General features: G+C 39.4%; 2 protein-coding genes across 2 annotated transcripts in view; one reads left to right on the forward strand and one right to left on the reverse strand.

Moving 5' to 3' along the window:
* Positions 1–40,093: 40,093 nt before the first annotated feature.
* On the reverse strand, positions 40,094–197,608 carry sca (scabrous). The gene is made up of 4 exons (XM_065236011.1): positions 195,820–197,608; positions 146,846–147,173; positions 80,015–80,590; positions 40,094–42,992 (listed from the first exon to the last, which is right to left on the reverse strand). Exons 1-4 carry the CDS (start codon positions 196,203–196,205, stop codon positions 42,078–42,080), a joined length of 2,205 nt encoding a protein of 734 aa, XP_065092083.1. The 5' UTR covers positions 196,206–197,608; the 3' UTR covers positions 40,094–42,077.
* An 88,087-nt stretch (positions 197,609–285,695) lies between these two features.
* LOC135712913 (breast cancer type 2 susceptibility protein homolog) overlaps positions 285,696–288,358 on the forward strand; it is a 14,974-nt gene continuing 12,311 nt past the window's right edge. The window contains exons 1-3 of the mRNA XM_065236009.1: positions 285,696–286,517; positions 286,573–287,413; positions 287,476–288,358. The exon at positions 287,476–288,358 is cut by the window's right edge and continues 605 nt beyond it. Of these exons, the coding sequence (XP_065092081.1) occupies positions 285,785–286,517; positions 286,573–287,413; positions 287,476–288,358 (2,457 nt within the window). The 5' untranslated portion in view covers positions 285,696–285,784. The remainder of the gene's footprint in view (positions 286,518–286,572; positions 287,414–287,475) is intronic.

Consider the following 288,358-nt stretch of genomic DNA (forward strand, 5'->3'; position numbering starts at 1 on the left):
TATGCAGACGATCTTAACATCTACCTACGAATCCGCTCGATTGATGACTGTCACTTCCTTCAACGTCAGTTCGAAGCCTTTGCCAGCTGGTGTAATTTGAACCGAATGGTGGTTAACCCCACTAAGTGTTCAGTGATCACTTTTACTCGGAAGAAAGAACCAATCACATTTGAATACAAACTTATCGGCACTGTAATCGACCGTGTGAACCATGTGAAAGATCTGGTTGTTATACTGGATTCTCAACTTACGTACAAGCAGCACATCTCGTACGTTGTCGACAAGGCGTCTAAGACATTGGGATTTATCTTCAGGATAGCAAAGAATTTCTGGAGAGACCCATTTTATCTGCCCAGCTATGAAAGTCGTTGCCAGCTGATTGATCTGGAGCCTCTCCGAACTAGAAGAGACACCTTTAGGTCCCTGCTCATTGCGGACACCTTACCAGGTAGAATTGATTGCAGTGCAATCTTGGGGCAAGTCAACATTATCGTCCAACCCCGTGCGCTACGTAACAACGTTATGCTGAAATTGCCACTTCAGCGCACAAACTATGGCATGAACGGTGCAATAGGTGGGCTGCAACGAGTGTTCAATCGAGTCTCGGGCATCTTCGATTTCCATATGCCTCGACAGCTGCTACGAAGATACTTCTCATCGTTCTTTTCTGGCACAGTTAACCGTGAATGATTGTGAGTTTTATTTATGTATTTTATTTTTTGATTTACCTATATAAGTTACTTAAATCATCATTGGGGCTATACACAGCCTGTTGATGCAGACAAATAAATAAATCTCACAATGATACGCTATATAGCGCACTACTTCAAATGTTTTCTACGTGTTTTCTCTTAATATTTAAAAAGATGCGTAATAAAGTGTACTATTTTGTCTACCATAAGATGCCTCTCAAAGCGCTATTCACTATCTCTGTAACACCAACTTTCCTTTTCGTTTATTTATTTTTCCTCATTAATTTATTTGATAAGGCTCAATCGAATTAACTTTGCAGAGCCGAGGATTCTTGTTCACTATACAAAACATCTTAAAACTATAGTCAAAAGGTACAAGACAATAATCACTGTATCTTCCGCTATTTAATAAACTCCTCCACCTGATTGGATACGCTTCCAGTGGTTTCATTGTATGACAATAACGCCATTGCTTTCCAAAGTCGACGACGCATCGACCGAAAAAACTGCTGATGAAGAACAATGAGGAGGACCACACAATGGTTGCTGCCGAGTAAACAGACGATTGCGCGACACGCAGTGGCCTGCTTCTGTCGGCAACCGAGTGAAAACTGTTCTATTTCGTTTAGTTTTGTTGCAATTTTGTTCTAAACATATCTTTTTGGCAGTGTTCACTCGGCTGTCGACAGAAGCAGACCACTCTCAATGTGTGTCACGCGATCGTCTGTTTATTCGGCAGCAACCATTGTGTGGTCCTCCTCATTGTTCTTCATCAGCAGTTCTTTCAGTCGATGCGTTGTCGACTTTGCAAAGTAACCGTTTCGTGATCAATGTGTGAGTGCTGACCACATTTTGCGTCCATGTTAATAGAAGCGCTCTGACCCTCGTTGGCAAATCTTCCATACAAGTAAACCACTGGAAGAGCGGCTCCCATTCTGGTAGAGGAGGCTTATTGGATAGCGGAAGATAAAATGTTCATTGTGTTGTACCTTTTGACTTTAGTTTTAAGATGTATTGTATAGTGAACAAGAATACTCGGCTCTGTAAAGTTAATTCGGATGAGCCTTATCAAATAAATTAATAATAAAAAAATATATATCTTTTTGGGTCGTTAATTAACGGTTGAATGACGTCTGTGTGCAGCGCGCACGGCACACTTGATCACACGGTAACCGCAAAATACCCAATAATGATTACAAAGTAAGCATTTTCAAGGGAAACTGGGACTACCCATGAAATGAGTAAATTTTTACCCCTTTATTAGTAATAACAACTACAAAAATAAGTAGTTAGGATTCATTTGTGAGAAACAAATACTCATAAATGGGTTATTTTTTTTACTCATTTAATAGGTAGTCCAAGTCTCCCTCCAAAATGCTTACTTTGTAGACAATATCAAGTCTTTTATAGTCATTATTGGGTATTTTGCGGTTACCGTGTAGAGAAACGGTCTGATAAGTGTGACATGAACAACAATGCTGCTGACGGTTCATATTGAATACATGATGGAAAATTTAAACTATTGAGATTTTTCTCGATATCAATGTATGTATGTATGTATGAAATAATAAGAGATTTTCGAATGATTGGTTAAATTCAATAACTTATCTTTATTTCTTTCATAATTTTTTTTTTGAATAACTGCACACTTTGTCCTCCATTTACTTTCATAAATTTATTTCAATATTTGCTCAATATGTCCTAACGAAGTAATGAAATTGGGTTGTTAGCGGAATGCTTAAATAAAACAGCAAAAAAGGTTGTCTTCCATATAATTCCACTTAATTAATTTTGGTATCCATGACAGATACGTATTTCGACTACAATGTGCAGTCTTCATCAGTGTCATTCCCACTAAAGAACTATTCAAAATCTAACCCCCTTAAGTACGCATCCCCTAGGTATAAAAGTCAAGATCACAGGTATAAAAATGAAACTACAATGTGTTGAATCGGAACCTACCTTACTGATTAAAACCAAAGATTTAAGTTAACTAAAGGAGACAAATCTATTCAACTCTCTAATAAGGAAAATCCCAAAGGCTTGGTAACCATCATAATGAAGTAATGAAATTGGGTTGTTAGCGGAATGCTTAAATAAAACAGCAAAAAAAAGGAAGATAACCCTTTTTGCTGTTTTATTTAAGCATTCCGGTAACAACCCAATTTCATTACTTCATTATGATGGTTACCAAGCCTTTGGGATTTTCCTTATAAGAGAGTTGAATAGATTTATCTCCTTTAGTTTACTTAAATCTTTGAATGACACTGATGAAGACTGCACATTGTAGTCGAAATACGTATCTGTCATGGATACCAAAATTAATTAAGTGGAATTAAATGGAAGACAACCTTTTTTTGCAGTTTTATCAATATGTCCTCCATTTCATTGGAAGCAGTGGTCCTCCTTCCAGTCTCTTCCACAAGGTTAGTATTGTACAGTTTTTTTTTTTATTTTCCAAACAGCAAGAAAAATTCGGTCAACTAGTTGTTCGCGCATGTTAATTGCCACCGAATACACCTCTTCCTTCATGCAACCCCATAAAAAGGCCCATTTCGCCCGATCCACGGTTCCCGATAGTTGGCGTTTCTGTTGAAACACCAATCGCCGTCCTCAAGCAGAATTTGAATCTCGTTTTCCAGAAACTCCAGATGAGCTGCCGGTCATACCGGATCATACAATAATGGAAAACCGGTGCTGTGGTCGTGTTTCTTTGACCACTCTTGGGGTTTCGATTGCCCACGTGTGGTCATTGTAAGTATTAAAGTACCCTACACAGGTGAAGGTGCACTCGTCCGTCCAACGAATGTTTTTTTTTAGGAAATATTTTGGAAAATTTACAGAAGTCTAAATATTTTCAGGAAAGTTTCATTATTTTTAGGACAGTTCCATTTATTTAAGGGCAGTACCAAGAACTTACGAAGATTTGCGATAATTTTATAGCAGCTTCAAGACACCAGAGAATACCAGGGAGTTGAATTGACTTTACAGAAGTTCTGAGAAACTCAGGAAATTTCGGAAAACCTCAGAAATGTTTCGAGATCTTCAGGGAAGTCCAAAGAACTTCAAAGGAAATCTGGGATCTACAGGCAATTTCATTCAGTTCATTTTTGAGGGATGTTCTGAGTACTTCGAGGAAGGTCGAAGAACTTCAAAGCAGTTTCATTGCAGGAATTTCAGGAATTTTCCAAAAAATTCAGGAAAATTTACCAGGTCCTAAGCGGATGATTGTCTATATATGGTAATAGGCGATTGTACCGATAGATTTTTTGTGCATGCTGCAAGGTTGCAAAGACTCATTTCAGCTAAAATAATGTTTTTTGGAATAATAAAACCAAAAAATGGTATGATGGCATGTTTAACTTGTAACTTACAAGAAGAGGTTACAAAGTATGCGTTGGAAACATAAAACCTGTAAATTTTGTTTTCTATGAGTCACAATCAGCGATTTGCTGATCGCTGAGTGAGTGAGTGAGTGAGTGAGTGAGTGAGTTTGTGAAAAATCGCTGATTGTGACTCTCATGAAGTGAAATAAACAGGTTTAATATGTCAAACACATTCTTTGCAACCTCTTCTTGTATCCTACCAATTCAAAATTTGATCATGGCATCTAATTATTTTATTATTTAGAAAAACATTGTTTTAGCTGAAATGAGTCTTTGCAACCTTGGCATGCTGTTGGTGATGATCAAGCCCAGAAGTGGCTAAAAATCACTCAAATAAAGCTGAAATTGACAAGGGAGCAATGTTTACCGTTCCGAATAGCGAAGAGGATTTTTTTCATGACAAAAAACCAAGAGGATCTTGTCATGTTACTTGCCGTTACTGATCATGCGTTATTATTTGGCACGTTTATCGAATGTAATTTTAACATTTTGAGATATGTTTGATTCCCTGGTCGTACGACCTACAATGGATCTGATAGAATTCTCTTTTATTTTAATTCTAATCAATACCCACATCGCACTTCTCTCAAAAATTTCGCATGCTCTCGCTGGTCTTCTGCTCTCCAGTGCTGCAAAATCTCGATAGTACAAGGTGATATTGACAATTCTGCTTTGGTCACTCATTTTAGCTTACAGTCATAGTCAAGGCAAACCATGTCAATTGTCAATGACAATGGTGTCAGTGACGAACATGTGCAGATTTGTTTATTAGCTAAATTTGTAACAAAATTAAATGACTTGAGCAAAAAAAATTACATGGATCCATTTTAGTGAACAAGTATCTACGTCCTGAGCTACTTGGATAACAATAATGTGACACAGAATGTACTAAAATACAATTTTTGTTACCACACACAAAAAATAAAAATTGTTCCTTCAAAAATAATGCATTTTCAAATTAAAAGTCTCCCAACTTTGGTTGTTTCAACTACGACAATATTTAACATGAAAGCATTATTGTTATTTTAAAAGTTTGTCTTTCACTTTATACTTGTTATTTTAAAAAGGCATATTTTCAAAATGAAAATTGTTAAACTGTCAAAAATACCATTGACTAAATGTTGGGTTGTTTCGTTTTTTCGTGCACCACAGCCATCACCACAAGTAAAAAAAAAAACAAAAAAAAACCGGGGAAAAAATCTACCAGTTTGATTTACTTAAATGTAGTTTAAAATATTAAAATACATATGAATTCGCATGTTCAGTGGAGTGCAGTGCGAGCATATGGAAGTGCTGGAATCAGGTTTGGCCAAGAGTAGGAAGCTTATTTCGGAATGTGCAACTGGAGTTGAATAATAGGTAAGTTACGTTGGGGTTAGCTTTTAAAGGTGAAATATTTAAAGGTGGTCTTATCTTGTTGCAGATATTGACTCGTTTCTTGAAAGTACGAAGCACTTTGCACCATCTTCGGTGTTGACACCACAGAAGCCACTACGGATGCCATTGACGGTAGTTTCACCGGGAAAGCATTCCTCTAGCCGATCCGATGTATCCTCCGGAGCGAGAATTGCAAGAACTGACAAAGGAATGTTATTAGAAGTATCCGGCGCTCAGCTTGGAAAATATGAAACGGTACATCGAAGGAATATCGGAGTCTATTAAACCTGCGAAAAATATCGTAGTATATAAAACCTTCTCTTGGACCTGGAGTACTTCCCTAAAGATTACGAGTGACTGGGATATCAATAAATATATATTAATTAAATTATAATAAAAACATTATGAATTAAAAAAACTGATATTAATATTTTATAGAATTTAAAATGAAAATTATGTGTTATAATATTAAAATTGCATATTTTTAAACTGAATTTTTATTATTTCAAACGCAAAATTACCCCTCTTATTTCATTCATACCAAACTTTCAAGCCCAAAAGCATGATTGTAATTAAAAAAATCCACTTTTAATTTCAACCCAGTTGAGCTTTTCTTTTGACAGTAGAACAATTTATTTTGAAAGTTTCAACTTTTAAAAACAGTGACCAGGCAACTTTTGATTAGAAAGTTGTCTGACTTTTGTTTTGAATGCTAATGACTTTCTACCAAAAAGAACCAATGCAAACTTTTAATTCTACCAATGGTTTTTTTAATTTTATTAGCGATAATTTTTTGTGTGCAGGTGCATCTTTGTCATTGACGAAAAAATGAATGAGATTTTGACGATGGGTTTTTTGAGGATCAAGTCTGTCAGTGACTATGTGACGAACAATTTTGTCAATATCGCGCGAAAGTCTGTCAATGACAATGACAAATCTCAGCACTGCTGCTCTCAAACAAATCTACACGGTAAGAAAAAAGTACCCAACGGCCAGTTCACTTTTACCTACTTTTGACTAGTTTATCTCCTTTTTTCCTTCTAATGTTGTCAAAACGGAGGAGAAAAACCACCCAGCAGGGGTAGTAAAGTGTGGGAACCCAACGTTGAGTAAAATCATATTTACCTACTGTTGGGTACAACTAACTTACTTTTGGTTAAAAAGCCAGTGGAAAATTCCATACAAACTGCACACAGGTAAATAAAAACTACTTTGAACCGCTTTATCTACTTTTAGGTTCCTGCACTAAAGTGTCGAGATGAGTGAAAAGAACTTAATTTTGGGTACTTTTTTTCTAACCGTGTAGTGCAGGAGACAAATAGTGCTCAACACATTTTTTTTTCACTGTTAGGGTGGATTCCTGTTTACAGGCAGACATTTTTAGATCAAACCTAGATGAGCTAATTTTTGTTTTCTGAACATTAAATCAAAAATGTATTTTTCAAGTGATGTTATGCCTTTCGGTAACCTATATTTACGCGAAAACCAATCAAAATAGACCGTCCAGGCATGTTAACAGCATTCTACATTTGAAAACTCTCTTCCCTGAGAACATCAACAGCCAGCACGATAACCGATGGTTTCCTAACTATTTCCATTTGAATATGCTCAGCTCACAGAACGATTCGCTTTTCAATCAGAGGAAAACGATCTCTTCAATCACCACCCACTCTGCACTTTGGCTCTTTGAATATTGTATAGCCAACAATAGAACTATCTAGATCAGAGGGAAAATCGTAAATCCTGCTTTAAATATTCACGAGGACAATGTAACTGGCGAGAGGCAAGTTTTCCCCTATTCTGGCTTCCTGCTCAGGGCCTACCCGAAAAAGTGGCAACCAATCTCGGCAGGCGGCCAGCCAAAAGTGTAACACCTTTCAAATTTTACCGCTTTTCGTTTTCATTTCCTGCCGTTTTGTTGATAAGATTTCATGAATAATCAAACACAGATTCTATGCTTCATACCTCCTACGGCGCACAGAGGAGTAACTGGAACAAAAACCTGGCCAAAATTATATTCACTGGTTTTGAGCAATTTTCTGCTAATATTCATTAAAATATTTAATAATAATAGGTTTTTAGACTTCTGTTAACTTTAACTTTTAATATCCATCTACTTAGCAGTGCATATCTGGCCTTTCATCATCCATACGAATAAAAAAGTAATGGGGTTTGAAAGTAGGATTAGTTTATTTTTTATTAAAAAAAAGCAAAGAAATTATCCAAGAATCATTGTCCTGAAATAAAAAATAATAAAAAATAACAAAAGTTTTAATAACATAACTTGCGATTTCGTCCTCTGCAGTATTTTGTCCACCTACGATGGCATCCACTTTGAGCATTTGCTGGGTTTCAATGCTGAACGGCTTGCTTTTTCTGATAGGGTTCTTACGACTTGAACTCAAAAAGGGATCCGAACTTAGTAACAACCTATTCAGAATGTCTCGGTTGCATGCTGTTCTCGAGAACTTTCTTGAGAAGTGTTGTCGGTATACTCTAAAATGCTTATTACGAGCTTCAGCGGCTTCCTCAGACATTAAACCAATGGGTAAAAGTGCATGCTCCATAACACTCTTGCCGTGCACCAAAATTTTATGAACAGTATGGGATGGCATGGGATGCCAACTGTATAACAATACGTACATCCGGGCTGTGTCAATTGCATATACTGCAAATTTATCAGTATCCACGCTATGGCCACATGTTATTGTTTCAATGATCACCTTGAATCGATAAATCAACCCTTTATCAATCCCGGTTATTTTTAGTGGCTGAAATACGTCCTCAAAAAACCGCCTGGCCGTATTACCGTCGTTTGTGTTACCGCAACCTGCTTTTGGTACATCTACCAGAAGTCCTAACTTCGTCTTTATTTCAGCTTGAATCTGCTTTTTTCGATATGCAACGATCCTTTTATCTTCTTTCGAACGTGCTTGCCATTTAAGTAGAGGCAATTTATAGCTTAAATGAAGTATCAACTCAAAAAAATTAATTCGCGCATGCAAAGTCGACAAACCAAATTTGAAGGTATCTGGATCTTCTTCATTTAGTTTTTCTAAATCGTTGAAAGTTCTTGACGTTCCTCCACATATATAGCAACGCATGCTAGACGAGGTGTTGGTTGCCGCATTACATACTTTGGCGTCAACCATGGTGGGTTGAAGTGTATGCTTTATTAAAATAAGGCTTCCATTGGCAGAACGATATTCTGATCTTGACAGTTGATCAATTTGGTTCTCTACATGTGTGATTTCGTCATTAGTGCTTTCATAAGTTTCACGGAGAAATCGGCCACGAATAGGGCGACAATATCGTGGTGATGACGGAGAAGGATTCTGCCACAACAATTTATGATTGTTTTCGATATTGACAAACAGTCTCAGAGGTACAAAGGAGCTTAAAAAAATGTGATTGTCAGTGTTTTCGTAGTTTTCAAATTTTTGTTTGAACTTGTCCTGCTGAGAACCATCACAACCCCACTTTGAGTAAAGTTCCAAATTTTGTTGTTCGATAGGTGTTAAAGTGGTTAAGATTGCATCCATAACCTTGAAACAGTATGATTAAGTAAACCCTGGAGCTGAATTTCTACGGTAACCTCACATACAGAAATATATTTTTCTTCGGGATAGCATTGCGTCTTAGCTTTTTGTATTGTTGAATATGATGGATAAATGAACTTATTTGAAGCGTGAATTACTTCCCACTGGCTTCTGGTTAAATCTGCTTCAACAAAAATGGCCAGTGCTTCTGATGGTGATTTCTTAATTACTTTAGGAGATTCAAACTTCGATAATGCTTTTCGATAGGTGCTGGCTTGTGACGGAGTTTCGCTAATATCTTTAATGACCGAAGCAGCCGCCGCATTCCCAACAGCTCGCTGGCTCATCTGCGTTGCGTAAGTCAATTCCTCAATAGGAACATTTTCGTGGAGATCCTGTGTCTTACGTCGCTTGCTACGAGTACTCAACTCAACAAATTCTCTGCTGGGGCGTCCAGCACCTGAAGTTCTCGTTTTTTTACTCATGGGAAAGCTTAATAATCCCTTCAGCCATTTCGAATGCTTTCGAACAAAAGCCTCTTTATGATACTCGCAACGAGACCATTTTTGTTTAAATTCTGATCTGAATATTGTTAACTTTCTTTTAGCAATGTGCAACTTATCTTCCGGGCAGTTGAGTTCTTTTAAAAGTTCATTTTCCATGTAGGCCATTTTTTCATCCAATAAGCCATCCCTTCGTAGCATTAACTTATAAAGATAGTGTCTTGTCAAAATTTTGCAACCTTCTCCAAATCCTGTAAGTTCATGCACAAAGAACTTAAAATTACTAACAATTCTGATTGTAATATATACAAGAACATTACTTCAGATTCCCGACGAACTGATTAACTTACCTTTATCGCTGCTCATGGTTATAAATTATGTAATTTGAAATTTCATTAGCACTTGTCGAGGTCTTGCGTAAATTTGTAGCTGTTAAAACTATTCACTGATCAAACGTAAGCGCATCGGTCACTACAATGGAGCTTTATGACCAAAGACCAAAATTGAATGAAAAAGCTGAATCGGAATCACACGAGATTTACGCTCCGTCTTTGTATGTTTACATTCAAGAATGCGCTGAATAGGTATATAGCGGCATTCAGCTCCAACCTGGTCTATAAAAGGTGTGGAAATGAAGGGCAGTATGAAAATTGAATAGAAGTTGAAAATGAGCGAAGGGCCATTAATGCGACAGTTTTAAGATCGATGCACATTTTTGCCTAACCCGTACGATGTACGCGCGTACATCGTACGGGTTAGGCAAAAATGTGCATCGATCTTAAAACTGTCGCATTAATGGCCCTTCGCTCATTTTCAACTTCTATTCAATTTTCATACTGCCGTACTCTAACGGAACTATCCACCTACCCTCTTCTAAAGATCATTCTCTAGCTAATAAATCATCACACTAAAGCTGAAGTAGTAGTTTACTGAAGTGTAGTTTTAATCTAGTACCACAATTGATGTAATAGATTGAAGAAGGACAGAAGTAGTACTCGGTAAGTTTGTCATAGGTATCTGCAGAAAACCGTTGTGCTAGGGAAGTTTTCTGGTAGTATGACCTTATAAAGGGATAAAATAGTGCCACGAAATGATGCAAAACATACCATTTTCAAATGGCTCGCAATCGCCATTCCGGACGACTCCGGACGAGATTTTAATGCCAATGTGTTCATAATAACGTGAACTTTCATTCGTTCATAGATTATATGATCTGATCGCGCAAGACTCCACAACTTTTTCAAGTCTGAAACAGCACAAAAAAACATAAGAAATACATTTTTTTTTCATATTGTTGAAAAAATAAGACATTATATAAATTTAAAGGTTTTTATCTCATAACTTGTTAGAAAAGAGCCTAAAGTACCCATTTTATTATAACACTTGTCTCTTGATCAAATTGTTTGTATCTGGTAGGCATACTTATTACATGGTTACTTTTTGGAAAACAAGAAGCTTCGAATTTCTTCAGTTTTTGAACACGTCTCAAAATTTGTAAACAAAATGTAACGTTTTTATTCCGTCACCACTTTATGCTGCATATATTGAAATATTTAAAAAAAATATTGAAGAATGAAAAATCAAGAAAATCTTGTTTTCTTATTTTGGCCAGGTTTTTGTTCCAGTTACTCCTCTGTGCGGCGTTGCCGTGTCTGGTGTTGCCTACGAAACATAGAAATCGGGCTGGAATAGAATTTGGTCATTTTGGCTTGGGCTGATAAAAATGACTCTCGATTAAGGCCATTTATCTGCGCACTAGGCTATGCGATAAAAGGTTGAATGATTGGTTGATTAAAGGATAACGAATTGGGAATGAAAGCTCTCGATTCTGCTTGCGGAAATGTCATTGTCATTCAGATGGGTTTATTTCAGAAATGGAAATGCTATTCTATTCTCATGTGCGGCAGGCTTTGTTGTTTCTGGCGGTTTGTTGTCATGCATATTTACATCGGATACTGAGTTACAATGGCAGACTGCAAGTACAATATAGTAAAGCTCAAATTGAACACTACATCATATGCATAATTTATGTTGAGTATGCCGTCAGCAAACAAATGCCATGGCTGGGATTGAAGCAAATGTGATGTTACATTGTCAGAAGCTCTGTAGTCGCGGCGAGTAAACACATTTAGGTATGTGCTTTGCGTACCTTGTTATACTGATAAATTGTCTATAGGATGGCGCAAAATCGCATTGCTCTTATGCAAGTCATCAGTGCCGTATTAACGGTAGGGCAATGATGGGCTAAAGCCAAGGCCCCTAATTAGCAAGGGGTCTCCAGCTCATAGATATCTATTTTATCCATCTAAATAATATGTTCCAGAAATTAATCGTAACGTCGTATGTCTTGTTAACAGTGATAAATCCTCGGGTTGCTTGGATCTTGAAACGAGGAAAAAAATAGATACTTAGTCTTCATCTATGTGATTCCTAATCTTCTATTCGATGTTCCCTATTTTGCAGTGGTTAATACTAGGGTTCTGATGCATGATCATTATCGGTGTCATTCCTTAAGTTTGTTGCTAAGAAATCCTATTTTGACTCACAAAGGGGCGCACCTTTGGAGGGTGTTTCAACACTCCGATGGGTATAAATAGCGGACCTTTCAATTAGAGTTGGATCCTTGCGATAAATGCAAGAATGACAACTGTAAAAAAAAATGTTTAAGGATGGTGTACAAGACATCGGACTACGAAATTTTTGTTCGATTTTTAAGTTTGTTGTTTCGTGAATTTCAAAACTCAACTCTTTTGTAGAAATTTGTGGTGGTCCTGAAAAGGGCCAATGTTTGGGGTGGGTTTGTATAGTATAGTGTACAACAAAACGATCACCCCTGTTTATCACTCGGCAGTCAAACGATGTCTGCAGTCAAACTTGGCTTTAAATGATCTTTATTTCTTGTACTTGTGTGGTTAACATGTATTACTTATCAAGTGACACAGATGCGTCTTTTCAACTTTAGTTCCTTTGAAATTTCAATTATTATTAATTACAGTTCCTAGTCCTATCACGCCTGTGTTTTAAGAATGACCACCTTGGTGGGATTGGTTTGTTTTAAATTGAAAAAGAAAACTACTTATAACTACTATTTACAACTACAACTAACCTACAACTACTATATACTCCTAATCTACTATATACAAATTGCTTATAAAAGCATGTTCTGATATATTACATTTTTGTGCAAATTTAGTCTTAATTTCGTTAATTCTAAAATCTATTTTGGAAATGCCTGCCTCTTCGTGTAAATTTGTTATTCTAGTGTCCAAAGGACGATCAAGTACCATCCTCAGCACTCTATTCTGAACGACCTGGATTTGGTTCCTGTGAGTCTGTGCACATGATTCCCACACCGGAGCTGCATAGAGGATCGCAGGTGCTGTGATTTGTTTGTAGACAGCCAGTTTGTTCACCCTTGAGAGGCGGGATCTGCGGCAAATCAGCGGATACAGACACCTAACCAAGGTAAAAAACTTGACTACAGTTTTCTCTACATGCGAACGAAAGAGGAGCTTTTCATCGAAAAACATCGAACAGCAGACCACTCAACCTTTGTGCCATCCATGATTACAGTACAAGCCGGTTTCAGTTTGGGCGATTGCCGATGGAGGAACATGATCGCTTGGGTTTTGGAGGCATTGATTTTGATTTTCCATTTGGTGGCATAATCAGGAAAGGCGTTAAGGCATCGTTGAAGTTTGTTCGGCTATTGCGGTGTCATCTGCGAACAGGAAAAACAAGGAACCGTCTCCGAGGGGAGGAATGTCGGAAGTGTAAATGCTGTAAAGCAAGGGGCCCAGCAGACTGCCTTGCGGGACTCCTGCTGGGATGGAAAACGTGTCTGAAAGACAACCATGACTGTGGACTTGGATACAGCTTTGCTACTTCGGATGTTATTCATCACCCGTACTAGCTGATGATTGGTGGAGTATCCCTTTCTGAACCCGAACTGTTTCGGAAGGAGAATGTTGTTTTCCTCGACAAATTTGAGCAAACGATTGAGAATGAGTTTCTCGAACAATTTACTCAGCGCTGAAAGGAGGCTGATTGGTCTGCAGCTTACCGGGCTTGCGGATTGGTATGATTTTTGCTACTTTCCATATGCTTGGAAAGTAGTGCAGTCTCAAGCATCTGTTGTAGAAGAGACTGCACTTTCATGCTGAGGTTCTTCAAGATAGATCAAGTTGAATATACTGTCAAACCCGCAAATCAGTTGTACTGTAATCATATCCGCCGAAGGCACGACACAAGGGGTGGAGGCATCTAGGTTTTGATCGCATTGCGCAACCTGATCATCGAGCGGACTTTGGATAGTCGAGCCAAGCAAATGCGATGAAGCGACATGCTCGCCGATCGCATTTGCTTTCTCCTGTGGGGTGATTAAAAACCGATCGTCATCATTTTCGACTCTGAGAGGTGGAACGGGTTTGGGATGAGTTTTCAGGACCTTGGCTACCTTCCAGAATGGTCTGGATCGGTCGTTCAGATTCTGGATATCACGCCCGAAACTTTCATTTCGGAGTGAGTCCATTCTGGAAGCAATCTGCCTGTTCAGATCGACCATTTCACGTTTTTCCCCAGATGTCCCGTCCTCTGAAGCTGGCGTCTACGAACATTTCTCAACCGAATCAGTAATTGGGTGTGGGAATCAATAGCAACAAACTTACCCCTCACAGGAATTTGTCGAACGTATGCATCGTCAGCCATGGATATGGCCTGTTGGAGTCCTTTCAACGTCCGGTCGATGTCATCTACGGTGTCGAGCGGTGGATTTTCATTGATATTGCTGTCCACCATTCGTCCGTACAGTACATGGTGGTAGTCTTTACGCAGGCAGCTTCTAGCAGGAACCACGTTGACACCGACTTCAGTCACCACTGGTTGGTGGTCAGAGCTGAGATCGTTGTGCGCCTCCAGCTTGGATAGTCCGATGTTTGACAGGAAAAAGTCCAGGGTGGAGGGACTTCCCGCCGGAGAGATGAAAGTTGATTCGTCCGGAAATTGCACAGTGTACAGTCTATGTTGTGCGTGATCGAACAATAGACATCCGTTCCGGTTCCTCTGGTAGTTCCGCCAAGCTTCATGGCGGGCGTTCAGGTCGCCTCCAACGATGAATCGGGAGCTAGTACGGGTGATGGCGGTCAGGTCCTTCTTGAATTGGATTCCTAGTCCGTTGCTTGCGGTACACTGGCCTGGGCAGTGATTCCACCTCCACACTAATGGCCTCGATGATAGAAGTGCGGATGTGGGGCAGAGTGCAAAACTAGATTCCCTTTTTGACGATGACCACTACACCATGCCCCCTGGAGCTGGTGCGATCAAGCCGGATAATGTTGTGGTCAGGTAACCAGAAGCTGTCGCCGGACTTTAGGTGGGTCTCGGTTAGAAGACCCACGTCGATGCTATGCTTGCGGAGGAAGTCGGCAAGCTAAATCTGTTTAGCTCTTACAGAGCACGCGTTCCAGGTAGCGATGGTTAGCGGTTTAGACACCATACTGGATGATAAACTTACCGAGCACTTGGATTTGTTCGGGCTTATTGCGACACTTACGTAGAGCACCGGTCATGTTGATGAATATCTCCATCAATTCATCCGCTGTGAACAGATCGGGATTATTTGGTTGAGCTGTTGGTTGTCTCCAGAATCCAGGGGGGGATGGTGAGCTTTGTCCAGCAGAAGATCCAGACGTATCTTGAGGGGGGCGGATCGCACCCTTGAATTCGCTTGTTCATGAAGAGGCGGAAAGTCCTCCGCCCTGAAAGTCGGAGCCTTATCCTTCCTTCGTGCTGGTTGATTGTTGATGGACGCCTGTTTTCGGATGCGCTTGAAATCCTCGCGTTTAGGGCACTGCTTGTTTGATTCTTGGTGAGCAACACCACAGTTGGCGTATTTTAACGCCACGGCTCCATCCACAGGGCAGTCGAAAGTGGCGTGGTCTTGAGCGCAAACCGGATGCGCTTTCACATTTTCGTCCTTCCTTGTCATCCGATAGACGGCACTTGGGGTCAGCTTGTACCGGTCCCTGATTTCAGCCTCGATAAACTTCGGGGCGAAGTAGGCCCCTGATGACGACCTTGAATGGTTTCTCACTGGGAATGTCGTGGGTGAAGAATTCCACCTTGGAAGTCCTCAGGTGGGTGACGACCAAGTCATACTCCGCTTTGGTACGGAGCACTACCTTGGTACCGACTCTGCCCAACTTGTATTCGGCTTAAACGCCCAGCGTTGCTAGATCCGCGATGAGCTCATTAAGAAGAGCATTTTTCACTACCAATGGAGGTAGCTTCACTTTTGCCGCACTCGGGCCAGCAGAATTTTTGTTGTCGATGGCGTCACCGAAATCACCGATGTCGCTGGAGTTCGTTGCTGTGACGTCGTCACGTCCACTCACACCATCGGACTGGCCTTGGTTTTTCTTCCTCTTCTTGGATCGCTTCACCGTGGCGGAGGTGGTATGCCCAACATCTGTGGGAAGAGTAGCGTACCTATTTGAGATAGGTACACTCGTGCTACCCTCACCACGGTTCTTATCCGCTCTCTCACGGAGCCTGCTCCGGGAGCGCTGTCTTCCCATCACAGAATGCGACCGACACTACTGACGACGCGAATAAACGTTTGGAATAAACTATCGAACAACTCGACAAAGCGAGCAAAAACCGGACTGTACTGCTTGACGAACGAGCAGAGAATGAATTGATGGAAAGCTGCAGTCAAACTTTCTACGTTTCCCTTACCTAAGCATTTAGCTTAGCATTCTGTATTTTGCTGATGTAGGTGAATGATTCGAACAAAAAAGTAATCGGTCAAATCATTTTATTTTAGATTTAAGACATTTATAATGTATAACGAAAAGGATAGCTTGGCTCTGTATAGTTTATTCGATTGAGCCTGTACAAATAAAGTAATAAACAAAACCAAAAAGTGGGTGATTTTTTCGATTTACAAATGTTGCACATGGTCTTTTTTTGAAGGTAATAAACATTTTGTACATGGTTGGTTTTGGAAATTCAAGATGATCATTTTCATTGGCACCCTAACATACATGTACAGTGTATTACACACAGACATACATATTCCGGTCTCGTCGAGTTGAGGCGATTGGTATATGACGGTGGATTTAAAATGTGTTTTTCAGGTGATAGTATAGCCTTTCGGTACACCTAGGGGGTGTGCGGTTCCACTGGTTGGTGTTAGTTTGCGTGGGTAATCTATCAATTTCGATTGAATGCCGTTAGAAGCAATTATATCCAAATTGAATAATTTCTCGCGATTTTATTAGTTTTCACGCCAGACGCAAGGCTATCGCTAAATTTAATGTAATGTTTTTTTTTTATGGATTTGGGAAGTACATCCCTGTACCTAGATTTAAAGGTTACCTGTTTCCCATTAGATAAAAATTATGAAGAAATACGGCATACTCTTATCTAAAAACTTGCTCGCAACGTCCTATGTTTTGTGTCCCAAACAGCAGAAACAAATCTTCCCATCTGAACTGAAATCCCTTTTCCCCAAAAACAGTAACGAGGTTCATAATTACTGTACTTCGCGTAAGCTGGGAAAAATGAGCTACCCTTTTGTTTCCTTTGAATCAAGTTATAAAATTCTTGACTCCAAATCACGACTCTTTCTCTCGTCAAAAAGGATCTTCCAACATTACTTTGTTCTCCGAATAATGGATTCATTCCCTCGCAAAACAACCGTTCCTTCTCTGGAAATTCGTTTTAGATACCATTTTTATCATTCTTTTCATTCCTGTAATTAAGTTTTAAGCTCCCTCTCGAAGCGTAACAATCAACCCCGAACAAAAGTGCAACGCAGCATGGGCCGTTTCAAGTTATAGAAATGATTAAAGCTCCTCTCTTCAACCGAAAGCTTTCCGTACCGTCAGCGACACTCTTTCAGTGTAAATCTGCCTATATACGAATGAATGCTGAAACTTCTTGCAATAGCGTATACTGCTGAAAACAAAGTTCACTAATAACATGGCGCAAAATTCATGACAGAGGAAATTTTCTCGTTAGAGCAGTTTTTCGTAGGATTTTTTTTTTGCCTCTGGAAATCTGCTGCAGTCTGTTTGTCGTGGAAGAACTACTTTTTTGTTACGATTTTCGCCATGCCATTTTAGCTGGTATGTACTCGGAAGCACAGCAAAGCAGTCCAATGGTGGGAGAGCGATGACTTCGTCGGCCGTGTAATCCGAGCCGAGAGTCGAGTGGCAAATTGACTCCATTTGACATATGGTTCGTCCTCGTTAAAACTGTACCAAATTCTGCGAAAATTTATGTCCTGTCGAGGAAAAGTTTCTTCCGAATACTCTTTCTTGTTATCAGCCAATGTTGTCACTGTTTTGAACTGTTGAGGGTGAAAAAGAACGTACAACGGTGCGGATAAAGTTTACAAAGCTCCTTTGAGCCCTGCTCGCAAAAGAAAAGAACCTTAATTATTCGAAACGAAACCGAAAACTTTGTTCACCACACGAGGAACGAGGCAATCACTGCCTAGGAAAGTAAGGATTGTACATTATAATGATGAAAAACAAGTAACTTTCTATTTGACGGTTGGCCGTAAGCATTAGATGCTTTGGAGCCAGTACTTTCAGGATTGCATATAATTTGCTTTCCATTGTAAGTTCATTACCCTATCATGACCGCGCGGTACAGGGCTCAGAATCATGTTGTACATCAACACCTTCGTCGATTATGACAAGATTGATGACGAATGAACAACTGGATTAATGTGAGCTTTGCTGTCCAGTTAAGGTGAAAGTTGATGGATTCCACAAATGGCCACTATTATAATTATTTTGCAATGCGATATAGAATTTTTGATAGCACAAATCTCAGAAACTATAAAGGTTTCGTTCAAGAAATTGTAATCACATGTATGCTGTAATGGATGCGTATTCTTAGGTGATAGATTTACGCATAATTTTCATGAGCTATTTTGTTATTTGATCACTATGACACCTTATTATAGCAGATTTAGATCAATCAATAGATCAATAACCAGGTGTGGAAAATTTCGTCAGGTGTACTACGATTAAAATCAGCGGCGCAACTTGTATCCAAGCTGATATCGGAGAAATTAATAGCAAGTGAATCGTTAAACGCTGAAATATTGTCAAAACTACGAGTTGTGCAGCCATAGTATGTTCGGATGAAAGTTGTATTTAATTGTTACCCAGTGAGGGTGGTTTATTTGTAAAAAATAATAATGGTTGTAAGGCGGGAAACTTATATTTTTAAACTTTTTGGTGCATTCTATGCATCTATTTTTTATATCTTTATTAAGGAGACTTTCTGCCCTGGGCTGGTTCGTCTCCGGATCTATGCATCTATTTTTTGACTTAGGATTACGTAACCAAAATTGACCGTACTACGAAAAGTGGTCAGGATTTGACCACATATAACTCTGTCAATAGCGGATGGATTTTAATTCTAAACAAGGCAAGCAATTGACAAATTTTCTACTAGTCTTTAAACACTTTATTAATGTTCAATAGGTTATTATTGAAAATAACATAAACGTCCAACTGCTGCAATGGTGATCAAAATTATCAAAATTATCCGGTCTCACTGAACGGTGCTTATTCAATCACCGTGTGTGGTGGCGTCCGGTCGGTCGTCATCATCAGCAGCAGCAGCAGTGCTTTCGGAGCGTGGCGTTGAACATTGTTCTCCAGTACACAACGAAAGGCTGCCCGCAAGCAACGAGCTGCAGCCAATATGAGCGTCCATTCACCGAAGAAGGAGGAAGAAGCAGCACCGCTACTGATCGGAATCAGTAGCTCTTCGTGAGTTGCTGTAGGTCATATATTCCAAGCGCGTCACCCTCATTCCAAACAACATACAGCTCACCAGACTCATCTGTGTTGAACACCCTAATAGCTCAGCATTACTTAACCATCACGACAAAACGGTCCTTTTCAGGACCACCATACATTTGTTAAAGAGTATTTTCTGGACATTTGTCAAGGTCATCAGTCGGATATCAGTTCCCATATGTAAAAATCTAACATACCATGTATTTTTATGGCAACATATGGGGGGTGCAATTTCAAAAAGTAAAGTCGGTCGCGACATGAAAGTGGTCTGATTTAGATCCAGCGATGATGGATTTTAATTCTTAATACGCAAATCGATAAGAAATTTTTGTACGAATCTAGTAAAATTAAGGATTTAAATTTTTTGAAAATGTCACTATTGGAAATTGCACGAATGTGAAAGTGCTTTCTCTAACACAGATTTCAAAATAGAATTCCATCTGGTCTCCAGTACACAACGAACGGTTCCCCGCAAGTAGCTAGCTATTAAGGCTGCCCTCAACCGCTGATCTGAATCAGTTGCTCGCCGTGATGCCAAGTGCATAACCCTCGATCCAAACAACATGCAACTCACCAGCCTCATCCGTGTTGAACACTCTAATAGCTCAGCATTACTCAACCATTACGACAAAACGGTCCCATAACCATAAATTATTGTTGTGTAAGAGTCAATTTTCATTGAACGTTCCTCTCGCCTTGCTGCCAGCCACATCACCTCCAAAGCTTTTTAATAATGTATCCAACTACAAAACGTTTGTGGTCAAATATGTCAGGAATTGAAGTGGTAGGGGAAATGGATGTTATGTCGGCCTAAATGTCCCTAATTTGGGCCCATACATACATTCAGCAATCGACTAAATTTTCAATAGCGACTAAAAATATCCATTAGTACCGTCCTAATCGCGCGTTCATCTCGATAACATTGATAAATAGCAACAAACAAAAATAGCATTAGAGCCATTTCCCCTATTTAAAAATTCGTTGCATAATTTGTCATCAGAAAACGAGGCGATTCCGTGATGGAAAAAGTGGTTTCCCTAACACAGTCGCTGAATATTGATACCGAGCACTGAGCATGCCAGACGATACCTATCTTTAAGCCTTTTGATGCAAGTGTTAAGCCCCTACTATTTAGTGAATTATGCCAAAAAAAAAAAATCTTACCGAATTCTCTTAATAGAAGGTGCTTAAAATTTGCATTAAAAAGCATAAACGTAGGTCTGGTATGCTCAGATTCTGTGATTGATGTCTTTTCCCTAATACATATTTCATTTCAGCACCGCTATCATCTCCAAAAGCATCGAGGAAAAATTTCCACTTCATTGTTCTAAACTGGCTTCCAAGCTTCCAATCCATCTGTCCTTTTCAGGACCACAAATGACTGATAAAAGAGTTAATTGAAGAGTAAGAGCTTATATCCAAAACATTTCGTCCAGGATTAGTTTGTGCTACATGGACACCAACAGAGCACCTCAAAAACAGAACTCTCAAATTGCTTCCGAATTTTAACTAATCGAACTTTTTCACAAATACCAAGTTAAGAAATCAATTTAATATTTAATCTGCTTTTGCTGTGACATCAAAACTAACTTTCGTGATCCTACGTCAAATCTACGGTCGTGTCTAGGATACAACCTTTTACTTTTTCAGAGAAGTTATGATATAGACCTTACAGACTCAATGACAATGTTCGAGGTAATGCTTTGGGGCGGGTCCTGTACTGAGCAAATTAGCTTATTGTCTATGGGCATGGAGGTAACTCTAAGACCAGAAGGTCCCGAAGAAACGTGCTTAACTTTTTGGCTCAGCCTTGGTACTCTCTTCGGTCCCAAGCTAATCGATGGTACCCCTCGAAACATTGGAAAATCCACAAACCCCTCAAGTAGTGAACCAATTTAAATTCGTTAGTTTCCATTAGGGCATACTAAAGAGAAATGATCCAAAAGATTTTTTCCTTGATTTGTTATCCGTGCTGAGCATCAATGCTACCGAAGCCAGGGAGGCAGCTCCCACACCTGGCCCCTGCCTATCGACCCATCAACTCATGAACCGTGGACCAACGATGATCAGAGATGTTATGCCTCAGAACATCCCGGCGGCACCGACTGGGATTGCACCCAGGCCTGCTGGGGTGAGAGGCAATCACACTTACCACTTCATCACCGGCGGCGCTGATCCAAAAGATTGTTTTTTTTTTAAAGTTATTTTTGAAATTTTACCTCAGTGTTCACTCGGCTGTCGACAGAAGTAGGCCACTTTCGATGTGTGTTACGCGATCGTCTGTTTACTCGGCAGAAACCCGTGGTCCTCCTCATTGTTCTTCATCAGCAGTTCTTTCGGTCGATGCGTCGTCGACTTTGGAAAGCAACCGTTTGCTGACCACGTCTTGCGTCCTTTGATGCAATGGCAGCGCTCTGCCCTCTGTTAGCGATACTGCCATACAATGAAACCACTGGATGCAGCTCTCGTTGTGATGGAGGAGGCTTATTGGATAGTTGAAGATAAAGTGTTTATTGTGTTGTACCTTTTGATTATAGTTTTAAAATGTTTTGTATAGTGAACAAGAATCCTCGGCTCGGTAGAACTAATTCGGTTGTGCCTTATCAAATAACTTAATAAACAACAACTCTTATATCTTATAAGAAGGGTAAAGATCGATGTTTCGTTTCTTAGCACCTTTTCGCAGTCTTTCGTAGTTCTTACTTGTCATATTGAGGTCCAAAATCAAAGCAAGAGCTTCAAGTGCCGTGTAAGATTCAGTATTAACAGATGAACTCACTAATGAAAACTCATCTGACACTCGTGATAGGCTGCCATGCGTAACCTTCTGTACGATGACAGCAGCATTATTCTGACCTGTTTCCCGAAGTTTCAGCCACTGTATGCTTCGATCGCAAATCCGTCACGTCGTCGAAAGGTAATAATTTTCTACCTCGTTTAGGGGGAGGGGATACAGAGGGAATCATATTTATCACATGTGATGGCAACGTGAATGGACTGCTGAAATATGTTTGGTTGCACTCGTACACTCGTGATTCAGTTCCATTATATTTTTGATACTTTTTTTTTTTAAATATTTGCAAATATGTAAAACTTTTTCTTTCGCAAAGTGTTTTTTTATGTTACTTCATACGCGAAGTTAACGATTTTCAGAGTTGGTTGGAAATGCTAACATGAAGCTTTTAGTGTGATGATTTATTAGCTAGAGAATGATCTTTAGAAGAGGGTAGGAGGATAGTTCCGTTAGAGTACGGCAGTATGAAAATTGAATAGAAGTTGAAAATGAGCGAAGGGCCATTAATGCGTCAGTTTTTCAAGATAGACGCACATTTTTGTCTAACCCGTACGATGTACGCGGGGACTTGAAGTATGTCTCCAAGTCCACAGGCAAAAATGTGCGTCTATCTTGAAAAACTGACGCATTAATGGCCCTTCGCTCATTTTCAACTTCTATTCAATTTTCATACTGCCGTACTCTAACGGAACTATCCACCTACCCTCTTCTAAAGATCATTCTCTAGCTAATAAATCATCACACTAAAAGCTTCATGTTAGCATTTCCAACCAACTCTACAAGAGACAGCCTTATGGGGTTGTACGCAATGATGACGTAGGACTACGTGGTCTTATATAATAAATCTTATTTGTTAACTGCAGCAGGAGAGTTTTTGTGTTGTGTAGGAATAGGAATTTGAGCGGGGTTCTCTCTGTTTATACTCTTTAGTATGACGCGCTTCACATAAATGGCCCCCAGCGACTCACGACGAGCTAATGATTCCGATCAACAGCGGTGCGGCTTCTCCCTCCTTCTATAGATGCTCATGTGGGCTGCAGCTCACTGTTTGCAGGCAGCCTTTTGTTGTGTACTGGAGAAAACCACCACTCACCACGCGGTGATTGAATAAACACCAGTGAAAAACTGTGTTAGGAAAATTGCTTTTCGTAGGCAATCGGTGATAATTTTAATTATAATTATGTGTTCTAACAATCGGTGATAATTTTAATTATAATTATCAAATTCGTGCAATTTTCAATAGTGAAATTTTGAAAACTTATAAAGTCATAATTTTAACAGATTTGTAGCAAAAATTCCTAGCGATTGGCGTATCAAGAATTAAAATCCATCATCTCTGGATCAAAATCAGACCAATTTCATGCCGCGACCGACTTTGGATTTTTAAATTGCACCCCCAATGTTGTCTTAAAGTACACGGTATGTTAGATTTAAACATATCTAGATAGAGCTGGAATTAGGCGTAACAGCTTTTGTAATCAATGGCTTCCCTCGATGATTTTTAAGAATTCAAGGCACGGCCACGCAAACCAGCATTACCATCGATTAGGGGAAGTCTTACCCTACCTAATGGTGATGTTGATTTGCGTGGGCGAGCCTTGACCTTCAAAACAACATCGAAAGAAGTCATTTTTTACAAAAACTGCTACGGCCTTATTCCACCTCTATCTTGAAATGGGAACTGACATCCGATTGATGACCTTGACAAATGTCCAAAAAATACTCTTTTACTAATTTTTGGTGGTCCTGAAAAGGACTGTTGTCGTGATGGTTGAATAATGCTGAGCTATTAGGGTGTTGAACACAGATGATGCTGGTGAGCTGTATGTTGTTTGGAATGAGGGTGACGCATTTGGCATAGATGGCCCACAGCGACTCACGAAGAGCTACTGATTCCGATCAATAGCGGTGCGGCTTCTTTCTCCTTCAATGGATACTTATGTGGGCTGCAGCTCACTGATTGCAGGCAGCCTTTCGTTGTGTACTGGAGAACACCACCACTCACCACGCGGTGATTGAATAAACACCGTTTGGTGAGACCGGATGGGATTCAACGTTGAAATCTGTATTAGGGAAATCGCTTTTCGCAAGCAATCGGTGGTAATTTTAACTATTGTAGGCTCACAATGGCCTGATTTGGCAAGCTGCCGCTACATTTCTTCGAAAAATACATCAATCCACCCAACTGTTCTCAATTCCGCCCAATTGAGAAAAATTTAGCAATTGTCAAACAGAAATTGAAGAAGAGAGGAAAGGTGACTCGGGATGCGACAGTGATGATGGAACAAAACGGCCGCTCAGATAAACCAACAGAGTGTCCAAAATATGATGAATGGTAGGGTATAGCGCTTCTTCGTCGTAATCGCACATTTTCGTTCTATCGATCACTAAAGATCAATTATACCAATTATTTTACCGTGCACAAATCAATAATACACACTTAGAAAAGTTCATGTAAATTTAGGTGCTCTGAGACTGACATATACGAGCGTCAATTTTGACACAAAATTAAGTCATGATAGACGCGAAATTCAGCTCAATCAAACGTACGTTTCGTCGAATAACAAACTTTTTATTCTCGGAGCACTTAATTTTACATGACATGTTTGTTTACGTGTCATCTTTTATGTCAAAGATGGATTCCGTCACGTGTAAAATTAGGATTTTCGAAGTATGTAGGTTTGTTCCGATGCGTTAGTTCATTAAACAGCTAGAATTATTTTGTAATTTTACACGAATTTCCATGCACATATAAATAGCATGCATATTCATGTAAAATTAAATTTGTTTTTAAATTTACACGAATTGAAATTTACATGCATGTAAAATTAAACGTCACTTTTTTTTTATGAGGCCCGCCAACACACCCCCACACCAAAGAGCTCACACTGAGAACCCCCTGGTAGTGGGCTCCTCGATAGTATTTTTTTTTAACGTTACAAAAGAAAACATATAGACATATAAATATAACATTACTAATTTTAAAGGTGTGTGATGCAAAATAACAATCATTAACAAGGTTAGGATGTACCCAGTGGAAAAAAGGATCCTCAACTCTTAAACAATTCAATTAATTAATATATACAATTTAATATCTTAAGCTTAGCGTAAAGAGTGTAAATTTTTTAATTATAAATTGATAGTTGACACGAATTTATATCAAGAACTCGTTGATTTTGGATTTGTAGTATCGCTTTAAACTGGTTTTGAAAAATTGTCGGTTGTTTAAGTTTTTCAAACATTCCGGAAGTGCATTGTACAGAGATGGACCATAAAAAAAAATTCGTATTTGACCGAGGCATGTGAATGCTCTCGAGCGTATTAGGTTATTCGCATACCGAGTGTTATGATCATGATTTGTGATCGGTAAAATGAGGTTACGATGCATGTTGGGATTTTTTAGCGAATCATATATAAACAAACAAGTTTGTAACTTGCACAAACCGCGTAACGGGAGAATACTGTCCGAATTATTTGCGTAGAGTTGAAGAGTGGAAAACAATTGTGGAAGGTGATAGATGATTTTTATGCACCTATTTTTCAATACTTGCAAGTTTTTTAGTTTAGCCTTGCAAGCATGTCCCCAAACGATGATTAAGTACTGCAGATGAGAATGAATATAGCCATGATAAAAAGTTAGAAGTGCGTTCCTAGGCACAAATTTACTAACACGATACATTAGGCCACATAGAGATGATACTTTGCGTTGTACATGTTCTAAATGATCCCCCCAAGAGAGCGTAGGATCTAATACCAAGCCCAAATATTTAAAACTTGATACTTTCTCTATTACGTTAGACCCAATTGACGGACTGTTGTGTTGAGAAATTTTTTTCCTCGGTGAGTGGAACACCATATATTTAGTCTTTGATAAGTTTAAAGAAAGTAAGTTAGTATCAAAGTATCTCATGAGTACCTGTAAATCATCGTTTATGCAGGAAACGATAGATGCAGTATCCTGATTTGGGTAAAAAAGTGCTGTATCGTCAGCAAATAATTTAGCTATTCCCTTAAGAGGTAAATTTCCTATATCGTTTATATAGATAAGAAATAAGAGAGGCCCGATATTACTACCTTGTGGAACCCCTATATTTACTGATCGGAGAGAGCTCTGTGCTTCTTTATATACCACAAACTGTTTCCTATCACTCAAATAACTACGTATAATGTCATTAGCCAATCCACGTATCCCATAGCTTTCTAATTTTTTCAGTAAAATATTGTGATTCAGGGTATCAAATGCTTTTTTTAGGTCAATAAAGAGGCCTCCTACGATACATTTATTATCAATTGTATTCAGTAAAAAATCAACTAGCTCGACTATTGCTGTTGAAGTACTACATCCTTTCCGAAACCCGTATTGAAATTTATACAAAACATTAAATTTGTTCAAAAAATTGACAAGTCTATTTACTAGCAATTTTTCGAAAAGTTTATTTATTACAGACAGTGTGGAAATAGGACGATAATGACAAGGATCAGACACATCGCCGGCTTTAAAAATAGGCACCACTCTTGCTACTTTGAGACAATCTGGATACTTCCCTTGTCTCAGTATACAATTGAAAAGTCGAGTAAAAATTTTTGCAAACTCATTGAGGTTATGTTTGATGATACTTGCTGGAAGATTATCACGGCCACAGCTTTTTTTTAGTATTTAGATTATTAATCAAGGAAGAAACCTCAATTACATCAGTAGGTTTGAGAAAAATAGTGTGCTCTAGATGACTTACAGTACTCAAAGGATTTAAGTTATTTTTTCGAATACTACTAGCAAGATTAGCTCCAATGTTTGAGAAGAATTGGTTAAACATTTCACAAATTTCTGAACAACTTGATGTTTTATGTCCCTCATATTGAAGTTCAATATTTGGAGCATGTTTTTTCCTTCCCAATATTCTATTTAAGTTTTTCCAAACCTTGGCACTACTTGTGTCCTCAAATAATTTAATGAAATAATCATTTTTACATCTTTTTTTAGCAATATCAGTCTTTTTAGTTATATTTTTCAACATTTCGTTCAGATGATCATTATAAGGATTTTTCTTTACTTTTTTCAAATATTTGTTTTTAAGTTTTATCCATTGCCACGTATGATAGTTAAGCCAAGGACAATGTTTAGTTTTAACATTCACTCGTTCAGTTATCGACTTGGTGCATTGTGCTAATATATCATTATAAGCCGTTTTTATAGCGATAATGGATTCATTGACATTTTTGGAGCCGACGAAACCATTTAAAAAAAAACCAGTAAAGAGTTGATTAAGGTTGTAGTTATCTACATTTTTTTTTGTTAACACGACATGTTCTTTTGGATTGCTTATTCTGAAGGATGAAACAATTACTAAGTGATCACTGATATCCGAATAAATTGTATCATTTTTTGTACAAGCAATATCCTTTTTTCGTCCAATAACATGGTCTAAAATGTTATTACTAACTGGGCGAGTTGTATATGTATTCGAACAAATATAATCATATGATTCCAATAAACTTGTATAACGACAAACAATATTATTATTAATTAAATTTATTGGAATATTCATGTCACCGACAGTAAAAAGCGGACGTGAACCCTGAGTTGACAACAAACTCTCCAGCTCATTATGAAATTGATTGAAATCGAACGATGGAGGTCTGTAAACTCCTACAATATCGTAGATCAATCCATTTATATTAATTTCAATATGAATTAAGTGAATTCCATCAATAGAGATGTTTTTCTTTACATTAAAGCTCAACCCATTCTTGACATAGACTGCAAGACCACCAGAGCACGACAAGAAAATATTGAATTATAATTGGGTATACTGAACAAAGGACAATTATCAGCTTTCAGCCACGTTTCACCCACAACAAACACATCAATAGGTATTTTTATATTATCTAAGAACAAAAGAATGTTATCAAACTTAGACATGTTATTTATTCCTCTTACATTCCATTGTGCTATACGAAGAAAATGATCACTACTTTCAGGATAATTTAAATTAAACTCTTCAATACAATCATGGTAATAATTTATTCCATTAGCCATTTTATTTTATTAAGTTTACAAATTGACAAAGAAAATCATAAAACACATACATTTATAAAAGATTACTTATTGGAGTTATTATCGTTACGTTTCCTCTTGGGAGAAGGAGTTTCTTTTGACGGAGATTTTCCGCTATAACGGCTTACCAATTCAATTATATCATCCCTAGTTTTTATAATCTCAGGCTTAGAATTCTCATTTTTCTTTACTAATACATTTCCCCCTCTACTGCACCGAACATATTTTAGTTGCAACTTCTCCTGATACCCTCTCATTTCAGTTAAAATCTCCATGGATAGTGGGGTTAATTCATCGCGCATTGTGACGGTTGTTGGTTTAGCGTTGATCATATAACTTGGATCGATTGATGATGAGAGTAGCTTACCGATTCCCCTTTTTTTAAAGAAAACAATCTCCTTGATATTTTCGTTTTTAAAGACAACACGAATAGGTACCAGTGAATGTATTGGTTTATTTTTAGCATTTAACCTAGCGGCAGAAACTATCTCATCAAAATTTACAGTTACGCCAAAACAAGCAATAACTTTTTGAACAATTTCTTTAGTATTTTCACCAGGGATAAATGGGACACCGAGAATTGCCGCATTATTGCAATTTTTTTCACGGTTACTTTTATCTACTTGGTGTTCCAGCTTATGTACCGTTTTCGACAAAATTTGTTGAGTATCCTTCAATTTGTCGATATTTTGCTTTAAACATTCATTCTCTCTCTTCAACTCATGAAAATCGGTCACGATGCCATCAAATTTAGACGATAGAAAGTCTTGCGACTATTCTATTGCAGTCGTAATCTGTTTCACCTCACATCTAAAATTTTGAATTTCCTGGGACACAGCACTAGCCACTGTTCCCTTTAGCTCAACGGCAAGCGATTCAACGATTGATGATTTGTGGTTGTGCATCTCAATGATCCGTTGATAAATGCTCGAACAGTTGTGAGAGCAAAAGTACATCCTCTCTTTAATGCGTCGCACAGCATTCCCGGTAATATTGCGGCACTTATAATGTGCTTCAGAAAAACAATACATACAGGTTATTATTTTACTGGCATCCTTTTCAATTTTATTACATTCCACACAAATTGCACATTCGCTTTCCATGATGACCAGTTTAAAACAACAAACAAAAAACAAAATCAGTTAGAGCAAGCCAAAAATACATCCACACAAAAGATAAACAAGTACAAAAAACAAAAATTTCTACGCACACCTGTACAAAGTATTTATTGACAGATAACAAGCCAGCAAATCCCCAATATTGTACTAAAGTACTCGAAAAAACATTATTGACTGTATGTGGCAACACAACTTTATTTTAAAGTTACTTTTGCTTCCGTTGATAGATTACTATAGATAGATTGAATTTTAGATATTTTCCAAAAAGTTTAGTAGGTTTGAGTTTACCTGACGCTCGTTTGCTCTAATTTCGGCCAAATCTGCCTATCCAAACCAGGACTACTCAAACTTGCGTACAATGTTGCACGCAGTGAATTTCGCCCTTGCTAGAAATCGACAGAACCATGCAAAGTGTTACTACAGCAGGCTACTTCAGCACCAATACACCAAGCTCGAACCAACGGCTTGATTGTGTACGACGCCCGTTCACTCTGTTTGTTACCAAATCTATTTATTCTGTGGGAGCTTCAACAACATGCATTTCATTTATTTGTCGGTTCAACAGAGCCACAGCGTGAGCTACTAATCGAGCTACTTCAGCACCCATACACCAAGCTCGAACAAACTAGCTAGATTGTGTACGACGTTCACTAAATTTTCACCAAATCTGACGATCTAACCACCCTGTGTGCTACTAATAGAGCCACTTCAGCACCAATACACCAAAGCGCGAACCAACGGCTAGATTGTGTACGACGCCTGTTCACTAAATTTTCACTAAATCTGCCGATTCAACAATAAACTACCCAACATGAGTTTCATCCGCACTAAATAAAAAGAACCAAATAGTGTGCACTATTAGAACTAATTGAAACTCAATGCAAAAAAAAAAAACTCAAATATACTTTATTTTTTAAAACCAAACCATACAGCAACAACAACAGCAGCATTCAACGGTCAATTCAGCAACAACACAATGCACAGCTATTTCCCTGTTTATTTTGTAGTATACCACTCAATCTAATAATCTTTTTTCAGGCAACTTCGAACACAATATTGATATTACTGATTTAGTATTGAATTTTATGTGGCTGGTTTAAGATGGGCTAATCTTGTAATTTTACAGGATATTTAAAATTACACGCTTTTGGTGTATGACTACCTTATACTATAACATGAGATTAATTTCCCATGAAATCGGGATATTCCGCGCTGATGATAATTCTGCGAACATAACATTCGTTTTTATATTATTCATTCGAATTGATAAAACAAATGTGTGGGCACCAGCGAAGTTCCTAATGTGCAATCATATACGTCTACATATTCTTTCCTTTATTTAACGTCGGTCTCTGTTCCGCAATCTTGTGCCAATCACCGACGGACATCGATTGCCATCCATTGACGGCAATTGAATGTGCAGGAAGGCAGCTTCCACACCTGCGTAGGATATCGCACCAATTTAATTGAACACACATGGGCCGGGACCAACGGCTTTACTTCCCTTCCGAAGGAAGACTTGACAAGAGATTTTTATGCCTCAGAAAAATCCCACCAACCTCTGCTGGGAATGAACCCAGACCCACTGGGGTCAGAACCCGAGCAAAGTCTGAGATCAAATTGAAATCTAAATTTGATGTTGTGATTTCGCTGATAATGATTGCTCAGGTTGCTGTCGTTTTGGTCGTTTTAACGGTTAAAATATCAAAATTGAGAGCAAACATAGCTTCCTGTGACATCACATTGAAAACTATTTCTGCTATCAGTGAGAGCAAACTGAAAACCAAATTTGCTATCCATTTTTCCTGTTGATAACAAAACAAGTATTCAAGTTGCTGTTATGCTATGGCAATGAAAACAAACCCGTAACAACATATTTTTAAAGAGCAAATGTACAGCAAAATGAAAACAAAATTTGGTATCAAATTTGTCAATGTGTAAACTGAAATCAAATTATGATTTCAGTTTGATGTTGATATCAAAACTTGATTTCAATTTGCTGTCATTTTGATGCTGGACTTTGCTCGGGAAAGCAGTCACGCTTCCCGAGAAAAGTCCAGCATCAAAATGACAGCAAATTGAAATCAAGTATTGATATCAACATCAACCTGAAATCATAATTTGATTTCAGTTTAAGCAACTGACAAATTTGATACCTAATTTTGTTTTCATTTTGCTGGTAATTTGCTCTTCAAAAATATGTTGCGGGTTTGTTTTCATTGCCTTAGCATAACATCAAATTGAATACTTGTTTTGCTATCAACAGGAAAAATGGATATCAAATATAGTTTTCAGTTTGCTCTCACTGATAGCAGAAATAGTTTTCAATGTGATGTCACACGAAGATTTGTTTGCTCTCAATTTTGATATTTTAACCGTTAAAACGACCAAAACGACAGCAACCTGAGTAATCATTATCAGCGAAATCACAACATCACATTTAGATTTCAATTTAATCTCAGACTTTGTTCGGGTTACCACTACACCACCGGCGCCGGCTAACTTACGTCTACATATATGATTGTACATTAGGAACTTCACTGGTGTATTTTAGAACGAATTTGCAGAAAACCAAACTAATTATCAAGTACATGGAATTATCACGATCAGTCAGGAGAAAAAAGGAACCACGAGCGCTTTTTTTTAATGTTTTTTATTTTATTTTCATATCAAAATTTTTGATTTTCTGAACGAACTAAAACACGCATTCCATCGAATTTTTGTATTTGTGGACGCGCATATGAACAATAAATCGTTACACGTCACCAAAACTGAGCTCACAAAACATAAAATACACTTTTTTCCGACAATTTTCACTAAAGAAGTGATTCGAGCTATACACGGCGGTGAAAAAACTGCTCAAATAATCGGTCCGTCCGCCATATTAGCTCTCTCAATGGCTGTTGATTTAAATTTACACGCGCATGTGGTTTTATCGTTGAAAATTAGATGTTGTTCAATAAGTTTTTACATCGCCGGTGCCGGTGGTGTAGTGGTAAGCGTGACTGCTTTCCCCAATGGGTCTGGGTTCATTCCCAGCCGAGGTCGGTGGGATTTTTCTGAGGCATAAAAATCTCTGGTCACGTCTTCCTTCGGAAGGGAAGTAAAGCCGTTGGTCCCGGCCCATGTGTGTTGTGAATGGGTGCGATATCCTACGCAGGTGTGGAAGCTGCCTTCCTGCACATTCAATTGCCGTCAATGGATGGCAATCGATGTCCGTCGGTGATTGGCACTTGATTGCGGAACAGAGACCGACGTTAAAATAAAGGTAAATAAAGAAGAAGTTTTTACATCGCGTGGTGATATTACACTGCAAGAGAAAATTAATCGAATAAACGTGTAATTTTATTATCTTGTTCTTTTGATGTGCATGCTTTTTAATGTAAAATTAAATTAAAACATAGTTTAAAGCGATGTTATTTTAAAATGGTTTTTGTTTACACGTCATGTAATATTCATTATTTTTCTGCTGTGCTATGCTGCTGTGCTATCATACATAAATCCTATTAGACCGCATTGTATGAACATTTACGTTCATTGTTCTCAAAACAAAAGAAGCACTCCTAGCGAATCCCCCTTTTCTACGTTTATCCGTAGGACGAATAAAATCTAGGGGCGTTTCAATGCGTCTGGACGGAATTGAAACTCATAGGACGAATCAAGAATCATGAAGCAGTTTAGATTTTAAACAATATCTCAATAATTTGTGACTCTAGCAAATCCAACGGTACGTATGGAAAGGTGAATACATTTAGAAATCATCTTTGACAGAAATATTCCATTTTTTGATCAAACCCGTTCAAAAACGAGAGGTAAAACGTGGGTTGTGCTTAGTAGGATGGAAATTAGATCAAAACCCCTATTCGAACAAGAGCTCGAGATTTCACTTTGAATACTCAAAATTTTTATTTCATTAAGATGGTTCCGAGATAATTCCTCATGTTTGCCCCCAGATATTAAATGACTCAAGCTTTACAAGGAAATGGAATTGAAGATGGCACAGGAAAGAAAGGGACAATTCACTGTTTGGATAACAACATGAACAATCAATACACAACGTAAGAATCATTAAAGGAAAATGCACTCAACCCGAAAATTGCAAATTCAAACATAATGTATATTATGCCTTGTTATGGTATCCACTTCACTCTACGATACTGTTGAGAAACAAAGCATAACAGCCTCAACTTTCAAAGCATTTTTCCAAGTTTATTAATTATTGATTCTATATTGAATTCAGGTTAAGAAAATTGTGAAGGATATTCAAAGAGAAAAACGAAACATTCCAGCGCGCTAAAAGGGATAGACAGTATCCTGATGCAGCCATTCCATCGCTGCGCTAGAGATCCAGTGAATTCTTCTACCTATTTATCATTCTTTGTGCCTTCAATATTGAAATTCCTCGGAAGTTATCAGCTATTAAAAGTTTCAGGATGGCATTTCTCCACTCCTGTTTACTGCAGCAACCAATTGCATAATATACTATTCATTACAGCGGGTATCGGCTATTCCAATCATGCTTTCCCCGGTGCATGATTCATGGGCAAAATTGAATTCCTCTAGAAAATTTATCAATTTCCTCACAGAATGATTGCTTTTTATTGAATTACTGCGCAATTTGCGGAAAACCACTCCAAACAACGCGGGTGGAAAAACTACCTTCGCCAAAAATACTAAGAAAACAACAAGACAAGCTGCAGGCAGGGTTCGTGTGTTCTTCTATACGTTGTGGTGGGCACATCTGCTGGCGTGCACTAAACTAGGTTATGTGGAGAAATAAAACGAGTCAAAATGTAATAACAAACGCCAATTTATTTTGCCACAAAAATGCGTTACGGTATTCCGCTCGTACGAGGCAGTTTATATCTCGGAGCGACAGAGATGGAAGATGAATGCCGCCGGGTGGTGGTGGTGGTGGTGGTGTCACGGTTCTGACATCCTGAAATATCCCCTTGAGCGCAGTCCATTGCCACCACCGGCTGTTGTAAGTCTGTAAGTCGCCTTCTGGCAATGACGGTGATAAATCATCATCCTATAAACACATGTTGACGGGCCCTTAAACAGGGCGGTTTAATTCCTAAAGCCCGTTTAACTGCGATACGAAATTGACGAAGCTTATGGTGGAAAACATGATGCTTTTGCGGAAAAGTCGGGTCTGCAAGCAAGTCACCCACGTCAAAGGGTGGGTTTTCGGAAGTGGAGTATACCCAGATGATTGACGAGAGAAGGATAGAGCGCTTCCGCTTCTACAAAGGAGATGTGGGATCGTTCTTTTTAAATCACTATGAAACTTGTTTGTTTTTTTTTGTATAAAATTTATATATATAATTTATTGTTACAGCTTTACCATCCTTTCATAAAACTTATGTGAATTGATACACTTGGGTTGTCGTTAACCAATCTAAATCTCTTGTCATTATTTGCTTGGAATAAAATCTCGCTTATCGTTTACTGCATTGAATTGAAACTACCAACTACACACTCCCTCAGCTCTGACTTAAACCTTTGTTGGTTAAACCTTTAATCCTTAGCTTTTGAGAAATACTTAAATCTATTTACAAACTCATGACTTGAAGAATGAATCTTTTGGGCTTAGTTTCTATCTAACTTAGTTCAGTTTTGATGTAGGGTTCACTGTGTTTCCACTTGTAATGGTTTTCACACAGATGCGAATTATGGTAATTCTAAAAAAAATCATAATCTCTTCCATCGTTATGTAGTTTGTGAATTTTGTTTAAATATAACCTTAACATACAACCGAAATCTTCCGTTCTTAATTTATTATTAAACTAATAAATTCTCATCAATTTGATAAAATTAGTGATTTCATTATATTTGACTTTCAGTTGGTAGTATTTACAAGGGAAATGTTTGTTCTCTGATATGTGGTGAATACATATTGACCGTCTCGTGGACGAAAACTGCCCGGGCTTACTTATTGATACGATTCAGTCCATCGGTTTACTCATAAAAATGTGTGTGTGTGTGTATTATTCGTCTTTGTTATATTTTATGTCTGGATTGAAAACATGCAACATATATAATCCACTGATTCATTGTAAACCGAACGGTTCTGGACTTTTACTTCTCCTACTTTCCATGGTAGCAGAATGTCAGCAAATGGAGTTTTGCTGTTTTGCTAGTGACTCTGGATATGGTTTGCAAGATTTATTGTAAAGTCACCGTTGACAGTGTTCTTTGGTATTGTTGTGTTGTTTAGTGCAGTTTGCTTCTTCTTTTTTTTTCTTCTCTCGAATTTTCTTCATTTAATTTAGTTTTAACAAGCATTTCGAGCTGAGCTGGAAAATTCATCATTTCGCAACGAAGGCACAGGGGGTTGTCGGGAGTAGGCGTTATGAGGAGGGAAGAAATATAAATTATTAGAAAATTGAGTATGGTACACCGGGACAAGTTGAAATGAGTGGGAAAGTCAAAATGGAAGGCGGAAATGAATCAGCATTGTGTTTATCTTAAATCCAGTAGTTTGAGATAGCACGCAATGCACCTCAATGATAATCACACTTCCGCTTACAAATACGCTATCTGTTTCAACTTCCTTGCGCATTTCATCTTGTCTTAAGTGTACACCTACCAATAGTAACCATGAGATAAATCAAAGCACGTATCGTATTGTATAAGAACAAAAGTGATCACAATTGCTAATTATGGGATAATTAAATGTTGCGTTTGCGTCGGAGGGCATTTGATGCATGGTCTACCACCCATTGTAGCACCTAAACTAAGTCCGCTGGCAGAGGGCTCTCTTCTCTGTTTGCTTTGATCAAGCTTTATAACCTCTGATTGTCCTCAACATGTCGCTGTATGAAGGGCCGAAATCGGATTCGGTGGATCGATAGGCAAAGTCGCCTATACGCATCCACGGAACAGTAAAGAATCTCCGTCTAGCAACATGATTGCACAATTGGTCAAAAAGACGAGCCCCACACAGGAAGATACTTTATAGCTAATGTGGTTTTCGGTTTAAAGGTGTAGCTACACCGGTGCTACACCGACGAACACCGAAAAAAATCAGGGTGTAGCTATCGGTTGAACCTTTGTTTACGAATAAATTATGATGAGCTGTCAATGACTCACGCTTATTGCTGCTTACACTACACCGGTGTAGTGTCGCAAAAACGTAAACGACATCAATGTTGTGGTAAAGGAATGAGTTCAGAATAAGTCTAAAAGTTCATTAGCGAAATCGTATGTGAAGTAAGGAAAGAAGAGTGAGCATGGAGAGCAAACCAAATAGGCGCTGCAAATGGTGTCCCGGCACGGCAAGGAAAGGTGAACTTTATTCCTTCGGAATTGAAGGGTGATTTTATCGATGCGGTGTAGAATGAAGCGAGCAAACTCGGTTCCGTTTTTCCTGTGTTACACGAAGTGAAAACCCGGACAGTGTGATTCAGCGGGAAAACTAGGTGACGGTGTGAGCGCTCTGTCGAGCAAGTGATATAATCTCCCCTAGGAGTTCCCAAAACTGGTATGGCAGCCAAGCGGGCAAAGAACAGGATCTTGAGCCATAAGTACGTTCCAATTCAATTAGCGAATAACGGTGCACAGTAGATTACATTGTAGAAAAACCTGATCAAAATTATAATGAATTTTTTCTGAGTATAAAATTATATCAAAAGTTGTAAGACCAATTGTGGATGATATGCTAAAATTGTGAATGATAAATTTGATATACATTCATCAGAATGATCAAACTTCTTCACAGCATTTTCTTCTACCCATTAATATAACAAAAATCAATATGCCTCTGAATCAGCTGCTTTGGTCCCACGCTGACTGGCAGATATACCCACCGCATATCCTGGTTGCACAAACCGTGAAGCATCTTGTGCGAATGAAGAAGAAACACATTATTTATCTACGGTCTCAATGTATGTAATGTCGGCCTAAATTCCTCTAATTTGGGCCCATACATAAATTCAGCAATCGGTTAAATTCTCAATAGCAACCAAAAATATCCATTAGTAGGCGTTCATCTAGATAAAATTGATAAATAGCAGATTTTTAGCGATGGGCCCAATATTAGATCCATAGGCCAATATTAAAGCCATTTCCCCAACTTGTGAAAAACGAATATGAGTTAACCAGAAAACTCATACACGGCCAATGAGATCTACCCAAAATTGAGTTGAGTTTACTCATAAATCGCAAAAAGCGATGAGTTAATTGCCTGATGTTTTTTAGGGCCTGTTCATAAACTACGTAGACAGTTTTTTGGGATTCTTGACCCCCCCCCCTCCCCCTGCGTAGACAATTGCCCATACAAAAAAATTAAAATGTATATGGGCCGTGGATAATTGTCAACCCCCCCCCCCCTAAACTGTCTACGTAGTTTATGGACAGCCCCTTACAGGATAAAAAATCCCAAATAAGAGAAATGTAAGATGTTTGAATTGGATTCTCTCAGTATAGAGATAGCTGGCTTGATGGAGCCTCACTCGCGAGTTTGAAATGAGCCGAGCGTAGCATTTTTTTGAGGAGTAGAATGCCTACTTCCAAATCATTCCACTGAGCTTCAGAGCTTGTGAGCGAAGGGAAATAAAATGAGAGTGAGGTTTGTTGCCATTCATGTTCATGTTTTCTATCACACGCTCTTACTCCCAGGCGAGTAAGAGAGGTGCCACAGTCGGAAAAAGTGTTAGTTTGTTTACTTAAATGAACCATGCCCATTTTGTTATGGCAAGTTTGCTATAAGAAATGCTCCTCGTGTTTATTAGCGAAATTCACATCAAAGATTCATTAATTGCGTAGGAAATCAGTTTGGCACGGCATTTGTGACCAGCATACACCTTCCGGTCGTATGAAACAGGTCAAAAACTGTCCAAATCCGCAGATAAAAATTTTTGTTTTGAATTTCTGTATAGCAAAATAGTGAACTTTTCGTGAACATTATTGGCAAAGAACTCACCTACACTGGGAGACCGTGAGTTCCTGCCCACCTGTCATCTCCCATCTCGCTCTTACTCTCACTCTGGGTGAACTCTGAGCTTCTTGCGTCGAACAAAAAAGTCATCCGGAGTCTTGAAAAGCGCCCTTCACGTCAAATCACCCTCTCACTGAAGTTCACTCTCCCTCTCTCTCGAGGAGTTTTTGTTTACTTCTTCTATATTCCTGCCGCCACTCACTCAAGGTGAGTGCTGGCTAAACTCGCAGGACATGAGTGTTTTTTAAAACCTGCAGTGAGTTTGAGGAGTTTCAGCAAGCCTGCTCTATTGACGAGTGCACGGATGGATTTGAGTTCACTCACTCGACAAAAAGTGACACAACAGCGACAACAACAACAGCAACAACTCAAATCCATCCGTGCACTCGTCAATAGGCTTTTCAATACACCACAAATGTAGAGTGTGCCAGGCGAGTTCGAGAGGAAACGTCAACCAAAACGTTTGTTAACAGCAGAATAAGGGTTTTTCACAACGCAAATTGAAGCATTTTTCATTGATCATGTTGCCAATTTCCATCGGCAATTGTCTTATTTTACGATTTTCCACAGATCTGAACTGATTCGCACTTCAACTATGCACACACAAGAAATCCGGAAGATCATAACCACTAAGGAACTTTCCAAATTTAAATTTTTCTCAACAAAAATATTCCTAAACACCAGCAGTCTCCTTGCAAAAACCGAGGGGGACGACTCTATCTACGATGCAGGAAATATTGTGTTTTGCTGTGGCTAGCTGCGCGTACGCTGAGTAGACGGAAAGAAGATTTTTCACGATTTTGGAGATTTCCTGCAAAAAGATGATGCGCGATGCAAGTAGATGCGAGAAATGAAAGAAGATTTTTAGAAGGTTGATTCGCTAGTGTGAGATTTTTCGAGCATCTAGAATTGAGATTTAGATGTGTCGCCCCCCTGGGCAAAAACTATATAGAATTAAATGTAGAACAAGTTTTTGAGCATCTCAGATGAATCAATTTATCAGGCAACGTGAAAAAAAACTATTCAGCTTCCTATGTCTCATGGCAAAAATTTCTACTCACAACACTCTTTTTGAAGTTCTATAAGTCACCACCAGAGGTCGATCTCTTAGTTTCTATTAAGGCTCTGAGCCACTTGGCTAGTTTTTAGAGTTTTAGTTAAAATTTGACAGATGGAAAGTTATCGATTAACCTTGCTATTCGAGCATGCCCGAGTAGCACATTTCCGTCACAATAAGTTGCAGCAACTTGTTTATGGCTGATATAAGTTGTATAGAAGTTGCCACCAAGGTTGCAAATACTCATTTCAGCTAAAATAATGTTTTCCGGAATAATAAAACCAAACGATGTTATGATGGTTTGTTTTACTTGTAACTTACAAGAAGAGGTTACAAAGTATGCGTTAGAAACATAAAACCTGTCAATTTTGCTTTCTATGAGTCACAATCAGTGATTTTCAGATCGCTGAGTGAGTGAGTGAGTGAGTGAGTGAGTGTGTGAAAAATCGCTGATTGTGACTCTCATGCAGTGAAATAAACAGCACACTAAAAAAATCTGAATTTTACTGCTGATGTAAACATCCATGCATGCAAACATTCATGCATGTAAACTTCCTTTTCACGTAAACTAGCAGCTTGCAGAAATGTTGCAAACAAAGGTGGAAAGTTGCATACAATATATGGAATATTGCATGACATGTCTAATAAATTTACTTGATTTATAATGTAAATTTGTATGATTTATGACGCTCCATTTATGTGCATCATAGTAACGGAAATTTACACTACTTTTTTTTAGCTGTGAGGTTTAATATGTCAAACACATTCTTGGCAACCTCTTCTTGTATCGTACCAATTCAAAATATGATCATGGCATCTAATTATTTCATAATTTAAAAAAAAAAACATTGTTTTATCTGAAATGAGTATTTGCAACCTTGGTTGCCACAACCGATTTGTGACAAGCGTGCTACCAGGGTGGTTATTTCTGACAGACAAGAAGTTAAATTTTGACAACCGTGGCTCGAAAATCGGTCGATCGACAGCACGAGGATTTTTGAACATAAGAAATAACTTTCGAAATGTCAGTTTCAATCACGAGATAAATGTAACTCGGCAAATGGTTCATAACCTAAAAAGGCTTATTGGGCTTGGTACTACTCTTAGACTGAGTAGAAATTTCCACAGGAAAACATGAAGAAAATTTACTCATCGCTAAGTTCCTGTACTTTTTGCTATTTATAAGTAAACTGAACTCAATTTTGGGTTGATCTCATTGGCTGTGTAGAGGTAGACTGCTGAGAATGTCACGATTTCATGCCTACCGGGAAATTTGCTAGGTTAATTGATCGCTCATGTTTTCTCAATTGATGGGCAATTTAATGTATCTAATTCATGCAGATTCAGTAGAAATGCTCTACAGCCAAGTACTATTTGTATCATCTGTCTCATCTGTCCGCTGTTGTTATTACTTTGCTGGTTTGAATGATCGTTTGTGAGAAATCGGCAATGGAAGTTAAAAATGATAACAGATATACCTGTAATAAATAAAATAAACTCTACATGATCTTTGCAAACATGAAGTTATACCCGCTGCAATTATTATTGAATGCAGTAAACTTACCATATCTTCTGGACACTCCCGCCCTCCGACAAAGTTTACGTTACATCACACGCTGATGACACTCGTTATCATAAAATATTCAAACCAAGCCCATCAGTATTCTAATAATTCCGACATACATTATTCATCCGTTGGATCCAGAGGAAAAACAGCAAACTGCCACCATTAGGCACGAAAAGCTGTGGCGCAGTAAAAATAGATTTTAATTTCTGAACAAGAATAAAAATGCTAATCACCGCTAGTCGTCCTCGTTTGCCGGGTCTGACGCCGTCATCTGAGCCGGTAGAAACACGGCAATCGATAAACATATGCGCACACCATGCTATTGTTTCTCCGCATTAAGCCTACAAAATTACAACTTCATCAGCACACACCGGCGTCGTCCGGCTCAGCTCAGATACTCAGACTGATGATCCTAACCTTACCAGCAACAACAACCAACTGAGAGAGCTTACCGGTGGTGTAGCAGCCACAGTGCAGTGTAGTGTGCGCGCGACGCGTTCGTCAACTCAAAAAGCGTTCCGCCGCAAAATTTCAGAACAACAAGGATAAAAAGCCCATAAAAAGGTAATCAAGCAAAATAAATTCCAGTGCTTTGGCAGTCAGTCGGCAACGGTGGTGGTAGGACACTACCACGCCGATAGGCTAACGAGCTCACAAGCGAATGTAGATGGATAGATGGATGGATGGATGGGTGGATGGGTGGATCGGTGGTGGTTGGAAGGAAAAGATTACCTAACCTTTCTGATGGCAGTTTAAAATATTTACGCTCCTCTTCAGTTTCGCCGTTTCGCATCAACCGGAAATAACAAGCCTCCGGATGAGAGCATTGGACCTTGTGGTACGACTGCAGAGGTCTAAGGTTTCTGAATAGAGCACCGTACTTTTATCATCTAGAGAGGGGAAATTTATGTTTTGATTTTTACATGCGCTGAGGTTTCCGTGGGCGACAGAAGAGAACCGGAATCAATTAGGTTTGAGAACGGTAATTGTTGATCTGTGGTTTTTAAGCTAGCCTCAAACGGGTTGCCGCTACTACATCTCTACAACTGATATGATGCTATCCCTACTCTCCTGTACAAGCACAATCGCTCAAACACACACATTTTACAACGGAAAAACTCTCCCACCGTCCGCTCTTCTAGTAAGAAAATGTACAAACCGAAGAGAATCAGAGCACGTGCTACGGGGCTATTTTACATTATTGTGCCTTCCTCCTACAGTCTCCTAGACTCCCGAGCCGGCGGAGCCGGATGTTAATGTGGTCAACAGGGTAGTTTCATACTTGGATATCGTCGCCGTAGCAGCGGAGGAAAATGGTTCTGCCATAATCGGGCTCTCTCCACTGGACCCACCTCGACCGGTACCACTAGCACCACTAATACTACACTCCAGCCTTCGAGCGATCATCATATGGCTTGACTTGACCGCTATCCACTCGTTCCTGGATGCATCGAACCACGTCAGACCTAGATTGTAACGCCCATTAAGGTTAGCATGCTGACAGTGAGAGAACCACCAACCACCCTCGTAATTGCCTGCACAATGCGTGTTGGATATATCCCGATCGACGTCAATGGCTGAGAATTGCATGTGATTTTGATACTCGAAAGCATCCGAAGCATTTCCATTGTATCCGGTCAGTCCCAAACGGAAGCCATCCTCCCTTGAGCCAATACTGAATGCGTCGTAATCCGCAAACCAAGTATTATCGTAGATATCCTGCATCACGATCCGAAGCATCGAGCAGTTATCGTTCGTAAGATGGTGCAGCGCCTCGTTGCCGATCCAAAACTCTCCGGCCGGAGTGCCGAAACCATTAGCATAATCCTCCCAGGAACGATTGAAGTCGACCGACCCATCCTGGCGTCGCTGGATGGTTGTCCACTCGTTGAAGCATTGTGTCATCAGTGGGTGATGTTGACCGGCTGGGGCAATCAGATAAAGATTTCCCTCGCCACCCTGACCGGTTTCCCCCAGGGTTTTCATCTGCTGGATCTGGGTGCAGTCACGTGGCAGCTTGTTGATGATGGCTTCGTACTCGTTCTCGACGTTCTCCAACTGTTGCACCAATCGGGAGGTACGTTGCAGCTCGGTTAGCTTGGATGACGCGTTGAAATCGGTTCGAGATTCGGCTTCCAGCTGGAAAGAAGAGAATAAATTTAATTAACAGTCGATTAGGTGCATGCGCTACCGAGTACATGTACCAGGTTGATACGCTGGCGAGTACATTGTCAGGATATTAATTAATTCACGTGAAATCATGGAATTGATTTACTGTAGTTTTATCGGAGGCAGATAATTTACTGGCATTATTTGACGCGTTGTCAACTGAAATAGATCTCTCAGCCAGGGTTTGAGCTGGACGATTTATCTTTAAGGTAATTAAGTATACACACTTGGAAATTTTACCGAACTTTCAACAGCTGAACTTTCCGTAAAACGTTGACCCTGATTTCAACAGCTGTTTCACTTAATTTTAATTCCAAAACACTGCCAGCCTTAAATAATCGAGTCTCACCATTGCACAGTGGTCTAGAATGGCAATTTTTGCGAATAAATTAAGCACAGTACATAAAGCTGAATCTTAATCAAGTTGGTGTCTTGAGACATCTTTTTAGTTAGATTAAAACGCATCTGTTGAATGGGTTGTCCATAAATTAAACTCCATAGAATGCTACTTAAAAATTATAACTTTTTTGCATGATAATTTCGGAGAATTAAATATTCTTCAAAGTTGTAGAACTTATCAATTCCATAAACCTTGCTAAAGACATCAACTTGATAATTTGTCTTTTTCGTTGAGATATGAAGCATTTTTCATGGAAACCCCTTAAAAAAATTTTACTGTATCTTTTTTATTTGATTTCTTTATGGCACACTATGTTTTCGAGAGTTTTTTTTTATCAATTTCTAAAACCCACAACTTTCTAGAATACTGCAAGATGATATCTAGTAAGGTTCAACATATACAAACGTTTATTTCATAAAAACGTACAATTTCTACAGGTCTTATTTCAAATTGGGGCAAAAACATAGTGTGCCATAAAAAAATCAAATAAAAAAGATACAATAAAAACCGATTTTTAAGGGGTGTCATGAAAAATGCTTCATATCTCAATGAAAATGACAAATTATAAAGTTGTTGTCTTCATCAAGGTTTGTGGAATTGATAAGTTCTACAACTTTGAAGAATATTTAATCCTCTGAAATTATCATGCAAAAAAGTTATAATTTTTAAGTTACGTTATATGGAGTTTAATTTATGGACAACCCATTCACCAGATACCTTTTAATCTAACTAAAAAGTTGTCTCAATACACCAACTTGATTAAACCTCATTTTTATGTATTTTTTAAATTTATTCGAAAAAATTGCCCTTCTAGACCACTGTGCATTGCAGTGAAGTTTTCCTTGTTTTGAAGATTTGTATCATTGGATGCTGTGCGATGCAAAATGCCTGATTTGTACCGTTCGATAAAAATTCCCGAAGTCGGTAGTGATTTCTAAGTGTGTAATATCTTAACCAGATCAACAAAGATAAACAAACTTGCTACAGTTACAGTCAGTCTTGTAAGCGGTCACGGTAGTCGACACATTTTCTGTGATAATCGACTGCTTTTGTCTCCGACACTTGGAAAACAAGCTATCATAGTACAGTACCAAACTCAAATGTCATACGACAGGCTCTGTCATATGACACTGTCGCCGAAGACCGTCACGAATGTATGTATTTTAGTTTTTCTCATAATAAGAGCTGCTGATGTTGTGCTTGTGTGAGTTCTGAAAATAGCAAGCAATGATATCCTAGGAATAACATTTCTGATCAGAAATGGTTTAATTTACATTAAATTGAGGAATTAGAACGAAATTACTCATGTCATATGATAGTTATTTGATAATTTTCTTTTCCCCCGAATGTTATTCTACCGGTTGTGTTGTGTGAGAGAGACGACGGTAGAACATGAGTGTAGGAATAAAACCAGACTGTCGCGCACGACAACGAAGCGAGTGTAGTAAAAAACGTCAACTGTTTCAACCCCTGGTTACAGTTACATTTCCTTTACAGTTTACAGTTGCTCACAGCGATATAAATTTCAAAATCTATAATAATTCTTATTAAGGGAATTAAGTCGTGTTTTTCAACAACCACTTAACAGAATGAGGCAACAACCTTCAAATGAACGGTTTCACGGTTCCATAAAACGCTTTTAAATATTTATAGAATCGATCAACTGGGTCCGGAGATATGGACCGAACAACACCTTAAAAACATGGATTAAGGACAGAGTTGCGACCTATCACAATCACCATCAACAAACAGCTGATGGTAGTAACGCTTTGTACATTCCTATCAATGTGCTCGTCGAAGCTCTCTCCATGACCATCCATCAAGTTGACGAAAGAAGTAAAAAGCAACTGGTGAATGTCATCTTCTGTTGTGATCCATCACCGATCTGGTCATTCCCGACAATCATCAGTGCTCGTTTTGAAGCAGTTGCTGCTTTGCTTGCTTATGTGAGTGTGTTGGTGAGTGAGCCCAACAGCTTCCGTTTAATGTTGCCTGCTTTGTTTGTAACTCACACACTCGCGCCTGCCAAGACGAACTTGGAATGCGTAGGCATTGTTTTCATTTTCTTCTATCGTTTCGCTTTTTCTCATGATCGTACTGCAGAAGTCTTCACTGTTTTCGTTGTGCTTTTCATTATCAGCAGCGAGTGTAACGTTTCGCTTGTGAGCAGCGACCATTACTGGTGATTGTTGTTTGCCATGGCTCTAACTCTCACTGCGTGACAAAACGATCTGTCAGCGATAGTCGGTTGATGCGAAGACGAGTGTCACGTGAGTGTCATGATATTTTGCATCACTGATTAAGGAAACCTATTCGAGTATCTCGGCAAACAGAGAACCGAATTGGATGCAAGAATCTCCAAATGAAAGGTTTCGTGATTTCATTAAATGTTGTGACCGGTTTGTATGTTTGTATTCCATTTCATACCTCATATCTGATGGATTTTTTATTATTAAGATGGGACAGATTTCACCATAGGTGGATTCATTCAGATTTTTTTTTTCAAATATTTTAAATTAACTATATGGTCCTGTTCATATTTTTTCTGAAAAGATGCAATGTTATACCATAGAAATAACTCTAAAACAAGAAAGATCCCGAAGAAACGTGCTAAACTTTTTGGCTCAGCTTTGGTACTCTTTCCGGTCCCAAGCTAATCGATGCACCCCCCTCAAAACCTATGAAAATCCACGAACCCTTCATTTTATCTGTCAAACATTCATATCGAATTAAAACACACATAGTGTAGTGCTAGAATGTCAACTAGAATGGGATACGTTGATCGATGTACTTAGGACCGATAGGCTAGTCTAGTGTGAGCCAATTTGAAATCGTTAGTTTCCACCGGTTGGTAATATTCTCTCCCGGTGAGAAAGGTGGCATTCGTGGCATTATTATTTAAGCGTGTAATCAATTCATTAGTTTAGTAAACTAGACTCGGTACAGCTAGGGCACACTTATCGGCACATTCCCAGAACATCAGTAGCTATCCGATTATAATTTAAATCAGTGTTGGAAATATAGACAAAAGTTCAGTACCGCAAGCGAGATGTTTTCACTAGGGAAATTAACGATGGGAATTTCGCAAAGCGGTATTTTCCGAGCGAACATTCTTGTTTGAGATTGAGAGGAACTAATATCACTCCCACTTTGATTCACCTGCAAGAGTTTGTTAAAAGATATTTTTTGCTCTAGCTTCCTTGCACAACTTTTCGTTCACGATATATGATGAAATAGATCGTGAAGTATGACTCTTGGACTTTTTATTGGTAACTCTTGAGCAGCCATTGAAGTTTGAATTGCTGTATTGAGTAACGTAAAACAAGAGTTACAGAAAGTGAAAACCTTATAAATGTATACTTTCACTAATTAAACGCACGGGTAGCTCTTACATGTATGCATCATACATAAAGCATAACCCCTAATCTAGAAAATGAAGACATCAGCAGAGTCGTAGAAAGTAAGCGGGATAAAGAACCTCACCTAGCTCGTTTCTCGGTTTTTTATGTAATAGGTTGAGAGAGCGAAATCAAAATTCTCTTTAGGAATCGTTTGCTGAAGTGTTTCGCACATCTCGTTCGGGAACTTTTATTCTCATTTCGTTCGTGATTTTCGCATAGCTAGTTCTTCAGCGAAATGATTCTCTGAAAAATTACGAAAGAACTTTTTTTTGAAAATGAACTTTCCAACACTGATTTGAATATATTGGGAGCACTGCCTAGAGTACAACCACAAACGAAGTGACAGACGGAGCGGCTCGAAAACTTTGGTGACTAACCTGCTATTGCAATTTTTCAGTGTACCACATGGCAACACCACTACTACTGGTTTGTACCACATGGCAACACTACTACCATAGAGGTAACTCTAAGACTAGAAGGTCCCGAAATAACGTGTTCAACTTTTTGGCTCAGCTCTGGTACTCTCTTCGGTCCCAAGCTAATCGATTCACCTCTTGAAACATAGGAAAAAACAATAACCCCTCATTTTAGCTGTCAAACTTTCATGGCGAATCAAAACAAACATTGCGTAGTACTAGAATTTCGACTGGAATGGGATACGTTAATCGTTTGCTTGGGACCAATAGGCTAGTCAAGTAGTGAGCCAATTTTAAATCGTTAGTTTCGTATTGATTGTTGCTACTACTGGATTGAACTAGTATTTTCACCAAATGTACTAGAATGTTTTGGTTCTATCTCTTTCACTCTACTCAAAACAGAAATGCATAAAAAAAAGACAAAATGATACACTCTTTGCACACTGTCAAAGAATCATTGTACACAAAATCAACTTTGTGCAAAACCAAAACAAAAATACTACCCCATCTGGTGGATGATGGCTCAAGCTTCTAAGAAAATTCTATTACAGCGAACCACATTATTTTAATTGATTTCTTCGCCAGTTAGTCGTCTGTCACTTCGTTTGTGGTACAACTGTCATTTACGTTTACGTAAACAAACGTGCATCGAGATTTTTTAGTTATAATTTTTTTTCTGCAAGGTCCTGCGCATAGATACCTTGGAAAAACTTCGTCAGAACAAACTTCATCACTGGTAGGCTCGATCTCAAGGCCCAAATTCCGTCACAAGCTGTTGCAAGCCATAGCCACTAGTTATTCCACGTTCGGATATGCCGTCACAACTTGATCATCCGACAAATTGTCACCGTTCATCAATGCTATTGACAGGGCCAAATACTCATTCCCTCTATTATACTCAACGCAACCCTTGGCATGCTTTATTCTCTCCAACTCACTGTACGCAATGAAAAGTGCTTTAAATCGTGCGTTTCATTTATGATTTTATTTTCCTCCTCACCGCAATGGGTCTGGATTCGATCCCAGCCGAGGTCGGTGGGATTTTTCTGAGGCGTAAACAACCTCTGATCACGTCCTCCTTCGGAAGGGAAGAAAAGCCGTTAGTCCTGGGCCCATGTGTGTTGAATGGGTGCGAATGGCTTGCAGCACATTCGATTGCCATCAATGTTCAAATTCTTCTGATTGACATTGATTGCAATGTTCAAATTCTTCTGATATCGACGGATCACAGTTACTCCGATGAGCTGGATGTTCGACGGAATTTTAGATACGTGTTTGGAAAAGATACCCAAGTAACCAAAAGTTCCGCATTCAACGATTAAAATCACTTCCAAGTTCCATAAAGTTCAAATAAAGTTCCGACAGAACTTTCAAGCCACATGAAGCAATCCGCACAAGTCTTTATTAGTAACAAAATTTAATGTACGTAAATATAAAATGATCAGTGGCCCGAATAAATCATAATTCTTATATTTATGTAGTGCATCAACATTCTATCCAAACATAAAAAAAAATTAAAAAGTAATTTCCTGGATTCGAACCCGTGTTTTCGGCATGCGATCTACGAACGCTAACCACTGCACCACAAATTTGTTGGAATACCATGCGGGCAAACCCCAATTTAAAATTCATCAAGGTGTTGTGCTTCGTATTCAAGTCAGTCAGCTGGACTGAAAACTCCAACAGTAGGCGGGACAACAGCTCACTTTATTATATCTCAGATGACGCAGCGGTTCGTGCTGGAACTCTCACGCAGAAGGACTGGGTTTTAATTCTTCAAACAGCTCCAGTTCTCTACTACTAATGCTGATAAATTAATACACATTAATACCTGCCTTTAGAAATAACTTTCATAAAAGTGCGAACTATATATAAAATTGGTGTAGAAGACCAAAACCTTTTTTAATATTTTCTAAAAGTTCCGTTCAAGTTCCGCCAGAAGCTGCTTAGAATGCTCTTCAATTATGATACCGGAACTTTCAAGTTCTTATAAAGACTTAAAAATGAGGTTGCTTAGAATTCTATAGACCAACACCAACCAAGCTGCTTAAGCCACAAATAGCCTTTTATCAGAACTTTTGGTTACTTGGGTAACCCACGGACCATGGCGGTGGATCTCACGACGGTAAGTGCAGCTTTTCCATTTCCCTGGACCGATTTGCGTCTGCGTCTGGCAGTTTTTCATTGATGTGAGGTGTATGTATTGAGCTGATAGGAATGCTACGATGTCCACGCTGCAGCGAACAAGTCCGAGGTCGAACCGGCCAACGTGCAACGTTGAATGATTGTGTGGCTTCGGCTTGTGTCGTTAGGGATCAATTTCTGATGGCTGTGTTAGGGGTGAGCACTAGACTGATGCAAAATTTGAAATTTTAGCTCCACAGTGCTCAAACGGTTTCAAATCAGGTCCTGATTAGCCTCCCAAAATTTAATCTCATTTGGTAAGAAACTGACTTGGCTGACCCAATTTGGAACTGTTTATGCACTGTGGAGCGAAAATTTCAAATTTTGCGGTCGAAGAAAATGTATAGGAAATTTAAATATTTCCATATTTCTACATTGCTAGATTTTTAAATACTTAAAAAATAAAATGTTTGAAATACCACACAAATTTTATAACACTGGTGAATCGACCGACGTACAAATCATCAAAATCCATTGATTATTGGCCAAACTATTAACGTTTAAAGTCTGAACAATTTTCGTTGCATTTCCCTGAATTTGCACCCTTCCAGAAAGACGTAGTCCTACGTCAAAATGGAATGTTTCTACTTAAGACGACCTTTGAATTTAAAAACCTTTCCATTTGATAAAGAATCACAAATTGTAGCTACACTGATAAAAATTCTGAATTTTAATTGTGATGTAAACATTCATTCACGTAGACTTGTATTTCATTTCACGTGTAATCGTACATGATATGTGACGCTCCATTTATGTGCATCATATTGAATAGAAATTTACACTACTTTTTGGAACTGTGTAGAAATCTAACTGCGATTGATGCGTCATACGAGTTTAAATTCCGTCCAAACACATTGAAACGTCATTGGATTTACTTAAGCATACGGATGAAGGCAGGAAAAATGGGATTGCTACTTATACCTAGGAGCACGCAATAACCTTTAACTTCAACGCAGGCAACGGCTGTAATTAAATTAACTACTGCTTTAATAACATTAATTACACAGTGTAGAACATTAACTACTTTTTAACTCCATTAATTGTTGAAGTTTCGTAAATGAAGTACATCAATTACATTTTCAATACTTTTAATAACATTAATTACGGATAGATAATTTTAACTACCGTCAGTACTACTTCAAAACGCATTAATTACTTTAAGTACTTTTGATTGCATTTTAACTTCGACGCGCACCGGTTCTTTGTATTGCGTGCCCCTAGACTTATATTCAAAGTCTCCCGGATACTCGCGAGGCCTCGCTTGAAATAGTCCGAATCTGTTCTGGAAGCCCAATTTACCCGATTTTGAAATTCTCTCGATCTGTACTAAAGTTTTCCGAATCTAATAGAAATGCTCTTCATCCAGCTCAAAGTCTTCTGACTTGTGCCCACAATTCTTAAGATATTCGAATTCGTGTACACAGCAAACAAATCTTAATTTTAATTGTGAACTTGGATTTTATTTTACGCAAACGAGTACCTTGTAAGCAATGTTGTTAACAAAAAAAGGTTTTTTATACAATATTAGCTACACACAAACAACACCATTATAATAATAAAAAATAGCCTAAGTTCATTAAAAAGTCAAAAACATTATTTTTAGGTGGATATAGCCCATTATTGGCAATTATATTCTATGATTGCATGTTATTTAAAAAGTATCATCAACCGGTGGAAACTAACGATTTCAAATTGGCACACTACTTGACTAGCCTATTGGTCCCAAGTACATCTATAAGCGTACTCCATTCTAGTCGAAATTCTAGTACTACACAGTGTATGTTTGATTTGATTAGCTATGAATGTTTGACAGATAAAATGAGGGGTTTGTGGATTTTCCTATGTTTCGAGGGGTGCATCGATTAGCTAAGGACTGAAGATTGTACCAGAGCTGAGCCAAAAAGATGAGCACGTTTCTTCGGGACCTTCTGGTCTTAGAGTAACCTCTATGGTATTATACCGGTTGAAAGAAAAAAAAACGCAATAGCATAATTTTGGCAAGTTTTGGAATTGTAATATTCCTCTATGCATTGCATGAAATGTCTCAGAACATTACATGTAAACATTAATTCACGTAAACTTATATTGCATTTCACGCAAAGGAGCAACTTGTAAGCAATGTTGTTTACAAAGATGGGCTTTTGTATGCAATATTTGCATGTTTTCATGCAATTTTTCAGAACATTGTAAAGCTATATGATATGTGACGCTCCATTTATGTGCATCAAATTGAACAGAATTTAACACTACTTTTTTGAACTGTGCAGTCACTGATAGATTTGATCCTCAAAAAAATCTTTGTCAAAATCTCATTCATTTTTTCGTCAATGACAAAGATTCATCTGGTACCAAAAAGTGTAATTTCGTGCATTCTGAATAATATTATTGTTATCCAAGCAGTTTAGAACGTAGATGTTTGTTCACTTTTACGACTACACATGTTCGTCACTGACAGAATTGCCACTGATAATTGACATGGTTTGCCTTGACGATGACTGTTAGCTCAAATGAGTGACCAAAGCAGAATTTTGAATATCGCCTTGTATTGTCGAGATTTTCAGCACTGGTCACATATCATATAAGTAACATTATAAATCACAAAGAAAAAAATCTAATTTTCACTGGTGATGTAGACATCTATGCATGCAAACATTTATGCATGTAAATTTTCTTTTCACGTAAACCATAAATGTTGCTTACAAAGGTAGACGATTGCATACAATTTATGGAATATCTCATGACATGTCTCATAAATTTACGCGATCTATAATGTAAACTTATATGGGTCATTCCAGATCAAGTGGGTACAGTGTAGTGTAGTCGATGTCACCGATTTGAGCTAAACTTGGCCAAAACGCTTATTTTGGCATTCTGAACAAACGCCTTTTTTGATTTTGCTCTGAAGTGCCTAAATCCTTCTCGGCTACAGCCCTGGATTTTCGAGACTTTAAAAAAAAATTCAACTTTCAGAAGAGTTTACTCCACAACTAAATAAGCTACACAGCAAAAAAATAATTTTGATATCACGTCAAAGTGGATGCACTACAATCATGTCGAAAATATGGTGTAATATTACTTGCTAAAAAGCACAAAATTATCATTAATACAATGCATGAACTGACATTACGCTGCTTTTACTGCATTTGTTTATTTATGTGGTCATAAAAATTACATGAAATTTTCGACATGATTGTAGTGCATCCACTTTGATGTGATATCAAAATTATTTTTTTGCTGTGTATTTGTTATCTTAGAACGTCAATTTGAAGGTTTTTTATGTAGATTCTTATCGTTGTGCACACATTTTGTTTTTGTTTTAGTAACTACAGTAAACAGGCTGATTACCGGCAGGTATCCAAATTATCAAAATGGCTTATTTTCACCATGGGCGGTATTATTTATTTCTTAATATTATAGGCTCAAATTTTTGCTACACTTTGGAAAACTCTTCTACTTGAATACAAATAGTTTTTGAGATGTGACCAGATGAGTTAGTGGAAGTTTTGAGCTTTTCTGGTGGAAAATCAATGCTATTTAATTTTTTTTTCTTATACTTCCTTCACGCAGATGAAGCAATAATATTTTTATTTTATTTTTCACATGTTTTGGGCAAGATTCTAATTATATGAAATCATCACCTTTGTGAATCTACATTTAAAAAAACCTTTAAATTGACGTTCTAATATAACGAATAGCTTATTTGGTTTTGGAGTAATCTCTTCTGAATGTGGAAAAATTAAAAAAATCTCGAAAATCCAGGGTTGTAGCCAAGAAGGATTTAGGCACTTTAGAGTAAAATAAAAAAAAAGCAATTGTTCAGAATGCTAAAAAAAGCGTTTTTGCCAATTTTGGCTCAAATCTGTGACATTGACCACAACATTTTAAAATTCTGTACCTACAAGAGCTGGAATGACCCATATGATATGCACCATTTATATGCATTATAGTAACATAAATTAACTTTACTTTTTTGAATTGTGTAGAGTTAGATACTCGATAATACATTCAACTCTCCGCAACTCAATGGCCACTAACTGGATATCGAGTTAGAACCAAAGTAAAACTTAATTTCATGGCTACTGACATGATGATTTCCAATTAACTCGATTATTCTATAATTCGATGATCCCTTCAATATCGAGTTGTAGAGAGTTCACTGTATATATAAAGTTTCATACGAATGATCCCCTTGTAACATCTCCTTTTTAAAAGTGTGTGTCATTTAAAGGGGATCAAGTCTCCGCCTTTTTTAAAATAGAATTTTTGGCATCTCTCAGAGAAAAAAAAACGAACTTTTAAGAATGTATTCATTTATCATTTCTGGAGAACTTCGAGATTGGGCATAATTGCTTTTGTAAACAAACACGTCAATCACCGATTTCTCGATAATTAAAGCTCAATCTCGAAAACTAGCAACACAAACAGGTAGAGGAATCATTTGATATAGTTTGTTTGCGAGATTGAGCTTTTATTCGCGACCAATCAGCGATTGAAGTGTTTGTGTACAAAAGCAATTACGCCCAAATTTCAAAGTTCTCCGGATTGAAGGCTTTAGAGAAGCTACAAATCTACATAAAATATTTCCTTAAAATCAACGCTTAAATCACATCAAGATTTGATTTTTCCACTGAGATATATCTACAATAATATTTATTAGGAGATAAAGTGTTTCCACTCTCCTCCAGGTTATTGGAATAATAAATAGATTCAAAAATGAGAAAATTAGGGACACTGAAAAAAAAATCTGGTCTTGTAAAATTATCTGAATTCTGGAACTTGCAACTATTTTTTATTCAGTAATCTAAATACCCTACATTATACCTATCAACCACCAACCAGCTCCATACCCAATTTCTCAATCCAATCCGTTCTCGGATTGGTTATGTCGAATTTGTGGTGGAATTGTATACGCAGGCAATCAGCACATCCATGATGATCACCTCGAATGTGATTCATCGTGCAAGATATGAGACAAGAAACAGTAGGCTGCGCAAACGTAAATAATAGAAATGGAATATACATTCCTTTCTGCCAATTTCCATAGAAACAGCTCGATCCCTTCGATGGAATGTTTGTAATATGTGAAACCCACATCCCCACTCGGCACCATCACCCTTCCAGCTTGAATCTTTCTTTTTCATGTTCTCAACCCACAAAGCCGCAAAACCCATGCTGCCATGTTGCTCGGAGGCTATTTTTCCTTGTTTGGAAGGTACAGCTATCATCACAACCTCCAGCACCGCCATCACCATCACCACCAACCCCAATGACGTGTTGCTTACTCTGGCACGGTTCGCTGGGGAAGCATGATTTTCCTGCAGAATAAAATGTCTCCGTTAGCCGCAAAGTCATGATGTCAGCAAGCGAAACATTTTCACTGAATTTGCTGTTTCAGGGTCAACCGAAGTTCTGTACATACTCCGACTGTATCCGTCCCACCTTTGCCTGATGGGATGTCGAACACTGCTTCGCATGCGGGAAACCTTCGGGGTGGGTTTTTCAAACTCGAATTTCTATTCAATGGACGGGGAAAATTGTAGAGCGAGGTCGTGTTGTGGTGAGATGATTAAATTTAGAATCTCAAACTGAAAAGGGTGGTGCAAAACGCGCTCTGTGGTAAAATTGTACGACGCAGTTTTGAAGCTTCAAAATTTGTAAAACCTAGACAACCTACTTGAGAAAACTTAATGTTTTCCTCAAGAGGAAGCGTTTTTTGTATCCTACCGTATGCTTTTAGCATTATTCCAACTGAGGCATCTGAATGAATGAAACTTACTTGTGTAAACATGAAGGGATAAAGCAATAATTGAGAAGCTTGACATTTTGAAATATTCATAAGTTTACTCAGTCTCATCTATGTATCTAGTTGATATTCAGTTTCTTCTGCTGTACTGGAATGTAAAAAAAAAACTGGCAGATACAAGAGCCGTGTGCTAACTGAATTCCTCCCAACGGCGCAAAACAACAAAGAAGGATGTCTCCGATTCCAACTCAGGAGCTAGATAACTGTTTTATTGCGCATGGTGTGGTGTGGTGGATGACCGTGTATCAAAATTTTAGAACTGAGAAAGAGTGAGACAACTTTCACGGAGCGTTGCAACAGAAAATCTATTTTTGCTCAGATGGGTAAGCATCACAGCGGAGAAGGATCAACCATCATGAGATTACACTTTTTGGAGGGGTACATTTTTCACGATACACGTAAATTATCACTGACAGTCAAGTTATCCCGGGACCAAATGATCAGATATGCACAAGAAATATTATGGTGCAATGGTATAAAAGGAATAGGACCAGTCTACGATAGATAACAAATTGAAAACTTGATATTATTTCTAAGACAGAACAACCTGATCTAATTTGATATGTTTGTGGTTCCCTTAATAAAATTTAAAAAGATACTTAAAGTGTAGTCCAGGGAGAATCCGAAAGCACAGTTTATTTTATAGCAGTGTTGCGTTTATTTAATATCAGCATGGTCGGTTCTGGCATGTTCTGAAAGCATTTTTTTTTTAAAGTGAAAATTCTGGCTAGCTGCCGGGTCTGTTCATGTACATTTTTGATTTGATTTTATTTGGGCCACCTTATGCGCATCTGCGTTCTTGATGGTGAACAAATACTGCTTCGCCCACCGTGATAAAAAACACGTTCTGAAAAAAATCCTCTTACAAATGTAATCTCAGCGCTCATGAGATATTAAATTTGATGCCCCCATCAGATACAAACAGTTCCATTGCATTTGGACTGCATTATGACATGCTCCTGTGAAGTCATTCTCGGAATTAATTAGGGATTTTTTAGGATGCACATTTTCACTATGCGCTATCGAAGTGCAGAAATAGTACTCCACCCCTAGTTATAAAAACAAAAGCATGATCCAAAACTTTTAAAAAATTCAGAGAAATTCAAGGAAGCCCTGAAAAAATCAGATAAGTTCAAAGCTCTTTATAGCAATCCCTACAACACCAGGAAAGCTTCAAAGTAATCATTTTGGGTTTATGAGGGATTTGCAGACCACGGTTTGGACTAGTAGAATGCTTTAAAGCCTCAATGAAACATGCAATGTTACTTGGGCTTTGAAAACTTCAGGGATATTCGAAAAACTATAGGGAGCATCTGCAATATTCAGTGAACATTCAAAAATTTCAGAGAAGTTCCAACAAGGTGTCTCTGGCAGAAGTTTTGATGAAATACCCACACAACGCAACCTTAGGTGCTCTTCTTTTATTTGAGGCCAGCTTTAACATGTTTTATCGGGGTTCATTTGTTCAAACATGTTTTGGGCTTAATAAAAATGTTATACGTGATTAACACCAAAACGTATATAGTATTTAGTTCGAGATACTTTACTTCAATCAGGCTTAAATTGAACATTTTATACGATAGATGAGGCGATTAAAGAATAGAATATATAGTTCCGGTGATGAGGGGCAATCAATTGAACCGTTTCCACACATTGGAGGTACATGGGCGAATCGGTGATAATTCCATTTACCAGTGGTGGCGAGGATAAACACCTATCACTGCCCCTCATCAATGGATGAGTTTGGTAAAGGGAATGCTCGAGCCAATTCGTTCCTTTCGTCAAAATTGTACTTTGCTCGCTTCCTACATTCTATATACAATTTTCACACTGCTGTACTATAACGGAATTATCAACTTATACTTTCATCTCCTCATCTATCATATAAAATGTTCACTTTAAGCCTGTGTTTGTGCAACTGTCCACTAAGTGTGTACCTACCCTACCAGTCTAACCAGTTCCAGAGAATTCAAAATAAGATCCTCAGAATGATCCTGAACAGTTCACAGCGAACTCGTAATTCTGAGATTCACCACCTGGCCGGTCTTCAAACACTCGAGGAGCGAAAGACTTTCACGCTGGAATGGTTCAGAGTCGCCTGTCTGCTATCAAACCACCAGATCATTCGTGATTAGTTTAAGTAGTTAGGTAGGTTCCTGTGCTCAAGTCAGTGCTGTTAATTTTCATATCATTCGATTGAAGATGAACCAATACAACCATTCGATCAGTTCTGTGAAAACGAATTCTCACATGACCATAATTTGAAGAGTCCCTTTCTCATTCGAAGCTCATCGTTACTGTCAATTGAGTCACTCACTATCATTTGATATACGGCAGTGGAGTATGAAAGAAACCCAGCAAAATGGTCCCGAAAAGACAAGTTGACCCGATGTTGGATCAATGTCGACCAAATGTCGTGTTGTTGTCGGATCAATTTTGGGTTTATGTCGGGTTTATGTCGGGTCAATGTCGGGTCAATGTCGGGTCAATGTTGGGTCAATGTCGGGTCAATGTCAGGTCAATGTTGGGTCAATGTCGCGTCAACATCCGGTTGGAGTTTGGTTGAAGTCAGGTTAGTGTCGAATTGGCTAAGCTTTTTCGCCGGAATGTCGACCAGAGCTCCGTTTACGTGTAGGTTACACTCAATTGAATGATATCAAGCGTTACTGAAATGAGAATGATCTATGCCTTCGTCAAATGACTACACGGATAGAAATCTTATACATTCCTTGTCGAACGTTCGGCTGATCAAGTTCACTTTGTGCTACTCTCCATCGTCACAAGTTTTTTTTCTGCGCTCTGTATATTGGATTTTTTCCCCGAACGGGGTTTTTTTGATCCACTCCCCTGCTAGTGACTAAAGCAAAAAGTACCACTAGCGGACCAAGACGCTCTACTCTGGAAGCAGCGGCCTCGGCGAGACCGGAGGTTCGCCCGTCCAACTTTAACGCCATCAACCGAGTCATCCCATCATCCGATCGCACCATCACATTTGCATCGTTCAACAGCAAGGTCATCATCCGTACCACAACACAACAACAGATTCGGGCTATCGAAGCGGGCCCTTTGTTAGCCAGCACGTGTTTTTGCCTGCATCTATAGAATACTCACTGCTTCATCGCATAGTGGATTTCTTCTCCGTTGGGAAGACGCGTCATCCCGGTATAGAGAGATAAGTAATTTTTTTTTTTCATCAGAAGTTTTTTTTTTTTCTCTGTTTGGTTTGTTTTCCGATTTTTAAGATCTGATTAATTCCCCTACAGCGTTGCTTACCCTTTCTTGCTTATTATTTAATTTATATACATTAGGTTCCCTTGTTTTTATTTGTTTTTTTTTTTATTATTATTTTTTTGCTGAGCAATTTACCTAGAGTGCGGTAGATTCTATCCCATATACTTCTTTTTTTTTTCTTTTTTCATTTTTAATTATTGATTGATTTCAAATTTGTGGCAAGGAAAATATTTGAATTATTAACATCAAAGTTTTCTATACATTCCATTGCGGTGATACCTTAAGGCACCGCAATGGATGACAAAAATAAAGGCGGGGGATTGTCGCTTGACATCTCAGATGATGAGTCAATTAAGTCTCCTTCATTTGAAAAGCTCGATTCTTCTGAGGAAATGGATATCCTTGAAGAATCACTTGATTTGCTCACCAACAAAAACACTGGAGCCTACCCTAAAGGGAGTGTCAAACCACTGCCTCCTTCTCCTCCTACTCCCCCTTCTCCACCATCGCCACCTCGTTCCCCCTACTCCACCCGTTCCCCCAAAAACTTCTGCGACCCCCCGCCACAAGACATACCCTGATGACTCGAAAGGTCCGTGGGTTGTATTTTTCCGGCCCAAACAAAAACCTTTGAATATTACTCGGATTTCTAAAGATCTGACAACACATTTCTCGGCCGTTACCGACATTTTTAAGGTGACGCCAAACAAACTGCGAGTTACCGTTGACGACCGGAAGCAGGCCAACCAGATCGTTGCATGCGAGCGTTTTTCGATAGAATATCGAGTCTACGTCCCCAGTTGTGATGTAGAAATTGAAGGAGTGGTCACCGAAGCGAGTCTAGCTTGCGAAGATTTCTTGCACGCCGAATCCTTCGGCATCTTCAAAAATCGTTGCCTCCCAAGAGTCAAGATACTGGACTGCACTCAACTGCAGTCAGTGTCGCTCATAGGTACGAAAAAAAGGTATACCTTATCAGACTCGTTTCGTGTGACCTTTTCAGGATCGGCATTACCTGACTACGTCACAATTGGGAAGGTTCGACTACCTGTACGCTTGTTTGTACCGAGGGTAATGAATTGCTTAAAATGCAAGCAACTAGGTCACACTGCAGACTATTGCTCAAACAAACCGCGCTGCGATCAATGTGGGGAGGTGCATACGGAAGGTCCTTGTGGTGCTGCCCCAAAATGTGTTTACTGCAAGGATACTCCGCATGCTCTGAGTGATTGCCCGAAGTACAAACAGCAGGGAGAAAAACTTAAGCGGTCATTGGAAGCTCACTCTAAGCGTTCACTAGCAGAAATTTTGAAAATGACCGCTTCATCTTCCCAAACTACCCAAAAAAGCAACAACACATTCCACCTCCTGCCAGATGATGATCAGGGCTCTGATTCAGAGGTTGGTGAGGATCGTCCCTTTGTCTTTAACGGCAACCCGAGGAAGCGATGCAAAACAAATGTCATCCAAAAACCTCGTAAGGCCTCTCGTTTGGACTCTCAATCAACCTTGACAAATTTAAGAGGTAGCGGAAATGTACCAAAACCCCCACCACCGGGATTTAAACCTTGTAATTTTAACAAGGACTTTCCGCCACTTCCGGGATCATCTAAAACCCCAGATATCCCATTTTTTCAGCCAGAAGAACAGCTGAAAAATCAGCAAGAACATGCTCCCATGTTCACGTTTTCTGGAATTGTGGAGAGCATCTTCAATATATTCAATGTCTCTGACTCAACGAGGAACATTATTAATTTAGTGCTTCCAATTGTGAAAACTCTTTTGAAGCAACTAGCTTCCAAGTGGTCCTTCCTTGCATCGATCATATCCTTTGATGGATAATTCTCCAAATGAGGTCGGGGATATGATCTCAGTCCTGCAGTGGAACTGTAGAAGTCTTATACCAAAACTTGACGCATTCAAATTTTTAGTTCACTCCTCACTTTGTGATGCATTTGCTCTTTGTAAAACATGGCTCTCTTCAGACTCTCTTCCTTTCCACGATTTTAACATTATTCGCCTTGATCGAGCAGATTCGTATGGAGGGGTGCTTATCGGGATCAACAAACTCCATTCCTTTTATAGAATCGATCTGCCTTCCGTGACAGGCATTGAAGTAGTTGCATGTCAGGTAAATGTTCGAGGTAAAAGTCTCAGTATTGCCTCAGTATATCTTCCTCCGAGAACTGCGATTTCTCGCCAAGGTTTCTCAGATATCTGCTCAGCTTTATCTGAGCCTCGGTTGATATTAGGAGATTTTAACTCCCACGGTACAGGCTGGGGGGAACTGTACGATGACAACCGCTCAACGTTGATATACGACCTTTGCGATAGCTTCAATATGACAATTTTAAACACTGGGGAAGTAACACGAGTAGCCAAACCTCCAGCAAGAGAAAGTAGATTAGACCTCTCCCTCTGTTCGAGTTCACTATCGTTGGATTGCTCGTGGAAAGTAATTCAAGATCCCTACGGTAGTGACCACTTGCCAATCAAAATTTATATTACCAATGGTTCATCTTCTACTCGCTCGGTTGACATCGCGTACGATCTTACGAAAAACATTGACTGGCAAAAATTTGCGTCCGCGGTTATTGATGCCAGTCAATCGATTGAAACACTTCCTCCACTGGATGAGTACTCCTTTCTCGCGCGTCTAATCATCGATTGTGCGCTGCAAGCACAGACGAAACGTGTTCCGGGTGTTTCCGTTCGCAAACGACCTCCCACTCCGTGGTGGGATAAGGATTGCACCGACGCGAACAGCGAGAAGTCCGCCGCGTTTAAACGCTTCCGCAGACACGGTAAGGTCGGGGATTTCGAGCGGTACACCGACCTCGAGAAAACTTTTAAGGGCTTGATTAAAGCCAAAAAACGCGGTTACTGGCGTCGGTTCGTCGATGGGTTGTCGCGAGAGACTTCCATGAGAACACTCTGGAATGTCGGCAGGAGAATGCGAAACGCGTCATCACCGGTCAACGAAGACAAGGAGTACTCAGACAGTTGGATATTCAGCTTCGCACAGAAAGTTTGCCCGGATTCGGTGTCGGTTCAAACCAACGTTCGTGATCGTCCGTCGGGTAGTAACGAAATAGATTCCCCGTTTTCGATGGTGGAATTCTCACTTGCTCTCCTCTCATGTAACAACTCAGCTCCAGGAATGGATAGAATCAAGTTCAACTTGCTTAAAAATCTCCCAGACGTCGCGAAGAGACGCTTGTTGAACTTATTCAATCAATTTCTGGAGCACAACATTGTTCCGGATGATTGGAGGCAAGTAAGAGTTATCGCCATTCGTAAACCCGGTAAACCCGCGTCGGATTATAACTCGTACCGTCCCATCGCGATGCTGTCCTGTATACGGAAATTGTTGGAGAAAATGATTCTTTTTCGTCTAGACAAATGGTTTACTTTCAGATACGCAATTTGGATTTCGGAGAGGCAAAGGAACGAGCGACTGTCTTGCGTTGCTTTCAACTGAAATTCAACTGGCCTATGCGCAAAAACAGCAAATGGGTTCAGTCTTCTTGGACATTAAGGGGGCTTTTGATTCTGTTTGTATCGATGTCCTTTCGGATAAACTCCACGATAGTGGGCTTTCACCAATTATGAACAACTATTTGAGCAACTTGTTGTCTGAGAAATATATGAGCTTTTCTCATGGAAACTCGACAACTTCACGAATTAGTTACATGGGTCTCCCCCAGGGCTCATGTTTAAGCCCCCTTCTTTATAATTTTTATGTAAAAGACATTGATGGTTGTCTTGATGAAAATTGCTCGCTAAGGCAGCTTGCAGATGACGGCGTTGTGTCCGTTATAGGACCAAGTGCACCGGACCTGCAAGGACCATTGCAAGATACCTTAGACAATTTGTCTACTTGGGCTATGAAGCTGGGTATCGAATTCTCTCCGGAGAAAACTGAGTTGGTTGTTTTTTCTAGGAAGCATCATCCTGCACAGTTACAGCTTCAACTAAAGGGTAGAACAATCACTCAAAGTATATCTTTCAAGTATTTAGGTGTCTGGTTCGATTCCAAAAGCACGTGGGGAAAACATATTGCGTATGTGAAACAAAAATGCCAACAAAGAATCAATTTTCTTCGTACAATTACTGGAACTTGGTGGGGAGCACACCCGGAAGATCTGATCAGGTTGTATCGAACAACCATCTTGTCGGTCCTAGAGTACGGTAGCTTCTGCTTTCAATCCGCGGCAAAAACACACATCCTGAAGCTACAACGGGTTCAATACCGTTACCTCCGAATCGCGCTTGGCTGTATGCACTCGACGCATACGATGAGCCTCGAAGTACTCGCGGGTGTTCTCCCACTGACAGATCGTTTCGCAGAATTGTCCTTCCGGTTTCTTATCCGTTGTGAAGTAATGAACCCATTGATAATAGAAAACTTTGAGAAGCTGCTCGACCGAAATCCTCAAACAAGATTCATGAGTTTGTACTATGAGTACATGACGCTGGAGGTTGGCCCTTCTTCATTAATCTCCAATCGTGATTGCTTTCAAGCCTTCTATAGTTCCTCTGTCAATTTTGATCTGACCATGATGCTAGAAATCCATTGAATACCAGATCACCATCGGTCGATGGTTGTTCCCTCAATTTTTGCAATCAAGTACCACCATGTAAGTAACGATAAAAGATTTTTCACAGATGGGTCAACCATAAATGCTTCCACTGGATTTGGTGTATTTAATAAATTTCATAGCGCCTCTTATAAACTGCAGAAACCATGCTCAGTATACGTTGCGGAACTCGCAGCTATATTTTACGCAGTAGAGTGAATTGCCTCACTACCTTCTGACCATTATTTCATTTTTACGGATAGTCTTAGCTCATTGGAGGCTATTCGTTCAATGAGGCCGATGAAGCACTCCTCGTATTTCCTGCCTGAAATACGATCTAAACTGAGTGCTTTATCTAACTGCTCCTATACTATCACCTTAGCTTGGGTCCCATCTCATTGCTCAATTCCGGGTAATGAGAAAGCGGACTCGTTGGCTAAGGTGGGCGCTATGGAAGGCGATATTTTTGAGCGACAAATCGCCTTCAACGAATTTTTCTCCATTGCTCGTCAGCAAGTCCTCATCAGTTGGCAACACAAATGGAATGATGGTGAATTGGGAAGATGGTTACATTCTATTCTCCCACAGGTGTCGAACAAACCATGGTTCAAAGGGTTGGACATGAGCCGCGACTTTATACGAGTTATATCAAGGCTTATGTCCAATCACTGCTCGTTAGACTCGCACTTCTATCGAATTGGGCTCTCAGGCAGCAATTTATGTGCGTGTGGCAGTGGTTATCACGATATCGAGCATGTTGTTTCGTCATGTACTTTACACCGTGTTGCCAGATCTGAGTTATCCACATCCCTCAGGGCCCGAGGAAAACAACCCGCGATACCCGTTAGAGATGTCTTGGCGAGCCGAGATCTCGACTATTTGAATTTAATTTATGTGTTTTTAAAACGGATAGATCTGAGGATTTAGTAGTTAGTGTCATCTTGTGTTCTCTCAAGTTGTTAGCTGCCCATCGGTGTACCCCCATGTTTGTCTTTTTCATCAGAGTGTCGCTTAGTTCGAGATCAAGAGCACATTGCTCTCCAAACCTTGTGTTCACAATTCCTTCCCTGCCATCCATTTGTTACAATTTGTCACCCCTAACCTCGAGATAGCCGCGAGTAATCGGCCCCCGCTTTACTAACGTTAGTTTTAAGTAATTTTGTAATCTAATCTATTTTAAAATAGAAAAATAAATTTAAAAAAATCTTATACCTTTTGGCAAATTTCTATTGCTGATTATTCATAAAATGTAACACCTTGCAAAATGTTAATGAAGATCATGTGTCAAATGAAATGTATAAGCGGTCAAACATACCTTTTATGCATTCTTATAGGACCTATGCAGTGGTCTAGGAATGCAATCTAGTGGAACAAAGTTAATAACTCCAAATCGAGTCATTTTAATGAATTCGTGTCTGCCGAAATGTTTTTTTTTTTTAAATAAAAAGTGACACTTTTAGTAAAAACAAATAATTATGAAAATAATAGCAGTTTGATACACGTTTAGTACAAGTTAATACAAATATGTTATTTCTTTAAGATGGCGTTTGTTATTCTGAACAACATTGCCGACGATACAAGGACACTAAAATGACTTCGTTCCTGGACCACCGTTCATTGGTACGAAAGAGAATTTCGTTGTTAGGAAGGTCTTTTAGCGACAGACGTCCACCAATCCTTTTTTTTTCTTTTTTATAGAGATTTTTAGCCATATGGCTAGTTCATCTCTTCATCCACCAATCCGTGCTGATCGATTTTTAGACAATAAGAAGCAACGAGGAGTTGCTTTGTATCTGAACAGCAAAGTAAAGTACAAGTTCCTTGCTACGTAAGATACTGGTGATGAGGATGATTGCCTTTTTCGTAAGGTAGTTAATTCAAAGTTTGTTTTTGATATTGTCTATAGACCACCAGATGTCAGGGTTTCTAAACATAACATTTTTTTTTTTTTTGATAAAGTAATGAAATTGGGTTGTTAGCGGAACGCTTAAATAAAACAGCAAAAAAGCATAGTTGGAGCTGCTAATTTCTAATAACAGACTAAAGTGGTAATTTTTATACGATGAGGAGATGAAAGTATAGAATTGATAGTTTCGTTAGAGTACGGCAGTGTGAAAATTGCATATAGAGAGTAGTAAGAGAGCTAGGACAACTTTAGGAAGGTACAAATCGATTTTATCATCTATCTTTACCAAACTACCTCTGCCGAATGTTGTTCTACTGTTTGTGTTGTGTAAGAGAGATGACGGTAGAGCATGAGAGTACGAATACAAACAGACTGTCGCGCACGACAACGAAGCGAGTGCAGTAAAAATCGTCGACCGTTTCAAAGCCTGGTCTGCATGGGCTACCCAACTAACAATTTTAGCTGCAGATTAGCTTATACACTGGAGTCGCTTTTTACGCGGGTGATACGTCCCGCGTAAAAAAAAACCGCGTAAAAAAAAACCGCGTAAATTCCGGAATCCGCGTAAAAAAAACCGCGTAAATTCCGAAATCCGCGTAAAAAAAAACCGAGTAAAAAAAGACCGTGTAAGAAAAAACCGCGTAAAAAGCGATATATCGCGTAAATTCTGAAATCCGCGTAAAAAAAAACCAAAATCCGCGTAAAAAAAACCGCGTAAATTCCGAAATCCACGTAAAAAAAAACCGCGTAAAAAAAAAACCGTGTAAAAAAAAAACCGCGTAAAAAGCGACTCCAGTGTACAGCCAAAACTTGGCTTATACAGCTAATTTTTGCCTGTTCAAGCTAGTCTGCAGCTACAATTGTTTGTTGGGTAGTGCTGTTAAAAGAATGCTCTCCTAAAATATTCGTTGAAAAATTATCCCAAAGCCTCTTAGTCCGCTTTTTAAGTATGCTGATGTCCTATACAAATCTACTTCTAACAATAATACACGAAAATAACAACTTAAAGGTATACATACATGGAACCTCCGTTTACGAAGTCATTTTTTTTCTATGTGTGACGCCATTTTGAAATCAAATATGGTGGCTTCCGGTAACAAAAAACTGGGAAATACTGTCGAATAACCCACAACATGGGTATTTTTGGAATCAGGGTGAAGTCTAGGGACCGGAAATCCATGTCTGACGTAATTTTAAAATCCAATATGGCGGCTTCCGCTTACAGAAAAACTTGGAAATTCTGTCAAGTACCCCACAATATTGATATTTTTTTTAATATTAAATTACAATTTTTTTAATATTTAAAATTGTAATTTAAAGTTCTTTTGGTTTTGGATAACGCCTCCAGTCTTTTTTTCCCTGATCCCCAACCTCAAAAAGCCCGGTGGTGCCGACTGGGATTGAACCCAGGCCTCTTGGGGTGAGAGGCAATCACGCTTACCTCTACAACACCGGCGCCACAACGCCTCCAGTCACCTTAGAATGGAACACGCGAATTGACAGATTGTGTTTCTTCCACCGAACACGACATCGGTTATTCAGAAATAAATCCCAAATAACAAGGTTTGCACTAATTCGATTTACGAACATCTGATTTGGTTCGTAAATAGAGGTTCAAGTGTATAATATTCCTCGCACCTAGATGCACTTTTCATCAACGTGCTGTGAAATTATGGAATGAACTGCCTTTGAATTGCAAACTAGCTGTTACATGTGCAAACTTTACAAATCAGAATAAAATAACATTTTCAAAACAGAATTGATCATCTCTCAGTATAGTACGAGCTTTTCGAACATGTGTGGTTGTTTATGCTACGATTCATACATATATTAATACAAAACAGAAAAGAAAATCATAATCTAAATTGATGATTTTTCAGACATTTTTTTGGAAAATGTTTGTTTCCTGATGAAAAATTATAATATGTATGCTAACTTTGCAGTCATAAAGCTTGTGCACGAAAACATTTTGACACTCATAAATAACTGCGGATCATAGACAGAATCAAATCAGATCGATAACGGATATCAAAAGTTTTTTGTATAAAGGTGATATTGGGCCGGCTATGACGTACAAGTGTGAATAAGCCAATCCCAATTAAATTGCAACAATTTTGGTTTGCCCTGCGATGCCACATGTTAAGGTTTTGGCTCATCCGTACTTATATCAGTATATCAGTAGTATTTTCAAATATTAATGATGGAAAGAAAAACAATCGAACTATTTGATTTATTCGAATGTCAACCTAGCAAAATATTCAAAATTCAGAACTCGTTCATCCGATTAACGTAATTCAACAATTTTGCAGGTTTGAGAATGCCTTTCAAATGTGGAGCAAGCACCCGACCACATATCACTGTCGTTTTATCACTTTTGCGACCGTTTAATGAGTATGTCTAATTAGCATATTTGACATATCAATCTTTCTCGGCTGGTGGTGGGTAGGTGTGTAGATTTTGAAACGGTACGCGTTATATCTCGAAATCTCCACTCACACTTATTAGGCCTTGGTAAATCTACTCACGTGCATCCATTGTCACACTCTACTGGAGTGTCGGTAGGGTTAGCTGCCATTTCGTGTTTCCATAATTAAATCATCATCATAATAATACCGATGGAAAGAACGGTCGGAGGGAGACAGATCGAGATAAAACTGCTCGTTAGACATTGGCGAACGTCGGTATGGCGTTGGAACCGCACCGCAGAAGATATTGTCATCTCGTTGCTGGGACTTCCGGCTGTATGTGGATAGTGGGTGAATATGCATACATGCTATTCCGTTCGTCGGCTTGTTTAGCTAGGTCGGATGATTGCAGTGTTCTGAACCGCTTGATCTTCCATTAGGGTACGTTCGTCGAGTTTTGCTTGATTCTTTATTTGGTATGACCTAAACAATATCACGAATCCTGCTCTCATGTCACTACATATCCTGAATTCACCGCAACGGTTACCAACCCTATTCTCTACTCTATTCCGCTCATTTCTAGCTGGATATTTGCAATTCGCAGAGAAGAAAGAACATTTTTCCATTGCACCATTCCAACCATGTCGTTTTGTTCGTCGCACAGCATGAGTTCCACCGCAACAACTGAGAAATGTGCTCATTTGCTCCGGACATCAGGAGCACCAGACTATGATGTCGGTTCAACACTTTGACACAGCACGAGGCCACGGTCAGGTCACCAGTGATGGGTGTGCTCTTTCCACCGGTCGACATAATTTTCCATTGTTAAATTTGCTGTCACCTAACTGCTGAACTGCTCTCCATGCTCCATCGACGGTGCCATCAAGAACAACAGCGGCTCGGTGAAATGGAATGACCACAATATCGCGCAACCAAGTGTCCCATTTGTTGGAAACGACCGTATTAAATAATTTCTATGCACTCGACTTTACTCCAGTCGGATGGAATCAAACAGCATTTGGGGTTGGGCTGGGAGGAGATTGGCTTTTCGGGTCATCCTTGCGTAGCACAGTGGGATGGAAGCTGTTGTTGCTTCGAATTGATATGGGTCTGGGTTCAAAAGCTAGAATGAAAAATTATGTATTTCGGTCTATGGTTCTTGGCAGGGATCTTCTCAGGGGAGGTGGAGCATCCATTGTTTTGTTATGGAAGGTTTGGGAAGCGATAAAGTTTTACTTATATGAAACAGTCGAGCAGAACGATGTTTTAGTGAGCATTCATCAGTCACATTGGAATGCATTTCAGATAAGTTTCACCTATACCCCAGGGTAAAAAAAAACCTAAATTGCAAGTTGAAAGGAAGAGAATGTCGATAAATAGAATCGATACATTGGACTAAATTTAATCCTTTTGAATTATACAAGTTAAAATGATGGATTGAATTCTGTTCTTAGGGGTAATCACTCCCAAACATTATCTTCCTAATATATTCTCAACTATATTGTTTAACTATCAAAACGGTAAGTTTCCGCAAACAGAAAACATAAAGCGCTTATTCCACTCTGCGTATTCAATCAATCACAAATATGAATTTCAATAAACATCGAATTTGTGGCCAAATCTCTGCCATGCAGTTTGCCACCTTCCCCCACTGATCTTCTATGCAATCCCAATCCGGTTTCAATCATAATCGCTCGCTGCAAATCAGTGTCATAAATCAGTCGAGTGTCAGATGGAAACTACTAGCAACTATTCTCCGCTGGTCGATAGCGTATCCCGTGCCGTGTAGTTCGATGCATTTTACTATGACTGGATCAGGTTCCGAAGAGTGTTCGCAAACCTCCCACCAACCAACATCAGCATCAACAATTCACGCTGCGACTTTGAAATAATTTAAATTTCACGCTTGTTGAATTTCGCTGATTCAAACAACGTCCCCCAGCGCAACTTGTTCGTACTGGATCCCATGACAATATCGTTGCATTTGACACATGGACGCATGGGGCAATGGCACACCACTCCACTATTCATCACTCATCGATTTTTAACACCGCCGTTCGTTCGTGTGACGCAGAAAACGGGAAAAAAATCTAACTGTTGTTAGGTCCTGAAAGCCACGTCACTGACAGTAGCAAAATTCATTCCTATATATGACAAGGAATGTCTAAAAAAGCATGGCATGAAATACCGGGTTACCTTGAAAAGGGCCTATCGACATTTTTAAACAAAACTTGTAATGCCATTTTCGCACGAACAAAAGCTCGCCTATGCAAACCAACAATACTGACGGGAGAGGGGGAGAGTTTCCTCTACCCGATGGTGTTGTTGGTTTGCATAGACATGTTAAGAGTCGCGCTTTGTTTACAAAATCTGATAGGCCCTATCCAAATGCTACGCGAGAAATGTTGATATGATCAGTTCTGCCTTCTACTAGTGCTCGGTAAAGGAATAGAAAATCATCGAAGATGCGGTAGAGGGTGAATGTGCGGCGCTTTAACTGACCACTGGTGATGTTTTGGACAGCAGTTCACACTGTGAATGGTTAGATAACAGCATTCGATTTGAAAATGTGTACGGCTGGAAATTCTAGAACCGCCATACGAGAGTTACCTGTCTGGATGTATTTGATTTGTTGATGCGCAAGCTTTCATTGATTGATTAATGTGGCGGAATTCTATTAAGGTTCTTTTGATCTGACCTTCCACGTCCTTCTATGACCTTTCTTCTTTCGAGAAGGGTTCCCTGACTTTCTAAAATTATTCCTCCGCACGATCAGAGGTGGCAAATGAACATTTTTTGCAAAACTATCGTTCAGAGCGAAACAAAACAGCCAGCACACGGGTGGACGTCAATCTATCGTCAACTTAAAACTTAACGAATTCTCAAGTTGATACGTTTTTTCGAAGTGTACCAAAAGCGTACCATAGCGTACCTTTAAGGATTTTGAACGTACCTTAAAGCTTCCCGAAAAACCCGTGTCCCGCCGGATAGACATACGATCTCGGCAATGACCGCGTGAATCGACCAGATTTCCACAGAAATCTGATGCACCAAATGTGTATTTTACAAATATGTAATTTATTTTTAACGTACCTCTCATTTTCACTTAAATGCTTATATTAAACTTTTAAAACCAGTTTATATATGAATTCTGACCACGGAATTGGATTTCTCAAAAAAATAACAAACACCTACGAGCGAAAAAAAAAGTATACACACGGCAAACATCCAGTCAAGGAGGGAGAAAAATCTCATCATCATCTTCAGCCAGTCAAATTATTTCTGCTCAAAGCAATTCCCATGGTTATATTCTGTTTGATGATTGTTCTGCAGGTTATTACACTATTTAATATCCAAACAACCCAACATGCTTTTCTCCCTCAACTATTGATTTGGTCTTAACTGATTTTTGTGAACTTTGTAGCCAATTGGTTACACATGCTGACTTCGGTTCTGATCACCATCCAGTAACTTTTGTAACTCAGGAACTACCCAAATGCGAGGTTAAATTCAATTCAATTATAACAAGAATCATCAGTTCTTGATCCGTCTGAAAAATGTCCATAAAAGGAAATATTAAAGAGCACACGATTCTACAATGAATGTTATCTTGCGGGATTGACAAGAACAAATTAAAACGCAATTATCTGCCCTGAGGAACACAAATTTCGAAAATAATGTGATGAAGTTAGATCGGAGTTCCAAACCCTTTTGGAAGCGAACAGAAATTTTGAAAAATCCTCAAAAGCCTATTGTAGTGCTTAAGGGGAAGTTCACAGCTCAAAAAAAATTTCGTTTGGAAATCTAAAAAATGTTTTTTTTTTCTAATTATGTAAAAAAAAGTTCACGTGGAAAACTTTTTTTGGTAGTCATCATGGCATAAAGTTGGACTCAAAAAACCACAAAACATAGACCATTTGGTTTTGCTGAGGGTCAAATTTTTTTCATGATGAGCTTGAAAACATATTCTTCCATGTAAATTTTATCAACAATCTTGGATATTTGATATTTTTTCCCATTATTTTTCGAAAAATAAAAACATGCATGCAGGGTTGCTTCCACTCACTTGCTATAGAAATATGTTTTTCAGAAGTATGAAATCATTTGATGTTATAATGATACTTTGTACTTGTACGTTACAAGAAGAGGTTGAAAAGTATGCGTTTGACTCATAAAACCTGTCAATTTTGTTTTTAGAGCGCCACAATCAGCGATTTTATGATTCGTGAGCGTTCACTCAGAGTGAGCGCTCACGAGTCGTTCAATCGTTGATTGTGCCGCTATGAAAGCAATATTGATAGGTTGTACGTGTCAAACACATAATTTACAACCTCTTCTTGTAACTTACAAGTACTGATTATCATTGTATCATCTAATTATTTCATAATTCTGAAAAACACTGTTTTATATCAAGTGAGTGGAAGCAACCCTGCATGACCCGTACCTGGAGAGAAATGGATCCAGACTACATTATTAGAACCTGCCGTGCATTCCGAAGCGTCTGGAGGCCGTAATTGCAGCAAGTGGAAACTTGATCGATGATTAACATAGTTTAAGACTCTGAAAAACATCCCTTTTTTAAATAAATAAAAAAAAACTCGAAAACGAAATTTTTGAGATTTTTTTTTAAATTTTGACATTGCTCAATGGTGCAAACATTATCACGCATACGGTACACTGAGATTATTTTACCGAAATCTGTGAAATATTACCAAAATCTCAACAGCTGAACGTTTGGTGAACAGTTCTGTGATTTTTCACAGATATTCGTTGAAAAATTACAGGAAAACTGTTATCTGTTTAGTTGAAGATGCTAATTTCAAATAACAGACTGTAGTGGTAATTTTTATACGATACATGGAGTAGATGAAAGCATAGAGTTGATAGTTCCGTTAGAGTATGGCAGTGAGAAGATTGCATATAGATATTAGAATAGCGAGCTAGGGCAACTTTTAAGGAAGGTACAAACCGGTTTTTTCATCTCTCTTTACCAAACTCCCCCTTTGGAGAGGGATGGTGAGGGGTGCCGTACTCTAACGGAACTATCAACTCTATGCTTTCATCTACTCCATCTATCGTATAAAAATTACCACTACAGTCTGTTATTTGAAATTAGCATCTTCAACTATGTAAATCGTTGACTTCACGTAGAAGTAATACTAAAAACATATAGTCAAAGTGTTATCTGTTATCGCATTCGTTCAGGAGAAAGTAACAAAATAATGTAGTGCTTTCTAAAAAATCACGAAAAATAGAAAATGCTTCCCTTGGACAAGGGGTGCTCCGATCAGCAGAAATATTTAAAAATTTTAAAATCTGGAGCTAAATAAACGTCTCCTTAAAATTTCGTCCAAATCCCACATCTAATTGCTTCTAACTTTGTCTAGAATCTTGTTCAATTTAGCCAGAGTGTATAGCACATCTACATTATTTGAAGCGATGACGGTGGTCCCACCTCTTACCCCTACAAAGGTTCGAGCTGGACGATTTATCTCTAAGATAATTATATACTTTATACTATCAATAATATTTTCTTACATGCGTGTGTAACCTGCTGGCAAATTAGTTATGTTAAGTATAGATGCTTCGATACCCCAAAGTTTGCGGTAATAATTTATACAAAATTCATATGCATCGCAAAATATTCATAATTTGATGTTAAACCCACGGTATTAGGATCTGCGTGAAATTAGAACAGACCACGGAAAAAAAAGTAGAAGGGTCTGTGCCTAGGGGCACGAACGGAAGCTTGACGTAGGACCGCCACTGGACGGAACAAATGTGAACATTTAGTTCTTTTAATTGATCAATCATCAATTATCTTAACTCTTTCCGTTTTTAATTTGTAAGCGTATCAAATTTGTAGTATTTATTTCAAAGAGAAAGTTGATGAAGAGAATCCAAGGGACTGTCAACTTGAGTATTTTCGATTCATCTACCCGACTTTAAAAGGTGTATTTTGAAAGTTTTGTGCATTTCGGTATTAAAATGTATTCAATTCACCCCTCACAGGATTTCCTTCCGAATTATATGAATGGGGCGGGGCGGAAAGTATCGTTTGTGCAGAATATGTAAAAAAAAAGGAGGGACTTCGAGAGATTGAACTCGTGAGAGCTAATTTTCTCTCAAAGTTGATTTTATTGGCTTTCTGGGGACTGAATATACACCCAAAGCGAATTATTCCCACTTCTCTCAAATTCTATATGGATTTTAACACTTCCTACCAGCGTGTTCTGGAAAATGGTCGGACGTTGATTAATCTCACCAATACATTCGGGCCTACAATTCCACTCCTTCTATAGAGACCAGGTTGAGCCTTGATAGCTAGCTGCTTGCGGGAACTGATGACCTTGTCAAATGTCCAAATAATACTCTTAACAAATTTAAGGTGGTCCTGAAAAGGACCGTTTTGTAGTGATGGTTGAGTAATTCTGAGTTTTATATTCAACACAGATGAGGCTGTCGAGTTGTATGTCGTTTGGAGCGAGGGTGACACGCTTGGCATATATGACCGACCCGCAGCGACTCACGAAGAGCTACTGATTCCGATCCATAGTATAGCGGTGCAGCTTTTTCTTCATTTGATGGTTGCTTATGTGGGCTCTGCAGCTCGCTGCTTACAGGCAGCCTTTCATTGTTACTGGAGAACAATTTTCAACGCCACACGCCGAAAGCACTGCTTTTGCTGCTACTAATTTTGACGACCGAACACCACCACACAGTTGTGTGGTCGTTGGGAGCGTGTGGTTCTGAGTATGGCGATGAGTGTGCAAAATATTACGCAATTCCATCCTCCCTATTCGCACGCACCCGAGGATCGGAGGCGAATGCCACTTCGACTTGTTTCGTCTACCTACTACTCTCTGACGACTGTGCTGGGGAAGCAGCATATGCATGTAGGTAATTGGTGGATTTGTTAGTTAATTCGACGTTTTAGGACAATGCTGGACATTTACCAGTTTTTCAATAGTTTCTTGTTAAAAAATCAACATTCAAAAGCATTGTTATTAATGCGTAGCCATATTTATTATCGATTGATGATAAAACTATTGAAATTGGACCAGGGCAGCTGAGTTATTAAAATTCAAAAATTTTCTTAATTTGTTACATATTCCATTTTCGGTTTTCACAAAGTGTACCCCGATATAGAAATCAAAGACGTAGTCCTACGTCAAAAACTACAAGGGACAGCCCTATGACATTTTTCGCAATGGTGACGTACAACTACGTGGTCTTATACATATAATAAATCTTATTTGTTAGTTGCAGCAGGAGCTTGCATTTTGTGTGGGAATAGGAATTTGTGCGGGGTTCTCTTTGTTTACACTCCTTAGTATGACGCACTTGACATAGATGGCCCACAGCGAGTCACGAAGAGCTACTGATTCCGATCAATAGCTGTGCGGCTTCTTCCTCCTTCTATGGATGGTCATGTGGGCTGCAGCTCGTCAGGCAGCCTGTCGTTGTGTACTGGAGAATACCACCACTCACAGTTTTTTGACAGTTAAATGATCTTTATTTCTTGTGTTTGTGTGGTTTACATGTATGAATTTTTCAAGTGACACAGATGCGTCTTTTCAACTTTAGTACAGTGAGATTTTAATTATTATTTACAGTTTCTAGTCCTATCAGGCCTATTTTAAAGTATGACCACCTTGGTGGGATTGGTATGATTTGAATTGGAAAAAGGAGTCTACTTATAACTACTATTTACAACTACAACTAACCTACAACTACTATATACACCTAACCTACTATATACAAATTGCTTATCAAAGCATGTTCTGATAAATTACATTTTTGTGCAAATTTAGTCTTAATTTCGTTAATTCTGGAATCTATTTTGGCAATGCCTGCCTCTTCATGTAAATTTGTTATTCTAGTGTCGAAAGGACGATCAAGAACCATCCTCAGCACTCTATTCTGAGCGACCTGAATTTTGTTCCTGTGAGTCTGTGCACATGATTCCCACACCGGAGCTGCGTAGAGGATCGCAGGTGCTATGATTTGTTTGTAGACGGCCAGTTTGTTCACCCTTGAGAGGCGGGATCTGCGGCAAATCAGCGGATACAGACACCTAACCAAGGTAGAACACTTGACTACAGTTTTCTCTACATGCGAACGGAAGAGGAGCTTTTCATCGATCAACATCCCGAGATAGGTTACTTCGGCGGACCACTCAACCCTTGTGCCATCCATGATTACAGTACAAGATGGAGCCGGTTTCAGTTTGGGCGATTGCCGATGGAGGAACATGATCGCTTGTGTTTTGGAGGGATTGATTTTAATTTTCCACGTGGTGGCATAATCAGCAAAGGCGTTAAGGCATCGTTGAAGTTTGTTCGTTATTTCGCGAGGCATCCTTCCTTTGACGGCTATTGCGGTATCATCTGCGAACAGGAAGAACACGCAACCGTCTCCAAGGGGAGGAATGTCGGAAGTATAAATGCTGTAAAGCAAGGGGCCCAGCAGACTGCCTTGCGGCACTCCTGCTGGGATGGAAAACGTGTCGGAAAGACAACCATTCAACGATACCTTAAACGACCTTTGCTGAAGGTAGTTACGGGTGATTTTAACCAAATGTAATGGGAAGTTGAAGTTACAAAGCTTGTACACAAGTCCGTCATGCCAAACATTGTCAAACGCCTTTTCAACGTCTAACAAGGCCATGGCTGTGGACTTGGATACAGCTTTGTTACTTCGGATGTTATTCATCACCCGTACTAGCTGATGATTGGTGGAGTGCCCCTTTCTGAATCCAAACTGTTCCGGAAGGAGAATGTTATTTTCCTCGACAAACTTGAGCAAACGATTGAGAATGAGTTTCTCGAACAATTTGCTCAGCGCTGAAAGGAGGCTGATTGGTCTGTAGCTTGAAGGCAATGTTGGATCCTTACCGGGTTTGCGGATTGGTATGATTTTTGCTACTTTCCAGATACTTGGAAAGTAGTGCAGTTCCAAACATCTGTTGAAGATAGCGGTTAGAAGAGACTGCACTTTCATGCTGAGTCTCTTCAAGATCAAGTTGAATATACCGTCAAACCCGGGAGCCTTCATGTTCTTGGTGCATTTCAGCGCTGAGCAAATTTGTTGTACTGTAATCATATCCGCCGGAGGCACGACACAAGGGGAGGCATCTAGGTTTTGAACGCATTGCGCAACCTGATCTTCGAGCGGACTTTGGATATTCGAGCCAAGCAAATGCGATGAAGCGACATGCTCGCCGATCGCATTTGCTTTCTCCTGTGGGGTGATTAAAAGCCGATCGTCATCATTTTCGACTTTGAGAGGTGGAATGGGTTTGGGATGAGTTTTCAGGACCTTGGCTACCTTCCAGAATGGTCTGGAGCGGTCGTCCAGATTCTGGACAACACGCCCGAAACTTTCATTTCGGAGTGAGTCCATTCTGGAAGCAATCTGTCTGTTCAGATCAGCCATTTCACGTTTTTTGCCCAGATCTCCAGTCCTCTGAAACTGGCGTCTACGAACATTTCTCAGGCGAATCAAAAGTTGGGTGTGGGAATCAATGGCAATAAACTTACCCCTCACAGGAACTCGTCGGACGCACGCCTCGTCAGCCACGGTTATGGCTTGGTGGAGTCCCTCCAACGCTCGGTCGATGTCCTCCACGGTGTCAAGCGGCGGGTTGTCGATGATGTGCCTGTCTACCAAGCGTCCCAACTGGGCCCAGTTTACGCGATGATAGTCCTTGCACAGGCTTCAAGCAAGAGCCACGTTGCAGCCCAGTTCAGCCACCACCGGTTGGTGGTCGGAGTTGAGTTCGTTCAAGGCTACCGGCTTGGACAAGCCGATATTTGTCAGGAACAGGTCTAGCGTCGATGGGTTGCCCGCCGGTGAGATGAATGTTGGTTCATCCGAAAACCAAACGGAATACAGCCCATGCTGTGAGTGGTCGAACAGGAGACGACCGTTCTGGTTCTGCTGGTAGTTCCGCCAGGCCTCATGGCGAGCATTCAGATCTCCTCCAACTACGAAGCGGGAACCGGTACGGGTGATGGTGGTCAGGTCCTTCTTGAATTTAGCCGCTAGTCCACTGCTGGCGGCACACTGTCGAGGGCAGTAGACGGCGATGAACTGGACGTATCCAGTCGACGACTCCACCTCCACACCAAGGGCCTCGATGATAGAGGTGCGGATATGGGACAGAGTGTGGTATTTTATTCCTTTCTTGACGACGACCGCAACACCACCCCCCCTGGAGCTGGTGCGATCAAGCCGGATAGTGTTGTGGTCAGGCAACCAGAAGCTGTCGCCGGACTTTAGATGGGTCTCGGTTAGAAGGCCCACGTCGATGCTGTGCTTGCGGAGGAAGTCGGCAAGCTCAATCTTTTTTGCTCTTACAGAGCAAGCATTCCAGGTGACGATAGTTAGCGGTTTAGACGCCATACTGGATGATGAACTTACCGAGCACTTGGATCTGTTCGGGCTTATTGCGGCACTTACGAAGAGCACCGGACATGTTGACGAAAATTTCCATCAGTTCATCCGCTGAGAACAGATCGGGGTTGTTGTTTTGCGCTGTTGGTTGTCTCCAGAATCCAGGGGGGGATGGAGAGCTTTGACCAGCAGAATCACCGGAAACTTCTTGAGGGGGGGCGGGTTGCACCCACGAATTCGCTTGCCTTTGCTGGGGAGCACGAAGAGGCGGAAAATCCTCCGTCCTGAATGCTGGGGTTTTGTCCTTCTTGCGTCCTGGTTGATTGTTGCTTGACGCCTGCTTTCGGATGCGTTTGAAGTCCTCGCGTTTGGAGCACTGTCTGTCGGAACCTTGATGTGCACCACCACAGTTAGCGCATTTTATCGCCACGGCTCCATCCGCAGGGCAGTTGGAAGTGGCGTGTTCTTGAGCGCAGTTGCTGCAGCGTGGCTTGATGTTGCAGTTGCGGGTACCGTGTCCAAAATTGAGGCACCTCATACACTGCGTTACGTCACGATGGCCGCCACGGTATGGCTCCCACCGAACGATGATGGAGCAGATCGATCGGATGGCTTGTAGCGCATTGAGCGTCACCGTCCCTTTCTGGAAGTGCACCAGGAAGAGGCAATCCGGGTACGTCTTCACGTTTTCGTCTCTCCTTGTCATTCGGAAGACAGCGATTGGGGCAAGCTTGTACCGGTTGATTTCAGCTTCGACCATCTTGGGGTCGAAGTTTGGTAGACCCCTGATGACTACCTTGAAGGGCTTCTCACCGGGGATGTCGTGCGTGAAGAATTCCGCCTTGGTATCCTTCAGATATTTCACGGCCACTTCGTACTCCGCTTTGGTTCGGAGCATCACCTTGGTGCCGATCCTGCCGAGCTTAAACTCAGCTGCAACGCCCAGCGATGAAAGATCGCCAATCAGCGTGTTGAGTGGGACTTGCTTCACCACCAGTGGAGGAAGCTTCAATTTTGCTGCATTCGGGCTGGCAGCAGCTTCGTTGTCGACGGCGTCGCCGAAATCACCAATGACGCTGACGTTCGTCGCGGTGGCATCGTCCCGTCCACTCGCACCATCGGACTGGCCTTGATTTTTCTTCCTCTTCTTAGACCGCTTCACCGTGGCTGAGGTGGGATTCCCTACATCGGTGGGAAGAGTAGCGTACCTATTCGAAATAGGTACACTCAAGCTACCCTCACCGCTGTTCTTCTTCTCTGTTTTCTCTCGGAGCCTGCTCCGGGAGCGCTGTCTTCCCATCACACGAAGCGACCGACACTACTGACGACGCGATTAAACTGAATGTTTGGAACAAACTAGAAACTTTAGAACAACTCGACAGAGCGAGCAAAGACCGAACTGTACTGCTTGACGTTCAAGCAGAGAATGACCACCACTCACCACGCGGTGAGTGAATAAATACCGTTTGGTGAGACCGGATGGAATTTAACTTTGAAACCTGTGTTAGGGAAATCAGTTTTCGCAGGCAATCAGTGATAGTTTTAATTGTCAAAGCAACAGTTGCACATTCGTGCAATATTCAATACTGACATTTAAAAAAAATATGATAAAGTCTTAAATTTAACAGATGTGTGGAAATATATCTGATTAATTATTGTAATTAGTCCAGGGGCAGCTGAGTTATTAACGTTCAAAATCTTTATTTTTTTGCTACTTGTCCATTTTCGGTTTTCACAAAGTGTACCCCCATATAGAAACCATAGACGTAGTCCTACGTTAAATGAAGTGAATGGAGCTGCTTTTTGTTTGTATTCAGTCTGCACAGTGAACAACTTCACGCTGTGGTTATGATTTTTCACATATTGTTGTCACCGAATGCAATTAACCTATGACTGTAGAACGGATCTCTCTTTCTCGTGTTTTAGTATTTATATGGAATAACTTCCAAATTATAGAGAAAGATTTGTCCTACAGCCATCGGAAATTTAAGCATCCTCCCCCCCCTAGAGATATTTGTAGATATGCCACATTAACTAAACGCATCAGTCAAACTTCAATTCACCTGATTCAATTAAAGCTTTTTTTTCTCTATAAATCAACACTGACATTCAATTTAATTATAGCTTGAAGCACAGATGCCCGACAACCGTCTAGTTTGGCACAGTCAGCCTTCGTTCAGAAAACTCCGACAAAGTCATGAATAATCCATCGCCGTTCAATGTACTCGCCCTCACATTCGTCACCATCGAATCCAATAAATCACTTACCTTCTCCAGCCGGTTATGGGCCATCTCCTTGTGCAGCATTGCCGCTGACTTAATCTTATCCAAATCGCTCTTCATCACCTGTATCTGCTCTTCGAATTTTCGAACGTTTTCCCGTTCCTCCTGAAGTGTGCTCACACTGACGGCCATCGCCTGGATGCTCTTGGCAATATTGTGTCCTTCCTCCCGAAGTAGACCTTGCTCGGAGGAAATCTGTGCCGCGTTGAACTCAACCTTCGAAATCTCCCGCTTAATATCCGGTAACGTTTTTTCAAACTTGTTCTGAATCCCCTCGACATCCTCCAGCAGCTCCAGCATCGATCCGTGCAGCTTATCTAAACTGGCTACCTGCCGGCTAATGTTGAAATTGGCATTAGCCAATCGACGCTGTTCGATTTCAAGGCTCCGCAATCGGTCGGCCATTCGATGGTTGAAGATGTCGTTCAGCTGCCGCTTCATAGCCGTCTGCTTGACCTCCAGTTCGTGCAGCTGCTGGCGGAAGAAGCGATGATGGCGCATCCTATGGTCCGCTTCCGGTTCGACAAAATCGATGGTGTGCGGTAGATGTGATTTCGAGTTCTGTGGAAGAGTGGTAGAAGGAAAAAAAGTAATTAAATTAGTTATGGTACATTGAAGCGTGCTCGAGAGCTGTGGTTGATTGAACTTTAAGAAAATTTAAATTGACTGGGAAGTGAAAATCACACAGATTTGCAATTTGCTTGTTTTCAATTCGTTTATACTATTCCCGATGCAGCAATCCTTTAATCCCCATTGCTGCAATCCCTGCGAGATAAACTGCAATGCATCACCTGTATCAGCCTGGTGTGGGGAAAGTGCTATTCCCCTAGAGTCTTAGCCGCAAAAGCCCCAAACTAACCGCACTAGCCACTTATCTTGTCCGTAAATAATAAATCATCTTCGTGGGCACTCAATTCCCATCTGCTCCTCGAATATCAACCTCTCTCCCCCTATAGTATGGTGGTTTGATTACGGTTCTGTCCAGTCTGTCTACTATCTGCAGCCAAGCCTGCGAGTCCCACCAAATCTAACTCGTAAACACGTTGCTCGCTGAACTTTCACCCTAATGAAATCACCATTTCGATCGAATGAGCAGGCCACAACTCGACCGGAAACGTTCTGACTTGGTGCGTGGTGGTGGTGGAAAAAAAGCACTTCTCTGGCAGTAGGGCACGCCCCTTATTCTCGGACTGGAGGCGCTCCAACGACGATGAATGAGCAAGGCCACCAAGTGGAAAAGTTTTTGGAACGGAAGCGCGATACTAAATTATTTATCGGAAGCGCACACGGGATTCGAAATGCGGGAGGATGAAACATTGCGTCCGGCGGAGAAGCAGAATGACTGAGTGCAGGATTAAAGAGCACCAACTGCTTGTTGCGGCAGATCCTTTGGATGCGATAAGCGAATGGTGTTGCTGTTTCGAAGAACACGGAAATTAAATGAACGGAAGCTTATCGCTGAAGCGCCAGCTGTTTTTGGCGGGTTAAATGGGATGATCTTATGGCTTCCATGGCTGCTCTCACGTCAGTATTCGATCTGAACACTTTACCATTACCAAGGAATAGAGCTTCCATATCCCGTCGTTGCATTTACAACAAGAAACATTATGGAACAAATTTCAGATGAATTACAATGCTCAAACATTTAATCAAATTGCAGGATTACTGGATTTGCTGAATTTTTTAATTACGCCAATAACTAGACCAGTATCACATTAAACACTGGAAAACAATCTTCTTTGTACTTTAAGCTTACTTGAAAGATCTCAAAATAGGTTTTCGAAAATCTTCAAATTTTCCTGAAACGTCCATGAACATTCCCTGCAAACAATGGTGATAGCTTTGGATATCATACTTCCCCCTTAACTTCGCCGTATTTAATTGGCTGAAATTATTTAAAATGGTTCCCAATGGCATTCCCTCCAATCAAAGTATTGGTATAGCTCCATAACGATAAGTATCTTTAAAGCGTTAAGTTCTAGTTTGACTTAAATTGACCTATCCAATTGTAAAATCAGTAGGGTTTAACAGTGATGAGATGGGGGCGGCATCAAACATTTATGTTAATGGTATAATAAACCCTTCAGTCGATATTGCGAACGATGATTGTTTGCTATCTAATATGGCTCAATTCTAGCAATAAAATATTATTACATGTAAAACAAGCTTTGCTCCAGCTTTGCGATTATCGTACCATCATGCCCGTAATGCAAACGAATCCCAACCCACCGCATACGAACGTAGATACCTACATTGCAATTTCGTTCGGATCGATGCCAATCAGAGCAACAGATCGAACAATTTCATCGAACGATTTTATTCCAACCGTACTTCCCCTCTCAACCTCGCCCCGGAGAGCGAGGGGTGGGAGTTTTTATGTTGCTTCATCCTTCTCGATGGTAGTACATCTCCTACCATTCATAAGGAATGCTGTTTTATCCCTCGCATTTATTTGCCAGAACTCTCTTCTGGTTGGGTTTGCTCTGCATCTCAGCAATATTCACGTAGAATGCATGCAAATACGGATACCTACACAAAGTGCTTGAAAGAAAGCGGACTCATCCTTCGTCAGCCAGGGTAAATTTGTATATTTATGTAGGTTACGGAGCGGAGCAAAGTCCTCGTTTGCATTTTCCCTCTCGTTGGGATTCAAATCAAAGTCCGACCGGAAAGGTTCTCGAATAAATATTGCAAATTTAATAAAGATAGGGTTAACGCCCCTAATGTCGACCCAAGTGTCCCTAATATTGGACCCACACATATGTTTCGAAGGAAGTCATTTTCTGACAATGTTTAACTATCATCCTAAACAGGATATTTTTATCGATAGGCCCAATCTTTCGATGCATAGGCCAACATTAGAGCCATTTCTCCGAAATCCCATTTCTTTGTCTGGCTCACTTCCGTTTCACGTGTATCCCCACTGGGTGTTCCACGGTAAGAATAGGACGCAATGGAACAGGCTGCCCTAGCTGGTGGGAGAATAAATATGAGAAATAAGTACAACCATCGGATTGGAACGAAACAGGAGGTCTGCCTCCTCGTCGTCGTCGTGATCGGTGGAGGCGGCGACTGCAGGTTCACATAAGATGCGATTGAAAAGCGATTGGGAACTGAAAGGATGTCGAAAAAATACGCAAAGTGTGAGAAAAATGAAAAGCCCATAAACAGCGAGTAACGAGCAGAAACAGGAAAAAAATACTGCTCACTTCACCAGCCCCTATCTTCGCGGCTGGCTGATGGGGCTTTACCATCGGGACGGGCAATAAACTTCGTTAAGGATCGAGGGTGAGAAACAAAAACATCTGCAAACGTCTGTGGCTGCGAGAATGAATAAGGATGCGTTGCGATTATCTCAGGAACTGAGGATAATGAAAATCCTATGAGCCATCTCTTTACTTTGCATTCGGTGCGGCGAAAAAAAGGCAAAGCACTCTGATGGTCAATCCAGATCTGATGTCTCATCACAATGGTCTTTAGCGGGTACTGTGATGCACCGAATACCCAACGGTTCTCGTTGATTCGGACATTTAATGCATTTATTTTGAAAGCCCAAGTCCCAAGTAACAATTTGGGTTTTATGAAGATCATGACGTAGGCTTGTAGAATGCGTTAAAACCTCGATAAAACTTGCAATGTTACTAGGAGGTGTTTTTGTTTTTCTTATTAATTTATTTGATAAGGCACAACCGAATTAAATTTACAGCGTCGCCGATTCTTGTTCACTATACATCCTAAAAAACTATAGTCAAAATAAGCGAATAATTTTTGCCTAAAATTATAAATGATTTTGTTGGATATTTGTTATAAAGTCTCAACATTCAAATTTCGATGTACCTTGGTAATACTGTACCAGGGAGGCAACTTAAAAATCATCTTCAGAACTTTGTTCTTAATCTTTTGAAGTGCTTTTTTCCTGGTAGTGCAACAACTAGACCATATTGGCACAGCGTAAAGCATGGCGGGTCTAAAAACTTGTTTAAATATTAGAAGTTTATTCGTCAGGCAAAGTTTGGATTTCCTGTTTATAAGAGGATACAAACATTTTATATATTTATTACATTTGGCTTGAATGCCCTCAATGTGATCTTTAAAAGTTAATTTTTGGTCAAGTATTAATCCAAGATATTTCACTTGGTTTGACCAGGAAATTGGAACTCCGTTCATAGTGACTATGTGTTTCAAAAACGACGCTCTAGGCTTATGTCGAAATATTATAAGTTGAAGTTTGGAAGCGTTGGGAGAAATCTTCCATTTTTGTAAATAAGAAGAGAAAATATCTAAACTTTTCTGCAGTCTGCTGCAAATAACACGAAGTCCTCTTCCTTTAGCGGAAATGCCTATGTCATCAGCGAACAAAGATTTGTGGCAACCCTGAGGCAAATCAGGGAGGTCCGAAGTGAAAATGTTATACAACATAGGCCCAAGAATGCCACCCTGAGGAACTCCTGCTCTAACAGGTAGTCGATCAGATTTGGAATTTGGATAATTTACCAGCAGAGTTTTGTTGGTTAAATAATTTTGAAGTAATATCATAATAAAGAGTGGAAATTTAGCAATCAAAACTTCATGCCAAACACTATCGAATGCTGAAAGTATTTCTTGAGATATTCCAAAAGTTACTGGAAGGTGATCAGAACCGAAGTCAGCATGGGTAACCAATTGGCTTCAAAGTTGACATGAATCAGTTAAGACCAAATCAATAGTCGAGGGATTTCTTGCTGAAGAAAAGCATGTTGGGCTGTTTGGATATTGAAAAGTGTAATAACCTGCAGAACAATCATCAAATGGAATATTACCATTGGAATTGCTTTGAGCATTATTCCATGAGCGGTGTTTTGCATTAAAATCACCAATAATAAAGAATTTAGACCTATGACGAGTAAGTTTCTGAAGGTCACCCTTGAGAAAATTCTTTTGCTGGCTTTCGCATTGGAATGGCAAATAGGCAGCTATAAACGTAAGTTGTCCAAATTTTGTTTCAACAGAAACTTTGGTTTCAAATGAATAAAAAATTCGATTTGATTCGTCTATGAACAATGATGGCAACGCCACCACAGGGTCAATCAAGACGATCATTTCTATAAATGAAATAATTTGCGTCCCTCTTAACATTATGGTCAGGTTTAAGGAACGTTTCAGTTATAACGGCAATATGCACTTTATGTTCCCTCAAAAAGTTTAATAGCTCGTCTTCATTATCTTTAAGAGATCGCGCATTCCAATTTAAAATATTTAATGATTGTAAATCCATCATGATAATACTGTTCGTAATTTTTACTCCAGTTTGAATAGCATCAAACATGGAGCTAGTTTTTAGCATATCAGTAATCATGTCAATTAATGATTTCTGTAAAAACTCCATTTTAAGAGCAGTAATGCTTCCTAAGTCAAAATTTTCAAAATTCCCGGTAGAATTACGTTGGCTAGTATTTTGATTTTTACCCGCTGCAATAGCAGCATAGGTAGCTCCATTTACTCGCTGAACATTGTCATGACGATATTGTTAGCAGCGAGGGGAGCAAGCATAGATGAAGAATTTCAAGCAGGGGTGATATTTGTACCTATGGGTACGAATGTAGAATTTGTTCCTCGCTGACCATTGTTAACAGCAGAGGAATTTCCCTAGTAGCACTCTTGTCACAAACCGGTTGAGATAACTGCAATAGAGCTCATTTTAGTCACAATCAAGTTGCTGAAACTTTGTGTGACAGATGTGTGTTACTTGGGTTGTACCTGGTCGGAAACGTGGAACGTTTCCTACCTGTCGCTTAGAACGAGATTGTAGGATCGCTTTGCGAGTCTTCAATTCCCAAAAATTGGATTCGTGGTTTTCACCACAATTTGAACATTTAAATTTCTTAGGATCTTCCTTCACAGGACAGTCGTCCTTTACATGAGAAGAATCACCACAATTCATGCATTTAGCTGACATGTAGCAATTTTTTGTTCCGGGACCCCATCCCTGGCACTTACGGCACTGGGTGCGATTTTGGAAATTTCCTCCAGTCTTCCTTAAGTGTTTCCACTTCTCTCGGACATGGAGCATAAGGCTAGCATCTTCCAAGGCCTTAAGGTTGTTCAGTTCACTAGACTTGAAGTGAACTAACTTTTTTTTTAACTAGTATGTTTATTTGGAAGGCTCAATCGCGTTAGCTTTACGGAGCCGATAATTCATTGTTCTTTGTTTGTAACAAAATTCACTTAATTCTATGTATAGTAGGAGTTGGGCCGAGTACTCGCGGCTTACTCGAGGTTAGAGTGGTACATTGTCGAAGGATAGGATCAGAAGAGGAGGAGCTTGGGGGTAAGGTTTCGTTGTCTCATCAGAGCGTTGTCGCCAGTATGAATGGTAGTGCGGTTCTAGTTTCGTCTGGAGTTCGACCGGCTACGGTGGGTGACCAGTGGGCGACGATGAGACTCATCGAGACGGGGGGACAACCCGAGCAAAGTCTGAGATCAAATTGAAATCTAAATTTGATGTTGTGATTTCGCTGATAATGATTACTCTGGTTGCTGTCGTTTTGGTCGTTTTAACGGTTAAAATATCAAAATTGAGAGCAAAAAAATCTTCCTGTGACATCACATTGAAAACTATTTCTGCTATCAGTGAGAGCAAACTGAAAACCAAATTTGATATCCATTTTTCCTGTTGATAGCAAAACAAGTATTCAATTTGATGTTATGCTAAGGCAATGAAAACAAACCCGCAACAACATATTTCTCGAGAGCAAATGTACAGCACAATGAAAACAAACTTAGGTATCAAATTTGTTAATTGCCTAAACTGAAATCAAATTATGATTTCAGTTTGATGTTGATATCAAAACTAGATTTCAATTTGCTGTCATTTTGATGCTGTACTTTGCTCGGGAAGACAAACAAAAACTAATAAAGAGAGACTAAAGACCAAGGAATTAAATTCTTATACTAGACATTTGAAGAAACACTAACTAAAAATCATCAGAAATCCCGTTGCACGAATCGCCAGGATGGGATTTCATTTTCATTTTGATTACTTGGAGTGGCACAACTCCAAGTAATTTTGCCAGTTCATCTTTGATCTGATCCAGGGATTCACCACAGGGCAGTCCTTTCATGACAACCTTGAACACACGTTCAGTTTTGGTGTCGTAAGTAAAAAATGTGTGCTGCTTCTCAGTAAGATACTTGAGAAGACATTTAAATCCGTCCAAGGTTTCAGCCAAAACACGGCATTCACCCCGACGTCCAATGTGTAGTGAAAGCTTAACTTTCACGAAGTTCAAAATCGGAATCGGAAGTGGATATCACAAACGGGGGAATCTTTTCCTTCTTGGCCGGGAAAGTTTACTAGAATGTTTCCTCGATGATGGATCATTCTCATCATCCGTCAGCAAATCAAATTGGTTGCTCAAATTAATTTCATCAGTTGAAGGATCAAGAGATTGCCCTTTTCTTTTGCGTAAAGGCACCATGGCGACAGTAATTTTTTTAATCCAAATAGTCTTCCAAGCAGACTACTATAAGGAATTTTCTAAATCGATATCCAAGAAGGATTACCTGGGGTAGGGTCGAAGAGGAATAAGAGTCAAATAAGGTAGAAAATTTAGTAGACTAATTTTTCTCCAACGTTAGTTTGAAGCATTTGCCAGCTGGCACCATTTGAACCGAATGACGGTGAATCTTGCGAAGTGTTCAGTCATCACATTTACTCGAAAGAAAGAACCAGCTATGCTCTCCGGGACATCACTATTGAACTGCGAGCCATGTAAAAGATCTAGGTGTCATCCTGGACTCTCAACTTACATACAAGCACCACATCTCATACGTCGTAGACAAGTCTTTAATGACAATGGGTTTTATCTTCAGAACAGTTAAGAATTCCTACAACATCCATTGCCTCAAGTCGTTTTATTGCTCCCTGGTACGTTCCATTCTAGAATATTGTTCTGTGGTTTGGAGACCAAACTACAACAATGGTACTGAGACCGCAGTAAATATTAACGTCCAACCCCAAATGCTTCGTAACAATGAGAATGCCACTATATAGGATAAACTATGCAATCAACGTATAGGCGGACTGCAGCGAGTATTTAACGAGTTTCATCAGTATTCGATTGTCACCTGCCACGACAAACACTTCGGAGACGTTTCTTTTCATTCTTCTCTAGAAATGTAAATCGCTCATGTTTTAATGTTTTGTAGTTTTAACTTTTAAGTTAAAAATCATTGGGACCATATCGAGTCTGTTGATGTTGACAAATAAAAAGTAGAAGGGTCTGTGCCTAGGGGCGAAAGCTTGACGTAGGACCGCTAGTGGACGGAACAAATATGCTGAAATGTTGCAGATGATCAATTTTGTAGTCAGCCTAACGGAACGACTGCAGTGGAACGTCCGAAAGATGGTGAAGCTACTCAGAGAGCCTCCGATGTCCGGGTGCTACAACGTCCTACCAAATGTTTGGTGACCATCTCCGTCACAAATGGAAATTGCCATTTTGGATCGAATCGAACAAACTGGTGTACTTGGGTTTCTCCAGAGACAGCATGCTCAGTAGGCTTTCCTGGCAGCAGCATTACGCAGGTGATCTTTGTAGTCTAACTCAGCTGTGAAACGTTCAAAGGATGTCGTTGCCGTTGGTAATGCTTCTCATTAGGATGTCCGCATCCACTTTTTGGTCTTTCAAATTAGTTGTGACGACTGTTTCCACAGCTAATGGAATTTCAACTGATCACGTTCACTGAATTTCAGTCTGTTTTATACTTGCAGAATAGCTAATTAGACCCCTCCTTTTAGGAGTATTTTTCGGCAGAACGTTCCTAGTTGCAAGACGTGTTCCGACCAGCATTTAATTGGATTGTTGTGTCCTCCGGTCGATGTGGGTGCATTAGTCGTCGTCATCGTATTGGTGCGATGCGTGGTGTTCCACTCATACGTCGTGTCCGACGCTTATCCGTCCGTTGCTCGAAAGAAATTGACGAAGAAAACGATTTGGCAAGCGTTGTTATTACCGCTGCTTTTCTCGTTACATGTCAGAATTTTGGTTTTTGTAATGTGATCCACATTATAATTAAAGACGTAGTCCTACGTAAAAAAAATGTAAAAAGGACAGAAAACTGAAAAAAAATTCTTGTTTTTAATGAAAAAAAAATCACAAAGGATTTTACATGAGCCAAGAGCCAAACATAACGTCCTAGCCAAAATTTATTTTTCAGAATTGTCGGAATCGGTATATTTATTCGACTTCGACTCCACCTCCTTTTAGCCCAAATGTGTCCGACTCCGACTCCACAGCCCAGCTTGAATGCAACTGGTTTTCAAATATCAGAATCCACTCATAGAAAAATATGTTTCCCACAACTAGTTAACCACGCAAAAAAAAACATTCGGATGTATCTATCTTCGATCCAGATTCTTGAAAAATTCTCCATGTTTTCTAAACCCTAGGATTTTTTTGACAATTTCAACATCTGAAAAAATATTCATATAACAAAGTCTAAAAAACACCACTTCAACGCTAGGAGTTTTCAAAATATATTTTGTATTTGAAGATGAAGAAAATAAAATGTTTTGAAATTTCGGAGATTTTTTAAGGTACCCTATGCGTGATAATATTTACACCATTGAGTAATGTCAAAATTAAATAAAAATTCTCAAAAATTTCGTTTCCGAATTTTGTATTTATTCAAAGGGGGGATGTTTCTCAAAGTCTTAAACTATGTTAATCATCGATCGAGTTTGCACTTGCTGCAATTACGGCCTCCACACGCTTCTGGAATTCACGGCAAGTTCTAATAAGACCGGAACAAATCACAAGTTTTTCTTTTGTCACTCGATGCTCGTACCAGTCGAGGGAGGTGGGATAAAAAATAAACCCAAAAAAAAAACATTCAAAATTCGTTTTACATTATATCTAAACCGCATATTTCAAACGCTAACATTTTTTTTAGTCTTCGCTTTAGCCTTAAACTTCTTTGAAGCCAACACTAATGCCACAAATGTTGACTTTATTATGTGTAACACTCGAGTTATAAACAAGCCTATTTTTCAAAGATAGAATCCAAAATTCAGTTCGGAAAAACAGAAAAATTAATTTTCTATGAAAATATCTTCTTTTATGAATATTAACCAGGTTCATCCTTCCGGTATTCAGCAAGTTCCATTCTATAAAATCCAAGCACAAATTTCAACAGATTGAACCGAAATCCAACCTGGCTTCAAAAAAATCTACCATCACGTATGAACTCAAAATAGTCTATTCCATAACATCCAAACCTGTTTTTCAAAGGATGGAGCCAAAATCCAACTTGGCTGATCAAGAAACCCATATTTCTATAAAAATACGTACTTTTGTGGATATAAACCCAGATTTCTCAACATTTGTGCTTGCTTTAAAAAAATCTACCATCAGGTATGAACACACGAAGGTCTATTGTATTTTGTTTTTATTTTGCTGTACATTTGCTCTTCAAAAATATGTTGTTGCGAGTTTGTTTTCATTGCCTTAGCATAACATCAAATTGAATACTTGTTTTGTTATCAACAGGAAAAATTGATATCAAATTGAGTTTTCAGTTTGCTCTCACTGATAGCAGAAATAGTTTTCAATGTGATGTCACAGGAAGATTTTGATATTTTAACCGTTAAAACGACCAAAACGACAGCAACCTGAGCAATCATTATCAGCAAAATCACAACATCAAATTTAGATTTCAATTTGATCTCAGACTTTGCTCGGGAATCTACGTTAAAAGTTAGGTAAATCACTTCAGGAAAGCTCAGACTAACATTCAATATAATTCAATCACTCAACAGAAAAGTTTGGACTCCCTAAGGAAGGTTTTGAACCACTTCAGAAAAGGTTGGACACCATTTGGAAAATTTAAGCTCAAAAAATTGTCGGTTCACTTCGGAAAACTTTCTACACTTTCACTAAGCAAGATTGTGTCCTTGCCAAATGCCAAAGCAGTTAACAAAAATCTGGAGCTCACTCAGGAAAATATCAAACCCGTTCTGTCTAGTTTGGTTTCAGTTCGGAAAAACTTGAATCAATGCAGGAAACCTTGGATTCATTTAGGAAAAGGATTAATCAGCTAATATTGTCTCACTTCAGAAAATGCGAAACCAATTCTTTAAAGATTGGATTCGGAATATGTTGATTCACGTCAGGAATGTTTTGACAACTTTAAAAAGGATTGAATAACATTACAGAGAAGTAAAGACTCAGTTAGAAAAATATTGATGACTTATTCGAAAATTTGAACTCGCTTCAAAAAAGTTCAGACTCAGTTTAGAATCTGCTTTGAAAAGTGTCACCTCATTTGGTCTCACTTCTAAAAATTTTAAACCAATTTTGAAAAGATTGGATTTAGCTCGGAAATTATTGAATCACTGTAGAAAATAAGTGAATCATTAAGTATCATTGCAGAAGGTTTGTAAGTTAAGAAATGTAGATCTACTGCAAAAATCTGGCGACTACGGTGGGCTGGGCGAAAAACCGTGTAAAAAAACCGTGTAATAAAAAACCGCGTAGCAAAAAAACGTGTAAAAAAGACTTGAGTGTACTCGGATGGCGTTTAGAACAGGCCTTGGCCATCATGACGCGCCATATTGAGTAATCCAGCGGATTAAGATCGTGGCTGGATGGCAGCCACATATCCTTCGCCCAGAACGGGAGATGTTCCTGCAACCACTTCTGAGTGCGGTTCGAGGTGTGGCACGGAGCCCCATCTTGTTGAAATACAACATTTGGCTTCGGACCGTACTGTTCTTTGATCCACGGAAGAACATACTTACTTAAAATCCCGATGTAGACCTCCGTGTTGACCTTGTTGCCTTCTGGGATGAACACCGGGTCCATTTTTGTGCCATCGGAAGCCACCAATCCAAACACCATAACGCCAGCAGGACGCTTGGTCAGATACACGTTCTTGTGCTCGTCAGCCACGTCTTTTACCGGAAGAGAACTAATATACCGGTCGGTTCTGGAATTTGATACGGGATCGACGGTAAACATGCTCTTGTCGGTGAACAGGATTACCGGATTTTTTCACTTAAGGAAGTTCAAGGTTTTCTTGCATCGTTCGACTCGTAGCTTCCGGATGCGGTTGGTAATCATGTGAGTTTTTTCCGTGCCCTCGACTTCACCCCGCAATCTTCCTTTGCGATCTTCCGTGCCGTAAAGTCACTGATCCCGTGTTCCTTTGCCATTTTCCTTATTGAACGCACTGGATTCACCCGAATCTTCCTTTTGATAGCAGCGATAACCCTCGGAACCCGAGCTGACCTCGGAAGACCTGTGGCTACCTTCACGGATAGTTGTCCTTTCTTTTATCGGTCTAAAACCCTTTTGACGGTCCACCGGGACACTCCCACGGCGATTGAAATATCTTTTTGCGACTTCGTCATGGTGCAACTGTCAAACTAAGTAAATCATTTCCTTTTATACACAGCCTACTACGGTATGAGCTATAGGTTACGTGCATGCAAAGAAAACCAAGGCATTGTATGCACAGGTGAAACGGGAACCTTATTTGTACGATGGTGCAAACATTATCATGCAAACGGTAGACAGTTTCCTTAAAAATCGGCATGGTAAGAGAATTAAACATTTCCGGAAGTAATGATAAAATTCCCAGGGAATTCCAAGTATTTCCAGGTGAATGAAAAGTCCCTGAAGATTACCGGTTTTTCAAGCTTTGAAACTTATCAATAACATTTGGAAGATTCCGATTCATTCATTCCTCCTGTGGAAGCAAGTTTGTTTGCATAATTTTGCATCAAACTTCTACTTCTTTTAGTCTCGTATTCATCAACGCGCAGCACACTTTACGATGATTTAATAAATCCATTATTTTTTGACGATCCACTGAAAACCAGCTTGCACGAGGAGATTTAAATTGCAAATAACTGCAAAATATGAGCGACCATTAAATCGAGTGAGTGGAGAATAATTTATGCCACATCTCTATAGCATCCCACTTGTTATCAAAAAAATATTACAGTCAGGCTTCATGACCTTTTCCAGCATAGGCCGTGCGTGTCGCGGGGACTTATTTTCAGGAAGCCCTGTGCGTCATTCAGCGAGCCATTCTTTCAGATGATGATGGTACATTGCTTTTTAGAGCTTTTTAGCACATTGGTAGCGTATTATTTATGTCCTCGCACACGATCCTGAAAATTAACGATTTTGCAGGACCTAGGTAAAGTTTAATTAGCCTTGATCCTCGGTCGGTCGAAGTCAGTGCACATGCAAAAGAGGGTTCCTTTGCTGCTGGTGAAGCCGTTACGAAATGTTCTCAACTGGAAGCACGGCATGGAGTAGGCAGAATGGCAGGAGGAAAAGTTCGTTTTTATCCTAAAAACAACAACGAAAGCGGAAGTTCCGCATGACGTGACACGGGCAGTTTTCCCTTTTTATTCGTCTCGTCGTCCGTCACGGCGTTGTTGTGTCGACGACGCGACGGTAGGTTGCTCAAGAGATACGGCGGGGACTTTACCTACGTGAACTGTAATTAACATGAGTTTAATTTATGCCGCTGAACACGGAAAATGGGAGTCAGCAACGGACTTTTTTTTTACGTTGTTGGTGCTAGGCGGGAAAGCGATGTAGGGGATATTTTCGTGTTCCAGTAACCAACTTTGATCTAGAATGAACTGTTCGGTGGATTACTCACCTGGGTTGTTCTGTATGTAAAATGCGTTTTTTTTTTGTTTGGGACGGCTGGATGCAAACAGGTGTACGTTTTGACTGCGTTCGGGTGCAGCGAACTGGAATGAATTATGGCCGAAGAAACACGAGAGTGAATCATTCTGGAATATGATTAATATGCGTAATTGTCGATGTATCATATTGCGAGATTTAATAGCACGCGTTGGTGTTGCACCAGGGAGGAAATAAAATTTTAATTTGCAAATTGTTACAATTGCCAGACGATGTGTAAATTGATGCTGCAATTTTCCCCCGACGGCTGCTTGGCAGTCTGAAGATGAGTTCATTTTCCCACAAAAGCTTTAAAAATTGAGCAGCCCAGCATTCGGGCATTGTTGCTCATTCGGTAGTGTTGGCCATTTGAACGAGCCAGGAGATGAGCAGCTGGAATCGTTTCTCAGCGGTAGGTATATCCCAAAGTTGCTGCCTCACCGAGCCCGAACGCGAACATTGAAGCTTGTGTAGCTACAGAGATGGAGAAAAATAGCCATCACCGGCAGGTCTAGCTTCCTTTTTCCTTTTCAAATTTTCGCTTCCACATCGCCGTATTTTTTTTTTGTTCGCCCAGCATCAGCTCCTAAGGCTGTCTGTCGTTGGCATCTCGCAGCGTGGCAGCAGTGAGTGGGATACTACTTTTCGGTCGATGATGACGGCTCTAGGCGTTTTTGTTGCTGCGTTTCCGTTCTGCAGCCGTCACAAATTGCCACGTCCGCTTTAGCAAATTGAACAATTCCTGGAGAGTGTCGTTCATTCTAACAATTTTCTGTCTGTTGACGGGGCAGATCACTTGAAGCCCACAACTGCAATGTCGACGGACGGTGATGATGACGATGATGACGACGACGACGACGAACAGAAGACTTGACATCTTTGTGATATGCCCTCAGGTGCTGTGCTGGTGGAAGCACAGATCAAAAGAACTCGGCTAGGGATGCTGTGCGGTGGTCCATTTCGCTGTGGTGTCACTCTCCGATGGGTATCCCTCTATCTCCGCACCGGTTACGTTTCTTAGGGGAAGGGATGCCTCGTGGCCACAACAGGATGTGCAAAATCTTTGCCGAAGTCAATTAGAAAATCTGTGGAAACGACTCATCCTATGCTGCTGTTTATTTCCTTCAATTTTCAAATTCCGTTTCTTTCTGTGCTTTGCTGTTATGAAGCGTTTTGACTGAGCTAGAAGGTTGCGGAAATTGCGGGAAATAGGGACGAGGGCAACTTGTTCTGCCTTGGGGCAATCTTAGGGAACGTGTTTAGAATGGCTGCATGGAGACGACAATTGAAATATCCGAAATGTTGATGGAATGTCTTCTTGGTATGCTGCTGCTGCTGCGTTCTCAGTAATACACTTTAAGAGAGTTAGACATTTCTCTGAAAAAAAGCAGTGACTGGTATTCTTCTTACAAGTTTAATGGCGTTATGCTTCTCAAAGCTTTTTAAATAGTTTTTTTTTTCCGCTGGTCAAGAAGGCTTCTTTTTCATGGATGAAAATAATACCAGTCAGTGTTGGGAAAATATCAAACAATCAAATCTCACCAACGCGATCTTGAGACAAAAATCAACAAGGAAACAACTGCGGTTGATTTTGCGAGCTGTGATATCACAGCTCGGAATATCAAGCTAACAAAACTCACCAACTGCAAATCTCACCAAACTGTGGTGAGATTGAGTTTAATGATTTTTGCTTTATACCCGAATGCAACCGAAACTTCCATACTGGCTTGCACCAGTCCCTTCGCGTCTGCCATCGGTGAAGATTAAAAAGAGATAGAAAACTATGCTTTCTCTTTCTAAGAAAACGATGTGCAATGGAATTATTTTTGTGTCGAGTCAACTCTCAGCTTGATTTTTGCTCGTTGTGAATAGTCTCGCAATATCAAAGGAGCTTGTAAAATCAATATCAAGCTAGATATTGTGCTCCAATATCACGCGTGATATTGCGAGCGCATGAGAGCGGAAAAATATCAATTGAATTGTGATTTTGCCAACACTGATACCAACAAACCCTTGCACCCTCAGATAGCTTAGTCAGTATAGCCATGGTATTACCAAACTAGAGATGGCGGGTTTGATTCCCGGTTCGATCTAAAACATCCTTCAGGTTAGAATTGTTCCCGACTTCCCCGGGCATAGACTAACATTTTGCTTACCTCACAATATACAAATTCATGCATAGGTTGGCACAGAAAGCTCGCAATTAATAACTGTGGGAATGCTTCCAAAACTCCAAGTTGAAAGAAAGCGAAAGCTCGTGTAAGCACGCCATAGCCAGTAAAAAGATGAAGAAGTACCATTGCACCTTAACCTTAACGAACAAAACAAGGAAAAGTTTAAATTTTAAATCACTCATATTCGGCTGGATCGCAAATTTTTTCAAGTTTTTTTTTTTCTTTTAATCATGGACAGTTTCGGTATGTTCCTTCATTCCGGAGTTTGGCCTTAATGCCGTGTGGTACCTACATTGTTGTTTTATTGACATTCTGGATTGTATTAATCAAACTAAATCATGCCAAATTAATGATTTACTATAAATATTCTGAATAACTACGGAACAGACCAACGATTATGTAGTTTGAATGTGATTGTACAGCTAATATGATCTACTCGACAAGGCCATCGTCAAGGCCTCAGCAACGGGGAATATTCAAAGCGATTCAAATAGTCTAAAGTCATTAGCTATAGTGACAGCTTCCACGTAGGGTTACTGAATATACACAATCGCAATGCAAAATTAATTCCACATATGCTATGTTCTTTTTTTATAGAAAAATGTGAGAGAAATTTTCATACTTTTCGATTGCTAGGCGCCATGATCTTGTCGTATTATTGCACTAACGAAAATCTACACTGAGATGACATGCAAGCCTAATAACAGGGTGCCTTCCATTCATTTTGACTAAAAAAATGTTTTAGGAAATTATGGAATAATAAGATATTATGATGGTATTTTGTATGTGTAAGGAACAAGAAAAGATTTTAAAGTTTGTGTTTGATACATAAAACCTGCAAATTTAGCTTTGACAGAGCCACAATGAGCATTTTTCTGATCGCCTCTTCGCGAAGAGTGAAGAGCGAAGAGTGGGTGAGATAAATGACAAAATCGCTTATTGCGACTCTCATGCAGCAACATTGGCTGGTATTATGTGTCAAACACAAACTCCACAATCTTTTCTTGTTGCTCACGCAAACAAAATATTATTATAATATCTTATTATTCCATAATTTTATAAAACTTTTTTTTAGCCAAAATGAATGGAAGGCACCCTGCCTAATAAATCAATATCACACTTTTCACTCTCATTGTAGATTTGCGCTTTATAACTATGGACCGAACAATAGGGACGTCATTTTGAGACGTGTTCCTAATTAGGGCCTACGAACTTTATTTGATAACTTTGTTTTAGTATTGATGAAATAATTTCAACTGTTCATTCGTAAAGGAAAACCCCATAAGCAAGTGTAAGTATCGTTTCTTATCATTTCACTCCACTGGAAAATTCGGAAACCGTACTCTAGTGGAACTATCAATCTACCCTCTTCATACCTTTCTCCATATAATAAATGATCACACTAAAGCTTCATGTTCGATAGCATTTCCAACCAACTCGGTCTACGATGTTTATGAACAGCCTCTAATTATTTTTTTTTTAAAGTTTGTATGTACCTATGCAGAACATGCTGATTGATATAATCAAAAATAAATATGTGTTTAATATACTCTTCTCAGGAAAACGTACATTCTATCAACCTCTGCTCTTTTGACTTTCTATACTTTCCACTTTTTGTTATTCGACCATTTGTCTTTCAACCTTTTGCTATAGATTTTCGCTCACCATAAAAATAGTCCTCAAATCATTTTCTTAAAATAGTTCATCCACAACAATCATATCACATGTTAAGATTTGGTAGTTTGACCAAAAAAGTGAAAATATCTCAATTCGCAAATAGTAAGTACTTGAACACAAAGAAATAAGTTAACTCAAATGCTTAAACCGCATATACAAGAGATTTCGCGTATTGAGAAAATAATAAAGTAATCGAGAACAATAAACTCATGGGAAAACAGTACTCACAAAAGTGTGAAAAGTTCACGATATTTCACGAAGTTCTCCAAGGGAAAAATTCGCGAGCCAGAGTGATTTTTTGCGAACTTTTCCATCACTGCTCACAAAACTTTTAAAGTTATTAATTGTCACATACCTCTAATTTTACTTAATACCTAAACTATTCCTCTCCTTGTTAATCTGCTTAATGCTATTGGTCTGCTTGCGTTTTGTTATTGAAGAATAGGAAGATTTATTCTGCAAAAATGTTAGTTGCCTCTCTAAGTGGACCCTGATTTTTTTGTTAATCTACTTATCTCTAATAATGTTATTATACTTTCTGAAGTTTCTTATTTAAGTTCATTTGATGATTATGATATCTCTTTAGTCTAATTTAATAAAGACTAAAATATATACGTACCCTAATTAACAAAGCACAAGCAATAAAAAATCTCAAATAAGCCACTTAATACTACAGGGGTGCACCAATAAACAAAAAAAAAGTTGCAATAGAAATGAAGAAAAGGGCAATAAACAAATAAAAAGCTTCTTGTAATAGTTTGAATGTGAGCGGTGAAAACGGCAAAAAGGGCAACAGTAAATAGAATACGCTCAATTAAATAAGGATGAATCTCCACTATATTAGGAGATTTGAGCACTAAATAACTCACCTACGTCACCTGCAGTTGAACATATTTTCCCATAAAAGTGGCAAAATGAGGAATGTCATATTGAATAACCACGATAAATAAATCTAAAATGTCATTTCATAAAATAGAAAAAAATCCAATGATATTCAGGAAATATTCCTTTATATTGAAAGTTTATGAGCCAATAACCCAGATCAATTTCCATATGGTATTTTCAAGACAGCGATAAGTAATGATACTGTGTCTCGGCTAACAAAGGCGATGTCGATAAAGAAGATTGACGAATGTGGGTCTCATTGAAAAAGGTACCATTAAACAAAATCAAAAGAGGACTGAAAACAGCTGTTTGAGCAATATATACGTCACAAAAGAGCACTAGAACATGCCTTTTGAGCAATATGAAGGTAAAAAAAGACACAAAAAGCACATTGAATGTCCCAGGGAAAATTTCAAAAACGCTCCACAAAAAATAAGAAATGAGCAAGAAACGTTTAAAATTAATGCTTTGAAAAATAAATTGAGCATTTTATAGGCCATGAAGGTCACTAAGAACGAAAACAATATCTTTTGAAACCTGCAAATCTTCATCGAACCACAGACAAACAGATTGTAGTTGCTGGACGAACTCCTGGGTGTTACTAACTGCTTTACTCTGGAACTCTTTGACTAGCCACTTCGCTAGTTTGTGGGTGGGGTAACCAACTGCAGACACGATCTCTCGCATTTCATTTCCCGGTTTGTGGACTTTGGGGCAACCTTTGTTAGTAACACCCAGGAGTTCGCCCAGCAACTACAATCTTCAGGAGACATCAACGAGGACGAGATTATGGTATCATTCGACGTCACAGCTCTTTTTCCCAGCGTACCGGTCAAGGAAGCGATCAACCATTTGGAGGACTGGATATTAACACAACGAAGGATGCAGCATGGAGAAACAAGGTTCGTACGTAGCTTAAGCTGACCCACCTTTGTATGGAGAACTACTTCTCTTTCCGAGGTAACTTCTACAAGCAGACGAAAGGAGCCCCAATGGGAAACCCCCTATTCCCCTTCTTGTGTGAACTTTTTCATGGCCAACTTGGAGATAATCCTGATGGAGAAAGGACTATTACCAAACCGTTGGTGGAGGTTTGTTGACGATATCTTCAGCGTAGTTAAACGGGAAGCCCTTCCACAAATTTTAGATGAGATCAACAGAATTCACAAGGATATCAAATTCACTCACGAGGTAGAAAAAGACGGGAAACTCGCATTTCTCGATCTTCTATTCATCAGGGAATCGTCATCATCTTCCTCGCTTGAATACGAATTTTACAGGAAACCAATAAGCACCAAAAGAGTTATCCCCTATACTTCGAACCATTCGTTCCAGCAGAAAATGGCCACCTTTCACCACATTATTCATCGAATACAGACTCTTCCACTCAGCGATACAGGAAAGGTCAAGGAATTACAGTACATCTTCGAAACAGCAAGACTCAACGGATACAAGGAGACCACAATCCAGGCAATCATCGATAAAAAAGCGAGAATTCTACAAAGGAGATTATTTACAACCCTCACCGCAGCACCTGAACTATTGAAACGAGTGTCCGTTCCATTTGAACAAGATATTACTTGTAAGCTAAGGCCACAGTTAAAACAATTCGGATTAGATTTAGTTTTCACCAGTTGAAATCATTGCTAGGATCCACTAAAGACCCAGTTAATGTTTTAGGTAAAGCAGGTGTATATAAAATAAGCTGTAATCATTGTAACAAAGTATATCTAGGAAAAACCAAGAGAACTTTAGCAACTAGATTTAAAGAACATATAGCGGAGGTTAATAAGGCCAAAAAGCAAGAGGAAAAAGGCCTAACATATGATTTCAAATCAAAGGTTGCAGAACACATCTTCACAGAGGACCACCAATTATCGACGTAGGACATAACGATTTTACGAACCGTATCTACACCATGGAAATTGGATGTTGCAGTAAGCCTCGAGATCGACAAACAACGTAATTCAACTTTACTCAACAGGGATCAAGGAAACGGGCACACATGGCTTTTCAAGTTACTACCTAGGACACATCAACGAGTAAGCATCGGAGTACCTGTTCCTACAGGAAATTTAATTTAAGTTTACCTAGTTTCTAAGTGAAAATGTACCTGTGTTAATATATATTCGGTAAATGCGATGTTTTTCTTCAGTCAAGTATTAGTACAAGACACTAAAGAAGTCTGCACATTGTAGACGAAATACGCGTATCTGTCAAGGATAAGCAAATAAGGTAGTGGAACTAAATGGAAATGACTAATCCTTCTCTCTATCTCATTATACAGGTATTCCATTAAGCTGCCCACATTCATCAGGAAAAAACCCGCCAGTATCGCACCCAACGTCAGTGCCTATGCGTAAGCGTACTACAACGTGGCTCTCAAACAAAGGAGTAACAAGTGTGATACCATCACTGCTAGACTAGATCTTTGATTCTCTCATGCAGTTGTTCATCATAGAGGGGAAGCTTAGTAATCCCCATTGCCTGCCCATGGCGCCATTCTATCGCGGCATGATCCAGCAACGCCGGCCATAATACCGTCTCCAACACTGCTCTATAAAGCATGAAATTAAGCCCACCCATCAGCAACAAGGTGCAAAAACTAGCCAAGAAGAGGGAAAAAACAACAGTAGGGATTTTGATCTTATTTCCGCCCTACTTAAGCTCACTCCTCACTTTAACTCTCTTTGTTTGAACGGATATGATCAAAACAATGGAATTAATCTACTACATGTGGTTTCTAGATTTATTTCCCTTTCACCTAGCAAGAGGATTCTGAACTAAATTGTCCTCAATTCAATAGGCCTTAGCCTCCTGAAAAACATTTCAGAATGCTGCAAATGTGTATCTAGCATGTCGATCCTGCATGCACATGAAGTGCACTAGTGCCACCTAGCGAGAGAATTTTGAACAAAACTGACCACAGCTCGAAAAAATTGGCCTCCTGAACAACTTTGCAGAAGACAGCAACTTTGTATCAAGCAAGAATCTTGAGAAATTGCTATGAACACTAATGCCACCTCTCGAAAGAATTTCGAACTAAATTGTCCACAATTCAAAAGGTCTTAGTCTCCTGAACAACAATACACAAAATAGCAACATTGTATCTAGAAAAGATCTCGTGATGTTGTCCCAGCATTTACACGACATTTATATGATCACTAGAGCCACCTAGTGAGAGGGTTCCGATCTTAACTGTCAACAACCAAAAGGGCCTCTTGAACAACATTTCAGAAAACAGAAACTTTGTATCTAGCAGGGATCTCTAGATGTCGATCCTGCATTTAGACGAACTTCAGAAGAACACTAGCGCCACGAAGTGAGAGGATTCCAAACTAAACTTTATACAATTCAAAAATTCATTGTAGAAAATAGTAGCTTTGTAAGGATCTAGAGATGTTAACCCTGCATGTACATGAAGTTTATAAAAACACTAGAACCACCTAACAAGAGAATTCCGAACTAAACTGTCCACGATTCATAATCTCTTGGCCTCCTGAACAACATTGCAGAAAGCAGCAACTTCATAGCTCAGATCATGAGATATTGCATGTACACAAATTTCACATGAATACTAGAGCACCCTAGTGAGAGAATTCTTAATTAAAAAATTGTAGTGTTGACCTTTGTAATCTAACCAATGTTGCAGAATACCGTATCTTTCTACTTAACACATATCATAAGAACTTTATTCTAGTTGATAAAACGAAGTTTTCTACAGACAGTAATACAATCGGCGCCGGTGGTGTATTGGTAAGCGTGATTACCTCTCATCCCAGCAGGCCTGGGTTCAATCCCGGTCGGCGTCGCCGGGATGTTCTGAGGCATAACATCTCTGATCACACCTTCCTTCGGGGAGCCGTTGGTCCCCGGTCTATAATTTGAAAGGTTGATAGGTAGGGTCCAGGTGTGGGAGCTGCCTCCGTGGCGTTGTTGGTAGCATTGGTGCTCAGCACGGAAAACAAGATCGACGAAGAACAAATCAAGGAGAAAAAAGACGGTAATACTACCTATTGAGTCAATTCCGAACTAAATTGTTTACCATTTTGAAGAGATTGGTTCATAGAACAATTTTGGTGAAATCATGTATAGCTTTGAGCTCAAGTTTCTCGAAAATAATCAAAAATGTAACTGATCTATAAAAAGATCACAAAAATTTTCATAAATCTACAAACAACAGCTTTAAGTGACGAGGCTCGGTAGCTCAGTGGTTACCGTTTCTGCTTACTGAGCAGAAGGTCGGGAGTTCAATCCCAGGCCCCGTCCCCTTCCTTGCAATTTTTCACTTTGCCTTATTCTATACCCACTAGATTTTAATGAAAACAAATTCTTCTTTAACACCGATCGCATCACTTACCTAGGTGATCTAAAAATAGAAATTGGATGAGGGCGCGCGCGTGTGTGTGTTTGTGTATTATAATCGCTCTACCAAAGAACGATCCCTGCGTGTGCCTGCAACCTTTCCCCACATCCAACATCCCAGTGATTTCTCGTGGAAGCGCAGAGGATTTCTCGGTTTCCTTCACAGCGAGTACCACGTCAACACATTCCTTCCCATTCCCTAGTTGACCTGCATTCGGACACGGCCGGCGCTGGTATTGCTAAATATTAGATCTCCAGTTCTTACACATTGAGGATGAATGTTAGTCCCAAACATCATCTATTGGTTCTCTGTGTAATTGCAGTTGATCTGGTAGTAACAGAGCAGCAACCGTGGGCGGTCAATCTGATTTTTTTTTCTACAAACAACAGCTTTAAGCCTCAGTAGAAGAGTGAAACAAATCATGTTGCTTATGGTTTTGCCATCACTGCCTAAGTCCATAGTCATGGACAGAAATAATCAAAATGTATGAATGAAAAATAAAATTTATTTCTAAACATAAAACCTCCGCAATTTAGATCTTACAACAAATTAAGTGTTATCCTAAGTTTATAAATCTTCAAAAATTCAAGTACAAAAGTCCCTTTATATAAAGTGGTCATACTTTTCATAAAAGGGCCTATCCACCTTGGCACTCCCATAAACTACGCTAATGCTTGCTTTTAAGTCATCAACATATTCTAAGCAAACCTGCTCCAATAACCCAATGGAGCCATCCACATGCAGAAGGGTCTACCTGGCACACGTTTTTTATTGGCTTAATTTAAAATAGAAATCATGTTTTTACCATCTGTCCTGCAGCTGCCAATATGCAATGCTTTGATCGTTAGGGAGCATGCATAAATGACGTAGCATTCCAATGGGGAGAGGGTTTTAGATGCTGTGACCGGCCATGTCTTCAAGTCAACAAAAACAACGCAACACGGGGGAGGGAGAGGTCTAAATCGATCAAAAATATGTTATTTATGGATGGTCCCTTACGTCGTTTTCATCCTGTCGTCCAATTAAAGGTATTATTCTCCTCAAACTTTGTATTGATCATCTTCACCGTTTCCCCTTCCACCGACTCATTTGGGTTTTAAATTATGTTCGTAGCCTTCGTTCAAGGATCACCTGCCTCCAGAGACCTAGATTGGGGTAAGCCAAAACTAACTTGTCCGATCGAACCATGCCTCTCCTTGGATGTCGATTAGAAAAGGTTTGTGAAAAAGGCAGAAACTTTTTTTTTGTCCTATCCGCCTTCTCATTGACCTCCGCACCGCAGAATTTCAACGGCTATTCGGGGAAGGTGGTTTACTTTGACTACCTGCTGGCAGCTGCTCTCACCGGCATCGTTTTCAAAACAGACAACGTTAGATATACGTGTGCGATCCGAGCATGTGTCTTAACTGTATATTTAGTAGTATAATCGTTGGATATTTTGGACCTGCTTTCTTTCAGAAGCAGTTGGTCGGTTCTTTCAACACTACGAACTAAAAATTGAAGAAAGATTAGGACATATGAATCATAGGAAATATACAGATGTTAGAAAATACTACACCGTCCTCATACGACTGTGGCTTTAGCGACACTCCAGTTATTTTCATTTTCTATATGTTTCCGGGGGAAAAAAGCGAACGTAATTAAAATTTTCGGGCTGACCTAACTGGAGAGGGAATGTAGCGGTTGTTGAAAAGGACTTAATCCGATTTCGGAGTTCTTTTGTCGCTTTATCCAAGCCGCACCACACACTACACATTCACTCTCGAGCTCGTTCTGTCGTCAAGTCCCTCGAGGGCAACACATTTCAGTGAATAGGTTTTTCCACTCTGGCAAACGTATCCACGTGCAATGCATGCTTGTGCCATTTACGGAATACTTTCTTTCATACACCGACTGGAGTAAAAGGACGTCGAACCACACCAAAGCTTTCCAAAGAGCTGGTTGGATGTGGTAGTACACAGTGGAAGGTGAATTTGCGGAATATTGAAAGAGTACTTTGTCGTTGGATGGAGGAAGATTTCTTTATCCCACATAAAAATAGAATTGAATTGGGTAGGACTCATTGTGAAATGGATTTTCGTTCGATGTTGACTCTCTCGATGGTTGAAATGGGATGATGAATGGGGCAAACTTTGTAATGGCTGTTTTATTTTCGGTGCATCAGTTTGCTTTAACATTACAGTCACGGTAACAAGGTATCTATAATTCATCGATCAATTTAATTTGTGGTCAAATTAACTCCATGATTGCAATCTTCTAGCCATCATCTCTGTCTTATTCTTCTTAACATGATTGAAATCTAGGTTGCGTCAAACGCTTATCCAATTAAAATTTATTATGTTCAAGTCCGTATCGCATCTACATCGGGCTAAAGATGGTTCATCGTAGATTGGGTATACTAACGGGTTTAAAATTGTGTTCACTCATTTAATTTTCTACCATATTCACATTAATTTTGAAGTAGGACTACGTCTGTGATTTGAATATGGGGGTACACTTCATGAAAACCGAAAATTGGAACATGTAACGAAATTATGAAAGATTTTGAACGTTAATAACTCAGCTGCCCCTAGACCAATTTCAATAATTTAATCAACAATTGATCAGAAATATTTCTACGCATCTTAAGACTATTATTTTTTTTAAATGTCACAATTTAAAATCGCACGAATGTGCATCTTCAGTACACAACGAAAGACTTTCCGAGTGATGTCCAATTTTTCCAAGTAATCGATTATTTACTAATCGATTACTTTTTTTAATGATGGTAATCGACATCGATTAATCTACATGAAATGATCGATTAATCGAAATAATCGATTAATTTTAATACTATCTGATGACAAAGAAAACCAACGTCTTTAAGAAGGTGTTTTAACTAGCTGTAGATTATTCATCCTTGGATCATGTGTAAATTATTGTTTCGAGATATAACAATTCAATAAAATGCACATTTGCTATTTACGCTTACTTTCATTAGAAATATATTAAGAGAAAAGACAACTAGCATCTTAACGACGAATTGATTTTGCCATTAGACTGAAATAGCATTGTCTAAAAAAAAACACTTACTCAAACCAAACATCTTCTCCAACAGATTGTAGGAATAGTATCATGTTGTCCATCAGATGTCACTGCTGTTGATTGCGGTGACATCTATCAGAAACTACGCATAATCTGTTTTCGGTTAATTGTTCACAGAGGACAGTGCAGTGCAAAATATGTCTGGTACCTCTATATGTTTATGAATTTAGATTAACATCCGGAGTCCCTCATTTTTCACACATTCTGCACACAAAATAACTCACCGCTCACAGGAATTCCCGCCGATTTTTATGAATGGGGTGGGGTAGAAAGTATATTTTGTGCAGTGGTACCGTAAAACGGGGCATTTTGATAATGCGGGTAACTTTGAAAGTAGAATATTGAATATTGAGTGAATTAACTCTTTGTGCTTTTTTTCAAATTGGAAACATTGATTACATATTGTAGCTTAGGGTATTTCCATTGATATCGCATATAGTTTTTTTTTATAATATGTGTTAAATATTTTTCAAATATATTTAAAAACATTTTTTTTTTGTTTTTCGCTTATTTGAAAAAACACTCAAACCATCATTTCTGAAATGAATTTACGATATAGCCATCACAAATGTAATGTTGCATTCTATTTCCTTATCATGTTTTTTTTTAAAAGATACTCATTCAATTTTTCTTATTGCTTTAACTAAATTAAACATATTACTAACGAATTGTTTCTAGGATCCTCAGTACTTGTTTAAAAATATAAATGTTGGAAAACATTCATTGCTGCAAAAAACTTTAAAATACTATGAATGTTAACCCGTTTTACGGTACCAGACATATCTAGCAGGGTCATGTCAGGTACTCTATGTTGTAGCCTGTGAGAGGGAAACAACACAGGGAAAATTTAATTTTAGCTTGTTTAACAAAATTTCCTTTGACCCTGTACAAATAAATTAATTATTAAAAAAAAACAAAATTTCCAGAAAAAAGTGAACGATAAAGTCTATGAATTATTTCTTTAGGATGTCGTCAACTTCTTTTTAATTGAATATTGATCAAAAGGGTATTATTTTCACTTGTACAAATTTCTATATGGGGATTTTTATTACTTACTACCAATGGGACAGCGCCATCTGTGTTAATAATAACCTTAACAAAATGGTTCATTGTCTGATCTGCTTTAGAGAATAGACGTTCTGAACTTCAAGTTGGGATGGAACATAGTTTAATCGATGATCTGTTGGCTTGGTGGTCTGTATACAATAAAATAAATTCAATTCCTAATTCCACTGACAATTTAAATAATCGAAGCCAATTAATCGATTAGCAGATTATTGGAGAATTGAATAATCGATTAAAAATTAATCGATTATTTTAACAGATAATCGATTAGCTCGATTAATCGAGCAGTAATCGGACATCACTATCCGCAAGCAGCTAGTTATCAAGGCTGCCCTCAACCACCGATTGGATTCAGTTCCAATCACCGTGTGTGGTGGTGTCCGGTAATCGGCATCAGCAGCAGCAGTAGTTCTTTCGGTGCGTGACGTTGAAAATTGTTCTCCAGTACACAACGAAAGGCTGCCTGCAAGCAACGAGCTGCAGCCCACATGAGCATCCTTAAGCGGCGCCGGTGGTATAGTGGTAAGCGTGATTACCTCTCACCCCAGCAGGCCTGGGTTCAATCCCAGTCGGCGCCGGCGGGATGTTCTGAGGCATAACATCTCTGATCACGCCTTCCTTCGGATGGGAAGTAAAGCCGTTGGTCCCCGGTTCATGAGTTGATGGATCGATAGGTAGGGTCCAGGTGTGGGAGCTGCCACCCTGGCGCGGTAGCATTGGTGCTCAGCAGATCGACGGAAAACAAATCAAGGAAAAAAAATACATGAGCATCCATAGAATAAGGAAGAAGTCGCACGCTATTGATCGGAATCAGTAGCTTTTTGTGAGTCACTGTGGGCCATCTATGCCAAGTGCGTCACCCTCATTCCAAACAACATACGGTTCACCAGCCTCATCTGTGTTTAATACCCTAATAGCTCAGCATTACTCAACCATCCCGACAAAACGGTCCTTTTCAGGACCACCATAAATATGTTAAAGAGTATTTTTTGGACATTTGTCAAGTTCTATTCCCATATGTTTCAATCTAATATACCATGTATTTTAAGGCAACATTGGGGGTGCAATTTCAAAAACCAAAGTCGGTCGTGGTATGAAAGTGGTCTGATTTGGATTCAGAGATGATGGATTTTAATTCTTAATACGCCAATCAATGGTTTTTTTTTTTCAATTTCTACGAATTTTTTAAAATTAAGACTTTATCATTTTTCAAAATGTCACTATTGAAAATTACATGAATGTGCAATTTAAATTATCACCGATTGCCTGCAAAAAGTGCTTTCACAGATTTCAAAGATGAATTCCATCCGGTCTAATCGAACGGTATTTATTCAATCACCGCGTGGTGAGTGGTGGTGTTCTCCAGTACACAACGAAAGGCTCTCCGCCAAGTAGCTAGCTATCAAAGCTGGGGATTTACGTATAAAATGACCAATTTAATTAAGTCTGTTATTTGAAACTTAGCATCTTCAAGTATGTCAAATCGTTAACTTCACGCAGAAGTAATACAAAAAAGATATGACTCTCCTTACCATCTTAAAAATGAGGATGGTCCATTGAGGCAGAAGAACTTGTTTTTGACAGCCTCCAGTTCCGACCGTAGTTGTTCAAAGGTGGCCGTTCAAATGGCCGTTTAATAGACTTCGGAAAGTTGCAGACCATTTTTGAAAAATCACTCAAGAATATAGATCACTCATTTAACGGTTGAGATGGCTGAAGCCGGTTAGCGTAGCTAATGGGGGTGCCTAAAGTGCCTGCCCCTCGTCCAGAATGATCGAGGCCCCTTCAGACTTTCTTTGCTGATTCTATTAGCGTCAATTTAAATCACATTAATCTACAAAACAAATCTGGAGGGGGACTGGGGATACTCTCATTAGCAACGCCAATGCAGTGTAGCCTTAGATAGCCAGGCAGTTTCGCTTATTGTGACCCACTTTGAGAAATTCCTTAAATTCATTACCCATCAATACTGTACACAGAAAAAAATTCTGAATGTTAATTATCGCGTAAAATCTCCCTTCGTTTAGTTTTGAGCTAAATATACTTGGCATAAACAGCGAAATCGGTTACAAGTTTCCATACAATATTGCTATAAATTGCGCTTATATTTACACGAAATATCGCGTTAATTTATGCCAAATCTAGCGTTTATTTTATGTGCGCAATATCTTGCAGAAATTTACATGAATTTTTCAAACGGTGTAGGACCATAATAACCCCAAAATACTAAAAACAATTCCGAGATTATCAACAAAATGACTTTATCAAGTCATGTATAAGTACAAACAATACCAAAAATTGTCAACATATCTTTAAGAACCATTAAATTTTCTTGAAAAAAAAATGGTCACAGATTTCCCAAAATGACCTTAAGAATGAAAAATTGTCTGGAGCTGCTAGAAAGCTTTTCTGAATCATAAAAAGTTATTGAGAGCCTAAAATTTCCTGAGTTATGCCGAAATGGCCAAAAACCATAAAATGGTCTTAAAAACGCTCACAGCATAATTGAAATAGCTTACAAAATTATCTTAAAGACCTTAAATTACACTTGTCATAAAACTTAAATATTGAGGTTGTTAAGGTTTTCTAGAGATCGAATTCATAAGTATTGGCAAGCTATACTGTTTTAAAGCTGTTACCGTAAAACGAGGTATCATTGATAATGCGGGAAACTATGTTTGTAGAATAATGAAAAATTTACTCTCTGCAAGTTTTCCAAATTTCAAACATTGTAACCTTGGATATTGGCCTTGATACCACATAGAGCATTTATGCAGCAGGGGAAAAGTTAGCTTCGGCAATACCTTAACCTATTATCGTCAGGGGGGTAAACAACGTCCTTGAGAGCTCAATTTTGTCATGTGGATACATTGTGTTTCAAAGCAACTATTGGCCAAATTTTAGTGCTCAAGGACTTTGTTTACCCCCCTGACGATAATAGGTTAAGGTATTGCCGAAGCCAACTTTTCCCCTAAGTGATTCATATTTTCCAAACATTTAAAAAAATCAATTTTCTTAATTTTCACCTGTTTGAAAAGGCATCCATGTGGGGGGTGACCCCGGCGTAGTGGTCAGCATCCATACCTCATACGCCAAAGTCACGAGTTCAAATCTCATCCCCTGATCAGTCACGAATGACCCAAAAGCGTTAAAGTGACTTAACAAAAATCCCCCCAACAATTACTTATGAAATGTATTTTCGATATAAATATCACAAATTCAGTGTGGTCTTCTTATTGCTTATGATTTTTTTCTGATTAAAGTCTGTTCCAGTTAGTATTTGGCCCCTTCTTTTAAATTACCGTAGCGTCTCTAGTTGTCGTAGGATGAAGCGTATTGATCTGGAAGGATTGTTTATTCAGTGGTGAAAATTTAATCAGGATTCTGCTTTCTCTCTAAGATAACCAAGTTGGGCATGACGAGAGGAGCAACACAATTGTCGAGAGGAATTGCATTATAACATAAAATCGATGAAACGTCGCTAGAACTATTCCACAGCCGCAGACAGTATAATATAAGGCGGGCGCACACTTTTTTGCCTGTAGAGTTGAAGACATACTTCAAATGTCCGCGTACATCGTACGGGTTAGGCAAAAAAGTGTGCGTTTGACATTGTTTGTACTGTTGAATTATTGGCCCTAGGCTCATTTTCAACTTCTATTCAATTTTCATACTGTCGTACTCTAACGGTACTATCTACCTACCCTCTTCTAAGACCATTCTCTAGCTAATAAATTATCCCACTAAATCTTCGTGTTAGATAGTATTTCCAACCAACTCTGACGCTCACATTAAAAATTACGATGAAAATCCGGATCAAAAATTATACCTTCCCAATATCTAAGGAGGATGCACCCAATAAGTTCAAATTGCTCTTATGAATAGAAAACAAAGGTCTACATCACTGGATCAAATATGAATGGAAAATTTTCCCACGAGGAATGTCTCCCGAAGAGAATTTCTCCATTCATTCAGTCATACGATGGTCCCGTAAATGTCTGGCCCGACTTAGCCAGCTGCCATTAAAGCAGGGATGTCATTGAATGGTAATGTCATTGAATAATATCGATTTTATTGATCCATTATAATTGTCTACATTTTCGCTACATAGTACACGCCTATATGGGCGCCCAAAATAGTATGCCGCAAGTAAGTATATCACCAAAACAACTCAAGATTCAGAAATAAGAACCGATGGCGCTGCAGAATAATGAGGTAACTTTTACAATCTACTGTAATTTGTACAATAATACTCATATTACTTTAAACAATCGTCACGTCGGTCATAGCTTGTTATGATTGCCTGAACAATGCGTAAAGAGCAAATCGAAACATTGAACGTCGCGTGATAGTGGAATTTAATCAAGGCCTAAATACATTTTCGTAGCCTTTTGTTTTCGGATTTGAAAGATCCTCGGTTGCAGTGGCTAGCTTACTGAGCAGAAAAATGCGGTCCCAGGTCCTTTCATATTAAAAATGTATGGTAAGATCGCTTGTTTATCGTGTATTTTGTTAAACCTTTCGTTGTCGTCGGTGCCGTGTTTGAATAGTTATAACAACTTGAGTAACGGTATGATGTGATATGAGGGGCTCGGTGGCCTTAGAGCAACCGTTTTTGCTTACTGAGCAGAACATCCTGAGTCTAATCTCAAGCCCATCCACATCAAGATTCGTCAATCGTTTTATTCAAGCTGGCAAATGCTCATTACAGCTGGAATGCTGTTTTTCGGATTTGTGGAGCTGGGGGGTATTTTGATGATGGTTCTTATTGGCAGGGTGCGTAAAGATAAGGTAAGGTATCTGTATGATACATGGAACATGTTAGTTTGGCTTTCAGAGGATCGCAATAGCGATTAGCTGTAACGATGAGTGACCAATCAAAGATCATAAAATCGCTAGTTGTGACCTTCTGAAGACAGAATCGATAGATTGTGTATGTCATGCACAAGCTTTACCACCCATTCTTGCTTCTTGCGGGTAGGAGTTGTCATTGTGGTATCTCATAGTTTCATGGTTCCGAGGGTTGGCATTTTGCCTGTGATGGGCTATTGCAAGTCTTAGAAATGAACTAGCCTAAGGCTAAAAATCTCTATAATAAGGAATTAAAAAAAAATTGCAAGCCTGGTTTTATTTGTTAATGTGACTACATGGTAATAACAGCAACTTGGGGGAGGTAGCTCATCGATTCTTCCGGTTCGCCTCCTAGCATCGTGCTATAAGGTACCAGGCGATAACCAGGGTAGTTGATCGATAGCTCGATGACGTCATTTCGTTGGCGTCTGCTATGGGAAATTCTCATAGCAGGCGTTGACGATGGGACGTTGTCGAGTTGTTGAATAGCAACTATCGTGCTAACTCACCGATTACCTGTCGATCTGCCAAATTTGGAAAGACGTCTGCATTGAATTGTCTAATATAATAGTTAAGCATTGGGTACAGGACCAAGTCTCCCCTGGGTGGTGCCAGAAGATGAGCGCAATAGAATCATCAAGTTGCCATAAGGCACGGAATGAGACTATTGCATGGCTGGGTAGTCAAAGTCTTCCATTCGTTAGTCATTTCAGGTGGATTAGAACAGGTTTAGGTTTAGGGTGGGTGTTGGCCAGATTTGGATTTTTCAGATATAATCCTAAATAGGACCTAGATTATTTAATACACTAGTAACCTCAACTTCTGTCACAATGTTTCATTGTGACTAATCAACACTCAATGGGTAAAATATCAAATTTGCGGTAAATTTGAAAAAAGGGAACTTGGAGTGTAGAGTGCACTGCCCACTGGACGATTCTGAAGCCTGACCAAGTGAGTGGGTTACGGGTTTATTTGATTGTACGTCATTTCCAAGTTATATATAGATACATTCATACCATTGGCATTTTGTATTTGAGATAAGACAGAGATAGGATGCGGAGGGCCCGCTTAGGGGGAGCGTAACCCATGTTATGGCTTCCATTTATTAAATAGTTCAGATAGGCTGGAAATGATAGGTTCATGGTGAGAAAATGTACCATATGGTGCCCGTTCACTGATCAAAATTAGATTCAAATCGTCAGGCCCTGCCCTGGAATAAGGGAATTGACGATGATTTGTCAAGTTTCATTTTGCATTTGCATATAATTGTAAGTTTAGGTTTGCTTTTGTAATTGTAAGATAGATAGTTTGCCTCAATTGAAACATTGAGTTAAACATGACGAATCATACCTCTAAAATAGTAGTAGTTACAGTGCCGCATTATCTAACTTTTGTTTTGTTTGTTTACATATAACTAATACTAATACCTCCTTGTTTTCTCTCTAATTTGTCTACTATGTCCCACCATCACGATGAGAGATGAGCTACCGTACATGGTACACGCTCATATACACTCCCAAAATAGTATGCCGCAAGTAAGTATATCACAGAGGCAACTAAAGATCCAGAAACAAAAACCGAAAACGCTGAACGGCAGATTGGTTTACAGTGGTCGACCAGGGTGTGTGCGGATAAATTACAAAATTACAATTAGGGTAGATGTACCAGTTGTGGCTGTGCGTTCCTGTTGTGGTGTGTTCCAGTCATGGCCTATGGAAATCCTATATGCCATGATTGGAGCACATCATAGTAGGAGCGTATAGCCGTGGCTGGTACATCTACCCTACATCATTATTCCATACATCAGCTTGAATTACGTTGATCGATATTACATTTTTTTTGCTGTGCACTACACCACCGGAGCCAGCAAAGTTAAACAATCCATCGTTGCTTATGCCTTTGTTGTCGTTTGGAACCAGTTTTGCGAGGTAGGTGACGATTGTGCGTATTTCTCGCGTAAATTTTGAAAAGGGCCTAGCCTGAACAATACGTAAAGAGCAAATTGAAACATTGTACGTCGCGTGAATGTGGAACTTAATGAAGGCCTAAGTACTTTTTCGTAGTTTTTAGTTTTCGGATTTGAAAGATCGTCGGTTACAGTGGCCTGCTTACTGAGCAGAAAAACGCGGTCCCAGGTTCTTACATATCAAAGAGATTTATAGTAAAATCGCTTGTGTATCGTGTATTTTGCGAAACTCGTTGTTGTCGTTGGTTCCGGGTTTGAATGGATACAAAAATTTGAGAAACGGTATTATGTGATATGAGGGGCTCGGTGGCCTTAGAGCAACCGTTTTTGCTTACTGAGCAGAACATCATGAGTCTAATCTCAGGCCCATCCACAATCAAGATTCGTCAATCGTTTTATTTGTTAATATGACTACATGGTAATAACAGCAACTCGGTGATTAAAAAGGTGCTCGTCTGCCTAGTGGCAAACGTTTTTGCTTACTGAGCAGAAGACCGTGGGTTTAGTCCCAAGCTCCTTCGCGTTATATGATCGTTAGGACATTAATTCAGCTTATCGTTTACCAAAACGAACCCTGCTGCAAACCCAACCCTCTTATCCAACATCCCAGTGATTCCTCGTGGAAGTGCAGAGGTGTTCTCGGCTTCCATCAAAGCGAGTGTCATGTCAACACAATCCTTCCCATTCCTTTCTTGACCTGTGTTCGGGCGCGGCCGGCGCTGGTATTGCCTAATTCAAGATCACCAGTTTTTACACATTGAGGATGATTGCTAGTCCCAAGCATCGTCTATTGGTTCTCTGTGTAATTACAGCTGATCTGGCAATAACAGAGTAGCAACCGTGGGCGGTCAATCAAGCTCAAGCTCAAGCTCAAGCTACATGGTAATAATAGCAACTCGGTCATTAAAAAGGTGCTCGTCTGCCTAGTGGCAAACGTTTTTGCTTACTGAGCAGAAGACCGTGGGTTTAGTCCCAAGCTCCTTCGCGTTATATGATCGTTAGGACATCAATTCAGCTTATCGTTTACCAAAACGAACCCTGCTGCAAACCCAACCCTCTTACCCAACATCCCTGTGATTCCTCGTGGAAGTGCAGAGAACTCCTCGGCTTCCATCAAAGCGAGTGTCACGTCAACACATTCCTACCCATTTCTTTCTTGATCTGCGTTCAGGCGCGGCTGGCGCTGGTATTGCCTAATTCAAGATCACCAGTTTTTACACATTGAGGATGATTGCTAGTCCCAAGCATCGTCTATTGGTTTTCTGTGCAATTACAGCTGGTCTGGCAATAACAGAGTAGCAACCGTGGGCGGTCAATCATGCTCATGCTCATGCTCAAGTTGTCTAGATTTTCGTCCCATCGAAAAAAAATGTTCGGTGGGACGAAAATCTGGACAATTTGGTGCATTGATACTTTAAAAAAAAAAATCGACATAATTCTGCTTATACCATTCAATGACATCCCGGCTTTAATGGCAGCTGGCTATGTTGGGCCAGACATTTCGGGACCTTCGTATAACGCGTAAATCAAAGAAATGTGGCAAAACAATTAAAACACCATCTGATTTTGAGAAGTGGTGCAAAAAGATGGCAGATAAGGTTAACAGTACACGCAAACCAAAAATCTATTACAATGAATGTTAGTTCCGTTTCCTATCATCATCTGTTCATGAACATCCCAATCATGTTAGAAATTGAACATGCAGGCGATGTAATGGTTTTTTGTTCGACTATACCAGCAAGCTTGTAGAACGGCGCACATTGTACAACATTGTAGAACGACGCACACACTTGCCTCGAATCTCTCCAGCAGAAAAAGCATACGAAGTCGAGTATGCGAGAAAATTAGCGTTTCATGTTTGCTTTTAGGCTATACATATTCAGAAGCATGGAGAGAGCAGTGGAGAAAGCATAGGTCTGATAATCGCAACGTTCGTGGTTCGAGTCCAGTCGGTAATTTATTTCCTATTTTTTCGACGTAACTAATTTACCTCACTAATACACTCTACATTTTTCGGTCTCCAATTTTCTTGCATTGGACCGCAGCTAGGTATATCGCATCCTCGGTTCATGCGGTCTCCACTAACATCCTCTGATGATGAATCCCACATAATTGTAAGCGAATCTTACATCCCCCGGTTGGGTGTAGTACTGTGTAAGACATGATGGTATTCAGCGAAAAGCTCTAAAATGCATCCGAAAAATTGATGAAATTTTTTATATATATATATATCCCTTAAATCTAAATAAAACAAAAACTACAAAATGATACCTTTAGTGTGATTGTATGACCTATGTTGTGCGTCAAAATTCTAAATGGGACAGACTTTAAAGACTCATTACACACAGCTAAAATATAAAAAAAAAACATTTGTTCTGAACTTGCACATAGGGTTTTTGGTCTAATTTCCGTCCTACTAAGCCCAACCCGCGCTTTACCTCTATTTTCTGAACGAGTTTAAACAAAAAATGGAATATTTCTGTCAAATATGACTTCTAAATTCATTCACCTTTTCATACGTACCGTTGGATTTGATAAAGAGTCACAAATTGTTGAGATATTGTTTAAAATCTAACACTGCTTCTTGATTCTAAATTCGTTCTACGAGTTTCAATTCCGTCCTAATGCATTGAAACGCCAATAGATTTTCTTCGTCCTACGGATAAACGTAGAAAAAGAGGATTCGCTAGGAGAGCTTCTTTTGTTTTGAGAACAATGAGCGTAAATATTCATATAATGCGCTCTAACTGGATTTATGTTGTAGCTAATGAACTTACACATCAGAAAAAAACCTATTATTGATTTGTTCATGTTGAAATCATTGATATTATTGATCTTTTCTGATCGATAGAACGGAAATGGGCGATTACGACGAAGTAGTGCTCTACCCTACTTTGTTCAGATATCCCAATTTACTGGTAAAAAATAAAATTTATCGATTTTATTGATTTTGTGCGTGTAGCGGTCATTTTGGTCATATAACATTTTAAAGAACCCTCATAAAACCAAAGTTGTTACCTGCACACTTAGAAATAATTATTTTACACGTGACGGAATCCATCTTTGACATAAAAGATGAGATGTAAACAAACATGTCATGTAATATTAAGTGCTCCGAGACTGAAAAGTTCGTTGCTCGACGAAAAGTACGTTTGGTTGAACTATATTTCGCGTCTGTTATGACTAACATTTATGTCAAAATTGACGCTCGTATATGTCACTCTCAGAGCACCTAGATTTGCATGAAGTGTTCTAAGTGTATGTGCTGGCGAGAAATGTTTGCTACTGAGCTTTGAATTGTAGCAGGCACTGCTACGATATCAATGAATTTTGTGCACTGACATACGGACACTAGGTGAATTAGTAAAATTTTTCATGGTATTGATATGTTAACGGCTAGCCTGGATAGTTTTTGAGAGATTTTAGCGAATGAGTGCATCCATTGCACCTGCCTGTCCAACCTTGAATTTAAAATATGGGAAATCAATGCAATCACCATGCAAACTTCCAACTGCAATCAAAGAATCACCTGCATGTGCCATTTCATTGAATAATAACGATTCCAGTACACAAAACTTTAACAGTCGAAAGTACTCTCTTCAAAAAGATCGCCCTCTTTGTCCTGCTCTTCCATCGTTTGCTTTGACGGTGTCCATCCAGTATCGTTTCCTACTGACCAGCTGCTGCTCAGGTTTGTTTTATCTTTTGTATGCATACTCAATTCAATCCGCTCACTATGAGCAAAATGAAGAGAACAGAAAAAAATCCTTCCATAGTGTGTAGGTATGTTTATCTTCACGATTTTTTTTTCAGTTCCTCTGCCTATATCTCCTCATCGGCTCTATCATGGTATGCTTATATCGGTTTTACGACCGGCATTTATCTTTTGGAGGAAAAATATTCATTCGAACAGTGCTTGCTGATCTTTGGTTTGCACCTGCCAGTACCTGTTTGCTGTGATGTGTCTCTCTTTTTTCCTTTTCGTTTTTTGGACGACAACCCAACATACTTTCTTGGATTTGCGTGGATACACTGAAAGAAAATATTGATTTTTGCATTTCAAATTATCACACGTTTTGAAATGATCCACAATCTACGTGAGAAGATTATGATCTAAGTTGGTTTAATCACACACCCGATTTCCCTCAGTGCACCGTCAAAAGCAGAGCAGAGCGAAGTATCCTGAGTGAACCGGATTGCAGGAACGACGACGACGACGACGGTATCATTGAACCAGTTGCTGCCTGGCAGGCAAAGACAAGCTGATGTGTGTTTGCCATTTGGAGGTCCTGATTAACAGCACCCTCGTGATTGCCGCAGCAGCTGCAGTGGTATGAAGAGGGCAGAAAGCGACTCACCTCGATTGCCAATAACTGTTCAGGAGAGATACTTGAATGGTAATTTTGGGGTTCCGCCAATCGCCCGGTTGAGGTAACCTACCTACGTACGAACGAGTGTGCACCTTTGGCGAGATGGTTTACTTTTGGGTCAGCATATTTGCTCCGGAGCTCATCTCGATATACATGCAAGGATGTAGGTATACAGTTCGAGATGGGATGGTTCGTCTCACACTGGGTGGCTCACGAGTAAGAAAGAATGACAATAATGCCAGATGAGATGCAAGAAGCATGGAAGGTATTTAATTTTGGCTTGTGGTAGTTTAACATTATGATTTGAGCATTGTACAGAGCTCCTGTGAGGTGCGCTTTTTGTTACGGGGCATGGCCTCGGCGTAGTGGGTAACAACCATACCTCTAACGCCAAAGACACGAGTTGGAATCTCATCCCCAGATAAGTCACGAATGACCCAAGAGTGTTAAAGCGACCATAATACTAAAACCTAGAATTGTAACGTATTAAACTACTGTGCAAATGGTAAAAAAGAGAAAGCATTTTTTTCAGGACATGCTTCCTATGCCTTTGTAAATGTTAAATTAGGTGAACCCTATATTCAAGAGCGTAGCTACTTAATTTTACTACCCTACTTATTTTATGTTTCTTAGTTGAAAGAGCGTAGCTCCGGCTTTCCGAAATAATTAAATGCTTTTAGACGCTTCTAGGCATAGACTTTTAAGAATCCTTTACAACAAATCTCCCTTAGAAATTTACAAGAATTTTAGATTTATCGCTTATAGATATTTGCGGAAATTTACCAATAAACGCAGTTATGCAATTTCTGGGAAAATTGCTAGATGGAATATGTGTGATGAAACATACAAAAATATAATGTCTCTGACTCTGATCATGGTAGGCCGCGGTGAAAAGTTGACGTGTTTTGATTTTGCAGATGTTTTTTTTTTCGAATGAAGTTTTAGGATTTTATGCAATTTTCAAACGCGATTGATGATTTCAAAAGTGTTTTTAAGTGTTCTTGTCGAGGGGAACCCGTTCCGAAAAAAGCGCGCTGTTTGTGTTTGTCAACGAGAAAACGTTATTTCTATGAGGGAATCTTCCGGAACCGATTTGCGGGCAAAACGGGTACCCTTAGAGTTCTTGGAAAACCTGGGTGAAGTGCCTTAAGAAATTCTAGAAGAAGAGTGAAAATAGCGCATACTCGCAAAGAATGGGATAAGGAAGTTTGGTGACGGCTTTGGATAATATTGAGCAACTGGTGGAATTCGGTGAGATTTTCCCATTTGGATTTTTATATAATTTTTGGAACTATTTTATTCAACTGAGATTGAATACGGGGATTGGAATAATGCTAACATTTTTCCGACCAGTGCGTAATTGAAGGAGCTTTAAATTAGTGTTTTGCGTTATACACGTGGGTCCCGTAGCGCAAGTGGATCACATCCGCGGTGTAAGATAAAAAATGTCTGGTTTAAAACTCTTCTTGTGGATGATGTACACAGGTAGCAAGGGCTACCACCAGATGAATCAAGAGGAATTCGAAACAAAATTGGTAAAAAAATTTCATTGGTTAATTTTGATTGATCGATTAAGTGCTGTTGAACAAATTACAAAACTATATAGGGAAAATGGATGTAATGTCGGCCTAAATGCCCCTTATTTGGGCCCAAAAATAAATTCAGTAATCAACGTATTAGGTTACAACATTTAATAAGAGATACGAAAAACATCGAAAAGTTATAGAGAAAGAGAGATAAGAGTATTCTACTACAAATGCCGATTATTCAACAGGACTCAACGAGAATCGAGATGACAAAGATTCAGCAACAAGGACACAATACATAAGCGGTGAGATCTAACTGATTACAACTAGGGTAAATGTTGGCTTCGGCAATACCTTAACCTTTTATCGTCAGAGGGGTAAGCAATGTCCTAGAGCACGAAAATTTGGCCAATAAATGCTCTCAAACACAATGTATCCACATACCAAAATTGAGCTCTCAAGGACGTTGTTTACCCCCTGACGATAATAGGTTAAGGTATTGCCGAAACCAACATTTCCCCCAGATATAAAAATATGAAATGCATCCTACTAAATACGTGCCATCTGCAAACCAGGAATTGCTTGTATGATGGAAGTGTACACGCAGTACCAATATACATTTTATATCGGTACTATCACGGGGCTTGTGACTAGGCATTCTGAAATGGGTTACTGAATCTCAACAGAGCTATCACCTTTCAACTTCCGGGCTTAAATTGTTTGCAATAGTATCAGTCTAAGATAATAATAGATTATATTGCAAATATTTTTTTTCCATCAAAGTTCCATAGAAGTTCGATTGTATATACATACATTAGACCTGTTCATTTTAAACGAACAAATGTGACGGGTCAACCGTGATTACTATTCGTCATGTTAATTTGAACTTCTGTGCAAATTTTCAGCAAAATCGGTGATGATTTAGAGGTGCTTCAAGTTAATTTTATATTTTTAAGGTGATTTACGGCTTATAATATTTGTATCTCGAGACTGAAACAACGAAAACTGCTGTAACAACTTTCACAGCAAAGCTTAGCGTGTTATCTATCAATTTTGTAACCAAAGGTTGACTATTCAAAGTGATTTTATTGAAGTTTGACTTAGTTTCATGCTCGAAGATATCTTAAAAAGTGATGATTTGTAGAGTATTTTTTCTACGAATTTTCCACCCATATGATATAAAAATGTGTTTTCTACGGCATAATGTTCTTCATATTGTTCTAGAAATTTCGTTCAAACATAGTTTTTGTAAATATTTCAGATATTGAGAGATAAAAATCAGAAAAGAGGCCGTTATAGCTATAATTCACAAGACAACAGAGCCAATAAAAGTTCAATTAGATTGACAGAACATAGTTGCATTGCTTTTCAATGACGACCGACGAATGTTTCATTGATATATGATTTTTTTCATAAATATGAATCCTCAGTTGACGTGTTTTTTTTTTATGAAGTGTCGGGATAAGGAAGGGGGTATCTTAACGGACGAACGTGAGGTGATTGAAAGATGGAAGGTGGCTTATGATACTATTGACCGTGAAGAGCTATGGAAGATTATGGGCGAGAACGGTTTTCCCGGGAAGCTGACCAGACCAATCAGGGCTACGGGATGGTGTACAGTGCTGCGTGAAGATATCGGGTGCGTTATCGGACCCGTTTGAAACTCGCAAAGGACTTCGACGAGGCGATGGTCTTTCCTGCCTCCTGTTCAACATTGCGCTAGAAAGTGTTATGAAATCTTCAATAAGTCCAGCCAGTTCATCTGCTTCGCTGACGACGTGGACATTGTTGGAAGAACGTTTCGGGCCGTGGCGGAGGAATACACCAGGCTGAAACGTGAAGCAGAGAAGATTGGATTAAAGGTGAATACGTCGAAGACAAAGTATCTATTAGCTGGATGAACCGTGACAATCGATGGAGATGAGTTCGAGGTGATGGATGATTTTGTGTACCTCGGATCATTGGTGACGTCGGATAACAACTGCAGCAGAGACATTCGTAGACGCATAATTGCCGAAAGTCGCGCAAGACCCCGTACTGAATGTACCATGTACAAGACGCTGATAAGGTCGGTAGTTCTCTACGGGCACGAGACGTGAACGATACTCGAGGAGGACCTGCAAGCACTGGGTGTTTTCGAACGACGAGTGTTTAGGACCATCTTTGGTGGAGTATGTGAGAACGGTGTATGGAGGAAAAGCATGAACCACGCTGGCGCAACTCTATTGCGAACCCAGTATCCAGAAAGTCACGAAAGCTGGACGGGTACGATGGGCGTTGTAGGAATCCCGTAAAAATGGTGTTTGCCTCGAATCCGGCCGGTACAAGACACAGAGGAGCACAGTGAACAAGGTGGTTAGACCAAGTGGAGCAAGATCTAGGAAGTGTGGCACGGTCAAGAAATTGGAGACAATTGGCGTTAAACCGGCCATTAGTTTTCCGGTAAGGCTTGTACTCGAAAAAAATGCACCATTTTTATCCGTGTGTAACTTTTTTATCCGTGGGTAAAAATTGATGAAAATCTGGGTATAACTAGTTTGGAGTGAATTGTTTACATGTGCAAAATTTCATAACAATCTGTTCATTGGTTATTGAGATGTCATCGAAACAAGAAGAAAATCGCCGGAGAATTTTGCGCGCCGTCATGGAAAATCCGACTGCGACTATGAGATGGATCGGAAGACAACTGGGAATCACCCATACAACTGTGTCTCGGTGGTAAAATCGTTTAAAGAATCACAGACGACCGAGCGGCGGGCTGGAAGTGGAAGAAAATCGAAGACAGCTGACCCTGTGAAGGCCCACGAAGGTGTTGGATTATTTCAAGCGTAATCCGAACCTTTCGATTTGCGTCGCGGCTCTGAAGGCAAAGTGTTCCGGCTGGTTTGTTCAGCAAACCATGAAACGAGCTGGGCTTCGTGTATTCAAGATCCGAAAGGCACCGAACCGGCGTGATCAACAAAACACGGCGGCCAAATCCCGCGTAAGGAAGCTGTATCGAGAGTGATTAACGAAACCGATGTGTGTGGTTATGGATGACGAAACCTACATCAAGGCAGACGCAAAGCAGATACCGGGGCTAGAGTTCTACGTTGCCAAATCACGGTTTGATGTTCCGGAAGACATAAGAAAGAAGAAAGTGGACGAATTCGCCAAAATATACTTGCTCTGGCAGGCCATATGCCAATGCGGTAAACTGAGTAAACCGGACATCACAATGGGTACCATCAACAGCGAAATTTATCGCACCGAGTGCCTCCAGAAGCGTATGTTGCCCTTCCTGCGGTCCCACGGAGGCGAGACATTATTTTGGCCGGACCTGGCATCATGAGACAATAACTTTGTTTTTGTACCAAAAACCGCCAACCCCCCAAATTCACCAGAGATTCGTCCGGTGGACAGATTTTGGGCCATAATGAAGGCCAAAGTTCGAAAATCGTCCAAGGTGTTTAAGAACGAGCTGGAGTTGAAGAAAGAATGGATGAAAGTGACCAAAAAGGTCGGCTCCACCATTGCACAAAATGTAATGAGGGGTCTTAAGGGAAAGGTGCGGGCTTTCAGCGATGCAAAGGAAATTGAATAAAGTAGTTAAGCCGAAACATAATCTATATGTATTAGTTCATTCCCTGAAAATTTCAAGAAAATTAGACTTAAAATAAATTTTTGGCGAACACTTTTGTCTGGTGCATTTTTTTTTTTCGAGTACAGGCCTTAATTACTCTAAAACGTTAAAAGATACCAGAGCAAAATTTGCACCAGTAAAAGATAAGAAGTAATGTACACCAGGGCAAATTGAAACGGTATTTTGAACTTTAAGGCTCTCTGGAAAAATAATTAATTTAGTTACACCAGATGTTATAACACCCAAAGTTTCAAGATAGAGTTTTCTATTATAAAAAAAACTACAAGGGACAGCCTTATGGGGTTTTACGCAATGGTGACGTAGGACTACGTGGCCTTATATAATAAATCTTATATGTTAACTGCAGCAGCAGCTTGTGTTTTGTGTAAGAATAGGAATTTGAGCGGAGTTCTATCTGTTTACACTCTTAAATATGACGCGCTTGACTTAGATGGCCCACAGCAACTCACGAAGTTTGAACATCTCAAGACACATTCTAACTCGGAAAACGCCTAAATGTATGTATCACCTAATTAATCATCGCTGATCAACCAATGATTTTTTGTAATTTTTGATAACTTCTAAAGATTGGATCTGCTTAAAACGTTTCAGAAATTAAGTTTAATTATTACTTTAACTAACTCTTTCGTTATTTTGGTGCTACAAGAATTGTTGACATGCTTAGTATTGTTTCGAAAATGACCAATTTCCCATACATTTTTTTATGTGTCTTTATATTTATTTCCGAAGGAGAAAATCACATTTCCATTTATTTCCCCTGCGTACATGATGCAATTGGTTATTTCTATGGGTGATATTGTAGCATGATAATGTGGCTTCCAAAAATACATGGTTTAGAATTCCTCTGATTCTTATATTTGGTAGGCGCCATGCTTTTTTATGTGTCTTTATATTTATTTCCGGGAGTGTATAAAAATCACAGACGAAGTCCTACGTCAAAATATATAAAATTACACATACGACCACATAAACGTCTTTTTGAAGCACACAATAATAATGTGTATTATTTCATCCTACTCCATATAGTGAAATTAATTGAAACACTCATAATATAGCAGTTTAACAATAAATCTTTTTTTTTTTGTTTTTGTTTTTTTCATTCATAACTTTTGACCCACGAAGCCGATTTCAAAGATCAAAATGTCAAATGAAAGGTAATTAAAAATAGTTTCTAGGAAAAATATAGTTATATTAATCTACTCGCCTCCATTGATTTATGTTAGTTATGTATCAATGAGACGCATGGTAGTCTAGTTGCTTAAGAGTACTGAGCGAAAACCCAAAACTTTTTAATAACTTTAAAAAATATAACACAGAAACGACAAAAAACCACACCACTGATTTTTTGATATGTTGTGTAGCCCTAAATTTCATGGGAAAATATAAAACCATATTCCGCTTCTGTCTACAAACTTATCGAGTCAGTACGGTTTTACTGAGTTTTTGAATTGCAGAACTGTTCGGTAAAAGTTTAAAAATCTGTGGAAAATTTATTGATGAGAAAATTTGTTCTGAACTTGTGCATACCTACACACTAAAAAAATCTGAATTTTACTGGTGATGTAAACATCCATGCATGCAAACATTCATGCATGTAAACTTCCTTTTCACGTAAACTAGCAGCTTGCAAGAAATGTGGCAAACAAAGGTGGAAAGTTGCATACAATATATGGAATATTGCATGACATGCCTCATAAATTGACACGATTTATAATGTAAACTTGTATGATTTATGGCGTTCCATTTATGTGCACCATAGAAATGGAAATTTACACTACTTTTTTTTTTAGCTGTGTAGTTCTGTTAACCCCATTTAATGATAGAAAATAAAATTTGTCGATTTCATTGATTCCTTGCACATAACGATCATTTGAATTTTTACCGACTTTTTCAGCAATTCAAAAACCCAGTAAAAAAATACTGACTCCTATAAAAAAAACCTTAGTGTCTACAAACCATGAAAACCATATAAAATTAGACACAATCAATGTATTTCAATACAGAATAACATTTTTTTAATATTATTAATTTTTTCTTATTTTTTAATTACCTTTCATTTGATATTTTCATCTCTGAAATCAAGAGGATCAAAAGTTATGAACTTAAAAAGTGAAGTAATTTTTGAAAAAAGCATTTAAAAAATAAATTTTGTACCATGGAAATGGTCACCCTAATTGCAAAATTAAAAAAAAATATGGTTCTAAAATTTTGCGACAACTACCAGATTTTACTTAATTCTTAAAACCACTATATCGTTTTGAATGGAATGGCTATAGGTGTCCACAACCTTTTTCCACGTTTCTCAAACTATTCCTGGATCTCTCCTTAAATGATATTATCAAATAATTTAGACATTCAGCTAATTTTTCGAATCTTACTTTGCGAAGCGTTGATGTAAATTTGATAGTTAGACAGTAGATTTAGCTTTTATTTTGCAGCAACGTATTACAACCGGATCAAATGTGCGTGACGCTTTATCCATTATGCGCCGGCCTTCAACCGTTTGTACTAAACGAAATGGAATCCTTTTAGATTAACTGAAACAGCATTTCACTGCTGATCTTATATTTTATTCTAACTGCAGAATACTCCAGATAATGGTCATTTAAATTTAATAGACTTACCAAAAAAGGCCAAATATTAACATAATTCGGTCAACATCTCATCCTGATTTATCCAAAATTGCATTGAGGCTTTTAATCATAACAAATTTTATGCAATTCAACTGTTGATTCATGAGAATTATGTTTTCCTCATAACTTTCAATGATTGTAATATTTTCTACACAGGGCGAAAAAATAGTGTAAATTTCTGTTCAATATGATGCACATAAATGGAGCGTAACATATCATATAAGTTTACATTAAATATCATGTAAAATTCTGACACGTTTCATGCAATCTAGCAAATATTGTATACAAAAGCCCAACTTTGTAAACAACATTGTTTACAAGTTGCTCGGTTGTGTGAAATGAAATACAAGTTTACGTGGATGAATGTTTACATCACAATTAAAATTCAGAATTTTTATCTGTGTAGTTTAGTTTTTAATGTCTCTGTGAAAAATTTTCTATTCGGAATAAATGTCCTTTTCTCCAATTTTATTCTGCCTGTTTCCGAAATCAAAATGGTGTCTCTTTGTTTGCTGACAAACGTTAGCTGGATTGTTTTCTTTTGAAATTTGAATTGTATCGAGGTGCGCACTGCCATTTGCAAGGCTTGGAACTGGGTTTAGACTACGGTAATGATCCGGTTTTGTCATCCCCTTTTTTAATTTTTTTTTTCTAATTTTCTACGAAACCCATGCGCTATTTCAGTGGTCTTATTGCACCAAAGTATACAGTAGACATCCATCTTGCAGATGAATGAGAATAATTTGTGATTACGGTTATGTGAAATTATTGAAAGATACAAGATTAATGCATGAAGGGGCTGCCAAATTTGAGTTACTGTATTTATAAAAACAAATTAACTTGTAGATGGAAGCATCACAAATACTTAGGAAAAAATCGTGTAAATTTAGGTGCTTTGAGAGTGACATATACGAGCGTCAATTGTGACATAAATTTGAGTCATAACAGACGCGAAATATAGTTCAATCAAACGCACTTTTCGTCGAGCAATGAACTTTTCAGTCTCGGAGCATTTAATATTACATGGCATGTTTGTTTACGTCTCATCTTTTATGTCAAAGACGGATTCCGTCACGTGTAAAATTAGTTATTCCTTAGTGTACAGTAGTAAGCGGCTAAATATAAAAAAAATCGTTCTAATACAATCACGTAGACAGGACCTTTACCCCCCCCCCCTCCGTAGACAAGCGTAGAAATTTTCGGAATACCCCCTCCCCCTAAGTGTCTACGTAGTTTATGGACAGCCCCTTATCTAGTTTTGGGTTTTCACTCAATACTCCTATGTCACTAGACTACCATGCGTCGTGACCATGTTACATTCGCTATAAATCAATGGAGATGCATGGTAGTCTAGTCGCATTGGAGAATTGACTGAAAACTCTCATGGATATGGTCACCTCAATGACAAAATTAAAAATAGTGATCTAATATTTTGTGATATATTTTTTTTACGAAATTCTGAGAACCACAATATTGTTTTGCTATGGAATGGCTGTATAAAAGCATCATTTAAGCTTTTTCCATTACAAACAATCGATAGGTCTTTTGAGAATACTGTCAATTAGACTATGAACGTGATTTTACAGTGATTTTTCTCTCAGTGCATAATTTTTTTCGTTAAGCATGTAACTTTTTCTCAGACGTCATTTTGATCAACTATTCCGTTTTCGATATAGTATTTTTTGAAAAATAAAACAAATTTTTTACATATGCCCTTATACAAAATAAGTCCGTAAAAATTTACAATTGTTTAATGAAAACTGTCTTCGTGGGTAACATCCAACATATGTGCAAAGTTTCATTCAAACTGAATAGAGTAATGTGCAACCGATCCGCTATTTGGCGTGGAAATGCTCTATGGTTACTTGGGTACTACATTTATGCAATTCCCAACTATAGCACAGATTCTTCACCTAGAAACGGAAACAAGAAACTACCTAACTGATGGTGTGTTTCCTAGCCCAAGGATACGAAGCCATGGAATATCTTAAACATCGTTTGCTTCATTTTCTTCGACAACACTGGTAGGTAGCAGTGCACTGAGAAATTTTCCGCACCATGGATCATGCACAACATGCACACAGCTCCCACGCTTCTACGAACGTTTTGCACGAATAGGAGCACACTTCTGCCAACGACGACATCGAGGACGATGGGGGCTGAGGTTAGTGTTTCTCTGATGCAACTTTACAGTTATAATTTATACATTCGCCGGAAAACTTACAACCCCGCATTTGATACCTCTAAATTTGAGCTTACGAATATCTACACCATTAGTACGCTCGCACCCGCACAAAGTCAGTCAACTAGTCAGTCAGTCTCCGGTCGGGATACCTATAGCATTTAACCCAGTGGGAAATGAGAACAGGCTTCCGTGGATGTTGGAGGGTAGCTAAAAGCTCACATATACTAGCGATGCTGTGTGGATACCTATAACATTGCATTTCTGGGTCGACCGTGATGATATGTATCTCCAAACGAACATATTTCACGCGAAACGGCAGCATATGGTCGGTGGGATGGTGGCATTGGTGGTGGTGGTTTCCTATATTATGCTAATTCGCAACATTTATATCCTCCATTCTGTGGTTTACGGCTTACAAATGGGCGGTGCAGGTTGACTGCTTTGCGCTGGAGGTGGCTGAGAATGGATGGTATGGTGCGGTATATGTGTAGGTATTTGCTTACTGTTTATCGAAAACTGTTCCTGTGAAAACACCAACATATCGTAACTTATGCAAACCGAGAAGGAGTAATCCTGTGAGAAAATTAAAACTTATGCTACCGAATGTGGTAACGGTATATACGTTTCCCGAGCAAAGCTGGAGATCAAATTGAAATCAAAATTTGCTGTTATGATGTAACTTATTTTGAATACTCCAGTTGATCTCATTTTGGTTGACTTAACGGTTAACACAGCAGAAATGAGAGCCAACTTATACACTGTTGAATTAAACGGAAAACTAATCTTGCTTTCAAAGAAATCAATTTGATTTCTGATTTTGCATTCATACGGGCCTGGCATAAATCGTTAGCATCCATGTTTCTCACCCTGAAAGACTTGAGCTGAAATCTCACCCCAGGCAAGTAACGAATGATCCAAAATCAATAATCGTTAGTTAAACGACAGATGAGCTTAAATTAAATTTCAAACAAGACGTTAATAGCAAAACTTGAAGTTAAGTTGCATTCATTTTATAAGTCTTGACTGCATAATGAAAGCACAATATGATATCAGACTAATGTCGTGACAATTGAAACAAAAATGACTTTTCATTATGATAGGAACTGCAATCTTTAATATCGATTTGCTTTCATTTTGTTTACCGACATTGCTCGGGTTATACCTTTAACCAAGGTTGCAAAGACTCATTTCAGCTAAAATAATGTTTTTCGGAATAATAAAACCAAAAGATGGTATGATGGCATGTTTTACTTGTAACTTACAAGAAGAGGTTACAAAGTATGCGTTGGAAACATAAAACCTGTAAATTTTGCTTTCTATGAGTCACAATCAGCAATTTGCTGATCGCTGAGTGAGTGAGTGAGTGAGTGAGTGAGTTTGTGAAAAATCGCTGATTGTGACTGTCATGAAGTGAAATAAACAGGTTTGATATGTCAAACACATTCTTTGCAACCTCTTCTTGTATCCTACCAATTCAAAATTTGATCATGGCATCTAATTATTTCATAATTTAGAAAAACATTGTTTTAGCTGAAATGAGTCTTTGCAACCTTGCCTTTAACTTGTCGAATCCCTCGTGGACATGAATGACTCCAAGGTATTACTACTACTCAAGTCTGTTCCATTTAGAGTTTGGCCGCATAAAACAGGTCATTTCTCCAAGGGGAAATAAAGTACAAAAACGCTAAAGGTATCATTTTGTAGAATTTTTATTTAACTTTAAGGGAAAAATTCCACCCCTTCTCCAAATCAGATATTGTTTTGATTGTTTTGCCACATATCTTAAACTTGCGCTTGATAATTGTCTTTTTTTTTATTATTATTATAGTCACATTAACGCTCGTGGCTTTGGCGTGAGAGGTATGGATGCTATGCCAGGGTCGCCCCCTTGCCTAAATTGTTTCAATGGGACGAAAATCTGGACAATTTGGTGGATTGATACCTTTCTCAATAAAATCGACATTATTCTGCTTATACCATTCTATGACATCGCGGCTGTAATTGCAGCTGGTTAAGTCAGGCCAGCACTTTACGGGACCTTCGTGTGATTGCATGAATGGCAAAATTATGATCTTTAGACACTCCTCCTTGTTAAGTTGTCCATCCGCAACTGCAGATGCCAAATCATCAACTTGCGAGCGAATTTATCTGCAAAGACAAATTTGTATTCATCCGAAGCATCCCTTTTATGTAAGCAAAGTAAAATTTTGGCCCGGGATTTGTCCAAAGTCCATTTTTACGTAAGCTTAATCGTCCATCAAAATGTGAGTGTGCAGAATTTTTTCACGTCTGTTACGTTCCATTACGTTCCACGTCAATAATTTCTTGCTACGACAACTAGATGCGCTACAGTAATTAAAAAAAAACTACAAGGGACAGCCCTATGGGGTTGTACGCAATGGTGACGTAGGACTACGTGGTCTTATATAATAAATGGTAATGTGTATCTTTATGCAGCCAGGTATTAATCTGATCCATATTTTAATTATTTTCCTTACCTCTTTTTCATATTTTCATTTTCTGTTCTATTTACTATCGTACAGATTTGTCTTGAATCTGATGAAATATTGCTTGGAGCCAATGCCCATGATTGTGCTGGGTAATTAAAATTTTTATTCAACAGGTTGCGTTCAACGTATCCACATCGTATAATGGCCACACCAAGCAGACCGCTCGTAAGTCCACCGGAGGAAAGGCTCCTCTCAAACAGATGGAGGAGTGAAGAAGTCTCATCGCTACCGGCCAGGAACTGTCGCTCTGCGTGAGATCCGTCGTTACCAGAAATCGACCGAGCTGCTGACTGCCAGTTGCCTTTCAAGCGTCTGATCCGTGAAATCGCCCAGGACTTCAAGACCGATCTGCGCTTCCAGAGCTCGGCCGATAATGGCCCTACAGGAATTCAACGAGGCCTATCTAGTCGATCTGTTCGCCATCCATGCCAAGCGTGTCACAATTAATTCATGCTCCATATTCGGTTTTCACAATGTGTACCCCCATATAGAAATCCAAGACGTCCTACGTCAAAACCGTACGGTCGTGTCATGGATGCAACCTCTTATTCTTTTTGTCAACATTATTTTCATAAGGTAAATCAACTGATATCTCATCGCGAACTTTGCTAACGCTGCTTTCGAACATTTAAAATTTCAATAAATCATCAAACCCTCTTTCACGTTGGAAATCAATTTGTGGCCCTGAAAAGGGCCGATTGATTTTTTGGATGGTACGAATTTACTTGGAGCTAGTGTACTTGGAGACGGCCTTGGTTCCTTCAGAGACAGCGTGCTTGGCCAACTCACCCGGCAGCAGCAGACGGACAGCAGTTTGGATTTCGTGGGAGGTGATCGTCGAGCGTTTGGTCTATTGAGCCAGACGGGACGACTCAGCAGCAATACGTTCGAAGATGTCATTGACGAAGCTGTTCATGATGCTCATGGCCTTCAACGAGACTCCGGTGTCCGGGTGGACCTGCTTCAACACCTTGTAGATGTAGATGGCATAGCTTTCTTTCCTGCGCTATCTCCTCTTCTTCTTCTCTCCCTTGACGATGACTTTCTGCGCCTTTCCGGACTTCTTGGCGGCCTTTCCACTGGTTTTCAGTGCCATAGTTTAGCTGTTCGCGTCGGTAGAGAATAACTCATATTAGTTTTGTTTTTGCATTTAAATGATCTTTATTTCTTGTGATTGTGTGGTTTACATGTATGAATTTTCAAGTGACACAGATGCGTCTTTTCAACTTTAGTACATTTGATATTTTAATTATTATTTACAGTTCCTAGTCCTATCAGGCCTATTTTAAAGTATGACCACCTTGGTGGGATTGGTTTGATTTGAATTGGAAAAAGGAGACTACTTATAACTACTATTTAACACTACAACTAACCTACAACTACTATGTACACCTAACCTACTATATACAAATTGCTTATCAAAGCATGTTCTGATAAATTACATTTTTGTGCAAATTTAGTCTTAATTTCGTTAATTTTGGAATCTATTTTGGCAATGCCTGCCTCTTCATGTAAATTTGATATTCTAGTGTCGAAAGGACGATCAAGAACCATCCTCAGCACTCTATTCTGAGCGACCTGGATTTTGTTCCTGTGAGTCTGTGCACATGATTCCCACACCGGAGCTGCGTAGAGGATCGCAGGTGCTATGATTTGTTTGTAGACGGCCAGTTTGTTCACCCTTGAGAGGCGAGATCTGCGGCAAATCAGCGGATACAGACACCTAACCAAGGCAGAACACTTGACTACTGTTTTCTCTACATGCGAACGGAAGAGGAGCTTTTCATCGAACAACATCCCGAGATAGGTTACTTCGGCGGACCACTCAACCCTTGTGCCATCCATGATTACAGTACAAGAGGGAGCCGGTTTTAGTTTGGGTGATTGCCGATGGAGGAACATGATTGTTTGTGTTTTGGAGGCATTGATTTTGATTTTCCACGTGGTGGCATAATCAGCAAAGGCGTTAAGGCATCGTTGAAGTTTGTTCGTTATTTCGCGAGGCATCCTTCCTTTGACGGCTATTGCGGTATCATCTGCGAACAGGAAAAACACGCAACCGTCTCCAAGGGGAGGAATGTCGGAAGTGTAAATGCTGTAAAGCAAGGGGCCCAGCAGACTGCCTTGCGGGACTCCTGCTGGGATGGAAAACGTGTCTGAAAGACAACCATTCAACGATACCTTAAACGACCTTTGCTGGAGGTAGCTACGGGTGATTTTAACCAGATGTAATGGAAAGTTGAAGTTACAAAGCTTGTATACAAGCCCATTGTGCCAGACATTATCAAACGCTTTCTCAACGTCTAACAAGGCCATGGCTGTGGACTTGGATACAGCTTTGTTACTTCGGATGTTATTCATCACCCGCACCAGCTGGTGATTGGTGGAGTGCCTCTTTCTGAACCCAAACTGTTCCGGAAGGAGAATGTTATTTTCCTCGACAAACTTGAGCAAACGATTGAGAATGAGTTTCTCGAACAATTTGCTCAGCGCTGAAAGGAGGCTGATTGGTCTGTAGCTTGAAGCTAGCGTTGGGTCCTTCCCGGGTTTGCGGATAGGTATGATTTTCGCTGTCTTCCAGATACTTGGAAAGTAGTGCAGTTCCAAGCATCTGTTGAAGACAGCAGCCAGCAGAGAGTGAACCTTCATGCTGAGATTTTTCAACACTAGGTTGAATATTCCGTCAAACCCGGGGGCCTTCATGTTTTTGGTGCATTTCAGCGCTGAGCAAATCTGTTCCACTGTGATTCTATCCTCCTATCCTTGAAGGGGAGGAATCAAGGTTGAGTACGCATTGCTCAACCTGAACTTCGAGCGGACTTTGGATGTTGGAGCCAAGCATGTGCGATTTGGCAATATGCTCACCAATCGCATTTGCTTTCTCCTGAGGGGTAATTATGAGCCGATCGTCATCATTTTCATCTTTTAGTGGCGGAATGGGTTTAGGGTGCGTCTTTAAGACCTTGGCAACTTTCCAGAATGGTCTGGAGCGGTCGTCCAGATTCTGGACAAGCCGCCCGAAACTTTTGTTCCGGAGTGAGACCATTCTGGAAGCAATCTCCTTGTTCAGATCGGCCATTTCACGTTTCATCGCTTGATCTCCAGTCCTCTGAAACTGGCGTCTACGAACATTTCTCAGGCGAATTAAGAGTTGGGTGTGGGAATCAATAGCAATAAACTTACCCCTCACAGGAACTCGTCGGACGCACGTCTCGTCAGCCACGGTTATGGCTTGGTGGAGTCCCTCCAACGCTCGGTCGATGTCCTCCACGGTGTCAAGCGGCGGGTTGTCGATGATGTGCCTGTCTACCACGCGTCCAAATTGGGCCCAGTTTACGTGATGGTAGTCCTTGCGCAGGCTTGAAGCAGGAGCCACGTTGCAGCCCAGCTCAGACACCACCGGTTGGTGGTCGGAGCTGAGTTCGTTCAAGGCTACTGGCTTGGACAAGCCGATATTTGTCAGGAACAGGTCTAGCGTCGATGGGTTGCCCGCCGGTGAGATGAATGTTGGTTCATCCGAAAACCAAACGGAGTACAGCCCATGCTGTGAGTGGTCGAACAGGAGACGACCGTTCTGGTTCTGCTGGTAGTTCCGCCAGGCCTCATGGCGAGCATTCAGATCTCCTCCAACTACGAAGCGGGAACCGGTACGGGTGATGGTGGACAGGTCCTTCTTGAATTTAGCCGCTAGTCCACTGCTGGCGGCACACTGTCGAGGGCAGTAGACGGCGATGAACTGGACGTATCCAGTCGACGACTCCACCTCCACACCAAGGGCCTCGATGATAGAGGTGCGGATATGGGACAGAGTGTGGTATTTTATTCCTTTCTTGACGACGACCGCAACACCACCCCCCCTGGAGCTGGTGCGATCAAGCCGGATAATGTTGTGGTCAGGCAACCAGAAGCTGTCGCCGGACTTTAGATGGGTCTCGGTTAGAAGGCCCACGTCGATGCTGTGCTTGCGGAGGAAGTCGGCAAGCTCAATCCTTTTTGCTCTTACGGAGCAAGCATTCCAGGTGACGATAGTTAGCGGTTTAGACGCCATACTGGATGATGAACTTACCGAGCACTTGGATCTGTTCGGGCTTATTGCGGCACTTACGAAGAGCACCGGACATGTTGACGAAAATTTCCATCAGTTCATCCGCTGAGAACAGATCGGGGTTGTTGTTTTGCGTTGTTGGTTGTCTCCAGAATCCAGGGGGGGGTGGAGAGCTTTGGCCAGCAGAATCACCGGAAGCTTCTTGAGGAGGGGCGGGTTTCACCCGCGAATACGCTTGCCTTGGCTGGGGAGCACGAAGAGGCGGAAAATCCTCCGTCCTGAATGCTGGGGTTTTGTCCTTCTTGCGTCCTGGTTGATTGTTGCTTGACGCCTGCTTTCGGATGCGTTTGAAGTCCTCGCGTTTGGAGCACTGTCTGTCGGAACCTTGATGTGCACCACCACAGTTGGCGCATTTTAACGCCACGGCTCCATCCGCAGGGCAGTTGGAAGTGGCGTGTTCTTGAGCGCAGTTGCTGCAGCGTGGCTTGATGTTGCAATTGCGGGTACCGTGACCAAAATTGAGGCACCGCTGGCACTGCGTTACGTCACGATGGCCGCCACGGTATGGCTCCCATCGTACGATGATGGAGTAGATCGATCGGATGGCTTGCAGCGCATTGAGAGTCACCGTCCCTTTCTGGAAGTGCACCAGGAAAAGACAATCCGGGTATGTCTTCACGTTTTCGTCTCTCCTTGTCATTCGGAATACAGCGATTGGGGCTAGCTTGTACCGGTTGATTTCAGCTTCGACCATCTTGGGGTCGAAATTTGGTAGACCCCTGATGACTACCTTGAAGGGCTTCTCGCCGGGGATGTCGTGCGTGAAGAATTCCGCCTTGGAATCCTTCAGATATTTCACGGCCTCTTCGTACTCCGCTTTTGTTCGCAGCATCACCTTGGTGCCGATCCTGCCGAGCTTAAATTCAGCGGCAACGCCCAGCGATGAGAGATCGCCAATCAGCGTGTTGAGTGGTACTTGCTTCACCACCAGTGGAGGAAGCTTGATTTTCACCGCACTCGGGCCGGCAGAATTCTCGGTTTTGACGGCGTCGCCGAAATCACCGATGTCGCTGGCGTTCGTCGCGGTAACATCGTCGCGTCCGCTCGTACCATCGGACTGTCCTTGATTCTTCTTCCTCTTTTTCGTCCGCTTCACCGGGACTGGGTTGGTATTTCCAACATCGGTGGGCAGAGTAGCGTACCTATTTGAGGTAGGTACCGAGCTACCCTCACCACTGTTCTTCTTCTCCGCTTGGTCACGAAGTCTGCTCCGAGAGCGCTGTCTTCCCATCACGCTATGCGACCGACACTACTGACGACGCGACGTACAGTATATCTGCGAACGTTTGTAACAAACTATAGGTTAATCGAACTACTCGACAGAGCGAGCAAAGACCGAACTGTACTGCTTGATATTAGTTTTGACGGTGGTGTCTCGTTTTGTGCCCGTAGCATAAGAAGCGAAACTCCTCCCCTTTTCAGTATTTTGCTTCCCACTGTATGTATTGTACTCTCCCTGTATTAATAACATGCTACTTGACGCAGGTATAAGTATACCCTTGATGAGTGAAATAAACCGACCTATCTAGTCGGTCTGTTCGCCATTCACGCCAAGCGGGTCACAATTCTGTCAAAGGACATTCAGCTGGTTCTTCGTATTTGTGGTGAACGCTATTAATTTTTCCGTCGAAATCTATCGGCCCTTTTTAGAGCCACTAAAAGATTCCACAAGAGAGTTGGGAAGGAAATTTCTGCTGCTTACAACTGATCGCATCACAGTGAATCCTGATCTAAAAATTGCAACCAGCAAGTGCCCTAGAATCAAAAGCGATACGATGCTATGACGATGACTGTAAGGGGCTTATACCCCGTTCACATTACAGCCTATATCACGTAATATAGACTGTCTTGCAATGAGCACTCATACATAGGATTTCCAGTGAAAACTAGATGTATGAGTGCTCATTGCAAGACAGCGTATATCACGTGATATACGTTGTAATGTGAACGGGGTATAAGAAGCAGAAGGGTGAAAGCCAATTCGCTTTTTCGATTTTCTCTTTTGTGATGACCATAGCTTCCTATTTCGCACTATTTCTGCTATGCTCTTCTATCATCCACAACAATAAACGTATCAATGAATGTGTTTGCCGTCGAGTTAAAGTTATCTGACCGTGTACTTCGTAGTTGCCTCTCCGTGAATGATCACAACTAATCCACTTGCACAAAGAACTACATAGATGGGTGCATGGGATAAGCTTTCCATCTTCAATGTACAAGCACATTAATTCATTCTATAGATGAATTCACAGCGCCGGCCACGTCCTCCCGGTCTTTTGGGGGAGGGAAGGATGATTAGTTCGACGTCCGGTTGTTACTAGAGACCGAGAATACCTCTACATCTCCACGGCTATCTCGGGAAGGATAGTAGTGTAAGTGAGGTATGTTATTTTTAGATTAGGATTCACTGTGGTAAGTGATGTGATCGGTTAAAGCAGAATTTGTTCTTTATTTAAATCTAGTGGGGATACAATAAGGCAAAGTGAAAAATGGCAAGAAACAGCAGAAACGGTAACCACTGAACTACAGAACCTCTTCATAATGCTATATCGACATGTTTCGTCTACTTACTACTCTCTGACGACTGTGCTGGGGAAGCAGCATATGCACGTACGTAATTAGTGGATTTGTTAATTATTTTGACGCTTTTGGACAATGCTTTACATTTACTACTTTTTCAATAGTTTCTTGTTGAACATAAAAAAATAATAAATAAAAGGTGTGGCAAACAGTATTAGCTTTCTCATGCCTGTAACACACCTACTCTGGCGTCATGACATTGTACTACCAACAATCAATACGAAACTAACGATTTTAAATTGACTCACTACTTGACTAGCCTATTGGTCCCAAACAAACGATTAACGTATCCCATTCTAGTCAAAATTCTAGTACTACGCAATGTTTGTTTTGATTCGCTATGAAAGTTTGACAGATAAAATAAGGGGTTATCGGTTTTTCCTATGTTTCGAGAGGTGAATCGATTAGCTTGGGACCGAAGAGAGTACCAGAGCTGAGCCAAAAAGTTGAACACGTTATTTCGGGACCTTCTAGTCTTAGAGTTACCTCTATGATACTACGTTCAGACTATAGTTGATATTAATAACGAAATAACGTAATATAATATGACATCATCACGTGATATCTGCTATAGTTTGAATGTACTATTAACTTAGAGGCACATAACATATGTGGAACTCGATCATCCAAAATCAACCCGATTTTAGTAATTTCAAGTGGTATAGAAGGATATCAATCTGTCAAATTCATTAGACCAGCTGTAAAATGAGTACGGGGATCAAGGGGGTAGTCAATTTTATTTAAATAATTCCAACGTGGTTTATAATTATATGTCTTCTTAGTATTCCTGAACTCATGTCCTAGTTTTTCCTTAACCATTTACGTTCTTTATTTACAATTTTATAGCTAGCTTTAACCAAATCATCACCTTGTTTCACACAGCAAAATATTAACGTTTGTATAATTTAAAAAGTAGATATTTTTGCCGATTTTTTATGCGACGACCTGCGACCCAACTATTTACAGCACAATTTTGATACTTTTTTTTTGCTGAGAAATTCGAAATAAGAAAAATAGAGCAAAACACCTGTTGTTTTAAGAGCCACCGTAACTCAATTCAAGAAAATAGCTCTAAATCGACCAATTTAAGAGATACAAAAAAGTTATTTTCAACAAAGTTGCTTGAAATTAGCTCAGATATAACTTTGCCAAAGAATGTATACCTTAATTTATTCAAACAAAAAAGTTAGATTTTTGATTTTAATGATAATAGGAACCACCCTAGAATTCATTGTCATAAAATGAGGGCCTTACTATAAGGAACAACTTTGTAGAAGAGACTTTTAGTCTAAAGTTTCAATTTCAGGCTCAAAACATATCATTCCACCTAAATCTGCATTCTGTACCACTGTGCAATGCCACAAACGTAAATAATTACTTTTTCGGCGAATTTCTCGAGCATGAAAACTCACTCAAGTAAACCACCACAATGGTTGTGTAGAGCGAGAGTCTTCCTATCTGATAGAATTGGTGGTTTACATTGATTGACTTCGAACTACGAGAAATTTAAGATAGAAGCCATTGCTTACGTTTTCGACATTGGTCCTTATAAACGCTGAGTATTGATATCACGAAAATTTTGTATTGACACATCGATGTCCAACTATGCCAGTTATACCACTGAGGCAACACAAAAAAAGGGATCAGCTTTTAGTCAGCTATTCTGCATGAAGTTTCGTATATGTTATGTGTTAAGTGAACCCTACACGATTGCTTTTATTGACAATAATCGTATTGTCAATACATTCTATATTGACGTCAATACATCGAGATTGACAATATTTCTGAATTCACATTATCAATATTATTGTCAATAATTCCCCTTCGCTTCAATATATTGATGCGTGTGGGGTTTGCTTTAGATGTGTCAAATAAAAGCAAATGCAGATTATAAAAGTGCCCCTCAGTGTTCACTCGGCTGTTGACAAAAGCAGGCCACCCAACTAACAATTTTAGCTGCAGACTAGCTTATACAACCGAAAATTGCCTTATGCAGCTAATTGTTGTCTGTATAAGCTGATCTACAGCTAAAATTGTTTGTTGGGCACTCTCGATGTGTGCTACGCGATCGTCTGTTTACTCGGCAGCAACCATTGTGTGGTCCTCCTCATTGTTCTTCATCAGCAGTTCTTTCGGTCGATGCGTCGTCGACTTTGGAAAGCAACCGTTTCGTGATGAGTGTGTGAGTGCTGACCACATTTTGCGTCCATTGCTGCAATGGACGCGCTCTGACCCTCGTTGGCGTACAAAAATTTGCCATACAATGAAACTACTGGAAGCGGCTCCAGTTCTGATGGAGGAGGCTTTTTGGATAGCGGAAGATAAAGTGTTTATTGTGTTGTACCTTTTGACTATAGCTTTAAGATGTATTGTATAGTGACCAAGAATCCTCGGCTCTGTTAAGTTAATTCGGTTGAGCCTTATCAAATAAATTAATAAACAAAAAAAAAAGTGCCCCTCCTCATTTAATGGGTAAGCCAAGGTTTACTCATTCATGGGTAAATGGGAGGTCTGTCAATAAATGGGTGTTTTTTACCCATCTTCTTAAATTGTGTTTATCGTAAAATAACTTTCAAGTTAGTGTGTTGGGTACTTCGTTCCCCAGCAACATGTGCAAAGGCATACGAGCCAAATGTAAGCAATGCATTTCAACGCCGGTTGTTCCCGAATTGCAACATGCCCACTCAAGCTAACTATACCATCTGATAGAGCAAATTATCTCTCAGATGCTGGTGTCGGTTTGCCAGATTGAGTCTATATTCACGAGAAATCAACGTTTAAAGTAATTGTTTACATTTGGTAAATAGGCCTTTTCACATGTTTCTCTAGTTACTAGCTTTCTCTATCATACGTCAAAACCATCATAGGTCAAAACAAAAACGATAAAGTTGAATGTTGTGGGCTGGACTGTGGAGAGTGTTTATGGTTAGGGGCACGCAATAACCTTTAACTCCAACGCAGGCAACGGCTGTAATTAGATTAATTCCATTAACTACTGCTTTAATTACCTGGCCCTCTGGATATGGATGATGTCAACAACAAAACATGATTAATTTAGTACATGGGACTTTATTTACTTTTGATTTCCCACACTTTAGTACCTAGTTGGGTGAAATAAACTTTTTTTTTTCTTGATTTGTTTTCCGTACTGAGTACCTATGCTCGTACCAATGCTACCAACGCCAGGGAAGCAGCTCCCACACCCATCCTTCGTGATCAGAGATTTTATACCTCAGAAAATCCCGGCGGCGCTTGAGATATAAATTTAATTTTGGATATTTTTTTTCTTAACTTGTAAGTAAAATTTTACTCAACTGTGAGTTGTTTTTGATAGCTTTGTTACACTCAATTTACAGTGTACTACTCACCTTTCGCGTCACTAGAGCCGCTAGTGTCGGGAAAAATCGTGTCTTGGGGATAATATAAGAGTGAACCGTATTGTGAATTTATAATATTTGGTGTAACATTATTCGAATAACTGCAAAGTAGATACAAATGTATACAACTGTAATTATTCTGATAACATTTCTATACAAAAAACATTCAGCTAATTCTGCGACATGTTAGAATTTTTTGAGCGTGATAAATTGAAAGATTTACTATAAACTTTATCGAATATTATTTTTTTAATTCAATTAATAAATCTTCAACATTACACCGTTGCATAGTATTATTCCTACTCCACTACTCCTCAACATTCGGATATTAATGCTCACGCATCTCGGTCAAATGCCCATTCGGATGAGCCGAAAGAAAAATAAACAAATTGTATTTACATCCTGAATTTATGAAACAGTTACACATTTACATTTTTAATTAAGTCTCTTCACCTCGTACCGCACTCTTTTCTCGCCGGATTCAATTCAGGACCCATAACTGCATTCCAGTGCTCAATCCAGTATCCAGACATCGCCCGATATTTTACCCCATATTTTTTGTTTGCTCCAATTCTCGTGCTGTTTTTACTGCCATTGCCTCTGACTGTCGTGCGCGCCGTGTTGAGGTAACTGAATTTGCAAATATTTTCCAACCAAACACAATTAAGCCCGGGAAAATTGAATTCCTGCTCGCTTGATATCGCTCACCTCGGCCAGTTGAGTTCCAATACAATGAGTAAAACGATTTCATTTGAAAATTGCGTTACTTGACTATCAAGCTGACAGTCTTTAACTTTGATTTGGCAATGCGGCAAACCCATCCTCGTAATTAGACAGAAAAAGGGTCAAACAATCAATAATCCTTAGTTTAAATAGCCACAAATTGGAATTGCTCCAACATTATCATAAAATTAAATTACTCTCGACCTCGTGCGACTGCAACCACGCAAAGTACAAATTGGTCGTCCCTCGCCGGAATCAGTCTGAGCTGCCTCCGGAGACAAACCCTCTCAAGAAGCTGGGAAATGGTCCACATGGTTCAACTTGCTGCTAGCCAAATCCGTTTTCTACCGTGATATTTTTTTTCTCCGCTCGTTCCTTATGGCTTGCTCATTATCCAAATTAAATCACTGTTACGGAGCAGCTCCGAACCAAAACTTTGCTCGGTTTTGTGGGTCGGGGTTTCTTCGGCGTAAATTTGATTCCAATGAGAGAATTTACCCCCACGAGAACGAGCACTGTGGATGGGGATGGTTGGGACCTCTTTTCTAAATTAATGTGTCAGTTGAAAGTTTATCAGATGAAGCATACGATGTGAGTGAGTGAGCGACAGAATTGAATTGCCCGGGAAGGAATTTTGTCAGAATTTTATGGAAATCACCTAGTTTAGAAAGCGAATTTCATTTGAAATAAGCATTATGGACTTAAAGAGAAGCTGTAAGGATTAGCTGGATGTATAGTTATCCTTTGTCACTTGGCGTAACCTCTTCTGGGGATCCCAATCCAGCCAATGGCTGAAAGTCTCCTTAATAAAGTAACCTAACCTACCCTCGGTGAATTTTGTGATTTGGTAACTCACATTTGTTTTTCCAAAATTTAAATTGCTGTGCATCTCGTACTCGATTTTTTTTTTCAATTATTTTAGTTTTTAGGCTCAAATTTCAAAAAGGACTCCACGGAGCCAATAAATATTTTTTAATTTACAATAATGAGGAACATTGTTTATGAGTTCTTTTTACTCTTTTTTGAACGCGACTAAAGTTTAGCATGCGCTTTTCATTAATTATAATTTTATATTGTTCATACATTCCAATTGATTAGCCCTTCAGCTCTTCATCTTTGTTTAATTTGTTATTCTAATTTATATGTTAACGTTTTTCAACTAGTTTACAAGATACCCCTTTGGGATGTGTTTTGCTTGAATTTAAAAATAATTTGATAACCTACCTAACTACGAATAACTTAACCTAATTAGCAAGATTGCGTATGATCTCAGACAGGCGGCTCTGAACCTTTCGATGATGAGCGTATTCCACTCCTCAAGTGTCTGAAGACCAGTCAGGCGGAGGATCTCAGAATTCCGAGTCCGTGGAGGACTCTTGAGGAACATCCTAAAGATCTTGTTCTGGATCCTTTGGAATTTCAGGTGATGGCACTTAGCACAGCTCTCCCATATTGGCGTTCCGTATTCAATGGCGGGCGGATGATTTGCTTGTAGACGGCAAGCTTGTTTTTAATAGAAAGGGTGGACATTCTGTTGATAAGTGTATAGAGTGGCCTAATCAAAATGTTGCACTTGGTGGATGATTTGTCCACATGGGAACGGAACAGCAACTTACTATCAAGGGTGAAACCAAGGTAGATGACTTCATTTGACCACTCTATGTGAGTATTATCAAGGTGGACTTTTAAGTTGACAGGCGGGACAAGCCGAGGTGCATTGGAGTGTGGAAATAGAATGTTATGTGTTTTAGCTGCATTGATACAAATCTTCCAGCTTTTGAAATAGTCGGACAAATCATCCAGACCTGATTGGAGTTTTCTCGTCAGAGCACGGATCACTCGACCCTTATAGATGATGCAGTGTCATCCGCAAACATTGACAAAATACCACCACCAGGAAGATGTTGAAGAGGATAGGACCAAGGAGGCTACCCTGGGGAACCCCTGCATCAACGTTGAACGTATCAGAAGGTGATTAGTTTAAGAAAATCTGGAATGATCTGCCCGACAAGTTGTATCGATGCAGATTGTACACTAGGCCATCATGCGAGACATTGTCGAACGCCTTCTCGACGTCCAACAGTGCCATGGCAGATGTATTGGAAACGGACATGTTCCGCTTGATGATGCAAGTAACCAGTGCGAGTTGGTGGATGGTAGAGTGGCCTTTCCTAAACCCGAATTGCTCTTTGAGAAAGACGTTATTATCATTTGAATATACCAGCAGACGGCTGAATATCAACTTTTCGAATACCTTCGAGATGGAGGCTGATGGGGCGATAGCATTTGGCACTGGTAGGGTCTTTGCCAGGTTTGCGGATTAGAATGACTTTGGCTAACGTCCAGCCTGCAGGTAGCCAAGCACCAAACACTTATTGAAGATCGCTGCAAGGTGCTCGAAGAAGTCAACACTCAAGTTTTTCAACTCGAGGTTGACCACTGCTCGATCATTCGACACCAGCGGCCTTTATGTTCTTGGTTGATTTAATCGCTGCTGTCACCTCATCAGCCAATATTCTACTTTCGTCAGGGAAAACTACGGGGGTGGCAGCGACTCTAAGTATTGCCTCCGATACTGCAGGCTCGTAGGGACTCACCATGGCTTGGCCAAGGTTATGTGAATTCACAAAGTGTTGACCAAGAACATTGGCCTTTTCAACTGGGGTTATGAGTAAGGATGGATCCGAATTCTGATTAGGAGAGGAAAGGGGAGGGATGGGCCTCGGCTTATTTTTTTAAAATCATTGCCATTTTCAAGAATGGCTTAGCACAATCTGGGAGAGAACGAACCTTGTTTGCAAAGTCGATATTTCTAAGATCAACCATCCTGGCTTGGATGATTTTGAAACAAGCTTAGGTACCTCATATTTATCCCTCTAGCTGTGTCAACATTCCCGAACTAATCAGATTCCGTTTACATACGGTCTATCACGCTTCACGTTCACTCGATTCTACTCTTTTCTATTCCACACTAACTCTATTTACTACACTTTGTTGTAATACTACCTTCAGCGAAAACAAATGTTCTTGCATTGTCATGGTCATCTGTGAGGAGGTGCGCGTCTTGTGCTTTCCCTTGAAACCATTCACGACCATCAGCTACCGCCCGTCCAGTCTTGGGCGTATCTAGCGAGGCATCCTTCAGTTTGCTCACAATCTCCGATACTGGCGAGAAACCAGCAGACGGACACTTTTGCAAGCCGTAAACTTGCTGATTCACGGCAACGTCGTCCACCGAATCACCACCAAAACTCGCGACGGACACATTATCAGCACTTTCCCCGGCTAATTTGCCAACCGGACCGTGTTCAAACTCGTACACGGTGACGAGACTCTCGATAGAACTACACGCCGAAACAGTGACATCCGAACACGGTGAACCGGCCACCTGGAAGGCAATGAAAATCACAAGCACACTGGTTACAAAAAACGCATCAGTGCAAAGAAACGGATCCAATTAACGTCACTCTCGCGAAAGCAAACCCGTCTTCGTTACCGTTCGGGAACGAAGGAACTCGGTGAGCAATTTTGTGATACGGAATTTCCACTGAAAATCAATCGGGAATTCACGAATTTCACCACACCGAACAGCGAAACACGTTCAAAAGCACTTTTGGAAAACTTTCGAATCGAAAACATTTAATTTTTTGCAAAAATAGTTGCGAGCGAACCAACATCAACACCGACCATACAGAGCTTTTTCACGCACCTTCACGTTGCGCGCGAGCTTTCAAAGACAAAAAGTATTTTTTTTTTAACACAATAATGTTGGAATTTTATATCATGTGTTTATTGTGTTCTTGATGCTTTTAGTGAACATCATTATCTTTATAATCGTACAAAAAACAACAGTTTTGGTCAAAAACTGGCAAAGATACATGTACGACTTTTTTTTTGATTGATTTTTTTTTATCAAAATTCCGTATGAAAGAATTTTAAGGATACTGTGTTCTAGGAGGATTAGATACACATAATTATATTTATAACGGTAAATAAGTATTCAGATTTGGTGAAAAAAGCTGTCACTGTTCATCTTAAAGCCTTATATTAGTTTTATATTAGTACTACAATTCGCGTTGGGTTAAAAAATTACACAGTTATGGTAGGTTAAATATTGTTTATAAATTTTATTTGTGAAAAATACACAGCAAAAAATTAATCTTAATATCATATAAAAGTACATGCTCTTCAATCGTATCGAAAATATGATGTAATATTACTTGCCAAAAAAGACAAAATTTACATTACGCTGATTTTACTGCATTTGTTTATTTTTGTGGCCATAAAAATTACATGAGGTTTTCGACATGATTGAAGTGCATCCTCCTGGATGTAAAATTATACTTTTTGCTGTGTAGATAGAAATTCTCGTCAGTCTTATAGTTGGTGCCAAATTAGACCAATAATGTTTCCTACAAGCATTTCAGGAACTCAGTCATGAAGAGAATAGTGTAAAGAAATTCAAAATTGATCTAATGTCCGTTCTACAAAGCAGAACCCTCGCTTTACCTCTCTTTCTTAAACGGGTTTTAACAATAAATGAAATGTTTCTATCAAAGATGACTTCTAAATTTATTTCCCTTTCCATAAGTACTGTTGAATTTGATAAAGAGCCACACATTATTGAGATATTAATAAAAATCTAACACAGCTCTTGATTCCAAATTCGTTCTACGAGTTTCAATTACATCCAAACGCATTGAAACGCCATTGGATTTTTTTCGGCCTACGGATGAAGGTAGAAAAAGCGAGTTCGCTAGGAGCGCTTCTTTTGTTTTGAGAACAATGTGTATAAATATTTACACAACACGCTCTAATAGGCTTTGTGATGTAGCCATGTAGCTCGTGAACTAACGCATCGATCGGTTAAAGATCCAAATGCCCTTTCAAGACGTTTGCGCCACCTCTAAATCTAAATATTTTTGCTTCATGCTAGAGGACATCTCTTCCCATTCCATTTTTAACAAAAAAAAAAAACGAACGAATTTTTGATTTTATGAACATTCAAAAATTGGCTTATGTAACTATTTTTTGTAGTTATAAACTGTTCTGCAGCAAAAATTATTTGTTGGGTAGTTGCACTTTTTGGAAAACTTTCAATGAACCATTTATTGATCGCCATATGTTCAACGAAGCGTACAGTTTTTCTATACATCCTGAGTAATTATTGACAGAAAAACCGTCACCCACAGTAGGATGTTTTCCTTCTGGCCATCAGCTTCATAATCTTATATTACCAGAGGGTCTATGCAACGCAACGGTATCATTGGAAATTCACACCCCACGATTACTAATTGAATTCCTATCAATGTCATCGTCGTTTTGTTCTGTCGTCCCCACCCGTATCTGTCATCGAGCATGCTGCCGGGGGTGACTTTCAACCGCAGAAAAAACAATTAAATTCCACCTACCTTCTCACGTTGCCGGCTCAAGCTTCGCCGGATGTCCTCTGCACTCTGGACGGCTTCCTCGCGCAGTTCCCGCACCAACACCTCGGTTTTCTCCTGACGCGAACGCAGCGATTCCAACTCCAGCTTCATGGTGGAAAAATCCGCCCGCAGCGTATTGATGTCCTCCATCAGTTGGTTGCGCAGCTGGGCGTCCTTGGACACGTTGCTGGACGATTCCTGCAGCTCGGCCAGTTCGGAGCGAATTTCCGCTATCGACTGCGACAGCCACTGCACCGTCAGGCGTTCCTTGTTCGGTGAATTGCTCTCCCGCAGCACTTTAATGTCCTCTCTGTATTGATGGGAAGACAGAAATGATAGAGAAAGGATGAAAATAAATAATCAAACAGGAGTTCATTATTTTTCCCATCGAAATGGAATTTGTTTTCTTTTTTCATGAATACAGAATCGGTTCTGGCGTTATAATAAATTCGTTTTCATTTTCCTCGTGAGGTTTTAATTAAAAGTTATAAAGAGGAAAGCTGGAAATAATGAGGAGCTTGCAGGCAAACGACATACATACAAGACGAGAGGGTACTTTTTAAGCACAAATGAGTACACAGCTAGTGTAACGAATGGCTGCGACACACAATCCACTTCGGTTAGTGGGAAGACATAATTCCTGGGGTGTACCCGGCGCACGGCAAGGCAAAAGGAAAACCGAAAGATACAGAAACCTCCCTTCAGGGGACTGATCCAATATTGAAACATTAAAAGACAATTTCGCTGCCCACACAATGACACGCCATAAAGTTGCAGCAAGAAGGAAAGTATGTAGGTATCTATCTACTTGAAGAAAAATGGAAACCTGCACTGAAAAGGACGGAAGCCGGAGCAATAACACGCAATAATTTGGGGGTCCGGTCGTGACCTGGTGTCGGAGGGTTTAACTTTCGAAATATTCTATAGGTTTGGAAATGGCAGCGTCGGGAATTACTAAGGGTTGATGCTCATTTATATTTTTATTTGTCAGCTGGGGCACTTTTTCCGATCAATGGGAAAAGGTCAACTAGGTCAGTGTAATCTGTTTGGCAACAAGACCCGGTTTGAATCATATTCCGGTTGCTACCAAAACCAAGTTTACATCGGTAACTTTGTGTTAATAGCAATGTGAATCGTTGTTTCAGAGAGGATGATCACATATTACTTTTTTAATAATGCAATTTCCCACACAATGGAACACATCCCGGATACGATTCAGGTCAGTTTCGTCTACACAATTCAGTAAACTAAAATGATAAACATTGGTATAAGTGTTCGTGCTGTATGTGAAGATTTTCAACAACACAGACCAAGCAAAATTTTTAACTCAATCATACTCACCAACCAGGCAGATCAAGTGTTGTGGAGCATTTCCACACCACCCGAGGGACGTATCCCGCTAAATTCCTACACAGTGCCTTCCATCCATACGCACACCATGGTGATGGCTTCTGAACTACCCCACCAACGTGGATGAACGAGAAATTTGGGTTATTCATTATATTAATCTTTCCTGAGATGGATGCTGAATTTGAACTCCATAGAAAATTTCAACAGCACTTGAGTTTGAATCCACACATTTCGATACTTACACGCAGGTGTGAAATGGAATGTGCTACACTCTTTAGTGCTCTATCGCATACGAAGGACTGTAAATCAAGCTGAACATTGCATTAGGTCCTAAGTAACATTGATCGATTCTCTTGGTCGACTTTCTCTTTCGTTAATAACATAAGTACATAACCATTTCTTGTTGTGTTTGTCGAATTAGATGCTAGATAAAAGCTTATTTTATCGATCTGTGTGCTGAAAAACCCTGGGAATGTCTTCACATGCCCATGGAGATACAAAGATAAAGTCAACGAAGAGAATCTGTCAATGTTACTTAGGACCTAATGCAATGTTCAGCTTGAAATCTCTATGGGATCCTGCAGCAAGGAAAGAGAGAGAATGTGCAAAAGGATCCGGCATTTCAAGGGCACACGCGAGTAGCTACTACGTTTCCGTTATTATGCATCAGAAGGAATGGAAACGAAATACCATTTGATTTAGGTCGTGGCAAGAAGAGCTCTTTGGGTAACATTTGGACCCCTGTGGGAAATCAATGGAGTGAGAGGATAAAGGTAAATCATGTGAAAAGTCTAAGTGTATGGATATTGGCGTTAGTGGAACGAAGAAAAAATAACTGAAGAGGATATTCATGCATCTACGAAGCAACGTTGCACGAAAAACCACTTTATCTAATAACAAAACATTTGTAAATTCCAGTGATAGAAAAGCGTCAAGACACCAACGTGTCATGGAAATTTCAAAGATATGTTCAGGTAGTGAAACATGTTTTAAAATTACTCAGATAATCTTAAAAGCTAAGTCGAAAGTAAACCTCAATTAGAAGCAATAGGTAGGGTTAACTACCCCATTTCCGGCCTATTAAGCACAACCCGAACTTAATATTTCTTAATCTAGCGCAGGAAGCGCGCCAAACGGAATGTTATTATTACTTATAGCTTCCAAATTTATTTACCTTTCCGTATGTACCGTAAGATTTGATAAAAAGAAACCAATTGTTGAGATATTGTCAAAAGTCTAACACTGCTTCTTGACGCCAAACTCGGCCTACGGATTCTAAACTCGGCCTACTGCATTGAAACGCCATTGAAACGCCAATGAATTCACTTCGGCCTATCGGATGAAGATAAAAATTGATTCGGTTGGTGCGCTTTTTTTGTTTTTTTTTTTTTTTGAGAATAATGGGCGCAAACCTTCATATCACGTGTTCTCATTAACTTCGTTCGGTAGCTTATTAACTAAAGTATCGTACCAAACGCATAATTGACTTGTTAACTCTGAAATCATGGATTTATTTGAAGTTGTCTGCTCGATAGGCCCAAAATGGGCGATTAGGCCGAAGTAGTTCTCTACCCTATCGATACAGAAAAAAATTATATTTAGATTAGAACTAGCGGTGATGAAGTCTATTTATTGGATGGGTCCAATAGCTGTCAGACTAAAATACAAGCCCGAAACTTTTCGTTATTATAAATTTGGCATTTGAGTGTGCATTAGACTGATGCAAAATATGACATTCCACAGTTATCAAATGGTTCCAAATTGGATCCTGATTAGCCTCCTTAAATATGAACTCATTTAGTTAACAATTGACTTGGCTTAAAACATTTTGAAGTTTATATGGGAATAACTGTTCTAGCCTCAGATTTTAAAAATCTTGAGTTGTGACAGTATTGCATGAAAACGAACGAAATTTCAGCAATCAAGTATATTTGGGTACTAAAGACTCGGTGTAGCTGCCCTTCCTGAGCACACGATGGATGCAACCAACGGAGAACTGTAGTCGAGCTATTTTGTTGCAACTTTGGTGGCACAAAAGAGTTGTTGAGTTCAGGCGATCCCTCTTCACGCGGTCCTAAGCCAGAAGCAGCCAACTAGACCAACGGGCTCGGCGAACGGTGGATGCGCCTGACCGTGATCTGCAGTCAGGCTTGCTGAAACTCCTCAAACTCACTGGAGCTTTTAAAACACTCTTGTCCTGCGAGTTTAGCCAGTCCTCACCTTGAGTGAGTGGTGGTTGGAATATGGAAGCAAACTTCAGTGAGAGGATGATTTGACGTAAAGTGCGCTTTTCGAGACTCTTTTTTGTTCGACGCAAGAAGCTCAGAGTTCACCCAGAGTGAGAGTAAGAGCGTGTGATAGAAAACATGAACATGCATGGCAGTAAACCTCACTCTCATTTATCCCCCTTCGCTCACAAGCTCTGAAGCTCACTGGAATGATTTGGCAGTAGGCATTCTACTCCTCAGAAAAATGCTACGCTCGGCTCATTTCAAACTCGCGAGCGAGGCTCCGTCAAGCCTATCTGCAGTCCATCGAGGTTGGAGTAAAACCGGAGGGCAGTTGTTGTTGAATAGAGTTGAGGTGATCCAATGCAAGAATGAGCGTGCGGCGCTAACACCGCTTTCTTATATAGCGGCTACTGGATTACTGTAGTCATACCAAAAAATTGAACACAGTATTTTGAGATCTCCGGGTAAGAATGCACGCTCATGATTCATTGATTATTTGATTTACACGATTTTTAGACGATGTTAGACGTTCATCAATTTTTCAAAAGTATTTTGGTAAAAATCAATAGTTAAACCTAATGGAATCAAAATGCAGAGAAAATACTGACCGATTGATGCAAAGAGATTGAAAATGTATCATGAAATAGTCAAGTTATAATCATTCAAAGCCTGACCACTTTTCGTTACATGTTCATTTTTCGTACTCACAAAGTGTACTCTAGGTCATTTAAAAATAAATTGATACATTTCTGATAGGCCACCTCCAGCTCCATTCAAATAGGAATCCAAAAAGCTTCTGGAGCTTTGTGAACTCCAAGCGGAAATCGTCAAATATTCCTTCATTCGTATTTTTTTTTTTTTTTTGCGATTCAGAATCCACTCCAATCTACGCCAGTACAGATAAAGTAGAAAGAGCTGCTTCCAATGTTCTCATCGATCTGCGTACATTCGTGGTTAGCTCTATGGATGTTATAAAGGCTGTTAGGATTTTGAGAAAATCGGTTTTACCGGGTCCTGATGGTGTATCTGCAATCATTTTTTGCTGCTGTGTAGCTGCTTTAGCTGATCATCTGGTTTGCACCTTTACCGCTTCGTTGGACCAAAGAGTTTTTTTTTCCAAAATACGGACACATTCCTTTAAGTTCCCTGTTTATAAAAAGGGCGACAAACATGACGTGACTAACTACCGTGGTATAACAAGTATTTCTGCAGTTTCTAAATTATTCGAGATCATTGTGAACGAAACTATCTTTTTTCATGTCAAAAGCTACATCTCAGCAATGCAACACGGATCTATGCCATGACGTTCAGTTTCATCATTTTTTTTTAGTACTTCTCAACTTGTATAAATCACTTCGAAAATACCATTTATACTGACTTGAAAGCGGCCTTCGATTGCATTGATCATGGTATTCTTCTTCGGAAATTATTCACAATCTTCTTCAACGGATGTGACTCCCATCCTGCAGGGTGGTTGTTTGTTCATATACGCCGATGATCTCAAACTATATATCATTGTCAAGGATGCCGAAGATTGCCGTCAGCTCCAAGAAATGTTGGATCAATTTGTTTACTGGTGCCACTTAAACAAGCTCGCCCTCAGTATATCAAAATGTGTAGTCATTTTTTTGATTATTACCATAGCAACAATAGGGAAGAGCGCTACTTCGTCGTAATCGCCCATTTCCGTTCAATCGAGCAGAAATCACCAATAATATCAATGAGTTCACCGTGCACAAATCAATAATACGTTTGTTCCGATCCGTTAGTTCATAAGCCACAACATAAAGCCTATTACAGCGCATTGTATGAATATGTGCACTAACTGTTCTCAAAACAAAAGAAGCGCTCCTAGCGAACGCGCTATGGTATTTCAATGCGTTTGGACGGAATTGAAACTCGTAGGACGAATTAGGAATCAAGAAGCAGTGTTAGATTTTTAACAATATCTCAAAAATGTGTGGTTCTTTATCAAATTCAATGGGACTTGTGGATAGGGGAACAAATTTTGAAGTCATCTTTGAAAGAAACATTTCATTTAACAAATAAAAGTAAAACGTGGGTTGTGCTTAGTAGGACGGATATTAGATCAAAAAGTGATTTTTAAAATTCTTCTATAGTATTTACAATACAAATTTCAAATCATTTTCGTGACCTCTAAACCTTTATCAATCTTTACCGATTTTTGCACCGGTCCAAATCTTAGCGTTATGAATCGAAACTATCAGAAATTCATCTCTTATTTTTTTTCAAAATGAAGCATCCTAGTGTATCCTTATATTGAAACAATTCAGACGTCAAAAAAGTTTGGTTTTCCCATAGTAATTTTCATATATACTTCAAATGGTTTGTGCCAAGTCAGTTCCTTACCAAATGAGGGGCTGTTCATAAACTACGTAGACAGTTTAGGGGGTGGGGTCGAGTACCTACGGTTCATACAAATGTCCTTCTAGGTTTCAAAATGGATGCTCTAGGCTTATGTGGGAATATTATAAGTTGAGTTTTGGAAACATTGGGAGAAATCTTCCATTTTTGGAAGTAAGAATAGAAAATATCTAAACTTTTCTGCAGTCTGCTGCAAATAACACGAAGAATTCTTCCTTTAGCGGAAATGCATGTGTCATCGGCGAACAAAGATTTGTGGCAACCCTGAGGCAAATCAGAGAGGTCCGAAGTAAAAATAGACCCAAGAATGCTACCCTGAGGAACTCCTGCTATAGCAAGTAGTCGTTCAAATTTAGAGTTTTGATAATTTACCTGCAGAGTTCTTTTTTCCCTTGATTTGTTTTCCATCGATGCTGAGCACCAATGATACCGACGCCAGGGAGGCAGCTCGCACACTTGGACCTTACTCATCGACCCATCAACTTCATGGTTCATGAACCGGGGACCAATGGCTTTACTTCCCTTCCGAAAGAAGGCGTGATCAGAAATGTCCTGCAGAGTTCTGTTACTTAAATAATTTTGAACTAATTTCATAATATAGAGTGGAAAATTAAACTATTTTAAACACTTTCGAATGCTTTTTCTATGTCTAGAAGAGCAACTCTGGTTGAGCAGCCTACAGATTTGTTTGAACGAATTAATTCGGTAACTCTTAAGAGTTGAATGCCCAAGCTGAAATCCAACTGCTCATCTGCAAGAATTGAGTTCGTATTGATGTGAAGCATCATTCTATTTAAAATTATCTTTTCAAAAAGTTTACTTATCGAAGAAAGCAAACTTATTGAACGGTAGCTAGAAGCTCCAGCTGGATTTCCAAAATTGGAACAACTTTAGCATTTTCTCATTTATCAGGAAAGTATGCCAAATGGAAACATCTGTTAAATAATTATACCATAAAAGACAAAGGCACTATCTGGGTGTTTTTATGAGGATATAGAAAATTTCAAAATCAGCTGGATCTTTCATATTTTTAAATTTGCTAGTTATAGATCTGAATTCGTCCAAATCAGTCCCTCGGGACTCATCAAATATATTTTCCCGACATAAAATATTCAAATAATCCCGAGAAACCTGATTCTCAACAGGACTAGTAAGACCCAAACTGAAATTATGGGAATTTTCGAATTGCTTAGCAAGTTTCTGAGCATTTATTAATTTGTGGTCATCATTTTACCACCTTATTGGAGCTTGAATAGAAGCTATGAGCTTCCAAAAAAGTTCTGAACTCGAGTCTAATTTCGAAACATTATTTTCAAAAATGTTGTTCCTCAGGGAGAGAATCGCTTTTTAATTTGTTTTTACAAATCCCACCGGATTACTTCCATGGCAGGATCGCGTGTTCTTTGATATTGTCCCCTACGGACATTTTTAAGGCGGATCAAGGGCTGAAGATCGTCGCCTATTATAATTGAATCGAATTTAACCTCGCATTTTGGTTCTGAGGCAGCTCTTGCTTCAACTATAGAAGTAGTCAGAGATTTAAGAGCATAATAAATTTCATCTTGGGTTTGCAAAGGAATGTTTGGATCGAAGTTATATTCCATAAATGTTCGATATTGCTCCCAAGCAGCTCGATGGTAATTGAAAATAGAGCTGTTGGGACTAGAAATTATTTCTTGGGATATTTCAAAAGATACCGGAAGGTGATCAGAACCGAAGTCAGCATGGGTAACCAATTGGCTACAAAGTTGACATGAATCAGTTAAGACCAAATCAATAGTTGAGAGATTTCTTGCTGATGAAAAGCATGTTGGGCTGTTTGGATATTGAATAGTGTAATAACCTGCAGAACGATCATCAAACAGAATATTACCATTGGAATTGCGTTGAGTATTATTCTATCCCAAGTAACAATTTTGGTTTTATGAGGGTTCTGTAGACCATGATTTAGACTTGTAGCATGCTTTAAAACCACTATAAAACTTGAAATGTTACTTGGGATGAGCGGTGTTTTGCATTAAAATCACCCACAATGAAGAACTTAAACCTAAGTTTCTGAAGGTCACACTTGAGAAAATTCTTTTGCTGGCCTACGCATTGGAATGGCAAATAGGTAGCTATAAACGTAAGTTGTCCAAATTTTGTTTCAACAGAAACTCCCAAAGTTTCAAAAACTTTGGTTTCAAATGAATTAAGAATTTTATGTTTGATTCGTCCATGAACAATGATGGCAACGCCACCACAGGGTCCATCAAGACGATCATTTCTATAAATGAAATAATTTGCGTCCCTCTTAACCTCATGGTCAGTTTTAAGGAACGTTTCAGTTATAACGGCAATATGCACGTTATGAACTCTCAAAAAGTTAAATAGCTCGTCTTCATTATCTTTAAGAGATCGAGCATTCCAATTTAAAATATTTAATGCTTTAAAATCCATTACTGAATTTCAAAGTCATGACAATATTGTTTGCAAATTTTACTCAAGTTTGAACAGCATCAAACATGGAGTTAGATTTAAGCATATCAGAAATCATGTCAATTAATGTTTTCTGTAAAAATTCCATTTTATGAGCAGTAATGCTTCCTAAGTCAAAATTGTCGAAATTTCCGTTAGAATTTCGTTGGTTAGTATTTTGATTTCTACCCATCAACTTGCTGAACATTGTAAGCAGTGAGGGGAGCAGGTATAGATGGAAAATTTGAAGCAGGGGTGATATTTGTACCTACGGATACGGATGTAGAATTTGTGCATCGCTAACCGTTGTTAACAGCAGAGGAATTAGTACCTGGTCGAGAACGAGATTGTAGGATCGCTTTGCGAATCTTACATTCCCAAAAAATTGGATTTGTGGTTTTCACCACAATTTAAACATTTATATTTCTTAGGATCTTCCATCACAGGACAGCCGTCTTTTGCGTGAGAGGAATCCCCACAATTCATGCATTTAGCTGGCATGTAGCAATTTTTAGTTCCGTGACCCCATCCCTGGCACTTACGGCACTGAGTGAGGTTTTGGAAATTTCCTCCAGTCTTCCTGAAGTGTTCCCACTTCACTCGGACATGGAGCATAAGGCTAGCTTTTTCTAAGGCCTTAAGATTGTTTAGTTCACTAGACTTGAAGTGAACTAAATAAAAATCATTAGAAATCCCGTTGCGCGAATCGCCAGGACGGGATTTCATTTTCATTTTGATTACTTGGAGTGGCACAACTCCAAGTAATTTTGCCAGTTCATCTTTGATCTGATCCAGGGATTCACCACTGGGCAGTCCTTTCATGACAACCTTGAACACACGTTCAGTTTTGCTGTCGTAAGTAAAAAATTTGTGCTTCTTCTCAGTAAGATACTTGAGAAGACATTTAAATCCGTCCAAGGTTTCAGCCAATACACGGCATTCACCCCGACGTCCAATTTGTAGTGAAAACTTAACTTTCACGAAATTCAAAAGTTCCATGCGAAGAGCATGGAAATCGGAAGTGGTTATTACAATAGGGGGAATCTTTTCCTTCTTGGCATTAAGCCGGGAAAGTTTACTAGAATTTTTCTTGGATGATGGATCATTCTCATCATCCGCGAGCAAATCAAATTGATTACTCAAATTAATTTCATCAGAAGGGGGATCAAGAGTTTGCCCCTTTCTTTTGCGTTTAGGCGCCATGGCGGCAGTAAATTTTTATCCAAATCGACTTCCAAGCAGATTACTATAAGAATCTGAAGGATCGAAGAGGAATTTTCCAAATCGATATCCAAGAAGAATTACCTCGGGTAGGGTCCAAACAAGGATCGAAGAGGAATAAGAGTTGAACAAGGTAGAAATTTTACAGGTTGAGCACTGAAATGTGCTGTTTAAATTTGTTGTAGCTTTAGGTAGTAGTAACACTTTCTTCAGCAAAAAGCAAATGGATCCACACGGCAAGAGAACACGATGCGGACTGAAATATCACTCATTATTTTGTTCATCCGCTCACTAGGCGCGTAAGTTTTCTCATTTGAGGTGGCATGAAATTTGATCCGTGGGATTGAGTATATTCTCCCAGTAGGATTACTTGTCGTCGAAAATTTAATAATAAGAAAAACACTTTAAGTTAGAGATTGGAATGAGCTAGACAGATGTGGGATATTTGGGAGGAAAAGAGATAGTATATCTGATCGAATCGGAAGGTAATCGGAGATCGCCTTTTGATAAGATCGTTTTTCGGCTTCCGGAAGAAGGCCAAGAATTTGTTTTAGCGGCCTATCTGAGGAATCCCAAGTTCTTTAATCCAACCCGTGGAAGAGTTTCGTGGTGTGTTTGTAGAGGTATTTAAAAAGTGAGAAGTGTCTTTAAGTTCAGTGTAATTAATTGTTCGTTAATTTCTTTTGATTAGGTGTAGTTACTATTTAATTAGTTTAGTAGGCTAGTGCGGTACTGTGCGCGATTAAAGATGCAACAAAAAAGCTAAATTATTTGACGGCTTTTTGTCTATAGTTTTGTCCCACCTCCCGCTCGGCATCCCACACCCCTTCGTTATTACCACTACCCTGACCCCACGCGTCGGCATTAATGGACCTAACTTCACGTTTCGTTCGTTGTTGTAGTTGTAGTTGGACTGCTTGGGAATCTCAGTCCACCATTTAGGTTCTAAGCTTGACATGTGATGAGAACAGATCGCCCAATGCATTAGCTCCGGTAGAAAGACGGTTTCTGATTAGTTTTCATTCGGTTGGATTTAGTGTTTTCTTTTGAATTCCAAGCACTTAATGTCTACTAGCGCGTTCCAATCCTTTGCGTTAGACTGAACTCGTCCTGGGGTTTTAGTTTGCTGGGTATCCGAAACGACAACTGGTCCTCTATGGAGGTGGCGCTTAAGCCATTTGGTTAAAAATCAATCTACGGAACACCCTAGTAGACCGATTTCGGCTAGCCGACTTTATGCCGGCTACAGCGTGCTTTTTTTCAATTTTGTTTGGTAGTGATAGTCTGGCTAGGCGTTATAGAAATGATGCGTAAAACATTTTACATTATATAAATTAAACTTGAGTTCATTTTAGAGCCTCGAAAATGTAGAGCCCTGCTCATGACACCTGAGCGGAGCAAGTATGAACTAAAGGATGCCTGTGAAAAACGATAGTGGTCAGTTGCTTACCATCCCCAGTGACCTGCAGAAACGTCGATTGGTTTGAACACTTCGAACAACTTTTAGAAGTCTTCAAGAGATAGAAACTATCCGAAGCATGCATAATAAAAAATAATCCCAGGGTCGATTGCATATCTGCAGATATGTTCAAAGCTTCATGATATCTTTAATAAAGAAACCTAACCTAACTTGTTTCTCCGAACCTTTTCCAGCCGATTGGATTCAGGGCGTCTTAGTGAAGGTCCCAAAGAAGTGGGAACTTATGTCGCGGGTACACTTGTATGACCTACTGTTCAACAACTATACACAAACTATACAAGTGTGACCATGGATGTGCTCATAACTTATTAAACAAATAATGCTCATGCTCATAGTTTGTCATCCAAGTGTATCCGCAGCATTTCTGTATACGACATTTGACGCGAGCTAATGTTATTGTGTTTTGTGATCAAATTTCTGTGTTAGGGGAAGATTCTCACGATTCTTCAACGCCAGCAGGCAGGATTTCGTACCGGAAGATCTTGTGCGGACCATATTAACGCTCTTTATCATCCTGTAACAGTTCAACGAGTTCCAAGAGTTCCATGTTCTCCCTCCATCCTGAGTAAGCAACCAACCATGCCATGTAAACCGCAATGACGAACATTTTATGTAACCTTCTTACATCTTCTGGGGTATACAAAGTTTTCGTGAGTATTATTATTTTTCTCACGTGTATTTTTAAGAACCATTCAGCCGGAAGCTAGTTCATCTCTCAGTGCAATTTTTCATTCAATCAAATTTAACTCGTTGTGAAAAATTTCCTCTTACCAAAACATAACACTTTTCCCCATGCCATGGAGCATGTCCCAATGTTACTACTACGCACCTCTGGAGGGTGTATCATCCCCATAAGCAGTTGAATTTAAGTATTCATCATTCGTCTTGTTGGCGGAAAGACGAAGCTAAAATTTGAACACCGGATGCCAACGCACATATTTTCAACACTGCTCCACCCAGAACTGTCAGGCTGGGTTTGCTGCAAAATACCTGCTTACATTTCCGGAAGTGGTATGGTTACGGGGCGTGCGAAGAATACTGTATTATTTACGAGTCACACGTCGTCGTCCCTGTTGCGCTCTGGCTCTGGGGTCGTCAAGAGATTCCCACACAGCGGCTGCTGGCTGTGGTGGCGAAAGTGAGCAAGCGAGGAAAAAGTATCCAACAACACTTCAAGGGCATGTACATATGTGGGTTCCGCACGTTACTCTGATTATGCATCAGCTAGAGATGAGGAATAACATTTGAGTAAGGTCGTGTCAGGATATGGCGGGAAAGTTTCCTGTTTGTGAAAGTCCATAATCAACGTGCTGAGAGAAATGATGAATTATGTGGGAAAACGTGCGGCTTGGTGTTAGATAGATATACTTAAGGAGGATTTTTTTAGTTATAAAGATTTTTTATGTCACAGTGGCGGATCAACTCATCGTATAACAAAATAACGCGCAATGATCTTATGTGAGTTAAATCATATTTAAGCAGTTGATGACATTTCTGACAAGTGATAATCACGACGACGACGGTAGTGTTGACTTGTACCGAAAATAATTCACCAAGCTTCTTATCGCCAACACCATACGGAAAATGTATTCCAGTCTGACAACGTGCATTAACGCCCGTGCCAGCGACGTTCAGAAGATGATAGATTACGAAAGCGCTGGTGCGCTGGTGAAAACACATCAAAAAGAATTTTACATCCACCCTCAACTCTGCCTGATACAGTAAAAAAGGAAACTTTTCGCTTTAGCTTCCCATAACGAAAGAAGCCATTTTCCCTACTGTGACTTTTGAAACAAAAGTCATTGCCAGCCGTTTTGGCGTGCATGTAGGATGATGAATTCTACATTAGGGTAATATATGTTTCCTTCACGCAATGCCTCAGATAGATAAGATCAGCAGGAGCCAACATTAACACAACTCACGTGCTCAGTCTGCATAGTTCATTTCCATTTTCGGTCCTACCTTTAGTAATGACGACAACGACGAAGACGACGTGAGGACAACCTAGCAACCTAGAACGTTATTGGGGCCAGGCAGATACGAGCAGAGGTGACGAGTCATAAGTTTTCCATTTATCTTTTCCCTGCCCAGCCCCTCATCAGTCACACGTAACATATACACACCCCAGCATGATGACTGTTAACTTTTCCGACGCGATAAATACATTAAGGCGCTTCTGGCCTTCCAAGACGACATCCAACTTGTCGTCGCCTGGCAGAGAGAGAGAGTACGGTACGAACGATGACTGTTAGAACGAAGCCTCGACGAGAGCCGACTTCAGGCCTATCCTGAAGGCCGATTATAAACATGCAACCAAGGGAAAATAAGGTGAAGTATCATTTTTCACGCATATATGTGGCCATTGACTTGGGGCATGTGTGCTTTTTCACTGTCGGGTCGGGTTCACGTGAGCACCTACCACCAAGGGCTGGGGCTTTTAGGACAATCTGCTAAAGGTGCGGTTGCCGTTAAAGGCAGCCATGTCACCTTCACCGTAGGGAGGAAACGGGTAGGATGTCCTAGGAAATCGATGTTAAATGAACCGTTTTGGTCGGGCTATATTAGCAAAGTGGTCGAACGAAAATTTTAATTCCGTTCTAGACGCTATGCGAAACGCGAGCAAACATTGCGCGGTCGGTACTGGTATTGTATTTCACGCCCGCACTCCATGCTCGGTCTATGGAAATGGCGAAACGTGATGCGAATTTTAAGACGGCATTTTTGGCCACGTTCGGTTAGCAGAAGATGGCGATTGCGGTAGACGATGGTTGTTTTGTGTATACTTTGGCGATCGACTGGTGTACGTGACTTGTGACCAGGAGCGTTGTACGTGGCTATTTCACTCGGGATGGATAATGATATCGTTGGAGTGCACGAAATGGCTTTTGCTCCCTAATGCGGTAGCAGCTTGGGGTACCCTATGGTTCAATTATCCTGCGCAAATTGGGTCGTCTTTGGTGACTGTTACTGTTTTGGAAATGAGTTTGCATTGAATAAGAGACTAAAATGCAGAGTCAGGGTCGGATATTTAGATTTGTATCAAAAGAACATTTCCATGCTAAAAATAAGTGCAATATTAGTGTCATAAAAGCAATTCTTTTCCCGTACCACAGTTGTATGCAAAAATCTTCTTCATTTTCCTGAACTAAAGCTATGTTTCATAAAGGGTGTCCCACATCAAATTGCATCACGTAAAAAAAACGCTGTGGAAAATTACACATGGGTCATATTCTCTTGAAAATTTGGGTAGAAGTAGATTAGAGTGTATTGTTTACACTGTATTTTTATCGCTGTCAGTTTTCCGAAACTGAGAAAAAGTGGCGTCACCTGAAAAGCACCGTCGCGAATTGATTTTGCGCAAGCATCTAGAAAATCCTCAACTCTCTCATCTGGACATCGGAAAAAAAAGCTCGGAAGCGTGCAGTCAACGGTGAGTTGTGTGATTAAACGTTGCTACGAAACTCTGAGCATCGAACGGAAGGAGAAATGCGGTCAGAATGGATGTTTTATTAGTGATCAGGATCACACGGAAACAAATCCGATTCCATTTTCATGAATAAAAAATCATGAAATGAAAAAACTTGCCATCCCATGAAATCGTAACAATGATTCATGATTTCGTCATGGAAATTCATGATTTCATAATGCAGTGGAATCAAGACCGCTACAAGCGTAACACGTACTTGGCAAACCGTGTTCATAAACCGCACTACATAGGTATCTCTTATACGCCTTTTGTCTTCCATCTTATACAAATACTGAAAGTCTAGTGGTCAAAGCATGGCTTAAATGATCTCAAGGTTCTTGGTTCGAATTAAGTCTGATGCTTTATTTTTATTCTTTTTGCATTTTTGATTTAAAGTTAAACCCATTCCATCCACGTTGAAATCATGAGCTAAATTTCATGATTTCAACTCGGATGATTCATGATTTTGGGAATGTTTGCTGCGTTACGCAAAAGTTGCTCATGATATCATGAATATTATTCATTGTGTATTTTCATAACATGAAAATACGCTATGTTCATGATATCATGAATCATTTTTCTCATTTCGGAGATCGGATTTTTTCCCGTGCACAAGCGTGTCGTGAAAGCGTTTAAGCGGAATCCCAATGCTTCAGTCAGGGATATGGCCAAAAAGTTGAATCTGTCAAAGTCTTTCGTTCAGAGAGCCAAGGACCGGGAGGGACTGCATACGCACAAAGTTCAGAAGGCTCCAAATCGTGACGAACGGCAAAAGACGGTGGGAACGTCACGGGTCCGGAAACTCAGATGCTGACGAAGCCTCATTGTCTCATCATGTATGATGAGACTTACTTCAAGGCGGACTTCCGGCAGCTTCCGGGGATAATGTTCTTCACCGCCCAGCACAAGTTTGATGTTCCGGAGGAAGTAAGGAAGCAGAAACTTTCAAAGTTTGCCAAAATCTGCTCATGTGGCAAACGGAGTGCGCCGTTCGTGACTACCGGGACTGTAAACGGGGAGATCTACCTTAAGGAGTGTCTACAGAAGCGCACGAGGGTCCTACGATCTTCTGGCCGGATCTAGCTTCGTGCCACTATTCAAATGTTGTCCTGGAGTGGTACGAAGCCAACGGGGTCACTTTCGTACCCAAGGACATGAACCCCCCTCCCAACGCACCGGAACTAAGGCCCATCGAAAAATACTGGGCTATTATGAAGCAACATCGCAAGGAGGTCAAATCTGAGGAAGACTGAAGAGTGGGTTTCCGTACAGAAGACGCTGCAGCCAGATGTGGGTGATCGCAGTAGGCCGCACTTGAAAGCTGACGTGTTTTTCTTTTGCTGAGAATTTTTCGTCAACGAATTAAATATTTTTTGCCCTAAATTAGCTCATTTGTCTGCTGAAATTCGGTTTCAAGTGTCCATAAAGTTATTATTTAATTACATATCGTGTGTTGCCTATGTTTGCCTAACTTCCAAAATATACGATGCAGCTTCAGTTCAATTGTTCGGTGTTGGTTTTCATTGCCTCCCGGGAGCCCGGTTCTCCGAGTTCGGATGCTACACTTTTGGCGTGTAATTCTATTGAGAGATCGGTCCGGTTGGTGAATTAGCCCGGGAACGTGTTGATAATGTGTCCGTTGCGAGTTTTGGTGGTAATTCGGTGGCCGACGTTGCCGTGAATCAGCAAATTTTCCGCTTGCAAAAGTGCTCGGCTGCTGGTCTTTCGCCGGTGTCGGAGATTGTGATCAATATGAAAGATGCCTAGCTGGATACGCCCAAGACTGGACGGGTGGTAGTTGGTGGCCGCGAACTGTTCCTGGGGAAAGCACTAGAAGCGAATCTCCTCACAGATGACCATGGCAATGCAAGAAAATGTGTGTTCATTGAAGGAAGTATTACGTCGATGGTGCATCAGGCTGAAAACGTTCAAGAAGCAGAAGAAGCCGAAACGGAGTCAGAAACTGCATCCGCATCCGTGAAACCGAGGATTCGGAAGTTATAAGATCGCCTGCTGTGTGGAAAATAGTCGTGTTATCATGGACGATGAAACGTCGTCAAATTTGACTACAAGACGTTTCAGGGAGACCAATACTACACAGTCAGGAAGTTGACGATGCCGATAAGTTAATTTTTACCGAAAAAAATGCCATGGTTTGGAAAACGATATGTGAGTGTGGCTAGTTGTCAAAGTCATTTGTGACGAAGGAGACGATGAACACTTTACGTTCGGGAGTGTTTGAATCTACTCGAAGGACACGGTAGCTTGGTACAAAGCAAACAATGTGCAATATGTGCCAAAAGAGATGAATCCTCCGAATTGTCCGGAGGACCGACCAATCGAAACTTGTTGGGCCCTTTCCAAGGGATATCTACGGAAACACTGTAATGCAGCGAATTCAATCGAAGAATTTGAAAAAGACTGGACAAAAGTGGCCAAAACTATCGCCGAAAAATCTGTGCTGAAGCTCATGGGCAGCGTCAAATCAACAGTTCGCTCCTTGGCATAAGAGTAAAGCAACTGCGGATTCTTTTCATACTATAGTACATGCTCTATGCTCTAAAAATTTTAGTTCATTAACATAACGTTGTATTATTTCAATAATAAGCTGTGCTTATACTTTGTGGGATGCCCTATAGCAATTATATCCCAATCAAATTTGGAACAACAATCAAGTGAGATGAAAATCTATATAGAGGAAATGGATGTAATGTCGGCCTCAATGCGTAGCTGAAGTTCAGATCACATGATCTACTATATCAACAACGACTGAGACAATGTCAATAGCAACGAAACATGTCCTAAAATGTATACACCTCAGTTACGAACAATGTCTATGTATATTAGATGTTCTATGACTTTCACATCATACAGCAGTTTAGATCAAATGATCTACTAGATCAGCATCGACTGAGACAATGTTCTTAGAAACGAAACATATCCAAACAATTTCATGGAGTCGAAGGGATTTTCGTGTATTAGAGCTGTTTTAGGTTGGGCAAACCTCCCTGGAGATCATATGATGGGATCCTCAAGATCAAACAACCTCAGCAGAAATTATCTACGCAATTTTATACCCAGCAAAAAATTAATTGTAATAGGGGGAATGGATGCAATGTTGGCCTAAATGCTCCTAATTTGGGCTCATACATAAATTCAGAAATCGACTAAATTTTCAATAATGACCAAAAATATGCATTAGCACCGTTCCAATGATGCGTTTATCTAGATAAAATTGATAAATAGCAGATTTTTAGCGATGGGCTCAATCCTTAGATTCATAGACCAATATTAGAGCAAGCCACTATATAAAAATGAATTGCTGTCTGACCCTTACAGACTCGGAAACTACTAAACCGATCGGCGTGCAAATTTGTATGCAGGGGTTTTTGGGGCCGAGAAAAGTTCTAATGATGGTTCGAGACCCCTCCCCCTGTGTAAAAGGAGGGGGCTCCCATACAAATGAAACAGAAAAATATAGCATGCTTATATGAATCTCATAAACTCAAGCTAAGGCCATATTCAAGCAAGGCCAGGCACATTCAGCTGGAATAAAATAGAACTTAAATTAAATTATTCAGATTCATGAAATGTTCCCTGTAAGATCTAAAACTTTTGATAACTGCATTTATTTAAGGGTAAGAGGATTTGTTTCGGTCAAGGAGCTGTTTGCTAAATTAAACCATGCTACAAAACAATTAAAAATTTAAATGATTATTAAGCTTTATTTAAAAGCACTTTGATCCCGACAAATTTTTTTATGATAACAGTTGAGCTAATTTTATTAAAAGTTCGGTTTGTTTTTAAAAATATAAATGTATCAGTTGGCACTAATTATGTCAACATGTTGAGTTTATTTTAAAATTGTGATCATTTTCTTCTGTTCTGTCTATTTTGTTTTATAAAAAATGGTCAAAAGTTGTGACAATTTCAATTTGACCTTCACTTGATTTCCATTCCAGTATGTTGGAAGTTGTTATTTCTTTCGAATTAGATAAATACTATGAACAATTCAATTCAAAGATGCGATTAATTTCTTTTGCAATTGTTACCATTCCATTCCAATACAGGCTGTGAGCAAATTTGGATATTGTTGTGATCAATCTTATAAGCAGCTATGGCCTATTTGTTTGTTAAAAGACATGATCAATTTATTTGAAATTTAAATTTCTTTTATCAATTATGAATTGTGTTTTTAAATTGTCAATATCTCTCAATGGAGCAAACCGATTTTCAAACGTTTGATTCCATTTGAAAGATCATGTTTCTTCCCGTTTTTGGTGGAAAAAAAAACTGTGAGAGCTTTTTTCGTTTAATGTATTTAATTCAATTTAATTTAAAAAAAAATCAGTTTTATTAGCAAAAACTAGCCATAACTTTTCAAATAAAGGAAAACATCAACATAGTTGCTTGAGCAAAAATATGCGTCATCAAAAGTTTTAAAAGTATTAACAACAAAGTTTCCACGAGAAATGAACGTATAAAAAGATATTTTAATAAAGCCGATTTTATTGGGGCCACCCTTACCTGCTTGTTTGAACTAATCATAACTCATGAACCATAAGAGATAGAAATTATATGTCTTGGGCAAAGTTGCTGCAAATTGATTGTTCTACAACTTTAAAAAAAACTGCATTGGTCTATTTCAAATAATAAAAAGTTTGTATTTTCAAATAACCATTTTGATGAACCACCCTAATTTCACAAACATAAAAAATAGCCAAAAATACGATAAAACTTTCTCCAAGACACGATATGCTTAATGATGGTTGGGGCGCAAATATTTTAGTCTTCCTAAATACGGCTTTAAGACCATTGTGGGTAAATTTCTGGTCATAACTCCAAATTCATTCTGATAAGACGCCAATGAGTGGTTTTGAAAAAAGTGTACTCCGAAGCTCAGTTTCAAGAACTGAACAATTTTAAGGATGTTCCGGATCTTAATGGTGAACCATCTCGTGGTCCCAAGGGTAAATTTTCCGGTTAAAACTCTTATTTTATTCTGACATCTATGCGTGATTTCGAACGATAGCAGAGCTCTAGGATCAGTTTCATGAATTTACCCCTTACCGGCCCGAAAAAAAAATATGTTTGATACGCCTTTATTTTTCAAAAAATATTGGGAAAAATTAACAAAAATCAAAGAAAATCAGTTTCTTTCTAAGATTTTTGTCAAAAATAGATGCAAAAATATTTTTTCTATCTTATCATGAAAACACATTGGGCCCTCAGCAAAACCGAAAAGTCGATGTTTTGTGGTTTTTTGAGTCCATTTTTACGCCATAATGACTTATAAAAAATGTTTTTTCACGTGAATTTTCTATAAAAAATTAGAAAATGTGATTTTTTTAGATTTTTGATATTTTTTTAAAATATTTTTAGCAAAATCAAAACGTAATTATTTTTTCGGAGCGGTGAACTCCCCCTTAAAGGATGATTTGGATCCTCTGGAGGGCCATTTCGTGGAGTCAATTTTCCGATCACAACTCCGAATTCATATTAATAAGATGTCAATTAATGGTTTTGAAAAAAAAGTGGTTTTCTTGGATCAGTTTCATTAATTGGCCACTTTTACGGATGTTCCGGATCTTCCGGTGGACTATCCCGTGGTCACCAGGGTCTATATTCTGGTCTCAACTTTGAATTAATTCTGATAAGACGTCTATGAGTGGTTTTGAAAAAAAAAACGCAGTGCTCTAGGATCACTTTTACGGATGTTCCGGATGTTTTAGTGGACCACCTAGTGGTTTCCAGCGATATTTTATCATACTGATAAAATTCCGGTCACATTTATTCTGATAAAACGTATATGAGTGGTTTCGAAAAATTCGTGGAGCTCGAGGATCAGTTTCATAAATTGGCCATTTTTACGGATGTTACGGATCTACCGGTGGACCATCCTGTAGTCTTTAGAGTCCAAATTCCAGTCAAAACTCCGAATTAGTTGTAATAAGACGTCTATGAGTGGTTTAGAAAAAAAAAAACCGTGGAGCTCTAGGGTCAGTTTCATGAATTGACCACTTTTCGGGATGTACCGGATCTTCCTGTGAATCATCACGTGGTCCCAGGGATTCATTTTCCGGTCACACCTCTGAATTAATTCTGATTAAAAACGCAGTAAAAAACGCGAACGGTTGGTTTTGTTTTCGCTGGCGCTGATTTTATCTTTTTTCCGCATATTTTATAATTGTACCAAATCAAAAAATATTAGTTTTCGCGTGTGGATAAGCGTAAATTAGGATCCATCACGGGTTAAGAAGCTTTTTAGTGATATTGTAATTAACGTGAAAACTCTGGGGCAAGAATTTGTTTCGAGTAGCTGTGGTGTCGCGTTGATCGGTTTTTCTTTTCGCTTGTTTTTGGTGTTTTGCCTCCCACCCAAGAAGAGTTTTACCGAGTATTTTGATTTTCTTTTCTTGGTGAGGTTTTAGGCAAAAATTCGGTGCAAATGAAAAACTTTGCATGTGATTCAAAATGCTGTGTTCGGATGTAAAAACAACGCCGAAGAATTTTTAGATTACCACGAGTGAAGCGTTGCTTTTTTGGAGGCAGAATTTGGTGAGATCCATCTGATTACAAGTCAATCGTAAATACATATATCCATATATTACTAAATACGCGCCGGATTTCGAAACATCACATTTCGAAATCTGGAAGTGTGTTTGCAGTACCATTATTCATATGATAACGGTAGTGTTTACATGCGAGGCTTATTGTATGTGAAAGCAACCTCGGAATGGACGCTATCGCTTCCCACCTCCCGGACTAAACTTGCTTTAAATTATTACATCAAGGATTGTTGTAAGTAAATTTCTTCCATAATACCACTGCCGGCTGGGGGTTGGATTGAATACACACACATGCACGCACACACCTCTGAATTAATTCTGGTAAAACATCTCTGAGTGGTTTAGAAAAAAAAAACCACGGAGCTACAGGATCAGTTTCATAAATTGACCATTTTTACGGATGTTCCTGATCTTCTAGTGGACCATCTCGTGATCCTCAGCGTCCATATTCCGGTCATAACTCTGAATTCATTCTGATAAAACATCTATAAGTGGTTTCCAAAACTTCGTGGAGCTCTAGGATCAGTTTTATGAATTGACCACTTTTCGGGATGTTCTGGATCCTCCGGTGAACCGCAGTCCCCAGAGTCCATATTCCTAGCACAACTCCATATTCATTCTGATGAGATGTCTATGAATGGCTTCTAAAAATCCACGGAGCTCTAGAATCAGTTTCTTGAATTGACCACTTTTACGGATTTTCCGGATCTTCCACAAAACCAGACTTGTGTCCTACCGGAAGCTGACTGTTTCTGGCCAACTATCTGCTAAACAACTATTTGGAAGTTATCTCTTCAAATTGCTGTACCATCAGTGTTTGGTCCCAATTAGCTCTAATCCCATATGCTACGAGTATTCCTTAATGCCGGTTCCTATTGTGCGGTCTCTTTTAACCGTACTATAAGAAACTTGACTGTACGTACATTTTCGTCCCACATGAAACCTTCTTCTTCTTCTTTTTCTTCGCATTACAAGCTTATTGAATATCGCATATTAGCTTATTGCGTGCTCTCAACTTAGTGTTCTAGAGGCACTTCCACAGTTATTAATTGAGAGCTTTCGATGCCTGTACCATTTTTGTATTGATATAATTGTGTGGCAAGTCCAATCATACTTATATGCCCAGGGAAGTCGAGAAATTTTCCAACCCGAAAAATTCCTAGACAGGACCGGGAATTGAGCTCAGCCACCTCCAGCATGGTCTTGCTTTGTAGCTGCGCCTTTACCGACTAAGCTAAGGGAGGCCCATAAAACCTTGCTACCACACATTTCCTATTCAAAACTGGCTCTGCATGAGAAAGATAACCAAATTAGCTCTTTATTATTTTAACACTCCGAACACGATGCCTCCGGTAAAATGTGTAACGGAAAATTGGCAATGTTTGAAAAACCATTGCTCTGCAATTTATCGATAGATTTTAAATCTATTGATACCAAATTAATCTTTAAAGTATGTAGATTCATGGTGCATATAAATTTTTAAATTTGTCAATAAACGGCTGAGCTATGATTTTTCAAACATTGCTAGATTGCCGTTACACATTTTTCCGAAGGCTTTGTGTTCGAAATGTTAAAATAGTCTTAATACTTAAGGGGCTTGGCTTACCTCAGTACCACTACAATGCGTTCTTATGGACTTTGTTTTGCTGCTTTTGAACTAAATTATCGTTGATTATCGTCAAAATTGTTGATATATTTTATAACGAAAATGGTCGCTTGTGCCAAAGTATCTCTACCTATCCAATGAACTTACATAATCCGAAACTTGCGACTTGACCTGTAGCCAGAGCTGCTAAGCTCCGCAGATCCTACTCATCAGGCTTCTATTATCTCCATTCATCCTACGCGTCAGCTTAACAGAACTGCAATGTTGTTCAATTTGTTCTGATTTTCATCCCGATAGACCAGAGCCGTCCCATTTTTACAATCAATATAATCCACTCTGTAGAAAACAAACGAAATAGTTAATCTATTCAACAAACCATTTAAATAAACGACAGCAAGACAACATCGGAATATTGACCGTGTTCCACGCAAATGTTTTTCGTTTTTATTTTCCCTCCGGAAGCATCCCTCTCCATTCCAACCCTTCTCGGTAGAGAAATAACAACTGTTCACTTCAGCCGAAAAATTATATCAACAGTTGTCGTATGTGTACATTTCGTTCATTGTTCTTCTGGCAAAAAACCGCCAGTTTTGAAATGCGTTTTTTGTTCATTTCCGTTATTCGCGTTTCAATGTTAATTTCATCTATACCACCGCACGGTTCCTCCACATTGAGTCAACTCGTTATACGTCGTCAGCACTTGAAAACATTGCGATCCGAATATAAACTGCTGCTCATTTGTGTCCCTTTTTGCGGTTTCGGGTGATTATTATCGATTGGGGAAAACAAACCAGCCTACGGATTGGTGGCCAAGCCCCACGCTTCCCGTTCCGCGCTCTACTTGATGCAATTATTTCGGGACCACTGTACACGACAAATTGCAAATTGACCGTACTCTCGGGTTTCAGGTCTGGATAATGATGGTGCCGCCCGCAGTCAGTGTGGAGGATAGTGGGATGACGACCGATTTCGATGGTTGTTTTTGGCAAACGAGCAAATGGTTTTGCCTTTTCTTTTTTGGTTTTGGACAGGAAGAGTGGGTAGGGAATTTTAACTCGGCGGAAATGGGCAGCACCGGAGCAGAAACACTAATTGATTCTATTTCAATGAAGCGTATTGTTTTTTGGAATGAATATAGTAATCAAAACAATGGAATGCCCTAAGGATACATCGGAATTAGCTTCAGGTTTTTGTCTTAATTGGAAGGCATAAATATCTAAAGGTTATTCAGGAAAATTGATCACATAAACTGTGGTCCAGTTAGTATCTGGAAGTAAGAAATCATCTCTATTTCAATTTTATTGATTGAATGAATGGATCAAAATTAAGCTTTTCAACACTCCGAATACGATGCCTCCGAAAAACGAGTAACGGCACTGCATAACTCAGCCATTTCTTAATGAATTTCAAAAATTGTGGTAGCTTTAGAATTCCTAGGGTTTGTAGATGATTTTGATTGTAAAAAGATTGAAAATAGAGTCGTCTACTTTTTTAAAAAGCGAAAAGAGTTGTCACACGTTTTTTTGAAAGGTGTGTTTGTATGGTTTAGCAAGTGGCGCAAGATCTGTAATTTAGATGAATGGGCACAAATGTACACAATTAGCCAGAATATAGTCATGGTTCCTATAAATGGATCCTGGAGACAACGGAACGGTCCTAGATAAATCCGGAACATCCGTAAAAGTGGTCAATCCATGAACCTGATCCTAGAGCTCTGCGGTTTTTTTGAAAACATTAGGAACTGTGATAGAAAAAAAATATTTGGGATCGTGACATAAACATGTACCTGGATGGCCATGGGACCGTCCTCCGGAAGATCCGGAACATCCGTAAAAGTGGACAATCCATGAAACTGATCCTAGAGCTTTGCATTTGTTTAACATTAGGATCTGTGATATCAGAATGAATTTGGGTCATGGACCCAGAGAGCCATCGGTCCAGCGGAAGATCCGGAGGATCCGTAAAACTAGTAAATCCACGATCCTGATCCTAGAGCTCCGCGTTTTTTTGTCTAACATTAGTTACTGTGATGATAGAAAAAATTTGGGGTTGTGACATAAACATGAACTTGGATGTAACGGCAAGTGAAAACGTTAGGAACTGTGATATTAGAATGAATTTGGGATCGTGACATCAACATGGACCCAGATGGTCCTCCGGAAGATCCGAAAAATCCGTAAAAGTGGTCAATGTATGGAACTGATCCTAGAACTCCACGGTTTTTTCGAAAACACTTGGAAGTGTCATATATAAATTAATTTGCGGTCATGACATAAACATGTATCTAGAAAACCATGGGACCGTCCTCCGCAAGCTCTAGAACATCGAAACTGAGCCTAGAGATGTATTGTATAGTGACCAAGAATCCTCGGCTCTGTAAAGTTAATTCGGTTGAGCCTTATCAAATAAATTAATGAACAAAAAAAAAAGAAAAAAATACTGGGTCATTATGAAGGAGCACCTTCTAAAACGACCTAAAGTGGTGATGTAGAAGAAATGAAGAAAGCATGGGTTGATAAGCAAAAAACTGTCGATTCTTAAATTTGTTTAATAAATTACCTGATTTCTCACAAGCTATATGTGAAAATCACTGCAGATAAGGTAAATAGCGTAAATTTTCAGATTCCTGATTGAAAACTAGGCCAATCATTTTTTTTTTATTTAAAAAGCATTTCTCACACTTTTTTACACATATTTGAAAGAATTTTCAAATTAGACTAATGAATGTATTAATTGTTTACATGAAATTTCTTACTTATACTTCAGTCTGATGGAACCTATGCAGCAATTACTTATTTCATTGCCACGCAAATTCACCAATTCAAACGTTAAAGCTAACCTTATCGACGGTTATCGTTTAACAATTTTTTTTTGTTCATTAATTTATTTGATAAGGCTCAACCGAATTAACTAAACAGAGCCGAGGATTCTTTTTCACAATACAATACATCTTAAACTATAGTCAAAAGGTACAGACAATAAACACTTAATCTTCCGCTATCCAATAAGCCTCGTCCATCAGTTCATCAGTTTTATTGTATGGCAGTATCGCCAACGGAGGACAGAGTGCTTCCATTGCACACTAATCACGAAATGATTGCTTTCCAAAGTCGACGACGCATCGGACAAAAGAATTGCAGATGAAGAACAATGAGGAGGACCACACAATGGTTGCTGCTGAGTAAACAGACGATCACGTGAAACACATCGAGAGTTGCCTGTTTCTGTCGACAGCCAAGTGAACACTGATTAACAGTCGTGAATACAGTGATTGATTTTTTTTAACAAAATTATGATAGATGAATCCAAGTGAAATTTATGCGTCACTAGTCATGGTGATAAATTTACGACAGCTGATTCAAATTCCTAAGTTTGAATGATACATTATTGAAAAATAAAAAGTTGAAAATAGTGAGATACGATCATTAAGATGGATGAAGTTTGTAGAAAAATGTAATGTTATGTTAATATTCATTGCAATGTCATTGAAAGGTAATGAAAATGTGTTTTTTGATGCAATGATATTGTTTAGGTTATGTTTTCTATGATTTGATAAGCTTTTTAGATTACCAAAACTTACAGAAAAATGCGAATTTTCAATTCCAAAAGTGAAAATTCTGATTCTGTTTACATTTTTATCACTGCTACGACAACAGCGCCAAGGGTGGACAGTGGCTGGTTGGATTTCGTTAAGTTCTTTTCACTCATCTCCCATAATCTGTTCAATAACTAATTTTCAGCAAACCGCTTATAGTAGTTTACATTTGACTACGGCAAAAATAATTACTTACTCGTGAGTATTTTCTACCCAAAATTATGTTCAAGGAATATTTTGCAAGCAAAATAACTCAGGTCACTACTACCCTAATCTCCACTATTAACAAGGTAATTGCCCTAGTTTGAAGTAGTCAGGAATAGGGTTCAGTAGTAGATATTATACTTGTAACGCACCTGGTTCGATGAAACATTTCGGGATTTTGCTAAAAAATATGAACGAACAATTTTTTTTGTGTTGACTGTTGTTCAAATAGAATGATATTACTGAATTTTCCAAAACACTATTATGGATCATTGAAGATGGCGGGAGATTAATTCGTAAAATAACAATTAATTAATTATAGATTTATTCACAAAACGACAAAATTCACTATTATAATTATTTTATTGCTGAATCATGATAAAAATCATTTAATGTTGATACATTAACATGTTCAAAAAGTAATAAAATTTACATAAATAATGACTGATCTAAACTTTTGGGAACTTTGCTCCTGGTCAATTACGGATTAGTTGGATATTCAACCAACCTGTGAAGGTTTTCTGCAATTAATAACTGTTAGGGATTTTGATGGATTCGAATCACACAACACACATAAACAGGTTATCACCGAGTAAGGAAAAATAAAATTACAAATAAAAATCGTTCATTTTCTCAGAAATTAAGCATTTATTTTCTAAGAGAAACATAATTGTGGCTGGGACTGTACCGGCCATAAAAACACATAAGCTTTATATGGAAAAACAGTAAACCAATACCACCTTGAACAAAACATGTAACATTTAGTCTTCCGCGTAAAATGCTGGTAGTTTATAATCAATTCAAACGGATAACTCATTTCTGACTAAACCCATATGGGACTGCAGATGTCATGCTTTTTTTTTGTGGAATGCCATTCTTTTAATTAAAAAAAAAAAAAAGTTTTAAACTCAGACGTCTATAAAAAGCTTGAAATTTTCAATCGCATCTTACCAATATTTATTGGCATTTTTATGATCTTTCGTTGCTCCACAGCATGCAGGATTCTTGGTAATTCCATATCTAAATTTCTCTTTCATTTAGTAAGCGTTTCTTTACGCTGCCATTAATCTACTGTGCATCGAAAATAAAGTTTCTCTAAAAATGTATCATATGCATGGAAGCATTTGTTGAAAGATAAACTACTGACATGAGTCTTAGTATTCTGATGATTGGATGTTTTATTATAATTATCAGCGAACACATAGGACTTGATCTAATTATTCCCATACGCACTGCTTATGCATACAAACACTCACCAAGACACTTCAGAAGAATACTGCCCATTCCAAGCCAGCTGGTTCACACCAGTAGTCAGTGAGGAGCTTAACAATTCACCAACCGACAGGCTATCTATTCTCACACATCACCCGCCACTGCTGATAAGATGAATTCCACCCACGTTCGCACCGGAAGAGAGGAGCCTCGTGAGACCAGAACATAATTAGCCCTCCAGACCGTCGACATGTGAGCAAACTAATGCGGTACGAGTGGGTGTGTTTGCTTATCTCCCCGGTTGTTGGAAGGATAAAACTACGTTTCGGCGAGTTTCCCAGTGCGATTGAGTCTTGGAGCAAAGTGGAAACTAGGCTATCGTTGCGTGCTAATGTGTGATGTCTTCATTTATCACACGTCAGCTTCAGAAATACAGTGACAGACTTCATTATGGGAGCTCATTCGGGCGGTTTACTTTTAGATGAAACCAACCGTATCTTCTAGCGATAGCCTTCGAAGCATGAAATATATCGAACACACATGGCAAATTCAATCTAAAAAAAAAACCTCGGTGTGTCCTCATTGTTCCTTAAGAGTTAAAGTGTAATTTTCAATTCATCTTTAACATTCAAAGCAAACACTTCCACCTGTTTCACTTTTCCAGACCACCCAATAGAGGAGGGTGGGGATACTTGATCCAGGGGGAGACATGATCCACCCAAGTTATTCCATGATGATGCGTTGAACATTTTATGCATTCTGCACTAACCAATAAAAAAAAATCAGGAATGTTTTTGACAGGTTCAGTTCTGTTTACATATGGCTATTCGTTATTTTAACGAGTTGAAGAGTTTGATTTAGGCGTGTGGAAAATTGTGCATTTCGAACTGTTCATTCCAGAAATATTATCTGTTTTTCAAAAGGTAATCAATGCTATTTGGATGAATAAATTGATTATTTATTTTTATAGAATTCGAAAGAAAAATCATCACCCAGTTTGGAGACTTCATCCACTCGAGATAGGGAGACTTTAACCAAATATATCATATTAACAATATGATCCATTCATGCCTTTTCCAAATATTGCAATGGCGACCCGCAAAATATTGCTTAACACACCATCTAGCGTTGGAAAAGGCCAGCAACAATCATTCAATTACAATCGAGGGGGGCGAATATAGCACTTATTACAAAAGTAAGAGTGACATTATTTTCATTAATTACATTGCGTATATTAATTTAAAATTTGTCTGACATGCCACTGTTGTCATCAAATAAAATAATATGCTGAAATACATTCATTTGACATATTGAACAAATTTTCATTTGTTTTACACCTCATGACGATAAACAAATACATTGGTAGCCTTTTTGGCCACAGAGGTGCTTTCATCGCTAAAAAATTGGTTCGCCAGCTAAGCGAAAGAGTGGATCATATTGTTAATATAATATATTTGCTTTAACCATAACCAACCACGATAACCACCGGCGCGGTGTAAAGGTAAGCTTGATTACCTCTCACCCCAGCAGGCCTGGGTTCAATCTCAGTCGGCACCGCCGGGATGTTCTGAGGCATAACATCTCTGATCACGCCTTCCTTCGGATGGGAAGTAAAGCCGTTGGTCCCCGGTTCATGAGTTGATGGGTCGATAGGTAGGGTCCAGGTGTGGGAGCTGCCTTCCTGGCACGTCGGTAGCATTGGTGCTTAGCACGGAAAACAAGATCGACGGAAAAAACAAACCAAAGGAAAAAAATAAATAACCATAATCACTGGAGCCTTTCGCACAAGCTCAAGATAGGCTATTGAAGTCCTCTAAACTTTTTTTTGACTAGAAATTGACTTGATTTTGAGTATGACTTGAAAGGGCCGAATCTCACGTTTGGTGGATTGATTTAGCTTGTTTATTTTTTTCACGACAAAAATACTCATGCAAAGCAATTGCTGTAAAAAACAAAATCAAATTTACTTGAATACTAGATATCCAACCATTTGAGAAGTAGGCTGTGCGTGTGACCGAACGACGTTTGTTTTTTACCGTGGAGTTTTTTATATACTCAGTTTCTGATCTGGTCAAAACCATTAGTTCTTCAGCTAGTTCATTAAGGTAGAAGAAGCCCTGCGAGAGGTGCATCTCATTATATCTAGTTCTAAGTCACTGTTATTTGCCACTGACAAGCTGTTCCTATGCCAAGTACAACCAACATAGGAGCCCTCGACGACCATTTGTCTCATCGTTGAGTCCCAGCGCTGAACCTGACCATTGGCCACGAAAAAGCTTACCGATGCACATCATAAATCGACTACAACCGAACATCTTTTATCTCAAATCGAGGGAAGACATTCCGTTGAAGATCTACCACAAACCGGACTAGTTCATGTGGGTCTTTGCCAAGCGGACCATCTACAATTTGGACTTCAATTGGTTAAACTTGGTGAGTTCGTTCCTTTTTGTCCATTTTTATTTTTTCATACCAAAAACCTGGGCAGATTACCTTACCTAGTCCTGAAAACTTCAAACTAGGGGAAAAGTAATCAAAGGAACACATTTTAGTCCAAAAATATTGTTTATGTTCATAGAGTGTATATGTAATCCTTTCCCTTCGTCCTTCTCCTTTTCTTTTCCTTTCCCTTTTCTCTTTTCAGAAAACGCAATAGCCTAGGACTAGGATTAGAGTTAGTGCTCATGTTCTAACCGTCAGCGGAAAATGGAGCACCACTTAACCTTTCTAGCTCAGATGCTTTCAACGACCAACCAATCATATAATAACCTAAAAGAGAACGTACAGTATGCGATGTCCATGTTTCATCCATTTATTGGATTCTGATGCATCGTGTTTGAATCATCTTGCCCCTTAAAAGCTGCAGCCGTTTTTTTATTATTATTTTTTTTTTCATTCGCCTTCGACTATGTCGTACAGACTACTACTAACCCAAGTACCTAATATTAAAACAATTTGCTAAATGGGCTGTGGTACCCGTAACTAGTCCTATGTCGTGGAACAGTAATTAGGGCCGAATTTCTAAGTTGACGATGGGGCACATTGGAATTTGCTGAAGTAGAGGTCCAAGCAATCGAAGTTGTTCATAGAAGGTCAAATATGAACATCCGCTGTGTCTGGAGGCGTCTTGCTGATAGCAACTGGAGGTCGATAAGTTGGCAGTTTTTGTACACGTTCAATGCGGATCACTTGAGTCGCATGATAAGGTGCCCACATTGGAGAAGCGTATTCTAGAATGCTACGCACCAACGCGCAGAACAGTGCTTTCAACGCATAAACGTCAGTGAATTTCCAAGCGTTGTGACGGATGAATCCAACAACAGAGAAAGATTTAGCTGTTATGGTAGCAATATGATCATTGAACCTCAGTTTGTGGCGAGGGGGGCGACACATCTAAATCTCAATTCTAAATGCTCAACAATTCTCACACTAGCGAATCAATCTTCGAAAAATCTTCTTTCATTTCTCCCATCTACTTGCATCGTGCATCATCTTTTTGCAAGAAATCTTCAGAATCGTCATCAATCTTCTTTCAATCTACTCAACGTGCGCACAGCTAACCACAGCAAAACACATTTTTTCCTGTATCGCAGATAGAGTCGCCCCCCTCGGTTTGTGGTCAATTATAACACAAAATCGCGAATGGACAGAACACGTCATAGAAGGGTTGTATCGATGGATTAAACGTGAATAATAGGCGATTGGACGTGATTACCTTGCACTTCATAATGTATAAGCTCATACCATTCTCGTTACACCATTGTGAAAGCACGTCGATGTCCATTTGTAGAGCCGCACAATCCAGTGCGGACTTGATTACCCTGAACAACTTTAGATCATACGCGTATAAAAGCTTTCCGGACGACATACGAAGGCACAGATCGTTTATGAAGAGGACGAAGATAGATAAGAGGGCCTAACACGCTACCATGGGGAGTTCCAGGTGGTATTTCGAATGCTTTGGAACGTGCAGAGTTTACGAGGACAAATACTTTGCGACCATTCAGGTATGACTTCAACCAGTCCGTTATCCATTCCGGAAAACCCACGTGTTTCAATTTCTCCACGGCGGCATAGGTATACGGCACAGTGTCAAATGCCTTCGAAAAGTCGACGTAAATAGAATCAACCTGATTCCGACGTTCCATCTCTCGGAATAAACTTATAACACATCAGATTGGTTGTTGTTGAGCGACGAGGAACAAACCCATGCTGGTATTCAGATATCAGCGGTTTTGCTGCAGTTAAGATGACTTCGTGAACTAAGGATTTGAGGATCTTTCCTAGACAGCAGAATATCGAAATTCTACGGTAGTTTTCGACAGGCTGCCGGATTTGTGCAGTTTTCCACAGGCCTGGTCTATCATTGAGGTTTCTGATGGAGTTCATTTGCACCAGACCACAAGCGTAGATGGACTCTGCAAGTACGAGTTCATGTTCACTGAAGACATTCGACGGCCAGTACCCGTTAACGTCTTCGTCAAAGATCCAGTGCAGATGAGGAAGATTGTAATCGCCAAGTAGCAAGACGATGTCGTTTTCTGATATTTGATCACAAATGCTCTGTACGGCCGAAGCATGAGCAACGTATAATCCTGGATCAGAATTTGGTCGGAGGTTGATGCCGTAGATGTATTTCGATCGATGTGATAGCTTATTCAATTAAATCACAGTTTACTACAGAGACCGCTATACACTGCAGACTAGTTTTCACTGCAATTAACACACCACCACCTCTCGTAAGTATGCTGGTAGACTCACTACGATCACAGCGAAATAACGAGTAATCTGACGTCAGTTCAGTGTCGCTTATATCGGAGCGCAATCATGTCTCAGTGAGAACGACCACATCGTAGTCACAACTGGATAATGCTAGCTTGAGCTCGGTCGTTTTGGTGCGGAGACCTCTGTCGTTCTGGTAGTAGACGGACAGGACACGCTGTGGCTCCCATGCTCCACCGTTGTTGCTGAAACAGTTGCTGGTCGAAATTGTAGAAGCTTGTCCGTAAGAATATAGCGTACGTCTTGTAGGTTTGTCAGGTTTGTATAATGCTGCAACTGGAATTGAACTGCGTATCAGGAGGCGACAATTGTACAAACGACAGATACTTGCCTGGAAGAGCAGGCTGAAAGACCCCTTCCGTAGCCACAGACGTAGGACCAGGACGGCTGCGACGGCAGGAGCTAGGATGATGCGGCCTTTGTAGAAATAAAGCGGTAGTATGATCGGTCTCGACTGTTTTGGGCGGAGAAGGGGCTTCCATAATGCTTTTTGACATGCGTCTCGGCGAAGAAGGTGGTGGTTGATGAGAAGTTTGATGATTGCAAACGTTTCTTGAAGGGTTGCTGAAATCCGAAGTTTTGTGAGAGAGCGAATCCATAAATGAATTCATACCATAATCGTACTTGTCTGACAAGACAGGCTGGGCAGCCCTGTCTCTGAGTTCGAACATAGGACCGGGACCACTGGGGCTGGAGCTGTGACATGTGGCTCGACTGTGCCGAAAGGATAAGGGCCGCTGAAACCGTGACGTATCTTCGATGTGTGTCAAATAGACATGAAAATAGATGGAGGTATATCCATCAATGTCCAGGATGCTAACAAGAACTGACTGTGTTGGTAATAGCTTAGATTATATAAGATTAGATTCTAGATATCCAACTATTTGATAAAATACTTAGGATACTTGGGCCACTTGTCCATCCTTAGCAGCACACTTGCCATTGAACAACTGTGGTTAATTGTTTGCAATTTATTCCGGTCAGTTGCAGAAATTTATTGCGATTGAAGTGTGCTGCTTGGGATATTTAAGAAAAAAAAACGGTTTAAACTTCACTTAAAATATCTTTCGTCAACTTCTATGATCATTGAAGTGTGTTTTAGTAACGACTTCTTGATGTGTTTGGCAAATAGATTCAATGTACACATTACTGAATAATCAAGTATCCCACCTTCCCCTATTGAACCATGCTAAATGCCCGCCCCACACACGTTCGTCTTAGTCAGTGACAGCTTGTTTCAAAGAAAACTCATTCAACACGCCGTTTTCGGTGTCACCCGAAATTACATTCCGCCCATGGGTTCGGAAACGATTCGATCATTTAGGTACTGGGAAAGATTGGAGCCGAAATCAATTTCGCGAATATACGTGTGTCTAAATGCGAGCCATTTAGTGGAAATTGGATCGATATCGGCAGCCTAGCCGTTGATGGTTGTCTTACCAGTAGAACGGTGGTAAATGACAAAAAGTGTCCCAATGGAGAGACAACGATATCGTTGTTTTAAGCTGATTTAAATACATATCCTACACAGATTTTTTTTATTTTACAAATTAATGTTTCACATGAATATAATAGGCGCTAACAAAAAGCAATCTAGATTGAATGCATAATAAATACTTATTTATTGATTGCACACCGTCTTCGACTACGTCGTACAGACTGATTACTTAAAACTAAAACTTGTGTAATCGAAACCTCTTATGCTATTACGAAACACATATTTGGACATAGTAAAATCAAACTCATTACAAACATCATTAAATGAATGCAAACAAGAATTAAAACAGTTATTGAATCCAAAGTTAGTTCTGTAGAATAGAATTACGGGAGCTACGGAATCTGCGAGGAGGAATGTTCCATGGAATCCGTTCCAGGAGTTCGGGGCAGTCCACATTGCCGGTAATTAGGTTCGAAGATGAACAGTCGTTGCAATTTGATACGCCTTGCTGAGAGAGATTCCAAATCAATCAGCATGCATCGGTCTGGATAGCTAGGAATAATTACTGGATCATTCCATGGGAGCTGACGTAAAGCAAACCTCATGAAACTTTTCTGAATCCATTCAATCGTAAGAGTATGCGTAGTATAAAATGGAGACCACACTGGGGAAGCATATTCTAAGATACTACGAACCAGCGAGCAGAATAGTATCTTGAGGCAATATTTACGCATCGGTGAAACCAGAAGCATGGCGACGAATGAAACCAAGCATGGTGTATCCTGTAGCAGTTATGATGCACTTCCAGTTAGGTGTAGCTGTTGATCGACACAATAACAATCCTACGGTTAATTGACCTTAAGTTCGAGCCTAAAGGCACGAACGGGAGCTTGACGTAGTACTGCTAGGGCACGGAACAAATGTGAAGAAAATTTAGTTCTTTTAATTGATCGATCATCTATTATCTTAAATCTTTCTGTTTTTGATTTGTAGGCGTACCAAATTTGTAGTATTTTTTTTTTTCAAAGGGAAGGTTGATGAAGAGAATCAATCAAAATCACTTCCCCCTGCTTCCAAGTTTGGTTACAAGATTACAACTCTGGAGAGCATTTTTTGTGGTCGTTGAGGGCATGTGGTTCTGAATATGGACCAACAGGCAGATACATTCTATACTAACTTTTTACTGTAATAAGCTTGTTGGTCCAGAAAAGGGCCGTTTTGTTGCCAAAGTTGGTGATGATTTAACCTCCGAAACTGTACAGAGTTCATCTGTCGCTGCAAAGCGTAGACGACATCGATGGCCGTGGCGTGTTCAGTATAGGTGACAGCATCACGGATCACATTTTCCAAGAACACCTTCAGCACACCTCGTGTTTTCTCGTAGATCAGACCGAAGACACGTTTGACACCGCCACGGCGAGCCAGACGACTGCTTTTGCTACTTCTGAGTTGAGGCTAGACAGCAGCGCTCTTTTATATCTTTTCAGTACGTCAGCAGAATGATGTGCAACCAAGTGGTACTCGATTATGACGACGCCGGTAAGCTACAAAGCTCCTTCCATCATGAGTAGTTTGCTATCAAGTAGCGACACTGGCTCCTTTCCTTTTGCGCAGTTTGCCAATGTAAACAACTGGAAAGTTAGCGGTGCCAGTTGTGTAGTGGTAAGCGTGGCTACCTCTCACCCCAGCAGGCCGGGTTCAATCTCGATCAAAGTTGATCAATGTTGATCAAAATCAGTTTGGTTACGTGAGCATTTTGTGTGGTCTTTGGAGGCGTTTGGTTCTGAATATGGACAAACAGGTAGATGAATTCTATTCCTACTCTTTACTGTAATTAGCTTGGTGGCCTTGAAAAGAGCCGTTTTGTTGCCAAAGTTGGTGATGATTTAACCTCCGAAACCAAACAGAGTGCGTCTCTGTCACTTCAAAACGTAGATGACATCCATGGCAGCTTACGCTTGGCGAGTTTAGTGTAGATTTAGCATCACGGATCTCATTTTTCAGGAACACCTTCAGCACACTTCGTAGATCAGACTAGAGATACGTCAGACACCGCCACGGCGAGCCAGACGACGGATAGTGGTTATCTCGAAGGATGTTGTCACTTGTCACTTAGACTTGTTTCATCTAGGAACCATTCTCGGATGACTGTGTTGGGGAAGCAGCTCATGCATGTACGTAATTGGTGGATTTGTTTGTTTTTCCGAAGCTTTTGGACAATGCTTGACATTTACCACTTTTCAATAGTTTCAATTTAAAAATCAACAGTCAGGAGCATTGTTACCGATGCGTTGAAATGTTCCTGATCGATTGGTGATAAAATAATTGAAATTGGTCCAGGGGCAGCTAAGTTATTAACGTTCAAAATCTTTCATAATTTCATTTATCGCTTTTCATAAATTATACCCCCATCTTGATATCTGCATTTTTCTAATTTGCTTAGTTCGGAATATCGCAAATTGCTTTTAATCTCAGGTGTCAAATAATTTAAATGCCCTAAAGTTTCAAAATTGTGTTTGAGATTTTGTAAGAATTGCTTAAAAGTCAGGCATTTCGAGTATTTAAGTCCCTGAATAAATATATATATACATTACAGATCCTACCTTTCCCCTCGTATACTAGAATGTTTAAGCTTTTCGTTTCAATACTCCTCCCATAGACAAGTTGCGCCCTTCACCCTTTCCATGACAAGTTGCGAAAAAATTCCACACGGCAGCAATGCCAAAATCTTTTTGCATGTTGCATCAGTACCTACGAGTCCAAGCTGTAACTCATAGGTATATCACTCGTTCGTAGGCACTGACTTTTACATAAGCTCCAGCCCAATAGGCTTCGTGGTGTTAGTGACATTTGGAAATGTTTGGTGGTGTTTGTATTTATTTGCAATGTTTATCTATTTACCTGAAACAGCTGTTCGTAGTGACGTCATTGCTTACGAACGAGTGATATACCTATGAGTTACAGCTTAGACTTGTAGGTACGATATAATGCTTCACATAAAACAAGGAATGTTGTGAAAGAAATGAACAGTTAGAAAACAAAGTTTCCTACTAGAACAGTTGAATCGAAGAATATCCTAAAATGAAACGTAAGTGTTCAATGTGTGGTGTTTGGATGTTCATGTGCCAGAAAAATCACCAATAAATTGTACGATTATGCAGTGGAAAAAAAGATTAAAATAGTAGCTCCTTCATTTGTCAACGTTGCTACCACAAACTATATGAACCCAATGATGCCGTGACCGAAGAAGCCGTTGCTGAACCATCCAGAAACGCTGCTTCAGGTACGTTATTTGAAAATTCATGTGATTCAAACGAAGAAAACTAACTTAAACTCTTATTTTGTTGCAATCATTTTTCAGAGTTCATCAAAGCAACCAGTATTGAATCGATTGCCGTTGCGGGACCGTCCATAATAGTTCCTTTTCCCTGCCAAGGTAAATAATAATAAATAAATCAGATTTGTATGTTTTTTTTTTTCAAATAATCAATCATTTTTTATATTTATTTTCAGAGTCAGTGGAAACAACCAGTTCTGAATCGAACGTTACCACCTACAACGCACCTCTGTCGGACGAAAATGAATTGCTTATACAGTTTAAGGATAAATATAAAGAAACAAGAGACAGTAATGAGCGATACAGAATTTTAACCACACTTCCCAAAAGTTGGTCTACAGTCTAGAATTATGAAGGAGCCCAATGTTTCCCAACATATGGCCAACCAAGCAAAAGCACTGCAGCAAAAGAAAGGAATTATGTCGGTGCCTGTAAAGAGGTTAAGCAGACCTTCATTAGGAGAACAAACGATAATGCTTGTTCGTGATTTTTACAATAGTGACGATATAAGTCGTGTTTGTCCGGGGAAAACAGATTATTTAATATCTAAAAATGATGAAAGCGGAATCTACGTACAAAGAAGATAAGTTTTGTGTAACTTGCAGGAGGCGTACTCCATCTTTAAAAATACATATACTGATATTAAAATAGGATTTTCCATGTTCGCCAGTAACCGTCAGAAATACTGAATTTTGGCAGGGACAAGTGGCACGCATACCGTATGCGTTTGAATATATCATCAGAACGTTAAACTTATTTTTTTAAACACTACAAAGCAGACAATCACTCCCAGATGGTGTTGATTCCTATCACGATTTGTTTACAAAAATAATTTGTCAAAATCCAAGTGAACAATGCTGGCTGCAGTGTTGCGAAAATTGTTCAGGAACGCAAATTTTGGCCACAGAACTAATGACTATTCTTAGTAACGGACATGTTGAATCAATACAATTCAAACAATGGCGTCAAGTAGAGAGATGCATTTTGGACTCAGTTGAAATGGACACACAGGAATTTATTGATACTTTTTTAGAAAAATTATTCAATTTATTGCCGCATAACTTTATAGCTGAGCAACAGGCAAATTACTTGGAACACGTCAAAAGCAATTTGAAAGCTACAGAATGCATCATAATCTGTAATTTTTCGGAGAATTATTCTTTCGTTTTGCAGGATGCAGTTCAAGGCTTTCATTGGGCGAACGCCCAATGCTATCTTTGCACCCTTGTGCTATTCATTTTAAAGACGAAGAATCGAACGATTTGAAATTTACTAGTTTTATTGCAATTGCTGATTTCACTAAACATAATCATGTCGCAGTTCGTTTATTTCTAACGCATTGTCTAGCGTTCATAAAATGTAAATTGCCAGGCTTACAACAGATTTACTTTTTCTCAGATGGATCAGGAAGCCAATATAAAAATAAGATGACCGCTTTTAATTTATGCAACATGCAAAAATATGTTGGCATTGCTGCCGAGTGGGATTTTTTTCAAGAAAGGGCCCTTGTGATGCTTTGGGAGGAGTATTGAAACGAAACGCTGCGAAAGCGAGTTTGCAAGGCCACCATATAACAACGGCCCAAGAACTTTATTCGTGGGCTATTTCTAAGCCAGATTCAAAAATACACTATCAGTTTTTTTCGGAATCTGATTACAATAAAATGGAAAGAAAATTGTAAAACCGTTATAAACGTGTGTGAAAATAATTTCGGGGACACAGTCATTCCATGGTTTTAAGCCTCAAAACGAAAAGTATAGTATTGTCAAACGGTATTCATTTTCAACGGAAGAAAATTGTGTGAAATTGTAATTAATGAAAATAAATGCTTCATGTTTTACTTATTTTTCTTCGACCTCGACCTGTAGCATTTAAGTACTTCTCCCAGAATTGTGATACCAAAATTAATAATGTCAAACTGGGGCCTGTTTTAAAGCCACGAAGACTTCAATGGAGGAGGGGAGTCCAGCCAAAATATACGCCCGGTAAAAATATTTTAAAATTTTAGTTAAGTATACGAGTGGGAAGGTAAGATCTGCAATGTTTAAAATTTGGTCTACGTGGTGTATAGACAGCCCCCAGGCTGAACTGAATGTTGCACCCAGCTAATTTTTTGCCTGTGTCCAAGATCTTGAAAAGATGCGTGTATATTAATTGAAACCACACATAAGAAATTTTCAAGAATGTCCTTAAAACCGTCTATGTACTTCCTTGAAGTCCTACTAGGCAGTTTATCTGGGGTTTCCTTATTATTTTCTTCATAACTCACTGGGAGTTCTTTACAATTTACCCTTAGAATTCAATCCGCAATTATCTTCCGCATAAATCTTATAATTCTCGCACAATTACGCTGGAATTTTCCTTTGAAATCTCTTGATTCTAGAAATGTTCTTATATCCATAAATAACTTTTGATTTCTGCACAAGAATTCTTGTAAATGATCCATAGAATTTTGATAGGATTCTCCATCGAGTTTCTTTGAAATTCTTATGGATTGCATCTCAGTATTCCTTTTGAATACTCCTTGGAATTAATTTGGAATTATCCACAACACTATTGGTATTTAAGGCAGAACTAGCATGGAAATCACCTGGGAACATACTCGGAGATCAATTCAATGGAATTTGAAGGTATTTTGCTCATAATTATCTTGGAAGTCTACACACTTAGAAAAAAATATGTAAATTTAGGTGTTCTGAGACTGACATATACGAGCGTCAATTTTGACATAAAATTGAGTCATAATAGGCGCAAAATTCAGTTCAATCAAACGTACTTTCAAACTTTTCAGTCTTGGAGCACTTAATATAACATGACATGTTTGTTTACGTCTCATCCTTTGTGTCAAAGATGGATTTCGTCACGTATAAGATTAAGTATTTCTAAGTGTGTAGTTAAAATAAAATATTTCCTCCTCATAATTCCCATTCAAGTTTGCTTACCTAAGTGCATCAAGCTTCAAACTCCCGTGGATTATTTTATTAGAACTCCCTTCAAATGCTCCTTGAATTCACTTCAAAGTTATCGCCATTTTCTTAGAATTAGAATTAGGAATCAGAAGGTACCCAGTTTTACACTTTTTTATATCTTTACTAAAGGATAATTTCAGCCCTGGGCTCTTAGACAGATTTTCACTGTTTCCAGGCAATCCTTATTTTTCAGGAAGTTCTTCTCACAACTACTTTTGAATACTCTTCGCAGGGATGGATCCACCTCAGTATACAAAAATGAGAAAAGTAAATTCGTTTCCTCATCTAGCGTATAAAATGACCACTTTAAGCAACCGGTGAGCACTCGTGTTTATTTCAGTTACCGTGGGGACATAATATGTGATTAGCCCCGATTCCTTTCAAATTGTATCATTATTTATGTACGGTCCTTATGTTTGAAATGACGTTTCACATTCATCTAGTGATGGCCGATTTTCATTCGAATAATCGATTAATCGGTTATATCATGCCGACATAAGCATTAACTTCTCCAGAGGATCATCACCCATCGTTTCAAACATGTGCTGCACTCTCCTTATAGGAAAAATTACAGCACAGTGAAAATAATCGATTAGTTGTTAATCGAGTTACTAAAAAATGGGACATCTCTGATTTTGGTGTGATTGTTTTGATAAAAAAAAGTGCAATATTTCATTTCTACCGAGGGGGCAGCAAATCCACAAAATTACCTTGCATACGGGGGGTATTCATTGGATGAAAGGGACCGTGAAAGAAAACACTAAAATAGAAAGTTTTTCTTCCGACAGTTTCATCTTAGTATTCTTCTTTGCTTTAAGTCTGTTATATGACGCTTAGCATAATATACATTGTAATAATCATTGTATGTAGTCTACACTGGCTTGACGAAATGGAAATAAATTTCCTAATATAAAAAAAAATTGGTAGGCCAGTTCGGTGAAAATAAAAGTAACATTCTTCTTCTTCTTCCCCTTCTTCGCATTTCATGCTTATTGCTTATTGCATATACCAAATATTTTTGGACGTAGGATTACGCCTTTCGGCCATTTCAGGGGTGCAATTTCAAAAAACCAAAATCGACCGCGTAACGAAAAGTGGTCAGGTTTTGACTGCTTATAATTCTGTCAATAGCGGATGGATATTAATCTGAAACAAGCTAATCGATTATAATTTTTTCTACAAGTCTGCTAAAATGAACACATTATCAATTTTCAAAATGTCACTATTGAAAATTACACAAATTTTCAACTGTTACAATGTTAATCAAAACTATTACCGATTGCCTGCAAAAAGCGCTCTCCCTAACACAGATTTTAAAATCGAATTCGATCCTGTCTCACTCAACGGTGCTCATTCAATCACAGTGGGTGGTGGAGTCCGGTCGTCGGTGTCAGCAGCAGTGCTTTCGGCATGTGGCGTTAAACATTGTTCTCCAGTACATACAAAAATGGCAGCCTGCAAGCAACGAGTTGCAGAGCCCACATGAGCATCCATAGAAGGAGGAAGAAGCCGCACCGCTATGGATCGAAATCAGTTTCTTTGTGAGTAGCTGTGGACCATCTATGCCAAGCGCGCCACCCTCGTTCCAAACAACATACAGCTCACCAGCCTCATCTGTGTTGAACACCCTTATAGCTCAGCATTACTCAACCATAACGACAAAACGGTCCTTTTCAGGACCACCATAAATTTGTTAAAGAGTATTTTCTGGACATTTCATCAAGGTCATCAATCGGATGTCAGTTCCCATTTGTTTAAATCTAACATACCATGTATAATTAAGGCAACCCAAGTCGGTCGCGGCATGAAAGTGGTCTGATTTTGATCCAGAGATGATGGATTTTAATTCTTATACACTAATCGATAGGCATTTTTTCTACGAATCTGTTAAAACTAGGGCTATCAATTTTCAAAAGGTTACGTGCAACTGTTTCTATGATAATTATAATTATCATCGATTGCCTTTTTGATGCAATAAGAGGGACTTAAAATTTGCATTTGCAATTTGCATTGCAGATTATGTGATAGATGTGTTTTCCCTAACACAGATTTAATTTCCGAATACCAAAATTAATGGCTAGGTCAATCTCTTCAAATGTCTGCAAATGTAGTGCGAAGTAAGTGATATTTGAGAAATTGTTTGCGAGTGTATTGATACAGCCATGTCGCAGCATTTGGCTATGTAATACAAGCGCGGATCACGACATTTTTTATTACAAACCTCCGAGGAAGCAACCGAAAACTGATGCCGAAAGAAATCAATGTTACCGAGACAGGATCAGAACGACTAGAGACAACTTTGCTTTATCTATTGGTTGGTTTATCTAGAGAAGGGTCTTCAAGACAAGGTAGATCATTTGACTATAACCCTTTGAAACAAATATGTACATTGTTTGTAACGTATTAATTCGCCAAGAGTATCAATTGAGGACTACTATGCCATCGCCCTTCACTAAAACGTTTACCAATCGATCCAGGTGCAACGCATGAGGACCGCTATCATCTCCAAGAACATCGAAGAAATAATTCCAAAGCATTGTTCTAAACTGGCTTCCAAGCTTTCAACCCATCGGTCCTTTTCAGGACTACAAATAAAAGAGTTAAGTAAAGAGTTCAAGCGTGCACAGGAATCTTGTTAAGGAGGGGCATTTTTTTCTATGGTGTATTTAATCTGAGGATGGGGAGTACTCCAAAGTGCTTGGTGGATGGTGCTGTCCATCCACCACTGTTTCCCTACTGTTCAATTTAACTAATTTTATTAATTTTTTGCTCCGGTGGTGGTTCATCTTCTGCAATTCAAACTGCTTTCAGACACCCAATGAAATTGGCAATTTAATCCCATCGACTGTCAAAACATACTGCCATCAACTGCTCCCAAGAAATCTGCATCGCTGTCAGGACCTCAGAAATGCTATTTGAAGATGGTCGTCGCGTCTGTTTTCAACACCCGTCTCACACCCACGAATGTTACCGTCGGCCGATCATTATCAATACACCTGATAACAATCGCCAACTGCTCGTGGTGGCCACAATCGCTCGTCTCATCTACAATGATTGCCACTGGTTTTCCTCGCAAGGTTTTTGCAATGTTCCGCAACATTACATTGTGCAACAACATACATAATCATGTCATTTTGAATACGGTTACTTGTGTACTGGCAATTTTTGGCACCTTCCGCCAAGTGTTTTCTAGCACAGGATCGTAGTTAGCCACCAACTAGGAGGCACACTTTCCCAGAATGTTCACGAAGTGGTCGGCCAGCTTTGCTAAGTATGCGCACTAGACTGATGCAAAATTTGACTTTTTCGCTCCACAGTGCGAAATGGTTTCAAATTGGGTCCTGATTAGCTTCCCAAAGTTACAACTCATTTGGTTAGAAACAGACTTCGCACAAGCCATTTGAAGTTTACATGTAAATTACTATGGGAAATCTCAACTTTTTGTTCATTGCCTTCTAGTCTTTTTCCATATTGAGCTGCAAAACAGTTTGATAACCATTCTTATACAAAATTTTGTCAGCTACTGCTTTTGCTGAAGACCGTGTCTATGTAAAACGAGACAGGAAAAAGTTGTTAATTATTTAAGAGATTGGTAAACTTATGACATGATCAAGCAGCTGCTCTGTAGCAACACTGTATTTTGCAGTGTGACATAGTAGCCATGATTTTTGTGTCCTATTCAACGCCCCAGAAACACCAATGTTGCCTGCTGAGCAGTTGATTGAGCATGATCATAAGACATCAGCGCATTGAACCATTGATAACTTTCGATCCTTGCATTTAATCAAAAAGTGGTCTTCAGCAAAGTTGTAGCTGGGAAAATTTCCCTTCCTGAAAGCCGATAGACCGATATGGTGAATAATTGGATAGACATTAGACTGATGCAAAATTTGAAATTTTCGCTCCACAGTGCTCAATCGGTTCCAAATTGGGCCGTGATTAGCCTCCCAAAGCTTGAACTCATTTAGTGAGAAACTGACTTGGCACAAACCATTTGAAGTTTATATGGAAACTACTATGGGAAAACGAAACTTTTTGTTCATTGTCTTCCAGCCTTTTTACATATTGTACTTTTAACAAGTTCTATTGCTATTCTTATGGGAATTTTTATCAGCTACAACTTTGCAGAAAATCGTTTTTCAGCCAAACGTCAAATTAAATAGTTATTAAGTGTTTAAGAGATTGATAATCTTATGGCAAGATTAAGCAACTGTATTGTGGGCAACACTGTATTCTGCAGTGTGACATAGTAGCCATGATTTTTGTTCTCTATTCTAAGCGCCATAAACACCAATGTTGCCTGCTCAATAGTTGATTGAGCATAATCATAAGACATCAGTGACTTGAATCATTAATAACTTTTATTCCTTATATTTGATCGAAAAGTGGTCTTTCACAAATTGGTAGCTGAGAAAATTTTCAACAAGCTCAGTTATCATTTTTTAAAGTAGAGTGAACTGGTGAATTTTGAGATAGATATGAACCTAAATTATGGTTTCTCCATAGTAATTCCCATATAAACTTCAAATGGTTTGTGCCAAGTCAGTTTCTCACTAAATGAGATCAAATTTTGGGAGGCTAATCAGGGCCCAATTTGGAACCGTTTGAGCACTGTGGAGCGAAAATTTCAAATTTTGCATCAGTCTAATAGACATGAACAAAAATCTTGGTTTTACCATAGTAATTCCCATACAAACTTCAAATGGTTTGTGCCATCTCAGTCTCTCACCGAATGGGTTCAAATTTTGAGAGGTTAGTCAGGATCCAATTTGGAATCGTTTAGGTATTGTGGAGCGAAAATTTCAAATTTTGCATCACTCTAATGCGCACAATACTTATGAAACGTTCCATTATATAGCGATTTTGTAGCCGCTTTGCCTTATGCCCCGTAATGACTATGGCCTATATTATATAATATAGGCTGTCTTGCAATGAGCACTCATACATCTAGTTTTCACTGGAAATTCTATATGTGAGTGCTCATTGCAAGACAGTCTATATAACATGATATAAGCCATAGTCTGTACGGGGTATTATATGCTGTTGTAGTTACACTTTACTATTACCGTTGCGAGGCCGTTGAACCTGGTCATTTTCAGCGAAAATTGTAGTTCTATTTTTTCAAATTTTAACCTAAATGCCAAAGCTAATATGATCATTAAAAAGGTTTAAAAAATATGTAACGATTGGAACAAAAGCGCACAAAACTATTTTGACAAGCGAGTACAGGATTGTTAACGGAATAACGACTTGTGCAAAGGATTGAGCATGTCAACCCTGCCGCAAAGTACCAGTCGGGGTGACAGGAAATGATGCCGAACATTCAACACAAATATGATATCATGGACAAACCCGAACTTATTGCAACGCACAGAAACTGCTGTAACTTTTTAACGACGGTAACAAATGACTTGAAATTTTCAGAGAAAATTCTTAGACGAATTCTTAGTAAGGCAACAATAGACCAAGGTTCAATGGCAAACTAATATCTACTTTTCAATTAGGAAATCCAAAAGCTGTCTTTAAACTTTGTACAGTTGCTAAAAATTCCATCCTCAGAATTCCTTGAGGTTCTTTTCGAAATTTTTAGAACTCTATGAGCTCTTTTGAAATACTTCTCAATCTGAAATTATTTTTAGAACTTCTTGACTTTTACTCAAAACACCTTGGAACTAAAATTCCCTTAGAATTTCAGAAGAATTTCCTCAGTATTATCCAGAAATTATTCCCGGAATGAGCTAGAAATTATCGGTACTCCCTTGAAATTTTCCTCAAAATCCCTTTGGAATTTCACTCAAAATTTAATTTTCTCGGTATTCTTTTCGGAATTATCTTGGAACTATCTGCAGGATTCACTAGAAATTATTCGTAGAATTTTCTTGGAATACTCCCCAAAAATCCTTTGGAATTGTCCTCAGAATGCAATATTCTTGAGGTTCTTCTCGGATTTTTTAGAACTCTTCTAAGAACTCTTTTGAAATTCTTCTCAGAAGTCCACTGGAACTATAGTTAGAACTCTTCATGATTTTTTTTTTCATAGCAGCTTGGAACTTAAATTCCTTTAGAGTTTCAGAAATTTTTCCCGGAATGAGCTAGAAATTATCCTCGGAATTCGCTTGAAATTTTGCTTAAAATCCCTTTGGAATTTCACTCAAAAATTGATTTTCTCGGTATTCTTTTCGAAATAAGATAGTTCCAACTGCAGGATGCACTAGAAATTATCCACAGAATTTTCTTTGAATTCTCATTCCCAGAATGAGCTTAAAATTACCCTTGGAATTCCCTTGAAATTTTCCTCAACATCCCTTTGGAATTTCATTCAAAATTGGATTCTCTTGGTATTCTTTTCAAAATTATCATTGAACTATGCAGGATTCACTTGAAATTATTCGCAGAATTTTCATGAAATCATCCCCAGAAATCTTTTCCTTTGGAACTGTCCTCAGAATTCAATACCCTTGAGGTTCTTCTCAGAAATGTTCAATAAAGCTTGCCCCTCCATTCACAAGAACTGTGCAATTTTTACATAAGGAATTTTCAATTCAACTTGCCCCTCCATGCAGCAGATTGTTGCAAATCTTAAACCAGAAATTGTCAATACAAACTTGCTCCTAGGTAATTTTAAACCAGAAAATTTCAATTGACCAGAACGATGCAAGTTTTCCACCGTTAATGTTCAACAAAAATTGCTTTTCCAATCTTATGCTTGGTGCAGATTTCCTTTTTTCCATTTTCACCAGACATTTTTAATATAGCTTGCATCTCCTATCATCAGAATGTTGCAGGTTTTCCAACAAATATTTTCAGATTTTTCATCATACATTTTAAGTAAAGCAGTTTCCCTCCAATCATCAGAATGGTACAAATTTTAAACCAGAAATTATTATTAAAGTTTGTTTCTCTATTCAGCAGAAGGATGCAAATTTAATAACAAAAATTTTCCTTAAAGCTTGCCCATCCGTTCACCAGAACGGTGCAGATTTTCCACCATAAATTTTAAATATAGCTTAATTTTAAATAAAGCTTGTGCCTTCATTTACCATACCCAGTGCAAGTTTTTCACCAGAAATATTCTGTTCATTTCATTTATCAGAGCGATGCAAATTTTGCACCAGAAATTTTCAACAAAGCATGCTCCTCCATTCATCAGAACGGTGCACCAAAAATTGTCAGTGAAGTTTGATTCACCATTCACCTTTGTGGTGCAATTTTCAGGCTTTGCCTCTTCATGCACCAAAATGGTGCAAATTTTCCACCATAAATTTTCAATGAAGCTTGCATTCATCAGAACGATGCAAATTATGCACCAGAAAAATGAATAAACCTGGCATCTACATTCACCACAGTGTTGCGAACTTTCCACCAGAAATTTTCAGCATGATTCAATTTTTCCATCAGATTTATTCATTTTGATTAGTCCCTCCATGCACCACCTTCATGATATTTTTACACCAGAAATATTCAATAGATAGCTTTTTCTTCGATGTACCACCACGAGGGTGAATATTTTAAACCTTAAATTTACCCTCTTCTTTTAACCCTCCATGAACTACCTTGGAAAAAAAATACACCAGAATTTTTTGAATGCGTCACATATATGCCACACTTAACAAAAACATTTCATCGAAGTTTGTCCCTTCATGTACCTTTGTGGTGCAATTTTCAGGCACCATCTCAAAGGAATTGACGCTATAAAAGGTTTCCAGTGCCCTTATATTATGAAATGAAATTATTTTACCTTCAAATCAAGTTATCAAGAAAGTTATTTTATGTCATAATTTTGTAAACATGGCAATAAAAATCTTATTTATAAAAGGTGGGGCAATTGCCCCACCTTGCCCCACCCTGTGCACGCCAGTGGAATTCAAGTAAGAGCTTGTATCCAAGACATATCGTCCAGGATTGGCTACATGGAAACCGACAGAGCAACTTCTTCTTTCCTTTATTTAACGTCGGTCTCTGTTCCGCAATCTAGTGCCAATCACCGACGGACATCGATTGCCATCTATTGACGGCAATCGAATGTGCAGGAAAGCAGCTTCCACACCTGCGTAGGATCTCGCACCCATTCAACACACATGGGCCGGGACCAACGGCTTTACTTCCATTCCGAAGGAAGACGTGACCAGAGATTTTTATGCCTCAGAAAAATCACACCGACCTCGGCTGGGATTGAACCCAGACCCATCGGGGTGATAGAAAGCAGTCACGCTTACCACTACACCACCGGCGCCGGCCAATAGAGCAACTTAAAAACAGAATTCTCAAATTGCTTCCGAATTTCAACCTATCGAACTTTTTCAGCGAAAACGATTTAAGAAATAAATTTATTATTTACTTTACTTTTGCTGCGACATCAAAACTACCTTTCGTAATCATACGTCAAATCTACGGTCGTGTCTTGGATACTTATTACTTTTTTTAATATAGGTTCTAATTTCGTAAAAATCAACACTTTTCAACTTTCGGCAAACAAAGTAAATCACCGTAACTGTTTTTTTTTTTTTTTTAAACTAGTGACATCTGTTGCGAAAATCAACCATGCTGATAATCTATTCCCAACCGAAAACCCAAAAACCCATCCTCCCGAAAGCAGTTAAACTGTACAAAACCCATCACCAAAGGCATCACGTATTTACCGAAAACCCTCTTACCTCATCAGGTCCAGTTCCTCTCGTATCTCGGCGTTGGTGAGCTGCACCGAATTTTTCCGAACGTACTTTTTCAAGCTGTTCTCGAGCATTTTGTAATCCTCACGTCGTTGATTGGTGAGCGTATTCAGTTGCTTGGTTAGCAACCGAACCTGATCCTCGAGCGACAGGACCGGCACAATCGATTCCCCATCGAAAGGGTCCGTAGATTTATCCTCGAACCGTGGGAGGTTCACGTTGGTTGCCCGGTTTACATTGCTGTTGTTGCTGTTGTCGTTATTACTACTGACCGGTCCACCAAGGGCACTCGTAACCGATAACGTTATTAATCCTAGGATAATCACCAGCCTCGGTAATAAATTCACCATTTTATTTAATTTATTGAACATTTGTTTGCCAGATTATATATAGAACGTCTATATGTACTCCTTAGAAGAAGTGAAACGATTATTCTTTCCCTCCTGCCTGGCAAAAACAATTTCTACTCGTTTAGCTGGCCGTTATTTATCGACTGAATCCAACAGGAGAAACACACAGGCATACAGAATTTTCACTCCCAGCAGGCAGCACCGAGCACACAGTTATAAACCGCAAAGCGGAGAATGTGAATTTCCCGCACGGAAGAGGGTTTGCGATTTTCCGGTCGATGCGATGCACAATAAATTTTCAATTATAACCCAAATTTGTTAATTTTTCCTGTATCGTGTTGGTTCGCAATGATTCATAAAATACTACACTGCCGGTAATTTGCACTTTCACCACATTCGCGACCGAGCAGGACTTCGTGTCACGTTTTTCTGTACTTTATTTTCCGCACTTTGGGCAACAATACACGTCAACTTGCCGCAATTATTCCAATAAATTTGTGCATCCGTTGCCGCTCAGACTGCGACCAATGAATAAGTAAATAATCGATGCTACAAACTCAACACTCTCGACGAACTCTCTTAGCCGGGAAAATGTACAAAATTGCTCGTGTAGAGGGGACAATTTTTTTGCTCCGTAGTCACTTTTTATAAAGTTGTTTTTTTTTTTACACTCCAATCAATGAATGATCGAATGACAAACTAGTATGTTGTAGGTAAACGATGATAACCGGGCACAATCGCGACAAAAAAAAATAAATCTGACATACGCTCTACTCCCACGCGAATCCTTCCGGCTGAATGCGGCTAAGCCATAAATAAGTGATTAGCGGAGGGACAGAAAACACGACGCACATGTGCACAATCCAATCCACGAGTTGATTACGGCTCAATTCCTTTCTGCACCTTTAGCCAGTGGTATTCCCTGTTTGCGCTAGCGGTGTGTCACGGAACACTCACTTGCACGTTTTCACGAAACGATTCACGGTTGCAAAAACACGATCCTTTTTCTAACCGTCCACCGTATAGTTAGATAACGTTACTTCATTCATTCATAAATATTTAATTCACACTCCAAGCGACGAGCATCAGTAGCAGCAGCAGCAGTACGGCGAACTCTTCGTTCGAGGAAAAATCAATAGCGAAAGCGCACCGAGCAGAAAATATCTACGAATAAAAAAACTCAGCACATCACATCATGTTCCGTGTGTGACGTTCCTGAAATTGCCACTATTCCATCAGGAGTAGTGATCCACTTTCGTACTATTTCACGCACTATCACCTCCGTCGTCCGAACACAGCTCAATTGACACAGAGCAGCCAATCAACGCAGCACTACACACATAGAACGGAACACTACTGTTATCACATCTAACGCATTCAGCGGAGTATCCTTCCAAACGAGCGGGGTATCCTTTTTACGCAACGGTTCCAACTTGAACTGACTGCTAACGAGTCCTTTACGATAGCTTTTATACAGCGCTCTCACCGAAAGTGCATTTCCATACACTGTTATGCTGGTTCTGGCAAGTGGCAAGTGGCAGACGACTGTGTGGGAGATAATGCTCTGAGAGAGATCTATGCTCACGGTTTTATGCTCCAGTCGGCACTTGGTTGGAGAGGTGAGAGTGGAATAACAACATCGCACGAGTGGCGATGTTTTCCGCTCTCCCACATGTGGGACTCGGTCACTGGTGAGGTGACTCACTTTGTTTTGGTTTGGCAGGTGCCTCTTGCGTTTCACAAATAAAGGGTGGTATGTATGGGAGAAGTAGATCTAGACTGGGTGGGATAGGAGGATGACGTTTCAAGAGCGTCTAGTGGTGGCTCGAATTGTTTTGTAATGTTTAGGATTGCATCATTATTGAACATTTGAATCTTTTGACATAGACTACGTCTTACGGGAAGGTACTGGGGTTAAATCTAAAATCTAAAATTGCGACCGTCACGAAAAGGTGTAAGGTTTTGAACGCTTATAACTTTGTCATTTATAGATGAAATTAAAGTTAAAATATACGAATCGATAGTAAATAGCTCTCGTAATGTGTTACAATAAACACTTTTTCAATTTTTCAAATGTAAAAATAAAAAGTGATAATTTTATCAATGTTTTCATGAAATAAACGTTCTCCCCAAACCCAGTCGTGATAATCGAGTAGCATTTGGTGGCACATCGTGCTGCTTGAATTTGAAAAAGTTATAAAACTGCGCTGCTAATGTGCCTCAACTCATCTGGAAGGTGGCAAAAATCATCCCGATCCGCAAACCTGGGAAAGACCCTTCACTACCGTCAAGCTACAGACCGATTAGCCTGCTCTCAGCGCTGAGCAAGCTGTTCGAAAAATTGATCCTCAGCCGACTAAACAAGTTTGTGGAGGAACATGACATTCTTCTTCCGGAACAGTTCGGGTTCCGCAAGGGGCATTCCACCAATCATCAGCTAGTGCGGGTGATGAATAACATCCGAAGTAACAAAGCTGTATCCAAGTCCACAGCCATGGCTTTGTTAGACGTCGAAAAGGCTTTTGACAATGTCTGGCACGACGGACTTATATACAAGCTTTGTAACTCTAACTTTCCACCATACCTTGTGAAAATCACCCGTAACTACCTCCAGCAAAGGTCGTTCAGGGTGTCGTTGAATAGTTCCCTTTCGGGACAGTTTCCGATCCCAGCAGGTGTTCCGCAAGGGAGTCTGCTGGGACCAATGCTTTACAGCATCTACACGTCGGACATCCCTCCTCTAGGAGACGGTTGCGTGTTCTTCCTGTTCGCAGATGACACCGCGATAGCCGTCAAGGGTAGGATGCCTCGTGAAATTACGAACAAGCTCCAACGATGCCTTGACACCTTTACTGATTATGCCACCACGTGGAAAATCAAAATCAACGCCTCGAAAACCCAAGCGATCATGTTCCTTCACAGACAATCACCAAAACTTAAACCGTCTCCCTCCTGTACCGTAATAATGGATGGTACAAGGGTCGAGTGGGCCACTGATGTTACTTATTTCGGGATGTTGTTCGATGAGAAGCTCCTGTTCCGCTCGCACATAGAGAAAACCCTAGTTAAGTGCTCCGCCTTGGTTAGGTGTTTGTATCCGCTCATTTGCCGCAGATCCCGCCTCTCAAGGCAAAACAAACTGGCTGTCTACAAACAGATCATAGCCCCCGCGATCTTCTATGCCGCCCCGGTGTGGGAATCGTGCGCTCAGACCCACAGGAACAAAATCCAGGTTGCACAGAATAGAGTGTTGAGGATGATCCTAGATCGTCCATTCGACACAAGAATAGCAGACCTCCATCAAGAGGCAGAAATTCCAAAAGTAGATTCCAAAATTGATGATATGACAACCAAATTTATCCAAAAATGCAATCTTTCTGAACATGCTTTAATAAGCAATTTGTACATAGTAGGTTAAGTGTATATAGTAGAGTAGGTTAGTTTTAAGCTGTCAATAGTAGTATTAAGTAGTTTCTCTTCAAATTCTAAAAGCAAAACAAACCAATCCCACCAAGGTGGTCGACCGTGTACTAAGTCTAGGACTAATTCTGTAAAACAAATTTTGAATTTTGCCCATACCTAAAGATGAAGAAAGCAATTAAATCACTTAGTAAAAATGTATATGGTAATCATCCAAGTTAAACTGAAATAAAGATCATTTAAACAACAAATCGAGTCAATCATTCTATTCTCGGACGCCGAACAGTGCGCACCTCGCACAGCTAACCATAGCAGAGCGCACCCCGCAGAGCTAACCCTAGCAGAGCGCCACAAACCAGTCGTCAAGTCGGAGTCCATCTATATAAGACGGGCTGCCGGTCTCATTCCGTCATTCGATTATCCGACGCCGAACAGAGCACACCCCGCAGAGCTAACCGTAGCAGAGAACCACAAACCAGCCGATACCAGTCATGGAATCTGGCAGATCGATGCCAAATCACGACAATGGTGCAGACGGTAGCAAAGTCAAGCCTCCAAAAGAGCTATATTATAATGTTGAGATCTTACAGGAAAGGAGGATCTTAACTTAAAGTATATTCCAATTGAAATGGAAAAGGAAGAATTACATGCTTAATAAAGGACTCCGATAGAAATGGCGGAGAAACTTAAAAGAATTAATGACGAAACTATGATTGAAAAGACGTAGTGACGTAAACAGATAGCTTTATGATGGAACTAATGCTTATTATTAATAATCATACTTACAGACAGACTAAAGGAAAGGCCACGAAAAAACTGATGGACGAGTTATTGAAGGTGGATCCGGTGAAGTCTCCGAAGAAACAGGACGAGCCATCTAAAATGGAATTGGAGAAAGGAAAAGTTGCGAAAAAACTGAAGAACGAATTGTCGAAGAAGAAAGCTGAATTGGAAAAGACACGATTGGAAAAAGAGGAGTTAAATCACACACTGGCTGCAATGAGCCCGAGAATGAGTGATGATTTTGGCCAAGCAAGATCGGGTACGATGCGTGAGGAGCAGATCACTGGAAATGAGACACTACTAATGACGATGAACAAAATGTCTCTGGGTGGTCTGAACATTCCGAAGTGTATGCCTGCTGCGGGTGATACCGAGCTAAGCAAGAGAGCTTACGATCACTGGAAAAACGTCTTAAACGCTTCAATGAATCTTGTGCAAGCTGTAGATGAATCGAATAAGATTGATTTGTTCCGTATTAAGGCGGGTCCATTGCTCCTCGAATTGCTTGATGGCGTCACCACGCAGCAAGGAATGCCAGACGAAAATATGCTTCCATATTCAAACGTTATTGCTCGATTGGACGCGTACTTCGGTTCACGAACATATATCCTTTCTCAACGGAGTAAGCTGGCGAACACGGTTCAGAGGAACGATGAACTTAACATCCAATTCGCGAAGAGAGTGGCAGCAGCATCAAAACTATGTAACTATAAATCGGACGAAGAATTCGAAGCCATCTCCCGAGCTGTTACCAGAGGATCAACGGACAGCCGTGTGAGAACCCTTGCTTACCGGGTGCTCACTGACGGAGGAACCCTCAACGAGTTGATTGACCTTGTGCGGATTCGAGAAGTAGAGCTTGAAAATGAAGAAGACTATCAAAGGCTTCATCAGAAAAGGTCTGTCACAGTAGCAGCAATTACACATCGACCGACCGACTATGAACAGCGACGTCACTATGAACCGTCCAAGGGAAGCGGGAGCCGTGGTAGAGGAAATTTTTTTCGAGGATCAGCAAGAAATCAAAAGCCAGTGCAATCATGCTGGAGGTGTTTGAGCAGCTACCACACCCCAGCAGATTGTTTTCATAGTGATAAGGTATGTCGCAACTGCAACCGCCGAGAACATATCGTGCAAGTGAAGCAGGAACATCATAAACGCCGATGGACAGGAGAGGAAACTGAGCCTCCGAGCAAGATTGCTGTTATTGAGAAAAAGGAAGATGAAAACGAGCAATCAAAGGTAACAGAACATGATAATTAGTGATAACTTGCATTTTACTATTTTTAAATGTAACTTTCTTTTCTTTTAAAGATAATAATAAATTTAAAAAAAAATAATAAGAATATTAAAATAAGAATTTATATATATACATGGCAAATGATTTACGGGAATAAATTATATGTTACAGGAAATCGCAACTCAATCAACAGTTATGGAAAAGGCAAATATTAACAGAGTAGGATCTTGGGTACCAGAAGTAAAAGCAGCATATGTTGTGGCATATGTCGCAGGAATTAAAATTCAGTTTTTCATAGATTCTGGTGCACAAGTCAATACAATCACTCTGGAATCATTTGACGCTATCCTCCGAGATGAAACAGCTAAGCGTAATTTGCATGAGCTATGCTTTGAATCAGATAAAGTTCTTAAGGCATATGCATCAGAAGGAATTATTGACGTAGTAGCCACTTTTTCGGTGGAGCTCTTCGTTTCGAATGAAAGACCCGTTACTGTAGAAAAATTCTATGTAGTACGTGAAACAAGAGCCCTTCTAAGCTTCAATACTGCTATCAGATATAGTTAGACTAGATGTACCAGTGGAAGGATTTTCGGATACAGCCTGGCGATGTGAATTTGTTACCGTACACAGCATTCAAGAAACACAATTACAAGAGTTTCCAAAGTTCAACATACCACCAGTAACATTGAGCTATGATGTTTCGATGCCACCTTCAAGAAACGTTTATACGCAGAGTCGCGCACGGAACCCCTTTGGATACGGTTGTGTTTGTTCTCTGTTTTGTGCGTGCGTTCGCTTTCATAGTTTTCGGCTGCATTTGCGGGATTAGCGCTGGCACTCTGCCTCCCGGACGGTTATACGTGTGTGATTGGTGGTTTTCTCGCTTTCGAGAAAGAAAACGTGATTCATTATGTTTGCAAGCATCAGAAGATTTGGCGCTTTCTGCGTTGTTTGATTTTTTTTCTCCTGGACCAGATATTTGTGGCATCGCGAGTGATAATATTTCATTTCAGTTTATGTACGCGCTGCAAGGTGCGTGAAAGAGCTTGGCACGATCGGTGTTGATGTTGGTTCACTTGCAACTATTTTTGCAAATAAAAAAAAATTAAGTTTTTTCGAATGAAATTGATATTGAAAGTGTACCAAAAGTGCTTCTGAACGTGTTTCACCGTTGGGTGGTGAAATTCGCGGTTGTTTTCAGTGAAAATTCCGTATCACAAATTTTCTCACCGAGTTCCCTTTTTTTTTGCCGTTTGACGACATCGGGAAAGCGCTCCTGGATATATTGATTTGGTGAGTACGTTCCAGTTGAAGATTCCCTAATAAACAAATACCATAAACGAACTGTATCCCGGATGGGTAAACTATCCCACAAATGGTTTGGATGATACCCCGAACACGTCGTTAAGCTCTCTTTTATGGTTATTTTTATTAGGGTTGTTCTTATACATTTCTCGTTTGCAATTTCGAGGGGACGTGGCTGCTCTTGTGGGCAGTGCGTTTGATGGTCGGTTTGGTAGTATCCTTTTAAATATAATGTCTCATGTCCAAATAACCTCGATTTTCGGTCTATTGATTCAATACTTTAGTTTTATATTTTCAATACATACATTGATGAATTATGTCATTTCATGTAACATAAAACAAAAAGTGTGTGTGTAGGACCCAATAATCTAGGTTATTTGTATTTTGTAAAACTTCTTTATTTTTTATTATATTTTTCATTTTACTACATATTTTATATTCATTATATATTACATGATTATATATAAATTCATAATGTAAATAACAATAAATACTGGGAGGGGAGGGAGCATCAGGGCATCATCGAAGTTGTAACTGGACAATGGAGTGGAGTGCCAACCGGAGTCTAGGAGGGAATGTGTACTGTCATTTTAGATAGTTACATTTCACTCCAACAGTTGCAATGAATTTGACGCGCTCTTCTTAAACAAACCATCCAGTGGAAAGCTTAACATGTATTGCGAATTTAGTTATTCATTTTGTTGGATTATATTGTTGGAAGGAGATTCTCTTATTCCCGCGGGTTTCGCGTAAGTGCCTCTGCTTACGGGCCCGTACAACCCTTTTTGGCCCTTCATACAGCAGTATGTTGAATTCAGAATGATGACGGAATTTGATCTTGCTGTTGAGTGGAGCCGCATGCAGGGCAAGACCCAAGCTAGGATGGTGGCTACTTACAAACATACATACATACCTTCAAGAAACGTTTATACGCACATTCCAGCTGCATTTAAGGAGTTGACAAAACAAAAGCTATTTGACTTACGTGAATCTGGAATAATCGAAAAAGTGACGATGGATATGGACAAAAGTTTTTGTTCTTCCTTATTAGTGATTCCTAAAGGAAAATCGGACATTTGACTTGTCGTCGATCTACGAGGACCCAATAAATGTATTCACAGAACTCCATTCAAGATGCCAACATTCGAATCCATATTACTGGAGCTACATGGAGCAAAGTATTTTTCCACGATCGACTTAACTAGCGCTTTTTTTCACATTGAACTAGATGAAAAATCAAGGCATCTGACGAATTTTTTCGCTGGTGAGGCGCTCTACAGATGCTGTCGGTTGTCTTTCGGATTAACAAATGCACCTGATATATTCCAAGAGGTTATGCAAACCGTAATACTTACAGAATGTGAAGGCACTTTAAATTACCTAGATGACATCTTGGTTTTTGTACGAACACAGGAAGAACACGATCAAAATCTACAAAAAGTCCTCAAGAAACTGGAAGAACATAACGTCAAAATAAACCAAGAAAAAAGCACTTTTGGACAGCGGGAAGTAAAATTCTTGGGCTTCAAGCTGTCAGCTAATGGATGGCAAGTCGAAGATGAGAAAATCGGAGCAATAAAAAATGCGCGACCACCAGAATCACAAGCAGAGGCGATTCATTCCTCAACGAGCAGACAAAACCCGTTATTTGCGAGAGTTGGCAAATGCAACCAATTTTTACTGGAATCAGGATTTGGAGGACGAGTTCAACCACTTAAAGGATACGGCGTGGAATCTCATAAAAACTTTGGGATACTTCTGTCGTGATGATGAAACGGAGTTATTCGTGGATGCTTCACCACATGGACTAAAGGGTGATACGGTCAAAATTTGGTCAAGGGAAAACGCGTGTAAATCGGTGAAATCGTTTATTTAAAAAATCAAATTAAATTTCTTTTTCAAGTTCAATTAGTATAAAATTCAGGAAAAATATTCAGTTAGGCTTCCGCTTTTCCAAATCCGAATTGCCGGGCCTTACGCTTGACCTTGTCCACCTTCTTCGCCGCAGAAAGCCAGTTTGCCTTGAACTGCTGCTCGCCCTTAGCAGTTTTTTTGGTCTTCTTTAGGTTCCGCTTGACAATAGCCCAGTATTTCTCAATTGGGCGGAGCTCTGGCGTGTTGGGAGGGTTCTTGTCCTTGGGAACCACCTGCACGTTGTTGGCGGCGTACCACTCCATGGCCTTTTTACCGTAATGGCAAGATGCCAAATCCGGCCAAAACAGTACGGAACAACCGTGTTTCTTCAGGAAAGGCAGCAGACGTTTATTCAAACACTCTTTCACGTAAATTTCTTGGTTGACAGTCCCGGAAGCTATGAAAATGCTGCTTTTCAAGCCACAGGTACAGATGGCTTGCCAAACCAGATATTTCTTTGCGCACTTTGACAGTTTCATGTGCTTGAAAACATCTGCTACCTTTCCCCTTCCTTTTGCCGTATAAAACTCCTGTCCCGGAAGCTGCTTGTAGTCGGCTTTGACGTAGGTTTCGTCGTCCATTACCACGCAGTCAAACTTCGTCAGCATCGTCGTGTACAGCCTCCGGGATCGCGCTTTGGCCGTCGTATTTTGTTTATCATCGTGATTTGGAGTCACTACCTTCTTGTAAGTCGATAGTCCGGCTCGTTTTTTGGCTCGATGCACGGTTGTAGACGATACACCCAGCTTATTTGCGGCATCTCGGAGAGAGAGGTTAGGGTTTCGCTTGAAACTACCGGCAACTCTCTTTGTCGTCTCAGCGGCTTCCGGTTTTCGATTTCCCCCCGATCCAGACTTCCTGGCTGTCGACAAACGTTCCCCAAACACTTTAATTACATTTGTAACGGTTGATTTGGCAACTTTTAGCGATTTTGCCAACTTTGCGTGCGAGTAGCTCGGATTTTCGCGATGCGCGAGCAAAATTTTGATACGCTGCTCTTCTTGCTTGGACGGCATTTTGACAACTGAAGAGTGAATTCCAAAATCAAAATAGGAGCAACATTCTACACACACACACCTTCAAAATGAGGGGTGTTCAGGTTTTTTAAATGCAAAATTGAAAGAAATACGTCAAGTTGATATTGACCAAATTTTGACCGTATCACCCTTTAGGAGCCATGTTGGTTCAGTATGACGCTTGTTCCAAACCTCGAATAATTGCATGTGCATCTAAGGCTTTGACACTTTCTGAAAAGAAATACCCCCATACTCAAAAGGAAGCGCTGGCAATGGTATGGGCCGTTGAACGTTTTTCAGTGTACCTTTTGAGCATAACCTTTACAATTCGCACGGATGCGGAATCAAACGAATTCATTTTTGGTGGACAACACAGGATAGGCAAGAGAGCAGTATCACGAGCTGAAGCATGGGCACTACGACTGCAACCATATAATTTCAAGGTAACTCGAGTATCAGGAGAGATGAACGTTGCTGATGCATTATCCCGATTAGTGACGGAATCGCAATCACTTCAACCATTCGATGAGTCTGCTGAAAAACATCTTTTGTACTTTTTGGATACCGGCTCGATTGAATTCACGTGGGAAGATATCGAGATTGAAGCGGAAATAGATGATGAGCTATTACAAGTGTGTGAAGTAATTCAAACTGGTCACTGGGGTAAAAATTTGAGACGATACGAATCTGAAGCGAAGCATCTAAGAGCACTAGGAGCTTTAGTTTTTACGAAAGATCGAGTGATATTACCTTACGCGCTGCGGAACAGAGCACTCAGCTCAGCTCATAAAGGACATATGGGTGCAGCTTCCATGAAAAAGATGTTGAGGACTTATTTCTGGTGGCCCGGAATGGCAAAGCAAGTAGAAATATTCGTCAAAGGCTGTGAAATTTGCTTTCGGCTCTCGAAGAAAAATCCTCCTATTCCTCTAACCAGCCGTGAATTACCGGAAGGACCTTGGAAAATTCTTCAGATTGATTTCTTTTCGTTCAAAGGCTGTGGATCGGGAGAATTTCTGGTTATTGTTGATAACTTCTCACGATACCTAGGGGAAACGCTCCTATAGTTGCGGTACGTTAGTAGCGTTAGGCTCCTATAGTTGTGTACGGAGTCTCCATACACAACTATAGGAACCTAACGCTTCTAACGTACCGCAACTATAGGAGCGTTTACCCTACATGTAATTGAAATGCGAAACACAGATGCCGACAGTACCAACGAGGCGCTGAACAGAATCTTCGAGGTATGGGGATACCCCCTTGCAATTCATAGTGATAACGGTCCACCGTTTCAAGGAGACAAATTCATCAAAACATGGGAGTACGGTAGAACTGTTTCAAACACACAGTTGGTACTTGAGCGGGTTGGTTTTCATCTCTTTTTGCCAGTGGTGGCGGGGGGGGGGACACCCCTCATCATCCCTCTCCAAAGGGGGAGTTTGGTAAAGAGAGATGAAAAAACCGATTTGTACCTTCCTTAAAAGTTGTCCTAGCTCGCTTGTCTAATATCTATATACAATCTTCACACTGCCGTACTCTAACGGAACTATCAACTCTATGCTTTCATCTACTCCATCTATCGTATAAAAATTACCACTACAGTCTGTTATTTGAAATTAGCATCTTCAACTAAGTAATAGTTTGTTGATACCAGAACAATCGGGATATCGGGAAGGTCATTCTTGTGAAACCGCGTTGAATTTGGTATTAGCGAAGTGGAAAAATAACTTGGAGTGTAAAGATACGATTGTTGCTGTTTTTTGGATCTTAAACGCGCTTTTGAAACAATTTCTAGGCCCTTATTGTTAAGATCAATCAAGCGCTTTGGAATTACGAGTACTGCATATAAATGGTTTGAAAGCTATTTGTCTGACAGAACTCAACGGACTGTTTTTAATGATTCTGTTTCCAGTCCCGTGGGGAATACCCTTGGAGTGCCCCAGGGAAGTGTATTAAGGCTGCTGTTATTTATTATGTATATTAATGACTTGCGACGTGTTTTACGATTTTGCGACATTAATCTTTTTGCAGATGATACTGTGTTATTCATTGCAGCTAAGGATTTAGATGATGCCGTTTTACACTTGAATGAAGATTTGCGTTCTCTAAGTATATGGTTGAAGTATAAGCAGTTAAAATTGAATACAAGTAAAACTAAATTTATGGTAATTTCGCGGAATCGAGTAAATGAGAACGTCTCTGTTGTAATTGATGATGAGACTATTGATCGCGTTCGGGAGATTAAATATCTTGGCGTGATTATTGATGACACACTTAAGTTCAACTCTCACATTGACAATGTCATCAAGAAAATTGCCAAGAAGTATGGAATTCTATGTCGACTGAAAAACGATTTAACTATTGCCAGTAAAATACAGCTATACAAATCAATCATCTCTCCTCATCTTGACTTTTGCCCTTCCATTTTATTTCTGGCCAATGCAACACAAATATCGAGAATACAGCGCTTGCAGGATAAAATAATGAGTTTGATTTTGAGATGTAATAGATTCACTTCCTCAACTCAAGGTTGCAAAGACTCATTTCAGCTATAATAATGTTTTTCGGAATAATAAAACCAAAAGATGGTATGATGGCATGTTTTACTTGTAACTTACAAAAAGAGGTTACAAGGTATGCGTTGGAAACATAAAACCTGTAAATTTTGCTTTCTATGAGTCACAATGAGCGATTTGCTGATCGCTGAGTGAGTGAGTGAGTGAGTGAGTGAGTTTGTGAAAAATCGCTGATTGTGACTCTCATGAAGTGAGAAATAAACAGGTTTAATATGTCAAACACATTCTTTGCAACCTCTTCTTGTATCCTACCAATTCAAAATTTGATCATGGCATCTAATTATTTCATAATTTAGAAAAACATTGTTTTAGCTAAAATGAGTCTTTGCAACCTTGCCTCAACTTTGATGTAGACGCCTTACAATGGTTGTCGGTGAAGCAAAGAATTGTATATTTGACTATGGTGTTCATTTTTCAAGTAGTTAACGGTTTGCTGCCTCGATATTTGTGTGATCGAATTGAAAGAGGAAGTGACTTTTATAGATATAATACTAGAAACGCGGTTGAAATAAGAACACCACATTTCTTGACTTGTGCTTCACAAAATTCATTATATTATAAAGGAATAAATGTTTTCAATTCGATGCCTAGACATATCAAACGTTTAGCAACACTTACAGAATTTAAAAGACACTGCATTTCACACGTTAAAACTGTCTTTTGAACAGTTATCCAGTGATTTTTTATGAATTGACAAATTATGTATCTTGACGAAGTTATCTCTAACGGATATGGATAGCTGTCATAACGACTTTTTAATAATTATTGTAGCACTGCAAAAACTATTTCTGTTCGCCACGAGGGTGATGATGGATTTTTAATATTTGATTTTATAGTAGATTTATTTAAAAAAAGTAGTCTACAAAGGTTTGAGCCTCGCGCGCGTATTACGGATATAGAAGACTGAATTTAATATTTGATAAAAAAAATGCAATTTTGAAGCTTATTTGAAAGATACGATATATGAGTTAGTGGTAAGTTTTCTGGTAAATGTTAGGGGTTCGTGAGCATTACTGACATTGCTGAAAATTATGATGGCATCAGATTGCGGGGTTGCTAGTCTAATAGGATGCTTTGTTGATTGTTCATTAACTCTTGATTGCTTGTAATACTTATGAATATTTTAGGTGGACAAAAAGGCGAACTAAGAGCTTTTCCACATTTATATCGCTGTGAAGCAACTGTAAACTTTAGAGGGAATTTATATCTGTTACTGAAACCAGTTCGATTTTGTTTGCCAACCTGGTTAAAATGTCATATTCAATTATCTTAAAGATAAATCGTCCAGCTCAAACCTTTGTAGGGGTAAGAGGTGGGACCATCATCATCATCATCATCATGAACTGGGAGAGCTTATTAGAAACTTCTCACCAATTAAGTTATGATCTTCTAGTAAATTTTGCCGGAGTGGTCCGGTTCCAAGCTGGCTAAGTGCTGAAAATGCCTAAAACAACAGTTTGTCGAGTGATCAAGTTATAGCTAATAACAAACACTACACCAACTTGTGGAATGCTGTTGATGAAAAAAGTTAGATGCAAATGAATATAAATGAATGTATGAAATGAACGTAAATGATTTTCCATGCCTGCATGTGACGGAACCAATCTTTGACATATATGTAAACAAGCATGTCATGTTGAATTAAGTGCTCCGCGACTGAAAAGTTCGAAAGTACGTTTGATTGAGCTGAATTTCACGCCTATTTTGACTCAATTTTATGTCAAAATTGACGATCGTATATGTCAGTCTTAGAGCACCTAAATTTACATCAATTTTTCTAAGTGTGTAGGGTCCAGATGTGGGAGCTGCCTACCTGGCGTCAGTAGCATTGGTACTCGGCACGGAAAACAAATCAAGGAAAAAATAAAAACTTTGTAGAGAATGATGACCCGTAGGCTCTAGATTACGCAAAACGATAAACGAAAATTTCACAAAACGATAAATGTTAATTACACAAAATTACAAATTAAATTACACAACTATTGCTATTGCTTTAAATTTTAGTTGCAAAATGGTGCAAATATGAAATACATATATCTTATGACAATAACCATCAAGACAGTCCCAATTTTATGTAAATTATATGTTATTGTCAGGCACTTGAGGAATTTCCAAATCACTCAACTATGACGTATTGCAATCTTTTATAAATCGTTTTAACATTTCCGTTTAATCAACACGCTCGGTGATCATATATAAAAAAAATGTGAGCTGCTACAGCAAATCTGGATGAACATTTAGATACTGAAATTTATAATGAAAACAGTGCTATTTTCGCTCCTACATGCTTGATAACGCTCCTACATGTTAATAACGAAAGAACCTACCGGTTACGTTAGGTATTTTATAATTATTTTATTTTAAATTTGCATATATTTTTTTCGGAAACCATACCTGAAGGCTTTAATCGTGTGCATGCGAAAATAGCGTAGGAAAAAGTCAAATAATTTATTCAAGAACGCAATGGTATCATACCGCATATTTAAGTAAGGTGGCTTGGATCTTTAATTCTCTTCAGTATGTCTGAATATATTCTGCACGGTTGAGGCCAACTGTTCAGATACTAGAAAAAATGAACATGCTGAGCTAATAAAAAAAAACTAGTAACTACGTCTTATATTTTACAGATGATCTCAAGAGAATTATAAATTAAAAGGAAGACCTGCCTGCTGTAGCATACGTGAATGTGCCACTGTGACCTCAAGGCAGGCTTCAATTTTCTACCCCCATTGGCTGAAAGCGCTCAAGCAAAACGTTGCGCTCCTTCCCTATAAGCACCATCTCACATGCATATGGAAAGTGTAAAGAAATTGCAAACGTATTTTTTATATCCACTATTTCAACGTATCACTTTTTTTTTCAAACCGTATTCCCCTGCTAAATGTGTCGCACCGCCTTGGCAATAAATTGAAGCTTGCGATAGAATTATGTACAACATCTGCACTGCTCGTTGCATCATCATCATATCCACACAAATACGACGAATTATTGATAAAAAATAAAAGAAAATTAAAACGAACGAATGAAGGGATAAGAAAATAAGCAGCTTGGAGACGTCTCCCGAGCAGAGCCTGAAATGCGAGGCAGACAAACGTGCCAGCTGCTATCGGCAGCGCTATTTTTCGGCTGCTGTTTGTTGTGGCTGCCCGAAGTTTGACTGGTTTTGTTGCTATCCCCCATCCGCAAAAAGCTCTCTAACGTTGACCGTGCGATTTTACATTCGCAGCACGTTTTTCGGTGAAAGGGAAAATTGCATTTATTGTTCTTCTTGAAGTGCTTTTTCTGGTCTGCTTGAGTGCATGAATGTACTGCGAAACAATATTCGTCGATAAACGTTTAGTGGAGGACAGATGACCGTAATCAGCTTTTGTTGGAGATGGTTGGTACCTCATACCACAGCCACGCACATTGTAATGCATTTCACTTGCGTCACATCTATAAACCTGAGCCATAACCTTTACGGTCTTGATGCTCATCCTTTCGCATTCTATGTTATTGCACACGTTGCTCTATTTACTTTTCTTCTCGTATCTCATCCTTTACAAGCTCAAAATGCAATTTTCATGCTCTCTCTCGGACTCACTCTCCGCTGAAAGAGAGCAACCGGTGAAGGTTCAACCTTATAAAAACGGCACACTATCCGAACGAGCCCTCTGTCAACCGACAAACTCTTCCCAACCGCCAAATTGCTAGCTAGGGCAGCAGCAGCATAACCTGCCTTATCAACGTCGCAGATCACATAGGATATTGAAGTGTGTGGCACCCGCACACTCTATAAGAACGGAAACAATGAAAAACTTAAAGGGGGATCCATGGTGCCTTCGGAAACAGTTTAAGTATGGTACCAGTCAAGCCATTTCCGAGATGGTTTTGCACATCCATGCAACGTGCATCTACAAGGTACTGAATAACTGCAAAGTACAATGTTGCCAGAGAACATGCTTCGACATTTCTTTGAGCAGGCGCAAATTGTATCAATATTACGTCCCAATTGGGTCTCAGGGGCGACAAAACCATCGTTCTAAAACACATCGCTTATGTTGATAGTAAAAAAAAAACACAATGAATTTTTTGAAGAGACTTTTTTAAGGTGTTGCAACGCGTTGGTTGTCTTGGCTTGCTGTTGAAGAGGTTTGTTTTGATTTCGCCGGTGGTGTAGTGGTAAGCGCGACTGCTTTAAAGGAGAGAACTCTCACCCCAATGAATCTGGGTTCAATCCCAGCCGAGGTCGGTGGGATTTTTCTGAGGCATAAAAATCTCTGGTCACGTCTTCCTTTGGAACGGAAGCAAAGCCGTTAGTCCCGGCCCATGTGTGTTTAAATGGATGCGATATCCTACGCAGGTTTGGAAGCTGCCTTCCTGCACATTCGATTGCCGCCAAAGAATGGCAATCGATATCTGTCGGTGACTGGCACTAGATTGCGGAACAGAGACCGACGTTAAATAAAGGAATGAAGTGTGAAAAGTACACTGGGTGAGGGACGACGATGTTGATTTTCTTGGTTATGCTGCCACGGATGGCCAATCTCAGGTTGGCCACTGAACCGGGAATCAATCGGGAATCGAAAACAACCAGGAAATAACCGGAAATTTGATTGGAGCCTTTAAATAAAGGGTGGAACGAGCAAAAAGTACTCACACAAAATTAAGTGTAGAAAAATAATGTTAATAAATTAAGCATCTGTTTTATGTTATTTTGGCAGCTTACTCTCACATGAAGCCCTGATATTATTGAGTTCACTCTATGCATGGCCAAATACGAATTCACGAACTTCACAGTTGACCCCTTCCATGTGTTTCTTGATGATTGTTCTATATTTAAAAATGGTCGAAGTATCATAAATTGGTCGGGTTCTAGTTTTTGAATACGGCTGTAACGTTATTGGTTTCAATTTCTCAAAGTGGCAACAAAGTAGGCTGCGCGGGTGAACAAACATGACGTTGGTTTTTTTTTCGGAGTTTTTTATGATTTTGATTATTAATCCGGTTAACATTTTCGAAGATGGCCAAGAACGTAATTATCCATTTGAAAAGGTATCAGACCATCTATGCAGTAGAAGTCTTGCAAGAACTGCATCCCATCTCCAAGAGGTACTGGCTGTACGTCATGCTGCTGTATTGGCTGCAATTTTCCACTGACATACGTTTTCGAAAACAAACAGGAACCTTTATTGGAACCAAGATATTCTAGTGTTCGTCGTATTCGCGTCAAGGAATCGCAAGTTGCTGGACCTGATACTTGGTTCCCTACACTCGGATCCAGCAATCGACTACAGCCGATCATCTTGTATCCCAAGCCGGAGGATCACTGCATTTGGACACTTCAAACAGGTTCTAAATAGGACGGGACTAGTTTATGTTGATCCCCATCAAGCGAGCCTCCTTTGATTGAAACTACAATGAAACATTTTGTTTTTCCTTGGATTTGTTTTCCGTCGAACTTGTTTTCCGTGCTGAGCACCAATGCTACCGACGACAGGAAGGCATCTCCCACACCTCGACCCTACATATCTACCCATAAACTCATGAACCGGGTTTATGATTTCTTTGATACTTCCCTTCCCAAGGAAGGCGTGATCAAAGATGTTATGCCTCAGAACATCCCGGCGGCGCCAACTGGGATTGAACCCAAGCCTGCTGGGGTGAGAGGCAATCACGCTTAAGAGCCACCCACAATAGTCCGTCACCGTCACCGTCAGCGTCAACTGACAGCTTGGTTTGAGCCAACGATATTCAGTTTAGTAACCCACAGAGATGCGTTGCGCACACTGCGCGCCAGTACTAAAACGCTGACGCTGTGCTAAATTTTGAAAATTTTCAAAATTGACGCAGCGTCATGTTGCTTTTTCTTCACATCAGCGTAATCAGAAGTGTATTTTGTGTGTAATAGAAGTGTCCCCCCAACCCCAATTCCCAAACAAATTTCAGTGAAATTATTCATTAAAATACAACTCTTCTTTCCTTTATTTAACGTCGGTCTCTGTTCCGCAATCTAGTGCCAATCACCGACGGACATCGATTGCCATCCATTGACGGCAACCAAATGTGCAAGAAGGCAGCTTCCACACCTGCGTAGGATATCGCACCCATTCACAACACACATGGGCCGGGACCAACGGCTTTACTTCCCTTCCGAAGGAAGACGTGACCAGTGATTTTTATGCATCAGAAAAATCCCACCGACCTCGGCTGGGATTGAACTCAGACCCATTGGGGTGTTAGAAAGCAGTCACGTTTACCACTACACCACCGGCGCTGGCAGTTAAAATACAACTAGTGAAATACCTTTTTGACAATTTAAACTATTGCAATGTTTTATATATCCTTTAACAATATTGTGTGAATACATGTTTGGCCAACACATTTCGGTTAGCGTATGCAGATCGTGCCGCATTGTTGCCTCTCTGAAAGGCCGCAGAATTAATACATCTCAGAGGATCAACTACTATAATGTACGCCATTCACCAGGTTCACTGACGTTCCCATCACCATCAACACGATCTACGAAGCTGATGTATATTAGAAGTTGAGTAGCAACACTTTAATGTGCATTCGAATGGATGTATTTTATATATATAGAGTAAGCACATTTTAACGTGCACTCGAAACATCGAATCATCGAAAATGCGCAACACTGCGATGTTCGAAAACGAAAATAAGAATAAACAAACAAAGAGTCTGTTTATTCAGTTTACGGAACCCGATCGAAGCAGACGTCTTTTCTTTTTGCAAGATTCATCCGAGTGTATCTATCCTATTCATATTCATAGTTATTCTCTGCAAGCTACCTACATCAGAGATTCATTAGTGGCGACGAGGGAAAACAACCGTAGAAACTCTCCGACTATCTTACTACCGTTTAGGAAGGAGTTATTGGATTTCAGCTTCTCGACCCTTGGAAGTGGCAGCGCGGTTTCAGCGAGGGGTAATCCGGTGTCCAGCGTATGTAACGAGGTAACACTGAAACAACAATCGTGAATAGAAAGCCATAGACAAATTTCGTTTGTTCTGCGTAAATTTGTCGGTGGTGACAAAGCGCTTTTGTCAACTGGAACACCATTTTAGTTTTTGGCGTTAGTTTGGCTAACAAAAGAACAATCAGCAATCATTTTTTGAAATTCTTTGTGGGGAAAAGTGTGACATTTAATTTTACAAGCTTTTAAGAGTGATTTTCTTTTCTTTTGAGAGTGAATAGGCAGTTTAGAACAACGGTACGCATTGTGTGACGGCATTGGTCGTTGATATCTTCTCGCCTGGAAGTTTACTGGTGGTTGCCTTTGCCATCGCAGTGAGACAAATTTGTTCGGATTATCGTTATTCAAGTATGTCTGTTGTCGTGGCCCCGAACATTGAACCCTACCGTAAAGGCCAGTCATTTTCCACTTGGATTAGGCGTTTAGCAGTTCATTTCCGGGTGAATAAGGTCAATGATGAGGAGAAGAAGAATCAGATGTTCCTCTTGGGGGGAGATTTCTTGTTCACTATGGCGGAGAAGCTTTATCCTACGGAGGCAATGTTGAACGAAGTTACGTATGAAGTGTTAACTCAGAAGCTAAAAGAGAGATTAGATAAAACAGATTCAGTCCTACTCCAACGGTATAATTTCAGCTCAAAGGTGCAGCAAGCTGGGGAGTCTGCAAGCGATGTTATCTTCTCACTGAAGCTTCAAGCGGAACATTGCGAGTTCGGAGAACAAAAGAATCGACTCATCCTTGATCGTATTCTTGTTGGGTTGTTGGATGGCACGCTCAAGCATCGTCTTCTCACTGAGGACAGCTCAAAATTGACGCTCGACATGGCGGAGAAGGTAATCGCTACGTGGGGAATGGCGGCAACACATACTAAGGCCTTGGCGAATAATGACGATTTCGGTTTGGTGGCTTCGCTTAATACCAGATATCCTCTTTCTGGAGGAAGAGGAGCGGTCATCCAGAGAATGAGAGAAGCGGCCCAGAGTTCGCGCGGTTCGGTGAAGAGCCGGCTTGGTGTTCGATCCGATGGATTTCGACCTGCGGCGGATTACCAGCAGTATCCAAGAACTCGTTTTCAGTATCAGCAATATGATCATCGAGATTCGTCTGCTGGCCCGTCTCATCGGCAATACAAAATGGACGACAAGCAATGGCCAATAGATCAGCGTATTTGTGATTACTGCGGACGTAGAGGACACGTGAAGAGGAAGTGCTACAAATTGAAGGACGATACAAGGGGACCAGTGCACCATATCGACACCCAGGAAGCTGCAACTGGTGCCAATAGCTTGGCTAAGCGGCTAGACAGGTTAAGAACCAGGGATTGGGATTCTGACGACGATGATTCAGGTGACGTACAGTGCATGCATGTTGTGTCTATAAATAAGATAAGCGATCCTTGTTTATTAACTGTATTTATTGAAAATCAGCCTGTACAGTTGGAGATTGACAGTGGTTCTTCTGTGTCTGTGATGGGTAAAGATTTGTTTTTTTGCGAAGTTCAACTTTCCTTTAAAAAAAAGTCAAAATCAACTGGTTGTGATCAATAGTTCCAGGTTAAAAGTGTCTGGTGAAGTTGAGGTTAGGGTTTAATTCAATGGGAAAATTGCAAACCTGAATCTTTTAGTGCTTGATTGCGATTATCAGTTTATTCCTCTGCTGGGAAGGCCATGGTTGGATGATTTTTTTCCCAACTGGCGACATTTTTTTGGTAATTGAATGCCAGTAAACAATATTATGGAAAAACAAAAAGTAACAATAGTTGCTGATATAAAGCTGAAGTTTTCTGACGTATTTGTCAAGAATTTTTCTACGCCTATCAAGCACTTTGAAGCAGACTTGGTTTTGAAAAGTGACGTGCCATTTTTTAAAAAGGCGTATGACGTTCCCTATCGTTTACGGGAGAAAGTTTTAAAATATTTGGATAAGCTTGAGGCAGAAAAGGTTATAACTCCTATTCAAACCAGTGAGTGGGCATCACATATAGTTGTAATAAAGAAAAATAATGATATAAGACTTGTAATTGGCTGTAAGGTGTCCATTAACAAGTTTATCATACCAAATACTTATACTAATGTTGCTCAAGATCTTTTTGCTAGATTGGCAGGATGCAATGTATTTTGTTCTCTTGATTTGGAGGGTGCATATACACAGCTATCTTTATCTAAACGTTCTAGAAAATTTATGGTGATTGGACTTTTTACTTATAATAGATTGCCACAAGGGGCTTCCTCTAGTGCATCTATTTTCCAGAAAGTTATGGACCAGGTATTACAGGGTATTAAACACATTTACGTCTATTTGGATGATGTTCTTATTGCAGGGAAAGATATACAGGAATGCAAAGAAAAACTATCTATGGTTTTAGGCCGGTTGTCTGAAGTAAACATAAAAATCAATGGGGATAAATGCAAATTCTTTGTGACTGAATTGGAGTATCTTGGTCATGTAATCAGTGGAAAAGGTTTAGCTCCATGCTCAAGTAAAATTTCAACTATAAAGATAGTAACTGTAATGAAGCCTTTGAGAATTCAAAAAAATTGTTTCTAGAAACTAATTTTCTTGAGTTTTATGATCCGGTCAAACCAATCGTTGTAGTCACGGATGCATCTGGTTATGGTTTGGGTGGAGTTATTGCTCATGTTGTTAACGAGGTTGAGAAACCAATATGTTTCACGTCTTTTTCGTTAAATGCAGCTCAAAAGAAGTAGGGGAAAAGTTCTCTTCGGCAATACCTTAACCTATTATCGTCAGGGGGGTAAACAACGTCCTTGAGAGCTCAATTTTGGCATGTGGATACATTGTGTTTCAGAGCAACTATTGGCCAAATTTGAGTGCTCTAGGACTTTGTTTACCCCCTGACGATAATAGGTTAAGGTATTGCCGAAGCCAACTTTTCCCCTACCCCATATTACATTAAGAAGCCCTTGCGCTTGTATGTACAATTAAAAAATTCCATAAATACTTGTATGGTCAAAAATTTATGGTTTTTACCGACCATAAACCGTTAGTGGGAATATTTGCTAAAGAGGGAAAGCATTTAATATTTGTGACAAGAATACAACGCTATATTTTTGAACTATCCGTGTATGATTTCGAAATCCAGTAGAGGCCTTCCGCAAAAATGGGTAACGCTGATTTCTGTTCACGATTTCCACTGGAAGTGTCAGTTCCCAGAGAATTTGATCAGGAATTGGTTAAAAGTATAAATTTTGGAAACGATTTGCCTACTGACTTTGTTGCTATTGCAAGGGAGACAAAGAATGATAAATTCATGCAGGAGATAATTACTTTTATGAATCAGGGTTGGCCCAAAAGAGTCGACAGACGTTTCGTTAACGTTTTCGCAAATCGTCGTGATTTGGAGACCATTAACGAATGCCTGCTGTTTCAAGACAGATTTATCATCCCGCAGGCAATGCAAGATGAAATTTTAAAACTTTTGCATAGCAATCATGCTGGTGTCGTTAAAATGAAAAGATTGGCAAGACTATTAGTATACTGGTTCGGGATAAACACACATATTTAAAATTATGTTGCTTCTTGTGACGTTTGTGCAAGTATGGCAGTAGTACCAAAACAAAATATCACTTCTAAATGGACGCCTACTACGAGACCATTTAGAAGGATACATATTGATTTCTTCCACTTTGAGCATCGTACCTTCCTATTGATGGTGGAAAGCTTCTCTAAATGGTTGGAGGTAGAATGGATGAGGAAAGGTACAAACAGTTCAGAGGTTTTAACAAAGTTAATTGAATTATTTGCTCGTTTTGGTTTGCCAGATGTTATAGTGTCTGACAATGGCCCTTCTTTCAACTCACATTCATTCAAAAACTTTCTTCATAGACAGGCTATAAAAGTACTGAATAGTCCTCCTTACAATCCTGCTAGTAATGGCCAGGCGGAGAGGCTAGTAAGAACGGTAAAAGATGTGCTCAAAAAGTTCTTGTTGGAACCAGGCATGTTAGAGCTGAGTTTAGAGGACCAGATAAATCTATTTTTATTCAATTATAGGAATAATAACATGACGTTGGAGGGTAGCTTTCCTTCTAAAAAAGTGTTTGCTTATACGTCAAAGATGTTAATCGATTTGGTTAACCCAAAAAAGCATTATAAACAAATGTTAGTACCACAAATCCCCAATAATGAGTCAAAAGCTGATCATGATGTTGCTAACAGTCTACCAGATTCATGAGACGTACTTATTTCTGGGGATATAGTTTGGTACAAGCATAACATTCCACACATACGCGAAAAATTGATAAAGGCATCATTTCTCAAACGTTTATCTAAAAACTTATTACAGATCATGGTTGGAAACGAGGCGACGACTACCGCACATCCAACTCAAATCAGAATCGTTAAGGATGGACGGGGATCCCCGGGTCAGATAAGAAGACCGTCGATGCGAGTGATCGAGACTGGTCGGCCGATGCTGACTGACGCTGAACCCGAGATAGTTGTCATGGAGAATAATGATGTCCGGCAGTTGCCAGATAACGACGATAGCCAACCTGATGTGTTTATAGATAGAAGTAGGAAGAGAAAATTGCCGTCTGGTCCGGTAGCGCTAGCTGGCCTACCAAGGCGGTCGAAGAGAGCAAGAAAACCTAGAATAGAAAGTTAATTTGAATATTTTTGAATTACTGTTCATTCTTTTCGAAGGAGGAAGAGCTGATGTATATTAGAAGTTGAGTAGCAACACTTTAACGTGCATTCGAATGGATGTATTTTATATATATATAGAGTAAGCACATTTTAACGTGCACTCGAAACATCGAATCATCGAAAACGCGCAACACTGCGATGTTCGAAAACGAAAATAAGAATAAACAAACAAAGGGTCTGTTTATTCAGTTTACGGAACCCGATCGAAGCAGACGTCTTTTCTTTTTACAAGATTCATCCGAGTTTATCTATCCTATTCATATTCATAGTTATTCTCTGCAAGCTACCTACATCAGAGATTCATTAGAAGCATGGCGGGCAGTAATCATTCGCTGAATTCCTCTTTACAAAGTTGTGCAAAATGACACAAGCTTTCACAAGTTTGTCAACCGAGCCTGGAAGCATAACCAACGTGTTCTTCAAAATCCTCCACCTCGCCACTAGAATTCCAAAGCTGTTTTCGATGGTCCTCCTGGCTCTGCACAGTCGTTGATTGAAGTTGTCTTGAATTGGAGGTAGGTCAACACCTGGATAAGAGGAAATGCTGCATCCTCAACAATGAAATACGGCATCACTTCATTTGAGCCTGGCAACTTGCCGGTGCTGGCAAATCCAACTCGCCATTCACCAATCGCCTCCCAAACTCAGAGTGTTCGGACTTTTTTATAAATACTAAATCTTCTACCAAAACAAATGATTAAAACGAGATCATGCTACTGCCAAAACGCAACACGTGACGCATGATTGTGCGCAAGCACTGCGTCAATGCGTCCGTCAGAATTTTTAGTACATGACGGATGCGTTGACGCTGATGGTGACGGTGACGGTGACGGACTATTGTGGGTGGCCCTTTACCACTACACCACCGGCGCCGCTTACGATGCAACAATACCACGGATGCTTCCTGTGGATTCATTTGGACTAACTTGGTGAGATCGTATCTGATTTTATCTATTTAAACATCACATGACTGAAAAACGATTTTCTGCAAAGTTGAAGCTGATAAAAATAGCAATAGAACTTGTTAACAGTACAATGTGGGAAAACGCTAGAAGACAATGAAAAAAAGTTTGATTTACCCATAGTAATTTCCATATAAATTTCAAATGGTTTGTGCCAAGTCAGTTTCTTATCAAATGAGTTTAAGCTTTCGGAGGCTAATCAGGACCCGATTTGAAACCGTTTGAACACAGTAGAGCGAAAATTTCAAATTTTGCATCAGTCTACTAGCCATGTACAAAAATACGCTATAGAATAATGCGTCGTCTGGAAAATACAGATGGATATTTATGGTTGTTAAAGAAATGCTTTCCATTGAAATGTATGTATGGGCCCTATATTAGGGACACTTAGGCTGACATTAGCGACACTAACCCTATCACAAGATTTACGAGGTTTATAAATCTGTAATTTTCAAGCATGGCTTACTTCTCCACAGCAACCGACAAGTACACGGTTTTATTAGAAAGACTTTCAGCCTTGGGCTGGTTCACCTCTTAAAGTGTAGTAATATACTGAGTGAAATATATCTCAATTTTCCTCATACTCAAGAAGTTTTTCTTGGAAAATTGAGAAAAAAATTTACTCATTCACTGAGTAACTCCACTTTTTGCAATTTTGAGACGAATTCAACACAATTTTCATTTACTCTGATTGACGGTGTAGTAGTATCAGCTACGTGCATTTACAAGAAATACCGTAATATGTTGACCAATGAAATAGCGAAGTGAAATGTGAACAAGGACGATACAAGCAGAGATGCCAGATTTGTTTTTCAGAAGTCTGCCAAAATGTGTGTGAATTTCAGATATGTCTGTAATTGGGCCGTTTAAAATTAGCTGAAGATTTGCGCGTGATGGGTGGGGGGGGGGGGTTGGTAGGAGGACACGAAATAAATGCGAAATTTGATATGTCAGTAAAAATCATGTTCGACTAAAAAAGACCTGTTTTTAAGGAATTGAACCTAATTGGAGTTGGGAATACATACATTTACGCCGTATACGTTAGAAGCGATTAATAAAACGATAACTTACGACTACATGACAAATGAGGTCGACTCAAAGATTAGTACACTCATATTCTTGAAAACGTAGTTAACTCATAGACTGAGTAAAACTTTCCGAGCTTTAACAGGAATTTGTTTTCTAATATGAGCCACATCTCGTGTACATATGAAATTAGTACACGGAAATCTTTATGTAGTTTCCATCCGGAATGCACATAATATTTCTCCATTAACAAAACCAACGATATCAATATGAATTTCACGTAAAATTCATGTGATCACATGAGTTCTATATGATCAATCACTTAAATTTCATTTGACACATAAGGTTCATATGATTTTGTGGTACAATTCCCAATTATGATATCACATAAAAAGAGGAAAGAAAAAGGAAATAGCTCACATTATGAAAATCGCTAGACTTAATGGGTATCAAGAAAAAACAATTCAAACAGTAATCGATAAAAGAACAAGGGATCATTTTAGGCGTACTTTGACAACTGTTACACCAGTAACTTAGGGCTTTAAACGAATTTCGACAAAAACATTACCAAACCATTGAGTTCGATTTTTTGAAGTTTTGACCTAGACTTTGTATTCAGCAGCAGGAAAAATCACCTGAAGTCACTGTTAGGATCAACAAAAGGTTCAATAAATGTATTAGAAAAAGCCGGAGTCTACAAAATCTCTTATCCAGATTTCAATAATATCTACATTGGTTACACGAAAATGATTCTGGAAACAAGGTTTAAGGAACACATGGCATTTACCTCTGCCAACAAAGAGATGGATAAAGGACTTCATTATGAATTTACAGGAAATAAACCAACACACTCAAAGCTCTTATAAAGGAATTCCGTAAAGAGGTTCGACAAATTTAAAAATTATATCTCATGAAAGCTATGTGAAATTCTAATGAATATTTTCCATTGGATGTGTGATTTTTTCTTTGAGTGTTATAAAATGAGTAAATTTTTTGTCATATTCGAAAATACTTATGATGCTCGGTAAATTTTTCTCAGAATACAAGTAAACTACGTTTTCTGGAGATTGAGTCATTTAAACTTAAATTTAAGTCGATCTTATATGCCATGTAGTGTGGAAATCCGTTAGTTACTTAGTAATGGTCCTTTTGCATGCCAGCAGCGGGGGAACGAGCACGTCTTAGTGAGAGATTCAACTTTCCACCACCTAAATATGGAGAAATCGACAATCCAAAGAGCAATTTATAAGCTTAGTAATACGACTATGAACATTTCGTGCCCAGAAAGTGTTGATGAATCAGGATCAGGGTTGCTGAAACGATTCAGATAGGAAAGAATATCGAAATAAATGTACAACGATACGATAAACGCTAAACACTAACACTGTTGTAATGATTTTACAAATACAGTTTTAAAATAAGATATATCTTGAAAAAAAAACAATTTCGTTCCAAAACCCGAAGAGACGAATGGCATATACCAATAGACTCATCTCAACAGGATCGGAAAATGTTTCTGTAGTGTATGAATATATGTATGTATGTAGGTTCATATAAGTGTAACTTACTAAATTTTCGCATAGATGGCTGAACCAGTGGAACAAGTTCAAGAAGATGAGTTTCAGATTTTTTTTTCGATCGGAATTACGGTTCCGAAGATATGAACAAAAATAAGAATTCCAGATTCCACTGGGGAATTCGCAAAAGATTGATGTATCGAAAACTCATCATGTGAAACCTTAAATCACATTAGAATCTTACTATAAGATCAATGGTGGACATATTCAGACCCAATGATCACAATGGCCTCTTTCAAATGTACCGGGTACTCCTGGGAAGTGGACAGATTCTGAAATACCTCAAATCACATGAAACTCAATATAATGATAAGTGCAAGTATTTATATTAATTTTCCATAAAACCTCATTGAAATTTATTTATGGAAGAGAAAAAGTGCATAACGGATGAAATCGAGGAAGGAGCGGTGGTCAACTCAGATATTTTTTGACGGATAGATTCTGACCAGCGGTTTTCGATAAAGCATCGAAACGATTTGGAACAGCAGTGCCTATACACATATAATACTGAGACTCAGAAATTAAACGCACTACATACCTGATCCTTTGAAATAGTTTGTTTTGGGATTTCCTCTCGCGTTCCCTTTGATTTTTCTCGATTTTTTTCCACATTTTTACGACTCTTATTCAGGTACAAAACGGTAAAAATGACTGCTTCGATCAGCACTAAAACTACATCCGGGGGTGGGTGTTCTCGAATAAAAAGATGAAATAGGATGGAAACACACTGTCCGTTTCATTCCCTTTTTCAGTGACAGTGACTATATAGACAGTCAAGTTATAGACCGGACAACGTGATTGGATACTCAGCCGTCAAATCGTATGGAAAATGTTCGTTTTGGATACAACGGCAGCACATTGACAGGTCTATAATCACCGACAAACCGACACGACACTTAATTCAGACTTATGCTCGAAAAACGTAAACGGCCGATTTAAATTCATTGTGGTCCGAACTGTCAAAAACACACGATTTTTATCTAGATAAAAATAATTTGTCCAGAATAGATCAGACGCAAACCAATTCTTAGCTAAATATTTCCCGCGAACACGGGGCCAGATGTCAGTAGTGTGCTTTGGTCAGAAATTTTATGGTCATTCATGTTGGTTTGTCCGTGCTATAACGATGACCATCGTGTGGTGGTTTTGAAAACGCGGGAGTTTCTAATGCGTGTTGCAAAATGCAACGCACGTGTAATTTGATTAAAGATGTAAAACAGTGTAACCAAATAAATTTAAAATTTCCCATTGATTAAAAAAGTATGTAAATATCTGTAAAAAAAAAACTGAAAAGTCTGTAAATGTCTGTAAAGAAAAAAATGTCAGTGAAAAAAAAATAAAAGTCATGTCTGCAAATTTGGCATCTCTGGATACAAGCAAACGCCATCAAGTATAATATTTAGAATTAAAATACGATCTTGAAAAAAATAAATTAAGTCTTCATTTGCTTAAAATTTACAACGTTATTTATGTTTGGCAACATTTACTCAGGGAAAACTCTTCTGCTATGGAATATTTTTTCTCTAGAGTTGGCTATAGCTTACAAGTGCGAATACTTGCTGTTACGCTCATGGTTGTAGACATAATTATTCTTGTGAAAAATCGTATGCACTTCAGAAAGATGAGAACCTGGCAAAGGGAAAATAATAAAGGGTGAATTTACAGAACCTAACATATGAAATGCAATGCTGTGGCACCGGCCCCGGTGTGTCAAGAGGAAAGCGAGTTGTTGATACAATATCTAGAATCATGTGTCTGAGCAAGGTTTGTAGGGGGCACATTTTATTCAACCTGCACAAAGATATATGTATGATACGGATCGGGTCGATCCGTTGTGGTTCCCGCGAGCAAGAGAAAGCACATCCAGGTAGGTCATATGCTGTACGTGCATTATCCAGGGTGGTGGTTCTGCTGCTGCTTCAATGACTTTATCACACGTTTCCAAGAGCCTGCTTTACATCGGATTATCGCGGTTTTGGAATCAAATACAAAAAGGAGTGAAACAGGAACTAGGGATCCTTCAGGGCCCGTGTTCACCCGGCTTATACTACCACCGTGTTGAAGCACGCAGTAGCAACACTAACGAGACTTTTCCAATTCAGCGCAGGTGTTACTCTTTACCGCCCGCATGACATTTGAACTCAGCCCGTTTCCCTTATCGCATCGGGGTAATACATTATTCTGTTCTCCTTTCTCGCGAATATGTTACCGCAAAACGGGGTATCTTTGATAATGCGAGTAACTTTAATTGAATAATATAATGATTAAAATTACTCTCTGCACTATTTCCGAATTGTAAACATTGGTTCCATTTCGTAGCTAGATATCGTATTGTGTTTTTAAATAGTACGTTTTACAAATTTTTCAAATATCTGTGAAAAAAAAAACAATTTTCTTGTTTTTCGCCCGATTGAAAGGCATTCAAAAGATCCTTTATTAAATGTATTCCTGATATAGCCATCGCAAATGCGATGTTGTTGCATTCATCGAATATAATCAAAGGTATGTTATTTTCGGGCACAAGACATGGGTTACTTCTCCACAGAAAACAACAAGTACACAGTCAATGGGAGTAACTCAAAATTGAGTTGAATTTGACTAAAAATTGCATTTGTTTTGCATTATTAGAGATACTTTTAACCTTGGGTTGGTTCGCCTCTTAAAATGTACTTATAGACAAAGTTAAATATATCTCCATCATGAGGAAGGTCAAGAAGTTTTTCCGGGAAAATTGAGGAAAATTTTACACATTCACTGAGTAACTTCACTTTTTTCAATTTTGAGACGAATTCAACACAATTTTCATTTACTCTCATTGACCGTGTAGTAGTATCAGCTACGTGCATTTACAAGAAATACCGTTATATTTTGACTGGGGAGATAGCGAAGTACAATGTGAAAAATGACGATACAAGCAATCGCCACGAAAAAAAAATTAAATAAATCTTCATTTCCTTAACATTTACAACATTATTTATGTTTGGCAACATTTACTCAGGAGAAATTCTTCTGCTATGGAACAGTATTTCTTGAGTTGGCTACCTGTCAAAAAGAACGATATAGGTACAATGTATTGTAACCATACTATAGAATTTATTGTACTTAAAATAAAGTGTATTGTCCACAACGATAAATTAACCATTTAATTTATTGTTTACCCAATTGAATCTCTGGTAAATGGTTAAACCTATAATAGAACAAGGGGGTTGTTATGTATATTTACCGTACAAAAAATCACTTTTTCCCGAACAAACTTGAGCCATTTAACATTAATTTTATTGTTTTTTCATTGTTGAAAATTCATACTACATGGGACTTATTGTAGATCTATTGTCATAACAATATTTTAAATTTACTTGTATAATATATATACAATAAGATCGATTGTTAGCAATAGATTTTGATGTGATTTTATATCATTTTATGGTAATTGTATGGTTATTTTTTTCCGGGTATAGCTGACTCTTCTTATTCAATGATTTACGTTAAACATATTACTAATGAATTGACTCTAGTATTCTCATTTTAAAAAACAATATATTTGAAAAACCATTTTCTGTTGTAAAACATATTTAGAATATACTTCTAAAAAACTATCAAAGATACCCCGTTTTACGGTACTTCCTCTTTTATGTCTACGTACACGATTCAACGATTCTTTTCGTGTTGGATGCATTCCAGAAAAGGAAGCGTCATGCAAAGACTCCTTTTTGCGCCAAAAGTAGGCTGTCTGAAGTTTTAGACAGAATTCTAGAGAATGTTTGAGGTAAAATTGATTTAAATTAAGAGAGGCGCTTCCCAAGTAACCGTAATGGTACAGGGTATTCGTTACCTCTCCTGATCAACGTACGGCTCGCGGGCCAAATCTGACCCGGTGGCTAGTTTTGGAAGGCCCACGAGGAATTGTACTCGTAGGTCGTACCTGGCACGCAGACTGTTCTATGCAGCTCATGAATTATGATTCAGAAATGTTTTCACATCCATGAAAACCAGACAAGGCCAGAATGTGTCAAAAATTAGGTTGTCAAATCGACACATTATAGCGATGCTAGAACCAGGGCTGTGGAGTTCGATCTAAATCGACCGACTCCGAATTTAAATAATGGATGCCAACTCCAACTCCTCGATTCCGGTGCTGATTTGAAAATTATGCAATACAAATTTCAAATCATTGAAGATTTTTTAATTTTTGTAAATTTAAGAAAAGATCAGAAAAATAATTTAGTATTTGGAAACTTATTAATTGATTTTTTGAAGTTAATAAAGATATTTTATAAGAAATTCACCAATAAGTACACTTATTCACAGTATGAAAATAAATAGATTGAAATCAAGGGGTAATCAACTCTGTACACTGTGCCGAAATACAGCATGGCACACTTTTCGGCACGCTAGGGCACTCGTTAACAAGTAGGACACAAACAATAATATGTAAAACGGCATCACTGTCACAGTGTTGACGTTTTACCAATCGTTGCTAAGGTTGACTGGTTGCCCGAGCAAAGTCCAGCATCAAAATTACAGTAAATTGAAATCAAGTTTTGATATCAACATCAAACTGAAATCATAATTTGATTTCAGTTTACGCACTTGAAAAATTTGATACCTAATTTTGTTTTCATTTTGCTGTACATTTGCTCTTCAAAAATATGTTATTGCGGGTTTGATTTCGTTGCCTTAGGGATCGTCTATTAATTATGTCACACTTTTAGGGGGAAGGGGGGTTTTTGGAAACTGTGACGAGCCTTACAAAAAAAAATTAAGGTCCACATAAAAAATGTGACAAAGGGGGGAGGCGGCTTTGAAAATGTGTTAAATTTGCGTGACATAATTAATGGACCTTCCCTTAGCATAACATCCAATTGAATACTTGTTTTGTCAACAGGAAAAATTGATATCAAATTTAGCTTTCAGTTTGCTCTCACTGATAGCAGAAGCAGTTTTCAATGTGATGTCACAGGAAGATTTGTTTGCTCTCAATTTTGATATTTTTTTGTTTTAATTTATTTGTACAGGCTCAATCGAATAAACTTTACAGAGCCAAGTTATCATTTGCGTTATTCATAATAGATGTCTTAAAGCTAGAGTTAAAGGAATTGAACCGATTACTCGTGGTCGTCTCGAAGTTAGTAGAGATATACAGTTTTATGGATGGGGAGAGGGAGAAGGAGGTTTTGAGTTATGATTTACGATACAAATATTTCATTATTCCTAAAACATGAACTTATTCCTATTCAATATCGTATCCGCAGTGTAATTATACAATTATTAAAAAAAAACCACACGAACAAAACAAAAACTAAACACAAGGTTAGTCAAACTTACAATCTAAGGTTAATATTTTTTAAGAAAACATATATAAGTTGCATAAACTCCAGATCGCGTCTAGCCAAAATATCTCGAACTGGAACATTAGGTTGTCTACCTCGAGCCCGAAGGGAATCGTACAACTCGGATCTGACTCCACGGTGCTCAGCACATGACCAAATAATGTGATCTGCGTCCTGGTAACCTTGTCCACATTCACAGAGATTACTGTTCCCCAGCTCAACACGGAACAAGTGAGCGCTTAGTGAATAGTGATTGGACATGAGGCAAGACATCATACGAATGAAGTCTCGACCCACATCCAACCCCTTGAACCAAGGACTCTTCGACACCTTAGGGATGATCGAATATAGCCATCGTCCCAAACTTCCTTCGCTCCATTTATTCTGCCAGCTGACGAGTGACTGTTGACGAAATATCGCCTTCCATAGCGCCCACCTTAGCAAGTGAGTCCGCCATCTCATTGCCCGGAATCGAGCAATGAGATGGGACCCATGCAAAGGTGATGACAAAAGATCTTAAAGATAAAGCACTTAGAAGCTCTCGTATTTTCATGAGAAAATACGAGGAGTGCTTTACCGGCCTCATAGAGCGAATAGCCTCGACAGAACTGAGACTATCCGTAAAAATAAAATAGTGATCTGGTGGAAGTGAGGCGATCGTTTCTAGGGTATAGTATATAGCCGCCAGCTCAGCAATATACACGGAACAGGGAGCTTGAAGCATTCGAGAGGCGCTATGAAATTCGTTATAAATACCAAAACCAGTGGACGCCTCTATTAATGATCCATCTGTGAAGAACGATCTTGCGGAATTAACTTGGCCAAACTTTGCAGCATAAATTGACGGAACAATCATGGAACGATGATGTTCTGGGATCCCACGAATCTCCCGCGTCATAGATAAATCAAAACTAACTGAATTGCCGAAGTCGGAGAAACATACACGATGAGGATTATGCTGTGAAGGGCTGACATCCAGTGTTATGTACAAGTAGACAATGACATAAAACGAGTTTGAGGGTTCAGCTCAAGAAGCTTTTCCAAGTTTTCGATTACCAGTGAGTTCATAACTTCACAACGGGTGAGGAGCCTGAGGGACAATTCCGAAAACCGATCCGATAGTGGCAACATGCCCGCCAACACTTCTAGACTCATCGTATGAGTCGAGTGCATGCATCCTAACGCGATACGAAGACAGCGATACTGGATACGTTTCAGTTTGATGATGTGAGTTTTAGCTGCCGACTGGAAACAAAAACTACCGTATTCTAAAACCGATAAAATTGTTGTCCGGTACAACGTTAGAAGATCTTGCGGATGGGCTCCCCACCACGTTCCGGTAACTGTTCGGAGAAAATTGATCCTTTGTTGGCATTTTCGTCTTAGATACTCAATGTGGGATCGCCAGGTGCATTTGGAATCGAATCAGACCCCAAGATATTTAAAAGACATGGAATGAGTGATCGGCTTACCCAAAAGTTGAAGCTTCGGTTGTGCTGGGCTATGCTTCCTAGAAAAAACGACCAACTCAGTTTTCTCCGTGGAGAATTCGATACCTAGCTGAATAGCCCAAGTAGACAAATTTTCTAAGGTATCCTGTAAGGGTCCTTGCAGGTCGGCCTCTCTGGGTCCTGTCATAGACACTACTCCGTCATCTGCATGTTGTCTCAGCGTGCAGTTGTCACTTAGACAATTGTCAATTTCTCTGACGTAGAAATTATACAAAAGGGGGCTTAAAAATGAGCCCTGGGGGAGACCCATGTAGCTAAATCGTGAAGCTGTAGAGTTTCCATGAGAAAAGCTCATATATTTCTCTGACAGCAAATTGTACAAAAAGATATTAATTAATGGAGAAAGGCCACAAGCGTGGAGTTTGTCTGAAAGGACTTCAACCGATACTGAATCAAAAGCCCCCTTAATATCCAAGAAGTCAGAAGCCATTTGCTCTTTTTTAGCAAAAGCCAACTGAATTTCCGGGGGAAAGCAACGCGAGACAGTCTAAGACTTTGCTCGGGTTGCTTACTCCATTGGACTTCACAATACGATAGAAAAATTCCAAGGAAAAATCTGTAAATATTTTCTACACCATGAATCTTGTCAAAACCAACAAATCTCATCGTAGCGAAACTCTCAGCGACTAATGGTTTCGTCCATAACAGCTTCCATTCAAGCCTCACACCTACAGAGTTTATCCACATTAGACGTCACGGCAGTCAAGATGGTCGAAATAGGTTACCTTCACCGACGGTTGGACAAATGACTGGAAGATGTGGTCATCCAATACGCCGGTACTGTATGGAATGTGAACTGTATGGACGAAAATCTTCTGAACGACGACAAAATTGTGGGGGTTTGTTTTACAAATTTGTTATGCAGAATAAACAATAAAAAAAAAAACAAACTGAGCATGGGGGTTGGAGGAAGTGTAGTGTAAGTTCAAATCCCGGTCTTGCCAAGGGTCTTCTGGGATGGAAATTTTCTCGATTCATCCTGCCTTGTTCATCATATATTCTTGGGTATGGACTTCAATGGGAAATCCACAGGATTTTTTTCCTCTGTTCGGGACCTAACACTACTGCGACCAGTAATTTGATCTATTGTAGTATATCCCGTGTCCTTAGTTTAGTGCATGTCGTATTACTCCATCACTATTGAGAAATGATGAAGTATTCGATTTTTTTACAGTTGCCACTCTTGCATTTATCGCTAGGAATCAGTGGTAGATCTTTCATCCCGTAACGTACCACGAAATGGTGATCTACCCACGTTACGGGGCATCTGAAGGACACAGGATTTTATAACGATGTCCATAGTCCATGTACAGCTGGGAAATTTCGATACGTAGCCTCAAATATTCCATCAGATCTGGACTTATGTACGATTGCCTTAACGTAATAGTATAGGAATAATAGGAAAAGATCAATGCAATTACATTCCATTCCGTGAGTTCGACATAAATCAAATATCCATCATCAACGATCTGGTCATTTTGCAGATGCATCTCTGTAATCATCCTTGTGTTGAACTAGTTTGTATCACGAGGCCCCGATGATGCGATGGGCGGCCTACCGATCAGTTCCTGTAAGACCAGTAAGACTTTGCTCAATCTCTTAAATTTGATTCGCGGTAGAGAGGGTTTTGGTGGGGTCAACGGTTCTCGCATGACGACTAGCAACTTGTTCGGCAAGAGTCCATGGGCATGCTGATGATCAACAACAACCACAGGATCCTGCCCGCAGCAGAACTACAAATGCGAAGTTTATCTGGATCACAAACCATTCCCGCAGTATGACTGATCTGAAGTGGGGGGATATTTGATGGTACTTGAACTACATAAGATCGTAAACTTGGTAGCCTTGACCGTGTGTAATTGGGTGGTGGCAAGAGATATCATAATCCGTCGAGGTCACGAACTTCTGAGCCGATCAGATGAACTGGTTCGAGGTTGTTGTTTGTGGGATTGACTTTTGCCCGTTCGAGTTCTGGTTTTGATTTTGTCGGGAAGCTTTTAACAGATAGCTGGAGGAAATTTTGCCACCATTAATCTGGTTACACATTCGTTTCTCCACACGTATCTTTTGGACGGGTCGTGTTTGCTTGAACACCGTAAAGTTTGGATGGCTTTCAGTTTCTCTTCCACTGCCCGCTCCACTCACGTTCAAATGAGAATGAAACTTAATGTTTACCATAAACCATTATTGATAGGTATTAATAAACCTACACACTTAGAAAAATTTATGTAAATTTAGGTGCTCTGAGACTGACATATACGAGTGTCAATTTTGACATAAAATTGACTCATAATAGATGCGAATTTCAGCTCAATCAAAGTTGGTAGGGAGTTGCCTACGTCACCCGTGCACTCCGACTAGCATCCAGCAAACAGCCACTGAGTTTGGGAACCCGTCACCAATACTGGTTCGCGGCACCACGTGCGTCTGGGCACGTAAGCATCCAATATTTGTAAGTAGCGAACCCACCCTTGCATGCAAGACCGTTAGAACGGACACACAAGCGATCGATGGTGCACTAGGCGAATAGTCAATCGACCACACTATTCAGAGAGATAGAGGGGAACAGAAACTAGGCCAACCAAGTCCCTAGTTTGTAAATATGTAAAATTAAACTCGACGATGGCCCTGCAGCTCTTGGAAACTATTGGCAGCTCTATCAGACATTGGCCAACCAGTTCTGAAGACAATGGGTCCGAGATTATCTGCCGTCGATCACTCGACGAACCAAATGGTTTGTCCCAGCGAAATCCATCGAAATCGGTGACATAGCCTCCACCGTGGACCCAAACGTTCCGCGTAACTGTTGGATGAAGGGACGTGTTATAGCTACGAAGTCAGGAGCCGACGGTCAAGTGAGGTGTGCAACCGTCCAGACTGTTAGTGGCATCTTTGTGCGTCCAGCCGTGAAGCTCTCCGTGATAGACGTAGATATTTGTAAGAATAAGCCTCAGGATGACCATCGGCGCATTTCGAGGGAGAGTGTTGATCCCACCACACGTACAATGAGCCGACGAGTCCCACCGCTACCACTGTTGCGAACGCAAACACTCCAACGCGACCACACCCGTGCGTCGGTCAGAGGATCGTCGATCGTACGAGCGATCATATGAAAGTCAAGCGGTAGATTGATAAAATATGTAAACAAGCCGGAACAAGAGCTTGACCGCGAAAGTTTCATTAAAACTATTACTATTTTCTTAATTATACTCGCAAACATAGTGTACCTTAATCTACCTAATTTCTACTGTTAAACTAAAAGACTACCAGTTAACTATTATGAAATACAAAGTGTCGATTTATCTAGACTACAGTCTCTTAATTTACTTATACTACTTTGAACTTATCTAACTTACCTACAGCTGAAGAAAACCTCTACTTCTTACCACAATATCTTTGCTCTATACAAATTAATTACTGCGGAACGAATCACCAAAAGAAATTGTAATTTTGGTTACGATTATTAATTTCCCGGAATAAAATTCACGGATTCAACAGATTCCACCCAACAACATTAATATGAACTGTTTGGGGAATGGTATCATCTACAGTGAAGTGCAGAAGTATGCCGCAGGACGACCCAGGGAAAATGGTTCTCAAAAAGGATCCAACAGGAACAAGAAGAAGAGGCACGCAGCGGGCAAGGTAGACCTGCTGACCCTTCGCAGACTACGAGGCTGGTGAAGTGTGACCATGGATCGAGTAGAGTGAAGACGACTTCTTCGGACAGCAGAGGACAACAAGGCCTTAGCCTGATTGGTGAGGTAAGGTATGTTAGGGAATGGTTTAAAATAAATTAATAAATTTTTTTGCGCAAGCGTTCTCAATACACAACAATCGTCTATTACCGACGATATGTGCTTGTACCGCAACCACTCAGTATCGGTCGATGTGAACAAACACAACTCGTCTCTGTTCTACATCACACATGTTGGATACGGGATGTCCAATGCAGTATGAATAGAGCAATGAGCTGCTGGCCTCACCTCCGACCACCGGGCCATAGTGATGATTTATCATCAAATTAATTTTCGATTTAGGTTAGCGACTGGAAGTCAATTTTTATTTGTTATATGCGACAGTTAGAAGATACTGAGAGGTTAGCACATATCATCGGCAAGAGACGTGCGTGTGAGAAAATTTGCGAAAAAATCTATCCATTGCTCTATTCATACTGCATTGGACATCCCGTATCCAACATGTGTGATGTAGAACAGAGACGAGTTGTGTTTGTTCACATCGACCGATACTGAGTGGTTGCGGTACAAGCACATATCGTCGGTAATAGACGATTGTTGTGTATTGAGAACGCTTGCGCAAAAAGACTAAGGGAGGGAAACGGATTCGAAACTCATATGTCATTAGCCAAATACATCCGTAGACCATAGGTCCATCGTTGTATAATTGGCAATGCACCCGTGTACTGAATGGGAATTGTGGGTTCGAATCCCACCGGTGCCCTTAGATTTTTTCGCAAATTTTCTCACACGCACGTCTCTTGCCGATGATATGTGCTAACCTCTCAGTATCTTCTAACTGTCGCATATAACAAATAAAAATTGACTTCCAGTCGCTAACCTAAATCGTAAATTAATAAATATTTACTCAAGATTATTTTACACTAAATGTGAACATATAAGTTAAGTATTTGAACTATATCATTTTATTTGGCATATAAATGGTTTGAAATAAATTATTATTTTAGAACAGATTAATAGCTTCCTTCTTATCCTCTAGCTTACCCTGGCTGGTTCCGAAACCTAAAGTAAGAAATTCATGTTGATTTCACATAAAGCCTTCAGGATACTCACTGCAGTCCGTTCTAGACCATCTTTACCGATATAAATTTCTCAAAACGTGGCACAACCCCAGCACCAGTGGCAGTTGAAATCAGTACAATTTAGAGACCACCAACCCAATGAATCGCTGGCAGTTACGCTTTATTATATTACCGTTGCTCTCTGACAAATGACCTGCTTAGTCAATAATTTAAAACTCATGCAGCTTGCGGTAATTCTCAGCCAATAGGACATCCAACCGTGTGGAAGGCTAGTTTGGAATCTGATAGTGAGTCTGGACGACAAAGGCATATTTAACCAGACAAGAGTCCTCAATACGTTATCTAGCCTTGTATTATGTCTTTATTAGCGAAAAATGTATGTCTTCTCCAGATCTGCCATGGTCAGCACGGCTACCACCTGTCAGTGACACGTGTTGTCAATCTTGGTTCTGTTACCTCATTGACTGGTTCCATATTCTCCTCATAAACAAGATTACACTACTTTGTTGAATTTAAAACAGGTTGGAATTAGTAATAATTAATATGCTTGAGTATGTGATGAAAAGTGATATATTAACGTGATATACAACTATAAACAACTACACTACCAACCGATCACTACGATTAAAGTAAGCCAGAACTTAAAATACTCTAAAATACTTAAGATTACTTATGAGAGACTTGGAAATACTTCATTGACATTAGAACTAAAGTTTAGAGTTGGATGTCCCTAGAATTACCCCTATTTTTTGCGTACTGGGAAAAGCGGTTAATTGACATTTCAGGGGGAAAAAATCAACGCAACTGACAACCGCAGCATGCTATTAAAGCTCATAATATGTCGCCAACAGCTAATTACTGCTCTTAATTTGTCAATATTTGTTTCGCAGATGTTTTTGAAAAACATAAAACCGGGACTGGGAATGGAAAAATTCATAAGCCACAGAAGTTTGATCGATCAAAAGCTTCGTTCTTTGAAAATAGCAAAACACCGTCTTGAAAAATTCAATTTCCCGATGCAGTGCTTCAAAACATTGAAAACTTCCATCTCTGTATATTGAAGCGTAAAAATGTTATCAGGAATACTGTACTTATCATCTTCTCGTGCTTTAAACAGTTGTTAAAGTTCACCAGGTAACCGGCTTTCCGAGACGCAAACGGACAAAAATTCCTGTGAATGCGGAACACTTTCTAGACAGGATTTTCAACATCATTATCAGGGGCCGCTGAGCAGCGAAATTCGGTGTGCCAGCAGCAAATTGATGTGAACCATCATCGAGATGAAGATGGAAAAGGAGAGAAAGAATAAAAAGAATTCCAAAAATATGATCAGAGCCACGCGACCGCAGCCTTCCTTTTCCACTGACTACCACATTCAACAACAACGACTACAACAGATGTATGCAACCATGTAGAATCGCAAAGGATAATAGCTACCTTGCATCTTATCGTGCTCGTGATTCGCAAAAAAAAAACCTGTCTTACCAGATAGAGAGTAGCCAACTCGGGTCAGTCGGCCGGCTTCCAATTTCTGAGATATAAAATTACCATCGCCCTCGAACGTCAGCACGGCGGCAGCCTGCGATCGGTAAAGGTAGCCCTTTGCTGCCATTGCTCATTTCCATTATGCCACCATATAGCCATTAAAACGCCAAAAAAATACATACAACCATATGAGTAAACCGAAGCGGTTCATAACATCAACATCTGTCACCGGTCAGTTTACTTTTAATGTGATGTTTCGTTTTGGTGTTGACGTAATTTTCTCCAAGATATGAGCTGATGAAAAGTATCTTGAACAAATTTCAGGATGATAGCAAGCTCTCTTTGAAGTCTGATTTGATAACCATCAAATATTAACCCAGGGGTTATTCGATCGCAATCGATTCGGATACTGAAATCCCTTGCTCCATATTAAAGGTATTTAAGCCACTGCAAATAAAAAAAATCAAGCGTAATGTCAGCAATGATAATAGCCTATTGGCCGCGATGAAGGTAGACGTAATGATTCCGAGCGCATAAAATGTTGGTCGTTGCAGCCGGCTCCCGAACGGAGGCACACAAATGCATTTTAATGATGATTATGTGCATTTTTCGGAACGAAAAATTTATGATAGCCATTCTGTCTTTCGTATTCTGTCCAAATACCAGGGCAAGTCTGATGTAGAAATACTCCGATGGAGAGATTAACGGAGCAAACAAAATACAATTCGGCAGCAGGGTTTTGTTTTTAAAATACCTTGCAACCCTTGCCAAAAGCTAAAATTTCACACGACTTTTTTTCGATTCGATAACAATTGAGTTTGTAGATCGTAATATCACAGACAAACAGACATAACACTCACAATCACATTCATCGCAAATAATGTTTTAGTTGGGAATGTGCTTGCATTTGTCATGGTGGCGCCACTGAAGCATTGAGCAAGCCACCACATTTCGAACTTATCAGTGATGCCAATTCTTTTTCACGTCTAGTTAGTAGATGTCAGCTCTTGAAAATGATAAGTGGTCAAGGCATCCCACTGGATTACACTGGAGACACATACCACATCTGAAGAATACAGAAAAAAAAGATATTACGCTGTACGATTAACACAGAATTCGAGAACAAATCATGTAGATGACTGTAATATTCTATCAACTTTTACCAGTTATTGATGTTCAATACTTCACCATGAATTTCATTGATTGAAACATATTATATTTTTTGCTGGGGAGGAGGGACATAGTGAACAGGTGGGGCATAGTGAGTATCCTGCAGTTTGGCTCTGGATCTCCAGATGCATGAAACAAATCAACTGGTAGTAGGTTCAATATCATTATGATATTGATCTTACCACCAACCAATTTATTCCGAACGACCGGAAGTCCAAGCTGGTGCACGGGATGCTCACTATGCCCCACCTGTTTACTATGCCCCTCTTACCCCTACACACATTAAAGTGATGAACGGTGGTAGAAAGGGCATTAATTAGTGATGCATTACCTCGTTTAAAAACTTGTTTCCAGCCAAAAAAAGCACACTAAACAAACAAAACAAATCCCTAAAAAAGTCTTAGCTTCTGTGATTTTTTTCTACGGATCCGTATTTCTGCAGAATTCAATCAATTCTATAGGTCTACGGAAAATTTCGTAGAACCGACATCACTGACTTCCATCTGTTTTGTTTTTATTCAACACAACTGACGCGTTGACAGAACGAGGGAAAAGCAACTGGTGAAAAAATTGGCCTGAACGAGGGGTCGAGGGATGCTCTGGTTACACATCAATGCTTGGGAATGTGGATGATAGATGGTGCTAGTGTGCATGCAAAATACGCTTGACGATATTTTTTGAAGAATTTTCTTCCAAGAGTTATGTCTGTTTGTCTGTAGTAATATTTTGCACATTTCGTGGTCAATTCATCAATAGAGTTGAAATATTATTTTTGATTCTAAAAACTAGTACAATTTGAGAAACACACGAAAAATACAGGTGATTGAATTTCTATTTGATTGATTATTATGTATGATGACATGATGTATGATAATTGCCTACCACTCATTACAGCACTTAAACTAAGTCCGATAGCAGTGAGCGGTCCTCACTGTTTGATTTGATCAAGCTTAATAACCATAACCTCTGATTGTCCTCAACATGTCACTGTATGAAGGGTCAAAAACGGGTTTGGTGGATCGATAGGTAAATTCAACTATACGCCTCTACGGGATGGTAGAGAATCTCCTTCCAGCCACATGATAATAAAATTAGCCAAAAAACAAGCCGTTCGACAGAAGGAGAAGAGCCCGCCCTTTTTCCACGAGATGTTAACACCAGGGAGTTGACAATTTCACTCTCCCCATCCAAATTGCTTCAACCAGGTTCTTCAAATCCCAGCATTGTTTTGTATATATGAGCAATAATAAAAATTAAAAATTTAAAACGATCTCACCAACTTTTGCTGTTTCTTAACCCTTCTGTCCAATTTTCGCGCCTAAATATTTATGAACTCGTTGTCCTTCTCTGCATTACTGCTAGCCGCTACTAGTCTCCCATGTTATTTCTGATGAGTTCTACGATATTTCGACGTTCATTATCTTTGTATGATGAACTTGAGTTGCATCTTACACAGAAAAAAATTCTGAATATTAACTATCGCTTAGAATCTCCCTTCGTTTAACTTTGAGCTATACTTGTCATAAACAACGAAATCGTTTTCAAGCTTGCATACAATGTTACTAATTTATGCGATATTTCACTTTAATTTACACATAAAATTAACGCTAGATTTGGCATAAATTTAGGCCATAGTAAATTTATGCCAAATCTAGCGTTAATTTTATGTTCGCTATATCTCGCAGAAATTTACATGAATTTTTCGAACGGTGTACAAAACCGTTACACCAATACGAAAAAATGGGCAGTGTCTCCGGGTATTTTCTTAACGAGCATCACTCCATTTTCGTATCGCATGTGCTCCATTTTGCAGCTCTTCTTTCACTTTTACTTTGTTGACTCCATGGTACCGGAAAAGATATAGATATATACATTATTAGCAATGATGTGATATAACCACAACGGAATGGCAGTTCCGAGTGGTTCAACGGATGCGAAATTAGGGAACAGGGAAATTTTTTTAATTATCGGATGAAATAGGCCGAAGGTCTCGGATTTTTATTAAACAAATATTTCACTGGTAGATTTCATGATTCTTAAAACTAAAAAAATATCTAAAAAATTCTAGGGGGTCAATTTTCTCGGAAAATTTTAATTTAAGTTTTTTGATTTACGGTTTAGCGACTTTGCAGTCAATTTAATTGTTTATAGGAAAGTTTGAACATACTGAGAGGTAAGCACATATCATCGGTAAGAGACGTGTGTGTGAGAAAATTTGCGAAAAAAATCTAAGGGCACCGGTGGAATTCGAACCCACAATTCCCATTCAGTACACGGGTGCATTGCCAATTATACAACGGTGGACATATGGTCTACGGATGTATTTGGCTAATGACATTTGAGTTTCCAATCCGTTCCCCACTCTAGTCTTTTTGCGCAAGCGTTCTCTGATACACAACAATCATCTATTATCGACGATATGTGCTTGTACCGCAACCACTCAGTATCATTCGATGTGAACAAACACAGCTCATTTTTGTTGTACATCTTACATGCTGAAATATGTCCAGTACAGTATGACTATAACATTTTGAGCTGCCGGCCTCACCGTACTGAATGGGAATTGTGGGTTCGAATCCCACCGGCGCCCTTAGATTTTTAGGCAAATTTTCTCACACACACGTCTCTTACCGATGATATGTGCTTACCTCTCAGTATGTTCAAACTTTCCTATATACAATTTTAATTTAAGTTTTATGATTTTTCCGGATGTGACATACTTTGATGTACATACTGACATTTCAATTGACATTTCAGTTATCTATCCAACAAAATTACAACAAATTACCTACACATGAATCCAGTAGAGATTTTTGACGATTATACGGTGCACACTACTCCATCCTCTGAGGAAACGAGGGGAACAAAATAGAAGGAAAACAATGGATCCATCCATCCCGGTGTGCTGGGTAGATAAAGACTGTGACATTTAAACGTTAAAAAGCTCTCTGTACTCCAAGGGTTCTGTAGCAGAAGCAAGAGTGATGGAGGACCATCTATTAATGACTTAGTATATTTTTGAAAGAGAAGATTTTTGGAAAAAAAAATCATAAGAATCTGAGACCCTTAGCCCATTCTATCCGATAGTAAAAAAATCCCCATTTTCAAATTTTGTAAATGCTCTGGATAATCAGAAAAGCTAAATTACAGTGTTAGTGTTTTATTCATAACTCAACAACGGTAGATGGCACCACTCTGAAAATTTCACCAGTAAAAGAAAAAAAGATGCTGAACATTTTTTTATGACTCAGAAATTTTTTTTTTTTCTTAATTTTATTGTTATTTTTCATTGCCGTGAAAAGTTTTGAGAAAAAACTTTTCCAGGACATATTTTTAATCGAGAGAAAATTTACTTGATTTTTTATTAAACAATGCTATTCCTACGATGTACGGTTTGAAAGTTATGAATTTTCAAAGTATGTCACATCCGAAAAAAAATCAGAAAACTTAAATTAAAATTTTCCTTCTCGGATTTACCCCCTAGAATTTTTTAGATATTTTTTTCGTTTAAAGAACCATGAAATCTACCAGTGAAATTTTTGTTTAGTAAAAATCTGAGACCTTAGGCCCAAACCTGCCCGATTGTAAAAAAAATCCCCAACATTTAAATTTAACACGATTCAAAGTATTTTAATCCTTTGTTCACTAACAATTAACACAATTTCTATTTGATTGCAATACTCTCAAATATGATCTAGTAAAAATAAGAAATCCTTGGAAAATAAAATCTAATAGGAATTATCGATTGTCTCATATTTTAACAGTTCATTAGGCTCAAAACATTCTCTCCGCTCATCTCTTCCTCTGATGAGGATTTCTAGTCTGAAGCATAAAGGCTCAAACGATATATGTACGGAAGCAAAACGACAGCGGCAAGTGTGAAAGTTGCCATGAATGACAACAAACCCACTAAGATTATTTTACCGAAATCTGTGAAATTTTACCGAAATCTCAACATCTGAACGTTCGGTAAACAGTTCGGTGATTTTTCACAGATTTTCTGTGATTTTTCACAGATATTCGTTGAAAAATTACAGGAAAACTGTGAAAAATCACCGAACTGTTTACCGAACGTTCAGCTGTTGAGATTTCGGTAAAATTTCACAGGTTTCGGTAAAATAATCTTAGTGTGAAGTCTCTTGCTGAAGTCGATTTGGTTCCAACCTGGGTCTGGTGGAGACGTAAACGTTTTCAAACCATTTTTTTTTTCATTGCTAGAAGATAGAAACGGATGCAAATTATTGAAATTTGATTGGGAATCCAATCGTTATTTGTTCACACACAAAAGTTCACCTAAGGCGTGATCAGAGATCTTACCTATGCCTTTAGAAAATCCCGGTCGTGCCGTCTGGGATTGAATCTGCGGGGAATCAATCGTCGCCTACCTCGAAAACTGGTTCCAAACGACAACAAAATCATAAGCAACGATGGTTTGTTGATGTTTGTAGCCAAATTCACACATGGAAAATCAATGAGCGCAGGAGTTCAGGTACTTAATAAAGCATGAGTTATGATTGATTAGGTGAATTAGAGATTTCAATTATTTATTAAATTAGGCTAATGAGACATCATAATCATCAAACGAACTTTAATAAAAAAAATTAGACAGCCTAATAACATTAAGTAGATTAGCAAAATAGTTAGGATGCTTAGGGAGGCAACTAGCCTTTAAAGCAATTGGCAACTAGCCTTTTCATATATTGTCTGTTTATTTTGATGGTTGCTTTAAAATATCAATTTGGTATATATGTGAAAGGATGAATCAGTGTGAGATAGATTTTCGGTTTCTATACATTTTGCATCACAAATCTAGTACTATGTGTCATTTCCTCAAAACCCCCCAATAGCCGAACACTTCAATCTCTTCATTTTTCCATGGCGTTCAAGTGGTCCGCATAGACTATTCAGCCATTACCCTTCCTTTATCCTCGGCTTTGGATTTACTTGCGCTCCCATTGCCCCACCAAACGCTGTAAAATGAAAAATGAAATGCGTCAATATTATCACTTCAGCTGTTAACGATGATATGAAAATGAACTCGCAATTGTTCTGGATGTGCAGGTCGTGTATCAAATTAATGGATGACATTCGTTTCCGGAATTCAATTCGAGGCGCTTATAAGGCTGGGTAAGAACATGTCCTTGGCGATCATAATGAAATCATTCAAAAAATTAAGTCTGAAATCATGAATGAGCTCAACAGTGAACTTCATCTTAACATCACCGCTTTGATCAATTCCAATGCACTTACACCAAAGTCATCAACTCGTACTACGAGTGCCACTAGGTCTTTGCGAAGTCAACGATTGTTCCGTAAACCTAAACCTGCTGAACGCTGTCAACAGGATTTGATGCGTGGAACTGGAAGCTTGATATTTCCACTTTCGCTGTACCACCTCCAAGCCACAAATTGTGGCTCTACCTATTTCTCGTGACGTTACAGCAAGTACGTGAACTGGCGATGCAGAGGTTTGAAACAAATGACGTTGAGACATTCAGGCTAGTCGCCAACGATAAGGATGCCAGTAATCTTTCATTCATTTCGGTCAAACTCGGTATGAGTCCCGAAAGCAAAGGCTCTTCCGACTGCAACGTAACCAAAGGGAATACTATTCCGTGAGTTCAAGGATAACAGGATCTTTACAAATTGGTGCAACCCCTTTCGAACGCAAAATGACAATTCATTCCCCAGCACGGAGTCAGCCAATCATCCGGATCACCAAGAGAATGCCATGATAGAATATGTGACAAATCATCTCGCTGCACAGTGCTCGTCAAACCAACCTGTTCCTGAATGGCCAGTTTCATCATTGCCATTTCCTTTGACACGTGTTTCACTTGTCTCTACCGAACATCATCAAACTCTTGGCCACTGCAGCTAATTCCACATCGAAGTTGACCTCATGGAAGCCCTTGTACTTCCCACCGCAGTCGAACCATTTCAGTCAGCATTCAGCAGTCGTCCCGGCCCTGCGTGTGGGAGTAGTTCAGGGGTCTTCCAACTCGACAGCATACGCAAGTCAACTGCTGTTATCGATTCAACGACTCCTGATCCATTCATTGCTTTTATGCAATACTCACTTGCACCATCAAGGCATCCTTCGTAAGCTGCTCAGACTCTAGGACGTATTGAAACTATACCTGTTCCTTCAGACTTGCTACTGTGTTATGAGAACGTCGGAGGGATCAACTAACTACCTCACTACAAGCTCGCATGCTCCGATGCGTGTTACGACACATGTGCCTTCACGGAGACATGCACACTAAGATTTTGTTTTCATGTTCGGTAAATTTTACCGAAATCAGAACAGCTGAACATTCGGTAAAACTTTGACCTTCATTTTAAAGTCCATAGAATTAAAAAATAGTTTCAAAACATGTTCAACCTTGTTGAAACGATCAAATCTTGTCATTTTAGTGTAGATTTAGTTTCAAAGTAACTGAAAAGCAATTGCATAAATTTTACCGAAAAGTTCAGCTGTTCAGATAACAATTACCGAAGTCAGCGATAATTTCTAAATGTGTGGTTGAATGAAAATACGTTGTCTAAACAATTGTTCGACGATAATTACGTGGTCTTTCCACCAGTTTTTTTTTTCTTTATTAAAGAGACTTTCAACCCTAGGCCGGTTCGTCCTTTTTCACTCCAGGTAATTCCGCTATCGGGCAACTCTGAGTTGCAGCATCTCTATCCGGCATGAGCACTTTCATCTGTGCTATCTTTCTTCCTCCTGATGTCAATGTCAAAAAACGTATATCAACTCGCTTAACTGGGTTGTCTCTCAGATGAGTGGTTAGGATAACATATTGTTTATTGTTTATTGTTGTTTTACATCAACAGGCTGGATGAAGCCCCAATGATGGTAACCTTATCAACTATGGTAAAAAAAATACATTCAAGCATGGTCAAAACATAAAAAAAAACATTAAAAAACATATATCTTATGGCCAGTTACTCCTGCCGTCAAATTATGTATATTAGGGTGGGTTGCAGCTTCGACAAAAATGTTTGGTATAGTATTCTCAATCTATGTCCGAGTTTTGGTAAAATTTGAGCAATATTTGGATTTTTGGTAAGCAAATAAATAGGTTCGTTCTGTTCCCCATACATTTACCCATGCAAAATTTTAAATTGTCCCGCAAATCGAGATTATTATCAAACTCGTTCAAATTCTGCCCAGTTTTTGGGGACCTGAATAAGTATTGAATGAGCAGTGGGGAAATCACCCTAATGTAAATACTCGGAAAAATGGTTAAAAAAAACAGTAAAACGTTACAAAACATTGAGGTAATTTATCAGAAAATTCACTAGGCATCCCCTTGGATCCCCCTATGAATTGTATGAGTAACAGTAAAGTATAAGTTGTTAAACAAAATAACGTTGAGATTAGCTGCTAATACCTGCTAACCTGTAAGATAAAAACCCCTTAGAGATTGTGTTTAAAAAATATAAACACGGACGTAAATCCTTTACACAAAGAAATAGCGATTTTTTTATTGAGCAAAAATATGTGTTTTTAAATCACTTACAACTTTGAAGAACAATAAAACAATTGGAAAATTCAAACAAAAAAGTTATGGTAAAAAAACGGTTTTTAAGGGGGGGGCTACCGTTTTTAATCTATTTTGACCCTATTATTTCGTCCAGTTGAGAGATAGAAAATTATTGTTTTCCACAAAGTTTCTTAAAATGATGTCATCTACAATGTTTTGATAGATGTTCATCAATTTTTAAACGATATTAAAAGTTATTATTTTTTATCTTACTGTATACCCACCTTAAACAAAAAATTTGATCAATCAAATAATGTACTCAAAAATTTTACAAACATTCTAGAAGACATCAAAAGGCTACACTCAATAATTTCTTCCAAATGGCCCTGTCCCACTTTTTTTATTTCGTCCCACTGTGTGTCGGTCCGCATTCGCTGTAATTGCGTTTGAGACTTAAGGCTTGATAAGCGAACTTTCCATGAAGATAATATTATGTTTTGTCGGTTAAGGCACAAGTCTAGATCGAACCCACCATCTCTGGCATGGCATATTCATGGAACGCTCAAACCCTTTTTTTTTCGCATGCTCAAACCCTTTTTTTTTACATAAACCGTACCAGCGGGAATTCATTACAAACTAAGCTTATTTTCTTACCAAACTGTAAGAAAATCGTCCACTTCTCGATTGGGTGTAAGCATCGCTTTGTGCGTTATCACATTGATGCTCATCAACTGAGCCGAACCGGTGGTGCTGGAGGTGCAACGAGCGATCGTTTCTGATTTTGTTTATTGATATTTTTCCATCCTTCGCATGCCCGAATTTAAATGCTTCATTTGTATTATTTGTATGCGGGTTCCACACACGCGCCATCGTAGCGTCACTTCAGCTGCATCGCAATCGGCAGATGTTTCACGGTTTCTACTCTCGGATTCGCTTTAGATGGTGGATAAAAAAGCCAATCATTACTCGGCGGCAACGAAAATGGCCATTAGCTATAATTAGCGCGATTCAGTGCAATCAGGATTTCCACTGTATAGAACCGAACGTGCGTTGCAAAGTGATAACAGTTTAAATTGGAACGGTAAGTGAGAATTCAAATGAGAGACGGCTTCCAGAAAATGTTCGTTCCGTAAGCTCGAAGCAAACAGGCGAACAGTTGAGAAAGTCCTTTAACGTTATTGCTGCCACGTTCAAGTTTAAATGCCCGTACCGTCTATAAATTACTTTCACCTTTCATATTTTTTAATAAATGGCTTTAGCTTGAGGTGATAAAGACCTGTTTCAACCCCGTCTTTAAAACGCCTTTGAGACTTAATGTTTCGAGCGGAAATAATGAACGTGTTTCAATTCACATGCATTAAACCAAAAGCATTGTCGAAACTTTAATTAATGTTAAATAGGGTGCTTCACCCAAGCAACCTTTGGCACGTTTTTTCGCCTTTTTGACTATATACAGCTGAACAAATGCTATACCAGTATTTGTAAGTTCTGATGTTTTAGCAAGACACTGCAACGGCGCACAATAGCATCGCAATCACGGCTAAAATCAATTATTTACGGCTCCAATTGCTTCCGCATCCAAACCTCAAAAGATGGCTCATCAATACAAAATTCAGCTCAAGTGAGGAAGTCATCGACGCCGTGGAGAAGTATTTTGCAGACCTTCCGGAAAATTACCTTTCGCACGGGATCATGAAGTTGGAAAATTGTTGGAATAAATGTATATTGAATAAAAAATAATAATAATAAAAAATTCAATCCCAAGGAGGTTATATTTCACCCCACCTAGTTTAAAGTCTCAAGCTGTAATCAAATGTTATACGATATGAGGCAACTTCTAGTCAGCTACTTATGGCTGTTGCTCAACAAACACTTAAAGGCTTAATAAGCTACTTTTTAGCTAAGGAAAAATATTTTTGGCTGAATAAACTCTTATTCTGCTTACAATGTTTGTTGGGTGGCACGGTTGGTACAAGCTGTTATTCTGCTGATTAGTTGTGTAAAAACTTGAATGCCGCTCATTCACCCTTTTCCGGATTATGCAGTAATCATTGCAAAGCTTTATATTGAAGTTGGGTTAAATATTGTTGTTTCGTTGTTGAAAAACCACTTTTGATGTTTATGTTATTCTGAAAGAGTGGTTGGTTGTTTAGAAGCCCTCAAATGAGTAATATATTCCCTTCATTAGCTTTGTTTTGCAGCTACAAGTCCAAAGTTGATTAATATGTACATAGAAGTGAAATTAGCGTTTACTGGCTGCTGTTTGATTTTAATTGGTTAGTTGATATTGCAGCCAGGGCGTCACAATATCAGCTTCAATCGACCAAATCGACGCGACGAAGAGACTGCTGGCATTCTTTTTCTGCTAAAGCCGAACAGTTTCGCAACATTCTGGAGCCTCAGCGTGCTCAAACAAATCTAGATAGAGCTGGAATTAGGGCGTAACAGCTTTTGTAAACAATGATTTCTTTTGATGATTTCTAGATAGTTGAAGCTTGCCAATGCAAATCAACAACACCATCGGGTAGGAGAAGACTTCCCCTATCCGACGGTTATGTTGGTTTGCGTGGGCGTGCCTTGAGTTCCTAGAAATCATCGATAGAAGTCATTGTTTACAAAGGCTGTTACGCCCTAAATTCAGCTCTGTCTCGAAATGTTCAATCGCATGTTTCTCTTTCTCCCGTCGCTCCATTGCACAGTGGTCCAGGAGGGTGTTTTTCAGGTAAAAACTAAAAAAGTGCATAAAGATGCAGTTTAATCAAGTTGGTGTCTTCAGACAAGTTTAGATTTGAAAAAAGGTGCATCTGATGAAGGAGTCGTTCATAATTTAAATCCGTTAGAACAAAAAATAAAATTTCTAACTTTTTTTCAACGCGGTTTAGAAAAATAAAATGTTCCACAAAGTTGTAGATCTTATTATTTCCACAAACTTTGCCGAAAACATTAAAGGTTTAAATCGTCGTTTTCATTGAGATTTGAAGTGTTTTTTAAGGAAGGTCCCTTCAAATCGTTTTTTTCAACCATATCTTTTTTATTTGATTTTTTAATGGCATACTATGTTAAAAGAGTTTTTTTTATTTATCAAAACAAGCAACTTTCTAGAATACTTCAACACGCTACCTCACAAATGCAACATGTAAAGAGCGCTTATGTGTTCAAAACATGGTGGATAATTTGCAAATTGGGGCAACCAGTTTTTAAACTAATGACTTAATAAAATTTTACGTGCTTTGATGAATATTTGTATGTAAAAATATCAGAGGGGAAGTTATTTTTCATTCCAGGATAGCTAATTTAAAATTCATGTTCAAAGTGTTTTTATGTTACTTCATACGCGAAGTTAACGATTTTCAGAGTTGGTTGGAAATGCTAACATGGAGCTTTAGTGTGATGATTTATTAGCTAGATAATGATCTTTAAAAGAGGGTAGGTGGATAGTTCCGTTAGAGTACGGCAGTATGAAAATTGAATAGAAGTTGAAAATGAGCGAAGGGACATTAATGCGACAGTTTTTAAAGATAGACGCACTGTCGCATTAATGGCCCTTCGCTCATTTTCAACTTCTATTCAATTTTCATACTGCCATACTCTAAGGGAACTATCCACCTACCCTCTTCTAAAGATCATTCTCTAGCTAATAAATCATCACACTAAAGCTTCATGTTAGCATTTCCAACCAACTCTAAAATTCATGGTTTTTAGCTCAATTTTACTTAAAATTGGCTCTTTTCTGAGCTAACTTTTATACATGGTGAGTTTTGGATCAAGTTCGGTTCTGGTCACTTCCCCGGGGGCATCCGGGAAATGCCTGGAAGTGGCTAATGTGGTCATAGATACTTAATTGTTGTTGATCATGTTGTTGAATTTTGGTGTTTTGTAGATGACCTGAACGAAACCGACACATCGATTTCGTTCAGGTCATCTTCTCTGTTGACAGCGTTTAGATTTTTCCCCGCACGACCACAAATAGGATTGGGTATTGGTACCAGTAATATAATTCACAACTTTTGTATCGAACATACTGAAATACAGTTTTGGAACAACTGGAAACTCGATACCATTTGATCGATATATGGTTGGATTCAGCTGACCGATTGGCCTTCCCTAATAAACTGGTACCATACACTAACGATATCATAGATGGTATGACCATACCACATAAAGTTGGGATGATATCCCGAATTGGTGGTTACGCGCTTCTTATGGTTATTGTTTATGCGGGTTTCCATATACTCAACTTATTGTGACGTTAATTGTGCATTTTCTATGGAAAACAGTAATTTTCTTGGGCGACATAAAGTAACTGATGATGGTAAAGTATTGACCCAAACAAGTTCCTCCGTAGCTGAACCGGTTTTCTTTGCTACTATACGCAGAGGGGTCAAGAATACGGATATGTGCGATTCACTATACTCCTTAACTTCACCGTCTTTGAGCTCGTCACTAAACCTTGCTTATATTTGGCGTGATTACTGCTGCCATCACATACCCACTTGTAGATAACGGTTAGTTCATAGTTCCATAGAACTGTTGCAGTTTTTCAACAGGAACCAGACTGCTTATTAAGCGGGTCTTAGTGTGGTCCAGAAGTTCTTGAAGCCTAACTACTGCCACGGATGGCGAAATCGATATTCCTGTATAAGGCATAATTGTAATTACAGTTTTAGTTCATCCTATACTCCCTTTTAAAATTTACCAGATGGATAATACATTTCCTTTGCTCCGAGAATTTTGCCATACGCTGGATACATATCTACGCCGTTTTGAAGAATACTAAGCCGAATACTCGTGTATTGTGCTTTCGAGAAATTATGTTTACATATAAACGCAAGATCTTCTTCTGGTCGTATTCCCCAGAAGAAGCTCTTGCGTTTATATGCAAACATAATTAGATTTTGGTTTCTGAGGTTACCACTGAACTTGGTGCTTTCATGATGTTCTCTAAAATCTCGGCATTCTTCTTTCCTGTTACGTAAAATAAGGTAATGCATTTGACATTAATTTCAAATATCATCAAGCCAGGTATTAATGGCGGTTCAACACTAGATGCTGCGGCAAACATCAGTTCCTTTGGAGAAAATTGCTCACGCAATTCATACGCCCTATTTGTGCTCGACTATGAGAACGTTTTCTTGAGGCGACCCTTGGCGTACTCGAGACGCTCAGTGTCTCAAAAATTAGTTTTCCCTTCAACCAGTTCAAACAGAGTTTTTCAAATATTCCCCAATGACGGCTGCTTTTCCTTCACCAATTGTTGAACTTGGCAATGATATCTTTTTTTTTCGCTTCCGTGATATTCAACACACTACTAAATATTTTTTGTACATGATCCAACATCTCGGTCACAACTTCCCTTCCATTAAAAGGTAAACCAGCTCCTTGTTTTCAATGAATATTTCTAATAAAAGTCCTACAATACTTGCGAAAATACACTTACTTTCCGTTATCTTCAAACCCTTAAGCTTCAGCGCGTACAGTTTTCTTGTAAAATACTGAATAGTAATACTGTAATAAAGGGTGATACGCTCAAAATTTGGTCAATATCAACTTGACGTATTTCTTTCAATTTTGCATTTGAAAAAACCTGAACACCCCTCAATTTGAAGGTGTGTGTGTGTAGAATGTTGCTCCTATTTTGATTTTGGAATTCACTCTTCAGTTGTCAAAATGCCGTCCAAGCAAGAAGAGCAGCGTATCAAAATTTTGCTCGCGCATCGCGAAAATCCGAGCTACTCGCACGCAAAGTTGGCAAAATCGCTAAAAGTTGCCAAATCAACCGTTACAAATGTAATTAAAGTGTTTGGGGAACGTTTGTCGACAGCCAGGAAGTCTAGATCGGGGGGAAATCGAAAACCGGAAGCCGCTGAGACGACAAAGAGAGTTGCCGGTAGTTTCAAGCGAAACCCTAACCTCTCTCTCCGAGATGCCGCAAATAAGCTGGGTGTATCGTCTACAACCGTGCATCGAGCCAAAAAACGAGCCGGACTATCGACTTACAAGAAGGTAGTGACTCCAAATCGCGATGATAAACAAAATACGACGGCCAAAGCGCGATCCCGGAGGCTGTACACGACGATGCTGACGAAGTTTGACTGCGTGGTAATGGACGACGAAACCTACGTCAAAGCCGACTACAAGCAGCTTCCGGGACAGGAGTTTTATACGGCAAAAGGAAGGGGAAAGGTAGCAGATGTTTTCAAGCACATGAAACTGTCAAAGTTCGCAAAGAAATATCTGGTTTGGCAAGCCATCTGTACCTGTGGCTTGAAAAGCAGCATTTTCATAGCTTCCGGGACTGTCAACCAAGAAATTTACGTGAAAGAGTGTTTGAATAAACGTCTGCTGCCTTTCCTGAAGAAACACGGTTGTTCCGTACTGTTTTGGCCGGATTTGGCATCTTGCCATTACGGTAAAAAGGCCATGGAGTGGTACGCCGCCAACAACGTGCAGGTGGTTCCCAAGGACAAGAACCCTCCCAACACGCCAGAGCTCCGCCCAATTGAGAAATACTGGGCTATTGTCAAGCGGAACCTAAAGAAGACCAAAAAAACTGCTAAGGGCGAGCAGCAGTTCAAGGCAAACTGGCTTTCTGCGGCGAAGAAGGTGGACAAGGTGGCTGTACAAAATCTGATGGCAGGGGTCAAGCGTAAGGCCCGGCAATTCGGATTTGGAAAAGCGGAAGCCTAACTGAATATTTTTCCTGAATTTTATACTAATTGAACTTGCAAAAGAAATTTAATTTGATTTTTTTAAATAAACGATTTCACCGATTTACACGCGTTTTCCCTTGACCAAATTTTGACCGTATCACCCTTTACTGTATAATAATACTGTAAAATACTGAATAATGAAAACTTCTACTGATTCACAACTGGCGAAACTAGAGAGTATCGATACTACAAGGCTGGATACTAGAGATTCGATTGAAATTCGCTTCGTCAGATTAATTTCGGTTAACGATCCGCGGTATCGAAGGTCTTGAATAGTTCTGATCATAATGTCAGTTTTGATACTCTCCGAACCAACTAAATCCAAATGCATAGATAACTTCGTTCAAATATTGTGAGAGATACTTCTTGCTGATGGTTAATATTGACGTATGAACTACGTCTTTGTGGAATAAACTGGGGTGCAAATCGACAAAATAGTGTGACGAAATAGTGTCAGGTTTTGAACGCTTATAACTTGCCCAATTATGGATGGATTTTGAATCTTATTACACCATATGATTAAAATTTGATGTAAGATTCGTTTGGTGTAAATATTATAGTAGTTTATCAATAGTAAACTATAAAAAAAATTGATCAAACATTTTTACCATAATCAACCATTTAGTGCTCGCTTGCTAACGCACTTTCTATGACTATCAGGCAGATAACCGATGGTGAGGTTATAAAAGAGTGCACCTGTAATTTGTTGTGTTAGTTCATCTGCGGATGTATTAATGCAAAAGAAAGTTAGTGAAGCGAATCGATCAAAGGAGATCGAGCCGTTGAAAATGTTCATCGAGATTTGGCTTATAGTTTTTACACGCTCGTTTAAAATTACCCAAAAATGGGTACAATAGGATGAATTATTTTCAGAGTAAACAAGGGGAATCCAAAAATAGGTAAAAGCTTTGCCAACAATAAGGTAAAAACTTACTTAAAATTAATAAATGTGTCAAATTTTTTGCATGTTAACTAAACAGAAGTTTGATGTCTTGGCTAAAGTTGTTCAAATGGATGAAGCGTATTGGATGGTGGAATGCTCAGTTCATAACTCGCTCACCAGGTAGTGAGAGTGTGCCATTTGATCTCTAATTACTTGTTTAACATGACATCCCGATTTGATAGAAGGTTGGTGTCTTCGGAAAAGTTGTGCAGGTGTACAATACCTATTAGATGCAAAAATGTTATATCATGACATCATAGATGCACTGCAATGTATTATTAACTGGAATGTTATATGAAATGCATTTTAACTTACGATTGATTTTTTTTTTATTTTTTTTCCGTTGAACTTGTTTTCCGTACTGAGTACCAATGCACCAGGAAGGCAGCTCCTGCGCCTGGACCCTACATATCGACACATATATTCACGCTTACCACTACACCACTGGCGTCGCTTACGATAAGTTTTAATTATTATTCAGTTACAGATCGTTTAGTGTCCATGTTTGGAACCTTATCTAAAATGGGATAGGAACTAAATATTGAGTTCTAAAAATATAGTCTTCATTCTACGATATTGAGTGTCACCTAATTTTAAATATTTGAAAACTGAATTGAAACATTGTTCATTTGGGAATTTAGTTCATGTGTTACTAATCTAGTGAATATTATTGAATGGAGCAACAACAATAATCGTGTAGTCCTACGTCAATAATGCGGTTTTGCGCTGTACAGAAACCCTTTCTTTTAAATGACTTAAAAAAAAAAAGTAAAATTGACCTAAAAACCATGAATTTTAAATAAGCTATCCTGGAATGAAAAATAACTTCCCCTCTGATATTTTTACATACAAATATTCATCAAAGCACGTAAAATTTTATTAAGTCATTAGTTTAAAAACTGGTTGCCCCAATTTGCAAATTATCCACCAGAATATCGTATGTTTTGAACACATAAGCGCTCTTTACATGTTGCATTTGTGAGGTAGCGTGTTGAAGTATTCTAGAAAGTTGCTTGTTTTGATAAATGAAAAAACTCTTTTAACATAGTATGCCATGAAAAAATCAAATAAAAAAGATATGGTTGAAAAAACGATTTGAAGGGACCTTCCTTAAAAAATACTTCATATCTCAATGGAAACGACGATTTAAACCTTCAATGTTTACGGCAAAGTTTGTGGAAATAATAAGATCTACAACTTTGTGGAACATTTTATTTATCTAAACCGCGTAGAAAAAAGTTAGAAATTTTATTTTTTGTTCTAACGGATTTAAATTATGAACGACTCCTTCATCAGGTGCACCTTTTTTTCAAATCTAAACTTGTCTGAAGACACCAACTTGATTAAACTGCATCTTTATGCACTTTTTTAGTTTTTACCTGAAAAACATCCTCCTGGACCACTGTGCATTGGTATTTCTTTCAAGCTTCAGTGAAATGGACGAGTGAAAGAGCGCTCGACTTTGATAGTTTCGTCTTTCATGAAATACATCAACAGAGCGTTAATGACGTATATGACGGAAAATGAAAATATATATTTCATATATTTCTCACGTGAAAATTACACGTAATATCACAGAACAGATAGGTAACTCAGAGCAAACGGTTTCATCTGAAACTGAGCTCATGCTTTTCATGTAATTTTAGCTATTCCTTTCTATTTTCATTTTGCAGTGCACATGATGATTTCAAATCTTGTATAAATTGGTATAATTACCGTTAAAACATTTTGCTTACAGTACGCTCCTAATTGTTTGAACATGCAAAAATTAAATTTTCTTTTTTTCAATGCTTGGCAAAAATAATCATTATTGACGCAATTCTAGCGGTTTTGTTGGAATACGTGAATAGGGTATTACATTGCTTTGCATAAAATTACTATTAGTATCACAATTATGTTTGTGTAACAACTATGTATGTATGTACAACTGTGCTACTTACTGTTCAGACTCTGTATGATAATAATAATAAGGTTCGGTCAAGGTATAGTCAAACAATTGGTGTATTATTTGTTCAATTCAACTACACAACAACGAAAACGCAACGTAAAAGTTTAAAGTCCGTGCGCGGACAAAATGATATGGTTCAAAAGATCTGTCTGCAGGTTTGTGCCAAAGAGGAGTCTCAGATTTTTTTTTAGAAACTTTGCCCACAAGTTTACGGATTTTTACATTCGTCACTTGCTTTGCAATTTTGCCTTGAGGGTGGCATTGTAAAAATAATGTTTTATATTCAAATTTTCAATTAGTTAGATTTTTGATCTTAACACAAAAAAATAAGAGAATCCATCCTGAAGTTTTCACCAGTGAAAGATAAGAAATCTTCAAGTAGGGTAAGTGTGTCAGTTTTAAAACTAATGCTCCAGTTTTGTGCTCTAACATTGTAGCGAAATAAATAATATAATGAATGAAAAAATCTGAAATTCAAAATAGGGCCAATTAGATGACAACTAGGGTTAAAAACTGTCACACTTATCCTTCGAAAAAATATTGAAAAAAAATTGATTACTTAGAAAATGGTTCTTTCGGTTTTTCTTTGCAACTTTTCTCAATTTTCATGGAAAATATTTTTCAAATTATATTTTTATGAATTTCTGAGATTATTTTCACCCCTAGATTTTGACCATAACACATTCCTATTACAAGTGCAAAATAGTACATTTTACTATGTTTTATTAATTCGGTATGTTCTTTGTTCAAGGTACAGATTATAAAACTATAAAACATGAAAGAAACTGCACAATATTTTGAATTACATCTCATTCACCTGCAAAAATAGGTTAGACCCAAATCAAAAGCATCAATGATCCACTAATTTTCTTGCAACCGCTGATTTTATATATGAGACTGGTTGAATTTTACTGAATTTTTGAACATCTAAATAAGTCGATAAAATATTCAAATTTCCGTTACAGGTGAGTAATCAGTCAAATTGACAAGTTTTATTTTTATTTTTTATTATTAAATGGGGTTAACTAAACGAAGTCTGTATGTATGTATATGTTCCGTATAAATTTATTATTTTTTGAATTTTTCACTGATTTTTAAACTTTTACTAAACAAACCGTAGTTCAAAAATTTACCGAACAGCGGAGGCCTGGAATAGTGTGCACGTTTTTTTTTCTGAGAGAAGTGTGTTCACTCCATTGTAATTTGGTATAAAACCTCCTAGATCGTCAAAAAATTGCACTATGTACACAATAATCTTCTCTGAAAACGATGATTAAAAAGTTACAACTGTTATTGTGTGTGCACTTTTTTCGGAGACAATTCTTAACGGTTTATTTTGCTTCAACCCCAAACTCAAAAAATTAAATAACTTTCTTATTTTGCAACCAAAATTTCTGAAAGTTTCATAGCACATTAAAAAAATGCAATATTTGTCTAAGAAATAAGCAAAGCTCCACGAATCAATAGCAACAAAACTAAACCAATTTCCTTACATAACCACTGATTTCAATGTTAAAAGTGTAAAGATTTGTTTAGAGAGCCGTTGTTCTGTTGCGTGTAATTAGGGTGCGTTCCATTAATTTCGCATGAAACAAATGTTTTATGTCCACTAATAAGCTAAACCTATACAAATGTGCTAATAAAGATCATGTGTCAAATAAGCTGTCCATGCATAATATAATTATAATCCGTTGCGTTTGGCTTTTCAATACTAGCAATCTTTAGTAAAAAAATAATTTAACGTACTTTAATAAAACGGTAAAGTTTTCATTTGATTCACACGATCAAAATATTAGGATAGTACTGTACGATTCTTGTTGTCCATTATACTAGTATCAGCAATGCCAGATTGAAAGAAAAATATTAAATCCTAGTACACAACTAACCTTGGATTCAAAAATGCTAAAGCCACTATGTACTGATGAGCATTCAAATGTTACATGTAAAAGAAACATGACAACATTTATTTAATTATTTCATTGAATTATTCCATCAAAACATCAAAGGCGTTAAGCAAAGGAATGCAAAAAATATTATTACACACGCAACGAATCGAAAAGTCTGGGAAAACTAGCAACAAGGCGCCACTGAGTTGCCTACACTCAAAAAATTCCAAATGTCATTATCATTTTTCTCACACTTAATTTTGCGCTTATTGTGAAACACATCCATTTCATGTGTGAATCTTATGCTATGAACCATGCCTGAATACTATGGATTTGAATTGTGACACACTTGGATTCTATGTGCCTCATATGGTGATATCAATAGCTTTGCACTTCATAGTTCAATATTCTACAATATTCTACTTTATCGACTTCTACTTTACCGACTCTAAAAATTAATCGACAAATATATAAACAAAACTGCCAGAGGCCAGAGCTATCACATATCTTTTTAATGGGTCTGATTTGGGATTCGATCATGAACTGTTGGGGTGTGCTGCTGCCAGAGTCTTCGTTCGATCCGAGGTTCGATCTCACTGTGCCACGGTTGTTCTCATATATGAGGCGGGTTGATAGGATAAAGTCACAACTCTTGTTTTCGATGTATACCTTTCTGAGCAAGCAATTCACATCGTATTGAAATGCAAAACACTTTAAATCCATCTGTTTTGAACAGTAGCGTGATTCAATGTGCAATACACTTGAATAGATAGTGAAAGATTTTCAACATTTCAAAGTTTGAAACACTATAAATTAACGTGTATAAATTGTGAAATACACTTAAAGTAAATGTGATTCTGCATTTAAAAAATCAAATGTTTAAACACTTCGATCAAACGTGTGAAATTTTTTGAGTGTATATCGAGTGTAGTGTCCCACTAACTGCTACCAGGAGGACTGAAAGAACAAAAGAGACGGCATGTTACTATATGCTACATGACTGATAGGCTCGTATTCGCTTTCCCTCTCATAAATCCTAAACAATGGGGTCATCCGTCGTGAATGTAACGATTTTTTTCTACGACGAAATGCATTATGATTTCTCTTTTTCTGGACGACGGTTTTTACGCATAAAAAGTGAAAGATGGAAGATGTTTTGCTTTTCAACACAAACGCACACGGCCATGAGAAATGCCATTGGAGTAAAGAGAGTTTCCCTGCCATTCCTTCGACATATCCTCTCACAACCCAAGATATTTTCTAATCCTATAGGTAGAGCGATCTGCATGTGTATTGAATATAGTTTTGAGAATTCAGGATGAATGAAAGATTGGATATTTTTTAATTAGGGGGAATGTCAGCTTCGGCACTTCTTTCCCTTTTATCGCAACGGGGTTAAATGAAGTCTTAGAGTGTTAATTGTTTGCAGAACAATACATTGGAACATGATGCAAATAAATACCCGCTGATGATAATATTTCCTATCGTTAAACTTTGGATATGTCTTATTCTAATTATGTTTTTGAATATCAAAGTGTACGGAATTATGATAATCGTACTAGAATTAGCATTGATGAAATCTGTGGGTAGGAAGTGATCTGAGCTGTCAAAGACTCGTGCTTATTCCTGCTTACACTACACCAGTGCTGCGCCGCAAAAATGAAAACGACATAAGCTCAGAGCATGCAATAAGCTTATATGCAATAAGCAATAAGTTTAAATTCGAAGAAGAAGAAGAAGAATTCAAAACAATCATATAATCTAAAAAATAAATAAGATTTTCTCATCTTTCCTAAAGACACTCTATACATAAGCACCAACAGAAGTGTACACACCTTTCAATATATGAATCTTGGGTATGTTTGGTATAAATGGTAAAAAGTGGTATAAGTGTAAATAAATTTTGAGTGTAAAAAGCGTTCTCCCACCGCTAGGTGTCACTACCAATTGAAATTTAAATGGCTCCGTTTCTGATTCCCATGTTACCTATCTGTTCTGTGCTTTCCTTCTAAGCGTGCTACTTTTTCATTTTCGTTTCTTGCTTATAGTCTTGCTAGGCGGTATTGAAATGAAGCGTTGAACACGTTTTATGACCGAAACAAAACTCGAGTTCATTTTAGAGCTTCGAAAATGTAGAACCCTGATTGCAGCGTATCAAAAAAAAACCGATTAGTGCGCATAGTATGAATATTTACACCAGATGTTCCCAAAACAAAAGAAGCCCCCGAATGAATCAATTTATTCTGATTTCATCCGTAGGACGAAGAAAACCAAATGGCGTTTCAAAGCGTTTGGACGGGATTGAAACTCGTAGGACGAATTTGGAATCAAGAAGCAGTGTTAGATGTTTAACAATATCTCGACAATTTGTGACCAGTGCTGTTAATTTTCATATCATTCGATTGAAGATAAACCAATACAACTATTGCATCAATTCTGCCAAAACGAATTCTCACATGGCTATAATTTGAAGAGCTCCTTTCTCATTCGAAGCTCATCATCACTGTCAATTGAGTCACTCACTCAATGTAAGGCAAATTCAAGGTCAATGTCGACCCAATGTCGTGTTGTTGTCCGGACAATTTTGGGTTTATGTCGGGTCAATATCGGGTCAACATAGGGTTGGGGTTTGATAGAAGTCAAGTTGGTATCGGGTTGGCTTAGATTTTTCGCCGGAATGTCGACCAGAGCTCCGTTTATGTGTAGTGTAGTGGTAAGCGTGATTACCTCTCACCACACTCAGCTACTTTTCCCATGTTCGGTAACTTTTTACCGAAAAAAATCGGTAAATTATGTATTTTACAGATTTTTCGGTAAACAAAATTTAATTTATCAACATTTGGTAATGTTCTACCGATGAAACGGTAATCTGGATATTAAATTGACGAAGTTTGTAAAAATATTACAGTACGGTCTGTAAAACTAGGCAATCGTCGAATTCAGTAAAAAACGCCGAACAAACTGCAAATTATTAAAACTATTACCGAATTTCTGTAAATGATTCCAGACTGTCAAATCGATACATAAACGTCTATCGATTGTATTTCAAGTATTAAAGTTAATCTGTGAAAAGTGATCGGAAAATCCAGATGAAGCAAAGATAACCAGGCAGGTATTATATTTTTACGTATGCAGAAAAATATATGTGCATGATAAATGCATTTTCTAAATATTTCGTAAAGAAAGGATTATTATATTTCTAATACTTTCACGATTGCTTTCCAGATTGTGCTTTTTGCCAAGGCCAGTATTCAGTCTGTTTCTGTACTGCATCGCCACGAAAATAGCCACCTGCCATAAAGACACTTCAGTGAGCAATATATGTACAATTACTATTATAATTATATAATTTATCTACTGAATAAAAAATACTTAAGATTTTGAAATTCAAATTCACCGAAGAAAATAAAAAAAATATAAAATATCAACAATGTTTGTATCACGGAACAGGTCGGTAAAAAATAACCGAATCGTTCGGTACATAAATACCAAATTGTTCGGTAGTTTTGACAGTTCATCGAAAAATCCGTTTACCGATCGTTCGGTAGTCTTTTTGTTTACTTTCAACAGCTGAACGTTCGGTAAAAAATTACCGAATACGGTAATAATTTCTAAGTGTGTGGGTTCAATCCAAGTCGGCACGCCGGGATGTTCTGAAGCATAACATATCTGATCACGCCTTCCTTCGGAAGGAAAGTAAAGCCGTTGGTCCCCAGTTCATGATTTGATAGGTCGATAAGTAGGGTCTAGGTGTGGCAGCTGGCGTCGGTAGCATTGGTGCACAACACGGAAAACAAGATCGACGGAAAACAAATCAAGGAATAAAATAAAATCATTATGACATCTAATGATTTCATAACTCCGAAAAACAATTTCATATAGCATGAGAGTGGCAGCAACCCTGTTCCTAAATATCAAGTTAAAAAGAGGACCTTTTCTTCGCGCATGTCACTTTATTATCGTTCATAAAATGTCCTTGCTCATAATTCAATAAAAATGCAGGTGGTTGCACAGCCTGACAGCTTTTCTGTGCTGTTTACTCTTATTTGTATCACCCAGAAGCAGAAGCATATTTCGATCCTAACGCAAAACAAAGTGTCACCTTTGATGAGGTGCTTATTTTCGCATTTTCCTTCAATCAACGTTTCTCCTCTCAACAACAACGTAGAGCTCTCCACTACTGTTGTGTTGTTCGCCACGCAGAAACTCAATCCCAAAACAGAAGATATGAAAATTAATATATTATAATAAGCACAACGCACCTGCTCCCCGGCATTGGTTGGATTCGCTCAGCTCAGGCCGATACAATCTCGTGAGATGGTCGGACCCTGCCAAGCAACTGGTAATCAAATATTTGTCAGTTTGGGGAAAAGCAGTGTATTCGGCAAAGGTAGTAAGTGTGGAGTAGCGCGAAGCATTCGAAAAGTGACCCAACATGTGGGACACGTAGCGGCAACCTGTTTTTGTGTTTTGCTTCGTTCGAAACTGTCCTCTTTGGCCCGGAGTCAGAGCCTACAACGTAGGCAGATAAGTGCTTTTTGGGCGGCAGATGTACCCGGATAGTTTTTTGTAGCATTCACTGCAAGTTCTTGTTTTTTATGATTCTTGTTTCCCGGCAGCAGCACTTACTGCTACCAGGATAAGAGTGCAGTTTTCGAAGAGATTGCTCGCAAGAAAGCTTCTTTTGGTGGCACCTGCCGTCGTAGGACCACCACAACAATCTGGACAATTGGTTGGCCTTAGATGGAAATGATGTGATAATTATCGCTCCAATTAAGATGAAGGTCCAGATGTTTTCCTTTGGGGGCTATCGTTTACCTTATGCCGGGCAGTTGTTCCTACAATAGAAGTACAAATAAGCAGCTGACAGGAGTGGATGTATGTGGTGTAAAGTAGTCATTGTCTGGTTTCGAGGAGTCGCTTCTCACTGGCTCATTCTCAAGCGCAGTTTTCAGATCTATTTTAAACTCTTGTATGGTAAAACTAAACAAATACTTTGTAAGGAGTGTCCTGTTGGGGTCTTCAAAATGTCGGGTTTAGCGACTGACAACACAGTCGCTTGCCAAGAATTACACATGTATGTGCCCAGTTAGCACCTTTCTTCCCAAATCTCAAGCCTAAGAATCCTTAATCCTTTCAACTAATAGTGTTTTGTTTTTTAACACTCCCACCCCCCCCCCCCCCCTTGGCACTTGCCTACAATTTTATTCCAGTTTAGATGTGCACGAAGGGCTTGCGGTTTCGAGAACGTAAGTCACGCAGATTATCCACCAACAAATCAGGTGAGCACGTGGTCCAAGCCATTCTAATCAGAACTCAATGCCTCCTGAATACCCTACATACCTAGAGGACCTAACTGTTTGTGACCGAGGAACATGATTTATGTAATTTTATAAAAGTTTTGTGCAAATTTAGGCTGAATCAGATACAGGCAAAGATCGATGAGACGACATCGGGGTGACAGCAGCAGGCAGAATTCGGTTCCGGAAGATATTGTGTCGACCATACTATTACGCTCCGTATCATCTTGGAACAAGTCAACTCACTCCAAGAGCCCCTGTATTTGGTATTCATTGAATTTTAAAAGGCATTTGACCCACTCAATTACGAGAATCTGTGAGATGCCCTGATTGCAACCTCATTGAAATGCAATACGAGAGACTTTAAAGTGCAGAATCCTGCATAATGGAGTCTAATCCGACCCTATCCGGGTTGTCACTGCACAGCGGTCCAGGAATGAAAATTAGAGGGAAATAAATATGTAGACCGAAGCATTTTCTTTGAAGTTGTTGCTTGAAAAAAAAAATGACTTTAAGGTGGTGCTAAAAATGACGGAATAAAAAATTAACTATCATATTCATGACTACAGCATATTGAAATCAGCAGCGATTGCAGTCGATGTAGATACGTATAAATCTCGACTAACATTTGAAAAGAGCCTATCAGATTATGTAAATGTAATTTTGTGAGCCCTTTCCTTGCAAACCAAAGGCTGTCCACGCAAATCAATGGCATTATAGGGAAAAGTTGTCCCTATCCGATGATGCTGTTGGTTTGCCTGGGTGGTCTACGCTTTAGGAGGAAAGGGCTTACAAAGTTTTGTTTATATAAGCAGATTTGAATTTTGGTTTTGAATTGTTGGTTGAGAAATGTTTGATATGTGCGAAAAAAGTAAATGTAGGGTTTGATCGGTACTCGATAGTTCCCGCGATTAATACGTTGAGATGCTTATAATGTGGAGAATTCGGGAACAAGAGCAAGGATTGAAAAAATTGTGAGAGATGCGTTTGATTGTACGTCGACTGTATTGAAATGTGTTAGTTGTTTGAAAATGAATAAAGAACGTAACATGAACTTGGACGTCAACCATGCCGCATTTAGCTCTGAATGTTCGCTCTATAAAAGAAAAGCAGCTTGCGTTTCAATAAATAGCAGCCAAGTTCCACGAATGTTCATCAATTCGATTTTTTGTATTTGAATATTGTGGGGTTGTCAACAAACTGTATAGAATTACGTCAGATTATTGCGAAAAAAATAAACTTATGTGGTAGAAACTGAAGCTTTTAATCAATATAAAATTTCAGAAATATATTGTTGCTGCTTGTTTATCATATTTATGTCAAAGAATCAATTCAATTCGACCTTCGTATCAACGAAGCTATTGATGGTAGCTGGTTCTTGGGCATTACAGTTGTACGTGTCATGAAGATGAGTAATTATCAAGGAATCGAAAATATCTCCAAATGACAAAATGAAAAGCGATCAACGAGCCGAGCGTTAACGCTTTGTCATAAATGGAAAGCAATAATGATATAATCTTCTTCCTATTTTTTCATGACAAACATATTGTGCAACACAGCTCGCTCGGGTCGGTAGGAAGGAAAAAACTAAATTGTTGGCAAGCTGCTTCCCGAAGTAAAACCGAAGATGATACACGTGTGTTATTGGGAATTTTTTTTTGTTATGTCTTTTCTCGATTCCGATGAAGCTATGTCCTCAACCATGTATATTGCAACCAAGCAGGCACTACCACTCCGATTCGAGCTGTGTTGCAGAGAGAGTTTGTCGTGGTACTCGTAGCAAGCGTTTTGTTTGTATCGTTGGTTGGTTTATGTGTTTGGATACGCTGGTAATTATGGTGTTTTGTATCATTCTCCCAGTTCTAGTGACCAGAGTTTAGCAAATTAAATATATTAGCTCGTGATTTTAATATTAATTGACGTGACAACTATAATTCGAATCATTTGAAGCCTTAAGCTGGTTTTTTTTTTTTAATTTAAAGCAAACGGTAGCTGAATACACGCGTATTTCCAGACACAGTAAAACTTTAATTGACCACGTTCATTCCAATTTTGATTCCATTTGTTCAGTAACTGATACTGATTTGAAAATAACGGATCATGATACCTTCCCTCCCCTTGGCTAGTTTTTGCACCTTGCTGTTGGTGGGCGGGCTTAATTTCATGCTAGTGGAGTGTTGGAGACGGTAGGTTTATGGTTGGCGTTGCTGGCTCATGCCGCGATAGAATGGCGTCATGGGCAGGCAATGGGGATTACTAAGCTTCCCCTCTCTGATAAACCACTGCATGAGAGAACCAAAGATCTAGTCTAGCAGTGATTTTTTTTTTCCTTTGGTTTGTTTTTTCCGTCGATCTTGTTTTCCGTGCTGAGCACAAATGCTACCGACGTGCCAGGAAGGCAGCTCCCACACCTGGACCCTACCTATCGACCCATCAACTCATGAACCGGGGACCAACGGCTTTACTTCCCATCCGAAGGAAGGCGTGATCAGAGATGTTATGCCTCAGAACATCCCGGCGGTGCCGACTGGGATTGAACCCAGGCCTGCTGGGGTGAGAGATAATCACGCTTACCACTACACCACCGGCGCCGTTGGGTCTAGCAGTGATAGTATCACACTTGTTACTCCTTTTATTGAGAGCCGCGTCGTAGTATGCTTACGTATAGGCACTGACGTTGGGTGTGATACTGGCGGGTTTTGCCGCAAATCACTCTTATTTTATTTATTTTTTACGATAGATTTATTTGGGTTTGCAAGGGAATTATACTATTGAAGTATTTCAGAAAGTGCCCATCGGTGCTCCTTCTATTTGCGTGACAAGCTTTCATTGTTGTTTTCATTGAGGTATTACTCAGGGAACAATGTTAAACACCATTTTGGTACATGGTATTGTAACTAATCTTATATGTGCTTCATTTTGATTTGGGATAAGTGTTTGAACTATGGCTCGAGATTTCCACTGTGGTGTGCTTCTATTGTGACATACCCATATGTATTTTTGTGGTGCGACATAGTGGAAACGTGAGAGCGTAATTGGAGCATATACCCTATATAATTTAAAAATCAGCTAGGAAACTAACTTCAAAATGAAGCATTTTAGTCACATGAAGGTGTTACCTCGGTCGAACTAAGATATAATAAATAGGTATAGGCTTAAATCAAAAGTACTTGAAACACGTTTAATTTTAGATTACAAGCACAAGTGCAGGTAACCAATGCATCATGGACGACGAAACATATGTGAAGGCCGACTTCAAACAGATCCCCGGCAACCTGTTTTTCACGGCCAAGGATAAGTTCAGCGTTCCGGAGCATGTCCGCACTCAGAAGATGTCCAAATTTGCGAAGAAATTCCTGGTTTGGCAAGCCATCTGCACGTGCGGGAAGCGGAGTGCACCTTTCGTGACCCAGGACACGATGAACGGACAGGTTTACATAAAAGAGTGCCTCCAGAAGCGGCTGCTTCCTCTCCTGAAGGCCCACAATGTCCCAACAATCTTCTGGCCGGATTTGGCCTCATGCCACTACTCCAAGGACGTGCTGAAGTGGTATGCGGACAATAAGGTCAATTTCGTGCCGAAAATGTTCAACGCTCCCAACACTCCGGAGCTCCGCCCCATCGAGAAGTACTGGGCGATTATGAAGCAGCACCTTCTTAAACGACCTAAGGTAGTGAAGACAGTCGAGGAACTGAAGAAAGTATGGGTTTGCATGCAAAAAACGGTTGATTCACAGGTTGTGTGCAGAATCTTATGGCCGGGGTTAAGTGCCTGCACCTTGCGTATGGACTGTAAATAAAATACGAGTAAAATGGTAAAATGAAGTTTAATAGTTATTTCTCAATCCCTGAAAATTTGATGGCAATCGGATGAAAACTCGAATTTTGCGAATCAATTTTGTGTGTGGCAATTTCATCGTGGACACCCTATATTAAATGATTTGAAAGCTATTTATCTGAGAGAACTCAACGTACTGTTTTTAATACTTTTATTTTCAGTCTTGTGGGGAGTAACCTCGTAGTGCCCCAGGTAAATGTACTAGGGCCTCTTTTTATTTATTATGTATATTAACGACTTGTGACGAGTTTTATGATTTTACGACATTAATCTTTTTGCGGATGATACCGTGCTATTCATATCAGCTAAGGATTTAGAAGTCGCCGTTTCACACTTGAATGAAGATTTGCGATCTCTAAGTAGATGGTTGAAGTGTAAGCACTTGAAATTGGATACAAGTAAAATAATGGTAATTTCGTAGAATCGAGTAAATGATAACGTCTCTATTCTAATTGATGATGAGACTATTGATCGTGTTTGGGAGATTAAATATTTTGATGTGATTAATGATGACAAACTAAAGTTCAACTCTCACATTGACAATGTCATCAAGAAAATTTCTAAGAAGTATGGAATTCTATGCTAATTGAACAACGATTTAACTATTGTCAGTAGAATACAGGTATACAAATCAATCTTTTCTCATCATCTAGACTTTTGGACCTTCCATTTTATATCTGGCCAATGAAACACAAATATCGAAATTGTAGCGCTTGCAGAAAAATGCGTTTTATTTTGAGATAATAGATATATAAGATAGTAATAGATTCACTTCCTCAACTTTGATGCTAGACGCCTTATAATGGTTGGCGGTGAAACAAAGAATTGTACATTTGACAATGGTGTTTATTTTAAAAGTAGTTAATGCTGTCTCGATATTTGTGTGATCGAATTGAAAGAGGAAGTGGCTGCAAAAACTATTTTGTTCGCCACGATGATGATGATGGATTTTTAACATGTGATGTTGTAATTGTAATTGTTCAGTTACAGACTGTGCCAACTGCTAAGTTGGCCTATCTGGGGTCTAACCCCCTAGTCTGTACACCTACCGTCCTTCCCGTTGCACTCGTCAGCTCGTGTGATGGCCTAGACACACATGAGTGGTCGTATCCGGGTCCTCCCCTGGATAGGCTCGTGTCCTTCCATGTTCTGGTACATTAACTTATCTCTATGCATGGTAATTATACTTTACAATTCACCTTTTGATTATAATGTCGATAATGCTGAAACTATATGAACGTTAGTGATCAATATTAGGTGTGTGCTGCGAGGGAGTAGTAACTGAAGGAAATGAGGTTCTGATGTGGACGTTAGCCAATGTATAAGATAAAAGGGTATGAACCGCAGTAGAAAGTTATATATTAAAAGTAAAGTTAGGAAATGATCATGCATAGAGCTGAGGAGACATAGAGCTGCATCTTATTGTATATAAAATATTTATTATTTTCATTGCAAAATGCCAGCTTTTGACGTAGGACTACGTCTGTGATTTCTATATGGGGGTACACTTTGTGAAAACCGAAAAGGGCACATGTAACAAAATTATGAGAGATTTTGAACTTTAATATCTTAGCTGCCCCTGGACCAATTTCAATAATTTTAATGGATCAGAAATATTTCTACACATCTTTAAAATTGAAGACTTTATTTTTCAAAATGTCACTATTGAAAATTGCACGAAATAGAAGGAGGAAGAAGCCGCACCGCTATTGATCGGAATCAGTAGCTCTTCGTGAGTCGCTATGGGCCATCCATGTCAAGCGCGTCATACTAAAGAGTATAAACAGAGAGAACCCCGCTCATATTCATATTCCTACACAAAACACAAGCTCCTGCTGCAGTGAGTTTGATCGATTCTCTTCACATCGACTTTCAACATATTCGAAGGGATGGTGACTACCGTACATACATTACCCATTGAGTGTTGATTAATCACAATACAAATTGTGACCGAGTGCGGACTTGAGGTTACTAGACTATTAAATAATCTAGGTCTTTTTTAGGAATATATATGAAAAATCCAAATTTGACCCCTCCTAAGTGTCACGGCTGGTCGTTTGTAAGTAGAAAGAATAAGCCTTAGGATACGTTTGGTAACCGTTATTGGCAATTTATCAAAGTTATATTTTTTATAAGTGGACAGGACATGAGATTGAACTGACGATCTTCTGCTCGCTGCATGAGCATTTATGAATAAAATCAAGCTGTTTGTTGGTATCTGATGCGAGCAAAACGTAGGTGCAATTTTTATCACTAGGGCAGTATTTTTTCATCTTCAAAAGCAACGTTGAACATTGTTAGTTGTCTACACTAGAGCACATTTGCATAAAATCGAATTGTTTGTACCTGATGGGCGCACAACTGTTTATATTTGATGAGCACAGAACATTTGAAGACTACTTCCATTCCACTTGTAAGGGCGAAAATTTATTCTGGATGATGACAGAATATTTTCGATTTCCCTCATGCATTTTGCATGTGCAGCCTGGATTAGAGGAGCGCATGTAGATCGAAATGCCTGTACTCCAAAATCATTCTCCGGAGCTGGTTACTAATAGAGTAACCACGAGTAACTAGCATGACAAGCCTGATCCCGAGATACAATAGAAGTCCACATGATTTCTGCGGTACCACCGGCGTTTTTCATTGCATTCATTTCCGAGATAATGGCACCCCCAAATCTTCATCTTCCAACAGACGTGTCCAAAACTAATTTCCTCCAACTGTGATATCGAAACCGAAACCTATTTCCAAAATTTTATTTAAAGATTGGCAGCACACACCAATAAAATATGTTTCCTTATTTTAACCATCAACCGCACACAATAACCGCGTAACGAGACATCAAAGAACAAAGAATAATCCCGAATAAATGCACCACCAAATGAGTTAATTTAATTTCAGTTTTAACGGTGCAAATTGCCGCTTTTTGCTTTGCTGCAGACGGTAATGAGCCGCATTTTCTGACCGCAAGGCGGCGACAATTCAGCGATAAGGCACGTCGAAGCAAAGGAGGTGCGTCGCTCGTGGGCCTCCTTCAAGCCTTCTTAACCCTCTATCTTCGCACGGTGCCGGCACATAATAGGACCCGGAAGAAAACTTAATCTTCATTTCGTTTGTAATTGTTCTCCGTTTTGTAGGAGCACAATTTTCCTCTGAGCGGCGACGGTAGCAGCTTTTGTGTGTGACTCTGTTTTCTCTCCTCGAATACCATACATAATCGTAGCAGAGACCACGATGAAAAATGAGCAGAAATTAATGCCGATTCTTGTTTCACTTTTGGATCGTTGTGTGTTCGTGGGAATTTAAGGTTGTTGTAAAATTGTGGACCTGGAAGAAATTGAGTGGGAATGACTGTTGAGCATTTCCTGCCGTCAATTTTGTCTCGACCCCTTCCGATTTGAATGAAACATTGCTCACATGTTCGCTGCTATCAATGGTTGCATTTTTCATTTGAATATGGTTTTTGACGTAGGACTACGTCTTTGATTTCTATATAGGGGTGCACTTTGTGAAAACCGAAAATGGAACATGTAACAAGAAAGAAAGAAAGATTTTGAACGTTAATAACTCAGCTGCCCCTGGTCCAATTTCAATAATTTTATCACCAATCGATCAGAAATATGGCTACGAATGTTGATGAAACTATTGAAAAACTGGTAAATGTCCAGCATTGTTCCATTGTTCCATTGTCCAGCACAGAAACTATTGAAAAACTGGTAAATGTCCAGCATTGTCCAAAAGCGTCGAATTAACTAACAAATCCACCAATTACCTATATGCATATGCTGCTTCCCCAGCACAGTCGTCAGAGAGTAGTAAGTAGACGAAACAAGTCGAAGTGGCATTCGCCTCCGATCCTCGGGCGCGTGCGAATAGGGAGGATGGAATTGCGTAATATTTTGCACACTCATCGCCATACTCAGAACCACACGCTCCCAACGACCACACCACTGTGTGGTGGTGTTCGGTCGTCGAAATTAGTAGCAACAGTAGCGGCGTGTGGCGTTGAAAATTGTTCTCCAGTAACAACGAAAGGCTGCCTGCAAGCAGCGAGCTGCAGAGCCCACATAAGCAACCATCAAAGGAGGAAGAAGCTGCACCGCTATGCTATGGATCGGAAACAGGAGCTCTTCGTGAGTCGCTACGGGTCGGTCATCTATGCCAAGCGTGTCACCCTCGCTCCAAACGACATACAGCTCGACAGCCTCATCCGTGTTGAACACCCAGCTCAGAATTACCCAACCATCACTACAAAACGGTCCTTTTCAGGGCCACCAAAAATTTGTTAAAGAGTATTATTTGGACATTGGTCAAGGTCATCAGTTCCCGCAAGCAGCTAGCTGTCAAGGCTCAACCTGTCTACAGAAGGTGTGGAATTGTAGGCCTGAATATATTGGTGCAATTAGTTTTTCCTCGGCTTTCATTCCGCACGATTCGTTTCTTTCGTTTAATCAATCACCCTTGTAGTGACGTCGAAAAGATTGTTTCAATCGACGCTTACATAAAGGGTGTCCACGATGAAATTGCCACACTATGAAATTGCTCTAACTTTTTAACCGTTGGGTAGAATTTAATGAAAATTTGGGTGGATTTAGTTCATAGTGCATTATTTACATCCTGCAAGTTTTAAAGTCCTGTGATCAAAACTCGCGGAAATGGAGTCGAAAGAACAGCTCGTGCGTGATAAAATCTTGCGCATTCATCACGAGAACAAGGATCTCTCGCATCGTTCCATCGCTAAAACGTTGGGAATCGTGAATTCCACGGTGTCGCGAGTGATTAAGCGGTTCGAGGAACGGTTGACCACCGATCGGAAGCCCAGAAGTGAAGAAAAAAGTATTCCGTACAACACCAAAAATCACAACCGCGTAGTTGGGGCCTTCAACCGAAATCCGAACGCCTCCGTTAGGGATGTGGCTAAGAAGCTGCACCTAAGCCGAAGTTTTGTCCAGAAGGCCAAAACTAAGGCTGGGCTTCGAACGTTCAAGGTACAAAAGGCCCCTAATCGCGACGAGAAGCAGAACAAGTCCGCCAAAACCCGTGCCAGGAAGTTGTACCTCAACATGCTGACGAAAGTTGAATGCTGCATCATGGACGACGAAACATATGTGAAGGCCGACTTCAAACAGATCCCCGGCAACCTGTTTTTCACGGCCAAGGATAAGTTCAGCGTTCCGGAGCATGTTCGCACTCAGAAGATGTCCAAATTTGCGAAGAAATTCCTGGTTTGGCAAGCCATCTGCACGTGCGGGAAGCGGAGTGCACCTTTCGTGACCCAGGACACGATGAACGGACAGGTGTACATAAAAGAGTACCTCCAGAAGCGGCTGCTTCCTCTCCTGAAGGCCCACAACGTCCCAACAATCTTCTGGCCGGATTTGGCCTCATGCCACTACTCCAAGGACGTGCTGAAGTGGTATGCGGACAATAAGGTCAATTTCGTGCCGAAAATGTTCAACGCTCCCAACACTCCGGAGCTCCGCCCCATCGAGAAGTACTGGGCGATTATGAAGCAGCACCTTCTTAAACGACCTAAGGTAGTGAAGACAGTCGAGGAACTGAAGAAAGTATGGGTTTACATGCAAAAAACGGTTGATTCACAGGTTGTGCAGAATCTTATGGCCGGGGTTAAGGCCAAGGTGCGGGCATTTGCGTATGGACTGTAAATACAATACGAGTAAAATGGTAAAATGAAGTTTAATAGTTATTTCTCAATCCCTGAAAATTTGATGGCAATCGGATGAAAACTCGAATTTTGCGAATCAATTTTGTGTGTGGCAATTTCATCGTGGACACCCTTTATGAAATTTATTGTGGATTATAGAATGTTTTGTATGTTACCAACATTTATAAATGGTTTACCACTAAATGTTGAGATAATTTATTGATTATTGAATTATCACACTGTATACCATGAAAAAGCTGCCTGCTTGTGAGTTTTTGCCTGTTTTCAAGTAAGAAGTTATCAAATCGCAACTACAAATAAATAAAATCAAACATGCAGAACTAGCTAGGATTTGTTTTACTTCATATTTCATAAAATTGCTTTCGAGTGCTACGACATCGTCTCTCGCAAAGTTTACATTTTTCCCTCTACCAACACAGGATATATAGAATCCAAGCAATTCCAAAAAACCAAAATGCACAGCATTACGAAAAGAGGTCAGGTTTCGACCAATAGCAGATAGATTTTAATTCTAAACAAGCCAAACGATTGGAAATTTATCTACCAATCTGCTAAAATGAACACATAGTTAATTTTCAATAGGTCACTATTGAAAAATACCAAATGTCCAACTGTTGCAATGGTGATCAAAATGATCACCGAATGTCTGAAAACAGCGCATTCCCTAACACAGACGTAAAAATCGAATTCGATGCGGTCCCACTGAACGGTGCTCATTCAAACACCGTAAGTGGTGGTGTCCAGTCCAGCAGCAGCAGTAGCAGCAGCAGCAGCAGCAGCAGCAGGAGTGCTTTCAACAACAACAACAACGAAAGGCTGCCTGCAAGCAGTGAGCTGCAGAGCTCATATGAGAAACCATAGAGAAGGAGGCAGAAGTCCCACCGCTAGGCTAGGATCGGAATCAGTAGCTCATCGTGCTCAGCTCAGCATTACTCAACCATCACTACAAAATGGTCCTTTTCAGGACCACCATAAATTTGTTAAGAGTATTATTTGGACATTTGTCAAGGTCATCAGTTCCCGCAAGGAGCTAGCTATCAAGGCTCAACCTGTCTATAGAAGGTGTGGAATTGTACGCCTGAATGTATTGGTGAGATTAATCATCATCCGACCATTTTTCAGAACACACTGGTAGGAAGTGTTAAAAATCCATCAAGAATTTGAGAGAAGCGGGAATAATTCGCTTTGGTGTATATTCAGTCCCCAGAAAGCCAATAAAATCAAATTTGTGAGAAAATTTGCTCTCACGAGTTCAATCTCTCAAAGTCCCTCCTTTTTTACATATTCTGCACAAACGATACTTTTCGCCCCGCCCCATTCATATAATTCGGAAGGAAAGGGGGTAAGGGGTGAAATTTAATACTCTTTAATACCAAAATGCACAAAACTTAAAAATTCATAAATAACAAAAAAAAAATCAAAATACACCTTTTGTAGATGAATCGAAAATACTCAAGTTGACAGTCCTTTGGATTCTCTTCATAAACTTTCTCTTTGAAATAAATACTACAAATTTGATACGCTTACAAATAAAAAACGGAAAGAGTTAAGATAATTTATGATTGATCAATTAAAAGACCTAAATGTTCCCTTTTGTTCCGTCCACTAGCGGTCCTACGTCAAGCTTCCGTTCGTGCCCCTAGGCACAGACCCTTCTACTTTTTATGCCTCAGAAAAATCCCACCGACCTCGGCTGGGATTGAACCCAGACCCATTGGGGTGTTAGAAAGCAGTCACGCTTACCACTACACCACCGGCGCCGGTAGGTTATGTGTGTATGTACATGCAGATATTCATAAAATTTACCATGACAGTTCTACCACAAACGAAGTGACAGAAGGAGCGGCTCGAAAACTTTGGTTACTAACCTGCTATTGCAATTTTTCAGTGTACCACATGGCAATACCACTACTACTGGATTGTACCACATGGCAACACTACTACTGGATTGTACTAGCATTTTCACCAAATGTATTAGAATATTTTGGTTCTATCTCTTTCACTCTACTCAAAACTGAAATGCATAAAAAAATGACAAAATGATACACTCTTTGCACACTGTCAAAGAATCATTGTACACAAAATCAACTTTGTTCAAATCAAAACAAAAAAACTAACCCATCTGGTGGATGATGGCACAAGCTCCCAAGAAAATTCTATTTCAGTGAACCACATTATTTTAATGGATTTCTTCGCCAGTTAGTCGTCTGTCACTTCGTTTGTGGTACTATCCACCGGCTACACATTTAATATCACGGAAAACGCCTAAATGCATTGATGATTAACCAATAATGTTCGTGTATGTTGAGAACTTCTACCGATTCCATCTCCGTAAAACTATGCAAAAATCAAGTTGAATGATTATCACAATTACCAGCATCCCCACCCTAGATTGGCGGGATGTCTTAATTTCGTTCCCTCGAGCATCCTTGCCATACCGAGCACCACCGCTACCGACTTGTGCAATAATGCCTTTTCTTCCGGTCTGCCTCGCCGTTTATGAAATGAAATAACAGTTATTATCAAGTTGTATCTACACGAAATAAGAATGGAGTGGTTCAAGGGAAGGTGAACAGGAGGGGGAACCAAAAGAAAGCTCAAGTCAATTGTCGGTCTCGTATCCTCCAATTTTTAGAAGCTCGTAGATCTCATTTTCTACCCCCGTTTCAGATTGTCTGCCTCACACACAAAAAAACCCGGCGACTACACGATGAGGACGCTGCGAGTAGTTTGGGGATGTGGGTGGATCCCTTCCGTTCTTCGTTGTTGTGAGCAGCAGCTGATGCCCTGACGGTGGCTGGAGGAGGATGAAGCAAGCAATTGAAAGAAAAACCGAAGCTCGACTAAGCCGCCACAATAATCCGATAATTGGATGGCGCAGCGGAGTAAAAGAGGATCAGAATAAGAAAATGAATTGCGGGAAAATATGCTCCGCAGACCGCGAATACGAAAACAACGGAGACTCATTTCTGTGGAAAGGGATATCGTAGTCTCTGGCTGGCCGACGAGCGAATGCGACGGCTGGCAGTTGGGCAGTGTAAAAGTTAGCTCGGCTGCTACATTTTCCTAGGAACATTCCATTTAAGTACTTTATCCTTTTCAATTACCGAGGGATTTCTACAATTTGAGATAGGTAAGAAACTCGTCACATCAACTTTGGCAAAAAAAAAAGTAAGCAGGGTTGAGCTGATTTCACTGGAAATGGGTCCATCATCTTGTTTACCGATGGTAAGTGGAATGAGTTATTTGTCAGCTACCTTTTTTAATGGCAGTTCCTCGGTTCATTCAGATGCTACCAACAAGCAAATACGCGATCTATAAAGCTAAATTCGCGAAACCCGATTTTTTTGTTCAATCGTTTTTTTCTCCCATGCTAATGAGGCGACTGATGTGTCTCTTGGCTATTAACATATGAAATAAAATATACTTCCGGTTGAAGCAGATGTTGTGTGCGGCAGAAATCGTTTCCGTGACAAACAGAAGCATCATGTATGTACCTATGCGGTTGCATTGTGATGGCTTTTGCTGCAGAATCGTTCAGCTGCTATTAGCATTCAAATAGAACGGATGCAGAACCAAACCTAGCGATTGTTTGAACTTCGAAATAGAAATATTCGTATTGGCCAGGTGGTTGGATCAGTTGTTGATGTACAAATTAAAATGTTAGAATATTTCACATCTGGAAATGATTAATTTTTTATCAGTTGACCACCAAGTGCTGTTAACCAATTGTCTCGAAGAATGTTTTTGTAGATTTATTCTATGATAAGGCTGATGCTAATATGTTCATTTTATGTCTGACATCACACAAATAGATCAAAGTTTTGTATGCCGAGCTCAGTAAGCAGAATACTGTGGGTTAAATCCCACGTCCATCCACTTGCAATATTTGTTTTGTACATTTGATAAATTTCCAAGTACTAACGTTTACCGTTTACCGTTTCTAAACACCTTTTTGTAATACATCTCACTGCGTCCTAGCAAGAAGTACGGTCGACTTGTTTCGCGCTCCGTTAATTTGGAAGTTTTCTCGCTATTATCTGACGTAAATAATCAGTTTTTTCTCGCTTAGTGATTCCTGGCATAATTCCCGATAAATTTATCAAAAAGTGAGTTTTTTTCTGAGAAGAAAGTGTGTTTTCGGCATCATCGGAAGGAAAATTGTTTTTGCGATTGCCAATTCGCCAACCATTTTGCGCACCATCGGTGCGTGGTCACGCATACCTGTGCACACGGATCATCGTCATCGAGTGTCAGCATCTGCCTCCACATTCAAACCGCTCATCCATCTCGTGTGTTCAGCTGAGTGCCGAGCTTCATACAAGCACACACCAACGAAGACCGCCCGCACACGCGGATCGAAGATCATCAAAGCTGCGCGTCGCTCCGCTGCTGCTGTGTAAACGCTCGGTGATAGTAGTATAGGATTATCAGATAAGTTTTTGTTTCTTGTTTCTTTCTTTCTCCCATCAGTTAAATTTTAAGTTTGTGTTTCTGTGTTTGTATTTTTTTTTCTCGTGTATTGTGTCCGAGTAATTTTGATTATCGTTGCAGTGGTAGAGCGTTTTTCGCTCCCACTAGTACGGCAAAATGGACATTTTGTCGGAAGACGAAATGGACGTTTTGTCGGAAGATGACACTTCTTTGCCACGCGATAGCAAGAAGGGTCGAAAACGTCTGTCATCCCAGATCAGATGATGCCATCCCTGGTTCGTCATCTCAGTCTGGTAATGGACAGGGACAGATAAGCCCCCGATCGCGAGCCTACCCAGAAGACTCGACTGGCCCATGGGTTGTTTACTTTCAGCCCAAAAAGAAACCTTTGAATGTAATGCAAATTACTAATGATCTGACGAAGCGGTTCTCGGCCGTGACCGAAATCTCGAAGGTGAGGTACAATAAACTTCGCGTTGTCGTCTCTAACCTGAAACAAGCTAACGAGATTGCTGCCTCCCAGCTCTTTACACTCGAGTATAGAGTGTACATCCCAGCTCGCAATGTGGAGATCGAAGGTGTGGTCACCGAAGCGAGTCTGACCCCCGAGATCTTGGCGAAGCAAGCGGTTGGCCGTTTCAAGAACCCCTTGCTTCCCACGGTTGAGATACTGGAAGTCCAGAAGCTGAACTCAGTATCTTTCAGCGAGGGTAAAAAGAGCTTTACCCCCACATACTCGTTTCGGGTGACCTTTTCTGGTTCAGCCCTTCCTCACTACATCGAGTTGGGAAAACTTCGGCTACCTGTGCGTTTGTTTGTTCCTCGGGTCATGAACTGCCAAAATTGCAAACAGTTGGGACACACGGCCTCTCACTGTGGCAGCAAGGCACGCTGTTCTAAATGCGGGGAGAAGCACGAGGATGGCGCCTGCACAGTCACTGCACCAAAATGCGTGTACTGTAAGGGAACTCCTCATGGTCTCTCATCGTGCCCGGCGTACAAACAACGCGGGGAGAAACTAGAACGCTCTCTAAAGGAGCGTTCCAGGCAGTCTTTTGCAGCAATGCTAAAAACAGCCACACCATCAACCAACGACAAAAATCCCTTTGCTGTTTTGTCTGATGACGAGTCTGACTCTGACTTGGCTGAGGAGGGAGTTTCTTTCAGTTTTCCGGAAGGTTCTGCACGGAAACGAAAACGCATCCGTTCGCGGAAAGTTGCAGATAAGGAACCCCAAATCAGCTTGCCCAAATCCTCCTCCTGGTTTCCGCCGAACTGACTATAACCAGAACTTTCCATCTCTCCCGGGGACATCAAAAACCCCTGATGGCCCATTTTTAAGAACAGAAGCCCCTTCTTCATCCGGGTTGTTCTCATTTGATAAAATTGTGGACGATATTCTCAAGTACCTCAATATTTCTGATCCTCTCAAAAGCATTGTTCTGGCAATGCTTCCTTCTGTGAAGACCCTCTTGAAGCAATTGACATTGAAGTGGCCCCTCATTACAGCAATCATTTCCTTCGATGGATAATTTTCCAAACGAGGTCGGGGATTTGATCACTGTTCTACAGTGGAATTGTCGAAGTCTCATTCCTAAATTAGATTCTTTTAAGTTTTTAATTCACAATAATGATTGTGATGCATTTGCTGTTTGTGAAACTTGGCTCTCTTCAGATATCGATCTTCCTTTTTATGATTTTAACATTATTCGACTGGATCGTGAGGATTCGCGTGGAGGAGGGGTACTTTTGGGGATCAAAAAGTGCCATTCCTTCTATAGAGTGAATCTTCCACAATTTCCAGGTATTGAAGTTGTTGCATGTCAGGCTATTATTAAAGGTAAGAGCCTTTGTATTGCTTCTGTTTATATTCCTCCTAGAGCCGTTGTTAATCGCAAACAACTTTCAGATATCTGTTCGGTACTTCCTGCTCCACGGTTGATTATGGGAGATTTGAATTCCCACGGTACAGGCTGGGGGGAACTGTATGATGACAACCGTTCTACTTTGATATATGACCTCTGCGACAGTTTTAATATGACAATTCTTAACAATGGAGAAGTAACACGTTTGGCTGGCCCATCCTCGAATGGAAGTAGATTAGACCTCACACTTTGCTCTAACTCATTATCGTTGGATTGCACGTGGAATGTGATCCAAGATCCCCACGGTAGTGATCACTTGCCGATCAAAGTTTCAGTTGCCAGTGGGTTCAATCCGTCGGAACCCGTTAACGTCGCGTACGATCTTACCCGTAATATCGATTGGACAAAGTTCAAGAATGTGATAGAAGATGCCCTAACGTCGGTAGAAGGGCTTCCACCGTTGGAGGAATATAACTTCCTCTCCAATCTGATCTTGGACAGCGCGCTTCAAGCTCAAACTCGGCCGGTTCCAGGAACGTCTTTCCGTAGGAAACCTCCTTCCCCTTGGTGGGACCAGCAATGCACTGAGGTTTATCGTAAAAAGTCCGACGCGTTTAAGCTTTTCCGGAAACGTGGAACACCCGTACATTTCGAAGCGTACTCGGCTCTTGAACGCGAACTCAAGAGCCTCATCAAAGCCAAGAAACGCGGATACTGGCGGCAATTCGTGGACGGGTTATCGCGCGAAACGTCGATGAATACGCTTTGGAATGCGGCGCGAAGGATGCGTAACCGGTCTTCAAACAACGAGAGCGAGGAGTACTCCGATAGTTGGATCCTCAAGTTCGCGCGAAAAGTATGTCCTGATTCTGTGCCGGCACAGATGATTCCTCGCGAAACGACGAATTCGGTAGACGAGATCAGCCAGCCTTTTTCAATGCTGGAGCTCTCACTCGCGCTCCTTTCGTGTGGCAATTCGGCTCCGGGGGCTGATAGAATCATGTTCAACTTGTTGAAGAACCTCCCAGACGTCGCTAAGAGGCGCATGTTGAACTTGTTTGGTCAGTTCCTGGAGCTCAATATTGTTCCGGATGATTGGAGGCGGGTGAGAGTTATAGCCATTAAAAAGCCTGGAAAACCCGCGTCAGATCACAATTCGTATCGTCCCATTGCGATGTTATCGTGCATTCGAAAATTGATGGAGAAAATGATCCTTTTTCGTCTGGACAAATGGGTTGAGTTGAACCACATACTCTCAGATACTCAATTTGGTTTCCGTAGGGGCAAGGGAACGAACGACTGTCTCGCGTTGCTTTCCACTGAAATTCAGTTGGCTTTTGCTAATAAAGAGCAAATGGCTTCTGTCTTCTTGGATATTAAGGGGGCTTTTGATTCAGTATCGGTTGAAGTCCTTTCAGACAAACTCCACGCTTGTGGCCTTTCTCCATTAATTAATAACTTTTTGTACAATTTGCTGTCAGAGAAACATATGAGCTTTTCTCATGGAAACTCTACAGCTTCACGATTTAGCTACATGGGTCTCCCCCAGGGCTCATGTTTAAGCCCCCTTCTGTATAATTTCTACGTCAGAGAAATTGACAATTGTCTAAGGGACAACTGCACGTTGAGACAACTTGCAGATGACGGAGTAGTGTCTATGACAGGACCCAGAGAGGCCGACCTGCAAGGACCCTTACAGGATACCTTAGACAATTTGTCTACTTGGGCTATTCAGCTAGGTATCGAATTCTCCACGGAGAAAACTGAGTTGGTCGTTTTTTCTAGGAAGCATAGCCCAGCACAACCAAAGCTTCAACTTTTGGGTAAACCGATCACTCATTCTATGTCCTTCAAATATCTTGGGGTCTGGTTCGATTCAAAATGCACCTGGAGATCCCACATTGAGTATCTGAAGCGGAAATGCCAACAAAGGATCAATTTTCTCCGAACAATTACCGGAACGTGGTGGGGAGCCCATCCGCAAGATCTTCTAACGTTGTACCGGACAACGATTTTATCGGTTTTAGAGTACGGTAGTTTTTGCTTCCAGTCGGCGGCTAAAACGCACATCATCAAACTGGAACGGATCCAGTATCGCTGTCTTCGTATCGCGTTAGGATGCATGCACTCGACTCATACGATGAGTCTCGAAGTGTTAGCGGGCATGTTGCCACTCTCTGATCGGTTTTCGGAATTATCCCTCAGGCTCCTCACCCGTTGTGAAATTATGAACCCACTGGTGATTGCAAACTTTGAGAAGCTTCTTGAGCTAAACCCTCAAACTCGTTTTATGTCATTGTACTACGTGTACATAACACAGGATGTCAGCCCTTCGCAGCATAATCCCTATCGTGTTTGCTTCTCCGACTTCGACAGTTCTGTTCATTTTGATTTATCAATGACGCAAGAGATTCGCGGAATCCCAGAGCATCATCGTTCCATGATTGCTCCGTCAATTTTCGCTGCAAAGTTTGGCCAAGTTGATTCCGCAAGATCGTTCTTCACAGATGGATCACTAATAGAGGCGTCCGCTGGTTTTGGTTCATATAACGAATTTCATAGCGCCTCTCGAATGCTTCAAGCTCCTTGTTCCGTATATGTTGCTGAGCTGGCGGCAATACATTGTACGCTAGAAACGATCGCCTCACTTGCACCAGATCATTATTTTATTTTTACGGATAGTCTCAGTTCTGTCGAGGCTATTCGCTCCATGAGGCCGGTAAAGCACTCCTCGTATTTTCTCATGAAAATACGAGAGCTTCTAAGTGCTTTATCTTTAAGATCTTTTGTCATCACCTTTGCATGGGTCCCATCTCATTGCTCGATTCCGGGCAATGAGAAGGCGGACTCGCTTGCAAAGGTGGGCGCTATGGAAGGCGATATTTACGATCGACAAATCGCCTACGACGAATTTTTCTTCATTTATCGTCAACAATCCCTCGCCAGCTGGCAAAATAAATGGAGTGAAGGGAGTTTGGGACGATGGTTATATTCAATCATCCCTAAGGTGTCGATGTGTCCTTGGTTCAAGGGGTTGGATGTGGGTCGAGACTTCATTCGTATGATGTCTCGCCTCATGTTCAATCACTACTCGTTAAACGCTCACTTGTTCCGTGTTGAGCTGGGCGACAGTAATCTCTGTGAATGTGGACAAGGTTACCAGGACGCAGATCACATTATTTGGTCATGTGCTGAGCACCGTGGAGTCAGATCCGAGTTGTATGATTCCCTTCGGGCTCGAGGTAGACAACCTAATGTTCCAGTTCGGGATATTTTGGCTAGACGCGATCTGGAGTTTATGCAACTCATATATGTTTTCTTGAAGAATATTAACCATAGATTGTAAATTTGATTAACCTTGTGTTTAGTTTGTGTTTTGTATGTGTGTGTGTATTTTTTTTTTGTAGATTTGTTTCTGTAATAATTGTATAATTACAGAGTTGATATAACGTCGATAGGATTAAGTATTTGTTTTAGAAATAGTGAAATTTTTGAATCATAAATCATATTCCAAATCTCCTTTTCCCTCTCCCGATCCAAACAATTGTCATCCACTAACCTCGAGAAGACCGCGAGTAATCGGTTCCAATCCTTTAATTTTAGATTTAAGACATTTATAATGTATAAAGAAAATGATAACTTGGCTCTGTAAAGTTTATTCGAATGAGCCTGTACAAATAAAGTAATTAACAAAAAAAAAAAAAAAAAAAAAAAACCTTTTTGTAATAATGATTGAGAATTGTAGAGCGAAAAGAAGTAGGGTACAATTTACCAAATATTTTTATCCACACAATTTTCTCTCCCCAATGGTTGAAAATCGTCCTTAGTTTCATCCTTCTTTTCAGCTTGGCTGCACTTTCGCTTTCTACCCAAGTAACAATTTCCAGTTGAAGAAACGCTTTCGTTTTGATTTCGTTCAGCTGCATGTTGAATAATAATTGCACAATGTGTTCACCACAACTTTTATAAAACCCTTGTTTACACTGGTTTGGAGAACCTATACAACTGCAACACAAAAGTGTTGTCTAACGTATTCAGTAAAACGTTTACCCAAAATCAATTTCTTGTTGAAGAAACGCTTCCATTGTGATTTTATTCAACTGCATGCTGAATAATAACTGTACAATTTGTTTATTACAACTTCTGTAAAAATCTTGTTTACACTGGTTAGGAGAACCTGTTCAACTACAGCATTATATGTATACGCGGTGTAAGAGTAGAAGCATACAACGTTTATAGATACATATTTAAACTCAAGCTTTATTATTTTGGTGAAAGCTCTTATACAACGTTTGTAGACACTTCTTGACAGCTGCTTTGAAATTTAGTAGAGAAACCTGAGAGGCGTTTGTTACACTCTTTTATGACTCCTAAATATTAATTGAACAGCAAGCGTTGAAAAGCGTTTATAACACTTTTAAATGACTCCTTAACAACCGGATAGAAGCAACTTTTATACAACGTTTATAGATACATATTTAAACTCTAGCTTTATTGTTTTGGTGAAAGCTGCTTCGAAATGTATTAGAGATTGAACCTGAGAGGCGTTTGTTACACTCTTTTATGACTCCTAAATAATCACTATACAGCAAGCGGTGAAAAGCGTTTATAGCACTTTTTAATGACTCCTTAATAACCGTAGTGTAAGTACTCACAATATTCACAGATTAAAATTAGTTTAACAATTGTCGTGGTACGCCAAAATAATTGCTTGTACAGTTTTTATTCATTTAATTTATTTGTGCACATTGAAAAAAATATGTAATTATGCCATAATTCACATTCTGTGATCATGGAGGAAGTAGTAACAAGCATCTGTTTAATCTTTGATTGATATTCTTCTTTCAATTAATCTCTCTAATCATTAATTGAGAGAATTTATCTAGAAATGTTATCGTTGATTATATGATATATGTCTTAAATTAATAACACCTATATATAATTTACCTCTACTCCACCGAGGGTTTCTCGAAGCAAGATTCGAACTCATGATCCCGGATTGCCAGCCGCTTCTGTTTCCATCTGCTCTATTCTTGAATACATATTTTGATCATATGAGAGAAGTATATGAAGCTCATCTTGAGTGACTTCTCTTGCAGTCGAATAATCATTGCCTTATGGTCATATAAACGTGCCTATCACTTGTGCTATTTTTAGCAACAACATTGTGGTTGGTGGTTGGTCGAACGTAAACAATCATTTAAGAGTGCTCCAACAGCTTTTAAAACTTTTAATCAAATGGAAATACAACTTCATTCTTGTTCAACTCTGGAAGCTATTATTCAACGTTTGATCAACTCAGGTGTTTTATAAGAGCTCTCAATTGTTTGTTGGGGTGCAGCACCTTCGATGTAATATTCAACAACTATTTTTTCTGTATTCGTCAGATGTGGTGTGTGTGTCTCCACTGGGATGCCTTGACCACTTATCATTTTCAAGAGCTGACATCTACTACCTATCTTTTACGTGAAAAAGAACTGGCATCATTGATAAGTTCGAAATTTGGTGGCTTGCTCAATACTTCAGTGGCGCCACCATGACAAATGCAAGCACATTCCCAACTAAAACATTATTTGCGATGAATGTGATTGTGAGTGTTATGTCTGTTTGTCTGTGGTTCAGCTGTTCAGATTTCGGTAAAATTTACCGAAGTCGGCGATAATTTCTAAGTGTGTACTACCAACTGAGATACTTTCAAATTGACCGTTAAATTCTTGTTCGATGAACAGCTTATGAATTTTTTTTGTCTGTTTGTCTGTGCTAAAACCATGGTGGGTATACACACAGAGTTTAGATTACCGAAGCCGGTAAAATTTTACTGGGTTTTTAAACAGCTGAGTTTTCAGCAATGAATTCAGTAGTTTCCCTGAAAACTCGGTAAATGAAAAAATCCCTCAAATGTCAAAATTTACCGTTTTAGTCAGTTAATGAATTGCTGACTTTTTCAGTAATTTATTTGTTTACATTATTTGTGCTGAGTTTTTCAGTATTTTGATGAATACATATCAATGAGTAGTAAATAAATTATTTCGGGAGGGGGCGACCCCGGCGTAGTGGTAAGCATCCATACCTCTCACGCCAAAGTCATGAGTTCAAATCTCACCCCCGGACAAGTCACGAATGACCCAAGAGCGTTAAAGTGACTATAATAAAAAAAAAAATCATTTCGGATTTTTTTAAGATTTTTATTAGGGGTTTATTTTGTTTAGAGGCATAAAAATGAGAAAGCGAAACGACGAACGTACACTTTTTACGGGTTTTTCTGCGCTGTTACTTACGACAAGCGGCATATCCATAGAAATCGGGTGACTTAAGTAGCATAGAAAAATATTTTGATCGGAAGGTGATTACGTCAAAATGCAATTTGACTGATAAATAATTTTAAAAATAGGATGTGATCTTACATTCGGACAGTATAAAGTGCAATAGCAAAAGCATCGATTGACTCTTATAGCTCGACTTTGTTTACCTTTGTTACTTTCGACGTAATGAAAATTTGCTCTTGAATACTAAGATGAAACAGTCGGCAAAAAAAACTTTTCTATTTTAGTAGAAATACTCAGAGGGAGAAATGGGTGGAGATAATGTTTTGAGCCAAATGAACTTTCAAACGCCGAGCCAATAGAACATTCCAATTAGAATTTTTCCGGGGATTTCTTATTCTTACTAGATTAAATTTGATAGTACTGCAATCGAACAGAAATTCAATCACATATATGTTTCGTGTGCTTCTCAAATTCAACTAGTTTTTGGAATCAAAAACAATATTCTAACTCCATTGATTAATTGATCTCCATTGGTTAATGAATGGCACCAAGAAATGTGCAAAATATTGCCATGCAATCAATTATTATTTTGCACGTAAATCGAATCAAATGTAAAAGTCATGTGAAATGCTAGCTTCTAGCAAGGGTTGCAAGATTATTTAGGTACAAATCCCTGCTGCCGAATTGTATTTTGTTTTCTCCGCCCATCTCATGGTGGGTATATAAATGGTGATACAGCTTTGTCACTATATAGGCGGGGAGGTCGCGGGTGGGAAAAATGCGGTTTTAGAGCAAATTGTAAACAAACTCGGTCGCTGTCCCATACAAAAATCCAACATGGCTGAATCACGAATTTGACACATTAGAACACCTATATGTAGCCACCTTGGCCCATCTCTCCCTCTGAGTATTTCTAATCCAAACTGCTGCAACCAGGTCAATCCATTGATGTAATATTGTATCTGCTTTTTGCTTTCACATCATTATTTCATACATCAGCTTGAATTACATTGATCGATATTACATTTTTTTTGCTGTGTGCGGACCGGTTGCTTAAACTTTATCACAAAAACGTTCATGAAAAGTTCCATAATAATATAAGTTAATGTTTAGCAGGGATTATAAATTTATTTAAACCATTTTCGTTATGGTTCGCGTAAATGCGGGATACTTTTAATTTATTTTGATATTAATTTTTTTGATGTGCTCTGCATAAACGGAGGGATCACTGTAGTTCGTGACTTTTGCATCACGCACGATGCACCCCTTGTTTTCGCCTGTTTCGATTTGTCAGAACATCGGGCGAAAGCGAAAAACCAACCAAAACAAAAACAATGCAAATTTCCGCCAATGTTGCTTTTGTTTACTTTGTTTACCGGTAGTGTTTTCAGGAGTTTTCTGTTGAATGTGTACTGCTTTTATTCGTTCGTTTTTTAGTGATACTTTATTCAAATTGTAAATTTTAATGCCAATATTTACGGACTAATCATGGACGAAGTTCCGGCAAGTCCGGAGGTAGTGAAAAAACGGAAGTCACGCCGGAAAACCTTAAGCTTTAAACAGCGAAGTTCACTTTCACTGAACCGCGGAAGACCATCCGAAGTGAAACCAGATTCCAATGTCGAAGACTGTGTTACCGTGCTGCTACCGGATGACAGCAAAATAGGGGCAGTTCGAGATGAATCGAATGTACAGTTTGAAATACCAAAAGAAAACAATCTGCTCTATTTTGATGTGGACACCGAAAACATTGAGCTGGCTTTCGAAGATCCCTTGGAGTCGGCTGCCATTCTGGAAAGGGCAAATCAAATTGAGCTGGAAAATGTAGCGAAGCCATCCGAGGGTTTCCTTGCGAACGTCCGGAATAGGTTCGTTAGAATAGAGGAAGTAATCGAATCGGAAGACGAACCTGCAGTAGAGGAATCAGTTGTAGTAGTTAAGAGAGAAGCCAATGTGTCGAGGAGTAGGAAAGCAAACTACAGTTACACACAGTTCGATTTGGATACACAGGTGCTGGGCATATGTGAAGCTGCTGATATCCTTGCTGGCTTGAACACCAATCCCGAACACGAGTTGAAAGACTGGAGCAGCCCCTTGAAGAAACAAGAGTGCGAAAGCGCGACGGAGCTCATAGTCGAAGGCCAGTCACATGAAACTCCTCTGCGAAGAAAAGATCGATGGAACAACGTAAGACAGTCATCGTTTTCAAGAAATTCGATTTGTAAGTTTCAGTCGCGAATTATAGTTCTGCTCTATTACATGCTTCTTAATTTCAGCAATCCAAGAATGTAGGACTCCTCCTTCTACTAGCAGAAGAGATGTTACAAGTTCCATCACACTTGACTTTAGCGAGGATTCGGAGAGTGAATTGGTTGTTGATTTTTCGAAAATCAAATCATCACAACTTCGTAAACGGTTGGAAAAGATACAAAACTACATCGACAGTCCACCTCAGCCAGTTCGTAAAACAGGTGCACGGAAGACATTTTCTAAGAAGAAATCTCCAGCTGACAGCCCTCAAACACCGGTTGTAGTTCGACGATTGAGCTACGAGAGTAACGTTTCCGAGCGGACCAACGGAATCGAAATAGAACCAAATCATATTTCTTCGGAGGATGAAACAGATTGCGCGGTGGGTTCACAACCGGAAGAGCAGCCCTTGGTTAATTCTAGTCCCGAGGGTGATAATTTTGACTCAAGTTTGTTGATCAAGGCGAATATCAATCAACTTTCACAGTTTTTCTTGCAATCGGTGGAATCAAAAACCCCTTGCATTAACACGGAATCTCCTGAAGTTCCTCCGCAATCATCGACTCCCATTTCGCTTCCGTCAGATCCAGTAGATTCTCCACAGTTATTGAATATCGCGTGGTTGTTTCGAAGTGATTCCGAATCCGAATTCGAATCCGGAGAAGAGCCAGAAGCGGAAACATGTCCCGATAAACATTTGCATCGTCTTTTGGATGACGATGATGATTTCCTGGTGCAGTTACATCCGTCGCAGAAAAAGGAAGCAACGCTGGTACCAGTTTCCGTTTGGGATGGCGACAAGCCCGGTGAATTTTCTGAATGTCAGTTTACTAAGCCCCTACCGCCGGACAGTGGCTTTAAAAGCAGGTATGTGTCAATTGTCTACTTTCTATTCGAGAATCTCCGCATGATTGTCGCTGCTTTTTCAGAACAACACCTTCATCGTCTGTCGGAACTGAATTTAGACTTCCTTCTACCGACCTTCCAATTCCATCCTTTGAAGGATTTCAAACAGCAGGTGGATCTGGTGTCAAGATATCCGAAAAAGCTCTCGCCAAAGCTCGCGCTATTTGGACCGACGAAGAGCAGAAGCTTAATGAGGATAAAGTTTGGCAAAGTACTATCGGCGACGAATCATGCGCAGTCTCAGAACGGATAGTAGCACCATCTTTTGCAGAGTTCAGTACAGCCGCTGGAAGCTCGGTACAAATTTCGGCAAACGCTCTAGCGAAAGCAGAACGACTTTGGATGGAATGCGAAGACGAGGGCAATTTCGGATTCAAAACAGCTCGTGGAAGTGACGTGAAGATTTCTGAAACCGCTCTAGCTAAAGCGAGGGCAATGGTTCGAGATGTTGAACAGGAATCAGAAATGCAGTCATTTGGCGGGTTCAAAACTGCTGCCGGCAGCAGTGTGCAAGCTTCTGAAAGTGCTCTAACCAAAGCACAATATATTTTCGAGCAGATTGAGACTGACCTACAAACCGAAAACGAACCAAGCGATTGCATGGGCTTTCAAACTGCTCGCGGTGGCACGATTAAAGTGTCTGATAACGCTCTATCCAAAGCGCAGTCACTCTTCCAACAAATGGAGCTTGAAGCAGAGGATGGATTCGGAGATAACGCAGAGCACATCAATAACGGTTTCCGAACAGCTTGTGGAAAGACAATGAAGGTGTCGGAAATGGCAATAGCGAAAGCTCAAGCAATTTTCCAAGAAGTTGAATCCGAACCGGTGGATTTTGAAAAAGCCAACGGTGTGACGAAACGATCTCGCGATGTGACCGACTGTGATGCCGAAACACCACTTAAA

The sequence above is a fragment of the Ochlerotatus camptorhynchus genome, unplaced genomic scaffold, assembly GCF_037179485.1.
Source record: "Ochlerotatus camptorhynchus isolate MF236.1 unplaced genomic scaffold, CSIRO-AGI_Acam_v1.1 ptg000516l, whole genome shotgun sequence".
In the NCBI taxonomy this organism is placed as follows: domain Eukaryota; kingdom Metazoa; phylum Arthropoda; class Insecta; order Diptera; family Culicidae; genus Ochlerotatus; species Ochlerotatus camptorhynchus.

Bases quoted from the DNA above. Each gene is read 5' to 3' on its own strand.
- sca (XM_065236011.1), bottom strand. From the start codon at position 196,205: ATGTTCAATAAATTAAATAAAATGGTGAATTTATTACCGAGGCTGGTG. The intron at 80,591-146,845 runs GTAGGTGGAATT...ACTCTTCCACAG, and splicing joins TGAGCCGGCAACGTGAGAAG to AACTCGAAATCACATCTACC. The intron at 42,993-80,014 runs GTAAGTGATTTA...TCTTCTTTCCAG, and splicing joins CCCATAACCGGCTGGAGAAG to CTGGAAGCCGAATCTCGAAC.